General features: G+C 38.1%; 1 protein-coding gene and 2 long non-coding RNA genes across 5 annotated transcripts; 1 reads left to right on the top strand and 2 right to left on the bottom strand.

Annotated features, from left to right (window-relative positions):
• Positions 1-17,711: 17,711 nt before the first annotated feature.
• Positions 17,712-19,639, bottom strand: LOC121904464. Its single transcript, XR_006098235.1, has 3 exons — positions 19,497-19,639; positions 19,127-19,287; positions 17,712-18,310 (listed from the first exon to the last, which is right to left on the bottom strand). It is a non-coding gene; the product is annotated as an uncharacterized LOC121904464 (long non-coding RNA).
• Positions 19,640-21,501: 1,862 nt separating this feature from the next.
• On the bottom strand, positions 21,502-23,219 carry LOC121903549. The gene is made up of 3 exons (XR_006098066.1): positions 23,132-23,219; positions 22,374-22,466; positions 21,502-21,571 (listed from the first exon to the last, which is right to left on the bottom strand). It is a non-coding gene; the product is annotated as an uncharacterized LOC121903549 (long non-coding RNA).
• Positions 23,220-117,640: 94,421 nt separating this feature from the next.
• On the top strand, positions 117,641-237,292 carry LOC121904435 (EGF-like repeat and discoidin I-like domain-containing protein 3). 3 transcript variants are annotated; one of them, XM_042422188.1, is made up of 10 exons: positions 117,641-118,144; positions 144,065-144,094; positions 155,620-155,748; positions 178,302-178,415; positions 188,367-188,548; positions 199,450-199,605; positions 200,727-200,871; positions 201,078-201,262; positions 227,109-227,264; positions 236,843-237,292. In XM_042422188.1, exons 1-10 carry the CDS (start codon positions 118,081-118,083, stop codon positions 236,990-236,992), a joined length of 1,311 nt encoding a protein of 436 aa, XP_042278122.1. In that variant the 5' UTR covers positions 117,641-118,080; the 3' UTR covers positions 236,993-237,292. The 3 variants fall into 3 exon arrangements, with proteins under 3 accessions (XP_042278122.1, XP_042278123.1, XP_042278124.1); XM_042422189.1 differs by lacking the exon at positions 236,843-237,292 and adding an exon at positions 227,652-228,019; XM_042422190.1 differs by lacking the exons at positions 117,641-118,144; positions 144,065-144,094 and adding an exon at positions 152,548-152,649.
• Positions 237,293-288,358: the final 51,066 nt, after the last annotated feature.

Below are 288,358 nucleotides of genomic sequence, written 5' to 3'. Positions count from 1 at the left end.
TTAATGGAGAAGACCTGACACTTAGGGGTTAACTGTTCCACATAGTTAATAATATTCTCAAACTTGTAGAAGAGCTGCAATTTGCCACCTCAGTGTGCATATCAAATTTGTTTTTTAAACTCATAATCTCTTTTCTTAAAACCACATTAAGAAAGCTGTCAATGGAATTAAATGAAGACGTCTTAAAAGTGAACACAAGATTACTGTCCTCTTCCAGAGCATTCAGAGGCCGTATCAAAGCTGTTTACAGTAGGGCTGCGAATAACAGTTTTAGTTTCATTATCAATTAATCTATTAGCTATATTTTTGATGAATCAACCAATCACTTAGTCTATAAAATGTCAGAAAAATACCCATTACATGTTCCTAGAGCCCAAGGTGACTTCAGTTTGCTTGTTTTCTTCCACCAACAGTCCAAAGCCAGAAAATATTCAATTATGATCAATTATCAACAATTATAATAGGAAACAGAAAAGCAACAATCCTCACTTTGAAGAAGCAGAAACAAGTAATGTTTGGAATTTTTTCTTGATAAATGACCTGAATGATTAATTGATTAATTTCCAGTCTATTGACCAGCGTCAGTTGCAGTGTCAGCTAAGGCAGATTGTGACGAATGTCTGTCAGAGTATAATGAATACATCACATAAGAAAGAGAAGAAAAAAAATGAAGTGAAAAAAATCCTTCTTCCTTTCCCTCACACCCCTGTTTCTCACTTTCCTTTGCTCCTGCTAAAGATTAAAATGAAGAAACCCATCCGCAGCCTCATTTACCTGTGTAGCTATTTTAAAAAGTGTTCTCACATTGTTTGCATCACATCACCAGCATTAGATTACTTTGTTGTCACCAGGAATTAATTAAAGAGGCACATCTCTCCACAAACCCTCCACGTGTTCTTCATCTACTTCCTCCCTGTCCTGTCATCCACAACTAATTCACCTGGCAGCCAAGTGTCAGGGGCCCTAAGTTGTATATTGCTTAATGAAGCATGTAACCCGCATTTTTCCTGCCTCCACTTCCTGCCCTGGGTGACTGTGTGCTCTTCTGTGCTCTTCACTCCACACAGCATCAAGGGCAGGAGCACTGGGAGGCAGCTTAGTGCTCTCTGCCTGTCTCAACCATTCTTTTCAAGCCCTGCCAAAATGCTCCCTGGGTACTGTATGCACACGCTAGCTGGCCAAACACAGTTTATGGAGGGCACATTTACACTAACGTACTGTCTGTCAGAAGAGCTATACTTTGTCGTACAGTATTTCTAAAACAGTGATGGATCAATTCACAGCTCAGACATTCATTTTATGAACATTTTAGTGTGAATGTACTGAAAGCAGAACTTGATTGAAATTTTAGAATTGGCTCAAACGTCTCAGTGAAATGTGCTTCCAAACACATAACAAGCACGCTGGGAAAAAAAAACAATTATCTGCATCTCTTGGCAACAGCTTCAGTGCCTGTGTCATATATACTGTATAAAAAAGGGGGCTTAATCTACCAGAGTTCCATGTATAAAATCTTACAAACTTTCCTTCCTGGAATCAAAAATGTCTATATTGACTAAAAACTCACAAAACATTTTGAAATGTGTGAAGAAAAGGTATAAATAAATACCATTACTTGTGTCCCATTAGCTCTGCATTAGTGCTACCATTCTTGTATTTGCATTGGGTCTTTGTAAGATGACATGTTTACATTGAGGTGTTAAACCTGTCAACAAGAAGCAAGCAATTAATCCCGGGAGAAACCAGTGCAAACAAATGCAATTCATGCTGTTTGAGCTGTAAACAGACACACATGTACGCAGACAACAATGACATAATTTAAATGAGAGCGCACATGTTCACAGTTTAAGTTTAATGTGTATTTTTTTCAAAGATAACACACATTAAACTGATAAAAGTGTATTATATAAAACTTTTGTAAATGTATTCATATTTTTCTCTATCCCTCACACTTTAGTACGGCCCAGCACTCGCTTTTATTGACTTGTTTACTGTGCTGAAGTCCATGCCCATTTGCTAAAAGGTCAACGCGCTTTAACGTTACGTTCTGTGAGCATGAAATTTTTCTCACCATCAGAAGTAACTCCACTTATCAGGTCAAGCATGATCCCAATTCCAGATTAGATGCTGTAGCTGTCACATCCATTGTATTCACGCCTTTGTTTCCAGTAACCCGGCAAGAAACAACTGTCATGTCACATAAAGTCTGTTTCTGCACAAAATATCAGGTATGGCTAGTATGTATTTGTCTCACATTCTGAACAATAAGACATATTCAGCATTAAAAAAAAGTCTCATTCTTTTGTTGCTGTTTTTTTCTTTGCTTTTTGTGAGTGTTTCTGCATGTATAGCATTCCCATAAAGCATGTCTCATTGACTGCTTGATCCTTTTCCAGAGCTGAAAGTGAAATTCAATTACTGTTTTTATGTTTTATTTTCAACATCAGAAGTCAAAGTCAGGCCCAGTCATTTCAATTAAACTCTGGCTTATTGAACTATAACTGCATTCTATTAACTTTATCTTAATTACTTTTCAGTGTCCGCTGTAACCTTGAGCGTGGGCATTGCAGTCTCATGGGTATGAAGTGTTAGACGTATAGGTTTACAAGAAATCAGTGCTTAAATGTGTTTATATCTAGAAAAATCTATTTTCTCTTTCAGAGTAATGGAGTAATTTAACTAATGCTTTTAAATGCAGGTCCCTGTGGGGAATACTTGACAATATATGGACTTTTCTGTGTCTGGCTGTGCAGTGGAATGGTGTGGAAGTGCAAGACTGAGTACTTACATTTGAGCCGAGGTGAAATACACAAACTACTCTAAAGACAGCGGACATCAGCACTGTAGCTTCTTTTGCTGGATGGAGAGGCTGTGAACTTGTGACCTTTTGCTGTGTCAGGTGTTCTGGGTTTAGTTCTTGTGAATCATACAGGGTCATAAAAAAATGATGGGTTAGCAATTTCACTGTAACTGGCAACACAATTCATTATATTTCATGATTGTTTTTTAAGCTAAATAATAGACTTCATATACAATTATTTTGATTTTCCATCAGATCCCTCTGTTAAGCTATAAATATGCAGTAGGAAAAAGTCTTTGGTTTTGTCAGATATCCAGATTCTTTAACTTTATCTTATGCACCTTTTGTTTTGCCTTCTCTGTTCCTGTTTATTGAATTACTGAATTATTCATTTTGTAGATTTGTATTGCATATTGATTCATGCTTTTTTTAAACAAAGATGTCAGGGTTCACAACAACTATATTAAAGGATTGATCAAAATTCACTTTATAATGGCTGAAATGTTGTTTTCACCTGTATAGATGGAGGCTCTATTCTCCAATTTCCTGAATTTTGATTACCCTTTTGGAGAAGTTTGTATCATCAATTATTCATCCCTTCGCTCTTTTTCTATCTCTCCCTCTTTTGCTGTCTGTCTCTGTCTCTCTTTCCCTACCTACCATGCGTGAATATCCTTCCACCTGAGTAAGCACGCTGTCATTCATAACACACCCAGTCTGGGCAGAGATAAATAAATAAACCAGTCACATATATGCCTCATTTCATATGCCATTTCCATTTTCTTATCCATCACTTTGCTGCCTCTTTGGTGTACTATCATTCAATTAAACACCATTATCTGCTGGTGTGCTTGGGGGATTTTGCATACCTAAGCTGCCCAATTTGACTCAACCTTTAATCTAAAGCAAAAAGGCAATTAATCAACAGGAATCAGTATAACAGAAAAAAAAGAGTAAAGATGGCAGACTTTATGAAATTTGCTTTAATTAAGTGAATTACTTCAAGGGAATGTGATGCAATTTGCAATTTACAAAAAAAAAAACAGTTTGGAGATGAAGAGGAGAGGCTTTGAAACATCACTGAGGTGTTAAGCAACAGGGTTTAGCCTCTAGTGTTTTGATGGGGCTTTCATTTAAAAGGGATCAGATGACATGTTTGCTCAACTGCTTTTTATCCCACAGGGCTTATAAAGAAAATGATTGCAACTCTGCATTATAAATAATCCCCAGGTCCTTCTCATATTTAACATTCATTTTACCAATGGCAGCGATAAATAAAAGCTTATCATGGCTTGTCTTGCATTCTTTAATGGAAGTGATTATACGAAGAAACCATGTTGATTTTGTCATTCTCAAAGTGTTTGAGTTTATAATGTTTGCAAGATTGTATGTACTTTTGAGGGTGCAGGTAGACCATTACGTAACGCAGTATGTCTTCTGCATGTTGTTTGCAGACACATTTTCATCTCCTTCCAAATCATGATGCCTTTAATGCCTTCCTCTTATGCCCTCATCACCACAGTGAAATCTTCCAGCTTCACTGAAAGCACTTCATCTCAGAAAGTGTTGTGTGATTATCTTACCAGACAGACTCCTGGTAAAAATGAAGGGAGTGACAGGTGGGGATCAGACTGAGAATACGCAGCTGTGGTTCTTTCCGCTGATAGGAATCTCTTGTTACTAGTTATTTGACAATTATTTGACAATTTTCAAATTGCTCACTGGAAGGTGGCTACAATTTTGTTAAAAAAACAACATTGGACTTGAGCAACATAATTGTTGATCTGCATAATTGTAAGAACAAAATTAACACTTGGAGAGCAACTCAAGAATTCACTTAATTATCCACACATCTACAGTACAATCTAAAAAGATATGCAAGGTACAGCATATGGAAACAAGTGATCACAGACAGTCAGGTGTGATGGTTGGCTCCTATATGTACACATTATATTATTGATTAGGTGTTTGTAATTCAGTCATGTTTATCAGGATTTATGATTAAAATGCATTCCTTTAATTTATTAAATGACACATTATGCCACTCGAGGTTTAAATGACTGCTCTAAGGCAAAGCTTAAGTATAAATTTGGTTGGATACAGTTGGATAAACTAAATTTAAACATGGCCTAAACTTAAGAAATAAGCCACCTCACTTTTTATTGTCTTTTATTGAATTTATTGTCTTGAGATTTTGAGTGTTTCTATTTCTTTTTTTCTTTTTTCTTTTTTTTTTTTACAGTGTACTGTATATATCTGGGTATATAAATAAAAGTTGTAACTTTCCGTGAATGATGATCGGAGCAATTCAGACATACAATAAGTTAGCAGAATCGCAACCTCCCCTCTTAGTGCTGAATCATAAAGAACAGGTCAAAAGGCAGAAAGTCTAGTTTGGCAGCAGAATCTGTTTTTTTGTGATTGGTTGCAGAGGGGTAGTTTAAACCTTTTCATAGGTCAATTAAAAGAAGAATTGTATCATGTAAACAATTTAACCTGATTACTTTCTGGCTGTGATCTTTCTGCGCATGCCCTCCGTCTTGACCTAAATGCGTGGGGATTTACGTTTCTCCACTTCCAAAAAATGGCGGCTTCCAAGCTGAACTGGACCTTTGTAGAGAGTTTGTTTTTGATACACACTCTTTAAGAACTGAACATTATTAGACGTCTAGACAGTAGGAAAATAAGAAATAATGACCTATTCAAAAAAATGAAAAAATGAACGAAGACGGGACAGACCAAAGTGTTGAACAAATTACAAACCGCTGGAAAACTTTGAGGACCGCCTATTACAAGGCTAAATCCCAAAATAACAAAATCACTTTTACGCATGTCACACAGCTGTTTTAATTAAATGTGTCAGAGCATATTAACACCAGACCGTATTATATCACACCCCATGTCTACAGTTGATCCAAAATCTTCAATCGGAATGAAAAAAAGTGTGCATGTAACTGCAGCTAGCTGTCCAAACTTTTGGCTGGTACTGTATGTGTATATGTCTGTGGGTGTGTTGATCACCTTTGATTACATAATATTTAACTTTAGTTTAATGGTACCACATCCTTTATTAATTAGTGAAGTAAAGTTATTATGAAGGGTTATCTATATTCTATTCTATTATACCTCCTCATTTAAACTAAAACGAAGGGGATAAAATATTTAATTCACACTTATGACACACAGAAGGTCATCTACAGTGCAACGTTCATATGCTGTGAGTTGAGCTGCCTCCATCAATCACTTCTTGTTGCTTTTGAAATAACCTGATTTTCACTTTCAAAAACTGTCAGAAAGCCCTGTGTGGATTGTTGACTTCTCTTTTCTCCTTTCTTCAGTCCTGCGTATTTGAAAGCACCTGTGCCAGTTATCCATGTTTTTCTACAATATTTGTTATTGTGTAACACTCTATACTTGTATTTGGATTAGTATAGCATCATGTTTTCGATTGAGGGAATAGTTGAGGAGGCTAATGGAAGAGAAAGGAAGATTATGAGATGTTCTTGATATACAAATGTGTTTGATGTTTCCAATTTACCCATGAAAAAGGTGTTATTTACTGTAGCTCTAATATGTAAATATTTTGAAGATATTTCACTGATGCTCTACTCTGACTCACTGTAAGTGAAAGGGCAGAATAAGTTCAAATTAATTTCTAGAATCCTGATCACTTAAACTGCAGCAAAAACAACCAATATATAAAAAAAGGTCAGAGTCATTGTGCCCTGACAATTTTAGTTTAACTTTAATGAGCCCCCGGGGGAAATTGGCTCTTCACACAAGCAGAGAATAGCGTAAAGATTTGAATCAGACAAATAGTGCTTACATATTGAAATAATGCTAAAATTAGAGATCTGTATATACAAAACGCAGGAAGCAGATTTATCTCAGGTTGAGACCATGGAGTGATAATGTAAGGGAGAAATACAAAAACAGCTCGCTGGAGAGATAGAAAAAATTGTATTTGTTCAGCATTGGGAATCAGTAGAGATATGACGGGAAAGTGACATGACTTGGAAATGCGAGTTTTTTATCTAAATAATAACTTGAACAACCTGTTATCCACATAAAGGGAACAGGTGGATTAAGGCCTTTAGATGGTTCACCGGAACCAAAATTCCTCAATAACCCAAGTTTACATCCAGGGCTAATTTCTGGAGGGATGTGCAATTGTCCACAGGTTAATGAATGAATGAATGGTTTTATTTTTGTGTCTAGCCCTTAATGGTGAATAGTTTTGTAGTGTGAAAATGTAGGGTGATGAGAAGTTATGCTTACACCTTTGACCTTGATGACCTTGCATGCGTGCTAAACAACTGAGTTAAGTGTTTACACGGATGTTGCATTAATCAGAGTGTTGCTTTATCCTGGGTATCACTACATTATTAGATCATTAATAACGTTGATATAAGGGTGCATGTATTATTGAATACATGAAAGGCTACATTTTTTTTGGAAAGTGTTAGTTTTGCTAGGCTGGCTGGGAGGATGGACAGGAGATAATTTAAGATGAAAGAGTGACCTGGGCAGAGTACATGGTGAAAGAATGGTCTGATTCAACAGATATGAAACACTGTAAACCTACCAAAAGTTGTGGGCCAGGGGGTTAATTATGATGCTGAGATTGATGGATTTTCCAGGTAAAACGAACAACTAACACTAGAGATTCAAATCCATTTTTTACAGTATTCCTTTTTTTGGTTATTTTACACCTTTATGCTATAACACCAGTAGAGAGATGACAAAAACAAGGTAGAAAGAGATGCAACAGATGTCCCTGACTTGAACCACAGACATTCCAGCTCATGGTCAGCTTAACCCCTAAATTATGTGGGAGCCCCGCCTCCTTGTGTTTGTTACCATTTCTCTTGACCCTTGACTCCCCTCTTTCTCCCTTAGCGAAACATGTGAACAGTAGAGAGCAGCAATAATGCAGCATTAAACTGAATGCAAGCTGCCATTAAACAACATGAATGGCAAGAAAGTCCAGGATTACTCCCACATTAATTGACAGCAAATGATGGGCAGTACATGATAACGCAAAGCCAGTAAGGTCAAGACAATCCTTTTGGAGGATGGACAAAGAAGGAGTTGTTCCTTAAGTCACATTGGTTGAGGTCAAGTTCCTTGAGTATAGGAGTTAGATTGATGATGGCAAGAGGCTGGTCTGCTGTTAGAAACAAGTTTTAGGACTGAATGTTGAAAGAGATGAGAGTGACATTAGTCCAGTGTCATAGGACCTACATGAGGAGGCAATCAGCAACTTAGTTTGAGGGTTAAAGGGTAGCTAATCTTTTTCTTGGTAAGGAGGGTCTGGTGGTTTTTTGTGGGTTTAAAGGAGTGTGATAAAAGGTTGATATAGTCGAGACAGTCAAACCAGTCTTTTACCACTTTTTCATGCAAAAAATGATTCACAATTTATAGAGTGGTTAAAGATATTTATGTTTGTACTTTCATATATATTTTGCCCTCCTGCAAAAAAATGACAATGACAGCAAACAGGGCAAACAGGGCCTATTTCATTTACAATTGATACATGTTTTAATTCCACATGTCATAACATGATTCTGTTTATATTTTATATGTAACACAGTAATACAGTCTTCACCAGGCCAGTCACTGCTTGTATGTTTCATTATGCAAGCTTAAAGTAATCATTTTTTTACTACATTTGTGTAGTTGCTGACTGGACATCTGTACTTGGTTAAAAAGGTAAGGTAATAAAAAAGAGATCTACTCAAAAACAAAGAGCTCAGCAGACAGTGCACATTTAGTCACTATGCAGATGGGAAACCTAAAGCCACACTGGTAAACCTTTAGAGACTGTGACTATTAATTATGCCATCTATTGGGACATTGCCGCATCGCACAAAACAGTCCATTGATCTGCAATAACAACTGTATTCATCCCACTCTGCTTCTTATGTTTTTATTCTTTTCTTTTTATATGGCATTGCTTTTTGTGGCATCACCCAGTGGTCCAAGCCAAATTTGAATAAATTATTGAATACACCTCAGGAAAAAGCGCTGATTGACTGAAAAGTGCTCAGACAACACAAAAATGAAACCCAGCTTAACAACAATGTTGCTTATCCTCAGTGAAGAGGGAGAATAATTATGGAAAGAAACAGGAGCTGAAATATGTTAGACAAGGTTGACTTTTTTATATTTTGAAAACAATGGGAGTAACATTTTGTGTTTCATGCTCATATTGCTTACACAAGAACATCAGAGCCTCTGGGAGAGGCTTTTGTCAATATGGAGAAAAAAAATTGAGAATATGAAGGAGAACACTGGAGTATAGAAACCCAACACAGTACAGAACAAAGTACAAAACATAATGAGGCAATTAGTGAACCATCCCAGATGATTATCAGTCATCAGACATGCTAGAATTTCATTGTCATAAAGGAAAACAAAAGTCTGGATATGTCTATTATTTAAACTAAAATTGCCCACTCCCTATAATCCTCCTCCCCTTCCCAAAATGTATTAACTCTTTATTTTCGCCAACATTTTTTTTCTTTTTCATTTCTGAAAAAAAAAATCAGATAATAAATGATATAATGTCAGAAAACTTCTGTATTTCATTTTTGTATCTGAATGAGATGCAACTGAAAACCCTGCAGTATTAGTCATTGGAGACATTCCTGAGCCTTTATAAGTAACTCTACGGCTTTTTAATTTCAAGTCCTCAGGTGTACTTAAATCAATGTGTAACATAAACATGTTTGATAGATGTCTCTTAAAAGTTTTGAAATAACTGACCAATTTGTGCACTGAGTTGTTCATTTTGACTTAATAAACTCGTCAATGCTCTCTGGTGCAAGGGTGGATACCAACCAGGCAAAGCAGTCACATCCCAGTGGCCCCAAAAGCCCTTACTTACTCCTTATTATTTGGGTCTGTATAATTTGATTAATCGCAAATTTGCCAGAAATTTGCACCACTAAAGTACAGTACCAACTATGACAGGACCTGCATTCTCTATGTCCTGGTCCTGAAGAGAGACCCTTTTTCAAAATCTAGTTTTAAGACCTGGATCGTATTAGTTTAGTTTCTTGTATCTCAACATACTGCACTGTGAAAAGAGAAGGTGTTATCACATACACAGAGGATTTTAAATCTTTAGAGTTATCAGTTTGACTGCACAAAGTGTTTTGGGAACTGCCCCATCTAAGCTCCTCTGATCCCATTTAAATTGCTAAGTGGGTTTTCAGACTGTTGCATAGACAGATTCAAACTGCTGTGTAACTGTCCTTATCTATTTACTCACATACACACAAATATTTCAGATGACTGGAAAACAAATACATATTTATGACATTGCCAAGTTTAAACCATTTTAGTGGAAATGCATACCTCTTAGGTATGTTAAAGGGGTTCCTTTGCATTTTTTATTGAAGTATTGTTAGTTAAGGTACATTTGGAGAGTTGTGGTTAAAATGTGAGTGTTATCACCACCAATCCCTAGGTCTGTCCAGGTTCCATGAAAATATATTTCAGCACACTGGAAAGGCAAACACACTGCCAATAAGAAAGAAAAGCACAATGTAAAGAAATGACTGAGAAGTTTAAGAGTGGTGCGTGCTCGGTCTAAAAGAGAATGGATGGTTTGAAAGACTAGAGATGAGATGAAAGATCAGGAAAGGGAAGGAAAGGGAAAACTGTGCTGAGAGGTGGAAAGAGTGACGAGGAGCTGTGTGGATTTCAGGCGTTTACACTAGGCTCAGCCTTGGTTAAGAAACTAATACCTCAATCCAGCACCTGCAGCCCAGTATAACACTCTCTTTTCACATATTCATCTCTGGCATACAGAAAACCCTGAAGGAGAGAGAGAGAGAGTGAGAGAGAAAGAGAGAGAGGCATAATGCTCACCAGCCCAGTTTTATTTTAGCCCCCATGAGGCACTGCAGAATTTGTCATATGGAGAAGCTGAATTTTTGACAGCTTCCAGAAAAGCTGTGGAGTTGGATTTTACACTCCTGTATTCAAGCTTTTTAGCCCTGTGGTTGTCTGTTTTCCTGTGAGTTTTCCTGTGAGACAACATCATATGTCAGAGTGAATGAGAGCAGTGTTTTAAAAAGGACAGTGTTTAGGACTAACTGTCAGAACTCGATATTTATCTGTAAATGTGAGGGCCCATCGTGAAATTTCTCGGAAATTCTTCATCTTAAAGTTGACAGATGCTTAGTATAGAAAAAATCATCATAACAATGACATTGGATTGGATTGGATACATTTACATACAGTATGATATCTTAACTCAGTCTTGGTGTCACCACAATCCTAATCTTAATGAGTATCCCATTTTATTTAAGGTACATTACAAAAAGACTACAGTCCCATGTTGTGTAATTCTCTCTCTATTTCTCTCCAAATATCCTCTGATCCTACTGTCAAGGCAACAGTGGTCTCCTGCCAGCTTATTCGTTATGGACATTTATAGTATGAAACGGTTGTTGAGCGTACCACTGAGGTCCAAATTTACTAACATTGCACCTCAAGGGCAATTGACTCGTTTTTACAACTCAGCTGCTTCAGTTAAGAGCACAAAGTTGTCATATTTTTCATGAAGAAATGTATGTAAATTAAGCTGGGTGGGTGACTTGGAGAGTTTGGTATGAATCACTCCTCCCTGCTCCATCCACAGACCCAGCAAAGAAAAATCTTCTAGTAATAGATCCACTGCTTCCTTGTGTACTTCCAAACCTAATGTAGTCTCTGACTTTGCCATTCTTTAATTTAACACACACCAGCACACGCAGGGACACACATAATATATTCACTCAACGCTCGCCAAACACACCCCCTACCCACATACATACATCACATACTAAACACCTCATAGTGCTCTCAGAGGAGGCTCTATGGATGTGTGCTATATAAATGCAAATGATTCAGGACACTAAGTTTCTCCCCTTGATCCTCACAGAGGAATGGGAAATCAAGAGAAAAAAAATGCACTGATCAAGGTGCAAATTTAACAGTTTTTAATTCTCCTACAACACATTTAATTTTTGTGTTGGTGTATTGTTTCTCTGTGTGTCCACTGTGCCTTGTACATCAAAGAAACAGGGAAGGGAAAGAGGGAGAGGTCATTACAGCAGTCAGGCACTAACATATGACACTCTGTCTTTTCTGAAAGGTCAATCCAAGATGGAGTTGCTGCTGGAAAATTAAATATTAAGGTTGTGTGCCCATAATGTGTTCCATCCAGGTATATTTCTCTTGTTATATTACAAGTTCAGGTTACGTTTAAGTTAAAAAATTAAAGCATATTGTTGAAAACTTTTGTAGTTTTTGTAACAGCAGTTACAGTGTGAAACTAATAGCAATGTAAATGTACATGGAGTTACAGCATAGTCCCGTAATCACCCATCCTGAATCTGTGCTCCCCCAAATAATAAATGGAATAATGGTCACTTTAGTAACATGTAAAAATGTAAATTAATTCATCTACATGATACATAATGACCAGTAGAAATAGTACTTATTTGTACACATAACTACAGTATACTGTAAACATGCAGAGTTCAGATAGTCTCTGCCTAAAATACAAATAAAGATGCAAATTAATGATTGATGTGTAGCCACAAGTGATGCAGCTCTTAATTACCTATCTAAAGAAAAAGTGCCAAACAGCACTTTTATTACTTGTGAAGGCAAACAATACAATTCTGCTGCACTGCAATACCAATGTCATTGTACTGTAAAATGCCATTGTGGTATACATATCATAATCAGTATGAAAATGTTTAAACACAACCAGATATTGATCTATAAATATTTGAAGAGAGTTGTAGAAACTACTGCAGCTTCCTGCAAGCACTTCCTGACTCCTCACATGCTAATTTGACCATCTTTGTTAGGAGGTATGCTATAGTGTTCTCAGCCTTTTTGTCTTCCATCAGTGCCACAAATCATTTCACAAAGGACCTCTTTGTGGCTCTATTTTGCATGATTTCAGTGGTACAGCCAGTGCAGGAAATCATTTTCAAGTCTGAAATTACAGGTTGGAGTTTGGGTCCTTGTTGAAGGTTTGAAGGATAAAAGCTTTTAGAGGTGAATAGCACAAAGTTTTGCTAGCAGTGTTTCAGCTCCATTTCCTTTCAATTTGCCCTTGCTAATGCTCTCCTTTCATATAGGTATAAATGTATCTTGTACTGTATGCATAATGATGAAACCTACATATAATGTGACCATTTAGAAATACAGCAATCCATAATGAACAATATGAATATGTAGCAAGCATCAAAAATATGTAAAACTTTCATTTGCCATTACCAATACACAAGGTTTGAATACATATCTGCTGGTTCCACAGCTTCACACTCTGTTGTCTCTACACTTGATTATGTCTCATAAAGCTAAAAGAAAGAAATTCATGTATATGAACATGAAGTGCTCATTTATTACCTACATTGCTACAGAACATAGTTAAACTTGATGTAGAACAGCATGCTACCTCAACCAATGATGTGACTTGTCTATTTGCCAATAGTAGGAAGCCTAAGCAGAAAGTGAGGGCCCGGGGAGCAATAAACCACTCTTACCATGACCAAAGGAGAATTAAATGATCCGAGAGAGAAATAGAAGGAGGGTTGGGTATCTCCCGCTCTGTGTGCTTGACAGAGCGCCACAAATGAGACTTATTCTCATCAAGTCATTCTGTCTACTACTTAAAACAATCACACAGAGCCTATTTGACAAGCGCTCTTGCCAACATAGATATCCCACCTTCTCAGCCTTAACAGTTATTTCAGCCAGGTGAATCATGATGGATATTCCTTGTTCAACTGACCATGAATTTAACCCCACCAGCTATAATAACTCTACTGTATCAAGTTCACACTGGGGACATGTGCAATGGCATATATCTGAGTTCAATTTCAGCAGGATTGTATGTCTTGTACGTCTTGACTACAGTAATAACAGCCTGGGGCCAGAGGGGTGTGTCATTTTGAGTGAAAAAAAGTAATTACAACTTCAAGCTCTGGATGAGATACTTTATCTTATTTCTATACTTCTCACCTGAATTCTTTTTTAAAGTCATATCAAGAAATATAATTTTTCATAAGTGTACCAGACAGTGAGGTTCCCAGGAAACATGAGTTTACTGATTTAATTGTGAGTTTCCAAATTGTGACATGTAATATGGCACCAGTCAGCACCAGATGGACAGAGCATAAACTCAGGAAGACAAAAGGCAATCTCTGCAACTATTAGAGGACATTACAGTGTTTGAGTGTCAAGTGAAACACAGAAGTCAGTCAAGTTGTCATCCTACATTTTGCTAAATATAGTGTAAATGAAAGTTTAGACTGAAGGGTAGACAGCATGGTGTTTGGAAACTATACTGTGACTGTAAGGCTCAATCTAAGGAGTGTCAGATGAAGGTTATGACCTCTTGATGGATTGAGTGGCTATAAGAGCGTTCAGTGATTTCTGGCTTTGCAACAACCATGGACATTCAGTGGCTTTTCCTATTGTGGTGTGTTGCTGGAAAGGTCCAAATACGGTACTTTGTAATAAAACCCACGGGGAATACAAAAGCTTTTGAATTATGGAATAAAAGGCATCTTAAGTGGATGAAGTCATGCTGTTTCAGTCTATGATAATGTAATTCAGCTGATCATTTCTGTTTTCTAATGATACCGTGGTTTTAAATGCCTTTCATATTATTGTATTAATATTCATAGTATTTTTTTCTAACCTCATTTAAATGGATGTTGGAGAAATGCAAAAGAATTACATAACCAGTTCACAAATTAGCAAACACTAAAGCCTTGCTACAACCTGATGAACATCTGGCACTAAATAAATCTCATTTTGTTTGCAAACCTGAGATACTGATTGACTTGTCATTGAATCATCTGTTTATATTTCTACTTAGTAGCAACCATGAAGCCAACACACAACATGTCAAATTCTGTGCAGTCATAAAATAACTGGATCATTCTGCTGGTTTTATTCAGACTTGCATTAAAAAAGCAGCAAGAACTCTGTGAATATAAAGTAATGCTAATTAGGTGGGAATATCTAGCAGCTTTTGCTATGTATATGCATATCATATTGCTTATCACTAAGGATTGTGCTTTGCTTTACAATGCACCACTAAGTCTGTCTTCAGGGAATATGAGCAATTACAGAAAAATAAAGACTCCTTAGGTACTGATTCCCATAAACCGAAATTACCCAAAAGCACACCTGGGCCAATTCCCTGAATATATTTAAAGGTCCAGTGTGTAGTATTTAGTAACATCTAAAAGAACAGACTTGGTAAAATTTGAATAGATTATTTATAAGTATATCTTATTAGTGTCTAATCAGCCGAAAAAAATAATTGTTGTGTTTTCCTTACCTTAGAAATAAGCCCTTTATATCTACATGGGAGCGGGTCCCCCTCCAGCCGCCATGTTGCATCGCCATGTTTCTATAGTAGCACAGTATGAACAAACCTAACAATGGCTCCAGTGAGGGCCTTACGCGTTTTAGATTCAGTGGGCGACGACCGGAAATGCACCAGTTTTAGAACGAAGAAGAAGAACGGACCAAACATTTTGTATTGTGAGAAGTTTTTGAAACCAAAATCTGATAAATGGCGGATCATACTTATTTAGAAAATCACAGGAGCGTGAAATGTCGTCGTCAAAGAAACGAAAACACAAAGAAGCTAAACGAAATCGGGAGAAGCAACGGCATAAAACGAGGATAAACCCAGATGGAAATCCCTGATGAGAGAAATGTTTGCAGACTGATGCCGAAGTTTCCTGTTTACTGCTGGGCAGGTAAGAGTGTAATGTATATTTATTTTGCCCTGTTGGTAATTGTTCAAAACCTAGATGATGTACAGTGTTTATTAGTAGTACATTAGTTTCCCTGAAAAGAAACGCCGCCATGTAACGTTAAATATTAGCACATTTTAGCTTAAGTTTGTGCCTCTCACGGAGCTGGTGGTCTGACAAGAGACAACAGGGAGGCGACGTTGTGCTAATAACCCAACGATTTATCCATTTTCTATGGCAGTAAGACAACACATTGACTGATAACTAAGATATTTAGCGCTGGTGATGTGCTAAAGACAGTAAGTCAGAGTAATGACTTAGTATGAAAGATAAACTGAGGAGAAGTCTGCTCATCACCGAGTTAATGCATCCTGTGAATTTATATATATATTTTTCACAGTGCTCCATGATTTCATTGTTTGCTCCTAATTTGTCATTTAGGAGCACATGTACACATTGGGGGGCAAAGTTAGCTTATAGTCCAACACAAGTAACGTTTTCCCCGTTTCAATGTTGAAAAACATGTAATTGCTACCAGAGTTTTAATTTTACATTTATCAGTCAGAAGTAGAATTTTTCTGTTATTTATTTTGGTGTGTTTATCCAGGCCAGGCAAGGCTCCCAGCATCTTAGGACATAACATAATGTATTACAAGGGTTTGTGACTGTGTCATAAAGCACTTATTTTCTTGATGTTGCTGTTGTTTCTCCAGCTATGAGAGAGGTCCTGTAGCATCGATGCATGGTATTGCCCTTATCTTCATCCTAAAGTGACTGTGTAATAGGTCAGTGTGAATGTGGGAGTACGTTGGTTTTCATTACAACCAAAGACAACAAAAGTTGATTTCACTGAATAGCTATTTGTCTCTGACTGAAAGTGTGTTAATCAATTATATAATCTGATCTAGTCTGTTGTCGGGATGAAAATCTGCATGGGATAAGGTTGAACAGTTTCTGGTGAGCACATTAGATAAATAGATAGATAGATAGATGATTTATAATAGTAAGTTCATTAATTTGTGCTGTTTTATTTTTCTCAGGCACTATGGGTTGGCATTATTCACCATGTCTGTGACATTCACACCCGCCATATCAGAAGTATTGCAGACCAAGTCAGGAGAGGTCTAGGTAAGTGATACACATTTGTTTGCCTATGTAGCATATTAACTTACCCTGTAAGTCCTACTCTTGGTTAAATAGCACTATTTTCACATGTACAACTGTATAAAATGTATGAAATAGTAAATTAACACAGAAGCAGTTTTCCATGCAGCTGCTGCTCTACACACAGCTCCTGGAGCAGATGAGGAACAGCAGTGCCAGTGAATCATGGGTGTTGTTCCTGCCATGAGAGCATCTTCATCCAGAGATAAATTGAATACCTTTGGTGTGGTTTTGGTCTGACCCTTGTCAGCTATTATATGTGCAGCAATTTGACTGCTGGAAGGTGATCAGATAAGTTTAATCACACTGCTTTTAGTGTTCAAACAGACTAATGATTTGATAGATTATTCTGTCTTTATCAGAATCAACTCTGAAGAACACAGAATAAGCTGTCAAAATGTTTGTTTGAACAGTAAAAGCTGCATGTTTATGTTATTCTTTTATTGTCCAGATTGAAAAGGATGTCCAAAAATGTTTCTGTTAAATAAAATATATTTTAATTACAAATGTCATTATTCTTAGTGTTGTTTTTTATATTTTAATTTTGTGGTTCAAACTAGTGAATTACAGTTAACATAACCTGAAGTGGCAATGAAAATTAATCCATAACATGTACTGTTCCATAACATGTACTGTTCTGAGAATCAGTGGTATTCCAACTTCACTACTGTTTTATGTTGCTTTATAAATATAAATAATGACAATATAAAAAAATAATGGTGAAAGTGTTAATGACAATATACTGACTGCAGGGAAATACTGTCATTGTATAAGTATATATTAATATGTTTATCATTGCAATTATCACAGCACATCTGATGAATATCTTTTATTTGGTAAACTTGCACATTTAAGTTGAACAAATGTGAATATATAAACAAAAAGTTTGATAATTATCCAGAAAATATATAAATATAGAAAATGTATGGAACAAGTATAAAATGAATAAAAATCAGAAATGTAACAAATAAATATGAGATGATTTGATGCCTTGATGATGAACAGGCAGGTGTGTGAGTACCTGAGATACTGTGTGGACATTCCAGAGGACCTGGAGGGAAACTCAGAGGCCAGTGTGATGTCTTTGGAGGACCAGGGAACTTGTCCCTGATCCTCCACACACAGCAGCTGGGGATGACAAGTTGGTTTCCCTGGCCTAAAGAGCCATGCTGTCAATAGATGAAATGTCTATAGGCAGCATAACGGTACTCCCGAATGTCATCCCCAGGCTTCCTGGTTTGGCCAAATACCATAATGTCCTCCCAGTACCGCCTGTGAATGCATAAAAAGCATTTTCAAGACAGCACTGGGAGAAGTGCGGTATTATTATTACACAATCTGCAGGGTACTGGCCACAGCATTTCCTCTCTTGTTCCATAGGCATGTCTGTACAGTTACTACAAGTACACCATGGTACCCCTGGCACTCCAGCAAACGGTGGGACACCATGCCTGCACTGATGCATCATCAAGGCATCAGAAATGAACCCTGGCTGCCTCTGAAGCAGTTCGCTGGTGAGCTGCCTGTGCTCCTCCAAGGTCATTTCTTCAAGAAGTTTCTGAAAAAATAAAACACAGGAAAAACACAGATAAGGCTTTATAGGTTATAAGTTTCATGATATGTTGGAAATATGGTAATGGTAGTGCAGAATATGGATTGTAGGCTGTCCAGTGTTCCCAAACATGTCTACAACAATAACATGATTTTTTAAAAAGTCAAAATATTACTGATCGATACTGTTCCTATATAATATTTATATAATCATTCAGTAGTGTTGCTGATGTTTTCAGTAGCCTCTTTTATACAGAGAACTCACATTATAGCCATAAAGAGAATCCAAGGGGAGGACATTTCTCTTCATTTGATAACGTTAAAAGGAAAGTTAGACTTTTCTGTCAGCTTCCCGACTCATTTTAAAAAGACGAGAGAAAGAGAGAGAGAGAGAGCAGCTGTGGTCGAGTGAGCTAGAAGGTGAATGAAGAGAGGGAGCGCTAATAACGTTAGTGAGGAAGCCGGTGAATCAGATCAATAAACGTTATTTTCTGATTGTTTCACAGTGGTTAGTTTCTAAAGCACAAACACACCCACACACCTCTTCAACCCTGCATGTATGCTGCGCCGCCTGATTTGGTCTGAATAGGGCTAAACAGAACAGCGAGGCGGATTACACGTGCAGTATTCCCGCCTTGAAAGGGCTGTGTAAAAGGGGCTACTGACTCACATTACACTGATAACACATCAAACTATACAGACTACAGTAATGTAAAGCACAGAGCTGCTATGTAAATACCACTTTGTGTTGTATAGGCATTTTTAACATCATGCAGAATGGGTAGGAATATGATAATATAATTGTATAAATAACGTCACAAACCTCAGTCACTTCGGTCCCTTCGGAGGGTTTCCAGCCTCTTCCCCTGCTTCCACGGTGCCGGTGTTTGCTCTCCTCCCTCGCCTGGCCCTGCCTGCAGCAGAACCGCTAACTCGCCCTCTTTCTCGCCCTCTTCCTCCTCCTCTAACCTCCGGTACTTGACTCTGCAAACGGAATATGTAACATTATCCTGCCAACACTATCTCGCTATCAATAATGCCTAATGTTAGAATAAAATAACGTAAGTTTTGTTTAGCATGACGTAGCTAATGTTAGCTTGTATTACCAAAACAATAAAACACTCATAATTGCTATCTTACTTGTGAGCTATAACCTATAGTATTATAGACTAAATAATTAAATACATCTTCACCTCATTGCTTGACTTGTTAGAAATGCTCGAAGTTGTCGTGGACGATGACATGTTCAGCAAATAGCTTCTTGTCCTTGAAGGCCACCGAACCTCACCGTTAGGGGCCACTAAATACCACACATATTACACACTGGACCTTTAAAGTCAATAACTCGGAAACAAGATTTTTTTTTCTCTGACTGGACGGTTTGCCAAGTAGAAGTACCCTCAATATTTAAAACAAGGCTTAAAATTGTTTAACTCCCTGTGCTTTGCCCCTCTGCATATGTTCTGCTGGCATGTCTCTTACATCACTTTGGGTTTTTTACTTCCTCCTGTATGCCTGTGAATACACAACATAAAATGTCAAATCCTTGCTTGAATCTGTGCCTCAGGAATGCCTGCACAGTCACAATACCCTGCACTCTAAGAAATAAAATGTTACATTTACTTAATTTAGTAATGTCAACAGGTCCCACAAGACCACGTTGAATAAATGAGAAAAATAAAAGAGGATTTATTATTACTAAATACTGTCAAGCAAATCTCACCAAACTATTAATTGCATGCTACATCATTCAGTTATGTGGAATTAATTGAACACACTAATGTTGAATTTACTTAAGACATTTAGGTTTGATTTACTAAATGCAGTTATGTTAAATTTACCTAACACAGCTGAGTTGTATTAACATTGTAGGATTTTGTTGATTTTATTAAACATGACGGAACACCACATGCTCCATCAAGGTGACTGAGTGAGTGAAATAAATACAACTTAACCTGACTTTATTTAACAGTGTCAGGTCAGAAAAGGTTGAAGAATGTGCTTCACAAAAACGATATCAATATATTTGCCATAATACATTATGAAACCCAGGAAGCAAATGTAGAAAGATTTACTATTTTGTACCATTTGGCTCTTGATGTCACGCATTACTTAAAATAGATGAAAATATACATGAGAAATACATAAATAAAAATAAAAAACAATATATAAAGAATATATATATATAAAGAAATTAACAAATAATGAATACTCCAGTGCATTGCCTGAATTATTTATTCTTTAAAAAGTAAAGAATTACTAGAGCCCAGTTTGATCAAACTGCCATTTTTGTGCATTTAAACATCAGCCAATGCTCACAACTGAAAAACCAGAAGGTTTTTTTTTTTCAGTCAAGCCAGCATTCCAAAATGCACATGCACTCAGTTTACAGTGATATGAAAACAGGCAACTGCAATGAGTAACAAAGTACAGCAAATGTTTGACAGTTTTGGTTGATGGATGAAAACAATCATAAAAAAGATCAATATTTTGTGTTTAGAGATCATTTATCTAGAGCCAGCAGTCCAAAATCAACAGGTGATTTAAATGGTCAGAACTGATTAATGTTCTTTCTTCAGATATTTTTTGTCTAGCCAGCAGTCAAAAATTCAAAATACTCAGTTAGCAGTAACATAACAGAAATATCAACAAATGCTGATAACAAATGAGAGACACCATTATGTCTTTTGATATCTTTTTTGTCGAGCCAGCAGTCCAAATTGCTCTGTTTGCATTGATATGAAAACAGGCAGCAGCAAGCACTAACAAATCACAAACAATATTGCAAAGCAAATATTTGGCAGTTTTGGTTGAGGGATGACAAATATAATAAAAATCCATCAATATTCTGTCTTTAGACATCTTCTTTTGTCTAGAAGCAGTCCAAAATCTCAGGATGTTCAGTTACTGTGACATAACATCAGCAAAGAGTCCAAAGATACTGAGCTCACAATTGTTCACTGAACCTAACCCAAGGTTCACAGTCTAATCAATTGCAGGTTATTATTCATATAGTCTGTTTTTGTGAAAAGCCTGTTGCCATCCAACTCTATGAACACATTTTGAATTGTAGAGGTTGCTCAAGTTTAAGCTGTAGATCAGTCCAAGCAGGACTGCACAACCCATTTGCCACATCTGTAACCTCAACCTTCTGAATTACGCCGCCAACATCCTCAGGGGATCTGTCGGCTCTGCTCCATCGTGTCGAATGACAAATTCCGGAGACCATTTCCTCCATTTCTCTCCTCGCATCAGGATTATCAATATCCTCAAAATGGAAGAAAAACAAAGTATTAATTAAATTCTTATATATGTTTGTATGTATATATGTTTATATGGACTCGGAGAGCAGCTGTCATTTTCAATATGAATTACTCTAATTGATTTCTCAGATGTCTATAAATTGTCAGACTATAATAAAAAGTGGCCATAAGAATTTCCCAAAGCCCAATGAGACAACTGGACAAAACAAAATTTGAAGACAACAGTCCAAAACCCAAAGATCTTGAATTTACAAAGATATAAAAACAGAAAAGGAGCAAACAAGCAACATTTGGTATTTCTGCTCATAAATTACTTATAAACAATATTATCGTAACAATTGCCAATTACTTTTGTCAATTGACTAATCCAATGAATTAACTTATTGAGCACAACCCATACAATACAATGGACACAAGTACAGGTATTACTAGACCCTGCCTGAAAAGTGCAGCTGATATACCAGTAACAAACAGGAGTGCAGAAAAATTTGCAAAGAGGCAGGAGCACTTTGACAGCAGCATAGACTTACTTCCACAATCTGACATTTCAGCACACCTACAGTTATTCAAGACTCATGGTGCAGTAGAGCACACCTCCTTGCAAGTGTGAGCAGGGAAGCTACACAATGATGATCGAGCTACTTTAGAGAAAATGATATGCATGCGGTTACATAGATTGTCAACCAGAAAACACAAACAAGTTCATTTTCACTGTAAAATATCCCATTCAACACATATCTGTGTTGTCATGATTCTCATGAAAAATGTCTGGTTGGGCTATTACTCATACTCTATGATGCAACTTACCAAGTACTCCTTTATGAGGGTGTCAGGCTTTTCACTGATGTTGCAGCAAAGCCCTTTTAGGACACACTCTTGACAATTTTCACTGCTGGGATTCTGTGGAGATGAACAAACCTTCACAGTCTACACACAACTACACAGAGTATACCGTGTTCAGTGTACAGATTTTATTCAACCTAAATGTCAGGGACCAATCACAAGGGACCGTATTACGAAGTTGCTGAGTTTCAGAGTTTCTGAGTGTGGTTTCCAAAGAAATTGATTCCTGAAAAGTTGTCCATACCATTAACATATATAAAGTGGGCAAAATAGGAACATTATTAGGAACATTCCAGTACACCACCACTACGCACTACAACCTCAATAATAAACATAAAGTAAAAGTACCACCTTTCTGATAATGTCAACAAAAACTGAACATGTATAAACTTCATTGTATTGGATTGCATAAGATTGCACAGGTGTTCCTAATAAAGTGCTAGGTGAGTGTATAACAAAATAAGATAAAGCTAAAAAAAGTTAAATACAAACAACTTGGGGTAACATTTCATATTTTGCTGCCTCTTTGTCAGATTTGAATTCTTATAAGACAAACACAAGGAGGGGAACATCATTTAATAGTGTGAGAGTTAGGCTAGCAACAACAGGCTTTTCAAATCTAACATTCAAGTATACAACTGATCATATAAAAGTCAAAAATACGCATCACCTGTTGTTAATGCACCAATATATTATATTGTTGAAATAATTTACAGACTTACCAACAAAACCGATGGATGGCTGTAGATTGCAATAAAAACTTTCAACCAACTGCTGTTGCAAGCACATGGTCCAGTTGGTAATCTGCACGTAGGGGAGAACCGGGTTGAAATTAACATGGGACAAAAGTGACAGTGATTTTCTCTGAGCCCATACAAGTCTGATATGCCTAACTGTATCAGCCCATACAGCATGCAACACTTACAAGAACAGTGAAAAATCGTGTGGATACATCATACTTTCATGGAGTTTTACCTTAGAAGGTGATTCCAATCGTAAATTCACTCAAGCGGTACATTTTTTTAAAGGACAAGTTGTGTTTATTGTTTCATGTGTCATAGTAATAATCATTTGACAGATTATTTAGTACTTAAACACATCCTGAAGTTTGCCATGTCAGAGCACTGCCTGCCCCCGCAGCATCAGCCACCTCCCAGACCACCTCAACAAGGGCACCGCAGCACCGGCCTTCCCACGACCTTCATTCTCCCCTACTGCACATGTGCAGAGAAGTACAGAGATCCCATTGGGACACTCTTCATTCAGTTTAATGCCTGCAGTACGTTTTAAATAACTCGATTACATAGCTTCAAATCAGCGCAGTTATGTATTCCTGAAGCCTCACACTATTATGTTAATGCAATGACACTTTCTTGTTTTGATGGTCAAAGCTGCAAATATTTAGTAGTTTCACCATAAAACAACTAGGTAATGTAAACAACATCCAAGTTTCATTTCTTAGAGTATGCATGCTGCTGTTATATTTTGTATTTTTTTATTATGTATTATTGTTTCTATTATTTATTGTTGATGTGTGTCTGTGCCTATGTGTATTCTTCCTTACGAAGTTCACTGTTCTTCATATACCCTTTATTCTATGCCTTGTGTGACTTTACTGTAAATCATATTAGATTGATGGTGTTTCAAAACAGCTATGCTTGAGATTGATCTTCAAAATTAAATCTGAATTGATGCTCGATGAGGGGGATGAAAGGGGATTTGTTTTCTGAATATGAAATAAATTTGGCTTTAAACTGTCCCGCTCCCTGAGGAAGAAAATCTGGCGTTTGAAATGCCATCCCCAGACTGCAGTTGGTGGGATGGTAACACAGCCTTCATAGTGTGCAGTACCAACAGTCAGCTCTCTCCCTCTCACATCTACATGGTGGATTCTTGTCCTCATTTACACATCAGTATCTGTTTGATCTCCATCAGCCATGCAACTTAAAAGCGGCAGCCTTGCATTTGGGCCAGGGATGAAGAGACATGGATGTTTTAAGCACATGCAGGCATGCATCATTATCATTTCCCCTTCCTTCTAATTAGTTAATTGAAAGGACATCTGTGTAACATCTACAACACATTAGTGTTTCCCAGTGGATTTGCTCTGGTACTAGTGCTACTTCAGTTCATTGTAGCATCTTTTGAACAATTACTGCAAATTCTATTTTATCTTGGCCTTTAATTTCATGGAACATTTTCACAATTTGCAATCAATGCACAGCTTTATTAACTCAATTTTTTTCCAGCATATTATATGATGTGTCACAGTGCCTGTCTTTGTGGTGGGAAAGCACTGGGGACACATCTAAACTGTATGGCAACCAGTAAGGCAGCTGCATCCAGAGGATTCCTTTACTCTCTCAGCCTACATCAGGTCATTTAATTCTTTTCTCCCTGCTCCCCTTTTAATACCTCAATGTATTTCATATAGATTTTGTCATAAGCCCCAATCAATACCTCTATGCAAGATTTGTGTTTGCTGCTTAGGCCCAGCAATAGGCCAAGCAAGTAAAAAGAGCAAGTGCCGCAGGACAGATGTGATAAATAACTAACATTTAGTGAGCTAAAACCCTCAGAAATATTTGAACTCAGTCACCCTTAAAGAGGCCAGTTTAACAAACATTTGCATGTGAAACCTCACTTTAACATGTTTCTAATCAATCATGATTAGCCTACATATTGTGATATTGGATGCATTACCAGAAAGGCATAACATACATCATGGTTGTGTATGTATGTAATGTCAAATATCAAATATCTCATATGCTAATGACATATCAAAGCAAGCATTATGCATCCTATCACCTTCTTTTTGCTCTTCTCTCTTCTTTTGTCTGTCTCCATTCTTCTCTCACTGTCTCTTTTTCACTATACTGGTAGGAAGGTGCTACAGCTAACAGCCAAAAGGTGTGATACCTAGCAGGAAATGCATTCTGGGAAGCGCTGACACCCCAATTACCTGCTGGCAATGGCAGGGGCAGCTCCTTGTAGTGTCCTTGGGTTGTGACATTTTCCCTTTCAGCTCCCCCTCAGATTTACTGGAATGACTGGGGTTGCTGAGCAGGGCACTTTATAAATACATCTCCTCTCGATTACTGTGACCACTGGCCCTGGGCAGCTGAGTGTAGGTGGGATGGCTTCATCCCTTGAGATCCAATGCTGTAGATCAAGGCCCCAAATGGCCGTCCTAACTCGGCTATCAATCTCTGTTATTGCCTGCCACTGACGCCAGCGCAAAGGGACACACACAATGTGCTACCATCTAATCAGTGTGGTGCCGATCGCTGGATGGTAAACATGAAACAATAGCTCTTGTGTCCCTTGATGCAGGTTGTGTACAGACAGAATTGTGTCATTAGTGATCTTTGAGGAATATTGTGCATTCTGTATTTGCATTCTCTGAACCTATGTTTTAAAAACAATGGTAAATCTGTATACATCTAGTGTATGTATGAAACAAATCCGACCTCCATCCTGTAGATGAACATTATTGATGAAACAAAATAAATACATACACTATGTTAATATCAACACTGTGTTTATTAGTAATAACACGCTATGACATCTTAAACTTTGACTGCAGTTATTAAAACACGGTACTGCTTGCTCACTTATCTAAAAAGGACAAAAAAACAAACAAACAAACACATAATTAGCTTTTAAGCAGTGAGTTTCTAAACAGAAATGTCTTTGCTGCTGCTCTCCCTGACTTAGGCTTTCCATGTAAGCACATAGAAGGGCAGGGATCTCCTAGAACAGAGCCATACTACCAAATATAACTACTGTACTGCAAATGGCAATAAAAGTTTTCTTTTCCTGAAGTGGTCCTATATGTTATATATTATGAAATATGTTAGTGAAGTCAATGCAGAAGTTTAAGTGCAATGCTCCCGACGGCCACTAGATGCTGGCTCCAAAAAATCCCTGGCTCCAATTGACTCCCATTCAAAAATCATCAACTTCTCTCTAGAAATACTAAGACTGTAATTTTTTGTGTAATTGTGTCCTCAATTGCTAAATTATGGTCCTCATTTAGGAAATGATTGCTCCCTTAATAAGATTTGAAGACTTATAGTAGGCTTTGATGTCTGCTGTGTGGACGTTGATGACTGACAGTTCACTCATCTGCTGCTCTCCCCAGTTCCGGGACGTGCACTGTGTCGGACTATTGTTGCAATATTTCCATAAGTTCAATGTTACTTGCTTGTTACTTAACCAGTAGGCTAGTAGCAGGGCATGTTTCCAGAGTGTGAAAGTCAACACCCCACACTCTTTATTTGGAAGGTCTTGGCTCCAAACTGAGAAGAAGGCACAGACTATAAGCAGCAACTCTGGGCTTCAAACTGGCTCGAATGCAAACCAACTGATAGCGTCACACCTCACTACACATTACATTAAAACCAGATCCTCAGTGTGTGTATTTAAGTAGACACAGTGCTTAGAAAGAAAAAAACAAAGTTAATTTTATTCATCAGTCCCCCCTTTAGCTTTAGAAACACATCGATAGAAAATATTTTGGTTTTGGTAAAGGTACATTCACACAGGTGTGTACAGTTTTTCTGTCTGATCAGACAGAATGCAAATAGATCTCTTTTAAGGTTAAAGTTTATATAATTGGAGGAATTATAAAGATGTAAGCTGTCCAGACATAACAAGTGCAACAAAACTAACAGAGGAATTAGAAAAATGTCAGTCAAACATGGTATGTGTCAGCCCCAAGTAAATGTCCAATCAGTCAGTGAGTGAAAACACCTGTATCATGGGCTGGTGGGGATTTTAACACACAACCATTTAAACATTGTAACTCATAACATTGCAAAGAGAAGTAAAACAAGATCTTCAGTTGTAGGAGAAATTATAAAATCTGATTTTAACTATTCAACACCACTATGTCAAAGATTGAAATGTTCTTTTTGCAAATATTAAAAGTTTATAGTATCTAATGCAATGTTTGTACTTCCAACTTTTATGCTTTTTCCTTGTTTTTGAAGTTTTCCTGAAGAGTGGTCCAATCTCCAGGGACATAGAGAGGTTCTGAGCTGATAATTGCTCTTGTAAACACACGTTTTGCTTCTACTGCACCTTGCCTTATTTACAAAGTTAACTCCCAGCAATAGAATGTTAAACACTGCTTTGGCCTCCAGGCCTTTTAAATTTGTAACGAGAAAAGGTGCAATCTGTCAGCATACCCAGTGTGCATTTTAGCCACAAAGATTAAATGAATGAAGGTTGAAGATTATGAGTACAACACAACAAATACGGGGAATCCTTAACTTTGACAAGTTAATTAAATTGTAACTTAAATTGTACTGTGATATATATCCCCAAACACACATGCAAACTAATGCACTCATCCTCCTTCGATAAACATAAACACTCAAAGACATTCATACACCAACTGTATCAAAATACTGTATCAGAAATGTATCTGTCTTATAGAATTGCACAATTTTGCACCTATAATATGTTTATATACTGTGTATAGTCAGGCACATCATCATCTTAAAAATATACTATTATAGAACTCTACGTTTTAGGAAGCAGTGCCTTAATGATATTAAATTAAAAACATTCCTAAGGTGTGTATTTTGCAGTGATACAACCTTTAATGATTATCATTTTGTGTACCACCCCGCAGCCCCTCATCAAAAAGAAAATTATGTGATATATTTCACCTTTGCTTACTATTATTTCATACCAAAAATGACAGAATTTATTTATAGATCAAGATTCGATTATTTCATAGTACGAACTACATTGCAATTATATATATATATATATATATATATATATATATATATATATATATATATATATATATATATATATATATACCAATAATTACCCTATATTGCAAATACCTAGTAAAAACTATGTATTACTATTAAATAAGTTTAATAGTAAATTATGTAAATAAAAAAGGCCACAAATTGATCAGAACAAAGCTATACACGAAACATACTGTCTTGTGGTTCCATGCAAATACTGTAATCTATGTGTATGTTTATTTTTACATGTGACATTTGCAGGTTCTACAATGTACAGCAGTAAAGGACCAAATAAGGTTTCTATCCTTTGTCCCATTTTACAATTCTCCTTTTTGTCCTCCATGTCTTTACTTTAAACACTGTTTCTTTGGCTTGTACCATATTTCCAACCTAATCAGTGCATGTGATTATAGTTCATCACAATTTCATTTTCAGTGTAGTTATGCTTTACTGAGCACTTAGTGTTGTGATGAAGTCATCAGATTTGCTTTTGTGTGTTGTTTTTCAGAATCTGAGAGTCATTGGGAAAAACAGCTTTCACATTTCAAAATAATGCCAAAAGAGCTCATTAAGTTAAATGAGTCATGTTGTCTATCAAGGAACAAAAAAAAAAAGTAAAAGGTCATCTATCTGTCATTAATTTCATGTTTTCATAATGGATAGTGCTTTGTATTTTCCATCTAAGAAACCAACATGTCTTCTGACTTCTCAAAGCCAGGGTGGCAGATGGCTTCGTATTTGTTATGTTGGAGGTAACCTCTTTCCTCTATAGTTACAGTGCAGGCACTGGGGGTGCCATGTCATTAACATACAATACCTACCCAGTCCCAGCTCACTGAGCTAGTCCAATTTAAATTTATCTCAGACCTTCATGTGGTGTGACCTGCATGCAGTCCCAAATTGGCTCCACGTTTGGAGGGAGAAAGGGCACCCAGTGGTTTTCAGATGGTTCAGCATTGTAAAGCCTTATCTAGGATACAGTGTCACCTAACAATCAGTGCCCACATATTGCACTGTTTTTAGCCATGCTACCAGCATGGCAAAGTCAGTCAATCCTCATGTTGGTCTGTTGGTCCAACAGGTCAGTCCCTGAGTGACTTGCCATGAAACTTAGTGCAGGCCTTTATGGACCCCAAAGGACATATTCTACTGACTTTTGACCCCTGATTTTCACTTAATGTCATCAACAGAACACTGAAGTTAATGGCAGGATCCCATCCATTCATCTATGTATCTTGGTCAGGGTCATGGGGATAGATGTGTGAGAGGCCAGAGGGGGAACACCCTAGACAGGTCACCAGTCTATCACAGGGATAACACATATAGACAAACAAAAATGTTCACATCTACTGACATGTTAGTCACCAGTTCACCTAACCTTCATGTATAGACCATGGAGAAAAAACAAAGCTCCAAGAGAAAACCAAAACAAGCCTAAGAAGAACATGCAAACTCACACTCAAAGGCTGACAGCACCCTTCCATTGTTCGCCCCTTGACCTATTTTGTTTGTGTGTAGTGATCATTACAGGAGCATTCTTGGGGCCACTAGCTTAGCTAAAGACTTTTAATCTTGTTACAGCTTTTGACACATGGCAGCTTGCAATGTATCGGCAAACACTTATTGAATAGCCATGTTTATTGTCAAAAGGGCTTTCTGGAATTAATTCTCAATATAAATACCTCTATACCCTTTGTCGCACTGAACATGCTGGTTAATACATGCATGCATTTCTTCAGTATGCGCTTCTAGTGTAGACGTCATTACAGACATCTAATGATGAACTAGTTTGACATTTTGAGTAGTAATACTATGAACTATTCCCATTGCTTTTAAATCCTCATATCTGGGTTTTTATTTCAACTTTATACTTGAACTTTGACTGCAACGATGATTAAATGTCTCAAAGCCACCAGACCATTGTCCATGGTACTCTTGAAAAAGTTGAAAACACAATGAATATTTAAGGACGTAATAAATAAAGCAACTTTCCATTTCTTTAATGCATCTGAGCTTGACTGAATTTTTACAGTGGTAGCATGAATAAAATGAGATTAGACATAAGCTTTAGTGCATTATACTGCTTAATATGCTATCTGCATTGAACAGTGACTGAGAAAAATGGTCTTTGCCCCAGGATACAATCCTAACAATCCTAACTGTATGTCTAAGATGTCAGAGGACATAACATGCTGACAAAAGAAGTAAACACACAATTGTAGATAAAGCGCATGCACACAGAGGCACACACAGACACAAACACTGAAATAGTCACACACCTACACAATCATGTCCAATGCATAAAAATGTCAATTTGCGCAACCCTTTTGCAATTGTGTGTTACCTTGCTTACCCACAGGCTATTTTAATAGAGCAATTACTCTGTCACCTAATGTGCCCGTAATATCTTTAAGCAACAAAGTGCCAGTATCTTAAACAGGTCTTGTTACACAATAAGAGTCAGAAGTTTTTCCATTACCCTTTTCAAAGAAAAAAAAACACTATTCAGAGGTGATAGCAAAAGGAGAATTACAACAATTTGAGTGAGTCTGGTACTGATACTTCTGGTTTTCTTCTGACTTTACCTTTTGAGGTTAAAGTTGTCTATGTTTGTGAATGAAACACCGTCACACAGTGAAAACTTGTCACCCTGCCAGTCCTAGAAGAGCTTTCAGTTATGACAAAACAGGGGACAGTGGTGAAACTGAACTTATCAGTGACTGAGAGATCATAGTGTTGGGCTTCTGTGCAGGCCCACTTCATATGTGGATTTTCTAACTACTCTTTTTTTAGAGCAGGATCTCTACAGTCAATCAAAGGCACAATTTCAGTGCAGTTTTTCCATAACTAAGCAATGGCAGAGCCTGCTAGAACTTCAATAATGGACTCAGACAAAAAGAAATAGTGAGGCTATGGTGTTGAAGTCAGGAATTTTTTATCTCTTCTCTCTCCCTAGATATCATGAAAAGTAGTTCTGAAAAGAACTGACTTTATTCATAAAAGATTTTTAAAAAGTTATTCTTATGTATTTCTCACTGGTTTTATTTGCCAGTGAGAAGACAAATGTACAGTTTGAAATCCAAATGTAAATAAAAGGTTAGCCCCCTCACAAAACATATTGATAGCAGTTTATAGCTAGTTTTGACTATTTGCTTATCTAGCCCTTTCATGCATGGTGTCCACTACAGTGGACAGATATTTGGAAGCCATTTTGAACCATTTAAGTTGTAGTACCATGTCCCACCTACCAGGTGGTGAACCCCCAAAGTGTTGTCTACAATTCCATCTGAATATCATTTTTGACTCTCTCTGTGATTTTGAGATATTGAATAATACATTCAAAATGGCGGAAGGTGGAGGAAATGCACCAAGTAGCTGAGGAATATCTGTTAAATACTTTTATTCTCAGAGAAAAAAACAGGTAAAACATATATTTTTCAAATAAATAAGATGTTAGAAATACTTTTATCAAGTTTTTAATAATATTTTTCTTCTACATTTTTTTCTGTGACTGAAAATACATCTGTCCACTCCAGTGGACGTTGTGGACCAAAGGGTATACTCTGCCTATTGGGCCTAGGATATGTTTTTCAAATATCCTCTCTATTGTTGTTGTTATTTAATGTTCCTATATGTATTCATACCATTTGCTCTTAGTAATAAAATAATATATATAAAAACATTTTTTTTCCTACATTAATTTCCATGAATTACTCCATTGATGCATGGTGTCCACTACAGTGGACACATGTCTAAATACAATATATTAAAAATATATATATATATTGGCATGATTTTTCACTTGTTTAAGAGTAAAAATAAACAATAAAAAAATGATTACTCTGTGATTTAGTAGTTCATGCATGAAAGGGCTAGATATAATAAATCTCAGCTCTGAACTGAAGTAACATCAAGACTAGGCTGACATAAGTATTCGTAAAGGCATCATTTGTGCACAAAGGAAATTAAAGTAGACATATTTCCTGATCATTGTGGACCCTCACAGTCTTGGCTCATGGACAACATGATGTGTGTTATTGGTCAGTGTGTGGGATGAGGTTCCTGAGTGATTGGCCGCTTTCACAAGGGCAAAGAGAAGAATAACAGCTGCATAATGTTGTAAACTACCAGCAAGCGACCAGTATGAGAAGTTTCATATTAGGCCTGTTTTGAATTGAGGAGGGAATTTAGCCTTGTGACAGTGTGTAAAGGAAACAAATAGGCATAGCTCTGCAGAATATGAAAGACTTTGCTGTGACATTTAAAGCAGTAATGATGCTACAGTAAATGCTGCTGTTCTCTGAGGTTAGCTTCTTGGCTCTGAAGGCTCCTGCCATACAGCACTGCACCTGCAAGCAGTAAGTGAAGGGAGGGATGAGACAGAGCAACCGAGCAGCATTTGTGATTTAGCCTGTTACACCAACAACACATGGAGTCACAGATGGAGGATAATAATGACTAACCCCAAATTTCCTTGTAAATTCATACGGTACATTGTGGAACCAGGGTTCAACTGTCACAATGGGTTGTTCTTTTCACTGCTCTTAGCTGAATGGGCAAAGCATACAAGCACACTGTGTGCGATAATAAATTTTGGTTGGTTGATGGTGAAAATGCCACATAATAAAATAGCCCCTGCTGTAATTGGAAGAACTCCTTTTCAGTTAAAAGTCAAATATAGAAAAATACGTTTAACATAGAAGTGCAAGAAAGAAAAAAAAAATTATTACCCAAAAAAAAAGGATTATCAAGGCAGAAGTGTGTTTTCAGCAAAGGCTTGAAAGAGTGGACAGAAGGAGTATATCCAGTAAACTTGTGAAAGGTTGCTGCACTATTTTGGACCCGTAACAGCAAAGACCTTGAGTAGTGAACAGCCAGCTGCTGTTCAATAACTAAATACACGAGGCACTGACGGTTGCACAGTGGGTTTTAATGGTCTGATATATAAATCTCTAGACCCCAGTAGAATTCTAAAGTGTTGCTGCAGTTCACTGTGAATCCTCACTTAAATGAACATCTTCCTACTCAATCCAAACATACAGCTCTATCTCAAAAACAGAAAAAAAGTGACAAGTTGTTTTCATTTTAAATAAAATACAACCTCCTCTTTAATTTGGCACTAAATATGTAGCATCTGTTGCTTTTTAAAAAAAAAAAAATATCACTATAAACCTACATTCTCTTGTAACCCCACCTTCACTCAAGATGACAATTATTTATGTGATAAGGCATTAATCAGTTTCTACAGTATGAAACATGACAGTATAACTTCACAATTTATCCTAGCTTCCTCAGCACACGCAGCATATTTTTCTTCTTTTGGAGGAAACTTTATTATTCTTCTTTTGGAGGAAACTTTATTATCATAACTGCAAAAGTGACTTTTGCAGTTATGATAATAAACTCTCAGAGTCAACAAATAATTTACCTTTCAAGGCAGCTGAATTCATGAGATCACAACATCACAAGATCACACAAGAATCCATCCTCAAGTTATGTGCTTGTATCTGAACCACCAGTGGATTGGACTAATCAGCATCCTATGAGGATTCTCACTTGTGATCTTGCAATTCCAGCTGCCTCGCAAGGTAGGACAGTGATAGAAGGTGATAGACAGATGGTTCATCCAATCACCTGCCAAGTATTTTTTGAAAGTACCTGCCCTTTTCCAAACAGTTTCCAAGGATGAGTTATCAGATGGTTCTCTGTGACAAACCATCTGGCATGTCAGGTTAGCAGATAATAGCCTACAATAATATCCTATTTATTTTTACTTAGGTGTACATAATATAAAATGGGTAAATGTAATGATACTAAACAGTCAAAAGATTCAATGAGTCAACCTAAAAGAAGAGAAAGTAACTTAAGGTCAATTTCATAAGGAATATGTGATCCAAAACATTTCTCTCCGTCTGCTTCCTTAGTCAACATTCAGAGTATGACAGCAAAACAGATCCTTCACTGGATAACACTAGGCTTTGAAAATACAAGATAAAACATCCCACATTTCAACCCACAGAGCAATGTTATAAGAACAGACAACAACAGTCATCAAACATGAGGAAAAAAATGCTGGGGAAAAGTCGCTGCAACCTGGTCAGTCCTCCCTACCGGCTCTTCAGTGCACTGCCTCCCAGGAAAGAGCGTATGTCTCCGACAGTGAGAGCCACACTGTAAACAATTGTCATGTAGAATTTTACAGTTCTTCTACTATAATCAACTTTACAGTATGTTACTGTAATAATACCATATACTGAATTACAGTACATTGCTGTATTTTCTTGATTTTACAGTAGAGTTGCCAGTACATTACCGTTCATTACAGTTGCAAATTTCAGGTATGCATGACAGAATATGGCAGTTATCCATTCATTCATCAAACGTGATAACACTAATCAACTTTTTAATACACTTCGGGGAATGATTCATCTTGCCACTGTAAGTATTGCTGTATTTTCAATACAAAATGCACAGTTTGTCAGTGGGACTGAAAAAGAACATCAATCCCGTAAACATAATAATCTTCAAAGAGGGAGACTTAACTGAACTGAAAAAATATGTAAAAGATTTGTGGTATCTTTTTTGTTGTTTTTTTCTTTTTCTTTTTTTTATCTAAATGGTGGAAAATCTAGCCAGTCAGACTTGGGTGGTCCTTCAGAATCAGAATCTTCAAATTAGAGTGCCTCCATCAGACAAATTGCTATAATACGATACATTTCACAACACATTGGCAAGATACATCATCCCTTCACACACTGTCAAAATTTGAACAGAGGTGTCTGAGATATTGTGTGTGAGGGACAGATGGTGAGAGCCCTGCAATTTCATCGCATGGGGAAAAGAAAAAAGTGACATATATGAAGTGAATGTGCAATAGCCAATCAAAATTTCTGCAAGAGTGAAATACATTGCACAAATTCTGACAACAGTTTTAGCCTCACTCAACGTTTCAAAGGAAGCTTTTCTAAATTAACTTAAATAGGTCTCTTATAATATAAGGAGGAGGCTTTGAGTCCTTTCAGAATACAACTAATGTAGGGTCTGCCCAGATTCTGCTGACTGTTTTATACACAGTAACCTTAAAAGACAAAATTGATCATATCCTATAAGAGCACTCCTGCCCTGGGACAAGTGAGCATGTTCCCTTTTTTTACATAAATACTAGTTTTTCTGTAGTGTTCTACAGCAGGAACACCCAAATTTTTTAAGTGGAATATAGCATATTTAGTGGGCAGGAGAACAAGAACATGATTACACGTACATAATTTAAGACAAAAAATGGTGAATAACCATGGCTGTGTTGATGTGAAGTGCCTGAGTAGAGCGCTCTCAGTGACCTATATGAAATCCACTCAAAGTCTATGAGGTTCTTCAGAAGAGTGGAGACATGAGGATAAACTGTGACAGACTTCTTCTTAACAACTCTCCCTGTTCTCATAGAGACAATCTTGGCCTGCCTGGCCTTTATCCCTCTGTCTGGGTTTATTCCAATGTAGCACCTGAAAAACACAGTAGTCTGAGATTAGAGGTTGAATAGAAATAAAGTCTGCTACTATATCAAGTGGTCATGAAGTCAGAGCTTAAGATGCGCAGAATATGAAAGAGAGAGAGAGAAACATATATTGAATACAAAGCAGCAAGCCCTGTCACAAAGGTTAGTTGGATGCCCTCGCATATGACGCGACCCTCAAGGCTGATCATCCAGTGTCCAACAGTCACATGCTCTGTTTCACCTGAAACGTGAAATTAGAGTAATTTCAGAAAACATTTTGACTTGTGTAAACATCTCTACTTGGAAGAACATTCATGCTTTGCTGGAATACAGATAACTTGAAAAGCTCATCTGATATGCAATATACATTAAGTCAATTTACTGAATACATGCCGAGCAGTATTAGACGAGGAGTCAGGGGTGAGGTGAGGGTCCTCTCGACATTAGCCACTGTGGCAGACAGCTGTAGGGGGCAGCCAACAAAACTGTAGTGAGAATATTAGTTGCATGAGATTTTTAAGATGGCAACAATGCAATGCAATGTAAATGAAAAAAGAAGCGAAACAAACTAATGTCTGCAAGAAGGATGAGCCTATCTGGGGTCTCTGTGAAGCGGGCCATCAGCAGATGGACAACATGGAGTTCCACTTCAACATCCTCACCCTGGCAGAGGACAGTCTGTGAATTGCCATAATACCTACTGTTAACGCTACTAATGCTAATGTTAGATTAACTTTAACACCAAACAACTTGTAATGTTAGCCAACTGGTTGCAGAGTTTCACCAAGCTTGCTTGCTGGAAAAATTGTCAGTCGAAACATTGGTGTCACTTTAAATATTTTTTAAACTTACGAATCAAGAGTTTGTTTTAACTCGTTCTACTTAAGTTAGTCTTTTAACATAGCTACAACTAATGTTATCCATTCAGGTAAAAATGCACAGAAAAGAGAGGACAAACTCCCAAACTATAGCACAATAATGCTTCTAGCCTCAAACCAACCAACCAAACAAAAACCAATATGACTAACTCATTTGAACTATTCAGAAATCAGCCTTACCTACAAAATAACAATAAAAAAGTTAACATTACTGCTGTACTTTCCAGTCACATCATGACAAATTAAGAGGACTGCATGAGAGTGATGCAAGCTAGCTTAATTATGTTACTGATCAGTCACAGTTTGTTTAAAGGTGACGATAGTAAGCAAGCATCACCAGACAGATAAAATTTATTTCAACTGAATGTATGATTTGCTCATGAAGTGCAGGAATTAGATGGATAATTTTTGAAAAGAAAGTTCAGAGTTGGCTTCATGACTTCGTGGTCAGCGTCTCTTCTAGAAATACAATGGCGTTCTGTATTTGCAGGGCCTCTCTGCCATTGATTCTAACATTGCTCCCAGAATGCAACACTATTCACAGTGCTGTATATTGTAGTACTTTAAGGGAAACGGAAAACTGCCCATAAATATTGCCCAGAATGCATTGTTTTCTACAGTATGGTGCCATTTTAATGGGAAACAGTATGTGACTGTCAGAATTTGGCTGTTTTCTTACAGCATTTTGTTACAGCGCAGGTAGGTCCCGTCGTTTAGTAACAGTGATTATGTCTTGTTTTGTCAAACAAGAACAAGTGATTTTGAGCAAAAAGCTTGAACTTACAATGTTTTTGTAGCTTTCCACTATGTATGGTGGGTCAGGAGCTCTCTCACAACACAATCTTATGGCTTCCATAAGATTGTAAAGACGGGGGCGCCATTTTTAGATCTACAAGTTAAACCTGTGAAAAAATCATAGATGTCAACATCATACATTTTCCGGTTCCGGTTCATCGATGACAACTTAAAGTATTTACAATACAAAGCTTGTGACTTTTTTTCCTGTTTTTGATACACTGGAAATAATCTTAAAATCATGGGCGCTCTTGGGCACTGCAATGAAATATAGAATCGGCGCTATGGGGTCTGGAGGGATAAGGGATACTGTATTCGGTGATTTTAAAAGATCAAACACCAACATTAAAATCTGATCTGTTTATATGTCAACAGAAGCACTGAGGAGTGGAATTACATTCACCTAAATTGCCACCATATCTCTAGAATGTGATAAGGGTTTGTTGGTGAACCACTTTTCCAGCATACATGCTCAGTACTGCCAGCTCTCTTATCAGTGGCATCAACAGTGTGTTTGCTGTAATTGTCAGTGCTTTGAAAAAAAAAAAAACAACACTGCAAACAGCACATGTTTGATTAATCATTTCCACTGAAATCTGCTGGTTGAATGACAAAATAGCTGGCTTTTTAAATTTTTTTTTTTATTTTGAAACTCAAAGTAGCTGGCATTTCCACATCACACGGCTCATAATTGAATATCTTTCATTTACATCCAATCTGATTGGTAGAAAAAGCACAGCAGAGAGGTGACTGGAGCAGCAGCAGAGCAGAAAGGAGGAAATATCATGCTCATGAGGTGATGAATGCTGGAACCAGGACCTTTTTGTGTCAAACGCTAGCTCAGCTCAGCAGGCCAGAAACAATGGCTTACTGGTTTCATGCCATCGGAAACCTGTCATTAAAAACTCCTCTTTTTTTGTCTACTTATTTATCCACTATTTGTTTATGGCACTGATATTCATATTTATTTCTAAATCATTACATTGTGCTGTTTCAGCAAAGCTTTATTTTATATCTGAAAGAAATCCTTGTGTGGCTTGTGCTACAGAAAGTAATTTTTTAACAGAGAAAATCTATTTTTTTTTACCCCACTGGTGCTCTTTTTGTTACCCCAGGGATAAGAGATGAGAAGTCTTGTAGTGATATGTGGTTTTCTCATCATTTCTCTGACACAGAGCAAAAGAGTTGTCCAGTAAGCATTTAGAACACACAAGTAGTATCAAAAAACTTAAAAATTAGATTTTATGGATGCATTATCAGGATGTATTAAACATGTTAATATAACTGATCAACCATTACTTTTAGTAGAATTGTATAAAAGTGTATACTTTGCAGTAGTAAGGTGACAACTGGCTTGTCTTGTTTTTTTTCTCTTCGCCCTAACAAATTGGAATATATGGGAATACAATCAGTGAGTGGTCAAGCACGCATCAGAAGAAAATGTAACCTTTTCAGAAATAGGACATTTTTCATTAATCTCATATTTCACATCCACCACAAATAAAGTGCTATTGATTTTCTTCAGCTGCGCTGATGCTGCTTTATACTGACTGCTGTTCCTCTGTCTGTGCCAGCACATTTAGATTGACAGAGGCTTTATGTGGCCAGGCAGCCAACTAAGGAACAGAATAAATCTGACAATAGGATATTAGTCATTTATTGCCAAAAAAGAGGGACAGAAAATAGAGAAAATGAAAGTAGAAGATCCAGTGAAAGCTTTGTAAACCACTAAGCTTGTTAAAGTTCTGACAGCTCACCTGGCGGATGCCAGAGGCCCCAAATCCATTCAATAAGATGAACAGGAACACTCCCAGTTGTTTGTCTTTCACAAAGAATCCATTAAAAAGTTCCCTCTCCCTTGGTTTACAGTGCATTGTACTTGTACCCAATAAATCATGCCTCAGTCTTGGGCTTCTGCCTACAGTGTTCTCTCATTTGTACTGCGCCACTTTAACAATGTGTCTAGTATAGAGTTATCATATATAGCATGGGATGATGATGTAAACATCAATCAAAAAACAATTTAAAAATCAGAATTTGATTAGCTCCGTCTAGCATTTTGATGCAGGTCAATCTGAGGCTTATAGCTCTCCAGAAAAAACAAACAATATACAACAGCTGGAAAATGAAAAAGAAAGATTCAATTGGGCAGTGTTGCAAAGAAAAAATGAACCTTTATGTCAATAAATCATTAAAACATGCACATATCTTACCTGACAGGCGCACAGAGAGCAAAACACAACAAAATCAAAATTCCAATGATTTTATGCTGTCAGTCAAACCACCATTTTGAAATCAGCTCTATATGTTGCAAAACACTGACGATCCTAATTGTATAATATGCCTGATGTGTTGTTCATTGTTTCACAAGTCATTTAAAAAAGCTGCAATACAGCAGCTGTTACCAGGACTCTTAAGGTGCAGAAATTAGCCTACTGGGTTGAGATATTACTGTTAAAAGGTGGTTCCCAGAGCAGCATGGTTTTAATTGAAGTAACATGATTATAATTTCACCCCTGTATTGCAGATCCATTGAGAATACTAATTTACAACAGAGGGAGGAAGGCAGAAAGTGAATGTGACTGTTATTGAACAAAGAGCAGAGAGAGATTCTACCAGGCCAATATAATTTCTTATTCTCTCAATCGCCCTCTCGCCTAGCCACACACACACACACACACACACACACACACACACACACACAAACACACAAATAAAAAAGAAAGTAGAATCAAATGAAACTGATACAACCAAAGGCTATATATTTTTAGACATTGTAAATGTAGCAATATTCAGCCATCATAATTAAAACCCCTTAACAGTCCTTTAAATTCCTGTAAAATTACCCTAAAACGCCTATCCAAGGCATACCTAAAGTATATTGAAAGCTGTTCTTGAACTGTTTGGAGTACATGCAAGGTCTCTTTTGAAAGGGAACACTCTGATGTTTTCACCAACAGTCAGAATCACTGTAAGTGCTGCTGGCATTGAGTAATAGAAGTTTGAACACACTGAAGTAGAAGATTTTTATTTCTGCCTGAATATTTTGACCTTTAGCTGGAAAACACAATGGGACCACAACATGAAGCCAAGTTCAAACTTAATAACAATACCAAAGAAAATTAATATGTTACATGTATTTCTAAGGGTATTTCTAGGCATCTTCCAAAAAAAGGCCATTTAGAGACACCAAATGACCCCTGCTTCAGAGTAACTGAAGCATAAACACATTATAGTGCTTTGTTCCCTTCTTGAAACAAAACTGTGCATATAAAGGGAGTCAAAACAAGTGCTGTGGTGGAAAAGCAGGTTATATAAAAAGTAACACACTGCAAACTATTTAAATTTACATAATTTCCTTGTTGTGGCTTTATATAATCCACTAAAGCTGCATATGGTCATTTTCTGAATTTCATTGGCTGTACAAAGCTCCAGTCATCAACACAATCTGTTCCAACTGGCTCAGTCTGTACATGAAAGAAGAAGGGCAGGCACTTCCTTTCACCGCAGACTCTCGTTGGCTATTGTAGGTTGTGGACAGGACATGGAAGCTCCTATTGGGTCAAGTGAGGTGTCAATCGATAGGTCAGAATACAGCTGCCATTTTGATAGCAAGATGTGGCTAATGTGTACATGCTTACTTGCATTATGACAAAGAATACGTTGGAAGATTAGGACATCTGCCGGCTAATTTAAAATTATGCAACAGATGTTTATGTTTAATATATTATGTTTATATTTATTGATGTAATACTGTGTTTTGGACTAAATATTTTACTGGATTGTACTGAACCTTTGCCAAAGTAACAAGACTGTTACATCCATAGGTGAGTAGCATGAAATTTGTAATTGTTTGTTTGTTAGTTGGAGGTCTAACAGAGGCGTTGATTGTACCTGCTGTTGTGATTGTATCTTGAAATGGTTTGTCTAACAGACCATTAAGGGAAGAGCACATGAAAGAACTGATCGGTACCAGGGGAAAATCAACTCCATAATATTCCTGTACAAGCATTTTTTGTAGTCCTGACAACTCCAACAGAGTGATACATCTTCTCTCTAAGCAATCATGTCACAGTAATTTCAGGAGTTGAATTCTCAGAGTTAAAACTTTAATTCATAAATCAATAATTTAAGTTTTTTAATATGATTTTGAACCTGGACCTCCAGTTGGCTATTTGGATTAAAGATGTAGTGTGTAGGATTTAGTGCCATGTAGCAGTGAGGTTGCAGATCGCAACAAAGTGAATACCCCATGCCCCTCCCTTTCCAAGCGTGTAGGATCAAACAGATATTAATACAGGTCATATGGGCCATATGGGCAATACCAAAACAGCTTCCAACCACCATAGACCACAAAATAACAATATAATGAATAAACATATCTGTGTTATACTACAATGAAAGTATCAGGGTATCCATCATGAGTCTGATGGCGTGATTGATGATCACTCCATCATCTTGTGAAAAATAAGGTGTGCTAAATGTAGGTTATACCTGTTATTTTAAAGCACCCGATACATAATTCATAAAGATTATCTTCTGCTGCTAATGTACTGTATATAATATAGGTCTTTTCATTATGTATACTGATACTCTGCATATACTCTGGATTGGTGCTGAAGATTTCTCTCCCCGTCAAATTTTTTTGTCCTTGGTGCAAAGTTTCCTGTGCTTTAATCAACTTTCAGAAAAGACATCAGTTGAAAAGGAAAAAATGGAGCCTTACCCCAACTTCTTTCTGACATTCTAATGAGGACAGTGAATTTGGATGAGTAAGTATCCAATTTCAGAATCACCAGCAATCCACCATCTCACTGAATACAGTGGCATCAATTTGCTGCCTCACATACTTCGCACCCGCAGGGCAGAGATTAAATGCGAAATTATTGGACATCTGTCATATTAAAGAAAGTTGAAATGTCCCTTGGTCTTTTGAGACTGCGGGAAATGAAATTACAATGACATGACAAAATGAAAGCAGGTGAGGCTGTCATGGATTCTGTCAGTGCTGCAATATCAGAAGTATTAAATCAGATGTTTTACAGCTAATTCCCCTCGTTTTCTCTTTTTGTCTCTTTGTCTTACTCTTTCTGTCTAGCTTTGTCTCACTCAAATGCACAATATACTTCTTTCTCTGTCTTTTGTCTCTCTCTCTGCCTTGTTAATTCTGTCATAAATCATCCTGTGACAGTGACAGAATTGCTTTTGATTGTGATCTTGCAGCTTCCTTGTTTGATAGTGTTCGTTCCTTGATTTAGCCCTTTTCTCTGAACGTACATTAAGTCTCTCTTCTCAGGAAATGCTGAATACAGGCTTTTGAATGGACTCTGGTTAAAAGTTCTCTTTGATTGAAGAAGGTTTTAACAAATATCTACTTCCTACGCTGTGTTTCTTTTGACGGTCTTCATCACTTAGAGCTGTTTGGATCTGCTTCACTCTGATGTGGAGGTGCTGTGAGGAGAATCCGCAAGCTGATTAATTACATCTCTAACAGGCTCTACCTCAGGGGGCACTGGAATAGTCTGCTCAGGATGAGCTTGATTTAAGCTCTAGTAGCATTTTACCTGCCACGCCAAGAGGAAGGTCAACGTGAGGGAGTCCACAGAGGAGGCGAGCAGGAGAATGAGGGACTTAACACCAGATGATGGATGCAGGTGGTAATTCAACAACATTCCCTCAAGGACAAGGAGCTTGGCCTTAAAGTAAAAAAAAAAAAAAGTAAATACACATCACTTAATGAGACAGACACATCAAGTCATCAACTTTGAACTTCGCTGGCAATAAAGCTCTAAAGGAATGAGATGTATTAACTTAAAATGCTGACAGGTTAGTGTCTAGAGTGATGTTAGGAGAGCTTATGGGGTTATTGAAAGTTCAAAACCATCCTCAGAAATGTGAAGAAGCTGATTTCCGCTGATTTCTTCTTTGCCAACTAAATGTTTTAAGAGAATAGTGACAGCCACATAACATGAGTGATAATAAAGTGTTTTTATTCTGATGATTGTCAGCTTTAGTTACAGGATAATGGGTTGCACATAGCCTGGGGAACCTGCAGGGCAGCTGGCCATATGAGGATATAATTTACACTGGCTTTTGGATTTATAAAAGGGGGGGGGGGCAGCCTGGATCAGTCCAGCAGCTACAGTTATGCTGTAACTATATAGTTACACTATAAAACTACACATAAAAATGAAGGGTTAGAACAAGGAGATTACATCTCTCTGCATCTACGACACTGACATGCACGCTTGGTGTTGTGCTGTACGGTTACTGTGACTTGGATTAGACGAGAGTACAAGCTTGATTTTATGCTTCATTCACTTCAGATGGAAGCTGTCCACACTTGGTTTCTTGTAACAGAAATTGTTTAGGAGCAGAATTCTTTACACCAAGATGGAAACTTTAATGTTGTCATCATTTATGACCATATTTATGTGTTATACAGTCATCTTCATCTAAGTGAATAAAACATCAAAGTACAAACAAACAACAACAACAAAAGCAATCAATAAATGACCGTTGGATTATTATTACAGATAAACACACAATATATCATATGTTGGTTAGTTCATACATGATCCTTTCTCTTTTTCTTTTGCATTAGATGAAACGTCAATCTCTGCGAAAATGTTTTGATTATAATAATATAATAATAATAATAAGTTTATTTAGTATTGCACCTTTCACAGAAATGAAATTCACAAAGTGCCATAAAAACATACATAGTGTAAAAACATATGCCACAAGTTAGAATAAAATAAAATAAAATAGATAAATAAATAAAAATAAAAATAAAAAACACAATCAAACAAAGAACTCAAGAAGACACAAAAGCCAATTTATTATGGTCTACTTAGTTAAATTGTACTTATGTAATAATGTTGTAGCTGAACAAAATTATGTTTCGTGTGAAACTAGGTGTAAAGAATGCAAAAAGGATAGCTATGAGAGAGAAGTTCAAATGTACTTTCTCACCTCACATAATGTACCTAGCCAGTCACTGCATGGAGTGGGTATGAATGTGCGATTGTTGGTTTTGGGAAGTTTCAGAAATTGTCAGATGCAGCCTCTTCAATTACGATGTCTGAAAACACTTCTGATTAAGTAAAACTGGCAGCTTTACGTTAAGCTTGTACAATATGCTGCTGAGCACTCACAATACAAAAAAATTGTAACTATGAGAGCATTCACAGCCTCCTGTGGCACCTGTGGCGAACATTTTTCAAAGGGACACAATGTCCAGCCCTCATGATTCTTCTTTCTCCTGTCATCTCTGTATCAAAACTGGCCAGATAATACAGCCAATAGCTTCAGTCTTAAAAGGATTTTGTGGGCTTTAAAGTCCAGAGTCTGTCTGATGTGTATTTTTGTGACTTTTTAGTATTTTTTTTTGTAGAAAACAACACTAAAACAGCCATTTTTACAGGTTATAGTGTGACATCATCCACATTGCAAGGCTTCTGCATTTCTAATCTTTTTCTTTTCTGTTGCATTGAGCGAGGAGGTGAAACTGTTCTGAGAGGACCCTTTAAACTGCGATCACAAGGGCCCATTGTGTATTACACCTCGATAAGAAATGATTTATTTGGATGCATACGTAACCTACAAGTTTCAAATAGCTTGTGAGCAGATAAGATAGCAGAGTTTACACCTGCTAAAGCGAAGCGCTGCACAGATAATTCATCATTATTCTGACGAAAATAGAGTGGGGGAGAGGCAAAGTTGATGAAAAGACCCAAACTATGATTCTGTAGAATCAACATTTTTTTCCTTTTTAGAGACATAAATGCCAGCTTTTGGATTTTAACATTTTTTTTTTCTTTGCTTTGCATTATGTAAATTTGACTTATTGTACAGCAAAGTTGTTATTGAAATATAACAACAGTCAACAATATTGCTTTGTTTCTAAAAAGCACACAGAACATTTTAATTGTAGCTGACACATCTTGTAGGAGCTCAAAAATCAGACTCCTACTTCACCTGCCCCAGGGATCTGCTCCACCACCCACCCTCAGCCTTTTCCCTCACATTTCTCAGTATGCTTAACAGAAATCAGGAGAAATTAGTTCACGAAAATGATGAGTATGATTACAAAATGAAACAGCATCCCCTGCACCGGTGTCTGTCCATTTATAATAGATTTTAACCAGATTTTCAAACTACAGGCACAGGTGTTGTGCTGATGATGTTGCCCCAGAGGAGCAAACAGTTAAGGTTTTAAGTAGGCTTTAACACCATTATTTAGTTTTTTATTTGGTAAGCCGGTAACTCCTTTGAGTATTGTGTGAAAAAGAAAAAATGGTCAGAGAAGAAAGATTACATGAATAAAAAAACAAAAACTGCAGCACTCCAAAGTACATGACTTATTTATTTGCAAAACGCTGGTCTCTGAATGAAAAATTAGCCCCTGTATTACCTGCTGATTGCATCAACAGCAAGTGTTTTTCACCCCATTGAATCCTTCCAGAGGTTTTAATAGGAAATTCACAGAGAAAATTGCACGGGCGATTTGAGTGAGATTTTTCTTAAATAAATAAATGAAGTTTTCTGCTTCGCTGATGTGAAAGATAATAAGTAAATTTCTCAGCATGGCATGCCATCCATTCTTTGATTCAGGGGGATAGACACAGTGGGACAAGTTATTCTATATCGGGTGGATATGTGCCAGTGGACACCATGAATATTCTCCAGATGTGAGTTTAGCTAATAGGCCCTCGCTGGAATTCAAATGGCCACTGCAAATTGCTCTTTGATAAAATGTATCATCACAACAATGATAGAACACGACGGCACATGTGGCACCATATTTAATCATTATGCTTATTTTTTGTTTGTGTATGAAACAACATAAGCCATGAGTTGTTATTTCCACAGAACAAAGATTGTTAGTTGGGTGATTAGCACTTGTGTATACTGGGGTCATGGGAGACAAAGTATCTCTGCAGTACAATGTCATTAAGATCTTATCGAGGATTAAGCCTCTGCTTCCTGCTCTCTGTGTGTTCATTCTCTCACTCATTGCTGTCACTGCCAGTTTCCTGAAAGAGAGACAGAGAGCAAGAGAGAGAGAGGGGGGAACAGTGTTACTATTCCTTCATTGTTCAATTATAATGGTTATTAGGATTTTCATTTAGTCCCTATTGACACCTTTTTTACCACCACCCACGAAGGGACACTCTAAAATAAATAAGATTACCTGCAGTAAAGCAACTGCATACTGTCCCATCTGTCAGTTTACATAGTGCATGTTTGCAATTTAAAACCTCGCCTCGAAATCCCTCAGTGCCAAATTATATTCAAAGTCTGCTTTGAGTTTTGCTCGAAACAGTTAAAAGCCAAAACTACCACAGCGAGAAAGACAGAGAGACCAGAGACATGCATAAATGTTAGAGTGCAGTTTCTCACTCTCTTGAAGTCAGACGTTAGTCAATGACACCTTACCTTACTGTGTCTTCTCCATAGGAACTATAGCTAACGCTGAGGGGAGGGGCAGCCAGCCTGCCGCTTCACCAACAAAGCAACTGAGAGGCAAAGCTTCCCCGCTGGCTCTATGTAGCTCCAGCTGGTGTGGGGGTCCCTAGAGCAAGGCGGGCCCCCTTTCAAGCCATCTGGGGTGAGCGAGGAGGTGAGTGAGGTGGGCTTGCTGGGTGAGTCAGGGGAGTGACTGGAATTTTAGGGATGTTGTCTCTGAGTTAAAACCACCAAGAGAATCCAAGTCATGAATCCCAGACAGGTAGTAGGAGGGTGTTGAGAGATGAGGTGTGATGTCTGATATACTGCAGAGAGGACAGTGTGAAGAATATTTTCAGGATAAATTGGGTCATTTAGCTGAGAAAAACAGTGGAGGAGGTACAGTAGCTGTGTTTAGGGTACAATTATTTAGACTCATGCAATCTAGATGCCAGATAGTCAATGGAATAAACAGTTACAGATGTTAAGAGGTAATCCAAAGCAGTAGATCTCAGTCTTTTTAAACAAGTGACCCCTTAAATAAATATTTGTATAGTATTTTATTACAGACAAGTCACAAAGGACTTTGCAGGGAAAACAAAGTACCAGAGAAATGACGGAGGAACAGAAGGAAAAGAAAAATCTAGATAGTAATGAATCCCACAACCTCAGGTCAAAGAAAACAGCTAGACCTATCTTCTCAGTAGCACGGTGCACCGCCTACCCTAAAAGCAAGCACAGAGGAAATTTGACATGTTGGATAAATGAAAAACCACCCTAATATTCTTGTGACCCCTCCTCCCCCCAAACCAGGCTGAGAAGTAGTGACTGCGCTTTCACCTAACTTGTTTGGTTCAGTTTAATCAAACTCTGGTGCATTCGCCCATTTAGACTGGTTCATTTAGCTGTCAATAAAACTTTAATACAGATTTAACAACTGGAACGAGACGGCCTGAAAAGAAGGGCATCAGTGAAACCAACCACAGGATTTTAGCATGATTTCAAAACCTAAACTACTGTTAAATCCATCTGCCGATTGTAAACTGTAAAATGATTTCTCAGTCTCAATGTAGTGATGTGTAGCCTATAATTACGCATCATTTGGTAAACATGTAATGCATATTTGTGTTAGACAGTGAAAAGGAGTTAAATCAGTGTCTGTTTTAACCGTTCAACCAATAAAAAGTGAGTGAAACGTGGCAAACACACAGTAACTATCACCATAATGTTAAGTAAAAAAATGCGTATTTATTGTCCTGTTCCTATCTGGCTGTCCGTAGTTCTATATGCGAGGATATACTGTATATACTGAGACCCATTTGCGGCTTCAAATAACAATGTTCATAGTGAATCATAACTTTGTGACCAGAAGAGAAGATAAATAAGTTCAGTGAAGTGTTGAATAACTTGTTTTCAGTTTCAAGAATCAGATCATTTCCCATGTGGGTCCATGTACCATAGTTTTGATGACGCAGGATGGCACAACATAGCCAATCAATAAGTTATCTGTCAGTTCATGTGACTTCAAGCTTGCAGCTCTCAGTTAGTCTGAAATACATCAGTTTGAACACAAACCAGACCAGAACTAATAAGCAACCATGTATCATTTTTTTTCCCTTGGACCAAACAAAAAAAAATACTTTTTTGTCTCTGAGCACCCCCAGAGACAAATAAAAAGGAGAGTTCAAAGCCCCGGTTATAGAGGGTGACAAAATATGTAGGTTGGAATCAGTGTTTGTTTTCCCACCAAAAAAACCTTTCCACACCACTGTCTGTTTCTGCCTCTCTTTGTCTTTTCTTTAAAATGTTCTTTCTTTCTTTAAAAGTAGGAGTCGTTCAGTTACCAGCATAAAAACATTTAAAGTATAGGCTGTGTGACTACAAGAACACAAAGTTCCCTTTGAAGTTTTCTCTCGCTTCTCTGCTTTCATATCCACTTTAATTTGGCCTATTCATTGGGATGTGAAATTTCACACAGCAGCAGCAAATAAGTTGATGAACACAAGAACAGAAGAATAGAAGAACCGGAATAAACAGAATTACATTAAATGCAGTTGTAAGCAAGGCAGTTATTTGCAAGTAATGAAAAATTTAAGTTTGATCACATTGTATGTATGTCTTTGTGCATCCATGCAAACAAACACGATCCTCATTACCTTAACTTGCCTGACAATATTGATGCTGTAATTCTTACACAGTTTATTGTCCAAGATAATAGCTAACATTAGATGAAACTGAATAACAGTTTCATTATTGAATGGGATTTGTCACAGATTTAAGATAATACACATTCATACAAAATGATTAAAGGCATGGTAAATCTAATTATCCTTTCTGAGAAATGTGTAAAAAAAGATGTAAGAAGTTTTCTGACATATAATAATCTTTATTTTTGAAAACGTGAGTGCGTAGCAAATCTTGTTAAAATGTTAGTGTGCAGCTATTTTTCTGAGATAAGACTGAATAATTCACAACCTTTGCCAAGTGATTTTTTTTTTGTAAAGGTTATGCTTGTAGAGAACAGATTGTACACAAATGCTGCAGGGGAGCAGAATTTTAATGAATGCGAGAGGAACAAAATTGTCTGGATTTAAAGTTCCTCAGCGTGGACGGCAAAGTCATTATTTTGTTGAGTGTCACAGTGTCACTGTTTCATTTACATCCATAAATCTGCTGGGGATTTATCTATAATACCTCAATAACAAAAGGACATCACATAAAAGGACAAATATCTTAAGGCTTATGACGGAAAAATAATCCCTGTTATCTTATAGGTAGATTTTCCTAACATCAACCCTTTAAAAGATCATTTACCGTGCATACTCTGTTCTTTTACCTGATAAATCTGTTGGAAGTAACACAGCAACTGAAAATTATTGTCAAGCGTACAAACAACAAGACAAAGGAGAGCCAGAAATAGAAACATCCTATCTGTCTCCTTTGCACGCAGGCTCATATTGCCAGAGATCTCCTCATAGTCTGTCTCATCCCTCTCACTCCCTTGGGGTGACCTGGGAACAATTTGTCAAGCTATTTTTCCATGTCATAGCCTCCAAGAGCTATAATTTGCCCCGACAGTGGAGCAGTACACTGATGGGCCAGTATATCCATGTGTTGAGATTTGCTGTTGGGCCAGGTCAGACCTGAAATACTTGTTCACGCAGTACACTAGGTATTGGACCTGGAGAAATTGGCTGGTACATTCTACCCAAAGCTCCACCAACAGACAGGGCTTATTCAATGTGAGAACAGCTGTGACAGCTCACAGCTGATATGTTCAGCAACCGTACTAAATACTTCTGAGTCTGTTGTCATGGTCTAAGACTGTTGATATCCCAGGAGCCACTAAACCAGTTTTTGGATTTTTTTTTCTACAAATTCTGAAAGGGATATTAAAGGATAATTTCTGCTATTTTATTACATGACCCTTGTTTTCCTGCTCCTTGCCATCACCACAATCAATATTGTTAAATTACATCAATTTTTCCAGTTAGGAGCCTTGTCTACTGTACCTCAGGTTTGCAGTTAGTGCTGCTAAAAGTCAAAGTTAACTCCCAACAGCTGATCTGAGGTGGAAAGTAATTTTTACATATGTACACTAGTATTTGTCATACTGGTGCACTGGAGTATTTCCATTTTTTGAGACTTTTTTCACCACCACATTTTAAGATTAAAAAAAAATATCGCAGCACAACTTTTTTCTGATGTCTGTCTAATTTCTCTGATTTTGCAGTCAAAACTTAAAACGTGGTCAGACAAACCATTATGTTGAATCTACCGAACAGAACATGGACATGTTGTACAAAGAACCTCCTGGGCCACCTAAAAGATTAACATACTGCTTAGATGTTAACACATCAATAATTTAACACTGAAAGGGGTCCGTCCTTCAGAATGATAACTGTTCCTCTGGATTCTTTAGTACATTTTACAGTTATTATCCTTTATAGACAATTTAGAAATATCCACAAGAAAAATGCCTTATCAGTTTTGCATTACTCCAAACTCCTCATGTCATCTTCCTAAAGGTTATTTGAAAAAAAAATTACACATTTTAAGCCCTCTTGTGTGTCATTTCATGCTGTTATGTTTGAGTGACAGGGGAAGTGACGCATTTCATCAATATAATGTGACTTTGTTTTATTTTATAAGGTGATTTTGGCTTATTCGAGGGAGGCGGGTTGGGTGGATGGCTTGATAGTTTGCTGCACAAGCTGCAGGAGAGCACTGTTTGAGACCACCAACCTGACATTCTTCACCGTGATGTTGGGACATTTTTACCAGACATTTTGACAGTCACATCAGGCATTTTAGTGCCATTAAATAGGACATTTTTACCGTGATGTCAGGACATTTTTACTGCATTTTACTGTTTTAACCCTAACCATGATTTTTTCCTAATCCTTAGTGGTTTTTGTGCCTAAACCTAACATTTTACCCCAAACCATGATCTTCAAGATCACATTACCTCAGAAGTTAATGAGAAGGATTCACCTGCATGCAAAATTGGACTTTGGTGCACACACTGCACGTAATTTGAAAGTGTAAAGTCGTGTTATTTGTACACAAATTGAAGAGACTGGGTCGGAATAATAAAGCCTCACAGAAAAATAAGTGACAAGATTTTCAAGACAACCATGATGGCAAAATTGTGAAAACTAAAATCTAGATGGAAAACAACTCTGTAAGTGTACAATTACAATTCCTCATTCACAGACATTCTTGTCAATCTCTTTTCTTCCTCTTTATGAAACAAAATGTGCTGCTTTCTGTGGTTAATTTGGTTAGAAAATTAGGTTTTGTGGCTTTTCTGATGAGCTGTTCTGCAAAACACAGTAGAGTGGATTTTGATAGCAAAGATTCTCAGTACGAGGGAAGTGGCATTGATCAAAAGCCCTCTTTACGTTATAGTCATCAAAAATATTGCAGCCCCTTTACATGTTCTGCAAACTTAATTTAAACTTTGTGAATCTTAGGCGATAATCATAATACATGTCCTTTATTTACTATCTGAAGATGCATTCATTTCAGAACAGTTTGCTCATTCCAAACTAGAGTGACTTTTCTTTGCAGATTACTGCAGTCACCTCATCTCTCTTTTGTGTATTCTTACACTTTGTAAGCTTCATTTTCTACCTGTTGTTGAGGGTGTATGTACCCTGAGGTGTTAAACTTCACCGCAATGAATTTTTCCCTTTTTATTCTTAACAGTACAGTGCTAGTGAAGAGTGAAAAGAGCCAGTAAATCTAGTAAACAGAATTTTTATGTCAATAAATCTAAATTGTTGCATTGACAGGACTTGCTGCTTAACCGTATGTGATATCATCATCATGGGTGTAATGGTACATTTACATGATCAGTATGTTCAAAGCAGAGATCAAAAGGACAGATATCTGAATTATATCTCTTTGTATAAATACACATATATAGGTTTGATAGAAGTTTAAAATAAAAAATCTAATTTGCCAAAGGCTGATCCATGAACGGTAAACAGAACTATTGGCCCTGCGAGCTTCTTTATGGATTATGAGCTTTGCCTTATCAGTAGATTGGAGCACCTGGAGCGTCAGAATTATAATGCAGCTGGGAGCGTGTGGTGTAGAGAAAGGCGTCATAGCTCAAGGGTTGTACCTGATAGATCTGTCAGGTTTAGCATGCACATACATGCAGGCATGACACACACAGTCACACACGTGTGTACAGTCACAGACATTTGTGGACGTACAAACCGATGTGATCTTGACAAAAAGTTCATGTATTTATGATCTTATTTAATTGTAGAGAATGAGAAATGTGTTGATCTTAAATTTAGCAACTTCAAACTCATGTACAGTGCTGTTGGCTCCTCATATACTGTAGCAGGTACAGTAAGCACTTCAGCCACACATTATGCTCTACTGAACTAAAAGCTACAGGAGAGGTTCTCCACTCAGCATCACACTAGATGTCAAAGCCTACATGGCACAGGTCCATAACATTCAGTGTATTTGATGTGCACAAAGGTGAAACCCTGACTCTGCTCTTTCCCCCTGCTCCTGCTTAATATTTCAAATGGCGCAATCTCATGTTGTTGGACAGAAGGAATGCTTGCCAGCAGAGTGCAGGACCCTGAGCTAACACTAAAGCAATGACTGACACCTCAGAGCTGCCTGCTGTGGCGTATGGGAGGCCAAACAATTCAAAAGCCTAATGGCAGAGTGGCACTGGCTGTATTTCTGCTCATTGACTCCATGGGCAGTGAAGACTACAGAAGCAACAATTCAAAGTTTATGACTAAAAAAAACTTTAGCCAAAATATGAGATATTCATGTCTTTTTATGTTTGTGGTTAATGAAACATTGTTCAAACTGATATCCTTCTTCTGGCCTTCACTAAGTTTGTTCCTGACATTTATTCAGTTGTTTCTCCGCTTTGGTTCAGGATAAACAGCAAAAGATGTTGTTTTCTCTCTGACTTTTTGCCTTGTACCTCTACCTAAGCAGTCATATTCATAATGTAATGTTATTGATAATCTCTCCATGCGATAACATTGGTAATAACAACAACAGACAACAACAAATGACCGTAGAGCTCTGTGTGCTGTTTTTGTGACTGACAGTAAACCACTGTAGCATTATTGTCTCTGATGTAGTCAGACAGATAAACTGATTCAGATAAACAAGCCACGCCACGCTTTGTCAGATAAACAGTAGACACGGGTGTGCATGATGTAACTCAGTAAATAAACAATGTAACTCAGTAATATCTGAAGTGTGAGTTATATAAATGACTTGTGTGGGAATTCTACACCTTGTTGTCTGAGCTATCAGAAACTGATCTGGAATCCTTCCAGACAGATACTGACACAGGACAGTAGAGTTAGTTAATTTTTCCTTTTTTGGAATGCATGTGCACACTGAGATTTAACTAAGTTATTAGCTTTTTACGCTGCAATGTGTTATTTGCATTTCATTTCTCTCATGCTTACACCATATACCCCCTAATCCTGTCTGTCTTCTGTGTTCTGATAACAGGCTGCAGGGTCAGTAAACTCAGATTTCTTTAGTTCTGCCTTTTTCTGTCTGAAATCAGTGCAGTTCAGGTCCCTTCAGCTGCAGAAGAACTATGAAGCAGCATGTGGAGCAGCAGGACTGATTGATATGTTTGTGAATGTATTAATGTATTTGTTATCTGTGGTTATACATTTTCTTGTTAAAAGCAGAGTCATAGACAGCAGGATGAAGTAGCTGCAGCTTGATCTACAGAAACAGCAGATACCTACTCAGCCTTCTTATCATCACCTCTGACCCTCAGCAGTAGCCATCACTCAGGCCTCTAATCCTCCAGGTCTGATGGCTCCAGGATGAGGATAGCACACTGTGTGAGTACATAGTTTCAGTTCAGCATCATGCTTTTTCCAAAGATGATCTGTACTGATGAGTGCCAGTAATCTCACTGGGTTGTCATTATTTTCTTTACAGTCACCAGAGACCCAGCCTGATCAGAACCGAAAGGTTCTCTGTGATCACAGCGAATGGGTTGTCTATAACCTGATGCTAAGTTTTTTTTTTTAGTGAGGTTATGTTTAGTTTTATTATGTTTGTTTTTATGTATGTTTTTTTTTCCAATCATATTGGCTGTGTTATGATATGATTTGACCAAATGTGTTGAATTATATTCCAAATAAATGTCTTTAATCTATCTATTGTCTGCCATGATTAGATTGTGTGAATAACATTCAGTGATCTTTACACAGTGATGTTTATCAAAAATGACAAAGTTAAGAAAATGTATGCATGAAAAGAAGAGAACCTAACAATATTTAATAATGATCATTAGTTAAAAGTAATGATCATTGTCACTCTGGGCCAGGACACTGCTGAAAAAGTGTCATCTCAATGAGGCTTTCCAGGTTAAATAAAATGAATAAATAATAATAATAATAATAATAATAATAATAATAATAATAATAATGTACTTAAATGGTAAACGTCAACTGTTTTATGGTCAGAATACCTTTTATTCAAGTCAGAGCATTCCTCTACATTTTGCAGAACATAACTTTACTATGTGAGTGTTTGGAACATTTGAAATGATCTGAAAAAGTAATTTGGCCAAATTTTTCATTCATTTCTTTCTGTTGTTACTGTTATCAAAATTATATGTACACGGAACGCAGTGATAATGGTAAATTAAAATAAATCAGTGACTACAGGAGTAAAATGTACATGTTTACTATAAGATGGTGCATAGTAGCTGTATAAAACACCATCAGAACTGTGTTCTTGATGAGATTCGATCCTGAGCTCGCATAAGAAGACAGCAAGAGGTTACTTCCGGTTACTCCCTCTACACTTATCCGTGGCGACTGGATAGCGCACGCAACCCATCTGAATGGTACCACAACCCGACTCAATATCGCAGCTGTACAATTGGACAGCCTGCAGTTTCCTCTTGTTGGCACAGATTGACTGGATAGCGCAGGGCAGTTCGATAGGTGGTGTCTATCTTGGCCAAGCTTATGACAGACCAGGCTTATAGCAGCATGCCCCGGCATCCCTGAGCAGATCGATCACTGCTTTTTGCTACTCCACTGGCATGGCACTTTTACAAATACCGCTGAAGAGAGATGGATACTTCCCCTATCCTTACTATTTCCATGATGAATTGACTCCTGCCAGCATTTTTCTCAACATTCTTTATATTGGCACATTTTTTTTAAATATTCAGTGAAGCTGAATACCTGTGTGTGTGCATTGAGAAAGACGATGAACAGGGAGTTTGTCTAAACAGTGTTTTATGGTAACAATTCAGATAAATGTTTCTAAAGATTTTTTTTTCTTTCTTCTACAGCCAGGGTTTCAGTATTGTGCAAGAACGAGACTATAAGACATATAGTACACACAGTATTGAGTACAGATTGTCTGTTGCACAAACAAAACCTCAGAAGGATTTTCTGCTCCAACAAACTCAATGATTGAAATGAGCCATAAAATAATCTACTGTAGAGCAGATTGATGTTAGCAAACCACAAAGGAGTCTACACAACTTTCTTCTTCACTGAATATACATACACTGTAGTATACACAACTTATAGGGATTTGATATTTTTGGACTGGATTCAAAAAATGCTTGCTAGAACAGTGGCTCTGTGATTAGTGCAGTCTCCTCACAACAACAATGTCATGGGTTATTCAGGATCATGGCTTTGGCCTTTTCTTTGTGGAGTTTGCATCTTCTCCCTCTGTTTGTGGCAGTTTCCTCCAGATCCTGACATGTTCCCACGACCCAAAGATGTAAAGGTCAGGTAAACTAGAAACTGCAAATTGCCCCTAGCTGTGATTGTGTTTGTCTGTGTAAGCTCTGTGATACACTGGCAACTGCTGCAGGGTTTTGCCCTGCATTGCACCCAAAGCATGCTGGGTGCATGCTCTGGTTTCCTGTGACCTGAACTGAACAAGTAAGTAAAAGATGGATGGATGGATGAATACAGAAGTTTCATATGTACAAAAAAATCTTATAATCTTGGTTAAACAAAAGAACAACCTAAAGTTCAAAGTAGCCCCGAGGTAGCAAACCGACATCGTAACAAACACACAGTATACTGCTGCATATGTGTGCTGCACAGAACTGTTTTCTTACACCTGTTGTCTGCTACTCTCTTTTGTCAACATTGCTTTGTCTCCATGATTTATTATTGCCCTCTATCTGCCTCCATGGAGACAATGGACGTACCCTTCAGTCAACCTCCAGGGAATAATTCCCTCCCAGTTGTTCAGAAACTTGCAAATATAAAAAGTGAAATTGTATTGGGAAAATATAGTCAAAATTACAATGCATCTAAAAGTTAAGTTAATAAATAATTAAAACAATTGCACAAATTTCAATTTGTGCTTCACTGATTCAGATTTGTTCATTCAGCATATCTCATTTTAAGTTGAGTAACTCAATACAAGCCTGACAAGTTCATATTGCTGCTGTTTAAAGGCAATCCCTCCAGGCACTAATCTCTTTTCATAGTTGCTGTATGTGCAGGTTATTTTCACACGTTTTCATATTGATAAACATAGGTTGGCATAGATGTTTGAAACCATATTTATTCAGAGCTACATCACTACATTATTTTAGTGCTTGAATTGTGTTTGCTATGAGCATTAAAAGTTATTGCATTTTCTTATAGACTGGACATCAGAATGCCCCAGAATGGACATCAGTGCCCCTGATGAAAAACAAATTGTGACCTGTTCTTCAGTGAACTGAAGTGCACTACGCTTGACTACCTACCACAGCCACTCTGGTATAAAGAAATAGACGGGTGACAAATTCAAAGAAAAACCAACATAAAGTGTAAGGGATAAAGGTGATCAGTCAGAACAACTTTGTATTGATTTGCAGTGACCCCTCCCTCTAAGGGGACAAGTGGACCCAAACCATGCCAGCAAAATGCCCCCCAAAGCATAACAGAGCCACCAGATCCCCTCACTGTACGGGTCAAGCATTCAGACCTGTACCGTTCTCTCGGTGTACATCACACATGCACTCGCCCTCTTGTTGAAAATATGGGGATGACTCATCTGACCATATCACTTTTTTCCACATCTCTGTAGACCAGTGCCTGTGGTTTTTGCACCGCTGAACTCTCAAATGTGCATTCATCTTTATAATGAGGGGTTTATGCACTGCCGCCCTACTCTAATATCCCTCTCTATGTAATTGTCGACAGACTGTTCTTGCTGACACAGTCTGATCATGTCCTGCATTGACATTCTCAGTCACCTGAGGTAAAGTTGCTCTTCTGTTTTTCCTTATATATCGCACTAATGCACAAGCATTACGGACATCAAATGTGCACTGTCGAACACAATTTCCAACCCTATTTACTGATGTCTCTCCCATAGATCTAAATGCAGATGTCACTTTGGTCACTGTTCCTAGTGAAACACCAGCCAGCTGAGCAGTCTTTGTGACTGAAGCTCCTGCCATCCATGCCCCAACAATGAACCCTCATTCAAAGTCATATGATCTTTTCACTTCTTAAAAGATCTTTATTGAATTCCACATAATTGCCAGCTTGATACAAAATCAGAATCATTAGGGCCTGCTCAGCATTTTTATACATGCCACTGAGCATGATTGGATATTAATTGCTTAATTGTACCATGCAGTGCACCTGTGTGGAAGCATCTGCATTCGTTATGTTTCTCCATTCTTTTAGTTGGGTTTTTCCTTTAATTTGTCACCTGTCTGTTGATAAAGTTCAGATAAGACGGTGTACAATACACATGAATTGTTGACAGAATCCTAATATTTAGTTTGCCATGAAGTGACACAAGAGCACAATACTGTCTCTTAATGTTTGATATTAAAAGTGAAACATAGATAGACTCACTCTGAGAGAGAATTCTGGGCCCATCAATCATAAAAATAACGTTATAAATAACAAAAATAATTCTCTATAAAGAGCGGAAACTAAACTTGAAGACTATTAACTAGTCATTAGCTTTCTTCTCAAGTTTCAGTAGTGTTCAGGAGGTGGTACTACATCCAAATTTTCCCAAGGGGTAAGAAATGCAACATCTGGTTTGCAACATGGCAATTTATAAAACAGTGTTTCAACAGACGATATTTAACATGTGTTTTGCTGCCTTGTCATGTATTTGTACATGTACACTGTACATTGTGGACAGTGTTGTGGGGTATGTTGTGGGGTTTTGAATTACATTTCTCAGTAACTTTTGGGTAACATCGGTATTTTAAAACCATGTAACATTTCCAGTAGTGATAAATGTTGCATCTATGTAGTGGGGCAGCACAACTAATTTTATTTTATCTTGAAGAAAATGATCAATGAAATGAAAACAATGATGAAATTATGAAATTATTGCACTGCCAGTTCTCTACCAGATTCTTCACTGTCAACTCTCAGTCTTTAGATTCAGGAGAAAATCAAGCACTGGGCTGTTTTTTCTGATGGTACTAAGCAGTCACTTTTTACATTGTTGTCTGCCCAACAACTGAACTGCAGTTGCCTACTAAACATTGCATAAAAATGATGTTTGTCCTGTTGGCTCCATACTGTTTTTTAAGCAAACTTTTGAAATGTCAAAACCTTTGACAACATCCCTTTCTAATGCAATTCTTCAAAATGCGCATAAATGTGCATAAAAATACGTTGATGGAAACACAGCTACTGATGTACTGTATATCTTAAACATTCTGGTTTGTAAAAGCACAAGGCAGAACCTGTACCTTATGGGTTTTTTACAAGTTCAGGTTAGGGGAAAGCTCCAGTTAATGGGTCATTAAGTTCCCACAGTTGAAAAGAGCTACATGGTTACCATCTTAGTGTAGCGTAGTGTAGTCTCAGCTAATTAGTGGTTAGCTAATTAGCGACCCACTAATTAATTAATTAAATAATTAGCTAACATTAGCTGATTAGTACAAAATACAAAATGCAGCTGTTTGGTCATAAACTTAAGTATTTGACAAAATAAAATTATGACCTCATGGTGGTGCTGCACAAAAAAATGATTATAATTCATCCTTAGGGAGACATGAATGTGTACATTTGATGGAAAAACATCCAGTAGTTGTAGTTCAGTCTGATGGTGGTGGTACAAGTCAGGGGATCATCACAGTCATTAGGCTTCATCCTCTGGGTACCATGAACATTTGCACAAAATTTTGAGCCAGTCCCTTTAGTAGATGATATTTTGCAAGTTAAAGATTTGACCTGCTGGCGGTGCTACACTACACATAGAAGCTATTGCCACTGTCATTAAAAATTCATCCTCAAGGCACCAAAGATACAGTATCTGTACCAAATATTGTGGCAATTCATCAATTAGTTGTCAAAATACTGTATTTCACCAATAAACAAAAATGTCAACCTCATGGTGGCACTAGTCAGAAGGTTGCCAAAGTCATTGGACTTTATCCTCTGGCGACCATGCATGTCTGTACAAAATTTCATGGCAATCCACCCTGTGGTTAGGTGTACTGAGAAAGAAATTCAGCCCTGGAATTATCCGACTAGGGACTAGGCTGTAACCAGGGGGATGCTCGGTTGTGATTAGCCAGTGACACACACAGCACACAGAGAGGGCTGATAAAGCCCACCGAGATTTGTCCTGGTATGCCCGATGGCCAGTACACCACTGCCTGTAGTTGTAATATTTCAGTCTGGACACAAGTGGTGGGCTAACACACTGACTGACTGACTGACATTGCTATCTCTAAGAGTCATTCCTCTGACTAAAAACACAAAATTTTAGCTAGTGGAATGGGTTGAATATTTGAGTAGTCTGCTAGTGGAGTGGGTTTGAATATTTCACTCAGTGTAAAAATCATATAGGTACTTAAATGGACTTTCTAAAAAAAAAAATGGATAAAAGGTAAATTTCCCTATTTTCCCTATTCATGTTTAAGTGTTGTGGCTGGTTCATCATAAATTTGGTTAAGAAAGGAAATATCATAAACCGTTTTACAGTCTGCTATTTCCCTCAGCTAAACAAAGGCCATATGGTTCTTATTGGTCCCAGCAGCAATAAGCACTGTAATGTACTGTACCGTAATGACACTGACCCTTGATGCTAAGTTTTCACAGCTGAAGGCAACTCCCTGCTGTTCAAACTCATTCTGGTTTTGGTTTATCGACAGTCCTATGTGTTATATTGCAAGTTAGATCATAGCCCACACAGCGGTGAAGTCCACACCTGCAGCTTTCAAGGTCAAAGGTCAGAAAAATGTAGTGCTGTTAGATCAATATCTGATTTCCCAGGGGGGGTTGAGCTCATCCTTTCACACTTAATTTAGCTTGCCCAGACCTGTAGGGATGAGTATTCCGTTATGTTCACTCCTTTGGGATTTCAATTGAAATACATTTGTATCAAATGTTGTATGTTGAAACACAAATTGATGTTTAAGCTCATACTGTATATATATATATATATATATATATATATATATATATATATTCTAACTGAGCTGCAAAGCTGCAAATCTGAAGTGAAGTCTCTAGATTTGAGTTAAACACATCTTTGTCTGCAGCAGTGCTGTGACAACACTTCTACCACATTGTTAAAATCAATGTCTTTAATCAGTGAGTGTGAATATTTAAGAAAGAAAAACTACACTATGTTTTCTTTTTCTTTGTTTCTTAATATTCAGGCAGAGGAGGGTTAAAGAAGAAGACTTTCAGAATTCCGATCAGGCCTCGTCTGGCTAGCAGGGGCAGACTTAAACATAAAGCAGCTGCATTGTGCATTTTACAGCCAAAGCTTCCAATCTACAGTGTGTCTCAAACATTCACCAGAGGAAAGAAAAACAAAACAACTACACCCCTGGGCATCAAATCATGCATAAACAAGTGTATAATAAATAATGCACTATTCATGAATAATTAAACAAAAAAACTGAACAAAGGTGAAGACAAAGTGAATAGTATGAAAATAATAAGAAAGTAGATTAAATATATTCACTATCTCAGCTTGACCAGCAATACTATGGCTAACCTAAATTAACCTTTTAATCAGGTGCAGTTTGAAGATATCTCCATTCCAGCACACACACACACATAAACACACACAATGAAACAATTTTTATCTGCATTTATGATGAAAATGTCAAATGAAAACAAATCTCCTTAAGTCCTGGGGGTGAATTCCATTAGAAAATTATGAAATTAACCTTTAATTGAAGAGATAAATCAAATGATTTTGCTTCTAAGTGAAAAATGAAATAAATGAATCCAAATGAAATTAGGCTCAGTGATAATGAGAACACTAGCCATAGAAACTTTTGTTTTTTCCAATTATTAGTCTAACCCCATATAAAAAAGACAAATGTTGTTAACAACACAATCTAAACTCTAGATCCACTTATTGATTATTGTTTGTTGTATTGTTTCTACCGAGCATCACTGAGTTTCACAATGCAGACTTGGTGATTATAAAAAGCTGTTTTATTTCAAAGTAAATTTTCTTTCTTTATTATTATTTTTTTTATTTACTTGTAAAGTCAACCTTTGTTTTATTATTTAATTCAGATAGAGGATATTATGCATTTCAATTTTGGAGGAAATCACAGTATTGGCTCAAGGCATTTAGTTACCATATTAATATTATTAAATGTTCAAGCCTGAAGAGCTGAAACCCTATTGTTTTTGTGGTGGTTTATAATTATCATTATTTTTTTCTTCAGAAATGTTTGCGCAAATTCCTGTGAGATGGAAATGTTAGTTCCAATTATTGGAGATTGTGGGCAAGTGCTGCCCAAGCAATATGACCCCTATTGGCCAGATGGTGGCACTAAACCACAAAATTTACGTTTTGGCCTATAACTTCTGAACTGTAAGTCTCACAAACAAAATTGTTTTTTTCCTGGATTCTGTTTACCTTGAGAGGCAGGTGGATTTGCAGGGAGCACGCCATCACAAGATCGCACAGGAATCCATCCTGTCAGGCTTCAAGTTATGCACTTGCGTCCGAACCACCAGTGGTTTGGACCAATCAATATCCTATGAGGATTCTGGCATGATCTCGTGAATCCTGCTGCCTCGCAAGGTATGACGATATTAGACAGATGGTTCATCCAATCACCTTCTAAGTGTTTTTTTGTAAAGTGCCTGCCCTTTTCCAAACAGTTTCCAAGGACAACTTCTCAGATGGTTCTGTGTAACAAACCATCTGGCGCGTCAGGTTAGGATTCTGTGGGTCCAGACAAGTCTATCAATATAAGCCACACGCATTTGCACTTGGATAGATTTTCCTCCATTTTGAGTTTTTTGAAAAACACATTTTTGATATCTCCTCCTAAACCGTAGGACTGATTGCTACCAAATTTTCTGAGGACCATTATTGGACCACGCTTATCAAAGGTTGCATAAAGCTTTTTGATATCTTATTTAGTTTTCAAGACATTGACCAATGAACTTCAAAAGGGCATGATTCAGCACATAAATAGACCAAAGTCAACAACCGTTGGGCCAATCATCACAAAACTTACAGGACACATAAGTACCCAAAACATACTGAAAGGTACATTTAAATTGATCACTAGGGGACACTAAAATGCAAAAAGATGTATGTGGCATAATACAAATCAGACTATAAATCAGAAATTGTTAATCCAATCATTACAAAAGTCACAGGATATGTTTCATAACAATGTTGAACCACATGTGTAAAACTATTTTGAAATCACAAAATAGGGGGCGCCACGAGTTACAAACACATGCATGGGCTTGGTGCAAATTTGGTCATAAATGAACATCACCAAACTTGGTGGATATTTTTAATTAAGCTGCTGAAGCTTCTAATGGTTGTGTTGGCTTGAAACACCAGAATTGCTGCTTGCAGCTATATTTATATTTGTTATTTACTCTTCATTTAAACTTGCTAATTCACTGTTATTCACTGTTATTGCATGTATATTACTGATACAGGCAAGTTGCAGGAACTTTTCTTTGGCAGCAGTAAAAAGATTTTTTTACTGACATTCACCAGATTTTTAAATAGACTAGATGAGGCTTTTTTTGTCCAGCTAGTTGATGGATGGAAACTACATCTAACTCAAGACATGTAAAGGGACTGAAATGAAGGAGTAAAGGGTGTGAAAACTTCAGAACAATGCATGTTGAATGAGAGTCCCTGGTGGGGGTTGTTGAGGTTTGTTGGCCTGTGTTCAAATGCCTCTCTTCTCTATCTCTTCCCCACTGATTTGTCAGCACAGGCAGAGTCCATCTTGATTAGACACATTGGTGCAGAAAGAATTAATCTCTTCAGAAAATACTTAAAATGATAATTACTGGTTGTCACTATTCACCCCGCTCATTCAAGTGACTAGTGTAAGTGGTTGGAGGGAATCCAACCACATAACACCTACTCAGCCTGAGTAGACAGTGTAAGACACTGAAGTTTACTGTCAAGAGGAAATCGAAGCTTTCGTAAGGGCAGAATGGCGCACTGAAATTCTGGTGATAAAACCCCTCATATTCACAAGAAACAAAAATATTAAGGTCATTATGTTCAGGTCAGTGTGATATTAGTTTATGAGCATACCAGAATAAGATTGGTGTTTGTCAAAATGGCCCACTGAATTATATTGTTACAGTAAATAAAGAGGTTGTACTGTTCTTACAATGGAAATACCAGATTAAATAAAAAAGAAATGAATAGAGATAGAGGATAAAGGGAAACAAAGGACCTGGGCTGGCTTTGGTTTTGAGTTTTATCCGCTATGAGCCTGACTGCATAGAATCTATGCAAACAAGGCTGAAAAGAAGGACAGGAATTATGCTCCTCCTGCCTTGCACCATTCCCAAGACAATCCAACAATTAAATCTTACTCTGTTTAAAATATGGTCATAGATGTTTAATCAAAAGTTTAAAAAACAAATAAAATGTAATATTTAATGAAGGTTGCTTGGATGGATTAGATTAAGGTCATAGTTAGAGATGTGGTTGGAGTTACTGGGTGTTGAGACCTCCAAAGAACAGCCCTGAGTTAAGAAAAAAACAAGGGGCAGCCTTGGTGGAGAAAGATTGAAATGAACAAGTGTGAATGCCTAAAAAAAAAAAAAAAAAAAAAAAAAAACTAAAACAAAATAACAGCCACCTGAAAGGCAAATTCCTGGGCAAAGGAAATCACTAGCACTCTTCACTGTGAATGTATTGATACATTTTCACATCAGTTTCATCTTGTAACAACTTGTCTGATATGAAAAATCGATCTCCCCTCCACTGGCTTTTTCACAGTGTTTTCTAGTTTATTAAATTATTTTGCACATAAGAGATAATTTAGATTTTAAATTTATAGCAGTGATGTTTGAAAGTGAAAAGGGATGTGTATTTATCTCTCCCTGCATGTTTTACCTTTTGCTGCTGCCGCCTTTACGTGAATCTGACAGCATTCCCAAGTCAAACTTATGTTGTGTTGAAAATGATACGGAAATCGGAACTAAATCGGAACTAGTAAGATTGCCATCGTAACTTTAACTTAAAGTGACCAGGGAATTTATTCAGACATATGACAGACCTGCTACATTGCCATCAGATTAACGTAAAGAGGTGCATGTCTGAAAGAGGATTTATTGAAAAGGAACTCAAGCTGTTGTGGTGTGTGTGTATGTGTGTGTGTGTGTGTGTGTTGATGCTTGTCGACAGAGTGAAAACTTTTTCCATTACAAGTTTAAGGTGAGCAGAGATGGAACAGAAGTTGAATTACCAGAGCACTGCATTAAGGGAGACATTGCCATTATAACCACATCAGTAGAACTGTGTCATTTATCTGTCAACACACCAAAAACCCAGAGGAGAAAGACACAGTTGCTAAGGTTTATATATACCTTGGCAACTCCATAACAAAAACAACTGTGAGCAGGGATGCTCTTGTGAGCACTTGCACAGGAAAAAAAAAACAAACATATGAAAGCTCTGTCGCTCAGTGTCAAGTCATCCTCATGTCCACTGTGTCTCTATGTCTAAATGATTTGGTCAAGTAGCTGCTCAGTTTTTTTATTGCGTTGTAAAAGGATGCTCAGCAGTTGTCCTGTGAGTGATAGCTTCACTCTCCCTTTGTCTCTTAGAAGATGATGATGATGTGTGTGTGTGTGTGTGTGCGTGCGTGTGTGTGTTTCTGAGAAATTTTATGTGGGGACTGATGACCCAGCAGGACGCTTATACATTCGGATGGTGCCCCAGTGGCCTATAGTGATGAACCAGCCAATCTCTTCCTCTGCTTATCCCTGTGTCTGTGATAAACTGTAACAGTTGTTGTCGCAAGACTTTAAAATGCCACTATGAACAGTGATGGATTTGGGGGTCTGTTGGAAGCTAGATGATATTGTGTAGCACAAATGTCTTAGACAATAGATGCTGAATTGCCCCATCTACTATAGACAGGAGATTATTGCAGTATGCCTTTTAGCGTGTGGTACTGGATGTTTGTGAGGTAACAGTCAATACATTTTTATAGGTAAATTATACTTTATCCATATTAAGTTTTGGTTTTCTCACACTTTGATGCAATTAGTTTATAATATAATAATAACGTTAATAATAATATAATAATAATGTTTATAATATTTACAGTATTGTTTTAATTTATTTCAAATCATTAACTTTATAGTAGTGTTATGGAAACAATAAATTATATGCTGTGTATGTATAGGCTATCTACAGAGACTTATTGATTCCAGGCAGACACATTTATCATTGGTATTCATGCCTAAGATATTGATGAAGTTTTCCCTCCACTGCAGAGGTGATTTGCATTTAAAATCTCATTTTTATGAAGGTCAGGATAATTTATTTTTAGAGGGATAGGCACTCTTTACGTATTTGTTTAATGAAATATGAATCACTTCATACCTGAGAAATGAATAGATGCAGCAGTGACATTTCCAAGATCTGTTTTGTGGTAATTGCATAATTTAGAATTGATAAATGGCCTGGACTTTTAATGGAGTAAAAATAAGGTCAAAAATAACTTGAGCATCATTAACTATTTTCGCTGTTTAATTGTCACATATGGTTTTCTAAATGATTAATGATTAAGTGTCACTCAGTTATTTGCTTAGCAAGTCGCCACTATGGAAAAACATTGTGTCTAGCAGAATATCAACTCACTAATTCATTATAAATTATACTAGATAATGGAGCATTAAGATAAGGATAGTAAATTGTTACTATAATGATCAGGAATAATTTCAATAGCAATCTTAAGTACCTGGAGTAATATGTCACCATCTTGTTAGAAAGGCAATAGAAATCAGATTAGCATTTGGTTTGCATTAGATTAGAAGCATTTCCTCCCTGCTAAAAACAACAGATTACATATTGTAATATTACAGTATTGGACCACAATTTAAACCAATAATTATTTTTCCCTCTTTAATTTGTGCAATTAATAATATTAATCAGATTGAGGATGTACAGCTCATTAACCTGCATGTTGCCTTTTTATTTTTATTACATTGAATTAGTGCATTTGACAACTTTATCAAATGAAACCTGTTATGCTATTTAACCTCCTTCCTTTCAGGAGAAATGAAACATTACCGTCTCTGATAAAAACAAGTTATTAATTAAATTATATGTTCTCCCTCAGAATCAATAAGTTGTAGGTCAAAGATAACGTAGGCTTACTCCCGGCACATAAATAATATATAAACCACTAAAGTGTCATGATCGTGATGAACTCTCTTTTGACTGTTTTTACTTCCTCTGTTAGCTCTGCTTAATGATTTGGTTTGAAAAGCGAAAACGGTGAAGTAAAATACAGTAAATGTTATTACCTATAAAATTAAAAAACATATCTACAAATTATCACCTTGACACGCTTGCAGGTCTGATGGCATCTTTCTTTTTGATTGAAAAAAAGCACACACAAAAAACAACTTTTCTTTTATTTCTCTGCCCTGACTAATGCATTCATCAGAAAAAAAACAGAAAAGAGTTTGAACAGCGGATATTAGACATATGGAGTAGGGGAAATAAAACAATAACATTGTCACTTTTACAGGGTAGTGGGCTGGATTTCATCAAAGAAAGATGAAGTGATAAAGGGGACAAGTCTTTTTTGCAGCACTCAGAGTGAGGCAAAAACACACTGAGTGTCTTTGTGAGGCAAAGACACTCAGCGGGCACTCAGATTTACTGCCATTTACCATGGCAGCAAATCAAAGATCTGCCATGGTTAATGATCTTGTCTGACTGGACGCCTGATGAAATTAATTTGTACAGTTCTGCACTTCTGTCTGAATATAGATTTAAAAAGTTTTCTCTATTTTCTCCTCAAAATGAGATGAACAGATGATGACTTTGCAGTGTTTGTTTCTTTCACCTTTTAAATTTACTGAAATTTCTGCCAAAGTTTCTGCCAAAGATGTCTATACTGTAGCATTACTAATGTAAGAGAAAATGCATAATACATAATACAGTTTCTTCAGTACATGTAATGTATTCCACTACATTAGAGCCAGATAATTAAATTTCTGAAGACAGAATAATCTGTAGGCCAATGAAATTAAATGGGATTGTAGCGGATTATGGAGGAAATAAAGAAGGGAGTAAAATGCATTATGTGCAGATTACACTAAATCCCATAATCTGTTTGTCCTAAATGGGCTTTGTTCTTTGGAAGCCACGATCCATCTGTCCCTCTGGGACATTGTTTCACTGATGCCATCTCCAGCTGTTTGTGTTCAGGAAAATCTAACATTATGTATTTTTATTGCACCAGCCTTACTGTACAGCATTAAACTCATATAAACTGTGGTCATCCACAGGTAGCTTGGTGCACACAGAAGGGCACACAGCCATTTAGTGTGTGACTAGTTAGAACGTAACACAGTCCAGTGTTATAAATATGCATCTTACAAAGAACATGCCTTGATTTGTGTTGACTGAGTAACATACAGTTTACATTACATAGACATATACATTCCTGGTGGGCTGCAACTGTTACCAGCTCTGAATGTATGTGGATATATTTATAGGATGTGTTTTTCTATCTTCAGAAATACCATTAATTAGGAAACTTAATATTCAGATCATGATGCTTATCATGATAAGTCATTAGATAAATGGAGAACATGGGGAAATATGGTGCCCTTATGAATGATGTATTCCCGCTCACAGCCAAAAATTCATTTATGTGTTGAACTGATGATTTAGTGCCCTTGTTAATCATTACGGTTTTGAAAATGCTGCACTACAGTGGTCTGACATATTGCAAGTTGCATGTGGATTTTAAAAAAGAAAAAGTTTCAAGCTGTTGCCTAAAAGTAGAAATGTTTTATAAAGTAAGTGCAGGAATATATTCAATCAGCATATAATAAATAAATAAATGTCTACCAGCATAGAGTAAAGCTGAATCTGTCCTGCAGAGCAAACGCAGCATTATTCAGTCTGAGGGAAATCTGGACAGATATGTCGGGCAAATTTCTTAGTAGACTCTCCTTGAGGTTTGTCTTGTAATTTAAGGAAAGACAGATATATTTAGGCAAGCAGTTTAAAATAGCCCTTTTCCATTTATCATGGCTCAGATTCACCTTAAGTTGTATAAACAGTTTACATCTTCCCTGAAAGAGATAAAGGCGCCATGCTGGCACCATGGTAGTCCTGGAACTGAAAAAAACAAAACAAAACAAACAAACAAGAAAAAAAGGCAGGCAGAGAAATGAACTTAACCATATCTGACAGATTTTTAATTTTTTTTTTTATCCTCAACTTGTGCAACTTCTCCATGACTTAGTTTGTTAGTTGGTATTCTAATAGCATACTGAAAATTAGAGTTAAATTAGAATTAAAGGGCAGCAGTGCATTGCAATACACTGCTGCTAGCATCTGCTACTCTATTTCAAAATTATTATTTGCCGATGAAATTTCCTTTATGGTAATGCTCTGAATATAATTATATTTCCAAAATTGTTTTTTAATTTTTTTTTATTTTTACAGAATGACTAGGATAAAATGCTGGTTTAATACCCACCAAGGCAGGTAGTGTACATATTCCAGCTCTGAGTTGCAACTGGAGGATGGCTGGTGTTACACATACAGTACTCATGTCTGTGCTAAGTACTCTTGAGCAAGACTCTGAACCATCAAAACTGCTCCAGCATAGGCATCTGTAGCAGTGTTTGATATAAAGACAATAAGAAAAAGTCAGTGAACAAGGTGACTCACTGGATAGATCACACTAAAGCACACTGGTCAACATACTTCAAAATGAGAGCTTTAATATGCAGCAGTGAGTGTGATATCACACTGTACACTGTATGCACACAACAACTCTCTGTAGATAAACACCATTAGCAGTTGGCTGCTCTTCAGCAGGGTTGTAGGTTCAAGGAGATGCAGGGCAGTGCCAACAGGCTGATGGGTAATCTAACATGACAATATTATCGCGTAGGAGGGCACAGTTGGCACTCTCCCCTGCCATCTCTGCTCCACTCAACTCTGCTCCATTACCACATACAACACAAAGATTGTTCTCTTTGTGAATGTCCCCATCAAGGAGCCATAGATGGAGAGACGCACATTAAGGTCAGAGGTAGTGAGAAGAGAGATGTAGAAACAGACTGAGAGAGATAGTAGAGAAGGAGCGAGAGAGAGTGAGAATTAGCAGGAGGAGAATTTGTTCTGATGGATTTTCACTGTGTTTGCTCCCTCCTAAGTTAGTTTAATACAGCATGCCTTTAAGACATTTTCCATTTAGCACTCTAGGCTATGAACAACTCACTTGAGTTACTAACACATTTTTCCTATTGTAGTGAACTGGCTTCAGTTACTGCACATTTGTAAACTGGAACTGTATTAGTGCATTTTTCATAATGTAAAATGCATATATTTAAATTTTTTTAATTTTAGTTTTACATTTCTTTATTGTGCATATATGTACATATATATATTTTTTGCAGCTGTCTGTTTCTTGTTGCCTGCCTACCATGATGAGCTTGGATAACCCAAGAGGCTGATTCAAAAGACTTCTGATCACAAGAGCAGGGGCCAAAGCTATTATGCTTATTTAAATTTTGGAAGCGATGTTTGGATTTTACCCAACACCAACAGACAATTTACTGCCATTTTAGTCCAAGTCACTTTCATATGGATGCTCTTTAAGGGGCAGAATACTAAGAGGGATCTTGATTTTTTTTTAAAAGGCAGAATGATAAAAAAGTGAAACATACTTGTCTTGTGTTAAGATTAATGCAATGATATAAGGAGAGTAAAATCACTCATTTAAATAACCTTGCTTAAAATAGTGGAGAGCTTCATTAATCTTCATGTCATACCCAAGGATAAATGGGAGAAGTAATTAGAGCTAATAGGAATTTCATTTTCCCCTCTATTTTGTGGAGTTATTATTCACTATCTGTCTGTCTGAAAAAGTATTGCATAAAAATAGTTGCTACTGAAGAGGAGTATATGATAGAATGAGGCTCTTGTTGATTTTCTTTCAAGATTGTGAACTTTTTTATTTTTCCAATAAGTAATGCTGAAATAAAATATGCAACACTCAGTATGTAGCCTATCCAAAAGCTACAAATACAAACATGTAAAAGGCAAAGAATGGACATTATTAATAACCTGCTGTAATGTTACATCGATTATGTTTTTTCCTTGTTCTGTGCTAATTATAACCACTACATTTGGAGGAAAAAAACAACAAATGTTTGCACCTTCCATGAAATACAAATAGTAAGTAAATTCAGGTTATCTTGTGTGGGACTTCTGGAATTTTAAAGTCATTAATGTTATATATATTGTATACAATATATAGAAGGAGATTTGTAATTTTACATTATGTTTTACTTCAGTCACTGAGGCTGTTTTGCAAACCATCATGGAGAAGCATAATAATTCTTAAATTAGGGCAATTGCTAAATACAGAATGTGAGCAGTGACACTATTTATTTTGATCATAATAAGATATGCATGTAATTTAAATCAAATTTGTCAGTGACACTTTAGAATAACATTAATCCTTATAGTGTGAACTATAAACACGTGTAAAGAGCAGAAGAAATGATATCCAGGTTAGTTGTCTCACCCTGCTTTGCGCAAAGGAAAATGACTCCAAATATTCATTTTGTTGTTACAGTATCAGCTAACATCACAGGTAATGATAAACTGACAAACATTTTAAAATACAGATAAAATGATACTGCACGCTTAAATTAATTTCTGGAGATTTGATTCCTGCCAACTCTCACATGGAAACATATTTATTAAATGTACATTTCCTGTCAAACAATGGCCAGATACTGTGAGTCACTTGAACAACCCCTCAAGACTCAACTGCTGTATATTGAATCAAAGAACCATTTAGATGACTTTCTGCATGTTTAATACAATGAATGTTAAGAGAAGTGTTCTTGTAATCAGATTGGTGTCGCTTTAAATCCTTGATCAGCTTTGAAAATCTGATCTTGGAAAGTGAGTCATGCACTCCCCCTGTTCACCAACTATGGGGCTTTTTTCCTATCTTTATTCAAGAGCGTGGTCTTTCAATTTGAGAGCATGATTTATTGATTTCATGTCCAGCTTTTGTAATTCTTTCCCTCAAACCCTGCCCTCGCACTCAAATAGTCCCTGCTCGCACTTAGATTTGCTCTGCTTCTGCTCCAACTGTATGCTTGCACTCAGATATATTGTTGCTTGCATAGATCTCCTGCGCTCCAGCTTCAGCCCTTCTTCTTGCACTCATGGGCAAAGTACCAAAAACAAAAGTAACTGGCTAACACATTAAGACAGTAGAAAACTAAAGTAACTTCGATAAGCTACTATATTTTTAAATCACAATTGGTGAGGATTTCTGTAGTTATGTTGAAATGTCTCCTTCTCTTTAAATGATGTTTACCATAGATAATTGAAGTTACTTTTGTTTTCTACTGTCTTGATGTGTTAGCTAGTTATTTTTGCTGTTGGTGCCATTCCTAAAAAAAACAAAAAGAACATAGAGAGCCAAGTATATTATCAATGGATGTATTCTCGTGCCACAAATATGACTTAACCAATTCAATTTGAAGGAGGTAATAGCACCAATAATTAAAAACTACTTACTTGAGATCCTTGACTTTGGCGCTAGACTCCTACTCCTGAGTCATGTATGGAATTCATGTTGGAATAATTGAAAAAATTAGTCCCCAACTGGGAAAATTCACGTGAACACCCTCTCAAGTCTGAACAACAACTCGGAAAGTCAGTGAAAATTTTGGTACACAACTTGCTGAAAGTTGTTATGGATTAACGACTGATTTACAAAGACATGTAGTGAAATTGCATGTTAAGAACAAATTAACAGACAAATATAAAGATTCAGATTAGGGTGGGTGACTTTCAGCGGAAGCACATTGTGATGACATGAACATACTGTCTTATTTTACAAAATGTTTTTCAATTTAATTAATCTGAGCAAAATTATTATATCCATATATTGATATTCTTGTTTTACGTTTAACATTAATTTGACTATTTTATCTTTCCTTTTACATACATTTGCTATATATATAATACATATTAGTATTGGAAAATCATTCTTAATACATTATATTGATATCAGCCTTATTGCCCAGCCCTAATTCAGATTATGACCTACACTACATAGTCTATTGTGAACACAGCAGCAATCCACAAGACTGGACTGACAGACTGCACGTCTGTGCAGCACATCAGATGTACTAAAAATAAATACACATATACACAGAAACATGGTGGATGAAAGTAAATGTTTGGTTGATGGCAAGAAACTTTTTACTAATTCACATATTGCATGTCAATGTTTTGCTCATATGTAATTTGTAATATGATATTAAGTTGTAACCATTAGTTGCTGTCCATATAGAGTGACCTTGACTAGTTCGAAGAAGTTATTTATTAGCATTAACCCTGATAACAAGTCATGTAAAGCAATATTTTAGTGGTTTTAGGGAATGTACTGGTGCGGCAACAAGTCTGGGACAAAATACAAATACTCTTTTTTGTAGCGTTCATGTTGCATCCACATTAAGACTTAAAAGCTCATGAACACTCAGAAGTCGGAAGAACAACTTCCCAACTTAGGAAATGGGACCATCCAAGGAGCTCGTGAATGCAGCAAGGAAGTCATGGGAATTGACATTGAGATATATACTTCCAGGCAGCGTGTCCTCCAGTCCACCCACCAGACTGATGCTCATAGTGCCTCGGTCGGGTTAATATTGGAGTGAATGGATGGCTGGAGCAGTTGCTTTGGGCGTCTAATATTGCCGCAGATGGGTTTACGTCTTAGTTAGTTGAAAGCCTGGTGTGTCTCATACAGACGGTAAAGGGCACCTTGTACGTTGGTATCAGATACTGAGGGGCGTGACAAAGTGGCGGTATTTGATGACCTGTGAATGAGAACAGGTTGTTACTGCAGTGGCATCTCACTTGTAAATCTGACCAATAATACTAAATTATATGTAAAGGACTTACAACTTGCCAATAAGTATGTCAAGGAGATCCTGTTGAATATTATACATTATAAATATACAGTAGTGATCGAAATGTTGATGAAACAATGGTTATATGTAAACTACTTGAGGTTTCTAAAAAATCAAAACTTTACAGCCCAGTTTTAATCGACATCAAGCTACACATTTGTTCACATGCAAATCAACAAAACCAAGTTAAGCGTGGTGCTGTTATTGCCTGCTCCATCAAAAATGGAATTTGAGATCACCCGATCTCTTCCCTATGCAGAATTTGTTGCCTCATTTTCTCTTAAACTCCTGTCATAATTATGTTATGGCAATTAGAGGGCTTTTGTCACTTGACTGTAAATATAGGTGATTTTGGGGCACCTTCATAAATTACTGATCCAGTTGTTTTTCTTGGGAGGACAATCTCTTAAGAGTATCCCACTGTAGCCACATTTGTGTGGATATGTACAGTATTACTCATTTTAGCTCGGTTCATTCAAAAGCCAAGATTTTGGCTGAAATTAAGTTCTGAAATGAAGGTTTCTGCAAACATCACACTTTAAAGAAGTTTGCAAATTACACATTTTATTGTGGAGTTAATTATGTTTTTATGATTAAACAGAATCATTCACCTGAGAGCTTAAAGATGAAATCTTCCAACAGAGTTCTGTCTAATGAGCACAGATAATAGAAATGAAGTACACAGTCCTCCAAATAACTAGCAAAACAAGATTTTGGGTATATTGCACATATAGAGTCACCCTCTGAGAAATGTTCTTGTGCCTCCTGTCTCCATGCAGTCTCAGAAAAATGTGATCTTGTAATGCGCTGGGGAGAAGGGAGGGGATTATGAGCTATGGGCCATTTCTCACATGAATTGGTTAAAATCACATTTCATAACATACAACAACTCCCAAAGCACCATAGTTTTAACTGAGGGGCCCCTAAAACCCATCCATCACCAGAGTTGAAAAGATGATTTACACGAGTTCCATAAGACCTCCAAGAATTCTGCCAGTGATAAATTAACTGGCAAAAGATCCTTTCTTCATCCCCCAAGGATTCCATACTAAACGCCCTAATGCCATAAGGTCATGTATTTTTCACCTTCAAGGTTTTGTTTAAAAGAAATATAGCTATTCCACAGTCATCAGAAATTCCATCAAGCATTCATCCCTGTAACATTTATGCTGGATCATCAGATTAGATTATTCTACCTTTATTAAAATATACAGAAAAAAAAGACTTCTGCATAGAAGCCTCACACAAAAAAGCTTATGGCATATAGGTTGCAAGGACAACATAATACTGATATTGAATATTAAGATACAAATGCAGCTGCTGCTAATGCAAACATGCACAAAAATAACAATTCATCATGTCCTGAAGCTCTGGAAATAAGTCATCCAGTTGTGGATTTTCTTCGTTCTTTTTTCTTTTCTTTTCTTTTCTTTGGTGAAAGATCATGAGCAATTTCGGGGCCTGGTGGCCTGGAACACACGTTTTGCCTGAGAGGATTGAGTAATGGTGTAGTAGTAGTACATCAACGATAAGTAAGTCCTCTAAAAGGGTGTGTACGAGGGGGGAGGGGTGTGTGAGTCAGACAACCCTGATGTAACAAACAAACACTAGCTCAAACATAACTAATGTGTCATCAATCTCAGTTTATCAATCAATTTAATCTGCAGCTAGAATATGTTTCAGGTTTAATAGTCACTGCAGTTACAGGGTAAGCACTACACAACTTGCATCATAACGTGCTTATTGCACACTCTCATGATCTGAAATTGGATATCATGGGGACAGTAATAGGTCCATGACAGTTGTGTAATAGCCATGTGTTAAAAAAAAAAAAAAATAGTGTTTTTTGCACGGAAAAAATATTTTGGTGTCAGATTACCACTGAGGTATTCATGCTGATATCAACCCAGGTTCAGATCACAGGCTTTCTGTCCTACTGTAAAAGTACTTTTGTTACCTCAAATGTGCATAAGCTTCTTTGAGCTGTCCCTGCATCTGTAAAGCTGCACTGAGGAATCGTTCCCTGTCACCAAATCTAAGCCACTTCGCTCACCTCATTGAGGAGGGAGAGAGTCAGAGTGGAAGGAGGCACTCTGGGATGATAAACCACTGTTAAGAATTTCAACCAGAAAGAGATCAGGCCTCATTCAACAATGGAGAGATGACTATACGGAAGGGCTTTCTTTAGACTTTAACAATGCATCCAAGGTCCACTCTAGAAAATACGCCATGGTAGATTACTATTTATGAATTTTCACATTTCCTTATGCAACAGTTAATGACTTGTTTGTAGGATTCATCCCTGTTATGAATTTTGACTGTCTTCTTACATAACAGTTTCAAGTAAATATGACCACACTAGCCTGAACAAGCATGAACCATAGCTTGCCTTAATGAGTGGTGCATAAATGTGTGTGTATGTGTGTATTTGTGAGTATAAGCCACACCAGACAGCTTCACAGTTGATGGCATTCTTTTTAGCCCAGTCAGCAATATGTTGATGCATTTTTTTCTACTGTTTTTTTTCCCTATCCTGTTCCTCCACTGAGTTTGTATTCTATAGCTGACTTAGAGGTGCTTGAAATGCGTGTTTCTGCAGCACTCAACACCACCCCAGTTAGGGCACTGAGGGAATCTACATCAGGGTTCATACGAGGGCAGACAGCATTCATCACTAAAGTGCTCTGATGTGAGTTATGAGCTGCTGTAGCTGTCATTATGGGTCAACAACTCCTGACAGGATTAGAGTACAAAGTTGCTTTGACCACATGCAGGAGACATAAAACAATAGCATCAATATGGCACTTCTTTGTTGTGTGATCATGAGCCAGCAAAGCAACCAAAACTAGTGAGGAAGTCCATTATGAAACTTGAAATTGGTTCTGTCTGGCTGCTTGACCGTTTGACTTTCTTTTCCATTTTCAGAATGTCCCAGACCTCACAGACAGGGAGGCTGGGCTTTATTTTTCTAATGTGGTAATTCTGTACGCCTTCACAATCTTCTTGTTACTGTGAGCACGTTGGATGCCATTAGGAATAAAATCCATAGAAATTAACATAACCTCTGCAATAACGGTTGTTTTTGCCTTTTCCTGTTAGTCTGTCTTTCTCAAATGTCTCAAAAAATACTTCAAAGATTTCAGTGATGTTGAAAAATTAGGCCATGGCTAAATGAATTACCTTTCTTAATAAGATTTTCTTTTAAAAATATTTCATGACTGTCTGCCAATTCATGTCTTTTATTTTTCATTACTTTCTCCCCACCATGATTGAAGTCACCCAAAAAGGGAAAAAGAAAAAAAATCAATATTGTATCAAAGCTTACCTGGATCACCCAGTAAGTCTTTTTATTTAAAAATAATATTTGGTACCTCTAGAGTAGTTTTGTGTCATACTATTTACAATGAAAAAAAGAAAAACACAGGGTGTCTAGACTGAGAGCGTACACTGAGGTGATCTGATAATAAAAAAATCGACCTTCATTACAGTCTTCCCCTAGTTTTCTCAAGGCTAAAACTATTTTTTATAATCTGTTGCTTCCATCGAGATTTCAGTTTCAAGAGTGAGACCATTTTAATTGGTTGCTTTTATCCTGCACACAAAATACTGCCATTTCATTTGCAGTGCACATATTTGCATGTCACACTGTGGAAACTAGGACAAATAAAAACTTTTTTAAATCAAGAGTTGTTTCAAGTCTTATTAGTTTTTCTTGCATGGTGTGTATTTCATAGACTTCTTATTCTAAGGTAGCTGTTTTTTAGCTAGACTTTGTTGTTGTCACAGATAAATTTGTATGGCTATCACCATTTTATCCTAGTGTAAAATGCTTGAAACAACAATTTTTGTTTTGTGTTTGTTGCATTATCTTTCCTTTTTCTCTCAATTTGGGAGGGCCAGTTGCCAAGCCCTAACCAACCTTTACCAGTTTCCCAGGTGTGATCAGTGCTACCCAATCATAGGGCTCACATAGGGCCAAAGCTGAATGAATGCATATCAGTCAATAGATTTTTGTTTGTTTGTTTGTTTTTAGATTATGTGACTACTGAGAATGAAACATTTGTGTTTCATCACATTGTGCTGGGGTCTTGTTTACCACTTGATGATAATTCTTGAGTCGTTGAGTAGACCCGCATCATATGTGCATCTGTTGCCTGAAAGAGGTATCAGTGCATGGAGCAGACCAGCAGATGTACAGGAGCCTATCTAGCTAGCTACTCTTAGTTTGCTTCAAATACAAAATAATAACAAAATGAAGTAATTTGTTTAAATTTGTCACACAGCAATGCTGTGAGGAAAAGAAAAAGTTCAAATATCATAGTTGTCATAATGTGGATCCTAATTCAGCCCTAAACAATCAGTCAGCACACTTTTCACCAGCTGTGGACTTTCCATCACGTACTGCACGTAAAGTTATGTCCGGGTGACAAACTGTGAATGGTGTTGGTACTGGTAGGAGTGTGTTTGATTATTAGCAATAATTCATAATTATCATAAATAATAATGAATTATTAAATCTAAATATTATTAATATCAATTAACAATTTGGGCACCAACTGTTAAAGAACCTCACAATGGGGACACAACTGTCCAATCTGTGAGGGGCACGGTTGGTTATTAGCAATAATTAATAATTATCAGAGACAATTATTAATTATAAAACTTTATAGAAATCATTCATATGGATTAACAATTACGGGGCACCACCTGGACACCAGGACCAACAACCAAAACAAGGTAGTCTCATAAAAGAGTTCACCTAGAATGTTAATATCTGAGAGATATCAATATTCATGGTTGAATTTTAAGGTTGGTGGTTGAAAGAAGGGTTGAATTTGAGCTCTGACTCCCTCAATCAGCCACTTTTCACAATATGTTAAACACAATAATGACAAAAGAATTTCTCTTTAAAGATACAGCAGTGTTTATTAAACTTAGCAAAATAAACAAAGTTAACAAATGCTTCATTCAATGAACAACTATTCTAAAATCTAATCCTACTGAAGGAAACACAAACAACTATGTACAGGGTTGAACACATGCAGGTGAATGCATGTGTGTGTGTATGTGAGACAAGATAGAGATGTGATCTGGCGTGATGACGTTGAGGGTTTGGGACGCGGACGTGACTATGGGAGGAAGTCACGTCACACGAGGGCCAAATGGCAGAAGTAGGGTGGTCTTAGCTAGACAATAGCAAGATGGCGCCGCCTGGTGGTCGGCGTCTTGTACTCACCCAATTCTGTGTAAAACATGTGTCTGATGGCGGATAGCGAGGGACGAGTCCCACATTATCTGACAATCAGATGTGTAAAAAGATGTCTGTGCGTGTATATGTGTGTGCGCACGTGTATATGTGTGTGCACACGTGTATATGTGTGGGTTAGCCCGAGAGGGAAGAAAGAGGAGGGAAAGCGACCATGGGGGAGAGAAGCGGTTCCGTCATCCACAGAGAGCGTGTGTACAGACGGCAGTCTGTAGACGGCCATCTGTACACACGGGACAAACCAAAAAAGTCTAGCGTGGTGAACACAACTAAACAGGCAGCAAACTTAAAATACTCCACAGAGTATAGCAGGACAAATGGACTCGGCTGTCCGTCGAGTCACACAACAGAAATAGCAATAAAGCTTAAAAACTAAAAGCTAACAACAGCACTGAGGCTGAAAAGAACACACAATCTAAACACTGCTTCTGCCCAGACTTAAGCCTCTTCTGAAGCCACCAACGCCTCAGAAAGCAAGCAGGGTGTGTGTGTTAGGTCCGTCTTTCAGTCCGGCTCGGTTCCTCGGCTCGGATGCTGATGGTGGCCGTCCTCGCGCTGTCGGCGGATCTCACGGTAGCTGATTCTCGGTGGCATGGTTGAGAAAAGAGCAGAGTCGACACAGTTGAAGAAGAGCGGGGCAGAGAAGTTGTCCGTGTCTTCCTGAAGAAATCTTTTTCTTCCTTCTGCAAGCGATTAGAGTGCTGGTTGCAGCAGCGGTCTTTCTTGGATCCAGGAATGGTGTTCGGGTGAACACCAGCAAAGACTCGTCTCGTCCGGCGAGGGGAGAGTCTTCAGTCAGTGGGGAAAACACGTGCGCAGGCTGAAGCTGACTCACAGGAGGACAAAAGTTCCCCCTAGATCAGTTCGACATGGACAGGCAATGTTCAGTTTTAAAGGAGTGGTGATGTCACGGCTGTGTCATCATGACACTCCTCTGTGCAGGAGCGTCTCTGCCAATGAGAGACTGTATGTTGACACCATTTCCTGTTTAGCACCTTGGTGCGAACTTGGTGCATGTTGCGAAATGGACTCTCATTGTTCTCAACTGGGCACCCTTTATCAGTCACAAAGCCTTATCAGCCCTATCAGGCTTTGTGACTTGCATGCAGGCTTTTCTTTGTGTGACCCCATGGTTGAGGCCCAACAATTGTTGTCCTAACTGTACAGTGATATCACTCTGTCAATCAGATAAAAAACAACACTAGGGCATCAATATGATTACAGTCTCCCCACACTTTCACTGAAACAGAACAGACTAAATCATTGGACTACAGTGAAATAATTTCAGCGCTGACCGACAATCATCACAGGTGAGATATTTTCATTCTCTGTCCCCTGCTGTGTTGCCTGTTTTAGTTTACTGCTGGGCACATCGGGACAGATTTTATTTTATGCTTTTTCTGTCAACTTATAATAAGTGGTTCTTGCTGCTTCTGCAGGTGTGTGACTGTGTAGTTATTTGGCTGCTGTGCCAGGCAGTTATACTGTTGTGTTTCGTCGGCTAAGTGATTTTTCTACTGCTTGTGTTTGTGGCTGTGTATCTGTATATATGGTTAATTGATTGATATGATTAAGGCTGCTGCAGCTGTGTATGACTGATGTCTGTGTGTGTGCGCATGCATGGTTGTGAGTGAGTGAGTGCCAGGCTATGAGGTCTCAGTGTTTCCCCTAGGTTGACTGCTTTGGAGCGGCAGGGGGGGAGGGGGGGGGGTGCATATGATAAACTGAAGACAGAAACTCATCAGCCAGACATTTCTCCATTCTGTTAAAGAGCGGCTGAGATTGACACTAAAATGAGAATTGCTGGTCCACCTTAAAAGTCAGTTCACCTTAAGTGAGCCTGGTCAAGTTAAGGCTAACCCCCTTCAATAGACTAGTATTTTCTTTGTCTTGAAGAGCTGCAGCATTTATTAACTGACACACAGCCTGTGCTCTACATTTACTGCCTGATTGACAACTAACTGCTAACCTTTTCCTCTGCTCCGCTCGCGTTCACGTCACGTTTCTGCCGCTCGCTCTCTGTGCTTGTGCAACTACACACACACATTTACACACACATACACACACACACACACACACACTGCCTTATTCCTTAACAGAGCTATGCTACTCTTGTACCTGTCACGTATGTGTCCTTTGAAGAACGAAAGGAGGGAGGATAACTAAAAAAAATCCACAATAACGTAGGGTGTTATTGTGCTCGCACAGTGTGCGAGTGAAAATCATTAGTAGCCCATTGATATTAGCATTCGTCTGAAATTTCAGCAGCGGCGCTCATAATTATGCAGTGGCGGAACGCCCATTTCCCCCCTCTCTCACTGTGCTCCCATTTTGTTGTTTCTCCCAGGAAACTCCCATAATTTGCATAGCCCTCAACCTTTATTACGAATAATCATCATACACAGGGATCCATAAGTTTTGTATGTTTGTCTGATGTTACGCAAGTTGCCAGATTGTCTATGAATCAGAATCTAGACACACGATCCAAACACAACATGCAATTTCATCTGATCTGTCATCACAACCCAATTCAAGGGGCGTGCTCTGCTCTCTGCGCAGGCAGTCCTTTCTCCTGTCCTCTGTCCTCTTTCGTCTGCTGCTGATGTGATTTACTGCCTTCGGGTACCGCTGTTAGAGAGGAGGGGCTGCTTTGTCTCAGCCAGCAGCTACGTTTCCAAAAATTTGCCCAATTTTAAGATGTGTGGCAAACTCAGTTAAACAGTTAGGCTACGTACAGAAAGCTTTCGTGTTATTGGCTTAACCAGCGTACTGTGGATGGGACACTGCGGGCAAAGCAGTTGAAAATGTTGCTTTTATATGTGTTTATGTGTTGTTGTTGAACAGGTGGTTTGATAAAGTACTTATTTTTACTTGCGACGGCTTTGTTGCCCTACAGTAACAAACGTAGTTGGCGTCAACTTGAGTAAAATATTATCTTTCACTTCATCCAGGGACAATCGGGACAACAACTGGAGACTTTACCCTGACTTCAGTGCAGTCCTGTCTAAAAATGCATCACATTTAATTAGGTTAAAGCTCTGCTGTACTGCAAAGGTGTACGCTTCAGACTCTTGCACCCTGACCACCCCCAGAGTCACACTCAAAGATAGTTAACTTTCAACACACTTGAAGAAGCCAAGGCATTCTACACTGAACAGTTTAGACTGCTGCTAAAGCAGTATTATTGTTAGTGTAATGGGGTTATTTTCTTATTAATAAGATGTGCATAACATAAGGAAAAACAGGAACCTCTGTGAGTTGGTTAATTGTGAAGTTGCATAATTGGAAGATGTGCTGTCAATATGGGATCTTACAGCTTGCCTCAGTTGGGGAGACAAACTTCCATATATATATATATATATATATTCTATGATGAAGAAAAGGGTCTTGTAATGAAACTTTTTTGAAATTTTTAAAACTTTTTTCCATGACAGTCTATACATACCTGAAGAAACTTAATGCAGATATTGTGTACTTACAAGAAACACACCTTTCAGATTAAGAACATAAGACACTTAAGATGAGAGAGAATGGGTTGGTCAGGTATTTTCTTCCTCCTTTAATATCAAAGCAAGAGGAACTGCTTTATAACTAGGGATATCACTTTTATAGTTACTAAGAAGACACATGACCCCATGAGTAGATTTGTGTTTGTCCAGGGGAATATGTACTCTGAATATTGGTCACTATTGAACATCTATGCTTCCAACTTCAATGACCCTGTATTTACTCAAAATATTTCCCTCCATACTGCACGAGTGCTTGGTGTGCTTCTAATTGGAGGGGATTTCAATTTTTTCTCTAGACTCAGTTCTTGATAGATCCTCTGATAAGCCACCTTCTCTTACTAAGGCAGCTAAATTAACAATTTATTTCATGAGGGATTTCAATTTGACAGATGTTTGGAGGTGGTTACACCCAGGAGACAGGGACTATTCTTTTTACCCTCATGGCACCCTCACGCATATAGATAACTTCTTGTTACCCACCCATCTGTACCATACGGTATTGGACGCTCTATACCTTACTCGTTTATTGAACAATCACTCCCCCTTGGTTTTGTCTATTTCCATGCCTAATAAGGTAAAAGCATCCTACAGATGGAGGCTTAATCCTATGCTCCTCAAGCAAACAGACTTTTGCACTTTTATAAGACAACAGATTACTTTTTTTACACTAACAAATAGACACTCCGCCTCTAATAGCTATATTTTCTGGAATGTGCTGAAGGCTTACTTAAGGGGGAAAATTATCTCTTACACAAAGGGACTGAAAAAAAATATTGGCTGAGCTTGATTCTCTTGAGTCTGAAATTCAAGTGCTTGAACAAACATATCAGAGAACACCAAGTAAAGACTTGTATACAACTTTGGTAAACAAAACCCCCCCAAAAAAATCAAATATTATAACTTGAAATCATACCAAACAGAGAAATCCATCATAAAGTCTTGACAAAAATACTATGAACTAGGAGAAAAAGCTAGTAAAGTGCTGGCATGGCAGTTAAAAACAGAAGAAAGTAAGAGGGCAGTTAATGGAATTGCAGTAACCACTGGCAGAATCTCTAATAACCCCACTGAAATTAATGATGCTTTTAAGAAATATTATAGTGACTTGTATACTGCTCAGCCAAGTGGTGACATGTCAGCAATAGATTCTTTTCTTTCCTCAATTAATCTTCCATGTTTATCTGACAAAGACAGAAAATGCATGAGTAAACCATTTTCAATATCTGAATTAACTGAAGCTATTAAATTTTTGCCTTCAAATAAATCTCCTGGGGAGGATGCCCCCCCCTCCCCCTCAAGTTTCAGAAGTTTCTCAGGCCACTGTATCAGTGGGTAAAACAGTGACAGACCCACTAAAGTACGCCTCCTATAGGCCAAGAATGGCCTTATCTCTTCAGAGTTCTTGAGAAAATATAATCAATTTGTTGATTTAATAAAATCATTGTATGAGTCCCCAAAAGCTAGGATTTCGGTCAATGGGATTACTTTGGACTATTTCTCACATCTTTAGGGGCAACAGACAGGCCCACTTAGTCCTGCCCTCTTTAAATCTCTGGCTGAGGCTATCAGAGTAGACTCTAATATATGCGGTTTTGAAATCAGACCTTTCACACACAAAATATCACTTTTAGCTGATGATATTGTTCTTTTTTAACAAATGTTGAAAGCTCCCCCTCCCATTTAGTAGATATGCTGAACTTGTACAGTTCCTTCTCTGGTTATAAGATTAATCTTGACAAAAGCGAAATACTATTCCTGTTAGAATTTAACTATAACACTATTCAAAACCAGTTTCCCTTTAAGTGGTCACCCATTGGGCTTAAATACCTGGGTATATTGGTGGATAAGGATCTAAAGAACTTATATAGACTCAACCTTTTGAGTTTGTTGCAGAGAGTGGAGGATAACTTCAATAAGTGGATGAACTTCCCGCTTACTTTACCTGGCCGAATTAATGTTATAAAAATTGATGTTTTGCCTAAATTTTTGTTGTTTCAATCCCTGCCAATTTATGTCCCCTCTGCATTTTTTCTTCACTGGACAAGCTGACCAGATGGTTTATCTGGCGAGGTAAATCCCCAAGGGTCACTTTAGACAAACTTACCCTAGATTATGCAAAAGGAGGGTTGAAACTTCCTAATTTTAGACTTTATTATTTTACTGCACAATCTAGATTTTTGGCTTAACTGTTTGATGGGGACCCCTCAACCTCATGGTTGAATATTGACAGGCTAGAAATGAATGAGATCATTCAGTTTCATGTTTTATATAAATGTAAAGTCAATCAGAACTATTACCTATAACCCTTTCATTGTTCTCTCAGTCCAAACTTGGGTCACAATACATACAATGTTCAGGTGAGATGGTTTTCTGTCTCCCAAGACTCCCTTGTGGGGAAATAGGCTTATCCCTATCTTGTACCAGAATTGCAACTTTGAATCTTGACCTAAAAAGGGTATCACTCACTTGGAACATTGTTATATGTACAGAATTGTTATTTCATTCCAGCAATCAAAGCAAAAATATCAACTACCTGACAAACATTTTTTAAAATATTTACAGTTAAGACATTTTATAAGGGCTAACCTTCAAAGACAGTGGAAACTATCCAAGATGTCCATCCATTGAATGGTCAACCAATGGTTAGAACCATCTCTAAGGTTTATGAAGCCCTGTTACAGTACCTTTTCTGTCAATCCCTGAACCAGAAAGATCTAGACTTAGGTAGGAGAGGGATTTAGGTATGGAGATTGATCCAGAACTGCGGAGGGACTTATGGAGCAATGGTGGTACATGTACCCTAAATTCAAGATATAGGTTAATTCAGTTCAGTTTTTTACATCAGATTTATCTCACCCCTTCCAAGATGGGTTTAACCCCAATCTCTCATCCCTTTGTTTTGGATGTGGTCTAGTAGAGGGCACTTTCCTTCATTCCACTTGGCAGTGTAGTAAAGTACAAGGTTTTTGGCAGGGGATCTGTGATGCTTTATCCACAATTCATGGAGTTACTTTCCCAATGGATCCCGATATATGCCTTTTGGGCAACCTCTCAAATTCTAATCTTACACATAGTCATTCCATCAAGCTTACAGAAATGCTACTGGCCATTGCCAAACAATGTATTGCAATGAAATGGAAGTTAGATCTCCCATTGCCAGTTGGATTGTGGCTCTCAGAAGTGAACAGTTGCAAACCGCTGGAAAAGATAACCTACTCACTGAGGAATAAGATAATTTTCTCTATAAAATATGGCAATCTTTTATCAACTACATGGAGAATCTCCCATCTCACATGATTGAATGATCGCCTGCATAGTCTCTTTATTTTCACCATACTAATGTTGTAAAAGACCACTCTATTTTGGTTAAAGCTAACCCATCTTTCATTTTTTACTCTCTTTGTTGTTTTACTCTTACTCTTTAATAATTAAATTTTTATTTTAATTGTTACATTGTTAATTTATTTTATTGTCGGTTCATTCTTTTTTGACATGTCTGTAATGTATAGTGAGCATTTTTTTATTATCAGTGTGTGACTGTGTGGTTCATAGCTATACTATCTAAAAAAACAAAATAAAATACTAAAAAAGAGAGAGAAAAAGAGTTAGTGCTAGATTGTCATTATTTGTAACAGTGTGACATCTGATGCACTATAGGCCTCATGTATAATGTAGCATTGTCTCAGGAGCTTAGGCCTCAAGACAAAAACATGTTTCATACAGTAGCTGTGAGAAAGCATTGTTCCTCTGTTCTAATTAACTGTATCACAGTTATGCCAAAAATAAACTCAATGACTGATTTGTTTTAGTCATGTGAGGATGGGGAAAAAAAGATCTTCAGATAGAACACCCAAGTCTGTGGGGAGAGAGACCCTGAAAACCTGCATAAATTACAACAGTATATTGTACACAGAAATCTCTCATTTCTCTGTACAATGTGACCTAATTTTTTATACCTGGGGGACCCGGCAGCATCTTTAACTCCCCCTCAGTCTCATATTCCAACATTCATACAGAGGAGAAGCACTGCAGCAGAGCACAGTACATAAGTGGAGTGGAGTGGGTAACATGCAGGTCAACACAGGTCAAAATCTTGATCTGTGTGTTGAAGCTTAATGTCATTAGTGAGCTTTCAAGATACTGTGTTTCTTGTTTTGAAAGAAAATATAAATGATGAAATGATGACACAGTCTCAGTGATCTCAGTGATGCATACATGTAACCTGTATTAAAGAGGGAGTGACATACAGTATCTATAGTGACCAAACTTGATGCAAGGAGCTCTAGCTTGCAACACAACATTATAATAGTACATGTTAATACTACAATTAAAATACTATGACATTTCTTGTGGTTCTGTATGTTTCTTATTGTATTTTATGTTGATTTGTAAATTTATATGAAGTCTGCTAGCCAAGATTTGCCATGGATGGAACAAATGACTATATGAAATGTGAAAGGTATTGCTCATAATGACAAACCCAAATTTGCATTTGTTTTATGAAGTGTTTTAGCATATTTTAGCTGTTTTGGTTTCATAGCCTGCAACTTTAAAGTTTGGATCACTTTCACAGTTTCCATCAGCCCTGTTGATGCCCAGCAGACAGATAGTTAGAAACTAGCTGGTGAACATAGTGAAGCATTTAGAAGATAAATTGCCAGATATTTCTCTCAAGAGTTGGTGAAGTCCAGAGCTAAAAAGAGAGTTAATACTGGAAACAATTCCAAATAAATGCTATGTTGTTCCGTGAGTGCTTTATGAGTAAATAGAAAACTGTCTACCAACACGTTTGCCATAATGGCTTCATAATGCGATAGATACCATGTTGATGTCTGTACAGCTTGTTACACTGCCCCCAAATGGCCAAAAAAATTCACTGCAGGTTTGAATTTTTCGATTAACGCAGTTTTTGATTATCATCACAGCTCTTCTTTAAGGTTCTAAAAGTGTTGTAATTAGGCCAAGAGAGCACAGGCAATATGTGAGAAGATCAATGGCTTAGTATTTTACCAGAACAATTGCCACTCTGAGAGCAAGGATAGTTCCACTTAACGTGTGCCTAACACTCCTACAACTTCAAACCAAACAGAAGGAGGGCTTATGGACTGAGAGCTTGATATGCAAACATGCATGGCAGGGCAACAGCAAGCAATAAACATGCTAATTTAGGAGAGTGTAACAGTCACTTATCTAGAGCCAAAAAAAAGTCACATCAAAAATGGCTTATAGCATTCTCTACACCCTCTGCAACAAACACAGGCAGGAGTTAGAAGTTATGGCTGGCTTTAGGGCATGATGTTGAGTGCTACAGCCGCAGTTTGTTTTCTGCCTTCCACCCACAACTTATAAAATATTAAAGGGCTATTTTGATTAGAATAACATAATCATCACTTCTGGCATTTACATATAAAGTGCATGCTTTCAATGGAATAATGCCTCTGCTCAAGGACAGGATAATATTGTTTATGGAGAAAGTCTAGAGCCTTTTATTTCTCTAGGCCTTCACTACTGTGTGTGTGTGTGTTTGTGTGTGTGTGTGTGTTTAAACTGTGTGTGTTTAGACTATGTTTGTGAGACTCATTAGAATATTGACACTCACTTAAAGAATAAAGGGAAAAAATACAATATAAATGTACTGTTCTTCTCTACCACTGCATAGGAACTTTACTCCAATTCAGCTTTGGTTTCCTGGGAGAATATTAAATCAATATTATATGTAAAGTGAAATGTATTAGTTCAATGTTAACTTTGAATTGACCATAACGTCTTATGGGTATCTGCAAATACTTACTTGAATTCAACATAACAGTTTTAAAAAAATGTTTCTGTACCTTGTATTGTGAATCTCCCTTACTTAATTCACTTATGAACAAAAGCAGAACTTCTATGTTGGGTATTTAACATGAGGTTTCTGGCTTTATTTTCTTTATAATCTCATTCTATTATCTTGCTATGGTATGTGCAAGGAAAGTCAAGATAATGGAAGCACAAATGTTTCCCCCTAAGTATAGGCCTCTGGTGGGTCTGCACTATGTTAGGATGTAATGTTTTCACTCCATGATGAATTTATATCTTGTTAGGAGTGGTGTTTTCCCAGATGTCCCTTTTCACCTGGTGATTTGAAAAGCATGACAGAGATGTTACATGATCTCATCAACAAGCAGAAAATGTCAGATGAATTGTGGGCGATTCTGAAAAAGTATTAGAGATGATGGAGTGGCAAAATGATCACTCAAAATCATTTTGCGTGTTGTTGCTCCCTTTGGTGTTGCTCTTGAAGAAATAAATGCATGCCAGAAGACACAGCAAATTATGCTGTAGATTTCTTTTTTGACAACATTGTCAATCTACCCTTCTCTGTTGAAGCCACAGAGCATTTCTTCTAGACCACTACTTCTTGACTCGCTTAATGGAATTAAAGATTGCTTTCCAATTGATTGATTAACTTTCCAATTCTCTCATTTCTGACTTGGGAAATCAATGCACACTGCAAATGTCTTTGGTGTAAATTTAAGAGTTTGAGACAGCATAGAAAATTGGGTAATCTTGACAATGTGTTTTTTATTGGTTGCATTGGGTTCCTTGAAGGTTCTAATCACTTAACATCTTGCCTTCAAATTACTAAATCGTACCCTCAAATTTCTAAACCATTAAGTTAATTGCTTTGCATTACCAACAAGCCTTGTCCCATCAACAGTGGACCAATTGAACCTAGGAAGACCCCTGGCATGAATGTCATACTATTTTCCCATGCACCACCCTGACCTCTCATGCCCTTACTTTTCACCTCACTATAGCACACTACTGTACTTCCTGCACTTGCACTGGATGTAAATCAGTGTGGAATCATCCACTATGGACACAATACCAAGGATACTGGGCTGTATAGTGTACTTTTATCTTCGAGACATCCGTAATTTGAACAACTGTACACCGCAGGGTGGTGCTATGCGATATATAAAATTCAATCAAGTTTTAAGAATTTTTAATTTTGTGTTTTGTGACGAGGTGTTATCTGTTGCTGTTGAGAGGTGAAGTGGAGGAGGCCGATGGACCATTGCCAGACTTAGTTCAGTCTGGCAATATCTGCCGGTTAGCTAATGCTACTTAGCCATCAGTCTGCAGATATCAGGCTGGTATCTTGTCAAAACACAAATAGCAGGAGCAGTGAATTGTGTGCAGAAGTTTCAGCAAAAAAAGTCAGTGTTTTAGTTTTCCTTCATTTCACAGGAAAATTTGACTTTTTTTTTCTTTTCTTTTTTTGGTTATAGTTTTTTGGTCATATCACCCAGCCCTACTGGGGGAATTACTCAACAAACTTTATTCTGCACTGTGTCCCAGAAAACTACTATTTCATTATGAGGTATGGAGTTAAGATTGTATACATAATTCATGCACTCTGGATGGATGTTCATCCTTTTTCCAGAAATCCAGTAGAATTTTAGATATACTGTATTGGCCATGTATGTCAAGGCACAAGATTTTCTGTTATGTATATGGTTACATCTGCTTTAGAGGGTCTGAATTTAATTTATATAGAATATGTAGTAGCAGTGTAGCAGCCTCACTGTGCATAGCTCTCATTAAATACATTTCTTCTTTGTTGTCTTTTTAACATCAATATGTTTGTATGTAACTTAAACTATAGAATATAGAATATAAACAATATTAGAATAAGGAATCTTCTCTCTCTCACTTTTTGTTTTCATCTAAGTGAGAGTACATTTTCCTTTTGCTCATGACTCCTTTTTTCCTGATATTAGCTTTGCTTCTTACCTCTGTCACTGGAGCTCCCTGTCTCTATGCCCATCTGCCCATCTATTGTCATCTCTTATTTCCAGCCCAGAGTTGAGCCATGGGAAACCATGAGGTCAGCCCAAATTTAACTTCTGTAGCAGCTGCCAGCCACACCATCTATTTGATAAGCACTTTGATTTCCAGCTAAGATCCTTTCATCAAAAATCTCCAGGGGAGTAAATTCAATTTCCATTTTGAAGTATTTCAGTTGCTCTACAATAAACAGGTCCAGGTGCCAAAGTAGTGCTAGGGACATCTCTGCGTGTGTCACATTTATGTTGATTGTCTGTTTGGTTTATGATCATGCCATAAAATCTAATGATACTCATTTGAACCCCTGTGGTATAGGTGGGGAAGAGGGTATGAGGAAAGCATAGACTCTAAAATAAAGTTTCTTAAGAACCTCTTGAGCTAAATTGTCTGTAAGAAAACTTTTTGAATGAATGAATTCATTGTCTTTAATGATATATTATAGCATATGTTTACCTTTAAGTTTCACTACCTATACATTTAACCAATACAAAAAAATTAACAGATTTCTAGAAAAATAATGTTACTTGTAAATACAAAAAATAATAACTACTGTAAGTGGTCACGATTACATACAGTAGATTTTTGCAAAATGTGTTTGTGGTTCATGGTGGATCCAAACACACTCTTTACAGTGACCAGAGATAACTGTAACCATGTTGCTGTACACCAGATTTGTAAAACCCCACCATCAATGCATTACTGTCGTCAGTCATCAATGGAATTTTCAATGGAGCTATATATATAAAAATATACATAAAATCATATATATAATCAGCGTAACTATGGATATCAATCCAATGCTAAGGTATGTGAGAGGAAACATATTATCTTAACAGTACAGGGTGCAGTTACTGTAAGCACTGAGGGATACTTGGACCTTTTCAGAGTAGAGGCCTGCATTGCATGTGTTGAACTTTACAGTATTTTGAACTGTCACAAAGAGCCTCTTTCATTTTTGCAACTCTGATAACAACACTGGTGGTCTTGGTGTTATATTTGTTTTTTCAAAGATACAATCACTGTTGAGGTGTACTTTTAGTTGGCAAAGACATTTTTTGCTATGATTGCAGAAAAACCCATGGCACTGTATATTGTATACTGTGATGTTATCAGTTGTATGAGTGTATTGTAATATAATGTGTAATTTTGCATTATTTGTGTAAACTTTAGTTTAAGAAATATTCATGAACCTTAAATATTCTGTTGTAACTGTATTACGTTGCTGTTCTGTAGGTGTAAATCAGTTCATATGTATCATATCAGTTAAGCTTCTGGGTCAGCTATAACAGCATGTTCACATACATCATCATGTATGTCACTAATGTCACCCTATGCGAAGCAAAAAAAAAGGACAGCCAGATGAGAGTACAGTTGAATGGCCATTACTCTGTCAACATGTAACTAGTTGTAATTTTACAGCAGTGTGGGCCAGCTTTCTCTGGTTTAGTGCATCTCTGGCATTACAAATATTATAAATGTGGGAGTGACTGCAGTTCCATGACACATGACAAATAGGCTGCTGTAAAAGTGCAGCATGCAATATTAATGGCAGCTCTGAGTGGAAGGAAGCCTTCAGCGCGGGATGATGATTCATGGTCATATGATCAGTCTCATACTTAACAGGAAAGCATATGGAAGTCTAAAAACATGGCACATTGTTTTTGTTTTGTTATTATTTTTGTTTAGCTTTGTCAGTTGTAAATCAAGTATAAATTAAAGCTGCAAGCAGCGATGATCGGGCCCTCGCACCTTTGTGCACATTGGGGCATGGCACAGTTGAATGGCTTCTGTCACGGGCATGCAGATGTCTTCAGACCCAGGCTGTTTTCAGACAGTGCAAGAAGAAGATTAGCATCACTTCCTTTGTCCACTATTTTACCTGCTGCTGCATTGAAATGTCATAGGGGGCGCTATGGAGCCAGTTTGCATCAATGACTGAATATTGTCATGTAAACGTGTTCAGGCCGGGACTAATATCAAACATATAAAGTTTCAGGCAGATCCAGCCATGTACACTAAAGTTATAGCAATTTCCTCTGTCATGGCGAAACATCAAAACTCAACACCACGCCACGGCCACACGCTTCAACCATAACTAAATCCTTTGATAACTTAGGATCACATAGTAGTCTAGATGACACACACTGATATTTAAGTCATTATGATGAATTCTGTAGGAGGTCATTAAAATATAAGACATGCAAAATCGCCAAAATTGACCACTAAATTCAAAATATCTGACTTCCTGTTGGGTTTCAGCTATGGGTTTAAGAGACTTTTTTGTGCGCCCTGCCATGATACATGTGTGTACTGATTTTCATACATGTAGGTTTAACGTGGCACGGGGGCTGCTTCGTTGAAATATTGTAGGGGGCGCTCTAGAGCCATTCTGCCACACTTATGCCAGCCACCAATACGAAATTACAGACTTTAAGACCTGCCATGTGTGTGCATAGTTTTGTGAGTTTTCAAGCATGTCTTGGCCCGTAAAAACAGCTTCGTGTTTTGTGGCGAACAATGTGTTGCCATGGCAACGGCTTTTGGTGAAAGCTCAAAAGCTTCAGCAGTTATCATCATCAAGGTTTTTCACCTTGGCTGACCAAATTTGATGTGTTTCTGACTAACCTGCTAGGAGTAGTTAGCAAAAGAGTGGCGCTTCAAACTTCCTGTTGCCACTAGGTGGCGCTATGACTGTCACTAAATATTGGCCTTTACATGTGTTCAGACGGGGACTCTTAACAAGCATATGAAATTTGGAAAAGATCAGATCATGTGGAGTCAAGTTATAAAGCATGAAATGTCATGGCGAAACATCGAAATTCGCCGCGTTGTCATGGTAACACCTTTTGACAAAAAGCCACCAACTTTACAACATATAATTTCCAAGGTCTTGCGGCTATTCTGAGTAAATTTGAGGTGGATCCTATCACCGTGCTACCCACAAGGCGTCAAGGCGTGTAAAACATGTTACTTCCTGTTGCCAATAGGTGGCGCTATGACTCAGATCCAGTATTGACACATGGATCTGTTCAGGGCAGGACTCTTATCAAACCTCTAGGAGGAGTTTGTTAAAGTATGCGGCCTGGAAATGGCAAAATTGGCGTCAAAATCGCAGATTTGATCCAAAATGGCCGACTTCCTGTTGGACTTAGGGTATGTCTCCAAGAGACTTTTTGGTGCGTCTGGTCATGATACATATGCATACCGAATTTTGTTCTTCTATGACAATCCGTGTCGAGGGGCTCAATTTTCTAGGGGGGCGCTGTCGAGCCATTTTCCCCCGCTTTTTTGCGAGACCCATAAAATATTAATTTTTTCACCACTTCTGATGTATGTGCAAAGTTTAACAACTTTTAGTGCATGTTTAGGCCCTCAAAAATGCGTTTGTTTTGGAGGAATAATAATAATAAAGAAGAAAAATAATAATTCCTTCAGATCCAATAGGACCTTCACACCGCTTGGTGCTTGGGCCCTAATTAACTCAATTTACAATAGCATGGCACCTTTAGAAAAAAGGGTTTTTATTTTCTTACTTATATGGTAATACTAAAAAGTAAACCTCTTAAGCAAGCAAATAAGATTAACATAATCTTATTTTCTACTTTATTTGTGAGCATGATAATTATTTTACTTTAAAAATTTTGTGGCTCATACATGTGGTAGTGACTTTTTTTCCAAATATGTAGCTTCTCTCCTCTTGATAAATATATATCTGTATATTTCCACCCGTAATTGAAGCTAATAAGCACATTTTTTTATTCTGTTTAAAAATCACTGTATGCACAAAAATGTATCACATCATTATTCACTTAATTACATTTTGAGTCAGTCTGGCTGAGGAGCTGTAGTCTATTGTGTCGAATTCATTCTCTGTAATATAATGTACGTCGCAGTGACAAAACAATGAAATGTTGGCCTGGCACTCTAATGCTGTATTAGGTAGTGAAGTATTGGAAATCTGTTTAGACACGATAAGAGCTTTTCCCTCACACCGCTGCTTGAGCCAATGATCAATTCAATCATGTAGTGTTTGTTTCTTCTCTGCCAATGTCCCTGGCCATGGCAGAGTACCAAACCAATGGTGACTTGATTTTGTACTTATAAATTTTGTGCAAAAATACTTTAAAGACACAGCAGTACAAATGTGCATGCCAGGAGTTGTGCAGTGTATGTAGATTGAGATTTTTGTTATTTATCTGCAGTGATTTGTTGCTCAATTTTAAATGCAAATATTCCCATCTTATACAGATTTTAATTGAAAATTGTCCTATACCTGTGAAGCATGCAATCGCATTGTTACATAAAACACTGCCATCTTTCAGCATTCATGGAAGCCTGCTTTTCTCTTTCTTTTTATCATGTGGTTCCAATGACAGGAAACAATTGCTATACCGATGAGATTTTTAATCTTATTTTTCATAGTCAAGACTTTTTTGATCAAATTTCAGCCTTGAAGTTAATGTTGAATTGATTATTTCTAACATGGAATAATAAAGATGTCTGTGGATGATATTTGGTTTTCATATGCATTATGAGTGTGCCCGAATACAAATACATTATTCGGCAAAGCACAACTAGTGGGTTTTATACGAATATTTGTTTCATACAAATATTTAAAAAAATATTTGTTGGCGGTATTCCCCAGAGATAAAGCTCAGCTACTGACACAAGCCAAGTGCTCCCAAGGGACTCTCTATAACCTGTTGTTCCCCTTCTCCTTTCCACAAAGTTAGGTTGTAAAAAAAAGGCAATGATGAAAAGTGCAAAGCAATAATTGCCTTTGAAGTTCCTCCCTACATGTTACACGGTGTGCTGTCTCAGTTTTACAGGTGTATAAATAGGTAGAGGTTTGTCTGCAATGAAGCAATGAGTAAAATTAAAAGTGTCATAAGCCTCTTTCCACTTTTATTCAAATACAAATACAGATACAAATAATGCTGCTGTCTTAACAAATACAGACACAAATGCAAAAACTGGGATCTCTGCACATCCCTAATATGCATACCTTTCACTGAAATATAGACAGCAAAGTGGGACAGAAAAATTAAATAATGCCTTTGTTAGATCTGTTTTGAAGGAAGGCTTGGCTGATGTATAGGCCTTAATGCAGTATAAACTGGAAAATGTTCCTGCATTATGCACATAGCTGCAATACTGCATCCTATATTTAGCATAGAATCCTCTGCAGTCAACAAAATGGGAAACTGTGTGTGTGTGTGTGTGTGTGTGTGTGTGTGTGTGTGTGTGTGTGTGTGTGTGTGCGTGTGTGTGTGTGTTGTATGTTGTATGTAGTGCAGTGCATGTATGTACTGTATATATGAATGTGTGTGCCAACATTTGCTTTATCTTTTCCTCAGTAGATAGCAGGTGAACAGCCTCTTTGGTTCTCCAGTTTTACTCACTGACTGACAGACATTGTCATATGCTCAGGGATAGCCAAAGCAATATGCCTTTGTCATGTTAAGCCAGAGGAACAAATGAATATATCATAAATGAGCAAACATTCTCGCACCATAGATATCTTCCATTTTTCGGAGGTGTTTCTACGGTCAGACTCTGCTAATCGCTACATAGTGAGTTTTCTTTCTCGCTGTCGTTACGGTGGGTGGTGAGCAAGGAGATAAAGTTTAACTTGATTTACTGGTGGCAGTTTGGAAGTGACCCTGTGAGACGGTCATGATAAATCTGTTCAGACCTTAAAAAAAGAGGGAGACAAGTACACAGCTTCATCAGTGAAGGAGAGAAGAACTTTCAAAGGTTTAGTGGTTTATATTTCTCTGGACTCCTCTAACTATTACACAGCTCTAACACTGAGAAATAAATACAGGCCCTTTGACAGGATGGCCTCTTGGAAATGATGTGTGACTGTCTTCAACACAGTCTTCCTGCCCACACGGAGAGCTTATTTCAACTAAGCCAAACTCACTCAATTACTTTCAGTGCCAAATTATTTCAGTACTTTTGACAGCTGCATTGGTTTCACTGTCTAATTCCCTTTCTTTCTTTATTTATATCATTCACATAATTTGGACAGTGCTGCATCCTAAATATTAAAAGCATAAGTGTAGCATACATATAAACATACCAGCATTTCCCAGTTCAGTTTCCTTTGCTTACAGAATACAAGTATCAATTTTAGTTTACATTGCAAAGTATATTTACGTCTACCATGCATAAATAAGTTCATAAAACATTTACAAGCATGTTTTTTCCCTCCACTGTATCTGTCAGTTTTATGAACTCAGTTCCTTTCCCCATCTGGACTCTTTTCATCTTGACTGTATGACACTTTACAGTTAATGAAAGTCTTTACTTGGTTTCAACACTGTCTACAGCAGATACATTTACTCTCATATCCTAAGGAATGTGCCTGGGCTGCGGTAGGCTGTGAATTCCTGTAAATGTCCCGGTAGGAATAGGTATGTCCGTATCTTTTCCCACAGTCCCTGTGGTGACTATAAACTATCTCAGTGGGGAGAGAGCTGTGTGATACAGGATGGACGCTGGGTCCCGGGAGTCATATTGGATGCACTGAACGCTTTTTAGACGCTGTTTCACGTTGGGTTTGATCAGGGTCAGCAAAGGTTTGTTATTAATAAAATGAGTGTACTTGAAATTGATATTGGAGGTAAAAACAGTTGAGAAAAAATCTAACTAATCTGAGTGGTTCCATTCAAATAGCTTTTAAAGTGGTCTTGGTCTGTTTACTTCAAAATTGTATTGGTATATATATACCAGCTGAAATATACTGAAGGCTTCAAGGATATATATAATATATACAGTATATATATGTAAGTATAATACTGTCTTTGTTCTGCAATCCAATATATTTGTTTTAGAAACAGGATAGGCACACAGTTTTACTAGTCTGTTCATTTTGTCTGAAGATACAGAATTTCTTTGATGAGAGAGGGAAAGTAAAAAAAAAAAAAAGGAAATGCATGAAAATAGGAAAAATACACAGTGTGATTGGTATCATAAAATTTGTTTTATATTAAGATGCAGAGAATTTCCTAACAAGTTGAAAAAGTTATTTATATCATTGTGACATGTTTTTAACTCCACTGGCAGCCACTCAGCCTTTGATATCTCCAGGTACCATTTGCTATTAATCTAAAGGAATCTTAAATTTTCTTATTATGATCATTCATTCAGCACTACTTCAAGAAATAACCAATCTGTGTAAATGCCAAAGCCATAAAAAAGAGATCCCAAAGCCTATCATTCTACACAAATAAAAGAGCTTGCTGCTCAAAATGTAATACGTGAATGATTCAGTCATATCTGAGTATCATATATTGGGTTCATTTTACAGTCCCCTTTGAAATAACAACTGCGTGCATCAGTTGAAGAGCTAAGTCCCACAGTAACATGCTTGCATGAGCACAAACCCTCAGGAACCCCTTTCATATAAGCCTCTGTCTCTTCTGTATCCAAGACATGGAGAATCTTCCCATGTGATATCTGACAGGGGACCAAGCAGCACACAAAAGACAAAGTCATTTACATATCCCATATCTCCTGTTTACACAGCTCCCATTTATCATTAAAGACAACTTTATGGATAGGTTTTTTCAACGGGTGAGCGATATTAATCAAGCACAGATCCAACTGGAAACAGAGAAATCAGAAGCCATAGGCTAGCATCTTCTTGTCTGTGTAGTGAAGGCCCATGTCTTGGGTAAATATTGCATGCAGATAAAGTGTAAGAGTAAGCAGAAAAGGCAAAGGGAGTCAGCGCAGAATGCAGGTTTCTTGGACTCAGCACTTTGACTTAGCCTGATGTGCTGGATTATACAGTACACTGGTGTTATTGAGGGACATAGTGATACATTTGCAAGCGGCAATGTTAGTTTTCATTTTGTGGTACAGGGTATTGATAACATCAATGCTAAAAAGGAAAAAAATAACATATAGTTTGCTGGATGAGTAGTGTGCATGCCACTTTTCCTCTATAAGGACAGTTTCGAACTGTCATTGTTCCTATGCCTGACGTTCAATGCTGTATATCATGGAGAAAAAGAAGCAAAAAACTGCTATAGTGGTTTGCAGTAGTGGTGATAGGATATAAAATACTCACATAGCCCAGTCTCAACGGAAACATTAAATGGACTGTGATAAAATACCCAGCAGCAGGGGCCACTTGCTGTTGAGATCCATCCATCCTGAGGTCTTAAGGTTCAGAGTGGCAACTTTGCAAGGCTCTTTAAGCACAACTCCACATTAAATCTGCTGTGGAGGAAAAGCATTGCTCAACTGACCTATGTGGGTTTACAGGTTTAACTCTGTTATACCTAACATCAGTTGTCTATGGTCAATATTTCTGCTTTTTGAAATACCAGTAACTCTCACTGGTAAGACAGACCTAATCATAGGTTAAGGTTCATGGTAACGATAATACACTCCAAGGAAGGACTGCAACTAATAATATTTTTCGCAACATGACATCCTTAAATGTCTTGTTTTGTCTAATAAACTATCCAAAATCTAAAGATATTCAATTTACAATGACACAAAACAGCACATTTTCACATTTGATCAGCTGTAGACAGATAATATTTGGCATTTTTGTTTGAAAAATGGCGATTAATTTTCTTTTCAACTAATCGAACGAATTGAATACTGTTTCGGCTGTACTCCTGAAAAAAATCTTTATTACGAATAAACAGTTAATACATTTAATTCTAGAGCTTGTGCAAAAGCAATATGCTTACACAGAAAACCTATATAACCTCTGTGCACACAGTCATGGGCACCCATATACTATACACACATTGTGATTAACAGACAGAAAGACAAACATACACAGTAACAAACACATGCACGCACACAGTTTTTCACGGTTTGTCTCACCCTACATTCCACAGATGTAAACAGCAAACACACACTGAGTCACACACACATACAGTCACATTGTACACATCACAACAATTCTCCCAGCACCCACCACCAGTTTGTTGCGTTGTTCACATTCCCCAGAGTGAGAAGCTGTGAGCAGGGAGTGAGAAAATAAAACAACAACAGAACACAGCATTCAGAGATATGAGAATTGCACTGCACAGTAAAAAGGTGTCCAGTAACAGTGCAATTGTTGTGTCCTCAAGGTCTAAAGCATGAAAAAGATAATAACATAATTGCTTTTCATATCCATACAACAAGGTGCCATTTATCAACAAGCTATATCTTACCAAGGTCACTAAAGGATAACAGAGACCATTTGCAGGATTTACACATGAAGTCACTGCAAGGCCGTGTCACAGAATTTCTCACTTCTTAGACAGAATACTTTGGCCTTAAAAGTGTGTAATGTTCACTTCAGGTTCAAGTGCTTTAACTTTTATTTAACACAATATATTAGTTACAGTGTGTATCCTGAGCATGTGACATTGTTTCCCAGCCATGGGCTCCAGGCTGTATGGAGGTTTAGTTATTTTCCTTCTACAAGCTGTAATTACACATAACACAGGGACTGCAGGAGCACAGTCTCAGATAAGCTTATCATTTTAAGTGACTTTAATTTTGCAACCCTGATGTAAAGCAGAAAAGACATTCATGAAAAAGCAGTCAAAATGAAGTAAACAATTGATTTTGCAGTTTGCGGTTTACTGAGAAATTTGTGAAATCAAGATGCCAGTAAGTGGATTTTATTACGTTTGGACAGAACCAGGCTAGCAGGTTCCCCCTGTTTCCAGTCTTTGTGCTAACCTAAGCTAACTGGCTTTAGTCTTATGTTTAACAATTTACAACTACAATTTAATTTAGCAGACACTTTTATCCAAAGCAACATACATCTGAGCATTGATACAACACAAGCAAGTATCTAGTCAGGAGATTGTTTTTTTAGTTCATCAAGTGCGCAGGTGTTCGTGAAAGAGCTGGGTCTTAAATCTTTTCTTAAATATTGAGAGGGACTCTGCAGATTGGATGGAGTCTGATAACTACAGAAGAGAACAGTCTGGCTAGCGACTTAGGGCCCTGTTGTGGTGGTGGTACCAGGCGCCTTTCCTTTGCAGAGTGTAGTGAGCTTGGGGGGTGTAGACCTGAATGAGGGAGTTCAGGTAGGCGGGAGCTGTTTTAGTTTCTGTTCTGTAAGCACGTGTCAGGGTTTTGAATTGATGTGAGCAGCAACTGGGAGCCAGTGGAGGGATATGAACAGCAGGGGTGACGTGCTGTTTTGGGCTAGTTGAAGACCAGCCATGCTGCTGTGTTCTGGATCATCTGCAGAGGTTTTAACGTACATGAGACCTGCCAATAAGGAGTTGCAGTAGTCACTGTGTGGTATTATGAGAGCTTGTACCAGGAGTTGTGCTGCAAGCTCTGACAGGTAGGGTCTGATCTTCCTGATGTTATATAGGGCAAATTGACATGACTGAGCAATTGAGGCCATGTAAACCTTAAAAGACTTTGTGGGCATGAGTTTGGTTGATTCGAGCTGGATGCTAATCTGTTGTTGTATAAAGGGATGGGTTGGGATGCCTAGGAGCTCGGTCTTAGAGAGGTTGAGTTGAAGGTGGCGTCCTTTCATCCATACTGAGATATTGGCAAGGCATGATGAGATCCAAGCCGAGACCTTGTGGTCTTCTGGTGGAACAATAGGAACAATAGGAAGAGCTGGGTATCATCAGCATAGCAATGGTATGAGAAACCATGGGAGCGGTTGATCGCACCAAGTGAGGTGGTGTATATTGAGAAGAGAAGGGGACTGAGAACTGACCCTTGAGGAACCGCTGTGAATAAGCCATGCGGTTTGGACACTTCTCCCCTCCAAGATACTCTAAAAGATCTCCCTGAGAGGTAGGACATGAAACAGCAGAGGACAGATCCTGAGATATCAAGCTCAGTGAGTGTGGAGAGGAGGATTTGGTGGTTAACCGTGTCAAAGGCAGCAGACAGATCTAGCAGCAATAGAGCTGAGGACTGACTAGCAGCTCTAACTGAACACAACTCAGTTTAACAGATAAAACAAAGAAGATATGCAATTTCAACTTTAGAGTAGGCAGATTTTATTACCTTTGGACAGAGCCAGGCTAGCTGATTCCCCTTGTTTTCAGTCTTTGTGCTAAGCTAAACTAAATGGATTTAGCCTTATGTTGAACAGATTAAACAAATGAGATATAACATTTAATTTGTGAACTTTAGAGGTGCTGGTAGGCACATTTTATTACCTTTGGACTCTCTCCTCAAGAAAGCGAGTGTTTTTCCCAAAAAGTTAAACTAGCTTCTTTTTCTGTTTGTCAGGAACACTCTCTTCATAAAGTAAACAGAGATGGCAAATTTCTCTTGGTATGTAAGGTACTTCCAATTAAGAGCTGTTAAATTCATGCTCAAGAAAAAGCATTATATACTTAATATGTCTGGAATTCAGATGTTCTCTTCGCATTTAAGTTTCTTGGTCATCTGCAATCTGATTAGACATGCATTTAAAGAACAGGGGCAAATAGGGTTAAACTTAAAGTAGGGTTAAAGTTTTTATCATTTGAACTTTCAGGGCAGTGTGACATAAAAGTCATAAAAGTCTGCAATGATGATGTTCAATGATATCTCTCACTCCATAAAATAACAATAGCTCAAGTCGGCACAAAGTGACTCTTCTGTAATACCGTATAGGCAGCCTAACACCCACAGAGCATTTCAAATAATGCAAATAAATACCCCAAACCCCAACTCAAAGCTAAACCATATGTCATGTTACTGCAGTTTGTGTTCAACCTTCGTGATTGCAGCAGAATCAGGATTACCAATGCTTCCAAAGTGAATTATTCTGCATGTAACCATTTAGAATTTCTGAAGAGCAGGAATTGCATTTCCTTCAGAGACACATGCTGTTCCCTCTAGTGTTCATCACCACAGATGTATGCAAAAGTATGATACTGCAACAGTATCCTTGAGCAACAAAATTATTCTGCCTGTACAGATAAAACCTTATGTATGGCTTGAGCACCCTCTGCTTCCTGGATATCATGGACCATCACTGGCTTCCGAGATTACTGCACATTCTAGAGCACAATGTGGATTTCTTCTTTTTCTGTTCTTCTTTTTTGTTTTTTTCTTTTTTTTGTTTTAGATTCAGTATATGAAATGATTACTACTTGCTTACTGCTAACATAAAATAAAATGGTATTAACCAAAAATAAATGATAAATTCCTTCACTGTCCTTAAATGGAGGCAGACAATTAGTCTTTTCCACTACCCAGTTGATAGATGTGACAATTTTTACTCTCATGTTTGATATCAAAAGTTATTTTTTGTTAGTTATGAAAGTGTAACACTGAAAGCCACTATGAAAAAGTTCACATTTCTTATGCCATTGTATTGTTTATATTCTAGTTAGGTTCATTGCAACTGTCTTTGCTAATCTGGCATGTACTGCCAAAGGGAGTCTCATGCCCAGCGTTAAGCCTCTAAGGCAGCACTTCCTCTCAGGCTGTCTAGTGCCCCCAACATGCTCACAGCATGAGACTAAGTTCTGTCTGAGAGTCTTAATTTAGGCCAAGAAAGTCCCCCTGACGCATGTACTGCCATTTCCACAGAGCCCCAAAAGGCATGACTGGTACCTAGTGAGATAAAAATGCAATTAAAAAAACTTTTTGCACAGCGCATTAACGTTGACAGAACTAAAAATTGATAAGCATAAGAGGTACTAAACTAGCCTGTTTCCAGCCCCTGGATTGCCTGGCCATGATTTAAAATTGTCTTGCAATGTAGACGTCTGGGTTTTCCCCCGTCAACAGCTTGTTCTCAGGTGGAAAAATAACCGGCACCATGGGCACCTATGCGAATTAGGCCAAAGCTGGTGATTTACCAATCTGAAATGGGGGCTGGATATTCCAACGTTCTCAGTGGTGATGTGACATTATGCATGCAGACTCCCTGGAAATAAGCCACCCATACTGAAGATGAAGTGGGCAGGAAAACACCAGTTTCCAAGGTTTGAAGTGGCTCTCATGACTAAGTGCCACTTCATTCCCTTGACGAACCTCCTTGAAGCGGTATGCAGACTTTGCTGTCAGCTCCAATGGCAGATTTGGATTGAAGTAGATGAATGTATTATACAGTGAATTAGGCACATTTCTGCTCATTCAATTCAATGAAAACTGCTAGCATAACACACACCAAAAAAGTTTCTGTCACTTCCTGTGAATTTGTGTCTTTCTGTGGCTGACAAAAGTCATATCTGAATTAAAGATGTCAGTTTCGGTTGATTTGGCTTTTGACAGACCAACACCCATTAACCGGTAACTAACTGGTTAATTGTTAAGAGAAGTTGTGATGTAGCTTTCATTTGTGAGAGCTGTCCAGCAGTCGGTGGTCAGAGCTAGCTTGACTTTTAGCTCATCCTTCTTCTCCTCAAAGTGTTTTTTTAATGCGTTTTGTCACAGTAGCTCTCAATGGCATAACATACTTGGGCTCGAGGTACAAATACAAATAATAATACGAATATAAGGTGACCCTGATTATAGACAACAATCTGCGCACTGGTATTTGATATGTTGTTTTTTTTTTCCTCCAGAAAACAAATAATTTTTAAAATATTTGTACAAAATAAATGTTCGTAAAAAACCTACTATTTGTGCTTTGCTGAATAGCGTGTTTGTATTCTGGCACACCCTTAACTGGTAGTCATTACATTTTTGTTCTTCTTGTTGGATTTCCAGCCACAAAAAGAACTCTGTCCTGCATTTTGCCAGTGGAAAGTAGCATTTTTTTTTATTTATTTACTGCAAATTAAACTGCAATTTATTTATTTGTAATCTTTTTCACTGTGAATTACAACATTTATTTACTTTGTAATATATAATAGCTCAGTGGAGTGTACACTTTTGTTTCCTAACCCTACATGACGAATCCCTTCACTAGTTACCGTGAACTACACGTCTAATGACAGCCTGCAAATACCACCAGAGAAAATGTGACATTACAATAACATATAATATGCAAATACAAATTGTACAAATTAGATTCAATTGCAATTGTTAAAGGTGACGACAATGAGTTTTGATAATAACATGTATAGTGTGATTGTCATGAAATTAAACCACTACTTGGTTATAACATGAATTGTAAAGTAGTCATTAATATAAAGATTTTTAAAAATGACTTCTCAACCATTTGAGAATATTTTACAATGCTATTACAATTATTTTGTCACAGCTCTTGAAAACCACATGATACTCCAGGTGGGAATAACCTAAACTGCAGAAAGACCAATTCATTATTCATCCTTTCGTACCAATGCCATAGGGAAAACATCAGTCAAACAAAAGAGAGAGTGAACTGTAGACACTCTCTTTCAAGGCATCCATTCATTTTCACCACATATGAACTTTCTCTTTTGACTCACGTAGTTTTATAGATTACACTGAATTCCTGTGTGACCTTGTGGTCTGGTAGGTGGTTGATATGACACAGCTCTGTCTTTTTTGAAGTGCTACATGTTCATGTTCAGTCTGACCTACAACAGACGCAGGGACATCTCTCCTGGGTGATGGTTCTTGTGGAAAAAAAGAGAGAAAAACGAAAGCCCATGACAGACGTACTGACAGAAAAAGAAAGAAAGAGGTCAGTTGTCTTCAGTATTAAATGTGTACTGTATGTATGTGCACACTGTGTTTGTGGGGGAGGCTAGGAAGACAGAACAGTCAGATAAGTCAAACAAACAGAAATCAACATTTCACAAACAAGAATAATAGCCATTGGCTAGTCTTGATAAATGTCCTTGATTTTAGACAAAATGCTGAGCATTTAAAGGAGAGGAGAAGTGGCAGGTAAACAGTCACTCATCCGTTGTAATGACAGTGAGATGTTGTGCATTCAACAGGGAATTCATTTTCGCAAAAAAAAAAAAAGCTTTGGGGATTTAGACAGCAGTACACTCATCTCTGAGTCTCCTATGTACTCAAAGTATTACTGTGCAATCCAAATTGCTGTCATCAAACTGCTTTTTATCCCATTAACACTTTTGTTCTTAAATTCTGATTCCAATTATAAAGGCTCACAATGAAAATAACTTTTTACAAATAATCCTCAGTGTGACTTCCTTTGCATGCAAACAGCAGTGCATCAGAATCAAACCTTATTTAATGTATTCTACAGGAAATAAGAATTCTTTCATTTTCAAGCACATACACTATACCCCTTGGTTTTACATTACTATGTCAAGAATACATGTTTCTTTCTCTCCTTGACATAAAAGTGTTTCTTTATGCACTTAAACACACTCACACACACACTCAGCATGCTTGTCAGCACCACATCTGACAAAACAAACACCTCCGTTCAACTCCCCAAAGTCTCGTGCTCATGAGCACAGCCAACACTTCATGAGCAAACAAGAAAGGGATCCAAACATATGAATCCTGCACAGTTCTGCTGCATGCAAACTAGGGTTTGTCTCAGGTCAGTGGCTCTCATTGTACTGGTCACTGTACAGTACTTTACTTACCATACATGAGTGCATCTCAATACTCTGTGTGTTATGTTATTGTTATCCTCCTTTTGGTTTTGTTCTAGTTCAACTGAACGTGTGATTAATGAGGTTAACTTTTTTCCAGTATGCCCTCAAGAAAGAAAACCCAGCAAAGACATAAAGTGGAATAAAACAAACATGTTTTTTTGTATATTATATGTTATAAAAATTATTTGCACTGAGTATGACTGTTACTATTTTACCTAGATCATGATGAATTGTTCCTGTTTTGTACTGCAACTCTACAACATCAGCAGCCTTATCAGCTAAGGTTAAAGGAAGTTCAGCATTATATTTGTAAAGAGGAAGATGTAGAAATTAAAATTTGTTAGAGACAGGGTGAGACATGAAATCTGGGGTTCAGTTGGGCAAGATGGCTCCTGGACAGGAGAACTGAAAACAGACATGACGTTATCTATAAGTCTGTATTTTGATAAATTAAGAAAATAACCGTAATGCCCACTTAAGGTGTATAAAACCCTGTTATGTTATATAGTAAAATTCAATATTGCTCTGTAAAATTCCACACTGAACAAACTGTTGTAATCCCTCACTGGCTTCCCACCTGCAAACACTGAACAATGAATTCTTTGGCAGGCATGACCAAGCCAGATGTACCACACTACTGGGAGTTTGTACACAAATACACAGTACATTTTTTGCAGTTTGGGGAGGAGTAGAATTGATTATTTTTATCTGATTCTGGTGCTCTTGTTTTTTATGCCGAAAGAAGTAAAATTAACAATCTAATCTCATCTTTGGCCTGTTCTTGTGGTCCAAAAAGGCATCATCAAGTCCAATTAGCTTTAAGAGCTGAGAGCAATTCTAGCTCAAATTCAGCTTATCTTAGAGTGACATTGATTCCTGTGTTCAACAGGATCTAAGCTGCCAACAAGGCTCTCAGAGCTTTAAACAATGAAACTTGAGATGGATTCTAAGACACTCTTGGACACTTGCACACTCTTCACCCAAAACCTGTGATTGAATAGTTGAGTGTAGCCTATTTCATTTTTGCACAAAAAATGTGAGTAGAGTTCAAAATACTCTCAACTCAATACCTTGCTTTTTATAAAATATTGTAGAAAACATGTGAATTGAAAATAATGTATTTGACAAGCATGTAAACAAATATGTTTGGATTTAAATTATGATACAGTACTGGCAATAATCCATTAAATTTTACTTTGTTTCTTTGTCAGATTTTTGTTTTTAGGCTGCATGGATGTCCTTTATCACTGAACCATTCAAAGTTTATAATATAGAGTTTATTATCAAGGCCACGGTTTGAAAGACATTCTTTTGTCAAACTACTGGCATAAAATTCAGATCAAAGCACATTATCTGTGCTGTTGATCATTTGTTGACCTAGAACTGATTTTTAAAAAGATTCAGTGCTTGAATATGTGTCCGTGTGTGTTTTGTATGAGCATGTGTATGTGTGTAACCATGTTCACACCTTTCTAACTGATGACAATTTTCATATATAATGTGTAAATGAGTATAAATATCAACCATATGGAGAAATACTGTAAACCACATGTGTGTAATTAACTGTGGTAAAGATGCAGAACAAAATTACAGCTATGCATTTGTTTATCTGTTTATCTCATACACACCCCCTGAGATTCATTGTTTCTATGGAGACAAATGTGGGTGGAGGTAGTGGGGACTCAGGAGAGACCTTTTACCCGCTCAGGTTCTGCTATACTGATGGACCAGATTTCATTCAAAGTAGTTAATGTGTGTGGCCTAGCAAAATGATCATTCAGAGCCTGGATAAAGATAGCAATCCATAGCTCCTCTGTTAAATTAATGCAGCAGCTGCATTAATATCTTTGTAGAACGTGTCTGAGTGCAGGTTTTTATGAGTCTTAACTCAGTCATAAATGTTAAGGACTTCTTCATATGATTTTACAAGTGAATATCTTTTCACAGTGTGGTCAAGCTTTTTAAATTCATTTAAGTCATACCTTCATTAACTCAAAATGGTGCAGTTAAATTTGTCATGTTTTTGATGTTTTTTAGTCATGTTTTCTGGTATTCAACAATATGATGCAATCAACAATTTGTATGTATGTTGGTAATGTATAATTTAAACTTTAAATCAGCCATGACAGTGAGAAAATTATTATTTTCTTGTAAATCATTGTCAGAATGTACTGTATATGAGGACAGTTTATCTCCATTTTTTTCACTGCAGCACTGGGCTGATATTAACCTAACTTTACCGAAATTCATCATAAATATTAGTCCTTGCGTTGTAACTTGGCATTTTCAGAATTCTCATGAAAGGCTAAAATCTCCTTATCGATGAGGAAAAGCGGATTTTGTATCACCAGCTTCACTTCCAGCAGCAGTGTGCTAATTACCCTGCAGCGTCCTCAGTTTCCACAGCTGTTTTCCAGATCTCTGAGGGAAAAAAGAAACAAATTTTGGGAGGCTTACGCTGCTCAAAGATGGCTCTTGAATTGGAATTGAAAAATGTCAAGTGTACTGCTTTGTAAAGAGGGGGATGAGAAAATTGAAAATCCTCCTTTGCCGAGCAGAGAGTTTCTCTTTGCCAAACACAGGCACAGCCAAGACAATCCCTTGCATAACCTCTGAATTATTTACATATTCCAGTGGAGGTGCATAAACATTAGTGTTCAATGCCTGGCTGTGAAAGAATGGACAAAAACATTCCTTGACAGCTATCATATTACAGTGCTCAGCCTCAGACTATGTGATGGTGGAAGAATCCATGGAGAAAAGAGGACATTATCTGCAATCAGTGTCGATATATTGATCACAACCCAGGGACCAATGGATCTGTCATGTCAGTGGCCATCCTGGCTCAGCTTAACTTATTGATTGTTTAATAGTTTTTGCCAAGGCAGTCAATGCTGATGCTGGGATTAATATTTAACATCTACTTCCCCACTGTCTCTATGAATATACCTGCTGAGTGCATAATATCAGAGAATTGCAGTTTCAATTTCATTGCTTTCAGCTAAAAGTGTGTTTTCTTCTTTTTTTTTTTCTTTTTGACCAAGTCAGTAAATTGAAAAGTAAATACAAAAAAATCAGTTCTGCTCTGGTTGATTACCTACCATGAAAAGACAGCTTTTCATGGATGCTGGTCTCTAGGGCTCTGTTCTCTATCAATACCAGTTAAAAGATTGTCTCTGTAGCTTACTAATACAAGGGCATTGGATTGTCGAACATACCCAGATGCTTGTTTCCATTATAAATGAGGTCCTTGGTTTGGGATGCACGATAAAACAGAACATAACCTTGGATTGTTCTCTCCTTCTTCCTGACTGTTTTATTTTACAAGACACTTGTCATCACAATTTCCTTTGTGGGTTATTGGCCTAAAATTCCTCGCGTAGTCATTCAGTAATATAGTTTGCAGTCTACATTCGTCACTGAGTTGTTAAATATTTGTGAGAATAAGTTCGTCAGAAATGAACATCATTCCACAAATAACTGAACAACGCAATTAGATTAACAGTGGAACTGACATTTAGTAATCTGTGACATTTGCTGTCATTACATTTCATCAACACCTTCCTCAAGTTACTCAATAATTCAAGTTTTCACACATGCGTAAGTAAGCCCTGCAAACACTGTTGTTTACTTTCTATAAATGGAAGCTTGATGTAAAGTGTCACCTCTTGTTTCTCTCTTTCATCTCCTCCTTTTCCACCCACAGTATAACTGCGTGTTGCCTTGGCTTAAGATGTATCATCATCATCGTGCCTAGGCCTTGGAAAAACAGCTTTATGAGTGCTCACAGGCACAGAAACATTTAATCATACTTTGAGTCAAAGGTTTAAAATATAATTGGAAATCCATAAGTTCCACACAATTCAAACCCAGGTAATCTCTCTCTTTTTCAGCGGTAAAGAGCTACAGGGCAACAAGCTCATTACCACTAACCACAGTGTGTTTTCAGTGTGGTTGGCTTTGCAATCCCTTAGGAATCTTTGTAAAAAGTATGAAAAAGCCCTTTCAGTAGCTGAAAGTAAGTAAAATTTGGTGCCCACTAACCTGATTGAATAAGGTAAATGGACTGGTAAATGGAATGCACTCATATAGCACTTTTCTAGTCTTACTGACCACTCAAAGCGCTCTACAATATATGCCAACATTCACACACATTCATACTCTGAAGACTGCCATGCAAGGTGCCAACCTGATCATTAGGAGCAATAAAGCGTTTGCTATCCAAAGCCACAATGTTCAACCATTCACAAACACTCACACACTTTGGGGTTCAGTTTCTTGCCCAATGACACTTCAACATGCGGACTGGAGGAGCCGGGGATTGAACCACCAACCTTCTGATTGGATAACCCATTCTACCTCCTGAGCCACGGCCATCCCAGGTGAAGTTTGATAACTGGGTTAATGTTTGAAGGGATGTGTGCAATTCAAAGTAGGAGACTATGAATGGGAGAACTTTGTTGTCCATTTGTAGTGTTAATGTGCAAATGCAGTGTTAGTTATCGTAACATAAAAGTAAACTTATTTGCAATCGCTATTAAACATGCAGCTTTTTGTATATTTCAATACCACTGTCTAACCTTTCTGGTGCATGAGAAAATTCAAAACAAACATTACACTCAGAGACGTCATGCCCATTCAATTTGAATCATGTGCCCCCTTAAAAATTTGAGATTGGATGGCTTTAGAACTTGGTAAATTATATTTTACATGAAATTTGTAGTTAACTCTGCCTGCTACACTCAGTCCTCCCTTTCTGTTCCTTCCATCTAGAAAGCACTATGTGGTAGCAGCACGGCTGTGGAAGTTGTGTAGAATCAATGTAAATTTGTGGCTGTGTTAACCGCAGTATAAGGTATGAATGACCAATCTCATGCTCACACCATGAAACAGGATGATTTGAATTAATTTGTAAATTAGAGCTTCAAAAGACTCCTATTTAAAGTGGCGTTAGCATCAGTGGTTTTAACGATAACCTGCAAGTACTTAACATTAGTGTTAGCTTGTTGTCCTTTGCTATTATTAGAAGCTAAATTCTTGTTCTTGTCAAAACAGATTTGCAGTACTGAAATGCGTCCTACAAAACAGGATGGACATAAGAAGTTTTTTTTACAAAGAGTAAAGAGCTAAATAGTATAAGCAAAAACAGCAGCTACATGTTGGTAAGCTTTCTTTACTTAACTAATAATCAATGGTGCTGTCTGACTAACCAGCTAACGTTACCCCCAAGTTTAAAGCCATTTCACTAACATTTTCTTGTTTACTATTGCTATTAAATGCAATACTGTGTTAATAAGTGTCATTCAATAATAGGATGAGGATTTGATCATAAACATAGAAGCCAAAGCAGATAATTACTGATAACAATTTGGTTTGGTGGGAGCAGTAACGCTTTGATTTCAACCTTTGAAATTGACTAAGATAACATGAAATCACTTTTTAAATCTGATAACAATATACTCACATAGTGTGCATGTATTTGCATGCACAGAATGTGAGTTTATTGTGACAACAAAAAAGGCTTTTTTGATAGATAACCAGGTTGTTGAAATGGGGACTTTAGGCATCCTGAGCAGTATTTCATTCCTGTGGTATTCCAGAAAGACTGCCATGAAACAGAATGTTTTCTTGTCCATGTGGCTCTATTATGACACGACATATCACACAAACACACACCATCACAAGCAAATAATACACACACACACACACACACACATTTAAGCAATAAACACACAAATACTCATTCATGCGATTCCCAAATGCCTTTTGTGTGCAGCTTCATAATATGTAAGACCCTCTGGGTGTCAGTAAATACCTTCTATGGTTCCACTGAAACTGAGGTCTTAAGTAGCCTCAGTAAGTGGTTTTATAAACGGCTCACTGAAGCATGGTGTCTCCTTACCTGAAACCCCTTACCATTATCCCTCACACATTACCACTGATACAATTTATTTTCAGGCAATTGTGGTACAGACCAATGATTCCCTTGATTGATTCTACTGCATAGGCTCTCCTCCTTCAAAGAAAGCCATGTGTCTATGTCCTTACAGCAAACCTCTAGGAACTCCTACGTTAGGAAATTCCAAATCAAAGCACGGTTTCTTTGTGACTCAAGTTTTCTCCACATATTTTTATGGTCTTGGCTCAATAGATTTTAAGAGGTTTGTCTAGACTGAGGTTACTGCAGAGGGCAAACAAGGGCCAACTGCAACTACTTATTGCTGAAAAGCAAACTTCAAACAAAATTTATCATCACTGCTGACACTGAAAAAACAATGACTTCAATCACTCTTGTCAAATAGGCTATTCATCTGGAATACCTACATTTGTCTTTCTGTTTCCTGTCATGTAAACAAAAGAACATAAGACCATTTATGAACTCACTAAAAGGACGATTTATATCAAATTAACACTTCACTTGAGTATATAATGTTTATCCCTTATCATTGCTTCAAGAGCATATATTTATACCTGTCTCCTGTGTCTACAAATGAAAAGCTTCAGAGCAAAGCAGTGCCAAATACATCAGTATACTGCAGCTAATTTGATCAACCTGCCTGTAATGGAACAGTTAATTTATTGAAATGCTAATCAAATCTACCAAACAAGTTGAAATTCACTTCATCCCTACAAAACAAGGTTACTCCTTTAATCAGTAAAGACTCCTCTTGGCCTACACCATACTTTTTAGTTTTTAGTTGGCCTTTTGATGGTTCTAACTGTTAATGACATTTGCAGATGGAGTTCAATCAAGGTGTTTGAGGAAGAGGACAGCAGGACTTCCCCATAACTCACATTGTTACATTATAAATCCTGGTTGTCTTGCACAGGTGAATAGCATATTGATCGTTTCACAAGAAATATAGTCCTTCCAAGCCGTTTGCTTTTGTTGATCTGCGGCATCATGGTGTGGAGAATGTGTTGCAAGGGTCTTCATGAAGAAGATCAAACTCACTATCACCTGTTTTGTATGAAAGCATACTGTAACAATAGTTGCAGCTGTATGATTGCAGTGTGCTTATGCAAGCTTTCAACTTAAGTCCTCAGTAGAGGGTTGATTGCCAACTCTATAAATTGTACCTCTACAGCCTCAGCCAGTAAAGAAAATATTTGCGCAATCCCAGAGTGAAAACTAAGTCTTTGATTGCAGACTGCAGTTAAGTAACATGAACAAAATCAAAATGTGGCAAGATTTAACAAACTATAATCACAAGTGAATCCTGAAAATCTGAATAAACAAAGCTGTCAGTAATTAAAAGCTGTATAAAGCCCAATGAGAAATTCAGTCACCCTGTTAAGTCCTCTTGATTTGAGGAATTTCTTGAGGTAAGTTCAAAAGATCCTTGCTGAGCTTGACAAAGAATATTAAAATTGATTGTTTGAAACATTTATTTGATATCCTAAATTTAGTGATTGTTGGTATCTGCCGCTATTAGAGTGACTTTTCCTTTCATTTAAAGACCCTGACAGTTATTCTATTGAATCAAAGACTAAGAATGAGTGAAAGTATGCCGTCGATGCAGATGTATATATAGGATTACTTGTACACAACCCATTCAGTTAGATCTATCAGATTACAAAAGAAATGTCTAAAAGGTTAAATTCCTGACTAATTAAATGATGGTAATATGCTATAAGAAAATTGTTAATAGTGTGAATGCTCATGTCAGTCATTCAGTGGAACATGATATGTATCACCATTATGCATTCAGCACAGACTGACAAAAACGCTGCGGAGTGGAACGTCAGCGGAGCATAGCTGACTACTCAGCCAACCCAGCCAAATATTATGATTTCCAACTGGAGTTTAAATAAGAAACGCAGGTTTCTGGATGTGGCAGCTCAGGCCAGTGTTTCAGGCAACCACCAGATTGTTGCCTTGGACGTATTACTAGTGGAAACAGATGGGATGGGGTGCACAGTTGCAGATCATCGCTATTATGGTCACACAGTGGGGGCGAGTTATGGAAAATGTTCCTTGTGAGGCAGTGCATAATGGTTCATTCACTCCGGAAAAAAAAAAAAAAAGATGAATGTCATTGTAGAAGTACAAAAAATAGGAATACTTTCAGTATGAATGCAATATCATGAAAGCAGTTTTTATTATTTTTGAAATGAAACACCCAGTCTTATTATAGCTCTTGTGCAATTTGGCCGATGGCAAAATGGCCAAAATGCTCAATGTAGTTATACTGAACATCACGATCATAGCTCTATCAAAATGTCATTGCCAGTGCATTTGTAATGTTAGCACTCAGTGTATTTGCTGCAGAAAATGTATAATAATAAGCAGACAAAGAGGGAAAGCATGAGCTGATGCCAGTGAGATCAACGGCCTGGGACTAACAGAAGAGGGAAGAGAGAAATAGAGAAGTCTGCTGGGGGAACATAACTCCTCACTGTGTCCCAACGCTGAGAGAGGAAGGGAAAAGAAGATACAATGCAATATTCTCTTTGGAATTAATTCATTGTCTCTTCTCCAAGAGCATCTAATTTAGTGTTGCTTGCCTCCCTTACTGTCTCAATCTGCCCCTCGCTCTCTCCATCTCTCCCACTTTCTTCATCCATCTCCTTTACTATCTCCCTGTTTCCATCCGGCTCTGTGCCCCCCCGCCACCACCGCCCTTCAAACCACCACCAACTCTTTCCCTTTACTGTCTCTCGCTCTTTCTTTCTCTGCCTTAGGCCTTTGTTAGGCCGTCTTTGTGGCGAGTGCAGAGAGAGAGAGAGAGAGAGGGAGGCCTTGAACACGACTCGAGCAGTCTGATTGGGAAGGAGAGCACGAGAACCTGGAGACATGGGAGATGAGAGGAGGGAGCGGGTGGATATGAAAAACCTCTTCTCCCCCCTCTGAGAGACAGAAAGAAGAAGCGAGGAGAGGGAGGATACTGATAGAAACACAGACAGGCAAGTAGAAAAAAGAGGTTATCCCCTTATCCACTGTTTTAAAGAGGTTAACCTCATTAAAATTGTGGTTATGAAAATGCTGAGGGCGTGATAGATAATAAAGTCTCATGCCAATAGTGCATGCTCAGTCTGAATTCATAGATTCTTCACCCATTAAGTTTCAATTTGAGATTATTTCTGCATCCTGTACTGTAGGTGCTTAGCCCTCCTGTCCGTTTGGATGAAAGGATAATGTCTTTGCCCCCTTGAAGGTGTGGATTATTGCTGGAATGGAATAAGTGGGCTCTTCCTCTCTAAGTCCGTAAGTTTTGCTAGAAATAAAAACATGGCACCCATTTTTTAGTGCCTGAAATAAAAACAGCAGTAAATGAGTCAAATATGAGAAGGTCACTGTGTTTTCCAGCCCGTTGCTCATCCTAAATGGGTCCCCATGGCCTAAATGAGGATGGATGTGAGCTGAAGAGGATTCACTGGTCTGAGCTCAGCCTCTCGACAAGCCAAGGGAAGACAAGGGCAAAAGAGACGAGATGAGTTGAGTTTGAAGACGGACTGGCTTTGGCGAGGTTTAGATAGTGCGGAGGATTTACAGAATACAGTTGTAGTGACTGTTTCTGTGTGTAGGCTGGCAGCAGAGACTGGGAGGGGGTCAAGGGGCTGGTACTTAGTGTACAGATTTACCAGCAAGCTTTGGTGCCGGTGGCCAATCCTCTCTGATCATGTCTCTGCTTGATTTATTTTCTCTTTTTTTCCCTTTGACTCACATAGAAACAGAAGCCTAATGAGCAGTTTTGTTTCAGTTTTCTGACTGTGTCAAATAAAAAAAAAGCCCACTATATACAGTATATTTAATTTAAAGACTGAATTCTTAATCCAAGTGCAAGTGAAAGGTAATACCACTGAAACGATGTGTGTCTTGATATACAGGATTAGCATAAGATGTCATCAGTAGATTCATACGTTGAGTTTTCAGGCACAGTTATTGTTTTCTTCTCATTAATTATCCTCCTTAGTGAGAATAATATTGGACAGAGAAATACATTCCCCACTATGACTGATCTGCTATAAAGGCAGAGCCCGGACACCTGAAACAATGAGAGGTGCAGTGATTGTAGGAATAGAGGGCAGCATCTCATTAAGATGATAGCAGACTTTACTGTGGCTACTGGGGATGATTTATTAGTCTTGACCAAGTGCATAGAGTTATAGGTCTCTATCTACATTAAACCATAGGACACTTGATACCCTTCATGATTCATGATGAGGAGGATGGAAACACCTCAAGGTCAGACTGATAACTATGGGATGTTGGATGATGATGTCAACTTAAAAGTCTCAGTCTTACTCGGTTCTTTCGTCAGTTATGGAAAACTCTCACTACAGTGTGTAAAAAAAACCCAGTGTAAAACATATAAATCAGCAGGATGCATGGTGTCCCCTAAAACTGATGCATTCGCCCTAATGACCAATTATTGACCTACAGTAAATGTCATCCGACAAGAACATCAAATCCAAAATTGTGTTTCCTTGCAAGAGGACGATCATTAAATGTCATTTTAAACAGGTTAATAAGGACAATAAATATGCAAAATATCACTGTATAAAATAAAGCTTGATTTGACTCACAATTATAGTGCCCACTGTGGGCGCAAATTTCAAACAGCTATAGTGAAATTGTCAGATTAATTTAACCCCAAGTATCATCAAAATCCAATCAGTGGAGGCTTAAATATCACACATGATGAAACAGTGTGGAGCCACCTTTGTATAAAATAATCAATGAATGCCACAGCTCAGTGAAATACCTGCAGCAGTTTAGTAGGTTGCAGTTTCATCGAAGTCCTGTCGCTGGCATCTGAATGGATAGGTGGATGAAATTGGGTGAGAAAAGTGACTTTTCAGCTGGAAAAGCAAGGCCATGAAAGTGCCATGGGTGCTACTGTCATCCATTCTGGAGTCATACAGAGCACACTGCAGCATGGGAGCCAACCTTTCACATCCCAGAAATCAAAGTTACTTGCATGTTGTTACTTGCACCACAACTCATGCATCTCTATTTTCCAGTAACAACAGACAGACTCACGATACAAACAGAAGGCAAACTGGATGTTAAAATGGAATAATGTCCCACACTTCACAAGAAAATGTAGTTATGAATATTACTTTTAAGTAATTTATGTTAAGCAGCGCATTGTAGCCTTTTAACCTAGCAGCAAATTTTATTGACAGATAATTGTCAGAAACGCCAAATTTTGTCATCTTTGAGGATGAGAATGGCTGTTCTAGGCATGACTTGAGCACTCTACAAGACAGAGGCTTTCTAGAGAAAAGGGTACTTGAAACAGCTAAATTCATCAGCGAGCAATCCAACTTCCTGGGGCTTGAAAGGGGAACCATGCGGAGTGAAAAAGAGGTTAGGGGAAGGCTGAAGAGGCTGATTATACACAATTTTCAAGTCGTAACCCGGCAGGCTTTTGGGGGTTGCTGCGAAGGGAGGAGGGGGGAGGAGGAAGACTTGTCTCCATGGGCGAGACAGCGCCCCAGTCGGCTTTACTGTGACAGACCGTGAGGCGCACATCCTCCGATGAACCGAGCTGGAAGCTGCGTCAAGTCACACCAACCGGCCCGGAAGTAAGTGTTTTTGGACCTTTCATTTTTGATTTTGAAAACAACAGAAGTATAGCTAGGGTGCAGGCTCCATTGCTTTACAAATGTTAGTAAATGAAAAAGAAATGGCATGAAACACCATTTTACTCGATAGGCTTTGCACACATAGTATTGCACACTGAAAAAGACAATAGAAAAGGAAAATAAAATAAAATGTATCCATGAAAACACAATTAACCTTAAATTCCTCTTTTTGTGTATTAATAAGAATGAAATGTGTCATTTTTAAAATAAAAAGCAATACATTAACGCATTTTATTTTGGAGGTCATAGCGGAAGTGTTGGTTGTCTTCACCCGGGAAGGCTTGACGTCAGTTGTCCGAGAGCAGTGAGCGCACACGTCGCTCTCTCCACTACATCGCACCACTGCGGTAGGAGCGGGGAAGGCAGCAGCAGCAGCAACAGCAACAGCAACAGCAGAGGGGGGACCCGGCAGGCACAGTCCACTTGTTCCTGAACGAAAAAAAAAGAATGAAATAAATAAATAAATCCAGGTGGCGACTGTGTCTGCTGACTTTATCACAGAGGAGGACTTTACCTGAGAGGACATATACAGCTGCCCGGGCAAGCCTGCACAGCCCAGCGAGAGCGTACGGAGGGAGAACTTTTGGCTATTGCTCCTTGATTTTACCACATCTCCATAGTAATAACCTTGGAAGTCAGAGCTGTTTATTCCGAGAGAGAGAGAGTGAGTGAGAGAGAAAGGATGGGACCGCTACTCCTTTCTATCGCCCTGTGTTTGAGCGCCGCTGTCCCGCAGCATGTGAAAGGTGAGCGCAAAAGTGACTGTCTGTCATTACCGTTGTCAAAACATTCCGCACGGATGGCCTCTGTGCGTGAGAGTACCACAGACTGATCAATAGCGAGACATTTTCCCACACTGAAGATGACTAAGTACATTGGTTAATTAAAAGGAGGAAGCCCACACGAATAGCTGAGTACAAATGTAACGTGCGTTTAGACTGTGTTGTTTGCGGAATACGGACTGCACGGTTTGGCAGTAGAAAACTACCCCTTGTGATCTGGCTCTACGCACGACTCGTTAGTTGATTGGTTTAGTTGTGATTAAAAGACACTTGTTTGAGTGCAGCAAACAGATTATTCGATTTTCGTCTGTGCGTAATCTCTTTGTGGTATCAGTCCGTGCATCAGGCACGCACATTTAAGGTAGAAATGTGCACTGCTCCAGTATCTTGTGCGCCCTTGCAAGCTGATTTTTATTGGCTTGTCTTTGATGTTTCCACAGGATAAAAAGAAGCGTGCAGGCATGGCCCCTGTCGATCAGACAGAGCAGAGAGATGCCACTTTTCTTTCTTTAAGAAACTGAATTACAGAAAAAAGGGAGGGGGGAGATAAATGGATAGATTGCACGTATGTGGGCTTTAGTCAGACTCAGATGCTATCACAGAGAGGAGATATGATAGTGAGCCTCCTGTATTAGTTGCAGCACGGTACAATTATTGACTAGGATGACATCACAAGAAGGTCCATTGCGCATTGCAAGTAAACACAAAAACAAACACAAAATTGTCAGAGTCCTCATGTAGAGATAATAGAAAGCTTATTCACCTGACTCACTGGATCAGCATTCAGATCATTTCACACACCCTCTCCCTCTTTGACCCTCCAGTTGTTTCCTGGTGATAGGAATATTTAAGTGTTTGACCTCTGTATAGTGTCCATGTACAGTGCAGAACAGTACCTGTGGGATTTGTATAAAGAGACAGTGTAGTCTTTATGAAAGTGGGTCATGCCATCCTCTCTGTTTCTACTCATTTAGCAACACGCTCGCCTCAGGAGTCACACATGTCAGACAGACCGCAGTCTCTACACCAGGAGTGTGCCTTAAGCAGAGTTTATAAGGCTCCCTAAGCCTTGCCGTGTCAACTCAGAGTCAGCCGTTACAAGACATAATACTCCCTGGTAGGCCGGTATAATGAATGCAGAGGAAAGCGGGGAGCCGTGGTGCTGTGGGTTGACTTGTTTCAAGCTCAGCAAGTTAAAAATACACCCTAAACTAGTCCCTCAATTAATCATATCCCAGTTAATTTTGTGGAATTATAAGGGGATTTTTGTACATCTGTTTTGAGTACAGCTGTAATCTCACGCACAGTCAGGAACAGGTTTGAGGTGGATGGAGGGTGTAAACACTGATCTGTATGAGCATCTTTTTAATTGTAATGATCACTCTGGCTGTTATTTTAGTAACATAAGAACTTCATCAGACTCAGAGTGGAAACAACACTAAAGATCCAACAGTATTCAAGCTCCATGTCCTAAAGAAAAAGAGACTTTGCTGCTATCATTGGGAGTTATTTTCTTTTGGCATACAGCTAATGTTCTTCGTACCTTTATTTGTTGCTCAATATAGCAGATGTCTTCAGAGACAGCTGCTAACAAACACTCTATTGAGGATGTCACAGGGTGCCTCTGTCCACTGAAACAAATTGACGTGGTAGAAACATTCGCCTTCAGGTAAAACAGACTGCATTGTTCCAAGTGAGTGTGCAATACATCACTTCCTTTGGTTGGTTACTGGTGCTGACTCTCACACATTGTTTGGGATGATGCCTGTCCGGCTGGACAAAGCACATGACTACACCCGTGGGTCCCTCTGTATGGAAATGCAAGATGCTTTTGTGCTTGTTTAGAGAGTCAGTTTTAATGAATTTTATGCATCTTAATTTTACTCTCTGGCTTGCTATAATAGCTACGAAATTGGAGCCTTTTAGGCAAATGGACAGCCATCTGGAGAGGCGATGTGATTGTCTGCTTTTGGTGAATCATGATTAGTTTTAATACTGTTGGCCACTGCTCATTTCGCTCAAACTTTTAACTTGCATTATGAAGACGCTTGTTAAACACAATCCATGCTGTGATTTCTAGAATGATTGTGGTTTTAGGTTGGCTTCAGCAGTTGCTCATCATGCTCACAGACTGCAGATTTGTGGGTTTAAAACTTGAGGGGAAAGACTGACAGACGGCCACTTCTTTGCTAGCAGGAATGACATCTGGTACATTTGGATAAACAATAGACCTGGCTGGGAATGAGAGGGAAGGAAATGTCTGCTGAATGTAACTTAATAGTGCTTGGAATATCATGGATCCACCCAAGACAGATGAATTCACTTACATTTTTCCTCTCGAGTTTTATGTCAAGCCAGTGACTGTCATTTGTAGCATCATTTTACTATAGTATATGGACAGCGGGCTGGAATTGTCAAACATTATTAGATGTTGATGAGTGCAGACATATAAAAAATAATTTCTGTAAACAAATTACTGCAGTAGTACAGTATAAAAAACCTTTTATAATTTGCTTCCTTACCCTTGGAGAAAATACACGACTAAGTTAATTGCTCAGTTATCCTTGGTTTACTTTGAATTACATTATTTGAAGTCAACTGGTTGCCGCTGTGCTGCAGCTTGTGTTTGCAAACAGTTGGGTGCATATTAATGGAAGATGGGCTGCTTAAATGGATGCAGATGATAGCGATCTAAAAGCTCATTACATTTACTGGCTGCTGAAGGTTATGGTTGATGTCCAGGTGACTTATAATAACAATGACTTGCAACCTTCCTCTACAGTGCCCTTCATTCTGGTTTTAAATGGCACATTGTTCAATCAGTGGAAAGAGGTCAGACCTCTGTTAGATCAGCAACCATGATAACCAAAGGAATCAAAGGAGCTCATTGGACAACAACCCACGCGTAGGGAAATGGAATGTGATATATCAGATCATATGAATCAAAGCCTTCTCCTGTTGTTGTAGCAACAGTTACTGTCACTGTCTTTAGTTGTTTTTTTTCCTGTTTGCGGAATTTGACTGGGCTATTCATTGTCATTGGAGATGTTCCTTAAACCCATTAATATTTGAAGGAGAGTTCATTTGTCTCCTGTGCTGACAAGTTAATGGATATAGTGCTATTTGTCTTTGCTCTAGTTGGGCCTCTGTTGTCCTGTCCACAATTCAAACTTGACTTATCAGGAGGGCACTAGAGGGACAGTTATAGCAGTTGCAAGGACACATGCTGATTGAGTGCTTACTAAAGAACTTCAGTATGGCCCTGAGATCAGGATGGGCAGCGCAGTGGTAAAATAAGTTGTTTCATCAAACATGCACTCATATACATATACTCCCATATGCACACTCATTTGCTGCTGAATGTGGCCAAGACAAGAGAGATGGTGATTGACTTCAGAAGGAAGAGGACGGCTACACAACCCCTGTGTATTGTGGGAGAAGATGTTGGCGTGGTGGATTACAAGTACTTTGGTGTCCACATCGACAACAGACTTGAACTGGAAGACCAACACCAAAGCTTATAAGAAGGGGAGGAGCAGACTGTATTTCCTGAGGAAGCTGAGATGCTTCAAGATGTGCAGCAAGATGGTGGAAATCTTCTACCAGTCTCTTGTGGCCAGTTCACTGTACTTCGATATAGTCTGCTGGGGTAGCATCCATCCATCCATCCATCCATCCATCCATCCATCCATCCATCCGTCCATCCATACATCCATACATATATGCAAATATACATACATACATACATACATACATACATACATACATACATACATACATAAGCTTCCAGACAGAAACAGAATGACTGACTGTCTCACTGTTGTTTTGTCATGTCTTTGTATCAGATTCTGACTCTTTAGCCAGACCAGACTTAAGTTTCTCACTCAACTAAAGTATCACACAAACAAAAGACTAACACTAAGACTGATCAGCAATAAAAAAATGCATGTTTTCACACAAGACAAGCCTTGTTTTTCTCTAATCCTTAAATCAATGTCAGATGTTCCTATTCATAAAACTCTGGAAACATTGATTCTGAATTTTCCCAGACATGTTAAAGGTCCATTGTTTTCTAAAAGCAGCATATAACATTATGGCAGCTGGCTTAAGCAACGATCTTCTTAGCATCCTATTAACGCCAGTGTCAAAATTCAGACCATGTCTGTGCCAGGAAAAAAGCACAAAGAGCTCTCTGAAACAGTAAAAAAGATTATATGAGTTTCATTTGTAGCGTCAGTTCATGTTGAGTATACTTCACTTTTTCAGTAAAGAACATGCAGCAGCCCGTCCTTTTCATAGTTTGAGCATCCATAAGACCACATGCTGGTTTTAAGTAATCCCACTGGGTCACAATTAATGACTCAACTTTTGGAGGCACAAGCAGACTTGCAGTGCAGGCTCACAGTTTGTGTTTGTGTGTGTGTGTGTGTGTGTGTTTGGCAAAAAACATAATGAAAATATATCATGTCTTGTTTCAAATACATGTACTGTTACAGCTGTAACATATTGTTTGGGATTGCTAATGTGTTGGCTCAGGTTTAGTAGTTTCTTGACTCAGGTCTTTTAACAAAAATTATATCATGACGTAAGCAATCCAGACAAAACACATGAAAGTAAATAATGCAATTTTATGGTTGCAATTTCATTTAATTGTTTTTTAGACAAATAATATTGAACATGTACTATTCAGCAGGTGTCTCAAGATAACTGCATTAAAGAAAAGCAATACCCATTTAGATGTGTTACATAAAAATCAATAACACAAAATGAAATGTGCAGCTGTTAAACCAGACAAACTGTGGCTGTGATACATGGAAAAGTTGAAGAACTCTTTGAAATTCATCCTGGTACCAGAGAGTCAAAGTCAAAGCCAAACATGATCCTGTTTCTCAACAGGTTGGACTTATTGCTGTGTGCAGCTGATAGATGATGAATAGCACATTTCTATTTTCTCACATGAGCCTCCATCTGCTTGTGCATGCACCTGGAGAATATGGCCAAAGTTATTCTAAACTCCTCCTTACTAAAAAAAATATTGTTGTATATTATAATATACATTTAAAACAGTCTGTGCTATGGCTTCAAATAAAGACCAATGTAAATAGATTCAGAGTTTACATACAAACACAAACATGGCTTTACATTCAGGTTCAGCTTCAATAAAGCAGTACCTTCATAATAGTTATTGTATTATCCAATACAATAAGTAACCATGATGTGCATGCATGGTGCTAGAACACTTTAGTACCGACTTATCTACCATCCCAACTGTATCCTGGCATCATCAAACACGGTGCACATGTTTTAAATCACATTTAGAGCTCTCAATCTGAGAAGAAGAGTCCACAGCATTTTAGATTGGCCTTGTTTCTAATGCTGCATTCCTTATCCTCACTCTGCTTCTTTTGCTTGCACATGAAAATGGGAAAGCACACATTTCATCATTTTTGGTTCTTGTTAACTTATACTGCATAATTGCATTGCACAAGCCCAATTGTTCCTTTTGGGAATCAAAGTAAAATACTGCAATTTGATGGAGAAAAGTCTGACATTTGCATGAGAGAGCAAAGAAAAAAGATGTGTGCTATCTATCTATTTGTCTGCCTGTCAATTCTTTGAAAGGCCAAGTGTCTGCTGTGTGCGTGCCAATTTGACTGTATTTTCAATGTAATTTAACAAGCAAGGATACAACTTAGATAGGCTGAGTAGTAGCTAAATAGCTATGTTCATTGCAAACTAAAAAAGACACATTTAGTTAAAGTCGGCACCAACAACAGTTCCTGGCCATAGACGAAAAGGGAGTCAGCCTGATATTACTAGATGTGTAGTACATGTTTGTTTGTGCATGTGTGTGTTGGTGTGTGTACTGTGGAGAAGGGAGTTGGAAGGCAGGAATGCAAAACTCACGGACAAGCATCAGGATGGATTTTCATTGCATTCCTTACATAAGCCAAAAACAATTTTTGTATTGTAGTGGGTGTGGCTACAGAGCGCGCTGGACCCACTCATTTTTCAGAACAGCATCGATCATTCATTATAAGTCCACCTTTACACAGCAGATCAATAAGCAGAATAAATTATTTTGGATTAACTGCGGCAGCCTGTAAATCTGAGGAGGTGTGAGGAGTTTCAGCTTGTTTCAGCTTTATTGTGAGACCAAAGCCTCAATACACTGAGATTAAAACTGAAATGTCATTTTGTCAGAGTTAAAAGTTAACACATGGACACATAAATGACACATAGACCTTTGAATGTTTGAATGTTTTATCTTCACACAAAAAGAAATTTGTGATGTCTCTGTTCTTTATTAGGATATAAAATCTCCTTTATGTTTAGTGTGTGAGTGTGTGCTTGTAATTTATATCGTTTTTTCCACATCTCAAAGACTCTTACCTAACAATATTGCGTAACACCTTCAGTTTTTAGCATTCTCAGGTGTGTGGGCATTCAGTCTCATATTAAGTTTGTAATAGGAGATTTTTGGGTAATTTTTCAAATAAACTCTAAACCTTGCAGTTTTAATGCTTGTATTTATTGGACAAGTATACTTTAGTTGTTGCAGACTGTAGTTAAGCCTACTTTCATCAGAATAAAATTGAGGAGTTAAAGCAATGAGCTTTGCCTTGGTTAGATAAAGTCTCTCCATCAGGCTCTGGAACACTACTGCATTTTCAATAAAGCCAATCTACTTATTTGAGATCAGATGGGTGCAGGTGGCTTAAGTTCTTACTTCCAACAAGCTCTAAGGAGATGTGGGCCACTCATTCCTATTTTACAGATGAACTTAAATCCCCTCATGTAACAGTTAGCACACCAGGGTTAAACAGGACACTGTAACATTAAACTTTTCTTTAGCAAAACAAACAAAAAAAGCAAAAACAAACAACAAAATTTCGTCTGTATTGATAATTTGTTAATAATCAATAGTTAAATCTTAAACTTAAACTTGAGCCAGGTGCCATCTATCCTATTGTCTCTCCATCCATCTGTGTTTCTCTTGATCACTTTCTTTTCCCTCTATTGCTTTCTTGTATATTAGGTACAGGGCTTGTTTGAGGGTTTGTTTGTGCATTTTATCTCATTAGCTCTGTAGTTTACAGCATTTTAACATATATTTGATTACCATATGTCGGTACCTGTACTGAGGATGTTGTGTGCAGTCTGTGTGTGTGCACAGTTCTGTGAGTTTGTGTGCTCGAAACTGGGAGAGGTAACCCAGAAATGTCAGCACACAAATTCTAGGCAGCAATTCTGGCTTTTTTGCACTGTGTGGCTGTGCATCCATACTTTACTCATTTGCCAAAAAACAAAACAACATCCCTTTATTTATCATGTCAGCCCGCCTGCTCTTACACTAAATTGTGCTGAATGCCAACAAGGGGGTGTTTCGGTGAGTGATTGATTGAGAACATGAAGGAGTGTATCCATTAAAGGAAATGCTAAAAAATGTTTGTGATATGTTCTTTGATATCATCAATCTGGACATGCCAAATTTCAACTGAAAGCCTGCTCTTCTACTACAATATGAACAACCAATGGACTATTGCCAAGTACTTTTCAGAAGGGCAATTTGAGGTAATGGCATAAAGTATTCTATTGTGCAATTTTTATAAGTGGGAATATCTCCAGTCCAGATGTTTTAGATTACCCTTGGGGTATGTAGTAGCAGAGAGGGAGAGAGAGAGGGAGGGAGAGATGAGAGCCAGGATGAAAATTCCCTTTAATGTGAAGTTCAATGAACAGCAGCCACTCACCTTCAAACTTCAAAGAAAAGCCCATTAGTAAACTGAAAAAGGATCATCTTGTCCACTGTGTAATCATAGTCTATTGTCACTTATAAAAAGGGCAAATGGTTTCAACAAGTTGCACCATTTTGGTAATTGTTCGGTGCAGGTATAAAAATCCATCTTTTATAGGGGTAAAGGGGCAATCATACGCCAACTCTAGCACGAATAAAATGAAACACATGTGCAATCCATTTCCTAGAGTCTGAAGCAGTGACTACAATTCACTAATTCCAGATGATGAGAGACAAGTTATCAGTACAATCATTGGTGCAGCTTGTGTTTTTTTTCCTGCTAAAAAGCTTCTTATGACTTAAATTCAATAAGAAAAAATAAGAAAAGATGATTACACATAAAAAAAAACAATTTAACACCATTACAGTCAGTTTGGTTTGAGAATTTTCTGCTGAATTTTCTTCTGAAAGATTTCTCAGTATGGACAGCAAAGCCCACAGGGTACAGCAGACACACTGGTGATAAGATACAGCTACTCTGGGGTTTTGCTGAGGTGAACACACTGTGCACTCCTAAAAAACAGTCTTTGTTTGTTTACGTCTTTAAAGTCATCACCCCGTTCGTCCTAACATCTGCCTGAAGTGGAGGATCCATGCGTCCATCCACCAATTTCCTGTTTCCTCCAGCTTATCCCATTCAAGGTCACAGTAGTCAGGACACATCCAGGAGATGTTGTCTTTCACAGGGTCAGATAGAAATTCTCACCTTCTGACAATTAGATACTGATGAATTATAAATGATTACATAATTAAATAATTAATTAATACTGCTATGGCTTCTATTATTCTCACATTTAATATAAACAATGAGAAGAATGAGAGTAAAGCATAAAGAAAGACAATAGCAACATGTGAGAAGTCTTACCTCTTTTTCTTTGTTTCTACTCCAGGTAGTTTGACAGTATGGTCTATTATTCACCACTGTTTGAGGTGTATGAAATATTTACCGATGTGATCTTTCTAACCCACCTCAGCTATTCGAGGTAGGGGTGCTCCCCTGCAGACACAGGCAAAAATCTCATCGAAGCACACAGCACACACTATACCGGTAAATCTTGTTTCTACTGTCGAGTGGCTGTGAAGTTTCTGACAAGTTAAATTAGCAGCTGAAGAAGTTCAGAAGTTTAAATCATAGAGTGTATTTTTAACCAGGTTCGGTGCACTGAAGTGGGATATCTCACCCTGTCTCTTTCTTTCTCCCTCCTTCACACACCAGCATACTCCAGAAGATATAATTATAACACATCAAACCAGGATTTTTAGATGGCTGCTGCAGCTGGTCGACAATTAAGTTTGATGTTATGAACACATCTATTGGATAGGTTTTCCCTGCACTGTGTATTGGACACGTGTGTTTGATTGTGGAACATGTGCTGCAGTATGTAGAAGATGAAGAGTATTAATTTCCAACATGTATACTCTATGACACTAAGTCTGTCATGAAGTGTTCACATTATCCTGCTCGGTTTTGCTTCTACATTTGAACTTCTTTAAAGTGACACAAAAAAATAGCTACAGTATAATATTTTGATGTGCAGTAATCACCTGTGACTGTGCAACATCATTGATAAAGTTACTGCACACTGAGCCTTGTCTTGCTCAACACTGAGGCTCTTTGAATAAGCAACGCTTGCTACATGAAATTCACTGACCAAGGGGTAAACAGGATGAAAAAATTCAATTTGTCAGGGCCTGCCCTTTTCAATGCACACAATGCACAGCTTAGGCCAGCGGGTGTGAAGGATGAGTGGAACAAGGATCAGAAGATATTTTGTAGCTACTTCTTCTTGTACTATAGTGTAGAGGAGCAACATTGTGAGCAGCTTCCCTGTAACATTTTTTCAGTTTTATTTGCCTGTATGGCCTTAACCAGATAAGCAATAGTAACATGTGAAAAAAGATCTATGCCTCTTTCATATCTGTCCATTCAATATTAGCTACAGCGGTTAGTTTAGTGTTTTCCCCTGTTTTCCCTTGGAAACAATGGGAAACAGCTGTTCCTTTCTATCTGAAGGGAACAAAATTAACATGTTTGTTTAATCTGAGCAAAAAACGAAATGATAAAATGACAATTTGCCATTTTTACAGGGAGAGTGAAGCAAAGAAACTGCTTCACTCTCCCTGAAGCAAAGATACTGCAAGAGGTTAAAGGGATAGGTACATGCCAGTGTTTTCAGTTATTGTATTTTGGCCTGCTGATCTGGCCGGTGCAGCAACACGGTCAACAGTTGCATCAACAGCTGTGGCTGTGACACACAGCTCACAGAGACAGTGAAGGTACATTAAAACACTTCAAACCCACAATTTGAGCTAGTCCTCACTGTGACTTACATGGGGATATTATTGTCTCTGATGTCCATCCATCATGAATAAGTATTATTAAGTCCGCTCATAAATCCAAGAAAATTGGAAGAAGGAACTGTTAGTTGCCAATTTGGAATAAATTTAACGTTTAAATGGTGCCAACTTGCCAAAATGTAAATACATGTAAGCAAAAAACAAACAAACAAAAAAAGTTGTTCAAGTTGTAGCCAACATTATACTTCATGTTTACATCTGCCAAAGTATCATGGGAACTGTAGTTCCAAATTTACTGCATAGCATGATTGCCCCCTGAATAAAAATACAACAAAAAATAATAGTAGGAGTGACAAAGCCCATTAGTATTAAGTTGACATTACTAAGGCTCACAATGTCCCATCAACATGATTATTATATCCCTGGAACACTGACACTCTAATGCTTTAATGTAATGATCAAGAAATAAAAAAAATGGGAGATATTCAATTAAATCCCTTTCCTGGATTTATCAAATTGGTTCTTTGAAGCTATCTCTATGCCTCACTGTTTCTCACACAAAATACAGCAAAATGACTAAACATTTGAGTCTGCTGTACTTGTGCATTCTTTGTGAATTTTTAATCAGAGCGTTGCTCAGTCACAGAGTGCATTTGTGTGGCATAATTTCCCTTTCATCCAAAATGCCACATGGAAAACATCATGACAAGAGAGCTAATGAGGTAAACATTTAACGAACAGGGTCACAGAAATGCCTTCATGTGCTGTTGAATATGCATAAATCCTGTGAATTAGTGACACAGTTTTCAAGCGAAATGCATTTTCCCCATGCCCATTTGTCTTTCCACGCCTGTTAATCTGCAGTGGCACTTCCCATCACAGACACCTTCCTCTTCAGCGGTTACTGTGAAAATTCAGATCAAATGTGAGCTCCACTTCTTTATGCATGTTTGATGAGTCTTTTTATGCTACTTCTGGGATACAAGCATGAATGTGGGAGATCTTGTCTGGAAAAAAGGTACAAAAGATGGGAGGTGTCCAAGTTTGTAATGAGGCTAGCAAGGCTCTCCTGGCTCACGAGCAAACTAGGGCATCTGTAATGAGCGTGCAGAGAGAGACGAGGGGGTGGGGGCAGAGAAAAGGGAGAGAGGCATGTTGCGAACCTGAAATGAGCCACAAGCTGTAACATCAGCTGTCCAGTGGACGGAGGAGGAAGGAACTGTCAGTCATAGCTCCCACTCAACAGGAGATACTGAATGAATCTGATAATTACCACTCTCCTCAGTCCTAAGCAGCATGTTCTCCTAGAAAATCAGCTAGCTTTATTTTTAACAGGGCATAAAGATTCTTAGATGGATGGTGCAAGCACAGTGCTTCTCAGTGGAATAAAGCACAGATGCTATTATAAACTGGTTAAAAGAAACATTTGGTCAAAATTTGAGCAGAAACCCTTTTTAAAATCAGAGATTTGTTAATGGCATTTTTATAATGGTATGTACATACATACAGCAGGTCATGATAGTCACATGTTATAGTTACAGCTAAATGTGTACATGTAAATATAAAAAAATACAATAATAACAATCAGACCCTGATGCATAAATCAGCCCAGCTGATATATCAACTGATATTCAGCTTTTTGCAGATATACCAATATCACTGTATATGTTAGCCAATAAATGACAAGCAATTGAATTACAGAAATGCCAAAGATAAGTTTTGAGACAGTTTGTACACTAGAGAGTTGGGACAAGTTTTGACCAGCATATTTCTTGGTCATGATTATAAAAAAACAAAGAAATTTAAGGCAACTCTATGAAAAATGTTTATATATTTTATTGGTTGTGTAAAGAAAATGAATATGAGCCAATATATCATTATCTGATTTTTTTTTTACTCTCATTTTTACTCTTTTTACTCAACATCAATATCGATATTGGCCTCAAAAATCCTGTATTGTTTGGACTATACTACTACTACTATTACTACTACTACTACTACTACTACTACTACTAATAATAATAATAATAATAATAATAATAATAATAATAATAATAATAATGATACATAGACAATATATGAATTGATTTCAGCCATAATCTGATAACTGCAATCATTTGCAACTGAATGTCAATCTGCTGCCAAACTGAAATTATACTGTGAATCCAATGAAATGTTTGCTAAACTGTATGTGAGCTTAGTTAGCAAGAACCTGAAATAGAGTGGATATGAATTATATTAATTAACATGATACATTTCAGGTTCATAACTGCTTTTGATTTCCTAGTTTGGGATACACTGTATGTCTATATTTTATTTCTTCATTAGGCTGTAGAGGACACACATTTGTCAATTCAGTATTCCAGTCACACTGTTTAAGTGTGCAACACATACAGAACAATGCAGGAATTTAAGCAGTTCCACAATCATCATTAATCACTCTCTACATAGGCCTGTAGTTATAGTAAACCTAAAATAGATACTGCCCCAGCAGTTAACTTGCCTATGAGCAGTTTTATCAGTTACCTGCCAAGGCCATCACATAAAATAAATCACTTTACAATGTAAGACCAGGTAAGGGCAGTCAGAGGTTAGCTAACTTATAGCTCAAGTTGATGTTATGCTCAGAGACTTAGATAGCATGTTTTATTGAGCCTGCAGTGTCATGGGAGGATGCTTTGTAAGCAAGATGCTTAGTGTACTGAGCTGGAGCCGTAGAGTTGAAGCACCTGGGCTTTGCCCCTTTGAGGTTGGGTCTCAAAGGTTGCCAAATCCATTTTTTACATTTATTCAGCATTCATTGAAGGAGTTTGATACAGGCAGTGAATAATCAACCCTGTAATATTTATATTAGTGCATCTGATAGTGTTAGATTTATAATGGCCTATAATGGCATGGCTTAATATCCTTTTTATCACCTTTTGTGATTCAATCTAATTCTTGATGTAGGTTTTAATATCTTTAAATTTAACTATTTAAAATGTCATCATAGTTTTGGAACATTTTGATTCCATAGTGATGGTTTTTCTTCAGGAAAACGTGAGTCCTTGGTACCCAAGTTGCCGTAGAAGCCTGTCAACCCTTCAGGCCCTGGGCTGAGTGCATTATCGCTGCCCCTGGCCCATGATGAGGAGAGGTATCGATCTTATCCTGAGACGAAAGCCCTCTGTGCACCTCTGCAGGGCTTAGAGTTGGCTGAGGCAGGATGTACAGTAATGAGAGCAATAGAAGGCAGAATTGGGTACCAGCTTATTCCTAACAAGGATGGAGACCTTTACACTAAAGAAAAGAAAGAAGCTAGCTGTTTTTTTATTTGTTTTGTTTTTATTTAACCCCTCACTTCAAGCTGATCTGTTCTTTCTTTCTCTGAGCACAGTTGAGGTCTTCACACCTCACACCATGCACTGTAGCCTTAATGGTCTGGAATTTAGGACTCCTTTAGGAATATACTGTATCTTAGCACAGACTTTCTGAAAAGTAAATTTGGTTTACTCTCAGTTTGAAGTCAGAGAAGAAGTGGAGGTGGTCTTAAACGATTAAAGTGTTTCTCAAGAGAAAGTGGTTTGAGCTTATCCAGACCTAAGAGGGTAGGATACCTCTAGCTGGGAAGAAAGATCCCCAGTCCTTTGAGTGCTATGGTTGGTGGTTTTTATGGCAACAGAAGTTGTTTTTATGACAAGGCCTCCAAAGAGAGGACTTTGTGCATGCAAGTCTTTGAGGAGATGAATACATCAAGTGAAGTCTCTAAACCCGTAGTGACCAACCACACCGCATTGATTATGGGTGTTGATTCTGTGCCAAGAATGCTGTAGGTTTGGCTTGCCCAGAGCTTACATCATATTGTTTGGTGGTGGAGGAGCTAATGGGAGTTGAAACAGAAGTTTGAAAAAACAATTTGTTATTTAATTTTTAAAAAAAATATGTTTTATTTACTTGTCATCTCAGTCTGTGTTAGTCAGAATGAGACACCAGAAAATGGTAGAGAGAGAAATTTTTGTGTCCTGGCAAAAGAGCAAATTCAAGGAAACTTCAAACCGTGCCACATCTCATTTATAGAGCAGTATATTCTCCCACAGACCAGGTTATATACAACTGGACAATGTTATACAGCTAATATGATAGCATCTGTTCATTTTAGACTCTCCGGATTTCTGTTCCCTCAAAGGTCAGCACTACAGAGATGGTTTGCTATTGATAAATGGCTCAAATTCACATGCCAAAGTTCTCCAAAGTTGATCTCAACACAAAAACTCCATGCAAATTGACGTAACTGACTTCAATCTGAAATTTTGCTATGATACTGTAAATGCTGGTCTGGGCAGGCCCTTAGACTTTGTTAAAATCGGGAAATCACTGGTTGGCCCTCTTTAAATAGTTATATCAGCCCATTCAGCCTCACTTCCACTATCTGTACAAATCTGTTTAACTCAATGAGGGTGAACGATTAAAGGACTGCCCTCAGCAATTGACAGGCTTCACGAGCATATAAGGTTCCTCTAATCTTCAAATGTCCCTGCAATAAAGACCTAGATCTCTTTTCTCTGGACAGCGTCCTACCAAAAGCTTTCACAGACTTAGCGGCCAGCATGCTCTCTGTTATCAATAACCTCTTCATCTGTTTGATGTGCTGCTTTTCAAATCTCTCTCTTCTGTCTCTTTCCTCTCTGGCGCCTTTTAATTCCGGTCTACATTCCCGTGTGTTCATTTTGTTTTTCTCTTTTGTGCACATCTTTATAGAGCTGATTCTGTACAGTAGCCTGTGTACGTGTTCGGCTTACTAGGACTGCACTGTCTCTCTTTCTACTCTTCCATGGGTGTTTAGCATTTTTAGCCCTCTCTAAACATTTCTCTCTCTTCTCTCCCCACCTTCCCCCTCCTCCCACCCGAGGCCAAAGCAAGCTTATTCCCTCTAGCTATTACATCCAATTAGGAAGAGTGAGAGTTTCACCCCTCCTCCCTTTCTACACTAACAATGTGGAATACAGTGGAACGAGTCAGGGTTTTCTTTTCTATTCTTTGATGTGGACAAATTACACTTCAGATATACACTTGGCAAGGAAACAAAGATCCAGATCACACTTTCAAGTTTTGATTCTTTGTCATTTGGTGGACAACAAGATACACAATGGAAAAAGGGATCACTTGTGTAGTGTGCATCGATGTCTTCTTTCATTTAAGCAATTCTCTCTCAAGTTAAAAAAAAACTACTTTCTTAAGTTTGGATTTGAATAATGACAGTATAAATATACATGTATAAGGGCATTATAATAACACTATAATCGACATAAATGCTAAGCTGTATCTCGGAAGCACATGGTTTTCCAGCTTTCCCATAGACAATCAGCTGTTCTGGTAGTATTTAAGTCAGTTATGCTGATTTACAGTGCTGTGGTTCCCTTTGCTTTGTCTTCTCTCTGCAGAACATATGTATGAGCCAAATCTCTGCACCCTTCAGAGGCTCTTCGGTTGAATATAAAGCAGGGTTGCATATGCAGAGAGCATTTAAGATGACCTTTAAACACATCTTTCTTTTGCAGAATATATGGACTACAAAATACCTCAACATCCTGTGTTTTATCTGCAAAACAATTTCAAGAGCATTTGAGAAGTGCATAAAAGCTACCTGACCTATATCAGCACTGTTTTTTACAGACAGTATTGATGAAATGGAATTGAATATAACAATCATTTCACCCCTAGTATTGTGCATCATACTGTAGGTGTCAAGTGGTGAAGTGAGAACTAAATCCTCTAAAACAGATGGCAGCTCTGGTATGTGTTTGCGGTAAGTGTATCCATAGCCCATGACAGCAGCTTTCTGTGCCACAATTTATGCAGCCGAGGCACGTTTGACTGTTTGGTATTCTTGTAATATCATATGTGTTTACTGGTGATAAAGTGTCCCTGTTTTTTTTTTTTATCTTAAAAGAACAAGAAGTAAAGACATAAAATGAAAATCCTCACTATTGTCAGCTCAAACTGTACAGAGCTCTCTTCTCAAAGACAATAGGAGTTAACCTCGAGAGCTCAATCTTAGAAAACTGAAGTAAACAGAGTTTTGTAATCCAAAAGGGACAGAAAATTACCAGACATTTCTGGAAACAGCTTGCTGGAGCACTCGGGGAGCTTATTTGCTTTTGTTTATTGGTGATACACATTTCAGTACAATTTGACTTGCGTACTTAACCTACATGAGGGTGAGAGTAATGATGAAATCCTTTTCATTTTGGTATCAACTGTTCCTTTAAGATGGTGCTGTTATGTCTCTTAGAGAGATACAGTAGAAGATACAGTTGTAGTCAACTGTATCCTCTTACTTGATTTCTTCTTCCCTCCCTCCATCCACCATTATTCTTTTTATTGGCATTGCTGTGGTTATGATATCTGCATTTTTTTAATTTTTAAAGGCCACAAAAAGTGAAACTAGAGAAGCTAGGGTTCTGATCACTCCACATGCTCATTTCCAATGTATTGCTACATTTCTATATTGTAACAGCTTTTTACAATAATCTTTTGCACAACAGACACAATAATGGTCTTTATACTATTTATGTTCACAAGGAAACACAACACATTCACAGCAGGAAGTTGTAGCAACTTCTATGTCCCCCTAAACCATTAAGAGATGATCTGTAACTTGACAGATTCAAACCTTCACCACCCTACCCATGTGAGTTAAGTGTCAGGCTTAAGACATTTATATGACATCTATTATAAGCCATAGTTGTCGGGGTAATAAGATTATTTTTGCTGCACAGTAGGACACAGAGCAACAAACAAGATGTAGAAAAAAAACCCATTGGAAACAACATCTCCCTGCTGAAAAGAAACACTTGCTGAACTGCCATGCATGTCGGCATCTGGCCGTCGCTCATTTAACAGTGCAACAACTGTTATTCAGTTTGGAATTATTTCTGGAAGAATAGCAATAATTAATCTGTAAATGAATAGTTTTGTTATCAGCCTGTATTGCATGCAACATGCTTGAGTTGCCTGAGCAATCTAGATCTCCAATTATTAGCATCAGGAAATGCATTTTATTGACAATTGTCAGAACAATTGTCAAGCTTGTCTACTTCTGTATTCTTGAGGTAGCATCTTATAGGGTACATATGATCAATACTGACCATAGCACTATTGAGAACATATATTATTTACTGACACTTGGTTTTGCACACTGACACTTAAGAGCAGACTCTAAAAACATATCGATTGTGTGTCGAAAACACAGTGTGAATCAGGCCTCGGATATGTCTGCAGTATGTATTGACCACATTACAAAAACACTTCCTTCAAGACAGTCTGAGCCAATGAGTTTTTCTTTATGTTATGCTTGGAATAGCAATATAATGTTCTGTTTGACTGAACATCCCCTCCGCAAGCACTCGCATACAGTATACAGTCTCTGATATTATGGATTTTAAACAGTTTTATGGTCGCTTTCGTTTTGCTCAGGCGCACTTGTCAAAAGTAAATAACTCTAAGATCGCTGCTTGGTTTCAGAACAATATATACATTAAAAAGGAGACAATAGTTAGTTTAAAACATTATCACCTGGCAAAATATCACATTTGTGAAACTAGTGGAAAGCCTGTTAACAGTAGAGATAGCTGTTATATTTATATAGTTTCAGATGTTACAGTTGGCAAAAGCAATTTGCAGAAAAGAGGGGACTCATTTTTCATGTTTGCATTATTTACCACATGCTTAGGAGAAAATAAATGTCTTTGCTGTTCATAGCATTACATAAACTACAATGATTTGGGATTATTTACCATTTCCTTCAGTATAGGGTGCACTTTATTAGGCTGATTCTGCTACAGCCAGTTTTAAAATTTAATAAAGTAATATTAGAATTATGAAACACATATCATCCATTACTGTTTTATAGAGAAGTGCATATATCCCCATAATAAACTGTTTTGGCACTGCTTTCACAACTGCATTAGGAAATGCAGCTCTAAAGCAAAAATGTTATGCATTGTAAACCAGTTGCAATATCTGTCAGAAAAAATGCAATAAGATTTTTTTTTCATTACTTTTTTTCCATAATGTGCAGCCATGTTTTTTCACAATATATCTACTTTCATGTATTATTACTTACTTAAACAAAGTTGAAATGGCATGTAAAGTATCCCCAGAAGCCAGATGAGTTGCAAGGAAAAAATCCCTGATCTCAGTCTGGAGCGTGGTGTATTTTTTCCACACCACATGTCAAAGAGCCACTCGTTAATGGAGGACTTAACCCTACAGTCCTGCTGCTCTGCTGACAAAATAGGTAAAATGAGGATGGATGGGTTATTTACTTAGAAAAAGATAGTGTTTACCACTCCACTTGATACAAAGAAGTATGCTACTGTACTTCCTTGTCATTAGTTGAAAGAACATCAACAAAGCCTCCCTAATTATTGTTGGTATTGTGTGTGTGTGTGTGTGTGTGTCTATCTGTGAGTCATTTCACAGTTATCCACCCACTCTGTAGATGATTTAATGTTAATAAACACCACTGTGATGGAACAAACACTTCTAAGGGTGATGTTATGTGGGAGATAGATGTGCAATGAGCATCTGCTGGGGGTTAGAAAGTGAGCGTATTGTGTGTGTGTGTGTGTGTGTGTGTGTGTGTGTTGGGATGGGAGTGGGGGGGTAGAAGGAAAGGTGATATCTGTCGTGGTAATGTAGCACATGTACACAGATTGCCATATGTGCCATAGTGCGGCTGACTAAATCCTCATTTGCTTTTTTTAATTTCTCTCAGAAAAAGCGAAATGAGATGATATGAATTCTGACAATGTTTATTGCCAGCTGGACTGAGTTGTGAAATAAATGTAAAAAAGTGTTCAGACATGCAGTCTACTCTTCCAAATATTCGGATCATGTAATATGTGAGTGACATTAAAATATAAATATTGTAAAATGCTGATTTGGTAAACTGTCACAACTATTAATGATAGCTCTTACCTAGATTTACCATTCCAGCTTGTGTAACAATTTTTGTCATTCGCACTCTGTCGCTGTTTGACAAGTTGGTCATGATAATTTATACTGCTTGATTATGGCTGAAAACACATGGAACATTTTAAATTGCAGCTCGATTCGTGCAGTAATTAAATGCAGTCCTGTGGCAAATTAAACTGGTTTCTGCGTTCATTTTATGGATTCTGTCTTTTTCAAACTACTGTCCCCTGATTAAAAACAGCCATCTTGCTCTAATCTCCTACTCACCGCCAAATGCTGGGAAGAAACATGAAAACTGCAACAAAAAAGTTTTACTGCTTACGATTCACAACAAGAGACACTTGACAGACACAAACAGGATTTGTCAGCCCCAGCGAGTGGTGTCTGGGCTGCCAGCATTAGCAGTGACAGCCGACTGTCACTCTCAATGTTACACCACTAAACGGGAATACAATCCATTACCAGGATTGTTTTTGACTTTGTCATAGGCCGACTGACCATGAAGGTAAGAGTGATGAGCTTTATAGAGCCTTCATGTCAGATATTTTAATGCTGTCCAGAGTTGTCAGTTGTTTTATCTCAAATAATCACTTAAGTTTGGGAATATAGTCAATACCAAGAAGTTTCCTGCAACTAACACTGGCAATTCTTGGTCATAATATATGGTCAATATATATAATAAATATAAGATCCCTTCCAGCTTCCAGCTTCAAGTTTCCACATCACACTTTTGTAAGTTGCATACTGGACCATGATTGGCTCCAAACTAGTTGTGATGTCACAAATCATGCTTGTAGGTACACGCCTTAAACTCGTCTTTTTCGGTGAGCACAGAGAAACTTTCCCCACATGCAGATGAATGTGAAAACAGCCTTGTAGTGTCAAATTCTGCACATATATCACTCTGCACAGTGAAGCTCAAACATCTATCTGAAGTAATAATAAGAAAAACACATTTTGAATGGAGGGGACTTTAAATTGATGTTTTATCTGATGATTTGTATAAAAAATATAATTATCCAAACAATCTACAATTATCTATTATCTATTTGTCTAAAATGACCTACTGGTCATCAAAAAGCTTGTTCTTGTTACTAAACATTAAAATTAGTTTTCTCCTCAAACCTCCCAGTATAAAACCATCCACCAGGTCAATGTCATCACACACTGTTATGAAACAGACAGACACTGGCTCCCATGACTGTGTAATGGACTGCTATCATAATTACAATTACTGCAATCATTGTTGTCACCCCTGACCCAGACAAATGTTGATACAGCAAAACAACACTTTCATCTTGATTATGAAAGCCTTACAGGGTTGTAGGATTAAATACTAATGAAAAGGAAACAACACTGAAAAGGTACAAAAAATATTTCATGCAAACGCCCACTCAGAACTATCCAAATGTATTTACCTCATCATATTACACCTAATGGACAATAATGTCTTAAAATTATTGGTATGTTTCTATTATATATCTTCTATTATGATATCATCTAAAATCTTTGTCATCTCAACAAGTGATGTTGAGAGAAAAGTAGACATGTTGTCTGTATTGCACTTATATTATTTGCTAAGACACAGCTGTGAAACATTTAGATAGTGCTTGTTTAAATTGTTGGCCAATTAAAGAGAAGAAACCGAACACAACCACAGACCAGATTAAACACTTTGGTTTGAAAATCTTTCTCACAACTTCTTTCATGAATAAAAAAAAATGTGTTCTTTTATTTATGTTTTTGGTTTTACCACCAGTAAAACCATGTGCCACATACACACATTACATTACCACAGTACTGGCTATGAGCTGTGCCCTGCTGATCGCCCTTTAAGAACGGGTTCACAATTTTTCAAGTCTAGCTTAAAACAACAGTCAGGTGCCCATATGATCATTGAAACAGGTTTAGCTTGCTGTAATCACTCTTCCGGTTCATACTTGCTGTTAGAAGATCCCCTTCTAATGCACTTTAATTCAATTTAAGTGATTCAGTCCTCCTTTTGTGCAAAAATTTAAGTTTATCTGAAGATAATATGAGGCTTCAGCCATCCAAATGAGTCAAATTGAGAGGATGTCCCAATTTAAAGTCTTTTTATTACAAACTTCTTCCTCTTTTTCTTACTATTTCTCTCAAGAATAAAACATTGTCTGGGGAAATTGCTTTCTAGCCCTTACTGCTTTTAAAAGTAACTATAAGATGATGGCTTGATTTTGAGGCCAGTCTCAGCTATTGATGACTTGTTTGCCTCCTTGGTGCACCTAATCTTCACCGTAAGATAGTTGCTGTTGCTATAAATTGGAACTAGATGATTCCTGTGTTTTAGACACAAGAAAAAAATGATACATATATCGATATACATATATTAATGTATCATTTATGGATATTTTATGGAGAGGGTTGTGCACCATTCCAAGCCTGCTTTGACTAATTAAAGATTTGATTGTTTTTTTAAGAAATATTGAGAAATATATTTTGTAAATGAGGCCTGAGGTCACTCTCTCAAAGCAAATTATTCAACCCTATTGATCAGTATATCTGTTTTTAAAATGTGCTATAGATCCATGTTGTGTTATTGATTTTATATACTGTGTGGCTGGATGTTACTGTGTGCATGTAAATGGGGTGATTGCTGTTTAAGTGCAACGTTACCCTGTAAAAGTTATATAAACAAAAATAAAAATGCGTTGGTACTAAATGTTGTATAGTTTGTGGGCAAAACTTTTCTGTATGAATGAAAGAAGAGTTTACATGAACCCCTTTAACACAGCCCCAACCCAAACCTGTCACAACACCTACAGTATGTCTACATTTGTGAACACCTTAATACATGTGTTTTAATATATGCATGTGTATCCTCCTTCCTCACTGTGTGTGTGCACTGTGGGTGTGTTTTGTACTTGAACGTCCTGTGCACCGGCCCCTCTATCTCCACCAAACACCTTGAGGTCATATCAGCCCTGTGCTGGACAGGCTGGCTGGTTCCCATTTAGATTATGGATGGTTATTACTGCCTCCTGGCTGTCAGTCAGATTAAACCAATATGTCCCAGGATGGAGGCTTATCTTGCTACAGAGAGGACCTTCTCCTGGGAAGGAGGAGGGGCCATTTAAATAAGTCATCTCCAGAACCTTCCATGTTTTACAAATTTATTAGTGCAGTCTCAAGATGTACCCACGTGTCAAATATTTATTGTGCAAAACGGAACAATATGTTAGGTAATGTCCTTATCTGTCTGTCTCTTGATCCACTGTATCTAAGTATCCATCTTAATAACATTAGGACCATAAGAATTACTTTGGCGTACACTCCCTGCACCTGGTGTTAAATACTGTAAGAAAAGCACAAGAAAACATGCACTCGTGCCTCTAATAGTCCTCCCATAACACATTTAATGGCTTCCAGACTAATTTGTAGCTTGCTGGTTAGACAGCAGAATAGTTGTGTCGCTAAGTAATGAAGGAGATTAACTTAAATTGTTTGATGTTATGTTTATTTACAGCCCAGGGATTATGACGAAGGCCAGTGCATGCTACACAAATATGTACATGGGGGTTTGGCTTGCACCACTTTTTGATGAAATACATTGGACATGACTCAATACTTACTGTTCGTGTTTTTTATCACAGCATTGCATGAGATACAATATAAAGCAAGCACACTTGAGTGGTAAATCATGCTTGTTTTAAGATTCATTATAGATCTGTTTATAGCCCCACTGCTGAAGGAGATACAGTGGGATTTGGCTTTGATGACAACTTTTATGGGGATGGAAATTGAAAGATCTGTTAGATTTGCAGGATTTTATGAATATAAACATTTTAATGCTCAAAGAAAAAGGACACACATGTTGTAAATAATGTTGCCAGGATCTGATAAAAAAAAATGTACAATTACCGGCATAGTGCCACTTTCCTACTTTCCCAGTCTTCAAGCATTTTTTATTTAAAATTCCATGTGGCTTTGTAACCCAATATTTGAAGTATATCCACCAGAATATTTTTAGCAGTGGCTTTAACAACAGGGCGAGAGCTAATGTTTAAAGTCATTCTTTGAAGCCATTTACTGATATACTAATTAGCACCCTTTTTGCAACCTCTCTACCAGGCATGGATGTTAATAGAAAATAACTAATTAACTTAATAAAGTAATTAGATATAAAACTGGACCTTGCAACATAAAAACAGAACACCTGCGGACCCGCTGTGAAACACAACTTTTACTGCAACTAAAATTGTAACAACAAAATTGGTCATTTATCACTGTCTTCCAAAAATTCCCATACAGTATGACAACTTCAAAAACTTTACTTGCCTCCTCTGTTTGTTGCTAAGGTCTGGTTAAGATTAGGCAACTAAAACTACTTGTTAAATTTAGGGATAGATTGTTGTCATAGTTTAAAAAAAGCCAATGTTTACTGTTAGTATGAGATGGGATGTTTAACCGTTTTCTCCGGTGTCAAAGCCACATGCTTTGTTGACTCAACCCTTCATCCCAACTTCCTCCGTAAGAGGTTTTGTAATAGTTTAACAACATCAAACTACCTCTGGGAGGACAGTAAGTACACTCACAACCAGAAAAGGTCACTTATTAGGAAAGTATAGGCGATTTCAAGTTTTTTGAACAAACTGCCATATCTGTTGTTTTTATGAGTAAAGTCTTGTGAAGGCATACTAGCACCTCTGACTTGCAGACTACATGTTGCGCTCATATGTGAGATAAAGTGTGGTGACTAACTGAGGAGTTACAAGTTTCCTGTTGCAAATGGGAAATACATTTGACTATTTTTAGACGATGATAGCTAATACTGATGTTCACTTCGATGGGAAATAAGTCATGTGATGCAACATGCATGGATTGTTTCGACTCGAATATCTGCAATTGAAGACATACATTTGGTGGCCCAGTGTATTGTACAGTGTATTTTATGCGCTGTTATGATTCACCACTTCAACACTTGGATAAACAAAAGAAAACATCCCTTTTATCTCTATCTTCGCAGTTTGTGTATTTATGTGTGGGTGTGAATAGTTGTTTGTACTTGGAGGCATATGTTGTTTTTTTCTTCTTTGTCAGTGTGTATTCACTACAGTATGTACAGTATGTGTCTGTAGGCTTTTGTGTGTGTCTTGACCCCTATGGTAAGAGAGGAGAGGAAACGGCAGAGAGAAAACCGCACTAAGCGAAGCGTGGAATGTGCTTGGTTTTGGGATTACATTGGCCTATGTGCATGGGAAAATACAAAGGGGAGCGTCTGCAGCCAGACAGATGAGAGGTTGGGAAAGTGCTTGGCTTTGGCTTCTTGTGACTTCAATGCAAGCTTTCTCTCACATTTAAAGCGGTGTTAGATTCTGCGGTTCACTCTTTAATTCTGTCTGTTATTCAAGATGATGTCTAAGTGAATCATTTCCCCCCCTTCAGTTTTCAGCTGCTGAGATTTGCGGCTGCCGTCTGAGATGAAATCATTCGTTCCAGGGGTGTCCTAAGTTTGTCAAAACAGTCAGCTCAGCTTGTCTTGCTAGACATTTACCAGATACACTGAATACAGACCCCCTAGAAATAAGGTACCACATCAAATTAGATTAAGTTTTTAAAACCCACTGAGAGCACTTTGTGAAGTACTTTTATTTTCACATCTCGAAACACTACATGGGAATGCAGGCAGACAGAACACTAATGTTTGATTTGTAAAGAGGAGAAAAGTCTACTCTGTTGTTTTTCTTTTTCTGTGTTATGATTGGAAATGAGATTTGATTAGTTTTTTTAAATGGATTTGCATGCATTTGCAGCTGCATGGAATGCTGGCATCCATAACTGTCTCTCTGTCTGTCTCATGAGCTGTGTGGCCTTAACCCTCTCCATATGTTAATACCTAATTAGTATTCAAAGCTGTGGATGGAAAACATGGACATGACATTGAATCATACTTTAATTAAGCTGGCATGCTCATTGGTAGGCAGTATCATTAGCTATTGAGAAATAACAGACATGCATATTTAATCTGGTCTTTAGAGCACCATATTTGAGTGCACCAATGCCTTGTTTGTCCATCCATCCATCCATCCATCCATCCATCCATCCATCCATCTATCCATCCATCCATCAGTACATACACCCATCAGTACATACATACATAGGGTTTCACTAATATTAGACAGAGTAAGATTATTTATTTGAGATTTTTTAGATTTCATGAGGGAATTGGTTCATCCTGTAAACATTTCTGATCATCCCCCAACAGCAATAGCAATCTAATTTGTCATCTCATGCATCTGATACCCTTGGTCCTCTGCCTCTGCAACTGTGTCCAGATTTCTGGCACATTTTTTTGGAGCAATTTTACAAGTGATGATGGAGATAGAGGGTTGTGGTAATGATGGTAGACAGGCCAAATCTCAGCCACGGAGCTAGACTGGAGTTTAGGAGCCAGGGATGCAGCAAGCAAGTATGTATGCCACGGGGGCTAATCCTACACTGGTCCAGAATGATGAACACGTATTAGTCAAAGGCCACCGACCAGGACATAGCATAGTTTCTGTGTATGAATGGAGGATGGGCTCTGACACAGTGCCAGGTTACGTTTCAGGGCAGCAGTGTGTGGTAGAGTTTTGTACCCTACAGGTAGCAGGTGTGTCTGCCTTTATGTTCCCCTGGATTTCAAGCCAAATGTTACTACCCATATGGTAGTGCGCGTTGCGATTAATAATTTTGTTGAATCAGGTGTATTACATGCAGCTGCAGCACTGAATACTGTGACATAGTTGTGATAAAGCTAATATGAATTTCCTTTCTTCCCCTCCTCCCTCTTTTTCTCTTCTGTGTCTCAACAGCGGCAGATGGTGAGGAACCAACTTCAGCAGGTGGGAAATTTTTATGCTTGGTAACGTGATTTCCATTCATTTGTGCGTGTGTGTGCATGATTGTGTGTGTATGTGTGATAGAGAGAGAGAGAGAGAGCGAAATCTTGGCCAAGCCCCTTCCTTCCTTTATTACCAGTGACTCTAATTCCTGTATCGACTCACTGATCATGCCTGGTCAGCAGTACTCATGATTATTTCATTTTGTAGTATACCGTTCATAAGAAAGTCCTATTTAAACCTCCTCTAATAGTGTGACTCATGAGAAATATCTCCTCTTTGTCTGGCAGAATTTTGAGTCCAATTCAGTCCAGTGATTGCTTTGCTTCATTACTTTTCAACGTGAGTGAAATGTTCTGAATACCTGAGTATTTAGCTTCATTTTCGAAGGGCTGTTTGTGAAAATGATTCTGTGCTCTGATGTTAACTTTATAATCCATTAACTTGAGAGTATAGCAGTTTCAATATCTCAAAACCTTACTGTCATTTAACAAGAGCACAATGCATTGCATCCTTAAATGCAACCCATTAGCATCAGTCTGAATGTACAGTGTATCCACCCCCTAAGGAGTGTATTAAGTGTTTTTCTTGCTGCTTTTAGTGATGGCGAGTAATAGCTACTGTAGTTAAACCTGCAGTGCTTTTACATATAAATGCACGTCTGTTATATTCAAGCATTGCCAAACGAGTTCATACAATGCTGATTAAGCCTATCACCGCCAGATAAATCTCTCTATTTCATAGTATGCAGACTTTTTAAAACTTGTGGCTGGTATGACATTCCCACTCTGGTGCATCAGTAGTGATGCGTTTTACGTCAACCAGCAATGATAAGTTTCAGATTTGCCGGGGAAATTATGTTTGGCATCCTGACCCATCTTGATAGGTGCTTGGCCCTTGGGTATCTTTGCCACAAGTTATACTGGATATGTACGGCTAAAAGCTGTTGTAATTTTTGCTGTAGGACTGTTAATATGTCACTTTATTAAGTTTTAACAGTATTTCCTATTTGGAAATTTGCTCTGATGTGTTCAGAGCTGTGAGGAGCTGCTGGCTGGGTGAGACCAGCTGGTTGGCATACGTCATAAAGCACACATTAACAGTGTTTTTGTAATTATTCTCACTATCGGGGGAGATAAAAGTTCCGCCTGCAGGTTTAAGTAAAGATCTGTGATTATCATACAGAAACTGCCTTTTAAAATGATGTTCCTTAGAGACCATATTTGGTATTCAGAAGTACTGCTTCTCATTATTGAAAGAACTCATGTAACAAGAGTTTTATTACAAAGGCAAGACCACAGAGGACAACAGTAAACAAGAACCTGATTTATCTTCATCAGTGATGCAATTAAAATGTCACTTCACATCCTGGGGAAGTACCGCAACTGACTTTCTAGTGCATCCTCAGCATATAATTGTCTTTGTCCGTGTCTCTTTCATTAATATTAATCTCTGCTGGTTTGTTTGAGATCAATGGGTTAAAAACAAGAATGATTTATTTAGATAAGATATAATAACCTAGAAATAAAAGCAGTTTGTTGTTGCAGTGCTAACTGTCATGTAATTTCAAAGTCTTATGAAAAAATAGAAAGGCATGTATACACGTGCGTGCACACATGAACTCACAATAAATATTTGTTCAAACAGAACACCGATGCTAACTTTTTCAAATTAAAGTTTAATTTCACACAATAAGTAACGACTGAAAAAGCAAATTTTAAATGTCAACATTCAAATGTCAACTTTTTCTCCAAAATAAAGATTCAAATTTGATTATCTGGTGGCATAAATGTCACACAATAGACATACTATAGAGCTGAAATTCTCACAACAACATACAGAGTCCAGTGATCACTGCAAAGTATGTAATATCTGCTCTCATCATATATCTGAAGTAATGTGGTTGCCAACTGTTTATAAGGTATACACTGTAATAATTCAGCATAAATATAAATAGCATAAATAATATGTTTTCTATTTGCAAGAATGATAGCAATAAATCCTTTTTCCAAATTATTTCCAAAGCTTTATACATTTCAGATAACAGGGAGAATGAGAGTAAACGGCGCAAGAAATAATTATCGGATAACGACCCGAATTAGGTGTGACTTGCGACCACTGACCTGGAACTGGACTCAGAGAGAAAATAGGACAGGCTGATGTGGAAGGCCAAATTACTCTTGACAGGTTTGAAGAATTTAGCGTATCAGCTGTTTTTTTCACAGTCTTCACATATTTAATCTACATATCCACACCCTTTGTCTTGGCTCATTGTAGAGTGGGCTATTCTTCAGCACATTTGTCATGCATTTCTTTAGGTACTGTGTGTATCTCCATGTACATAAAATTATTCTCTGTCTATGATCGTATTCTAGTATAGTCTATGAAAATTGGCCCACCATCTAAATCTCAAGCAGGTTGAGGGAGGAAAATCTGCTTGAATTAGTTTGCTAAACATGACAGAATATTGGATTTCATTTTGCCGTCTGTCACAATTGACTAATAAATGAAGAAATTGGCTACATTTTATCTACTTGAGCTAAGATGAGATCCTTTCTTTACATCTAGGAAAATCTATTCACATTGTAAGAAATGGAAAATTCTTGATTACAATAAGACACAAATGACATGGGTGACTTACTGTAACTTTACATTTTTGCTCCCATAAAGAAATAGTAACGGCTGAGCTGAGAATGACACTGACGAACAATAATTCATATAGTGAGCATACACCAGGCCTAAATGCCTCACCTTTAATGTTGCATTGAATGAAGTAGTGTGAGTCTTTAATGTCGCATATTACATTATTACAACTTCGATTATTTTGATGATTTTTTTTTTAATTAAATGTGATCTTGAATGTTCTCTGATCACTCACAAAAAACATCTGCTCAGTAAAAGTAAATTTAAATCAATTTTCAGCCTCATATAAACAGGAAGTGATTTTAACGGGCGGTAGTCCTTCATTAAGCATCAAGAGCCTCTAATGCTCAAATTTCCACATTAAGAAGAAAATGTTCCCCTTCAAAATCAACTCTGTGAGGCATTTGTTGTCAGCGGCAGTGGATGTGCTCAACATCTGCATACAAGTGTCTTGCGTAGAAAATTCACTTTAAAGAGAAAAAGAGAGAGTGCTATAATAGTTTTGCTATCATCTACTTGTCATGGTCCATTTTACAGATATTTATAAGCTTGATGTGTTTCGATATATCATGATTGTCTACCAATACACCATATTTTATGCTTCATGCACATATCACATATACTAACTTGCTGTTAGACTTAATTTCTTGTTTCTGTCAACGTTCTAAGTTTACATTGAATTAAATCTCAACTGCTTAATTGTCTGCTTGAAGTAGCATGAAATTAAGAATTACTTTGTTGTGGCGTTTTTGTGTGAGTTAAATGTTTCATAGGCTAAAGAGTCTTGTACGAATGTTTGACCTAACATCAGCCTTTCAGATTCACAGTGTTCCTGGTATTGATAAAGCAAATCTTATTTTATGCTTAGAGTTGCCTCACTTGATGCAAAGTGCAGCTTGAAGAGGCTCTATGAGGGGCACTTTTAATGCAAAAGGTTAGGGATAGGGTAACCTGGGGGGAAAAAAAAAACCTCTCTGAGATGAACTTCACCACAATGCTGCAGGTGCCCCAACAAAATAAATCCTATAAAAGCACAAGCCCCGTGGTCTCAAAATACTGGCGGATGCCACTGAGACCGCAAGCAGCAGCATAATTGAGCCTTAAGGTTAAGTGGATAACTAACATGCAGTCTCTAAGCAGAACACAGAACAATAGACCTCCATTGAACAGGTTGGAGCCGGTCTGTGTCTGATTATTTGAAATCTTATTATGTTTACAAGCTAATTGCTTTTAGCGTATACAATATGGCATTGGTCACCAACATTAGAATCGGGAAAATTCCTTCTTTAGAGACCTTTCGGAGACAGGGACACCACTGTGACATTTCCATGACATTTAGTCTCTGACAAGACAACCTCCATTTCTGCCTCTCTCTGGATCCTCCAAGAATGATGCTGATATGGAGCGTGACCTCTCCATGTGGATATTTATTTGACACATTCCAAACCATTTTGTTTCTGCATGATTCTTATTAATTTCAACTCTGAAGTGCATGTGTCTGATATTGTCAAATGCTGATGGACTGAAATGGCAGAGTGGCAAGGGCACAGGAGAATAGGAGGCCAAAAGCTCACTAAAAGCTCGAACATACGGCGCCTCATGCTGAGAGCACTGATGTAATATTGGTGGTACGGTGCCAACTTTCATCAGTCGAGGTGAAGGTTGGGTGCAGTGACCATGAGCCTGTGAACCACTGAAGCCATCACATAAAAAGGGGCTGTGTTAAAATAGATTTGACACAATTAGGCCATGTCAGATTTCTCTGTGATGTGGCTGGGTGCACATTCAGAGCTTGAGGAGCTTCAATGTAAATTTCACACTCTTCGGGCACATGAAATATGTTCTTTTAGAATTTTGTAAAGGTGTAACAAGGTGGTCGACAGGCTGGCTTCTCAATTTTAACTCAGTTCTATGTAAGAGGCCGAAATTGGAAGTGAAATTCAGCTATAGCAGTTTTTCCTGCAGGGGCAGGGGATAGTGTTACTCAGTGCAACCGCCGAGGATCAAGTTGTGAGCAGATCCTTGTTTGTTGTTAGTAAAGAGTATTAAATTAAAGGCACTCTGTATATGATCATCTGGCTTCACAAGCTGACCCACTTCACTGGGATAAGCAGAAATCTTTAGACAGACATCCAGTCAGTCAGTAATGCTTTGTCTGACCTCCTCATGACCCCACCCAATGATGTAAAGGATATTGAGAGCAAGTAAACACTGGGGGTAGTAGTAGCAAGACTTAATTCTTTTTTCTTTCTATTAATTGTCAGCGAAGTAGCTGTTATATATTGTTCACATTGTTTTTACAGAGGAATGTTTTCTCTGAGACTCTAATAGAAAAACTGAGTGAACAAGAGGCTCGATACTTAATTATATCCCTCTTATGAAGTCAAGTGAGTCTTAATACCTCAAGCTTCCCAGCTTCAATGGTGCATTGTAAAATGTTGTTCTGTACACTATATCATTTATAAGGGGCTAAGTTATAAAGTGCAGTATAATAAAATTAGTATTGCTCATACATTTGGAACAAGATAATGTTTGTGACAGCTGTCGGCTATGATGTAGGAGCACATACTGTATGTGGCTTTAACCCTGAAAATGTCAGGCGTTTCGTGATTGATCTGCAAGGAAACAAAGGATGCTTTCCTGTGTTTAACCATTGGTCAGGTTTTCACAACTGATTGATTGGTCTCTCTTTGCAGCGAGAAAAGAAATCACAGTGCTTGCGCCGGACACAGCACAGCCTCACATCAATCACAGAGGGAGCGTTGGCTTGTACAGCGGAGCAGCAGCTGACATTCACACAAGAAAGCTGCCAATGTTTCCTCCAGACATACATCACGCAGACACGCATCACACAACTTAAATGCAGAGTGAAGAGAGCATTCACCGACAGACCAACGAGGTCCTCTCAGATGACATACAATGTCCTTTTTCTAGGAAAAAGTTGCTTGTTTTCTCCATGAAGTGTTGTGATCTGCAGCACTGTGTCCATTCACCCCTGCTGCTTCCATCATGCCTGTCATTCCATGCTTTACTGAAAATGGTCAGTTGTTGCAGTGAATTAGTGAATTTATGAAAGCATAATAGAACAATTTATTTCCCAAAATGGAAACCCATTAATGGGAAGTATTGTGCTGCTGTTAGTTGAAAGCCTTGTATCTCTAAATATATCTGTGTTTGTTAATGTCAACTTGAGGCAGTAAGAAACTGACTTTTCAGTTCAGCAACCACAGATATACATTCTTTTTTTTTGTTGTTGTTTGTTTTTCCAGTAGGTTTTTAAAGGGTCTTGTAAATCTCAACCCACTGAGGACATGATAGCAACCATAGCTATTAGACTAAGAATTGGTGGCCCTTTGTTAGGCACTAAACAATCAAAATTGCATCTGGGGTTTTGCGCTGGTCAAATGAAAAGAGGCACAGCTGAAAATTGCATGTTCGGTCTCATGCGATTTGCATTTAAAGGCTTATGTTCAGAAATTCAAAACATGGGAGGAGCGAATGCAAATGTATACAAATATCTTCAGAGGGTGAGAGACGACTAGTCATGCTGAAACAGTGAGAGAGACAGACAAAGAGGGAAAAAGAAACACAAATAAAAAAGAACAGCAATACAGCAACCTGCTGTGTTTCACACAATTTTACCTTTCTGAAATTTCACCCATGGTTTTTTTCTATTGGCAAGTTCGCATAATCTCCCTATGGATTGATTTTGTGATATAATATGCTGAGTGCCACATGTCCCTGTGGGATCCAATCATATGGCACATGATCACTTGCAGTATTGCTACCACCGATCAGGGTTTTTTTTCTTTTGGCTTTTTTCAACAAACTGAATTTAAAAATGTGCTGTATTTCCCTCACCTTGAAGTATCCTTAGTTCTGAATTGTCACCCAGCTCCATAAATCACAGAATCAGCAAATCACGCTTTTTGAAGTATTGCTCTTAAGCATTTTGGAGCCATTTATATCTAAAAAATAACAGATTTCGGACTTAAATGTAGCCATCACACAGAGCGCACTCTTTCAGTATCTCTCTCACTCATTCATTTTGACTCTCTCTCTCTCCCTCTCTCCCTCTGCCTGCTTCCCTGCTTTTTTTCTGCTTTATGCACTCTCCATTAGGGAGGCTGTCAGTACGCCTTGGTTCGACTATAGATTGTCACGTCAAAACAACCCTGAAACCTGTCACCCCCACTCCCTCGGAGAGCAAGGCCTCTGTGAAGCTATTATACGTTCCTCTGTTCAACTGATTAGCCACTGCTCTCATTATTACTGATACAGGTCCTGGCTTTGAAATGGCATGACTTCGATAGGATTACCTTGTTTGTAATTCATGTCCAGAGGCATACTAATTCCAATGAGAGAACAATAATAAGCTTGCTTGTGGTGTTTATTTATTTATTTTCTTTCCTGACTTTATTTTTTAAGCCTATACAGGTTCGGCTAGTCTTAAATGATCTAGCAGATGATGTAATGTACAAGTCAAGGCTGCACCCATTTACTTGACATTGTCAAATATTTTGCTCATGGCTGTTCATTTGTCAGATTGACTTAAGAGGGCATGATAGTCTCACCCTTGAGACTTCTTCTTGTTGCTTATCACTTAAAATGAAATAAGAGACCTTTCAAAGCACAGTTAACCTGTCAACTATAAGATATGACTGTAAAAAGACTGGAATAGAAATTCTATCAAGAGACTGGATATTTCAGAGACTCACGGAAAAGCAAATTAGTTTTGCTTCTTTTGGTTCTTTTGTCAACAGACTTTTAAAAGCTTAGGACTGACATTATCACATTAGAAATTACATAGACCACTAGACTTTCACTTGTTTGTTCAACATGCCCTTAGCTTTAGCCATGTTTGCATTAATATCCAACGGGGGAGACTTCCAAACTTTTTCCATCTAATCTCAATCTACAAAGTTTTGACAGCCTATGCGCAGTTGTACAACTTGATGTTTAAAAGATGAGACAGCTAGGCAGGTCCTTGAGTTATGAAACCAATAACTCTGCGTCAAGGCCTCATCATTTACATTTGGCCTCATGCTGCAGGTTAGCCCTAGAGGGAGGTTTTGGCAGTAATATGGCATCAAGCTGTGGGCACTGCCAGCGAAGTAATATATTGCTGTGAGACCAAAAAAAGAGAGAGAGCTTAGACTTGTACTTTACTTTGTAATTAATAAATCATAAACAAAAAATACAAAGGCACACTGCTTTGCGAAAATTAAAAACTAAAACTGTATAGTGTTGGAGGCTCACTAGAGACTTCTGCTGGCCTAGACGACTAACTTATTGTTTACCCTCTGGCTAAATTGAATGGGGATAAAACCATTCAATCGTTTTTTTGAGTGTCATTCAAAAAAATATATCCGCTGATTTAAAAACGTGTCTTTCACAATGTAAGTCTATGGGAAAAAGTCTTTTTGGTCCCAATAGCATCACATGACATTGTAATTACACAGTCTGGCCACTATGTCAAGTTGGCTTCAAAGCCCAGCGCTGTTCCTAAGGGCTTGGTTTCAACTCACAGTCTTCTTCAGGGTCCTGTATTTTTGGCTGGACCAGCCATGGAAAAGCTCTATAACCTTGAATGTCTGTCCGTCACTGACTCACTGACTGAGTGATGAAGTTACACCATTGGTTGGCCAGCCCAGTTTTGGAATTTCCCCATTGACTGTTGCCCTTTCAAGATGAATCAGCGCAAATTTCTATTAAGTCCTGAGGGGGCGTTTACAGAGGAGTCCCAAGCGCAGCTTACTCTCAGTGGGACTGATAGTGAGCACAGTGCCAAAGTAAGTTTTAAAAACACACATTTACCGACCAAAGCATCTCATATGGAGGCTCCGATCCTGACAGGAGCACCAATTTGCAGATACAAAGATGCGCCGGATCCATTTGACCAGTCTGCATGGCAGGTGGCAGCTAATTAGCATGGCTGGAATTGTTAGCATAGCCGTGCCATACTGTGTGTAGCCCATAGACTGTATAAAAATAAGGTGCAGCCGCAGTGTGTCTGGTTTAACTGCACCATGCTGGGCAGGTGACAGGTGTGTTTACAGTGTTTGTATGCTCTGAAAGACGTCACGGCACGGATATAAAGTCACAGAGCTGACGGACTATTAGCCTAGCATGCTACTCCTATGTAAACATATGGAGACCATATGTTTACAGACATCTGCAGATAGAAACAGATGAAAGAGCAGGGGGAGTTAACAGATAATTAGAATAGTCATAATTAAAATTAATACAAGTTTTCTTTCAAGTCCAACATCCCAAGATATGAGTGGAAAGTATTTTTCTTGCAACTGCATTTATACCCTTTTTTTTGTTTGTTTTTACTCAAACATCGCTTAGTGATATGCTACTTCAGTTCACTTTAACAACAAATATTACTGGGACCTCTACAGAAAATTGCAGATGAACATTTAATATCCAGGAATTCACATTATAGACACTACCACTTAGGCCTACTATCCCTGTAACAAATTGGCCAAAATTTTGCATATTGACCGTAACTTGTCCTGCCATTAACTAGGTTTTGACCTTATGACTTATTGATCACAAAGCAAAGTACAAGTCTAACCTCTCTCTTTGGTCTCATGATATGTCCTTGGATCTAAAGAGAACCTGTTTTTTGATACCTGAATTCGTGAAGTAGCACTCCTCAGCCAGGCATTTTCTCTCCTTATAATATATTGCTGTGTCATATTCATTTGGTAGTAATAACTTTGATTCAAAGCACTGGGTATCATCATTGGTCCCAAAGAGATAACATTAAGAGGAGAATTATAAAAAAAAAAAAAAAAAACACACACACACACACACACACACACACACACATAGAAAATGCTCCAACTGGGTTATTAATCATTACCAACACTACTTTTTCTTTTTTTTTCTTTTTTTGATTGAATTTTTTTCTTTTGTTTTCTAAATCCCCAAAGCATGAATTCACTAGCGGCTACAAAGCTTCCCAGTGTTCTCCACACCCAAACATTGAAGAGAAAACAATGGCAAAGATGAATGGGGTGCTGCATACACAGCAAGAATGCATGTGCTTAGTGCCTATGAATATGAATCCTCTTGCAAATTAGTGTTTGGCGCATAAGGGCCTTTCTGTACTGAACTGTACTGACCCCCAGACAGAGTATAGCATACAGTGAGCACCCTTTGATTTTCAGTAGGAATGCTTAACTATTGTAATCTATTTGATGTGGAACAGCAACATGTGGAAACTTTTACAAAGTGGGCCAGCATTCAAAATGACTGGAGGCTCTGAATACAAATAAAAGCAAAAAGTTTCAAACTATGCAAAAAAAAAATCTCTCTATATTATTTAAAGGGTACTATTTAAAGGCAAGTTCTGTTAGCAAAGTAAGCCTGGCTGCAGCAGTCATATTCTCTATACTTTGCCATTTTATCAAGTTTCCAATTAAATGGCTAAATGTAACGGGAACTTGGGAACTTACTACACCATTAACTCTTGTTGAGGTCACAATGTGTACTAAGAGCACTGAGAGAGGACAGTCTTTTTTTTTTTTTTTTTTTTTTAAACAATTCATCCTGAATTGTATACTCCAACTTCTCACACTTTTCTCTGCATGGTATAGTTTATTTTCCATTACACACTAGGGAGCAACCAAAAATCATAGTCTCAAAATGTGACTTATACTGTACACACAGTGGCACCTTGAGAGTTAGAATTAATGTCACTGTATTGAAGCTTACATATATTTTTAAATTTAGAAACAAACATTATTTTTGAATATTTATTGATGTAGACTGATGTAAAGTTATCAACCAAAAAGGATCAAAGATTGATGCGACAGCTGTCAATAGCATCCAGGGCCTTTTGTAAAACTGTCTTGTACCGTCCTTACTGCATACTGAACCTTCTGTTATTCAAAGAAGAAGTAGTAGCACCAATGGCAAAAGGTCAGTTATTAATTATCCAGCGAGCCTGTGCCTCATACCCAGTGGAGCAGGCGTCTATGCAATCACTCAAGCAAAAGCTCTTCAGAAAAAAAAATGTTTTGCACTGTAGAATAAAAATACAGTACACTATTTATAATTGGCCTTCTAAACAAACAAAAAAAAAACTTGTAAATTGTGCATTACAGTGTCCACTTCTCATTTCTATTTATTTCAAATTAAACACTTGTCTCTGTTGTAACAAATTACCTACTTAATTGCCTACTGTCTTTTGGATTCATTGATATCATCAATTTTTCTGTCTCATATTCAGGGTATTCCACTTAGTATTCAGCCACCAAAATCTCCTCTGCAATCTCTGCTCTTGTGTGTGTATGTGTGTATGTGTGTTGGCGTGCATACTTTCTTTGCATATATAGCTGATACTGCTCTACCTTGCAGCCAGTCCACTTAGCGCTGTAAGAATGAAGTCTTGCCTTCCTGTAGGGGACATATTCAATGATTTTTAGATGGTGCCTTGGGCAGCCCTCCAGACCAAAGAGACCCTCAGCAGTCACTGAAAGCCAGCCACTCCTCGCTCTCCTGTCATCTTCAGTTTTACCTGTCAAACAGTTTTACTTACACACTGTCTCACAAGGTCTAACTCAATGTAATTTATTCATTCAGACTTTTTTTTCAAATACACAGCCAATGTACACCTTTGTTTTGTTAAGTTTTTTTAAACCAATGGCTGTGGTAGCACTGTTTGTAACTGTTGGCATGAGAGTATTTTATTCATGTGCACACTGAAAAACAGTGTGCTACATGAAAGTGAATTTATTACCTGGAACATTGTGTACTTTTATGCAAAGTAAATGAGAAAGTAAGAGTTGTAGCCCATTACCAGTGTCTCATATTTTAATATCTCATAAGTGGTAAGAAACACTGTTTTTCTTTTTTCCTTTTCGTTGCAGGACCGTGCCATCCAAACCCTTGCCACAACAGAGGGACATGCGAGATCAGTGAGACCTACCGGGGCGACACCTTCATTGGTTACGTCTGCAAGTGTCCACCAGGCTTCAGTGGAGTTCACTGCCAACACAGTAAGTTAGACCACCCTTTTTGTTGTTCCTTGAAACCTTGAAACATTGAAATAAATTCTCCCAGAAGTGAATATTAAATTAAAGAGATCATAATATTTCTCCTTTTACACATTTCCATGAAGTCTGATTTGTACATTTGATACTGAAGGTTTTCCAACACAAAAAAAAGACCTTGAACAGTGAATAAATGTTGAACAGCTGACAGGAAGTAAATCATTTTGAAAGGACGAGTTCAGCAAAATGGTCATGGGTTTGGTGGTGAAAAGAATTGCTGAACTTGCTTTCTTTTGTTGAACATGCTCTTAATAAAGGTTAGTGTCAGAAGGTTTTTGCTGCCTATGAGATAATACTTTAGGTTAGGCCAGGAGCATTGTTCTCAGCCTCACCACAATTTATGCTCTATCTTTAAACTGACTCTCTGAACTCTGAAGCCTCTAATGTTCTAAAACTGAGCACAAGGGTAATCACTAGCACAAATGTAGGCTACAAGCACATGTGGGTTTGCCCAACGTTTTTGCTTTTGGTTATCATAGAAGCAGAAGTAGTTTACATTATCATTGGGAATCATTTTAATATGTATTTAAATGTATTTTGGATGAAACAAACTGGCAGGTATATCAAGATGAAAGGGTTTCTAGTGATTTTGAAGAGAGTATATATGTACCTCTGACTAATACAAATATTGCTATTTCCACTTGTGTTTGCATTATGCTGCGATTACACTACGCTACACATTTTGTTGTTGCTGAGAAATTCCCAGCACTGGGCCTGATTATGCCTTGTAGTGTGACATAATGAAGAACAGTCGTATGGCATCTGGGATGCCCCACGTCACCCTGAGGAAGAGTCTAGCATGTCAGAATCTTTTGTGTTTTCCTGACTAGTTTGACATCTCCAATGACATGTTCCTTGACGTTGACCAATAGGATGACAGACTGTTCTCTGATATGTGCACATATGTAAACACTGACACAGAAAGTCAAAGCTGTCCAGTGGCTGTCTGGCCGAGCTTAGCCACATTTAGTGTCTCAGATAGCGGGGAGAGCAGTGGCTCATCTCTGCCTCCTCCAAGGCTGATTCAGGCAGGAAAACCTGCCATCAGTCATCAGTGACCATTTTCTTGATTTCAGTTATATATATCACTATATAGTTTTTCAGTTAAAACTGAAATTAAGAAAATGAGCCACTGCTCTCCTGCTGTCGGTATACTTGGAGCCAGGAGCAACTGTAAAAAAAGTGGACACATACCTGACAAAAGTGGCAACTGCTGACTTTGCAAAATTATAAAATGAGAGGCCTTAGTAGTGTATTTATGATATATGATATGATTTATCTATGGATTACAGACACAAAAACAAAAATCGAAGGTATAACATGTTAAAGTGAAAACATTTATTTCCAACATGGTCCCAAGATGTTAAAAGACAAAGAAAACTTTAAGAAACACATTTGATGGTATTACAGAATACTGTTGTTGATGATTGTTGATGGAAACAACAAGGAGCAGCGGAGTGTGTTTTTTCTTTTGAAATTTCAAAAAATCAAGTTACTTTTTTTCTAAAGCAGTCACTTTTAAGTATTCTCAGCAGTAGTTACTGGCTCAGCAGTTTTGAAATCAATTTCACGGCAAACATTAGATGGTGTCAAGGCTTGCTTGTGTCAATAGTACTTGCAGTGCTGCTTACCGAAGAGTCTGTTATTTACTGTCAGGAAGAGAAATTTAGATAATGACTCAATTTATCTGAAAAAGAAAGGATGTCATATAACAGGTAGAATCATCAGCAGTTAGCCAGGAGTACAAATACTCAAGTAAAGCATCAAATGTATACATTCGTATCTTGTCTTGTGCATTTGTAAAAGATCCCAGGATTTGGAAATAGCTTGTAGCTTTGTCTTTAAGTGCTAAATCTTTCTAAATCCTGCAGTATGATATATAGGCCAAGTCCTGTGGCTGCCCTGCCTGTATATGCTTGGCTGAGCATTGCATTAGCCTGCACAACACAGTTGTCCTTCATTGTGGGTTTGCTTGTAAGTAATGGAAAATGTATTATGGTGCAAACTGTGTGGTTAGATGGATACGTATTGGTTTGAAACAGAGAGAGAGAAATAGATATGTTAAACAGTTCTGCAACACTTACAGTACACCAAGGTTAAATAAGACAGCAGTTTAGGGGTTATATGTGCTTGTTTACTTGTTTACATGTCATTGTTTTTTTCCATTTTATTCAAATAAAAAGCACAAAAGGAAATGGAGCAAGTAACTATATCAACTGTATGTCATTGTATTTGTCTCCAGCCAGAAATGTGAGCGATTGGCTAGCATTCATGTCATAATTCAGTTATTGTTTCCTATTAAGCCCTTAGGGTGGTGGAGAAACTGATTTGATATGGGCTGAATGCATTAATGTCTGCCAATTTTCCTCACAGCCATTACAGTTGAATGCAAGAGAGTGGGTGAGAGAGAGAGAGAAAAGGGAGAGGGAGAATTCTGTATCTGAAGGCATTAATAATCAAATCTATCGCCTGGATAATTACTGCAATTAAATGATAAAGACACATAAATAATCCTTCCTTTTTAGAATGACAGTTTAACTGACTTTGTCATGGTATGGTGTTGGCTTTTAACTGATGACACGCTTAATGGAAAGGATAAAAATGTGAAAAAGATATTGGTTAGATACAAGCTGACAAGAAACAAGACAAAAACAATGGTTGTTTCAGTTCTGGTGAATCACTGTTATTTGAATGAATATCTCCAATTATAATGGCTAGATAATGATATGTCAATTTTCACTGCTGATGACAATTCTTCACTAACTTCATAACATCCACTACATAACTTTTAAATACTCCATCTGTCGATACGATGCACTAATCAGTACATTCATTAGTCTTTTTTTAATAAGCTCCCAGCTGTTACATATGATACAGAAAGGACCACTGCTGCTTGGAATAGTTTCTGTTTATTGTAAAATATTAAACCAACACTTAGAAAACAAACACTTCACTCTGCATGTTTTTGAAGTTGGATTCACCTTCTTACAATGTTACAATGTTACAATTACATCTGAGAATTAATACAACACAAGCAAGGATCTAGTCAGGAGAGAACAACATGAGAAAGTGCCATAAAGCTAAGTTCAAGTCCAATAGGATGTAGGTGCCAGCAGGTAGTGTACAGAGGCAATGCATAGAGTGCATAGAAGCAGATTTTTTTTTTCAGTCCATCAGGTGCAGAGGTGTTCACGAAAGAGCTGGTTCTTTAGCTTTTTCTTAAAGTTAGGGAGGGACTCTGTGGATCGAATGAACTTTGGTAACTCGTTCCACCACCAGGGAACTACAGACAAGAAGTGTCTGTGGTGGCAGCACCAGGCGCCGTTCCGCCACCTTCTCCTCATGCAATATCTAATTCAGTGTTTTAACCCAGATGTTTGGTCTTTTGTTTACTCTGTCCTATACAGACATAACATACAGTATGTGTAGGCCAGCTCAGGCTTTTATACTGTTGCTCTTACTGTCTCCTTGCTCTGTCAGAGCCAAATCCAATTTCACACCTTGTAACGTTATCCTAAATACATGCACTACATATCCTGCATGTTAGAGCTGTTTTATGAAGCTTTGCCAGGATTGGTGTTGCATATGGACAAGTAGGATAAGTACAAGCTATTTCAGACTTCTTTGACGGGGAGCTATTGTGTATAGTACTTACTGAACATAGCTGCCTTTACCTCACAAAAGATGTTGAGATTTCAACATTCAGGGAATATGTCAGACAATCACAGTTGAAGGTGAAGGCAATGTGCAGTCACAGCAGGCGCCATTAAATTCAACAGTTTATATGTTTGATTTCACTGAGAACTTTATATGCAGTTTTATATTTATATGCAACATTATCTGCAATTCCATTTTAACTCAAGTTTATAAAATATCACAGGTAATATTAAATTCTTGTCTTTTACATTTCTGTTAAAAATGTGCTTGTGCTAAACTAAGTTTTTTACTTAGTTATACTGTTTTATACCAGTTTTAAATCAGTTTTACAAGGTCCAATTCTCAACACCATTAGAGAAATCCAGGGTTAACTTTGGTTTAATGTCACTGCTTTTATTATTAGAGCCTTTATTATTGCAAAGTCATTCTTCTTTCGAATAGTGCAGCATCACATCCCTGTGGTGAAAACAGAACAAGTGCCACATTATCAGGAAAGGAGCCAAACAATGTAATGAACTATCACAGTGTGAAGAAGACATATGGAGTATAAACTATTAGGATTTTTATTGGGGAAGTTTTCTTATTTCTCTACACAGAAATTTGCATTAATCTCTCACCACATACAGTCTTGTGTAACCAGGCTGACATGAACAGCACAGCTGAATTTGATGCAGTGATGCTAAATCCTATCTTGGAAAGTTGGCAGATCAGATGAAGATATGTCACCCTGTTCTCTCTTTGCCTATCAAAGCTTGATCAAAAGTTTGTCTGGTTGCTTATTTACTCTTTTTCAAAGATGTCGGTTTTCTCTGGTTCCTTTTAGCTCTTACTCAGTGATACTGAATGTGGAGCTCCCTGCAAATCACATTGAAATTCAAAGCTCATTGTGAAACTGTTTCCAGATAGTGTGATCCAATGTGGTAAGGCTGGTTATTCATGCACATATATAGGCACTGTAAAAAAGAATGAATGAACAAGTTAATTTGGTCAAATTGCCTATCAGATGACTGGTGTTAACTCTCTGATTCACTCTCTTTCCATGGTGTGGAAGTCCTTTGAGCAGATTCCATCTTGCTCTTTGATCAATACGTGTCTTTGCCTTTCTGAAACACACCAGCAGGGCAGAATTGATTGAGGTTAAATGTAGGATGTGTGAGGATTTTTTTTAAGAATGGCCCTGTATTTGATCATGTATTGACAGTTGCTATCATGCTGTATTAGCCCTGCTGCCTCCGCAGCCTCTTGCCACAGGATAATCAGCCAGTGTTTATGGCTTTGGCCGAATGTAAAGCCGCAAGGAGCCATTACTGTTAGTCAATTCACCTGGGGCAGATCACAGACTGCCTTTCATCAGCACAAGAGAGAGAAACTCTAGGATAAGAGAGACTCCATGATGACTCAGTTTGTGCTTACTCTTTGGTAGCACATTTAAGACTGCATTTGTGACCTGTTCACTGTATTTTGCAGCTGGTAAGGCGGTGTCCAGTTGTGACATTTCCTCTTCCTGTTTATTTCTCGTCTGACTACTCACCTTGACATGGATTTTTATGGAGAGTGTGACTTATTTTCTGTTGAGCTCAATTTACTGCTTTAGAGTGTGATAATAGTATAGCACTACAGCTCGAGGCAGCAGGAATGTGTATCAAAACGACAGTTATGTACATCTTTACATTTGACTACAATAATAGACTCTATTAGTCAGGCAGAAAGCGGTGGCACAGGTCCGACAGTTTCTCCCAGCACCCATTCCCTACCCCTTTAACGCCCACCACCTCACTTTACCAGCACTTCTCCAAGTGTTTACCTGCAACTCTTCAAGCGAAAAATGACTTGCCCTTCTCAAACTTGCCACCAGAGGTGACTTTGTAGCAGCGGATCTACACTTGTGATGGAAGAGGGAGGGAGCTCTTGTTTGTCAGCTTATCTTCCACTCCTAACATGCAGGCCAGTGAGGGAGGACAGTGGGTGAGGTAAGGAAAGAGTGGTAGGCTTGTGGTTTTCTGCTCCCTCTCACCATGATTGTGGCAGTTGTTAATCTCCTTCTGACTGTGAGGCTCCACAGTGGAAGTCACTCTGGCAAAGATCACAGTGAAGAATGAAGATTTCCTTCTTTTTTTGCAGTAGTGCTTAAATGTTAATTGCATCTCACCAGGCCTGAAAACTGGGGTAGGCAGTTTTTTGGAGAAAAAAAAAACAGCCCTCCTCCTGCAGCTCCCCCCCCTCTCCTCTCTGTCCTAAGCCCCTCCCACCAGATGAGCATGGGCATATGCACACTTCATATGCACATGTAACACAACAGTGTATAAGGCATAACAACCTTAGTAAACAGTTAACAGGACCACCTCTCGGCTGTTTGAAGTCCACCACAAAAGTAATGAGTGTCCCATCTCCCTGTCTCTTTCATTGTCTGCCTACAAAACCTCCTCAGTCACCAGTCCGTCAGAGAGCCAGACCCAGACCTGCAGCTCAGAACCGAGTCCCAGAGCGACAAGCAGCACCAGGACACAGAGATGACTCAGTATCTGACCTGAAGCCACAGCGATGCATAAAAATCCATCATTGCTTTTCACTGCTGGGAGCCGAGTTCACTTCCATTGAAAGTCTCTCACTCTGGCGTTGTTTATTAGGTTATGTGCAGTTCAGTTTCCCCCGCACTACAGGCGATAGTCTGATGAATGCATGTTGCTTTTCATTCTGCTTTCTGTTGATATCCCCATCTTTTTTTCTGCAACTGATGCAAGTCACTTCCTCTCCATCAGTATCCTACTGCTCACCTAGCCTCCAAACTTTCTGTTTGTCTCCCTAGCCTTGTGGAAGACTCTGGTCATTCAAAATGAGTAGGTACACAGGCAGAGTGCACGCAGATAAGCAGGTAGGCCATCCAATCTTTCATGCAGGCCGAATGAAATGATTGGACGGACCTATTAGAGGCCTATGACAGCCGCAGATACCGGATTTTTTTCTCTTTATTGTTAGAGCATTTGATTTATTGATTGCTGTTGGGATGTAAAGAGAATTTCAACAAATACAACAAAAAATGCTTCTAAAATACATTGTCTACCCTAGCTTTAAAAAAATAATAAATCCTTCAAGAAATGTCCCTCTTTTATTAAACAGAACAGTACATTTATATGCTTTAAACACTGATATTGTATATAGATTCCATAGCAGGAAAGCTTTAATTAAGGTTAAATTAATACATACTGTGGAATTTAAACCTTATCAACAATTTTAGCACCATCAGTCGTGGAGACAGTATACAGAATGCCGGACATGTGAACTAAATGAGTGTTTGTTTGCTCTTCTGTTCATAGTGAATGTTATTTTGTAGCAGAAAATAGGCCCATAATTCCAGCAAATGATCTTGCAAATTGCCACTGTGTCCACAAAATCAGCTTCCTATTCATCTCAGTGGAGCAGCTCCACAAAGTGCTGTTGCTGTTTTATTTATAGCTCCGGGGGAAAGTTGTTCATGTACAGAAATCGACTAACTGTCTCGATCGTATGAGTAGTATATAGCTGAATTTTGTTTTAGGGCGGATTTCCACTTTGAGTTTCAAAAATGAAGTTTTGGGGGCAGGCTTAGCTAAATGGATTAAGATTGATTTAAGTACAACTAAAAGTTAGTGGAAAAGTTTGTTAGAGAAAAACTTTTCCATGGTAAACAGGCGGAAGGAGTACTTTGTTCGAAAGTTAACCAATTTTCAAAATAAACAGAGGCATAGGTTTAGTCACAGTGCCTGAGGTCTGTTCTTGTAGGTATAAATCTGTCTCTTCTTAAGAGCCTGTGGGTTACAAGAGTTGGGAAGTATTACTGAAATTATGCTAATCTGCACACCAGTTTTATTTTTATATGCATAAATTAGCATGAATAACTTTTAGCACCAGTTAATTTTCTCAGAATAACTTATACTTATTTCAAAATGTGGGACTTAAGCCTTTCTTTGTGAGTAAGAAACTTACGCACATAACTGGTGAGTGTGTAGCTTTATTTCAAATTCACTGCCTGTTGTAGCAGCATGTCAACACAACAACATTTCATAGTTTTTATTCTGGTCATTCACTCAAGACTCCCATATGTATTTTACTTCGGTGTCTTATTTTGTGAAATTCTTCAAAAATGTTTATCTTGTGAGCGAGATGCTAGTTTCCCAAGGTCATCATTGTATCACAGAGCTAAAAATGAACCTGACTTCCTGAAGTACCCTCAGAACTATTGTGAACGCAGGCAGCCTCAAGGCTCTCCCCGCTGTTCCATTACTGTGATGTAGAGCTGTGTTGAAGACATGACCATTACCAGACAACCTCTCAACATCACATTCACAATCCCACAGCCCACCCATTGCTTTGACTCTGTGGCCAGAGAGCTGCATTTACATGAAGAGATGAGTGTAGAGAATCCTGTGGGAAGGGTCCATAGTTCACCAATCATATAAAGAAGCGACCACAATCACGTAGCCAAACCGACAGACGCCGTTGATCAACAACTCATGGAGAGGCAGCGAGTGTGTCTGCGTGCTCTCTTTCTGTCTCACAGGAGTCTCTGCAGATCAAAATGGAAAGATGGATATGCTTGTGGGCCAGCAGTCCTGTTGTTTTAGCTCACTGCACAGTTTGCTTTTCTTCCTTCAAAGCACCACACACTCACTGCAGAGCACCTCTTTACATGCCGGTTCAGACATAATCTGGTCAGGCAGTACAGTGTTCAGATGATTTCTTTTTTCCCCTTTTGTACTTGTGTGCAGAAATAGAGATTGGTGTCTAAAACAGTTTTAAAACTACTCATGGCATTTTTCAAAAACAAAGCATCAGCCTCCACATTTATTTTCATCACATTACTCTTAGCAGTTGTTTTAGGTTTCATTTCAGTTTCTATCTCTTATTTGGTTGGAAAAAGACTAAATAATGAAATGAAAACAAGGAAAAGAAAGAATGAAAAAAAAGAAATTAGTTGTTTTTGTTATCATACCCTAAGTGAATAGTTTGACTTCTTATTTAAAATATAAACCAAATGGATTATATTTTGCCAGAGATTCATTCATTCTTTTCTTTTGTTAGTTGATGGTGTTGAGAAAACTATAGGAAGTCTGGGTCATGTGATAATTAATTAAAGACAAACCGCTTGTAAAGTGGACGCAAACGCAGGAAAGGAACTTATGCTAGTTGACGTATGTACATGTACTGTATGTGTGTGACTGCAGTACTCTGTTTTTCTGTTTTTACTGAGTCTTTAGACCCACGGAGTCTAACTGCCGAAATACACCAGGCACGGGCGCGGCACGACATGTCTGCCGCAGCATGGCCGCAGCAGAGCGTGTCCATTATAATCAGCTGAACCTGCTACACTGACCACGGAAGCACCATCTTATTTGAAAATCTTACTTCTCTCAGTATAAATTGTTGAAGGTCAGCACTGCTTCTGTCTACTTGCAGTGTGTCTCAAAGGACCGCTGTATATATGGAATATGTAGGTGGGAGGAAAGATCGCCTCGATACAATAGAGCAGTGATTCTCAGGGACTTGGATGTGACCCTGTACCAGGTACATGGGGAAGAAATCGGCCTTCAACCAATTTTTCCCTTTATATTGTTTATATTTCGTCTTAAAAGGAAGCAGTGATAGTGATACTCTTGGATGTTAACCATCAGTCATTATTAGACTGAATCTGCCATGAGCATTTGTCTTATTTAAATCAGAATAAAGACAGCATAAGGACAGTTATTGGACACAAGCTATTGAAACAACAAGCCTACTTAGAACAAAGCCTGCCTATAATACAGTATAGATTATGATAAAGTAGATCTCAATATGAATAATATGTTTTTTCAGCTATACATGTTTTTTGTTTGCTTTTGTAGAGTATTAGTGTGTATGTGTGCCTCATTGTGTGTGCGACTGTGTGTGTATACATGCATCCACAAAGTGAAAGAGACCCGGTCAAAGATCAATGTTGTACTTCAAATGTCTATTTTCTCGGGTATCCTGCTCCCTCTTTCTCCATCCCAGGAGAAGCTGACCCTATCTCATCTCTGTCAGAGGGCATTTTGGATAACAGGCTGAGGAAACAAACTAGAATCAAGGTGTTTAGGGCCACTTCTTCCTGTGCCGCTGACATTGATATTTTACTTAGCCTTTTAGACTGAGCCTTTTCCTTTACAGATGAAAACATTCCTTTTTTGCTTTGGTCCAATGTGAATTTGTACACAAGGCTTATTGAATACAAAGTATGGCACCAGACATAATTTATTATACCACGGTCCATCTGTGCTTGGCCGTCGTCTAGTCACTGCTTCTCTTCTGTCAGTGCTCTGGCCTATGATAATCTAAAGTGATTTGTCACCTTTTCCATATGCCTTCAGTAAGCACTTGGTTCTGCAAATCCTGCTAAATAAAAATTGCTGTAAAAACATACTTTGAGTAAGATGACCTTTCTTCTATGGCAAGGTGGTGCTTTGCTAGCAAATTTACAGACGAGACAGTTTTTTTTTTTTTTTTTTACCCCACAATACAACGTTGCTGTTAAAACCAAATATAAGAGCACAAAATGTCTTCAGGAAGTTGAAACTGTGTAAAATGGTCAGACTGGGGGCTGGAAGTGCAGTCTTGTTAGCAAAACATATTCTTCTAGAGAAAGGCAAGCACTTTTGAAAGAATGTAGAATGTGTGGAACAGCTTCAAGAGGGTTTTGTTAAGCCTAGTTTTCTTTAATTATGTTTGTTGAGATTAAAAGAAAAGATGACAAGAAACAAGAGCTTTGGAAATGTGTACTTTGTGACGAAGAACAACAGCAAGAAAATAATGAGATGAGAATTGCCAAAAAAGGAGCCTGGATGTATTTGTTCAATTTAGTGTTTTTTCCCCTCCCTTGTTCCTAGTTCCTGAGCATGGATTCGCCTGCTCTATCTTTCTTGTGGACGAGATGTAAGGAACGAGCTGTTACCAGGGCCTAATTGTGTAAGGCCCCCTCGGTCTCTTGAGCTGCACTGTCACCTCCTGGCCTCTGCAGTACGGAAGGACCTGTTGGCAGATGGCTAAAGCATAAATAGAGATGCATTTCCAAATCCCATGTGGCGCAAAAGAGTTACACTCAGTCCTGCCCAGGGCTTTTGGCTGGCACTAGCAGCCAAAACAGAACACTGATAAATGTTTAGCTTGACTACACAGAGGTGCATTAATTCAGGATGGTCAGTGTGTGGCCAAATTAGTATCAGTGTTTTGTTTTGTTTTTTTGCCACAGATCTGAGTTCATTCTGTGACTGAAAAAAGGGATCAAGGTTGAAAATGAGAATGTGTAGTTTTCTCTAGCATACCAGGGAGTTCTTATACTATTGTTGCACCTCTGATTTAATAATAAATATGACTCAGCGTGGAAGAAATGATATAGATAATGTGAATAGGTGTTATGGGGATGATATTACTTTTTCACTAAAGCATTCATGGAATTTCCTCTTGTGTTCATTAGACATAGAAAAGGATAGTTCAGAGAGCGAGAGAGTCAGCAAGGAAATGAATTAATAAAATCAGTATTAAATTTCTCTGTTGAAACCGCTGCAGCATCTTAATTTGGCAGCACTATCAATATTAAACTCTGCGTAAGTCATTCAGAATCTGACCCTTATCAAAACCATTTTCCTTTAGCGGACATAACTTTTTCTTCAGATGTAATGTTTTAAACTTAATGTATTAAAACCCATTATTTCTACTTGTTTTCACATAATGTCTTAGAGTCTTCTCATATTTAATGCAACTATATTTTTACAGCCTTTTGTTTGATTGTGAAGACATCACAGAAAGAGTAGCTACTGATGTTGAGTTAAACTAAAACTAAAATTGCAGGCCAATGTTGTCACCTGCTTTCTCGAGAATTAGATTCAATACAGATTTAAGTGTCTGTGCTGCACTTATAAGTTTGATTGTCATGCTTAAATGTTTTTACAACCCTGTTGACATTTGTCACATAAATGCAGCTAAGGTTGTCAGTTATTGCATGTGTTTTATGCTATACCTGTTTATTCGAATAATTAAGAACATATGTCTCTTGTTATCCTTATTTCCTCCCAAATTAAGCCCTTACTTGCTCTATCCTCATCACCTCCCTCCACTTCCTATCTTCATCTTATACCTGCTGAGTGTCTCCTAAATGTTCTAGTCAGTGTACCTTGGTAATGTTAAAGAGCTTATGGATCACACTCTGTTGTTCTGAGGTAGATTAGTATTCCACTCACACACCTGCTGTGGAGGCTCCATCTGTAAGCTTAAAATGACACTTAAGGCTTTCCTCCCTGAGTCATTCTGCCTCCGAGCTGAGGGCTCTTCACATTCCACACATCCCAGCTTCGGTGGAGCCCCCTGTTCTGCATGTCTTGGAAATGATGAGTGTTTTGCTTCTGAGATACTCAAACCTCTCTGCATTGCATCCTAAGATACCTTTTTAAGGGCTGCTGGAGTGCTGCTGTGAATAACTTCTCAGTGGGCTAATCCGACTTCAAAAAGCGTGTCCTTGGAATACACTATTCTTAATCCTGCATTCACAGCTTCATGCATCATCGTATCCCCAGAAACATACAGCAAGTACCGTGGTGAAACTAACCTGCATATGGAAGGATATTTTAGAATTTCTGTAGAGGAGATCAATAAAATCAATACTCATGTTAAGCCTAGAAGCGTATGACCAAGGCTGACACCTATCACTGTGAAAACACATTTGGAGGATACACCGCTTGATGTTAAAGCTCTCTTTCAACTGGTTTTGTAACTTCATCAGACCCTGGAAAGGAGTCCTGTCTTATGTGGTGATAGTCACTTCAGTGGCATGGGTAAGGCGAGGATCGATTGACAGGATAGATTGACAGTGGAGACAGGCACTTCCTTGTTCCATCTTCTATTGCTGACTGAACTTGGGGAGACAGGGCTTGTCTTGGCCTTGTGTAGTGTGGACTAGACACATTTCACTGCACCAGGACCTGTCAAACACAACATCCAAGGCTGATCGCCCGTATACGAAGATGTAGCTTTGAGGACATGTCAGCACTTCTTGAAGTACTGTGGCATTATAGAGCTACCTACGCTTGAATTCATATAAGCAAACAATAATCAATTCAACATATACACATACAGTAGATATCATATATATACAATATGTGTGTATGAATCTGTATTGCTTCTACACTACAAGGTGAATCTTGTGAGAGCATTCAATCATGAAGAAATGACACACAGGAAGATGAGATAAGATGACGTGATGAAATGAAGGTGGAAAAACATTGCGTGTATCTGACTTTTAGTGGTAATAAAGCCTTCGCTCTGAACATACAACCTACTGAGGTGTCCTGCCTTTTCCGCTGAGACGTGAGCAGATGGCCCTTTTATCTCCGCCTCTTTGGAATGGGTGCTGGGTTACATCAAAACTGCCAAAAATGAGTGTGGAAAAAGTAATATCCACAAAAGAAATAAATAAGAGTGGGCATTGCATCATATGATAGATGAGCACACTAATCATAGAGGGAATGGAAAACAGGACGGCAAGAGATATGACGTTGTTATCAAAACTGCAACACGATCATTGGCTGAAAATATGTTTATACTGTACTGTTCCCATGGTGTTATACATTCACATGCGTATAACAGGGAATGTGCAGCAGGAACATCATGTGCGGTGCCATTTTCATGCAATTTTCAATCATATGTAATGCTCTGCTCCCTTCATTGTATCTGGGTGGTCACTGAATGATAGCATGTGCTGTTGAGTATATATAGTATGTATAAGCCTACAATACAACTAGTGTAGCATATTATGTCCTATAGGTGGACCCAATATAAATATACCATCCTCAGACATGAAATTCCCATGAATTTTTGTTCTCATAACTTCTTTAATAAAATGCTCTATTGAAGATCTTATAAGCTAATGATATACACTCTTCCTACTCAGCCTTGCGTCCAAGTAATGTTAATCATTGGCTGTGTGTTTTTCATTTTTTCCCCTGATGAATTCATTCTATGCTCCCAGGGATTGCTATCTTTTTTTAGTATCAAATCCAACATCTGCAGGACCACCATGAATCACAGGGCATTGCGGCAACAGCCAGTCCCAGGGGAAACCCTAACTGCTATAAAAAATAGGATGATTACTTCCAAGGAAGTACGAGTGTTCAGGTCAGAGGTTAATTATGTGGCAGACATAAACAACCATTTGCCTGCTTCATTGCTGTCGATCACTGAGCAAAGAGGTCAAACCGCTTTTTTTTTGCCCAGATAGAGAGGTCAAGAGGATCAGCTCACTTCCTGGATCTGCTGGCTCTGTGACAGAAAAACAGATAAGCCTCCCGAGGGGAAACTGTTCCTTTGGGTTAAACTGAGTCCAGATGTGAAGATGTAACACGATGAGACATCTCCCAATGAAGAGAAGTCTTGACTAGCCTCCAATTGTGTGGCTTACGCTGTACTGGCAGAGGAAAATGAAGGCTTTACCCATTTTTACCCAACATCTGACTGTAATTTAATGAAGGAAGTGGGTGTGATGTAGGGCCAATACTGCTGGGACATCACCTTTCATTCTGGTAATTAAGTTTGGGGGCTTTAACAAGTGTGAGAGGATTACAAGCTATTAGCAGGCATTCATTTCAATCATTTGTGTGATTTATTTTGTTGTTTGGGACCAGTAGAGGCTTTTTGATGCTACTGAATATATACATACTGTATATATAAGTCTAACTGAATGCAAAATGCTTTTATTATAATATTCTTTTGAACAGTACAATAAATCAGCTCTAGATTACATGTCTTCCTAGGAAAATAGTCACTTTATAGCATGTACGATTCAAAAGCTTGTCATTTATTAGTTCTTTATATTTTTATCTGCCTAAAGCTATATTCATCACATTCAGATAATTGGTATGATGGTGTCACTGACTGGCAGCCAAACAGAGGTCTGTCATACAGACAAAAAAGAGCTATGAGCTGTGGACCACAGCAAACATTAGCTTTCGAGCCGCAATGTAATTTCTACAAGCAATGTCTCATCTCACACCTTATGTCGTTTAACAAGCTAGCAAACAAACATCCACCGGGGACACATGCACTTGCAAATGCCATTTTGCAGGCTAGATAAGTGCTCATCAACTGTAGCAGTTTGAACTGTGTAAAACTTACAAATGTAAACATTTGCCATTTTAGATGCTAAATTATACTGTAACACCCCCTTTCTCCAGTATCATTGCTAAAAATTTTCATGTCCTTGGTTTGATAGCCCAGTTATCAGAACAAGTCTGGTGACTGTGTCTCTCCTTGCCCCTGCTGGATTAATTGTCAGTCAAACACTACTTAGGTGCTTGGAGGCTAAAGGGGCATTTTTGAGTCTTCAAAGACATTGTTTCTGTCTTGCTAATATAATATTAACAAAAAATGTCCTTCAACATGTTTTCTAACTGTGCAATTATTCGCTTTCTGACTTTGGTTGGTGTCAGTTCTCTCATCGTCAGTGACTCATCTTTGTGTAAGACACAATAGCTCTACAGTCAAATGGAAATCTGACTTTCTTGGGCTGTGTGTTTGTGTGGTTGTAGCAGGTGCAGGCGCTGTAGAGGTCAGTGCAGCCCACTGCAGGGCTGTTCCTGCTCCCAAGACACACCATAGCCAATGTAGCACTCACAGCCTGTGTTAGCTCCTGACACATAGCACTATTCATTGCTCTCATTATTGTTCAACTGAGACACTTTTCAGAGAGCAATAGAGGAGCAAAGCCAGGGAGTGAGACGTTCCAGTGAACTGATGAGACCTGAGACTCCGAAATGTATTTTGAGGGGGAGAGTCTTAGTGTAAGGAAGCTTTGTGCAAGGGATAAATATGATGATGATGATGTTATTGATGATGACAAAATAATTAGTCTATGGTATTTCATTAGGAGTCTAAGTATGTTTCATAGAAACAACAAATTAATTTATAAAATTTTACATTGATGTACAGCATGTTTTATTAATGTATGAATAAATAAATACTGTACAATATAATGCTAATCATTGTATTTGGCCTTAAAAATACTGTAGTAGTAATGATTATGTTTAATATCTGATGAGACTATATCAGATTTAAGGGAATAGTTCAACATTTTAGGAAATCAGTACCACTCTCATATTTTTCCGTTACATGTAAGGCTAAAGTCATCAGCCGGTTAGCTTAGACTGTAAAAAGCTCACTAATTAACATGTTATATCTGGTTAATTTATTTAGCATCCATTTGCTGTTTTACAAATTACTTCTTGGTTCTCAAGGAAGTTATTGGCCCTGCCAAGAAATAGTCCAGAATGTAACCCCCTGTAAAACAGCAAACTGTTGTTTATACATATATTTCCAGTCTTTGTGCTAAGCTAAGTTAACTGGCTGCTGGGTGCTTTATATTTAACAGACAGATATGACAGTAGCATTTCTCTGCCAGAAAGCCAATAAGTGCATTTCCCAAAGTGTCGAACTAGCCCTTCAGTCTAACTCTTACTTGTTAATCTATATATTGGATTGCATTTAATCCATCACTCAATGTACAGTAGGAGAACACCTTGCAAAAAATGCCATCCAACACTACACCACAAAATACAGCCTTGGGTGAATCAGCATTGTTTTGGCACGGTCTCAACAACTGAGCTGGACATTATAAGCTTCACTAAAGTGCTGCTGTTGGAGAGCCAGTGTGGTTGATTGCATTATATTGTATAGCTAGTGGTTTTATTGTCTCAATCCACTGTAGAAATCTTTACTCAAATTGGCTTGTTAAACCATTAACACCAAGATAGCACTGGCCCTGTTAAAGCTTACTGAAGGCATCAGTTACAAAATGTTGTTTTATCATGTTTAATGGTATGTTTTAATGCAGAATGGTAGACCTGGACTACTGTTAGCGAGGGGAAATCTTTGGATGAGTGCCTGTAAGTGTGGCTGTGTTGAAGAAGTCATGTACACAGAGTTTATTTACCTGACCACTGGGCTAGCTCTTCTCCTTCCCTCTCTACCTGTGTAAATTATTTTTCTCTCTCTCTCTTTCATGCTCTCACTCTTTCACTCTCTCCTCTCTTTCCTTCACTGTTTCCATCTCTCCTCCGTCCTCTCCACGCTTCTTGTCTCTCCTCTAGTTTTTTTACTGGGTGGATTAACTGCATTCCCTGAGGTAATCCCTTTTCTCCCACCTGATTTACCGGCAATACACAGCTTTTAAGTCTCACTTTCCTGGCGCTGATCTCCCAGGGGCTGATGGCCTCTCATAAAAGGGAAGCAAATCATAAGATGGGCGAACTGTGTTTTCCCCTCTCTGTTGTGTGTTGTGCTCTAGGCTATTTGAGTGGCTTGCCCATTTGGCTCACCTTTGTATTTGAACCCACTGATGGCAACAAAGCAGGATATGAACTTAAAGTGTAACAACAACATCACTTATATAAGTGGCATGATTGCAGTGGTGAAATAACAGCGGATTGTGCTGTGTGCAGAATGAGCTGAGGCTTGTTTACGTTTTTTTGTTCCAGCTACATGCTCTTTTCTATACATATTTTAGAGGGTGTACTGTTCACTTCCAATTTATTGCACTCAAGAGCTGCCAAGTTAAAATCTAAAGCAACATTTGTGTCATTTATGTTAAGATATTCACATTAATGCTGCAGCATTTATAAACAGATGGACTTACATTCAGTTAATGCATTGAATTCATTATATCTCAGTGCTTACAAGTGGCTATAAAATCACATCTCCATTTGAGTGTTCCACTAAGGCAATTAGTAAAGACCAAATATTCCCTGTACAAATTACACTGCTGTGAAATGCATGAATGATGTTTCATATGGGTGTGCTGTACCCTTAATTAATAGCTGTATTCATTTTTTTATTGTTATTGTCATACTTGCTAACAATTATTGGTTCTTGAGGATTAAAAAAACTCAAATTGTTTAATGAGGAGTGGCCATTGTTGTAAGGCAGGCACTATTTGACATTTCTTCAGGTTAATCGTTCTTAACAGGATCGCAAGCCCCCTGAAACTGGAATTAATTAAACACATAATCCCCCTTGATTTCAGTAACCTCCCATAATCAAGATGTTTCCTTCTGACAAGTACTCGTTTGTTCATCTCTGTATGGATAATGCGCTGTCAGTAGGAGGCAAGATTGTTGTATTAGTCATGCTGGTTGTTTTTGGGTTTGTAATTACATCAGATTGTCCTGTACTAGCTCATTAAAGCACAGTTACAGGCAAGGCTGGAGCATGAGAGAGTACACAGGTAAATATGCGGAAACGACTGGATAAAGTATGATTCTGAATCACATTTGAAACATTGCTGGAATCAGCTATGGAGAAGTACAATAACAACTGATTACTCTACGCTTTGATTCTGATTATAGAAAGCAGTCACAAGGTTGCAATATACCTCAAAATAGCCAAATCCACCCCATTAATGACAGACTTTTAGTACTGTGTGTGATTGTCTCTTTTGTGTGTACCAATCACCCATGATTTAGATCAAGACAAATACCTGACCTTGGGCCATTTTTCATCCAAATTTCATGGAATAAAACAGTTCAAGCTCCTACTCTCATATTAAAGTTTTGTAATAATTATTCTTTGGGTAAGATCATTAAATCTTTTTTCTAAGCTTTAGTTTAAAGTCGCAATCCATATTTAGTATACAGTGCATCTCTCCAGTCATCTCATCATGGTTTAGTCGCCACCATGCAGCACGTAAACTCAACTACATGGTCCCCATTGGATGTTAGACAATTTTGATCCAGCCATGATGTAATTTTAGGGCAATGGGGACTGTTAGTAATAAATTGCTTCAAAAATGTCTCAGGGAACACAAACTGAAAAACAGCCACATGTAGACATGCACAATCAAAAAAACAGACAGTCACAAACCACCCCTCATATGAATGTGATATCTATATTCACAGCTTGACAGGCAAAATAAGTGGGCAAATATGTTTCACTTCTCTCTGTTATAAACTACATGTACAATAATTATCTAAAGATGAGTGGAGCCTGCAGTTTGTGTCTGATCATCTTTGTGTCCAGCACAGCTGTATGTTGAAGCAGTCTGTCTTTCATGTCTAGTGTTTTTAGTGCCGGCTGTGAAAATCAGCACTTTTGTTGTGCTCTGTAAGCTACAAGATGACATGCTGGCTAGTTAAACTATTTTCTTCAATCTTCCGAACAACTTTGCCAGTGCTAAAATATACAAGTTGTGTCCCTTCACATTTGGAGCATCAGTGTTTTGCTGTTTACTTTATGCACAGTATTTATTGACGACTGTATTTCACTAAAGTGGCTGTATAGTAAGACACAGCAAACCTTGTCTTGTAATGTGCCAGCTGTGTGGTCCCAATGAAAAAAAAAGAAGATTGTATACAATATACATATATGATAAACACACACATGCGCATCCTGAGGTGTGTTCCATCAACGCAGCTAAAGAAAGCTGCGCTTACTTGAAAAAGCCTGGCTAGAATTAATGTCAACTTTCAAGCTGTTCCACTAACGCAGCTTAGCTGCGTCTAGTCAACGCTAAGTCTAGCCAGACTGGAATAAGCTTGAAGTGTGCACGTGCATGGAGTACATAAGCAGCCCAGAATAGTCGATTGTCGAAAAGACGATACTATGTCGCATAAAGAAGAGAAAACTAGAGCAGTGTTCTTCTCAGCAGCAGAGTAACCCTGCTGATGGCACTATATGAAGAATATAAAGTAGTTTTCACCAAAAAGGGCAAAACTGCTGCAATTAACAAGGTGAAGGAGATGACTTGCCACAAAACCGATGACAGATTAAATGTCTACCTGTAGGTGGGCAGTGATAGCCTAAAGGTTAGAGGAGTGAACTTATTACTAGAAGGATGATGGTTCAATCCCTGCATTCGGCTTGATGAGTCTTCATGGTGATAGTGAAGAGCAGTGCTTTTTCTCGCTCATGGTTTTATCTTTATTTGTTAATAAATGAGCATTCAAATCAGTGACTGTAGTTATATTATCAATAGGCTAGATAATATCAGATGTATGTATGTAATTTAAGAGAACTTTCCAACATTATCATACTCTTTGACACATTTTCTTTTTCACAGGATGTCCATTTACAAGCATCACTGAAAGTTAAAAATTAACTGGAAACTGAAGAAGGATATAAGTACAGTGTAAGCCACTTAAAATGATCACGTCTGTCCGGATCAAATATCACTATAAGCAGATGATTATTATAACCTTTTCTTTTTCTTTATTTGTCATGCAGAATACCATCTAACTGACATTTGTATATTTATTAGCCTACATGAATATAAAGATACGGATTTTAATGACTGTTTCAAAATACAGTACAGCTGTTTCAAACGCAGTGTGCACATTTTTGAAGCGGTGAAAGTGGTGAAATTTACTAAAGTCCCCCCATAGTCATATGTTTCAGGGAGAGAAAATGACCTTCTGTCTCTGTCATGATTTCAGTGTGCATGCAGCAGCAGCCGCTTATCATGGGAGTAAAGGACAAAAATAGATTTACGTAGTTTAAAATGTTTTTCCATATATTGTCATGTATGAAGAGACCCAAAATGAATACTGTAGGCAGACTGCTTGATTTCTACAAGTGATAGTCATATTTAAACAGCATAAATGTTATATTGGTCCCAGAGCTTTTTGATCCATATAAGCAGCTGATCACTGTAACAGTGATCACTATAAGCAGTTACCACTGTATACATTTAAACACAGCAGACGGTCATAGTTTGGACTTTATTTATTTTTCTTTTTGTCTTCACAGCTTGAACAAAATCAGTGAATGAATAAATAAATAACTTCAAAATAACGCTGGCACACTTTTATTTCCTAAATTATAAATGCTAAGCTTTTAAATAAAAGGGTTGCAAGTGCGAAAAGACACTTGATGGAACCGTCTTTTGAGAGTCTGTTTCTGTCCGTCGGACATTCTTTGACATGCAGCTGAGTTAAGCTTGACCGTAAGCCTGCCACAGAGCAGACTAGTTCTGCTGACTAAGTTACCATGGTTACTGAGCTGGGACTCATATAAGCCACAGTGATGGAACGGAACTCTCACTTAAATTAACGAGGCTTATCGAAATAAGCCAAGCTATCCCGTTAGCCAGTTTGATGGAACACCCCCCCAGGATGACAAACAAGCAACTTATCTCCTTGTGCATAACATAAACAAAAACAAAATAAATGTGTGTTTCAAGTTCAACTTGTATGATTTTTTAATTGTATTGAGGGAAGAGGTTTTACAGCCCAATTTCATCAACATCTTCTGAACTAAATATAGTTGTCTTGCAGGTAACCCATGGATTTTTGGGTGAATCACAAAACATTTCTCACCTCTCTCCCTTTCTTTTATTTCACTTTATTTATTTATTTATTTGTCTGTTTTTTTAGTATTCTGCTCTGCTTCAGATTAAAGATAGCACCACTGTACCTCAGTGACCATTATGTTGTGAAGACCATGACTGTATTTATCTGGAATATAAGACATCCACAGGAAAAAAGATATATTTATAGATATTGCAAATGTGCCCAAGTGACTAATATAGATATTATAGATAAAATCTCAGAGCAATGAAGCACCGTAACAGACTTTACTTTAATCATGTTTCACTTTCTTAAGCTTTCCAAATCTCAAGCCTAGTTACATATTCATGGAGCCAAAATGTACCTATGAGTCACTGACGACTCAGGGTATGTTTTAGAGGATTAAAATTTGTGTAGCTGCCATAGGCAAGTTTGGAAATCATTAGAAATCTGTTCAAAATTGTTCAACAGTTCAATCCCTTTCCTCCCTCCCCTTCTAAACGACCCCAATAATCTCCTTTGCTTTAACTGTACTTAAAATGGAACAGAGTGCAAATTGGTGTGATGGGTTGGGGTAGGGGTCTTTCACCTTCTGTAATTGGTTCGCTGAATAAATCAGAGAAGAGCTGTTTCAGAGAATAATTACATAAAAAAGTGACTGTACAGCAGATGATCATTCTGTGACAATTAATCATATTGGTTGTTACCCTATTTGACTCTTATGTTTGTGTTTCTATAATACTGGAATGAGGAGACTAATAATACAGCCTAATACAGATTATCATCAGTGGTGCAAAATTTTGTGTTATTGCATATTGCTAAAAAAAAAAAAAGTCTCATCTGCTTCTGAACTTGAAAAATGATTGTAGAGAGGATGCTTTTGGAGTTTCAACCATCCATTATTCACACACAAGTAAAAATGTCAGGAAATATTATTTAAATACCCTAATGTTCAACAAAAAGATCAGCGATTCAAGTAAAGAGGCCTGTCAAATTTCTGAATAATGAATGTAGAAGATTGTTGGTACTGTAGTCCCAATACTTTTTAAAGTGATTTGACTACATTATTGCTGTAAAAAAATTTTTTTAAAAAAGTTTAAAAAAAAAACAGAAAGCCTCACGCACAACCTTAGTGTGGCACTTTAAATGTGGACCAATGGAATCTTGGTGTTTAGCATCTAAAAACAGCTGTATGTCTGTATATGGATAATCACTTTCCTCACTCAGCTTTGTAGAACTTACTAAGCATATATATATAAACAAAAAAAGTACACTTTGTTCATTATTCTTAACATTTCAAAACTTTGGCCTGTGTTCTAGCATTACTGGTCTCCTGAGGAACTATTTGATTTATTAGTTTCAAGAAACAAGTGTCTTTTTGAGAGTTTCTATGGGCAGAAAGAATCAAGTAACACACACATTCAATACATGCTCCCTTCCAATGCATTCTAATGAGAATGAGGTCTTCCTAATTGCCTACATGTCTCCTTCTAATAAATGAATGCACCTTTTTTTGTTTCTTGGCTCTTCCAGATATTAATGAATGCGAAAGGGACCCATGCAAGAATGGGGGCATTTGCACAGATCTGGTTGCCAACTACTCCTGCGAATGCCCGGGGGAGTACATGGGGAGGAACTGTCAATACAGTAAGTGCTCATACTTCTTTTTTATGTTTGTCTTTTAACTCTTTTACAACTATCCATTGATTTTTTACAGCACACCTGATGCTGCAGGTAATTGCACAGCGGGTAGTATTAGCCGAGCGAACCGATCGATCACAGACAGTTTGTTGCTAATTCCCACGAAGAACATCTAACCATGCATCATTGGATAATATACTATGCTTTGATGATAATGTTTCAGAAGTTACACATTATTGTAATCATTTTATTAAATCTTGAAGACATTTTTTTGCTGTTATCAGCAGTGATTTTGATCATAATTTACGTAATTTCTTTCTCAACAAGTCCCTCAGAAAATTGTACATCACAGCCTGTTTTCTCATTGTTACTGAAGGAGTCAGATGTTAGATGGGAGGGTGAGCAGTCTAATTAATTACATTAGTTGACGATGGATATGTGTAGGAGCCACCATGTGCTCAGTTTTCACTATTGCAGGTAGAGGACTAAATCTTTCAATGAAGTAGACATCAAAACTAAATTGTCATTGAAAACTCTTAACGCTTTTAGTTAATACTGTGTCTGACACAACTTGTGTTAGTTTTTTTTTATATAAATGCACAAAAGTGTGTTGTGTTTATGCTTTTTGTGATTTTCTGTTATTGTTATAATGTTTTAATGTCAAATGTCCATGACCAACTTGGTCAAAGGTCCAAAACATGAGGTGAATGTATGTAAAAATGTTCCCTTTAAGTCAAAAGCCAGGACTTAAGCCTGCTCTGAACACTTTGTTTGCAATGTTACCTCTAATTCCTCCTCATGAAGACATCAGATTGTTCGTAGATGCTTACAAACGGCCGTCTGTTACATAGCTTTTGTTGCTAAGGTGGTTCGACAGGTTGTTTGTGTTGTCCACTTTTATATTTCGGATCGGATTTTGGCTCAAACATGTACAAATGTATTTGAGAAGTTTATATTTTGAGTACAGAAGGAGAAAAAGAAGTGAAATCCTACTACTGTGTGTAGTCTCCAGAACCGCCAGAAATCAGCCAAGATGCAGCCTGTGGAAGCCAACCAATCAGAACAGAGTGGGCTCATGGGGAGGGGGACCTTAACCTTCATCCTACCAACATATTTAATATACAAGGACAACCAACTGGGGTCCCTGGAGATCACAAGAATAAACTACTGTAAGAAACAACCATCATAGCAAAATGTTAACTTATTTCTTCTCAAAACATTAATAGTTATGTAATCAATGTCATCTGAAAAAAAAACTGATCATTATTATTATTTTAGGAAAGTTACAGTTAATTTGCATACCATGTAAAATGAAAATATATACTTTTCTTTTATACAAATTGCAGCTTTTATCCAAAGTACAATCTTTCCACAAAGCCTTCAAAATGACTAATGATAAAACAATGATATGAAGTCATTAGGAACAAATTGATTGACAAAGTCATGAAAAATCAGAATGGTAGGATTAAGCACCTGTAAGATATGAAAAAGTACACCTCTGAGTTCTGTGGGTACCCCAGTTGATAGGATTAATGTTAGAGACAGGAGGTGAAACAGCCTCTTTCAGACAGAGGCTGAAGTGAGGGGCTACAGAAAGGACCAGTATAAGATAAATAAGGAGTTTTTTTGAACTGCAAATCATGTAAACATATTCCAGTAGAGCTGTGGAATATAAACATAGACCTGTACATTGCATGATACGTCCCCTTTAAATAGTCCACCTCTGATTATACCTTAAAATACATACAGGGTATACTGAACAGGACGGATTCCAGTGAAAGTGCACACATACACCAACATTCTTCCTATGTATTTTTAAATATATGGCGCCATAATTTATTTTTCATAGGACTGGAGTCCAAAGCCACCCATAAGTGAACCTCATACTCCACACGGCATTAATTTTTTCTGAATTTAAAGACATCCTCTATCCTGAAATACATCCATTGAGATCTGTTGCAACTTTGAATAATTGATGTTCAAATCCTGTAGCTACAACCTGAATATGTGATTTGTGTTTCATTTATTTAAATTTCATTAACATCGTAAAAATAAATCCAATTTTCTCCTTGCACTATTTTAATAGAAAACATGCTCAAATGTTGCATATTTATACAAACACAATAGACCCTAAAGCATAAGAACAAAGAAAAAATATCGAAACATTTGAATGCTGAGGAGTCACAGCCACTTTGTGCTTAGTAGACCTCTTTTTTTTCCTTCTTTTTTCTTTTTGCCTAGTGGCTGTACAGAAAGAGAGAGCTTCCATCTTATCAGAAGAGGCTTTCTTTTTTGCAAAATGCCAGAGCGCTCAAAGGGGCTTCATGTGTTTATTATGCTTTTTTGTCTACTCAGTCTAGGAACATATTAGGATTAATGTACAGTATCAGTGGACTCAGAGCCCTGAGCCACCCCTGCACTTCTACTCACAAATGAATCCATCAGATTTTCTAATTTAGGTGTAGCAATTGTTCATAAACAGACAAGTCTACTGCAGTTTGGCAGTTTGAACAAGTCTAGAAAGAGAGAAAATTTGGAAGGGTTAGAGCTTTGTTGAAGTGAACCAAAAACAGGTGCTATAGTTGCTTTTGTAAACTGGAAAGATAAAAGAGGGTAGAGAGACATTTCTGAATAGTGACGAGTCAAGAGGTTCAGCCGCCTGATGGAAAAACTTGGAGGAGAATGATTTAGAAATGAAGTAGGCTTGCTGATTGAACATATGCTAAGCTCCATTATTTGTTTAATGATGCTCATTTCCATTTTCCCATATAAATTCAATATTTGTACAGCAGGTTACACAACCATTAATTCAGCTCATCATTATCAAAGTTGCAGTGCAGTCTACAAGTATTAGAATGGTTTGTATTGGCTCTGTGCTCCAACACATTAGATTTGAAATGAAACATTGACCACAAGGTTAAAGTGCTGATTTTGTGCTGAAGATTTTTTTAGCCCTATTTATACGCATCCCCTGAAGGTAAAAAGGGCCATAAGTCCTACACTGTTAGCCCATTATGGATGTAAACAACCCCAGACACCCCTAAAGCTTGTTTAATTGGAAATCTAGTGTGCTGGAGTAGAGCCAAACTTCTGCCGTAATACTTTTGGATGGCACTGTATGATTCCTGACAAGGCTGTACAATGTCAAAAAAGAAAGCTTTGTGAAATGAGAGACTGAATTACCATAGCAGAAGGAACAAGCACAGAAAAACAACAAATGAATAACTGTTATAAAAATTGTCATAATCCATTTCAAAACAACAATGAAAACATCACAATGACTATAATATATTAAGTTACGTATGAAAGGGGACATATGCTTTTTGTGATTTTTGCTTATTTTTTACTGCTATCATGTCACTCAAATATTTGAGTTTCAATTTTCAGTAAAGAATGACGAAAAAGAAGTGAAATCCTACTACTCCTGTTTGTTGACGTAGCCTTCCGAGCCATCGAAAGTCTGCGGAGAGGTAGCTTCCAGAAACTGGCCAATCAGAACAGAGTGGGCTCATCAGGAGGGGGGCCTTAAAGAGACATGAGCTAAAACGGCCTGTTTCTCACAGAGGCTGAACTGAGGGGCTGTATAAAGGACCAATATTTTGAGTTTTTGAACTGTAAATCATGCGAAGAAATTCCAGTAGAGCCCCAGAATATAAATATACACCTGGAAATGTGCATGATACGTCCCCTTTAAGTGACAAAATTGTAGTTGTTCCTGCAAGTGGTATCATTGACCTTTAAAATTCCCAAACCCACAGCTCAATCTGCCTGATACCTGACAGGATTATTATTATTATTTGGTTACTGTCACCAGGCTTCCCAGTGACAATTTATTGGAAGTGTTGATCTTGAATGCTTAAAATCAAAATCAGTTTAAATGTGTTATTTGTTGATTATTTTGCAGACTTAAGTGCAGTCAGGTCCCCAATGAATATAGAATTCACTGGAAAAAGTAGAATGCACTTTTATGCAAGGACTCATCATCTCCTCTGACGTGTTCCTTCAACCCACGTTGTGTGTGGGCTAGTCTTGTACACACGCTGGCTGCTGCACATTATGCAGCTGTACATCCTCTGGCCGTACTATACCAGAAATCATTGTGAGAATATTATGTGAAAGCAGCAGTGAGCTTTTTGCTATTTCCTGTCTGTTCAGTGATTCTACTGTTTTACTGAAATAATTACATTGGCTTCAGTATTGGTTCCCTTCATCCAATGGAAAGCGAGAAGTGAAAAAGAAGAATCATATGTGTCACTTACCAGAATCAGAGCTGTAATCGTCCAGAGAAATTCACATTTTCAGACACTAATACGGGTTAAATGGTAGTTTAAAGATCCGATATTGAGGAAAGGTGATGGTTGTTCAGTGCCCTGTTTCCCAAAAGTATCTTAAAGCTCAAGTTCATTGTAGAACATCTGCCTTGAGCAGAAGCAAAATCGATTCAGTACTCCAAGTTTACCTTAAACTTACTTCTACCCTGTAACATCAGATAAAACCCTGTGACTGTGGATCAAACAAAAATGAAAAAAACCCAAAAAACAAAGGCTCTCTCTCATGAAAATTAACCTACATTTTCATGATGCAGTTGAGTATAGTATAGTTAGCTTAGGGGTGGGCGATATGGCAAAAAAATCATAACAATTTTTTTCTGGCAGGATCATAATCCATGATCTTATCAGGATTCTGTTTCATGTATCTTGCAAGTTACTGAACAGTACTAAAGATTCAAGGTTAAAAAACTTTGTCTATCACATGATAGAAATTTGTCTTAGGTTAGGGGCTCACAAACAACATTAAAACATATACCCATGAAAGACTCACAAAATTACATTAAAACACAAACAATTCCATAAATAAATAAGGGCAGGTGTGAAAAGTTTCATTAAAAAGTAGTGACAGTCTATTTGGCCTTGTTTAAAATGGATATTGCAATGGGAAACCAAACTAACAGTACAACTAAACTTATTTCACGGCTGAAAGCAAACAGTTTATGTTGTGTGAATAACTAGCAGGATGTGCACTGTAAAAAAAGGCACCAACACAGTAAACCAGAGATAACATCATGCTAGCTTGCGGCATGACAGAAGTGAGTGCTACCAGTTAGCAGGCGAGCTAACTGCTAAACGGTGGCATTTACCTGTAGCCCAGCTGTCAGTTTAACATGATATGCAGCGGATAAGCTTCCTAGCAGGACATTAAAACTGCTGTAAATTTCACATGCTACCAAGCATCAAATCTGTGAGCTAACTCGTGAGCTGGCGACGTGACGATGCTTGGACTGGTAGCAGGCTAACCAGGGCTCCTGATGTGTACTGTGCAGATAGTTTGCTCTGCTGTCAGCACTCTGTCACAGAGCTGAACTGATACAATGTACACTGTAGCACGATACTAACAGTCTGCATAAAGACAGATCATACAGACATTTTAATCATTAACGATCTAATATCATCATATCACACACCCTTAGTTATGTTTTTATTAAAATATGTATTGCCGTCTTGCAGATTGCACATTTTTAAATGCATGACCGCAAATGGACATGCGAACACACATGTACGCTGACACACTCATACATGCAGTAATATGTACAGGTGCATTTCATTTAGTCTCATTGGTCACCTGTTGAATCTCGATCATATGGCTGATGTCTGACTAGTGTGTTTATTATTCTTTTCCTCATCCGCTGCATGCTCATTAGTATTGGTGTGCTGGCATTAATTTCAGTGGGGCTCTAATTTGTTTAGGCTGTAGGTAGGGCTTGTGGGAGATGGATTCAGCTGTCACATCATGGTAGTGGTGGTGTTACTGATGTGTGCTGTCGCAGGGCTGATGTATGCTCAGAGGCCAGCAGGCCAAGGCCCAGGGGCTGGCTGCCTCTGCTGCTCTAACGGACGACTGACAGGCAGCTCGTTAAGAGTGGCCCATCATTGCCGCAAGGTGAGAAGGACTGCGGCGTTGCAACAGTGTCTTGCCACAACATCCACATAGAATATCTAGAGAGCTGCCTAAGAGGTACAACACAGAGGCGAATATGATACTGTGTTGATTCGACATTGCACCACAGCCTTAATGTCATATAGTCCATTTCACTTTCAGGAGTTAAATCAGTGACATTCCATTTGGTGCTTGTGCCAGAATAGCATCTGTAGGTTCACTGAGTCCCTGAATCAGGAATCAAGAATGTTGTATTGCTGTTAGTTCACTTTTTATTTATTGATTTGCACTCTTTACATTCTTACATTTGGCCAGGAGAATATCAATCTCAGCTGAATTAACCCTCCTTAGATCGACATGTGAAGGCATGCCTGCATACACAATACAAATTCTTTTCATCAGAGAAATGTGATGGTCAGGTTGAAAAAAAACATATTGAATGCTTTTTTCTTATCACTTGAGAATGGCACTCCTTCAACTTACTGTTGCATAAAGAGACTTGTTCATATCACTTTATTTTAAAGTGTAATTTATTGCTGAGCCTGCAAACATACTCCTAGGATTTTAAATAAATATTGCTCATTTAATTTTACAGTTATGGCTAAAAAAATATTTTAAAACTTAATCAATTGTTCCTTGGTACAAGGCATGCATGTGTATGTCCATTTAGTGGAAATTTGAGCTTTGAGACATCTTGCTGACAGACCTAAAAAGGAAAAATAGTTAGAGGCATGAACACATACTGTATGTCCTTGGATGAGGGAGGTGGTGTCACGTGTTTTAAACAAGTCAGAGAATGAAACAAGTCGATGAACAATCAAATATTAATCCTATAATTTGAAGCTGCAAATGGAACTTGGATTACTGCACCCATATATTTATAACAAAATATTGGTTTTGGAAAGTCCCACTCTGCTAAGAGCAGCTGCCATCTTTCCAAGCCTAAGGGTTCAAACTGGTTTACCGTGTCTCAAAACTGTCCAAACTGTTTATCTTCTGTAAAACTTATTAAGAGGATAGAATGAAGTTCATCCCTCAGATATCAGAAAATCAGATGCTTCTCTGAGCTTCAGCAGTAGAATACCACATCCACCTACACCATCCTCTCATCAGTCTGGAAACGGTGAGTCACACACAAGAAAGAACTAGTGAAGCGAGAGTGATTTACCATAGTGGAATTCATAAACACATCTCTTTCAGTGAACACACACACACACATGCACACAGATAATCTTTGCTCTCTTCCAGCCTCCAGTCGATCCCCCTGGACGGTCCTCAGACATTACTCACTGTCTCCCTGGCTCCCCGTTGCCTAGAACCCCGCTGTTTTAGCAGCTGGATAAGTCGTGCTAGGGTTGTTTTCACTGTTCCATTCTTTTCTGACTCTTTGCTTTCTTCGGTGGTGAAAGTCTTCACACAGCTCTCAGCGCTGCTGTCTGCTGGTACAGTATGTGTGTGTGTGCTTTGTCTATCTGTGTGTCAGTGCTGGATTTGAAATACTTAGGTGTTTTACTTAAATGGTGTAGAAGGCATCACAGCCTTCTGGTGACCATTGCTCCAGGCCTACCCTGAAGGCTGGTTTACACAGACACTTATAGTTCAGCCGGCATGAGTAAGCAGTGCCTCTGGCTGAACTCCTGGCTTGATATGTCCTCATTCTTTTGGGACACTTCCAAGTTCCCTCAGCTTGCCCAACACTTGTGGTTTTAAGGCTTTTAAACATAGCTGTTTAATCATCTGTGACCAAACTAATAAGAAAAATCATATGGGTGTAATAAATTATGTCATCTTACTGGTATTCTTTTATAGCCTAACTGTTGTCATTTGAAATAAACAGCACAAGAATACATTTAAAGAAATCCCTCCCATATCATTTACATCATAAATTAGGTTAAACTTATTTAAAGTAAAAAATGTGCACTCCACTTCCTCTGACTGTCACATCAATTTGTTTATTGCTGTTACAAAGTAAGAAAAGGCAGTGGGGTATAAATGCCATTTTGCTACACACTTGAGATTCAACTTCATGACTTCCAACTTTGATAGAAAATTAAATTGCTCAGACTGTTTTCAGGTAGTTTTTATGTTTATATGCAGGCGGTCTTGCCATCAACCTTCAGTAAACTCCTCATAATGTTTTCCTCTAGACTCATGGGACTATTTAGCCAGCTGTTCTTCACCATATTTTGTGATGGATGTTGATCTTTTTTGGTCAGATCATAAATAACTGAAATTCTGTCAAGCCACTTTTCCGCGTTCAGTGAAAAAGATGCTATAATCTAGAAGATGGTAGCTGCAGAGCTATGCAGCATTTATATAACTGCAAATCATGCTCATTAGGAAAGATGTTTTAAAACAAAAAAAAATGCTAGGCTATAATTCCTTCCATTTATGTCAACTATACGCTTGGCTTAAAGACTAATTAAAACGTGAGCATCTGTCACAACTATTGCGGCACATCTTCAATACAGCTGTGATGCCGTTTATGTTTAGGAGACAATGTGGGCTAGTAGAAACGTAATGATGCGGGGATATTTGCCTCCAGACTGATTAACAGTATTCAAACCAACTTTCTGTCACCTCTCAGCTGTTTTGTTTTTTTTTAAGTATTTTTAAGTGAATACGTTGCACATTACAACTTTAGGTTTGAATAATATCCATTGGAGAGACTATTTCAGTTCAGTTTCACAACTCTTTAATACAATTTATTCAGGCTGAAGGATTCTGTAGACCTGCAGTCCCATCCGATTCATGTGTGATGGCAATATGCCACAGTGTTTGGATCAACAATTCAACTTCAGTTGAACTATTTAGGTTGTTTTCTTCAATTATAATGCCTTTCCACAGACTGAGTTATCTTATAATTGTAGACGCAAACTATACAATTTGCATGCATATCACATCCTAACTGAATCTGTCCTGAGCTGATGGAATCTCACAAAATCTGAGAGGTTTTGATAGAAAACCAGATGTTTTATGTATAAATGAGCAATTATAAAAATCACCTCTGGAGAGGAGGGCCAACTTTCAATTTTATGTTTTTAGACCTACGTATAGACCTATAATAAAACTGCATATTGTGGTATGTACTGCGATTAACATTCTGTATTATACATTCCCACTTTCCATCTGTTTCTGCATTGTTTTATTTCTCATGTGTTTTCTATTATTATTATTTGATTTTCCAATAAGCCTTTTTTAAACATGGAAATACAGAGACATGCTTGTTTTCCAGCACAATAAATTCTCTACAGGATAAACATTGCCAGAATCCCTTTCACCACAGGTATGTCTATTAAAATGCTTTTGATGTGCCTGGACATTGCAATTAGGATTAAGAGAGGGATGCAAGCTGCTTAAAGAAGAAAGGACAGTACTTTGGCCTGAAAAGATATTTCTGTCATGCTTCTCCACTTTAATGTTGCAGCCTATGGGATATTTAAAGATGCTACAAAGCTTGTTGACTTGAGGACGATGCTGTCTAGAAGTGGCTTCAGCTCCTTGGAAGCAAGCCTGAGGGCTCTGTTACAGATGGAAGAGATGAAGGAGCAACTTGTTAATCCATTAGGTGTGGGCAGCATGAAGGCACGCAAGAGTCCTCTCACCGACTGCTGTGACTCAAAAGGATTTTGCCGTAATGGAAACATTAGAAAATATCTTGCGATGAATCGAAGTAACATTGATAGTGATAAAAACAGGAGTCAGGGTGAACAAATCTATAATGATCTAAAACAGAAGGTCTCCATAGGAGGTTGTAACAGGATACAACAGCAGAGACTGAAGAAGTTGCAGTTTTATTGACCATGTCTGATCTAATACAGTACAAATAGAAGAAACTGAGGTTTTTATATCTGGGACTGAGATAAACATAACAACACTATGTTTCAAGATATGGAGGACAAAAGCATTGACATGTGGTATTTTTGAAAATCTATATGCATTCCGAAGACTGAGTTGCACATATTTTTGAGTGCTGGAAATACATGAAGGCTCATTTGTCTTTTTCTCCCTCTCTTCACTCAGAATGCTCTGGACCATTGGGCATGGAGGGCGGCATAATCTCCAACCAACAGATAACAGCCTCTTCCACCCACCGTGCTCTGTTCGGCTTGCAGAAGTGGTACCCGTACTTTGCACGCCTCAACAAGAAGGGTCTGGTCAATGCTTGGACCGCTGCCGAAAATGACAGATGGCCGTGGATACAGGTAAAGTGCGGTCACAGGACAGGCAACACACAAAGCCAGGCCAGGAACAATCTTAATTACAGACAGACCTTTTTCTCTTGTTTTTGTGGCTTTAAATTGTTTGGTTTGGTCTATATAACAGTATGTTCTCTACTGTAGACTATGACTGAGTTGTAGTTTATGGTTAGTATAAATTGTTGACTGTGAAAATGCAACAGTATAAACTTCAGAGTTAATTACAGGTACTGTAAAATTGATGGCTCACTCACTGGTAATAAAGAGCAATTAAAAATGTGAGCTGGGGGTAGAACAGATGCAGGTGTAGTCAAGTGTGAGGAACAATGTAAAAGGGCATAACTATTTTCAGCCAGTAGTTTTTGCTTCTCACAATGATTTGCTAACAGTTACTCAGCTGTGCCATCCCTAATTTTGACTTTAGTTACTTTAGGTTAATTGTGACATGCTTATATTGTAACTGCATTGACACTTGAGCTGTATTTTGTGTCATAATTTCAGTTTGGCGTTAGAGGTTCCCTAGCAAAATCAACTATGATGAATGTGATTATTTCATGCATTGATGCTTTCTCTTTGTTATGCCTCAAATGAAATGTGATCTACAAATCACTGTGCTGTCAAGAGAGATTTGATTTGATTGAATTTTATACAGCATTCAACAGTAACATTAGCAGTAATTTTCCTCTTATCTGTAAAAAAGAATGAATTCAGCTTCTCTTTTTGTCCTTATAAATACCCCAGAGTGTTTCGAAGGCTGTCATCTAAATGAAATGAAAAGAAACTAGATGCTTACAAGAGAAAAGTGTTGATAAATGCAACCCTCCTTTTACTCCAGCTTTGTAAAAGTTAACCTTCATGCTGTGTCATTAGTCCGTGCTTATTGTCAAAGAACCATAGGCGAATTGATAGAATAGATTGCCTGGTGGTCCTGAATTATTTCTGCACGTCACATCCCGAGCATCTGTTTGCCAGTCCCATCCTGCCCTGATCCCATTAATTTTATTCTTTTGAGACTGTTTCAATCCCGAATAGTCATCCCACATGTTGAGAGTTACATCATTGTAAACCAAAGAACGTATATGCAGTTAGGTCTCATTGCATTTGGCAATGATTAAAGTGATTCTGTTGAGTCTTCTGCATCTCACTCACCTGCAATTTATGAACCCCAGACCTACAGTACCAGTCAAAGGTTTGGACACGCTTTCTCAATCAAGGGAATGAGAAGGTGACTGGTACTATGTGTCGAAATCATTTTCTGGATTTACAGTGAGCAAATAGTCATACATTTCCAACAAATGTCAGATGATGTATAGCTATGATATATACTGTACATTTTTCCTCATATGTAATAGACAGATATGCAGATGGTGTCATACAAATTAATTATTTAACTATTTCGTTAAACATGGAATTATCAGAACATCAAATATTATAAAAAAATAATGGTTTCTCAGCTTTCTTTTTTTTTTTTTTTTACATTTCTCTTACTCTTGAGTCCCTTCTTTTATGACAGAAATGTTGACAGCAACCTTTGAAGTGGGCTGTTATCAGATAAATGATACACAGACACTGAACCGTGAACAAAATATAATAGAAAAAACATGCCACACCGTGACAGCATGATGGAGAAACAGAAACTGTACCTAACAACAAGAGAATAGTAAGACAGGGCAAAAATGAAAAAAAAATTGATTTGTAAAAAGGCGAGCGAAAGTGAGAGAGACAGAGTCAAAGCAACAGTCAACATGAGTGAGTGGGAAAAGGAGCCTGGCACATGCAGAGGGTGAGGAGAACGGGACATAAAACATTCAGGCGGTTTGTTTGACTTTAATGATGCCACGTGGGATGTTGCGCGGGATGCTTTAGGCATTGTGTGTTTCTGCGGAGGGCCTGGATAATTGGGATGTGAGTACAGAGGTGCACAGTCATGTCAGTGTTTTGGGATTATGCTAAGGAGTCTGTGGTATGTTTTTGTAGTGTAGAGTGATGCGGTGGGACTGTGTTTGCATGTCTGGCGTGTGAAGCGGGTTATACTGTACTCACAGATGACAGCCCTATCAGCAAAGAGATCAGATTTGTCTGGCTATATGTAAGGTTTTCTCTGGTGCAGTATGCATCTTTGAATGTCAGCCAGTTTTAGTGTTTTTTCCCCCTGAACCACAACAAATGAATCAAACATATAGCAACATACTTTGAATAATAGATCACAGAGTCACAGACAGGCATGCATTCACTGTATATGTGTTTGTTTGTGTTTATGCCGGTTCGTGTGTTTGTGAATTGTGCACGCGTGAGCGTGCCACTGTACACACATCTATGTTGCGCAATGATATAATTTTTTTCACAGCCTCGCCATGACGGGCTCACACATAAAATTGCATTTGAACACTCCAGGGAAATATACCGCAGGTCTGACCAATATCAGCAAAAATATAGCTCCAGCCAGCTGTGTTGGAGGAATGAAACAATCCAAATCACTTGTGAAGGCTGAGAGGATCTATACCAAGTTTAATGGGAGTTAAACAGTTAATGACATCATTTTCAGATGCAGATCTTCATCACATTGGCTTGCATGTGCTGATACATACAGTACCAGTCAAAAGTTTGGACACCGCTTGCCATTGCCTTGAATGAGAAAGTGTGTCCAAACTTTTGATTGGTACTGTATAAATAAAACCTGCCTAGAATGTAATTCAGTGTCTGTCTTGGGAGATTTTCCCTTTTCATTCCAGAATAACATGAGATAATAAAAAATTCAACTCTACAGTCTGTTATGTAGTTCAGATACAGTATGACCCTGAGAAATGCTTTTTCATCACAGTTTATTTTAGAATCCCAGCATGACTGCAATATGCAATAATTAAATAAAGCGCCACAGAACAAAATGTGTTTTCTGCATTTTTAGACTGAATGTTATCATATTTTCTACCTAAACCTATTCTTAGATGAAAAAGTGAGTCAAGGTTCTCAGGTCTAAACCTAATTGAGCACCTTTAGCAGTGAGACTTATGACCATGTCAGCTGTAAGTAATTCATCAGTCTCTTACACAAGCTGCATAGTGAAAGCAGCACGTTAGCAGAGCAGCAGCAGCTTCAGTCCTATGTCAGTGTCTACACAGGATGTGTTCTGGCACAGTATTAAGTGTAGGTCAGCCGTGTTTTGGCAGGACTCAGAGCCCAACACACAATCAATGTAGTTACATGCAACAGAAGCATGAAAATATGCTTCAGGCCGTGGTTAGACGCGTACAGCATGAGTGAAACGTGAGCTGTCATGCAGCCTGCGTGAACACCTGTATTGATTAAAATGCAGGCGGATGAAAAGCCTTAACAGTACTGTGGTGGCCATCTCTTTCCAGGCAGAACTGTTACAAATCAGTGACAGGCTGCCTATTTCTGGTCCTGCCACAACATCTATGTGGTGTTTACATCTTAAATTTTTGTTCATACCATTTCACATCCTTTAAGCTGTTGTGTCTCAACCATCTGAGGAGCATGCTGATCCCTATGGCCAAATACAATCATAACATGCTTGCATTTCACTGGCTATTACTGTGAGGTTGTGACACTGTCAGGATTATTTTTACACTTAGAACTTGGATAAATATTGGCTGGGTGGCCTCTCTTTAAAAAGAAGTGGAAGTGGAAGAAGTGAAGAGGCATGTAGACAATATGTTTTTGGAACATATTGTAGATGGACAGCAGGTAACATTGTATAAATCAGCTAAAAGGAAGAAAAACACAAAAGGCTGTTGTAATTTGAAGTTGTGCTGTCTGTCTTCATGTGTGTGTGATAGCACGACAGTTCAAAGAGAGAGGTAAGGTTATTTCAAATGTGTGTATGATAATGTGTGACAACAGTGCCACAGGGTTCTTTGTTTCAAGGACACAGGACAGTGTAACTGTTACAATACTCCTGCAAGTCCCTCAACAGTTTTGATCTCAGTGTACATCTTAGATGCAGTCACTCCTTTCAAGAACAGAAAATCTAGTCGCCTCTTGATGCCCTAGATAAATGAAAATATTTGGGAGCTGACACTAAAATGCCCCAAGGTGGAGCGTTTGTGGAAATCATCTAAACTCACAGTTCACCTGGAACATCTTAGGTCTCTTCTTTTGATGCAGAGGTTAAAAATTCTACATCTGCTTACTATGCTACTCTAATTGAAAACAATCAGTCCAACCAAAGAATATTGTTCAGCATTGTGAGCAGTGTCATTGATCCTCCCCCGGGCAAGATACTAGATGCCACCCCTGAGAAATGCAACAAATTCCTTTCCCTCTCTACCCAGAAGGTCTCAATTATTAGAAGTTGCATTTCTCCCCGATACTCCAATTACAGTTGAGAAGCCCTGTGCAATTTCCCACTGCTCTTTCAATCCAATCTCTCCATCTTTCACTGACTGATAATGGTAAAGAAAATGAAACCCTCAACTTGTCCTTTAGACATTCTTCCTATATAATTTTTAAAGGACATTTTTACTACAGTTTCCCCCTCTATTCTGCATTTTTTAAACTGCTCTCTGTTGACAGGTCCTGTTCCTGAATTTTGGTTTTAGAAAAGATTGTAACAGATCAACTGCTTGCTTTTATTAATGAAAATAATATTTGTGAGGAAATCCAATTCGGTTTTAGAAAAAACCATAGTAGTGAAACCGTTCTTCTCAAAGTCATTAATGACTTATTGCTGTCAGCTGATACTGGCCATAAATCCATTCTTGTTCTTCTGAACCAAAGCACAGCATTCAATACCATTGACCATGATTTTCTCTTGGATTGTCTTGAAAACTGGATTGGTATCAGTGGTGCTGCTCTGAAATGGTTCAGGTCCTACCTAAAAGACAGACATTTCTGAATTGGTATAGCTAATTCTAAGTCAGCTACGTTGTGTTTTCCCTGCGGGGTGCCCCAAGGCTTGGTGCTGGGTCCAATCCTTTTATCCATTTACATGGTCCCTCTAGGCTACCTCATACGCAGACATAATATCAGTTTCCATTTTTATGCACACGGTACTCAGATCTATCTAAACTGTTACCCTGAAAACAACTATCAGAACAACGCCAACCTGCTAAACTGTCTGCATGACATCCACACATGGATGTTGCAAAATTTCAGACAGAGATATTAATCATAGGTCAAGGTAGTGCAAACAACCAAATTTCGAACAGTCTTGGTTCACTGTCTCATTCAATAACTCTTTGCAGAAATCTTGGTGTCATTTTTGATCAAAACCTCACCTTAGATAAATATATTAATTCAATGATTCAATCCTGTTTTTATTATCACAGAAAAATTTCAAGGATTAGACCATTTCTTTCTGCCAAAAATCTGGAAACTGTCATTCACGCTTTTATAACCAGTCATTGGACTACTATAATTCCCTTTTTTCTGGCATCAGCAGAAAATCCCTCTCCAGCCTCCAGCTCATCCAAAACTCTGCTGCCAGGATTTTAACTCGGTGTAGGAAACATGATCACATTTCACCGATCCTGGCTTCCCTACACTGGCTACCTGTTGCTTTTAGAATAGATTTTAAGATTTTATTGATTACTTACAAAGCCCTGAGAGGCCTTGCCCCAGGCTGTCTATCAGATTCTTATTGCCCTCTGTCCCTTCCTGCTCCCTGAGATCATCAGATGTGTCACTTCTTGTTGTTCCAAAGTCCAGATTGATACATAAAGGTGATAGAGCCTTTGCAGACAGGACTCCTCGAGTGTTCCTTTGGAACAACTTGCCTGAGGAGATCAGGACTGCCAACTCTGTCTCGTCTTTTCACTGTTAAAAAACCCACTTGTTTATTATATTTTATGGCATTTTAGTTCATTTTACTCTATTTGTGTTTTTCATAATGTGCTTAGTTTTTATGGCTTTTAGTTTGTTTTTGAATTTTAAATGTGTTCTGTTTTTATTGTAAAGCACTTTGTTACTGTGTTTTGAAAAGTGCTATATAAATAGTGTTGTTATTATTATTATTATTATTATTATTATTATTATTATTATCATCATCATTATTATTATTAATATGTAATCAACACGTGGGATCTTTTCACTTTAGATGTGCTTGACCTTCGTGTGTGTGTGTGTGTGTGTGTGTGTGTGTGTGTGTGTTATTTGTCCTCAAAGCTCTCTTGAGGCTCATTTTGTTGATGCCACATTTCTTGCTCGTTGATATTAATAGTGAACATCAATAGAAATGACTACTGGCCAGTGACTAGGCTCTCATTGTAAATTAATGTGTTCACGCTTGTTTAAATAAGGATTAAAGAGCTCCAGAGAACATTTATGTAGTCATTTCTTGCTCTTCTACTGTAAAGGACTAGTGTGTAGGATTTAGTGGCATCTAGTGGTGAGGTTGCAGATTGCAACCAACTGAATACCCCTCCCCCTCCTCCTCCCCTTCCAAGCATGTGGGAGAACCTACAGTGCCTGCGAAACTTGCGAAAAACGCGAAAGGCCCACTCTAGAGCCAGGGTTGTGTTTGTCCATTCTGGGTTACTATAGAAACATGGCGATGCAACATGGCGGGCTCTGTGGAAGAGGATCTGCTCCCTCTGTAGATATAAAGGACTCATTCTAAGGTAACGAAAACACAATGATTATTATTTTCATGGGATTATACACTAATTAAAACCTACTTATGAATATTTTATTCCATTTCTGCCGAATCTGTTCTGCTAGATGCAACTAAATTCTACACACTGTGCCTTTAATTGTTAAGCAGAAGGCTTTCAGGTTCTGATGTAATTATTACTGAATCTCTTGCAGCAGCATGACAAGAACAATAAGCATTTGAGATGACACATGACATTTTTACTAATGATTCATAATTAAAATTAATTTCTGGCATGAACCTGTGTTGTGATACTGGGCTCTAAATCTAAATTAAAACAATCTAAATAACAAAATCATTGTTAAGACCAGAATTCCCTGTGCATGTTAACATATATAGCCAGTGTCTTTGCTCATAATATAACTGGGCCCCTGTTGTTTCAAAAGACCAATTGCAAGTCAAAGACATGTTTGAAGACAAGACTGGAGTGGCAGTAGGCGCTTGAAGTTGAAGTTTGCTTTCACACTTGTTTTCTTAAGGAAATGTGACTGAGGACTGTTGCTTGCTACGCACTGACCCTTGTAGAAACTCAAAAATGAACTGAAACTCAGAACAACAGTTATCTGTCAGTCCTATTTTTGTTGTTACATGCAGGCCAATCCACTTGACAAACTTACTGTTTCATGATTATGTCAACAGCAATGTATGTTTGAGTTTTTTAAAGACCCTAAGGTTGTCAGTGGTATTTTCTGTTCTCCTGGTTCACCTACTCATTCCCCTCACTTGAGTTTCTCCACCCATCTTCCCACTGCACCTCATCTCCTCGTTAGTTCTGTTAGTATTTAAGTCCTGTGTTTCAGTTCAGTCTTGTTGGATCCTTGTTCTGTATTGTTCAGTTTCGCTCTCCTCTGTTCCATCTGGTTTTGTTTTGTTCCGTTTTGCTGTGCCTGCATGCCTGGATCTTTATTAAAGAGACATTGTTCAGTTCTGGCTGTTTTGTCCTGCATTTTGGTCTATCTCTTGCTACTCCCCTGACAATAGGACCATGACTTAAAGTAAGATAACTGTAGAAACCAGGGCAGAACAAATCAGTGCTCAGTGGTGAAATACAGCTACAGGACATAGTCAGTTCCAGCATGTTGCTGATGGTAACATGCTGAACATTTTCTCGCAGTAGTGAATGTTTTTCAGGGAGAAAACAGGTTAAATCAAACCATGCAAACAATTGGTATATCCTTTGTGTTGCAAATAGAGAAAGAGAACAGAAACAACTTGATGTAGAAGTTTTTCTTTCCTTCAGAGGCTCATGCATTTCACCAAGAGCATTTCATATACAAAATACTGTGTGTTTCAGGAAAAAGGAAATGGTGAAAGGGTAAGAGTTCATTCTAAACTTTATGTTTTGCAATTTTTCTTCTTGCTCTTGCACAAAGTCTATATAACCAAACTTTGAGAATGCATACTTCTAATAAGGATAGAAACACTTTAGATGTTTTATAATCTGCATCTGGATCTAGAACCTCACCAAAACACACACAGTGATAGATACTTGTGCTGATTTTTGAAAAACATCTGAATCATGGTAATATCATGTCTTTGTACAAGGAAATTGTGGCCGTGTTTCTCAGGGGTGTCATTTTTACACGCCCCTGTGTGCATTTTATGCATTTTAGGTTAATTGTCTCTCACACTGAGCCAAATTCCTTATAATTGACACATATAAGTCTGTAGACAAAGGTCTGCACATGGAGGATGTTTCCTAACGATGCCTCACTCAAACAAATAAATGCATCACTATTATCGCTGAAGTGACAGAGGTGTGTTTCTGAGGCGTCATTAAAAATGTGAAAGATCACCCCAATTACCCCAGCAGTGGCCTTTTAGTGACAGGGCTGCTAATTAGTCAGAGAAGTGTCTGTCTCCATGGAGAAAACTGAGAAGAACGAAGAAACGCTATGAATGAGAAAGAGTGGGTCATTGCAGCTCTGAGCCTCTAAGAGGGGTCCTTATGTATAATTAACTTGATACATTGGTTTAAGTATGTAGAAAAAATATGTGTAATTGAGTCTTGTCTCTACAAATGGAAATTAGCAAGAAAATCCACACTCCAGTACAATTATTATACATTACTCCATTGGTTTTTGACAGTGCAGACAAGGCTGGTGACATAAACAGTTCTTTTCTTGTGCTGTATCCGTAAGAGCCAATACTCTAATCTGTAAAGTCCTCAGGAGACACAGTTTTTAGCTCTTTTTTTCATTAACAGAAAAGGAGAGTACAACTTAGCAGGCTCAGACTATCTGTTTGAGCTTTTGCACTTAAAAATTTTACTTGTAAATTGCCTTATTTCATAGTAATGCTAACATTTCTGCACCGGAAAATGAGCTCAAGCCCCCAGAATACCATCCTGAAAACGGTCACATTGTCGGTGAAGACAGACTTCTATTTCTTTTGGATGAGCTTTAAAACTGTTCATGTTTTTAAATAGGAAACCTTTCCAGCTTCACAAATATGCACTGAAATTCAGACTTGTTTGTTTGCAATCAATCAGTCATTGATTTTTTTGTCTAGACCACATGATCTTATAAATAAGATCGTGAGAATAAATTTTACCTTGAGCAAAGCTAGTCTATTTCATAGGAGTAATACAAATTCTCTTTTATTGTAATCTGCCTTTCTTTTTTAGGTTTGGCCATTCCAGGTTAATGAAAGACTAGAAAGGCTAGTTAGCTGTGTTTTTACATTTTGTAAGAGGGTAAGATACATTAGGGAAATTGCCTTTTTTTCCCCAAAAAGATAGTGGCTTGGTGTGAACATTGTGCCAGAAGGATTAATGAATAATTCTCATCACCATTTATTTGCTTTATCTTATTTGTCATGGAATATCACACGTGTGTTACAATATTATAATGTTGAAATTGCCTTGTTATCCTGCCCTACTTTTGTGTCAATATTAATATTCACTGTAGAAATAGGATGTGTGTGTGTGTGTGTGTGTGTGTGTGTGTGTGTGTGTGTGTGTGTGTGTGTGTGTGTGTGTGTGTGTGTGTGTGAGTACTGTACATGCGTGTATGTTTGAGTAACCCATCACAGCCACCACTTAGTCACCACAGGCTTCCTCATGTTGTCACAGTGAAGTAAACTGTCATCAGCTGTCATCAGCTGTTACCAAAAAATAACAAATAACTCGTAAGACTTTTCTCATTTTTTAAACAAGTTCACCAGAATTACAGGGTGACCAAGGCACTTTTATAGTCAACCAGCAATAATAGTTTTAAAACATAGACTGTTTCCAGACATTACTCATAGGTCTCTGAAGCTCCCTGCCAGCCTGACAGTAATTTGAAGCAGGTGGTGCAAATTTTGGCAGATGTGCCAGCCTGTGTTGAGCTAAAGCACCAACGACCACTACTTGAGGCTGTCAATCAAACAAGAATGCTGCGAAATGTATTGAAATGTATCGCTCCTTAACCTTTAACCATTTTTTTTATTACCACCAAGATGTACGATATAAGATGTGAAATTGATTATGGAAACCATTTTGACCAGTCACCAAGACCTTAGTGAGAGAAGCTGAAATTTTTTGCATCTCTTAGGAGCCATCATGTAGTGGACATTGGTGAAGTTTTGGCCATACAATATGTTGCCCACTTTTTTTTTTTTTAAGATATACAGAAAAGAAATGAAAGGAAACTTGTACAATTAAACCTGCACTTTGCATTTTTAAGGACCGGATAAATAAATGATCAACTTTTCTATTGTGAAATAAGCATTATGGATTTGTAGTAATTTAGAATGCTGGCATGTAAACACAAAAACATAAATTAAAAATCTAAACCCATCCACTGATCACAATATCTGTAACTCTGCCAAACATATTGCTGCTAATTTGTAAGATAAACATTTGTATAAAATGCGCATTGTTTGCTGAAATTGATAAATACTCTTTTAAAGTTGTCTGTCAGTGAAAAGCATGCCAAAGCGAATCTTAAAGTAGTGTGAAACACATCCGCCGTGCTTAGATAATAATGATCTTGCTTTGTGGGCGCTAAGCAGGATCTATGGAAGCATTCATCACTTTCCTCTTTCTGAGCTCTCGCTTTGCCTCGTGGCTCTCCAAGCCGCTTTACATTGGCACTATATTGACAGTCTGCGCAGGGTTGACAGACTGGATCTGGAGCGTGAGGATTGATTAAATGTTCCATTTGATCACAGACTTTCTGAATAAGATGGATGGGCCTGACAAAAAAGATACAAGGGGGTGAATTGATTCCCATGCCCATACTGCCCATTCACACGTACACATTCATAGTCTCTGAGAAGCCTGTAATTTCTTGATTTTTTTTTTTTTCCACAGATTAACCTGCAGAGGAGAATGAGGGTCACAGGCCTAATTACCCAGGGTGCAAAGCGTATTGGCAGCCCAGAGTACGTCAAGTCTTACAAAGTAGCCTACAGTGATGACGGGAAGACCTGGAGGACATACAAAGTCAAGAGCAAAGATGAGGATATGGTGAGACACACGCGTCAGCACACAAACACAAGTGTAGATGCCCCATGTCATTTTTCCATTCTTTTTCCTTTACCCTCTCAGTCTGTAATAAACAGACAAAGCTACACACATGCACACACACACACACACACACACACACATACACACACACATGTGCACACACAGCAACTAGAGGCTGTGCACTCAGTCAAGGGCAGGGTGGAGGACATGATGAGATGGCTTTTTAATTAGCTAGCACACACCGGGCCCATCTTACTGCCCCTTACCCCCCTCCACTTTTATGACTTCTAGATTGAATTTTTATACTATTTGGGGATGAAGAGCCACCAAATAGGCCACACGGTGTTCTATCATGCCTGACAGCAAACCGCGGCTGTCCTCTATTTGGCCCAGCTCCAAATGACCCCGACCTCCAAACTTCTCAAATTTATTACATAGAACAATGAGCCTAGACTTGAATATTCTGTAATCTCAATTTTGTTTTCTTGTCTGTCTTGTATTTTTCTTTTTCTTTGTCTTTTTTGGCATGTTTCAAAATTTTGAAAAAATTTGTATGTTTGAGTGTGCATTTGTATTTATGGGGGTGGAGGTTGTAACTGTATGAGCAGTATGGAGCACATAACCTGTAAGTCCTGTCAGTGTATTTGAGGTAGTTAATATAAGTTGTCTGTTATTTTTATCATTGACCTGTTGCCATCCAGTGACAGAGTCTATTTCATGTATCGCATGAAAACACATAGCTCTATCTCTCACTTGTTTTCTCCTTCTCTGTTGCCTTCTCTCTGTACCTCACACATACAGTACATCGGTCACTCAAATCAGAGAGTCTCTGTCAGACTATCTCAGGTCATTTGGATAAAACACTCCAGAAGGTATAGCAATACAATTGGACCACTAATTTAAAACACACCACTGTGCTTATAAATTACGGGCTCAAATGGTGCGGGAAATTGTCTATTTTTCCCTGTAATTCTAGCTCATTGACCTTGAATGACAGCAATTTGTTGAGTGTGGAGTAGACACCAGAGACAGCGCCGGATAGACTGCCACATTATGGTAAAACTGATCTGCTTCTCCATCCTCCACACCCCCATCTGCTGTTATTTCATCCCTTGCAACAGATTTTCAGAGGAAATGTCGATAACAACGCTCCATCAGCCAACTCCTTCACCCCTCCCATTGAAGCCCAGTATGTGCGCATTTATCCCCAAGTCTGCAGGAGGCACTGTACCTTACGCATGGAGCTGCTTGGATGTGAGCTAACAGGTGAGTGAGCTGAGCTCGTCATCCAGCTGTACACACAAATTAATCATAAAATGATGTGAAAAGCTGTTGCAGAATGCCTCCTGCACAGTTGTTTTATGTTCTGTTGGCTACTGTATGTGGTAACAACACTGAGAAATATACTTATTTTGTTGGGATTGTACAGTCAGAAAAACAAGAACAAATATGTTTGTTTTTGTTGTTGCCAGGCTGCTCTGAACCACTAGGAATGAAGTCAGGTCATGTCCAGGACTATCAGGTAACAGCTTCCAGCATCTTCAGGACACTCAACATGGACATGTTCACTTGGGAGCCAGGAAAGGCCCGTTTGGACAAGCAGGGCAAGGTCAATGCTTGGACAGCTGGACACAGTGACCAGTCACAGTGGCTACAGGTAAGAAATTATCTGAGCTAAATCTGTTATCTATTGTAACTGCTGTAATGATTAGATCAGTATATTAGCAGGGAAATGAATAACAGACTGCAGGTTTCTTGCAGATAGCTGGCTTTCATTCTGCTAAAGGATTAGCTCTTACCTTCCTGGCATAGGAATTGATGGTGTGTAAATGGTAATGCATGCCAATGGATTCAATTATATTTCATACGGAAAGACTTCATTTATGTGTACAGTGTCAGTTGTGAATGAAATTGTATCTCCAAATCCTACCTCTATTACCTTGCTCTCAGTATTATTCTTAGAAACAGTAAGTAATCTGTAGTCATTTCTTTTTTTTTTATTCTTCTTTTTTCATGCAAGTCTAATCCAACACCCACACTGCCCCTGTTGGATGAGTTTTAGCCCTGTTATCTTTGGCTTTGGCCCAGAATTTCTATCTCTTTTGAAACCAGCCAATCCATTTGTTTTCATTACAGTAACTGATGGCTGAAAATGTCTCCTGAAAGGGACAAGACACGTCTCTAAGTGAACATTTACACCTCAGTTTTTCTGCTTAACAATATATGAGATTGATGGAGGCCCAGGGAGTTTAAGATACATATCAACCAGGCTCAGTCATGCCCAATATGCCCTCATATATGGCCTCATATATTGGATTTTTTGGTGTGTTTTTTTAAGATAAAGGGCAGTAAATGCTCACTGCTTTTAGAGCGAGAAACCACATCTTACTTCAAGCTGTAAAACAGATAGCATAGAAGGAATTGTGATGTGGATCATCTTCTCAGGGAATTGAAGATCAGAGTGATTTCTTTGATTTCTTGGCCTTTCTGCCGCACTCGCTCCACGCATACCGCCTCCCAAGCAGTGACACAGTAGTCACACTGACTTGTCTGGCCATTATTAGATTGGTCTTGAGTCAGATATGTTTTTTATTACACTGAAAGCTTTTTTTTTTTTTGCCGAGGTTGAGGGTATGCATGTCTATGCGTTGTAGGAGACAGGTACTTAGGCAGGCCCCATCCAGGCCAGGGAGCTCGGCTAAGCAAAATTGATTGCTGTGGGTAAAGGAAAACTTGTGGTCTCATATTACATGCTGTGCCGGCAGAAAAGGGGAGATGCTATGCAGACGCAGTGAGAAAATCAATGGCTTCCACTGCCAAGGACCATTTCTGCGCACACAGGCATATACAATATCCAGCTTCTGAAAAGTAAACATTAAGACTTATATACTGCATCGTGCTTGCTCGCATTTGCACTGATACAGCTGTTGGAACTGACCAATCTTGTAGTGATCGCCTCATATGCATTTTTTAAACTTCCACAATCAGTGTCTTCTTTTTGCTTGTTGCCATGGCAAACAATTGATTCTCAGTGACATTACTGAATGACTTTAAACCTTACAGATTAATGGAATTAATCAGCCTTAATGACAAATTAAGTATTCCTATTAATCAAGACAGCTGCTCTGCTGGGCAGTGGAAGCAGTAGGAAACTCTTTACAGACACCGAATATCAAACTGGATTTCTTGATGCATGAGATTCACTTAAATAGAAAGCAGTGGAGTCATCGGCTGAAACAGATTTTGACTTATAGCCTGCTCTGAATACTTATTTGTTGTTGTCTTTGTTATAGTTGTTTGCTTCAATACATATATTATTATTATGTTATTTTGTAATTTCTGAAGAGTTCTGTATCTCTGATCACATTACATGCTTCTCACCAGCCATGTCTGTTTGACAAGACATTGACAATTAATTATTTTTCATCATTTGAGATTATGGATTTAATTAGCACATTGCTCCAATGAGTTATGTCCATCATAGCAATGGATAGCTCAAATATTTGATGAATCATTTGAATGTAATGATTGGATTTAACAAGCTGAGACCAGTCCATCAGATTTGAAATTTTTTGCTGGCAAAATGCTATAAAATCTTAAGCAAACACCAAGAACTGGACCTATTCAGGGACCATCCAAGCTAAAGTTATTCTGGCCTGGCAGGAGATAAAATTACACAGAGGGAGACAGAACCAGAATCTTTCAAAATGTTTTCATGAGAGGAGCTGAAGCTGTCAGGCTGAGCTGCCAAGTGTTCCAGCTGACATAGGCTGATTAGTTGATTATGCGCATTAACATGACCACATAGCAAAGTTGCCAGAGAAACAGTAGCTACTTTTCAGTGTCCCTGTTAATGTAACTCATGCACTGCAAAAGAACAATCCCAGGACTGTGGAAAGTTTTTGAGTGGATTTTGGTAAACATTCCTCAGACTAGTCTTTATTTTGTCAGATATTTTTTATATTTTGTCTTGGTCCTCGTCAAATGTCCTTGTTAGTTTTCATCATATTTAGTCCACCTCATCCTGTTTTTTTGTATGTTTGTTTGGTTGTTTTTTGTTTTTTTTTAAGTCAAGTTTTACTTGACTAAAGGTCTGGGCATTTTAGTATTATCTTAGACAAAGAAAACCATAACTATTTTAGTATAGTTTTAGTCAATGAAAACTGTTGACATTTTAGTCTTTTTAGCCATCATATTATATTGAAAATTTCAGTCAAAACCAATACTTTTTTGTCATTATGGTTATCACCAAAACATTAACCTACCTCAATTTCTTTGTGGTGACCCTTAATGTGTCTCTTCAGATTTGTGGTATTCTTACCAGCTATTTTATAGCCACATTGCTTCCCTCCTGATAAAGCAATGCATTCATTTTTTTTCTCAGCCTAATTGTAAAGAAAATGGGCTAAAAGAAAATATCAGCTTGTTTCTTTCTTCCAACCCCTGTTGTTGTTATTATTAACGTTAACATGTTTTCTGTAAAATTGTTGATGTAATCACTTTGCTCATTGTGCTGGTGTAGTCCTGATATGGAGCACACAGCGCAGCACAGGAAACATAACTGCTGCACATACCATCCAATGAACAGGACATTTCACATCTTAATTGTACTGCAGACTCCAAAAGATTCACTCAAAAGATTGACTCATAACGCAGGATTCTGAATCACAATCACATATTGTGGGTGGCACAGGACAGGTTCCAGGTGGTGTCTCCATTAACAGGAAGTGAAGAATAGAAAACTTGAAATAAGTATCTCCACTCCATTCAAACACACCTGGACTCATTCACATCTTCTGTCTCTGCTTTGGTATGCTTTAGTATACATAATAGCATCATCGGCAGGCCAGAATGTTAACATGAGATGGTACATGATTTGCATGAGGCCATTTCATTTTAATATATAACATAAAACTTGAAATTATTATATGAAACTTATGTTTGAATAAGTTTAACAGTGGTCCAGTTTGTAATGAAATTCTGACATCAATCTCAGTCCAAAAATGCGGTTTGAGAACATAAATTATTAGCTGATGCTCTGAGTTTAAGCTGCACTGTGAATATTTAGAGACTGTTCACACTTAAGAGACTGCAGAGATGTTTGGTGTAGAGAATGAATGCCTAATTGATTTTAAAAGAATGTTTACAATATTTATGCTTCTACAAAGACAAACTTTTCACTTTAATTTATTTTCTGTTGTTGAAATAAGCAATAAATAAGCAAATTATAAAAAATATTAGTAGAGCAAGTTATATAGTCAGTCTCAGTCTACTTGCAGCTTAACATGCATGTGTTCAACTTTATTCATCCACTTAACACTGACATACTTGTAACTCTTTCACATATAAAGGTATCATTTTAATACAGTGCTAGATGTCGGCTGGTTGACAGTGTATTATTTAAAATAGGTTGAAAAAGATCACAGATCAAAGATCAAATTGTATTCACTTGAATAAATGTTAAGCATGTTTTCCCACTCTTTTACACAGTAAGCTTTCAACTCCCTGTGGTAAACACAGGAAATAAGATATGGTCCTTTAGTTTGCTTTGGTTGGGTGCCATCTCTTAGCCTTGTATATAACTGTATCTAACCCTTTAGTTAGCTACAGTAGAGTTTCCAGTGCCTCGTAAACTACAGCTGTGCACACTCTAACTACAGAAGATATATATACTCCATCACTTAGCACTTTATAGTATATTCACTTAAATATTGTTTTCTCTCATATCAGGGAATTCTCCTCTTCTGTCACATAGCATTTAAACATAACAGTTTAGGTGACGTACAGTATAGGGAGCATATACTGGCATTAGCGGTAGAATGGTTCACAAGTGAAACAAAAAGAAACGTTCTTAATATTATTGGACATGTGCCACATACTGTAGCTGCATCTCATGTCTGTGTTTCACATTATTTTTAGCCCCCTCTTCTTTTGTCTCTCACAAGCTCAGTTCATGATAAACTGCAACTGCACCTGTGAGATATAATTCAGCACAATAAAAAAAAGCCTTCTTGCATTCTACATCCTTACAATGCATTTTATGTACATCTGTAGAGTAAATAAAGACAAGGTGTACATTTTTTCTATCTCTTTATTTTTTAATTCCAACATGTACTGTACAATTGTATGTCTTGTGTAAACATGGCCTTGACATCGATAGTGCCGAATGAAGCACTTCATTTTTGCAACTTGTTAAATTTATTTGTACCTTGCAAAGGTGACAAAACATGCTATGAAAGTAAATCTGTTCTGGTGGTTCATTTGTTATCCCCTGTCTCAAAGGTTTTCACACCCAATTGTCTCCTTGAAGTGATAAATACGTGTGGTGTGCGGCTGTGGCAACCTGATAATCACTTCTGCCTCTGATGATGCAGAGTGAGCTCAAACTTGTGTGTGAAAACTTTGAAAGAGCTACATTAGCCCCTGTGCTAATGGTACATTGGTGTTCATGTTAAATTCAGCATGCAGTCACACATCAGCTAATGCAGTAATGTAGTACGAGCAGTAACATGACATCCTTTTCCTGACAAGTCATTAATGTGACTGACGAGGTTATGTAAGTCATCATAGATAAGTACACCAAATTTTTACATACAACTTTACTTGTGTTATCAACATCTATAGATAGAAAGCCAGTATAGTTACAGATGACTCAAACTTCTGAGACACAAAATATAATTTTCTTGTTTTACTGAAGATTTACCCACGGTTGGACCCAAAAACAAACACTCAGCTGCAGGAACTTGAGTAAATGTAGGCTAACATATGCAAAACAGAGCACACACAATTACGCAAATTACATCTGTGAGAGTAGAGGTTTGCATAGGCAGCTGCTGAGGTAAATAGTGGCAGTTTAGCAGGTAAAGCATTGCATGCACATGGGTTTCTCTGCTGGAACACACAGGACCAAGGAGAAAGCACAGTGGGAGACTATAAACCAAGACAAGCAAGACAAAGACAAGTAGAGAGACGTAAGTGAAATTATCAGTCACAGTCACAGCTGGTATTACTCTACTGCTAGTTAAGCTGCATACATTTGCTGATTGCCAGTATCACACTTTCTTTTAACTGGTGTCAGTCGATAGTGAAAGCATGCTCAAGGAGGCAATTTCTGATCATTGAGGAAATGATCATACCCTCACTCTTGATGACTTAAGTGACAATTAGGGTGGAGCACGGGTACACAATATTGTAGTCCAGGTAAATAGGTTGTAAGAACAGTGAATGGCATTGTCACAAATGTTCAGTTTTTGATGAAACTGTGTGAGAAGTTGGCTATCCTTAGAAAACATTACAACTGTATGAGAGAATTGGGTTTCAGCCATTTGTTTCCCAACTTTTACCTCAACAAATTTGTGCATGGCCAGCAGAGATGATTAACCCCAGCAAGGAGGTAGTCGAGACACATTCACACTTGTTGGCTAAGACAAAAAAACACTTCCCCACCCCGAAAGACCTTGCAGACTCATTGAATATGGTCTGAAGAGACCAGCAGAAAATGACATCCATAAACACAAAGACAAAGTATTTGAGCTTCTCATGTAGAACGTTGTTGACGAGTGCTTTGAACACAGCAAGAGGGCCTAAATGGTATCACAAAGTATGATGACATCTGTGTGGCTGTCTTCCACTCATTCCCATTATGAATGAATACGAGATGACAAGTGTGCTCAGGACAAACTTTGCGAAGATGGTGGCTTCCTGCACGATCTCAAGAAGAGGATAGAGGTCCATGGTTGTTATAGTGTTAGAGTACGTTTATAATCAATGCAGTGCCAGCAGGCAGATACAAAGAAGTATTTTTCCACAATTATCATTTTGGGCCTTGTAGAAGAGTGCAGTCTAGGAGAGATAATGCCTTGCAGAATGATATGCGGCTATAGCTCAGGAGGAAGAGCAGGTTGTCCACTAATCAGAAGATCGGTGGTTTGAGTCCAGGTTCCTCCAGTCTACATGTCAAAATGTCCTTGAGTAAGATAATGAACAAATTGCTCCTGATTGCTGTGCCATCAGCGTGTGAATGATTAGATTCCCTCTGATGGGCAGGTTGGGACTTTGCATGGTGGCCCATGCCATCAGCATATGAATGTGTGTGAATAGATGAATGGGACCCGTTGTGTAAAAAGCGTTTTGAGTGGTTGGAAGACTACAAAGATGCTATACAAGTACAGTCCATTTACCATTTATGCTCTGTCATGGGCTAAAGTGGTCACTCAATGTTTATTTAATGCCTGTTTAAGATTGGCATAGTCAAGATGAATACTAGACAGGTTTGCAAGGTCTTTCAAGATTATGTAAAATAGAGAAGATACTACCTTAGTGGACTAGAGATGGTGGTCACAGTAGTAATGGCATCCACCAGTATAGGTTTCATGGACCAGAGAGAAGTGTGACAGTCCCTAAACATTGGCATTGGATTCCACATGGATTTCCATGAGTCAAGTAGAGAGGCTTAATTCATGGTTCAAAATCCCTAAATGAAGCACTCCTTGGATCTAAAGTCTCCCTGCACCAAGGGGGTTGGCACTGGTTGCACTAGTGGAGATCACCAACTTGCTGATAGAGTGTAGTCTTGTCATGTTCAGGCTGGGCACAGTATAGGTAGCACTTCAGCTGGAAGCAACCCAATACTTCATCTGGAATGATCAATCTTGTACTGCCCAGCTGCATTGGGTCACCTTCTTCCTCTCAAACCCTCCTTATCTTGAAAGTGAAAACCCCTTTTTGTCTCATTAATCTCATTAATTACAGATGGTAATTCATGAATGGTAAATTCTGCTTAACTGAGGAACTTGAGTGAATGCTGAGTAAGAAAGTAAAAGTAACTACCAGAGCAGAACAGAGTACGTATAACAATCCAGCATATGACCACTGATAAGTTAATCAGTGGCACTGAGAGCCAAGACATGTATGGACATCTATGAGCCCCTCTGTTGGCCAGACAGGGGCCATAGGACCCAGGAGAAGGATTTTGGAGAGAGCGAAATATTAAATGAAATTCTCAAAAAGTTATTATATTTTGCTTACACTTTATAAGATTTTAAACAATAAGTTAAATCAAAATAAGTTCAATGTTTTGTAGCCAAGTGTACAAGCTTGCAACAATGTGGTTAATTCTATTCAGAAATAGTAGTAATTTAAATAATTCTGACTGAAAATAAGCATTCTTACATGGCAGTAATGTGAGCTGTGGAGTAAAAATTGTGAATTTCTAATAGAAATAATTACTAACAGCAAACAGTGAATCATTTTCAAGAAATTTAATTCTTTTCTTAAGTGGTTTTAATTGCATTAAATATGTTTATCAACCTGGAAGCATTTTGAAATATGTTTTATTTAAAAGTGTAATTGAGAATGTGCATGAATTAATATACTATCAAACTAAAATACCCCAGCTGTTTGCTAATGGCCTCTAAAACATTAGTGCACATTGACACTCAGAGCATTGGCCCATGCAGACTAGAGGCTAGAAGGAACAATAAGTAGACATAATGCAAGATTGATTCACGCTCAGTGCCTGTGAATGTGCATTTGTTGTAATCAAACCGGGTATTATCATTACACCAATTTTGCCGAGCACAGCTTCCTAATCAAATCGCTACCTCAAATAAAGCACTGCTGACAACAAACTCTATTTCTTTTAATCAATAGAATTAGCTGGATGTTTGTTTCATCAATTCACAGTGGAGAATGGCTTTAATTTGTCCCATTGAAACTCTCATCTCTTCTTGAGTGTTTATGCAGCAAAGATGAAGCGTGTCCTTTCTAAAAACAGAAAAGCTGCCTCCGAGAGAGTGAAGGCATTGTAGCATGAAAGGATTTAAGAGGGATTTTGATCATGTGAAATAGCAATGATCATGTCTTCATTTCAAGTACAAGACTAGAACTTTGTTGAAATTACTTGCACAGGAAATAGACAGTAAGAATTTACAGGGAACTTTCAAGAGTGAGCTGTCTTCTGTGTCCTTCAATCTTGATCGCCCCCAGTGGAAAACACAGTCCTTACAATTGTTAAACTGTAGCTATTAAATCCAGGATTTCTATTACTGTCATATATTGATCTGGCTGAAACTAGATAAAGGCACTTGTCCCTTCTAATTTGACTATTCAAAGTTCTTAACACATTAAATACATCCTTCATTGTACCAGCTGCTCAGCTTTTTATCATTATTTGTCCCACTACTCTGCACACAAAAATGAATCAATAGGAACAGCACCTGCAACCAAGTTTTGGTGCTGAACTAATTAAAGAAAGAGAATGTTAGAAGGACATTGTCTCCAGGTGGTTTCTGTCGTAATCAGTGAGAATCACAAAACCATTTAGCCACAGCTGCGAGGACAAAAAAAATGTTAAGTATGAAATATATATGAACACTTGAGCATACATTCTAATCTGTCTTGCTACATCTACATGTCAGTGCATGTAAATTTCATCTTGATTCATCCTTCACAGGAATTAACATGAGAATATTAATTATTCAACACAAGTTTTGTGGAATATACACATTTCCAACTGAGCCAACAAACAACAGTTAACTTTTTTTTTTTGTTTTACCACAAAGTTGCATTCCTACATCCATTATAAGATATACAACTGTGTCCAAATTAACTGCATTGCATCTTCTTCCTTTTTTGTTTGTTTCACAATTTGTTGACAAGATCTGAGCTATGGCACTGCCCATTGATACACAGCTTGGAAGCCAGGATAACAGATGTAACCATGACTGCAAATTGCCTAGCCAGCGCTTGTTTTGGCAGATGTGCCAGCTCAGTTGCAGAAAGGCAAGATCAAATTTGCACCATGTTGCTGTGTACAGTGTGTGCATCATTAGACATGGCGACTTTTTGAATATGGAGGATCATATTAAGGGGATTGTTGTGGGTCATTATCAGACTTCTATGGAGAGCCATGTCAGATGGGACCCGTCTGATATCAGTTCTCTAACTGCTGGCTACCCAGTTAGAGACTCCTTTATATTACAAAATGTATTCCAATTTGAATAGACATAAATACAATATGTTGGTTCAGAGATGTTGCCTGGAGCTTTTGCTAATTCAATCATCTTGAAAACATTATCCAAGAATTCAAGAAGAATCTTAGAAAGAATCCACACTAATTTGAAAACATGTCTGATGCAAATTTCATTAAGGCATTATCGTCAGAGCCTCATTTTAATCCTGTCCAATATGGCTCTTTCTTTGCTCTATTTTATTCAATTTCCCTGCAGCTAGTATGCTGATTCAATTAGCTTCCAAATGAAGTTACGGAAGGGATGGTAAATCCATCTGCTTCCCTGATTCAATTGGGTGGTTTTTAGTGTTCCCTCCCTTCAACTACGTATATTCTTAAATGTACAGGTCTGCTTACAACCTCTGTAATGTTACTCTTTTGTTTTCATTATCCAATGAAGCCATCTTATCCTTCAACACTACATCCTGATCCTCATCTCCCTCTTGCTCACTCTGTCCCTCTCACTCCCTCTTAACTAGTGTAGGGTGCATTTATCTGTTTTATCTTGGGATGATTGATTCATGAGTCTGCAGCAGCACCAGCTGTAATCGTACGATCTGCAGGAATTGTCAGAAATGAAGGTGCCAGAGCTTAAATCAGTGCAGCAGAGACTGGGCCCAGTGTGTTTTGCATGTGTATCTTGGTGGTTTCAGTGTGTCTCTAAGCCATCTCTTGACAAGCATGGTATCCCCCACTCACCTCCATACATTTAAATCAGAAATCTTTATGTTATGCACCCAGGAGAGAATGGACTGCACTTAAGCAGCACTGCTACATGCTACAGACTAGTATTATGATTAATTCAGAATAGTCCACAGTTAAGCCAAGGCTCTGGGCAACTGGGCATTGATTCATTTCATAGTAAGTGTCATATTGCAGAGACCACTTATGTCCACAAATGTTATGTATTTTGTAATTTCACAGTTGCCTTTTTTATTTCTTGTACAGCACACCATGTTTATTGTGCTGTGTGTGTGTGTGTGTGTGTGTGTGAGAATTTGTTATGAATATTTTATATACCATGTGAGAGGCAGGAGAGGAGAGAGGAGCGAGGTATGATGAGCTGTAAGTGCAGCAGGCAAAGTCAAAAACAATTTTATTTTTAACTCACCTATTTTGTAGGAAAAACCTGTATCACCATTGTTAGAATGGTAACTCCATACTTTTAATCATTAAATCATTTTACACATGCTTAATATTCCACGAGAAAGCTTTTTTTTCCTATCACATAAATTACAGATTTGATTCCAGACAAGATCATGCAGGGAGACTGACTACTTCAGATTTTATCAGTGAATAAAGTGTCCATCACGTGTCTAGTCACAGTGAACATTAAACAGAGTGTGAAATCCCCCAAGTCCTCTACTAGTCTAGCATCAAGGCCATTTTTTACGCACATGGATCTGAGTCACTCACTTCACTCATACTGACACGGTATGAAACTCTCTGGGTCCACAGATGCTGCTCTCCTTGCTGTAATAGCTCTAAATGATCCAGACCACCATGGTTGATTTCCTTCCTGTTCCTTTTGCCATGGCCAATTCCCCTCATCTGTTCCTGCAACCATTTAGAGTTAACTTGACAAGCTGAACTGAGGCTCCATCTCTTTTATGGCTGTGTGCTCTGAGTGGCCTCTTAGAATTTCAGGTAGTAATGTTCATGCTTTAATGCACTGGGTTTGATGAAAGGCGGCCTTTGTTTTTTGGGGAAAATAGGAATTTAATATTAGTTTAATGGTCTAAATGTACACTTCCCATCTTAAAGCACTTAAGTTATTTGTGTTCAATTATAGATGGAGAAAAAGAGTCCTACAAAACAAAAAGCTGACCAGGCGTGCGGTTTTGCAAGCAGTTAAAAGATGGTCACTTTTATGTCCAGACTTTATTAAAATGTTAGCATTTATAACAGTGCAACCTCATCAATACTTTTAGTTTTGAGAAACTTTGAGAATCCCACAGGATAGTTAAATATTTTTTGATAAACAAGACTAAGCGGGAATATTTATTAAGGATTAGCAGCTATGTTTGGGCACTAAACAGCCAGATTAAGTTTTATCTTATTTACTAAAGGACTGCACTAATGTTTTGCACTATTTTATTTAATATTTTTCTCACATATAGCCTTTATCTTGCTTGATGAGTACACACTTTCTGTTCCAAAAGCATCTTCTATTCAACCAATATTCAAAATTCTACGGCAGAGGACACTTTCTTTTGTGCTTTGCTGCAAGGTGAGTCAAAACAGCCAGGCATCTGATCTTATTTAGTGGCACTTAAACAGATGAACTGCATCTGGAATCATGTACATCTGTAGTCTTAATAAAAACTCATGCTCAAACAAACATACATGCAACAAACATCAAACCAAACATGCTCACAATGACAATGCTAACATGCCGATGTTAAGCAGGTATAATGTTTAGCATGCTCGCCATCTTTGTTTGGTGTGTCAGCAAGATTTTACTAAACACAAACACAATAGCTGAAGCTGATGAGTATGTCTGTAATATTGCAGATATATGGTCATAACCCATTGGGAAAATTTGACCTGAAGATGGCGCCAGATAAAAAATCATTACAATTATGAACATGAATGTGTGTATCAAATTCAATGGTTATCAATCCAATACTTATTTATACATTTCACTCAAAACTACAAATGTGAACTTAATGGTGGTGCTAGGGGAAAAGTCAGGGGATCACCAGTCACTTGGATACATCTGCTGTGAACAATGAATGTCTGCACAAAGTCTTATGCCAACCCATCAAGTAGATGTTATTTCACTGGACATATAAAAATTTTGACCTGCTAATGAAGCTAGAGGAAACATCAGGGCATCTCTAAAGTCATTACTACTCATCCTCTGTGCACCACAAATGTTTGTACAAAATTTTTTGGCACTTCACCCAATAGTTGTTGAGATATATCATTCTGGACAAAAGCCGGGGGCAGATCAATTAACTATCTGACTGACATTGCCATCCCCAGCTGCTAATGTGGCTAAAAATGTTTGACTGAGCTGTGAACATCCTTTGAGTAGGATTATTCTGGTCTTTGCTTACTGTAGGGTCATCTATATATAGGTGTCATTCAGAGATGGAAAAATTGAGGATATTTCTTGACAGAATAACAAAGAATTTAAATTCAATTACATGCAACATTGCTTCATGCGAGTGTGCTGGCATGAGGAGAGAATGAATGTAGTAGGGATGGAGTGAACAAGGAGGGGAGAGGATGTTTAATGCATAGTGATGTCCATGCCATGTAAAACTGTTTGGCTTACAAATCTGTGTGCTTGCCACCATTCTGACTCTGCCTTAATGTACTGCCAAAACAAGTCATCTTGCTCCGTAATGAATACATCTATCCTCATGTCAGGACAGCTCATTCCATATTGAGATGCCTCTTTGAGTCACATTCCACATTTAGCACTTTTAAAAACCCTGTATACGGGTCACATTTCAACAAGGAGAATGTGTTGTTGCCATGCTGACCAGGCTGAGTCAGTATGATACTGCCATGAGGGGACTTTGTCTTTATGACATTACCTCTACTATCCTCAATGCTCCAAGGCAACAACCCATTTTAGATATTATCCCTCTATTAAAAGGGAATTATCAGTGGTTGTCGGCCTCATAGATATGGGTTAGAAGGGGCAACTACTACTACGTGCATATCAACCCATAGGTTTACATCATGTTTAGTAAAGTTGTAAAGTAAAGTGACGATTGAGCTGCAACGATTAGTTGAATATTTAATCAACAGAATATTAATCTGCAACCATTTTGATAATTGATTAATTTTTTGAGTAATTTTAAGAAAAAAATGCCAAAATATTCTGGTCCCAGCTTCTTAAATATTAATATTTTCTCATTCCTTTGTCTGTGGTGACATTTACAATAAGTGACTGTAATATTTAGTCAAGTTATCATCAAGCCTGAAATTAAATACATTTCCAAACAGGGTATCTCATCAGTCCATGTAATTAACTTTTAACCCGAGGCACACACAAAAATCTTAGACATCATTGACTGTCATGATCATCATTTTATTTACATAAAACCTTGGAGAACCCTCATTTTCAGTGGTGCAGAGGTTCAGACATACAATAAATGCAGACACAGCAAAAATCAAATAACAATAAAAGAAGAATACATGGCTATCTCAATTAAATCAAGGTAAAATTAACAATGCTAAAAAGTAAAAGTGTAGGAATTGACAATGAGACAAATAAATTAATAAGAACAATACGATTAAATTAAATTAATTAATTTAATTAAATTCAAAAAATTAAAAGCGATGACAGTTACAATGTCGTTCAATAAAATTAAGAATTGACTCAATAGTATCAATGTTTGAAGCATATTCCAAGTATATGGGGCATAGTAGCAGAAAGCAGATCTTGAATTTTTGGTACTTGCAGGGTGAGCCATGTCTGTGAGCCGGTACAATTGCTACCAACATTCTAAGAAAGCAGGGCTGAGAGATACGGGGGGAGCTTTTGTAAAATAGCTTTATAAATAAATAAAATCAAATGCTGATCCCTCCTCGATGACAGAGCATGCAGGCCAGTTTTTTGGTGGTGTGTGTGTCCCATAACTACCTTCAGTGATGAATCTTAATGCAAAGTGATATACTGCATCTAAAGGTTTGAGAGTGGAACTGGTCCCCACCCATAAATAACATCCCTGTAGTCCAAAGGATGAAAGCTGCTTCAACAATTCTTTTTCTGATAAATAAATGAAAGCAAGATTTACTTCTAAAAAGAAAGCCCAAATTCAATCTCAGCTTTGATAACAACAAATCAATATGGACTTTAAAATTAAGTTTTATCATCTACCCAAATGCTGAGATATTTATAGTATTGCACTCTCTCTATTACGGTATATAGTATACTCATAGTCAATATTTCTTGCATTCGAAAACAACATCCATTTTGTCTTTGCACAGTTTAGGAGCAGTTTCAAATTACGAAGGTGTTTTTGAGGGAGGTTAAATGATAGCTGTAGATTTCGAGTGGCAGCATGAATAGAATCTGCACAGGAATAAAGGACCATGTCATCTGCGTATAGATGGAAGTTACAATTGTACGATGAAGAGGTAATATTGTTTATATAAATAGTGAATAAAACTGGTCCAAGGACAGAACCTTGAGGAACTCCCTTTGTAATTTGGAGAAAAGAGGACTGAATATTATCTATCTTGACACACTGTGACCTATCAGAAAGATAATTCTGAAACCACAGGCAGCTAGCATTGTCAAAACCAAAAGAAAAAAGTCATTGTAAAAGCAGAGAGTGGTCAACTGTCTCAAAAGCTTTCGTTAAATCAATTAAAAGAGCAGCACAGTGTTTTTTGTTATCTAGAACAAAAAACACTGAAATGGAATTAGTATTGAATGTGTGGAATGATTTAAACTGTTCATTAACAAACAACTCAAGTATTTTTGCAACACAAGATTTTTGAATTTATTTAATTCAGATTTGCCAGCACCTTTACAGAAATGAATAACATAGACAGTCTTCCAAACTGTAGGAATGATGCCAGAGGTAATGCTAAGATTGAAAATATGAGTTATATATACAGAAATTAGATGTGCTGAAGATTTCAAAAGCAAATGGATCCTGTTTGTCATCACACGATGATTTTTGTCTGTCAGTATAACATAAGGCGTCAACTACCATCCTACTGGAGACAGGAAATTATATATATTGCCACACCACATCCTTTACCAGCTCTATCTGCTCTGAAAATATTAAAACCACTATAAGAAACAATTTGATTATCAATCTCTTTTTTCAACCAAGTCGCTATTAAAATCATGTCATCTGGATGAGTTTGAGATAATAGGATACTTAAAAGTAGAGTCAGTCATTCTGGAGAAAGATTGTTGATATTTGAACTAAACACCCAAACAAATAGACTCCTCCTTTCATGCTCCTTCAGAATATCCGACCCTCAAATTCATGGACACGCATTGCCAAGGCAATGACCAAAAGAGAAATATGGCGGAATTCAGAGCAATGCATCAACTGTAGAGTCTGTTCCTCTAACACATTATCATGAGTGGAAAGAAATCGTCTCATGTGAGCACAACAGTCCATCCACACTCTCCGCCTCTCTGCAGCCTCCCCACTTCTCACTCGATCTGCGTTCAGTGTCTCTATCCACAGAAGCAGCCGTCTGTCAGCAGCAGCTCCTGGGGAGCCAAGAGGACCATGTCCAACCAAACTACCTTCACCAGGGCTGTCTGACAGCAGAAATTTACTGAACCAAAATAGTTTGCATGTTGGCTACATAGGAAGAAATCAACAGTGTTTGTATTTATTGATTCGTTTATATGGTTATTAAGTTCAACACCCATATGCCTGCTCAGATTATGCCTCACTAAAAGCGACAGAAACAGACTTGGAGCGTAAAAAAATGCAGGGGGTCTCTGTGAGACTATTTCGGATTCAGTGTGGATTGATACATTTAATAAAATGGAAGTGTATCTATTCCGTGAGAAAACACTTTCTATGTGAATTGGCCACAGCCTCTCTCTCTCCAGCTCCCCTTCCCTTACCATTCAATGGCTCCTGAAGACAGGAGACTGTCATGTCCTCACACAGACAGCTGCTCTGATGACTTCCCCCTGTCCTGTGCACAAACATTAACGCCCCCTGCTGTTGATTGGCTAGAGTAGTGTTGTGTGGCTCACTCTGAGCCACTGTGTTTACATGCCAATTTACAGAACCAGTGCTGTGTATGAACACAGAATTTTTTTTCAGCACACACAGAGAACAGATAGCTAGCGGACCATGAGGAGATATTTGCTGAATTTGTCAAAAAGTTTATTGGATTAGAATCACTGACTTTACCTTTAACTGATCATATTTGTTATGACTTAGTAAACTAAGTATGTTTAGATTTAAGAAACCAAACCACTTCTAGTCTTAAAAACCTCTGAAGTGACGAGTGAAGAAGACCCAGAAGTAGTTGACTTTAGAGCAGAAAGAGCTGGCTTCAGGTGAGCTCCCCCTGACTGCACCAGGGGAGCTTCACCAACGGAGCTGGACCTGGAACCGTGCATGGCATGTGCTGTACTAGTCTGCAGCCCAGGGCAGCGAAGAGCAGGCGGAGGAGCAACACCCCTCCCCCAGTGGATGGCCTGAGAGCAGTCTGGTGTCAGGTGCGAAGGCGACCCATCGCTGGCCTGGGATGCCAATGCGCAGCTGGCATCTGCCTGGGTGCAGGGGACTGACAGACCAAAGGGGGTAAATCCTGCAAGGACGGTGAATTTATTTTTAAGCTGGATCTCCAGAGGTTGTGGTAAGACCGCTTGCCATAGTGTTTACCCCCACAAAGAAAAGAGCAGCCTTCTGCAGGCTCAATATGGGATAGAGCTAGCCAGGGAGGAGGAGGATCCAGGGATCTTCAGGCTGACCAGGGGCAGCCTCCGGAGCTCCGGTGGTGATGTAGCAGGACCATGGGATGGTGACATTGTTGTCCGCCAGTGCCAAGGCTTAAGAGTCGGGGGAGCGGGTCAGGCTGGTCCTGTCACAAACATTGCAGCCAGAGGAGCCCAGGACAACAAGTTCTTTCGCCTGAGCGCTAGCAACAGTCGAGAACTCCAGGACAAGCTTGTTCTTCAGCCGATTTCAGCGTCCAGAAGAGAGATTTTGTTCTTCAACTTAGATATGGTAAGATGGCAAGACTCACATACAGCCATCATGTTAGTAGAGAACAGTTCTTAAAAACAACTTAAACTCCACGCCGGATCACTAAAATCCTTCATCCGGTAAAAAGATATAGTTAAAAACAATCAATTTTAAAACGATCAGATTTAATTGTAAAATTGTAGTTAAAAACTGGATAAAAACTGGATTAAAAAAATCTATTTCTGATAGAGCTTCTAGCAGGTTCAGACGGACGCCGACTGGATGGTGTGAAGTCATACACCTATGTTTTGTTTGCTGTAAAACTTCATATTTGTTTGTTTTTTTATCATTATGAAGGAAGAGTCTTTATCAGTGGAAAGTGTGGGGTAATTTATGGATTTTCATCTTGCAGTTTCTTGGGTGCATATGCCTGAAGGGAGAAAGGGGTGGATGTACTTTCTTAAAATATTTAGATTTGGCCATGAGCGGGCTTTTACCTGTTTAGAAAGTTTTTTTTTCATTCTGACCTGCAGCTATTTCTAATCAGCTCCCCAGATTTTACAGTTAAATAAGTCATTAAGGCATCTTTGTCCACGAAGGAGTACAGGCTGTTTGCCACAGTAATAAACAAAGGTTACAATGTTGTAACCCTAGTTCTATAAGCAACGGGTGGAGCCCTCTAATGGACTTCATGGGTAATACTCTCCTCCAATCACATGCATGCAATCACCCACTGAAATTTGCATGTAGCCAGCCAATCAGGATACGCTTACTGATTACTTGTGTCTCACACACTATATAAGCAGCGTCTCACTGATGCTCACTATCCAATACCACTTCAGTGGATGGCAAAGGAGCGGCAGGGTCCATCGGTAGAGGGCTCCACCTGTGCTTATAGAACTATGGTTACAGTATTGTAACCTTTGTTCCATTTCACACTGGCTCCACCCTCTTCTGGACTCCATGGCTACAGTAGGTGGAGCCCAATGAATATTTGCCCTGTCACGACATGTCATCAGACTGCCTCACTGAGCCCGACCAGCTATAGGTTAGTTGCCATGGCCCCCCTACTACCTAATCTCAGCCACTTAAATGGAGCTGTTGGGGGCCCAACCAAGTCCAGTTAACATGGACCTGAGCTGGGTGAAAACATGGCCTAACCTAGCAGGGGTCACAGGTCGTACACCAAACACCCTGCTCACCTCATTCCCTGAGTCATCTTGGATCATGGGAGACTACACGCATGTAATTTCCTGGGGGGGGGGTCTGGTGTTCCACCTCTGACACTCACACCACCCTTGTCACAATTCCTGAGTCGCACCTACAAGCGCAGACCTTGAAAAGGAGCCGGTCATGTCCAAGAGATAGACACTTATGAATGGAAAAGGCGTAGACCAGGACGTTGCCATGCATATGTTCTCAACACTCACCCCACTGAACAAGGCCATAGGCAATGCCACACCACATCTGGAATGCACTCAAACCACAGTGAGGGGGTCCTTACCCACCTGCCTGTAAGCCAACTAGCTAGGCACTTCTTGGATAGGGTTTTACTGGCCACTCCCTCTCCATAGCAGGCGAACAGCTGGAATATTTTGTCAAAATATTTGGGGGGGGGGCGCAAAAGGGATCCCAACACACTCCACCACCATGGCCATAACCTTCGGGAAATCATGGCAAACTGAAGTCGGCAACAGTTTTCTGAAGGTCAGCGATGTTGCAGACACAGACAAGATGTCGTTGTCATCGTCTATTGGTGAAGCCACTTGGAGAGTCTCAGCCGAGGCGTCCGTCGGCAGCGGCAGGGGGCCGGATGAATCGGTGAAGTCATCCTCACCGTGGAGATCAATCTCAAGCTCCAATTCGCTCTCGTCACAGTGGAGTGAGACGTCACACAGCAGTAAATTGGTCCCACTGTTGCCGGCGTTGAACAGGAGGGAGTGCACGCATGGCGGTGGCTGCATCATGCCGCTAACTGTTTGGTCCCGTCTAAGGCAGTCCTGTACAAGGTGGCAATGAGGGTCACGACAGGCAGGATTGAGGTTGTAGCGGCAACTCCATCCGCGGAGAGGTAGATCAGTGAGCTGATTTTGCCATCGCTGAAGACAAGCTGCTTTTATAGTGTGTGAGACACATGTAATCGGTAGGTGTGTCCTGATTGGCCAGCTACTTACATGCAAATTCCAGTAGCTGATTGCGTGCATGTGATTGGAGGAGAGTATTACCGATAGAGTTCAGTAGAAGGTGGAGCCTCTGTCAGATGGAACCACACAAACAAAATAAATGAATGCAAGTTCCAGTGATTGCAATGAGCAGGACTTAAAGTTTGCTGCATCTTTACCGTATGGTTGTTCATTTTTGCTTTTATGAAAGTTGGGATGGGGTGTGCTTTCACAGAAAAAGTCATATATGTCACATAACAACCTTTCAGCCCTCCATTAAGGGCTCCGTTAAGCCAGCTCACCTTTGTGTGGAAAAGCACATTTTTAAATCTAGAAAGGTGTTATGACACAGTTTTTTTTGTTTTTTTTTGCACTCAGGGGAGATGTGCTGTACTCAGTCAGCCATCCCTTTGTCTTCCTTCAGCCTCAGTCCTAGTTTTTTTTGGTCATTTTAGGGTTTATTGGGGAATTGTAGCAAGTATTACTACACTTGGAAATTAATAATAAACACTAGTAAAGTTAATAGGGCACCGCCCTCCATCCATCCATCCATTTTCTTTACCACTTATCCTCTAGAGGGTGAGAGCTGGAGCCAATCTCAGCTTATATTGGGTGAGGGGCGGGGAACACCCTGGACAGGTCGCCAGTCAATCATAGGACTAACATATAGTATAGAGCAAGACAACCATTCACACTCACATTCACCTTAACCTTACTAACCTAATCCACATGTTTTTGGTCTGTGGTAGGAAGCCATAGTACCTGGAGAGAACCCATGCAGGCACGGGGAGTACATGCAAACTCAGAAGGGCTCCTGCCAGCTGGTGGGTTCAAACCCAGAACTCTCTTGCTGTGAGGTGACAGTGTTAACCACTGCACCACTGTGCCACCAGGGAACCACCTCCACTGATTAATTACCCAGTTAATTAATTCTTTGATTAATTAATCAGTTAACTAATTAATTGATTCATTAATTAGGATGAAAAAATAATTAAATCAAATCAATCAGTCTTATACCTGAAAGTTGTGAATTCTACATATAGAGGGACCTCCATCAATACAATACAGGGACCCCCATTTTCTGATATAAAGGAATACACAGGCACAACGACTTGGCTCAAGATATTTATTGAACTACCAAGGGATAGGGATGAATGGAAAACACTAAGCATATATACATATAGACAACTAGTATGAATGAATGGATGCATGAATGAATGAGTAAATTAAATTAACAAGTTATTGCTGACAGAATGAATGATTTAATGAATTAATGTTATCAAGAATGAGTCAGAAACACAATTAGGGACCAAGATTCTAACTACAGTCAATACCAATTTAATTTTTGAGTAGCTCTTGCATCAACTCTGAGACAGAAGCATGGAAGATGATTCTCCTACTGTTTCCGTGGTGATCAAGTGCTGATGGGCGAACTTCCCGGAAAGCACCAAGCAAGACAAAGCAGACTGGGTTATCCTCGGGTCGCCAGAGTGACAGCCAGAGGAGAACCGTTGCAGTAGGTTCAGTGAAACAGCTTTGGTTCACTGCTTCTCAGGAGGATGAATCTAGTCTCAGACTAGCTGAGGCTATGTAGTGGACACACTCAGCAGAGAGGTGTCCTGGTCTCTGTGCATTCAATGGCAGGCTGCAGAGTTGGATGCATGCAGATCTAAACTAATCAGAAGAATACTTGGAAAAGTATTTTAAAAATGTAACTACACAATAAAAATAGGACATTACAAAAATAATGGATTATTCAAATAGCAACCGGCGTAGCTTGGCTAGTGGTGCAGGCATCTGTGCAGTCTTTCTTCTTAATTGAGAATTCCTTTCTGGAGATTGTATCTCTCGGGAAAAATGAAAAGACAACACCTGAAACGCAACATTGGCCATCACGACTAGCAAGGCCAAGAAAAAAAAAAAAACACAGGAGACACCGCAGCAGTGGTCAGCAAGACAGGGACCAAGCCAAAAAGCAGAAGAGCCCCAGACAAAGAGTTCTAAACTTTTTTATAGTCTAGGAGATGTGTTTTGAAAGAAAAAAGGACCCTTGGCACTCTTTAGGGGAACGCCTTGGGTTACTAATTAATTTCTTTGTGTGAGAAGAAAACTGACCTTCAAATAATTGAAGGAATTCTATGTTTGATAAGTCAAGATACATATATATTTATACATTTAGTAGCATTTTCTTACCCATTCAGACATTCATTGTGCATTTAAACAGAGAGAGGAGGAGTGGGAGCAACTCAGAGGAATGTGGCTTCTCCTCAAATTTATGACTTAAAAGATAGTGAGCTAGCAGAAGAAGGGAGTATGGTTCATTCAGGTTGATGCAGTATCTGAAAAGAAAAACAAAGTAATTGGTGGAGGAAGGCACAGGTCCTGTTCATGTCTCCTTGACATCCTTATGCCTTTAGGTCAGAGGTCATTGGGTCTGTGTGTGTGATGTTCCTGCACCTACACAGACAGACTGTGAGACTAAAAGAAATCCTGTTTCTGAAAGAATTCAACTTTTCTTTTGTTCCTGGGTTCTCCTACAGGGTTAAGGGACTTTTCTGAAGATGTAAGGGTTGCTGGAGTACAAGATAGGATGCTTTGGCATGTGTAATATAATATTATGTTCAAACATCAGGCAAATCTGACATCTCATGTAAAGGTTCATGCAAACAGGACCCAGAATCAGTCTGGTCACTTCTCAAAGAGGGCCTGTGAAACAGCTCGCACTTTTCCCTATCACAAGATTGACAGTACATGAACATTCACTCACAAACATACACAACAAAAAATGACAGAACAGAACATGGCTATTTTTGAATCATGTCACTTCAGAGTCACATAGATCTGGTCCCATTACAGTTGTTGTAGTTGAATATATGTGCCGCAATGTTGTGTGAAACACAATAAGCACTGTAATATGAGAGTTTGGTTTTGAATTATAAATTGAATTTTTTGTTACTGAGGTCTCACAAATACAAATAGTTTCATGTGTAGCATTTATTAGCAAGTTATCTGTTGTAACATGGTTCTTCTCAGAAGACTTTACCAGACCTTTTGCTGTTTAAAATGTCACATTTAGCATGATAATGAGTGTGTTATGGCATTATCACATGTTGTTTACATTGTAAAGCTTTTTGCATGTTGTAGTGCATTTCAGCACATTATGAAAAATAGCCCCTCTGTATAGGCTTTTAAAGACTTCCTGTGGAGAGAAAAGCAGTGGAACAGGGTATTTTTCAAGCTCCTGCTACAGTTTTAAGCTTTAACGATAGCTGCCCTGTTGTGGTGTTGATGGGCCATAGCAATGTCCTCCTCATGTCTCTGAGTTTTGTGCACACAGTTCAAAATTCTGCACTGTAACCTAGAAGAATATACAGAAAACATGCTTCATACACATGCACACACACATTTCCCACAGGCTGTGAAGATTAAATAAGTCTTCAACACATACATATAAATTAGTGCAGCTGGAGGAGGAATGTCAGTGGGATGCTATGTATGCATGTGCTGTATTCATAAAATAGGAAACTGGGCCTCATTCGGCTCCTTATATTGCCGCTTCTCACTGCATTAATCTCTTTATCCTGTAATGGAAAAGCCACTTCAAATAGGGGCATGCGATTTAAACACCAACACTTGTCTTAATGAGCCCGGGAGATGAGTGTTTGTCTGGCAGAAGTGCACAAATGTTGCCCCTTTGCATGCTGCCATCAAATAGAAGTACAAATAAGTAATTGACCCTGTCCCCCTTATGAATATGTAGCTGTATTTTTGGGAAAACTGGAAGATTAGAGTAGATGTACATGAATCTTGTTTTTTAATCTCAGTCACAGCAAGCAAAATCCTGAAATTGATTCTCGCCACAAGCATTCAGGGATTGCTACAAAGACTTTACACACTCCTAGTCTGTCTGGGTTAACAGCTCATGGAGGAGGAAATGGGGTTGAGAGTGTGATGGAGGAAGGAACAAAAGGTGGAGGTTTGAGGAGCAGCCTTGCTTTAACAAGCTTATCTCACTCCCTAATTTAGTTTGGGCCATCAAAGTGTTGAGAGCCGGCGTCGCTAGGGGCGGTCGTATTTTTTGACCGCTACCTGTGACAGCAATTACAGGTTCCCCTTTCAAGCGTGCCTTTGTTTTGGTGGCAGACTCGACTGTTTGGGTAGAACAAGATTACCTCAACGTTCTGCAGCTGGAGCATAATCAAAGCCTCACAATGCGAGGTGTCGTGGCTCTCTAAATCAACCGAGCAGCCCCTACCATTGTTTCTCTCTGCCCCCTTTATCCAGGTGGTTGTTGTGACATTATTGTCAGTATAAAAGAGCTGTTGTTTAAAGGCATTCATATACATCAGAGGGAAATATTCCACACTGCTGCCACTGTACAGCTGCCCTCAGAAACAGAAATGAGCACCACTTTACACAAAAAAGGGAAGCAAAGGCTGCTTACATTTGAGGAACAAACTTCATGAATACTATAGTGTATTCACAACAAATGAAGCACGCATACATACTGTGCAGCATCTGCATAATTGCATACCTATAACCACAGTACTATTAAGAGTTACATTATGTCTGTCGTCATGCAGCACACAAACTTCAATGTTTTTTGCCCTACTTTCATTAGCTGAATATCTAACAAATGGATAACTGGGAGTTTATCCACTCAGATGCGTTTTAGAACGCCAAGAGTTTGCTTTGTACTCGCTAAGCATGGCTTTGTCTACATGTATGTCAGGACCCAGGTCTATGCCTGCTCGTGTACACAGCAGGGGGTGTGCATTTAAGAAGGCCCCTCTAATACCGAGGGAGCAATCCTCAATCTTAAAGTAACTGGGAGGAAAGAGGAGCTCGGGAGCAATGTTGAAACCTTATGAGAGATGAAAACTATGTGAGTTAGCTCATTCACATCACTACTGAGGAAAAAAATGGTTGTTTCAGGGTTTGTAACATATTGCAGGTAATAAAAGTGTGGCGTGATGTGCTGTGATGTGCTGTGGTGTTCGGCAATATGTTGAGACGAGGAGGTGGAATGAAACTGAGCCATACTTCATGCATTATATCAGCTTGTTTGCTTGTTTGTTTAATCTACGCAGGGCCCTATTTTGTTTTGTCAGAGCAGTATGACACAGTATATTTACACCAGACATTGCAAGAATAAGGCTAGGAGAATCATTAAGGATCCCAACCACCGAGATGACAGACTTTTCTCCCTGCTGCAGTCGGGAAGAAGGTACCAGATACCCCCCTCCCTCTCCTTTCATACTCGTATATTTATTACTATTCCTATTTTATTATATACTTTTTAATGTACAAATTGAAGGAACTGGCAGAATTATTTTTCACTGTGATTGTACTTTATATGATTACATGTGACAAATAAACTTGACTATGACCTGGCCAATCAGTGTGATGTATGTTGCCTCATTGTTGTGTATATTCAGCAGTGGAAATAAATCTTCATGCGTACGTTTCTCTCTCTCTCTCTCTCTCTTGCTCTCTCTTTGCTTCTAAATTTTGCCACTATCTTCCCGTATGACAGCAAAATGCAGAGTCACACCCTGTTTTTCATCCTTTATTGACTGCTTATTGGTGTTATGTAGATGTACAGTAGTGATAAGTGAGGCAGTTTTACACTGACATTAAGGCTTTTAGCATTTTAAGGATTGAAAATGTGCCAGACAATGCCGTATCAATCATTTACATGTTTTTATATTAGTATTAAACAGCATGCTCTTTTAAAGAAAGTGACACAGGTGTGAAATGATTGAAATTTCACATCCTTATTTTGTCATATCCTTTGATATTTAGGAGTATTAAAGGTGTAATGTACATAAAACAACAGTAAACTTTTTGTTCAGTGTGCCACAGAAAAAAAGTATTTCTACAACACCCTCTGCTTTATTCTTAAGAGATCAGTAGGAGTGACTTATTGCTTTATAATTCTCCCCCGATCTCTCATTACAACATAAGGAGTTTTTTCTTCACTGCACTTGATTGCTCATCTTAGTAGGCAAAGTCTCCATCTTAACTTCTATTTAATTTGTATGATTCACATACATTATTCATTTGACATAATTAACGCAGTGGAAAAATAATCTCTTTTAGACAAAGCTTGACCTGTATTGGACATAATTGCAGATTATGTTCTCTTCAGAGCAGAGTGTGTCAGGTAAATGTGGTGGTCCTATTTAACATATAATTGTGATCATGCATTTGGGGATTCAGCTTAACTTTGTTTTACTCTCTGTGTGCTTTTCTAAATAATGAAGCATAATTGAATGATAAAATGTCAATAAAGGTAAGGTTTGTATGTTTACTGCTTCTCACCCTTGCGCTGTAAATTGTTTGCAACAAATGACAAATGACGAACCTATTAAAAATTAACCCAAATGGAGCAGTCTGGGTCTCAGAAGCTGCTGCTGCTGCATGCGATTTCTGTTTTGCTGAGGCGAGGTTGCGGACTTAGCCTTGTTGTTCAATATTCTGTGAATAATTGAAACTGACTTCTTGTGCCTGGTGTCTTTATACAGTGAATTCTCTGATGATATCAAAAGGGGGAGAAAAAATGCTGACTAGATTGTGAATATTTAGCAACTGTGACAGTTTTTCAATAGCTAACTTTTTAGAGCAATGACATTTTTCATTAAACTCTCTTTCTCTTCCTTTCTCTCTTTTGGCCCATTCCTCTCTTAGGTCGACTTGCTTGTGCCAACCAAGATCACGGGTATCATCACTCAGGGAGCTAAAGACTTTGGCCATGTCCAATTTGTTGGCTCATACAAACTGGCGTACAGTAATGACGGAGAGCGGTGGAATGTATATCAAGATGAGAAACAGGAGAAGGACAAGGTAAGCAGCTTTCACATCCCTTAACATCTATGAACAAACACAAGTTGAACAGGTTCAAACTATATCCACCAAAACTTTCAAACTAAGAAGAATGCATATCCAGATAAAACTCACTATTGTCATATACACAAAGCAATTATATTGAAAAGTACAGTGGAATCATAAATGCATGCTTGTGGACACTGTTAGTACTTACGTTTTGAATTATATATCACACCACAAAGGAAAGGAGCATTCTGGGTAGAGAGAAGTAACATTGACAGAGAAATGCACAGGAAGAACAGAATCGTCAAGCAGACAAAAATAGAAAGCAGCAAATGTCAAAAAGACAGGTATTAAGTGTGAAAATGTTCATTTTGGACCCTGTCTGTTTCCACTTCCCTTCAGCATCCCCTTATCTGTGGCTCAAACAGAGCTTGCCTGGTCTTTCCTATTGCCTCTCTGTGGTTTGGGATCAGATAAGTCTGTGCTGTCAACCAGGCTTGGCCAGTGCTATGCTGAAAATCTTGTTTACGGCCCTTCAACGGAGTACACATGTCCATTCCAATCGCCCACGACAACAGAGACAGTGCAGGGCTGCAGCAGTCTCTCTGCTGATATCAGGAGAGCTGCAGGCGCAGGGTTACAGCTGAAGCTGAAGCCCCTTGTCTTTCAGATACTGGTGGCAAGTGAGGTGGTGTTTACTTCTCTCTCTTGCTGTGTTATTGAAAGATAAGCACTACTTCATCTGCTTATTTGGATATTGGTGATGCCTATGACTTTGGAAAATCAAGAAGCCAAGATCTAGTTAAATTTCTACATAGAAATTACACAATAAGCAAATAGTGGTGAGTTGTTGAAATCAGTCCATATTACAGTATTTTACAGTGCCACAATAGAATATTTACTGTATAATCTGTTGCAGAGTCTTAATTTACGGCTTGAATATAACTGCTAATCAAGTGTAAAAGTATTTTAAGGTCCCATAAGGAATGTTTTAAATTGGAATTATCATTTTATTCCATTAAACAAATGTAACACTTTGAATGTGTGAAAATTGCTCCTCTGGACTGAAAGATATTTAGTTGTGTATAATTTATAGTAACAAGTGGAAAGGTTTGCACAGATAATTCAAATCTAAGTACATGTAAGATATCCAGATGCAGACAGAATGTCTTTGTGCTTGAGTACAATCCTTTTTCGTGGCTGAGCAACCACTCAGAGATTAAACGAGCAGACAAAGATAAAAATTGTAAATGCAACTTACTGTATGAGATGTGAATACAAGTTTAGAAAAACATGTGATTAACAGTTACGTTGGATTGATATAGATTTTGCTAGATTAAATCTTCAATATACAGTATATTGGCACAAATTTATTTATTTATTCAAAATTCTTCCTCAAATTTGAAACTAATAAACTAATTTGAAAGCATTTGATGATATTTTTCCATTAACTTAAAAAATGTTGTATTAAATTTGACAACATATTGGATTACATGGTTAAACTGCAGTCTCTGCCTTCCTCTGTGTGCAGAAAAGCATCCGTTATGATGTCTGGCGTTCTCATAAAACAGACTCCAGTTTGTAGAGGGTTTTGTGGTAACTTCCACTGCCATTTCAAAATACGATTTTCACAAAGAAGGTCTTTTCTTTTGTTTGGCTCAATGTGATAGCTCTAAAGCTGAAATATGACAGTACCATGTTAAGCCAAATAACACCCTTCAATAGCCAGATATCAATTTGTGCTCCTTATCCTTAGCCAATACCCAGGAATATTTTCCCATATCTACAGTTCAAATTCCTTCCTTGAGTAATTTACACCCATGATGATCTTTGGATACGCGCCACTGCATGCTCAGCATGATTTTCACTCAAGCAATCTCAATACTGAGCACTGGATGACTTCCAGAGAGATAGCAAAGGGAAGGAGCAAAGAGTTCCAGTGATATCTCAGGAACCTAATATTATTATGGTTTATTTTTAAATCTCATTTTCAGAGGCAACTCAATGGAGCTCAGCACTGCTGTCCAGCTACCCATGGATTTTAAAATCTCTTTAAACTAGATGCAAGCTTTTTCTATCATCGTCTATAGCCTTCCCTGTGTTGTTATTGCTGTATAATTCAGAGCAGAACCAAGGATAGGAAGTCAATCCGAGTGTGTGTGTGCTCTGTATTAGAGGGCAGGCGTGTTTAGCAAGGCTTCTGAGAATGTCAATCAGTTTGTCCCTAGACAGAGCCAAGGGGCTGTTCAGATGTATGATTCTTCAAGGTGTTTTCCCCCTTCAGTCAGCTGAAGCAGCCATTAATGCTAGAGGACACATTTGGCTGTTGGACTCCCGAGGCTCCTTCTGCCACACCACAATGCTTCACTTGGCAGGGATATACTGTGTACGTGTGTGTGTGTGTGTGTGTGTGTGTGTGTGTGTGTGTGTGTGTGTGTGTGTGTGTGTGTGTGTGTGTATGTGTGGGTATGTCTGGGTGTTTGGTTCGGGCACAGTGGTGGAGACTTGTAAGTATTCTTCTCAGCTCTCCCCTCCAGCTCCTGTGTGGCAGAGGCTGCAGGCAGTTAGATCTAGATTGAGAGAGGAGGCTCTGTCAGAATACATATGTTGTCAAGCCAAGGCACAGTGGCACACACCTCAGTATCCCTCTACAAAATCCATAGAGTGCCTTGTTTGCCTTTTCTTTCACACACAAATCCCAAATACCTGTGTACCGCACTTGTAACTGAGACAAGTAACAACATAGTCTATTGTTTAAATATAATTAAACCAGGATACATTCAATAATCAAACGTATCGGCTCGGCTGCGTTCCCACTTACACACAATTTCCACACCCGGGTCACTACTCTGCCTAGTCCTGCACCACTGCACTTTCTTGGGTGTCAATATTTACACAGTCAGTTGATGGGGGCAATCAAGCACAAAAGTAATTGATTTATGTGTAATAGTGTTTCTCTCAGGTGACACAGGGTTAATTAGCCATTAGAGCCTTCAATTCCCTCCAGGTCAGAGGGTAACAGAACATTAGATAGTTGCGAATACAATCATCTGAAGATTAGCTACTAACAAAAGCATATCTTCTTTTTTCGACAGCTTTGGAAAATATTGTTTTCAAGGCTTACCTAGATAATATATTGAGAGCCTCTTAGAAGAAAAGGTTCATTGTGCATTTCAGTTTGAGTGAGTGTAACTGCCACTTCTTAGCCGGAAGGCCACTCTTGACCTTTCAGTGAAGATGTCGCTGTGTTTTCCTGGTATCACCACGGCGGACTCAGGCAACATGAGGGCAAGGAGCAAAGAGATCTGAGTGACCCGCTCTCTTGACCTGTGCAGCAGGTTTAAATAATGGAGTTTGGGCAGTGTTGTATCTCCAGAGGCATGCAACACCTCCTCTAGTAATGTGTACCCGTCACTCTACCAGCTTGCAAAATCAATAGTTGGGAGCAGAGTTGTCGCTGCTGGGTCAGTCTGAAGACACACAGAGAAATGTGTTCTTATGCTTCAACCGTTGGATGATATAATTATACTTGGGGGTGATTAACTGAGATGTAGCCTTCGCTACCTCCCACATTTTTGACTACAAACTAAAAACTAGAAGAAATAAAAACACAGAGGGTGTGTGTTTATAAGTAGCCAAAGAATTTATCTCAATGCTGCTGCTGCCACTCAGATTGGCTACAAGTCTGCTTGGCTGGATGTTTTTTGTTTTTCTCTCTTTTCTTCACTATCAACAGTACTGCCAGATTTTGTCAACAGAATTCAACATAGACTAACAGTTTCAGTTGCCACTGGTTGTTCATTAACACAAATACTATCAACTGCAGTGCCTTCTCCGTTATTGTCCTAATGCTACTGCTATCATGCCGGCTGGCCACAGGTTGGGCTCAGCAGGTTGGACTCTAGCTGCAGCAGCTGCCTCATTTATACACTGCTGTATCTGAATTTTATTTTCTCAGTATCGTTGTATTTGGATTTTCACACATGAAATATATTCCTCATTTTCTTTGCTCAATAAAACATTCAGTTCCAGTGCAGTGAGGCCATCATTTACAGCAGCCAAATACATAATTTTAGCACATTCAGTAACAAAAAAAAGCCTAAAATGGTGCAAATTGGATCCACAGAAAGAGTTCAGATGTTTTTAAATTATGTACATGTTGGCAACTTTGAAAATAAAAGAAAATTTGAGTTAAAAATATCATTGGAAAGTCACATTATAACAACAGAGAGTCTAACATGCTCACAATGATAATGCTAACATGGATGATAATGATAATGCTAGCATGTTTAATGTTCACCATGTACACTGTGGTGGTTTTGCATGTTAGCTTTCAAACATGTTCTAATCAGTACTAAACACAAAGTACAGCTGAGGTTGATGGGAATGTCTTGAGTTTTGCATTTATTTGAGCATAAACCAAAGTATTGGACAAATTTAATGTCTGAACAGATGATGGCTCTAGATAAAAAGTCAGGCGATCAAGTTGATCATGTTGAGGTATATCATAGCAAAACTTTGACCTGCTGATGGCACGAGAGGAAAAGTCAAATTATCACCAAAGTCAGTGGGATTAATCCTCTGGGGACCATGAATGTATATACACAGTCTCATAGCAACCTATTGAATAGTTGTCAAGACAAGCTTGTGTGGCTTACAGTACTTACTTGGCAACAACCTCTGTCTATCACAAATGCTATGGGAAATGACAGAAGATGGCAGCACATTACACACTGTTCACTGAGTTTGAAGGCAATGTCCTGCATCTGACTTACTTGACTTAATCCTCTTTACCCCGTTGAGGGGCATAGGGCATCTACCAGAGCTCACCATCTCACTCTCTTCTGGGCCCGGGCCTTTGCTTCTTGCCAGCTTACTCCGATGTTCTTCAGGTCTTGGAGTGTGGAACATCTCCAGGTGTTTCTCGGCCTACCGGCTTTCCTCTTCCCCTGTGGGTTGTAATCCAGGGCCTGTCTAGTGATGTTATTTGAGTCCTTCCTCAGCATATGCCCTATCCAGTTCCACTTTCTCCTTTTGATGGTGGTAGCTATGCTTTCCTGGTTTGTTATCCTCCAGAGCTCCTCATTTGTGGTTTTGGTGGGCCACCACAGCTTGAGGATGTAGTGCAGGCATTTGTTAACAAACACTTGGATCTTGCTTGTGAGGCCCTCGATAGTCTTCCACATTTCAGAGCCATAGAGCAGGACAGTCTTCACATTGGTAGTGAAGATCCGTAGCTTGGTGTTGTTGCAGAGTTGTTTGGATAACCAGATTGGCCTGAGTATCTTGAATGCTACCCGTGCTTTGCTGATGCGTGTCTCAATGTCCCTGTCTGCTCCTCCATCCTTGCTGATTGGATCATGTGTTTTCGGATTTACCCTCATGGTCTTGGTTTTACAGGTATTGATCTTGAGTCCAAGCTGGTCACTATTAGTCTGTAGCCTATCTGTCTTCTGTTACGTGTGTGTATGGTTTTCAGAGACTAGTGCAAGGTCGTCTGCGAAATCAAGGTCCTCAAGCTGTGTAAACAAGGTCCACTGGATTCCTGTCTGTTGATTTTCAGTTGTTCTTCTCATGATCCAGTCGATGGCGATGAGGAAAATCAGAGGAGAAAGAAGACAACCCTGCCTCACCCCTGTTGTGATGGCAAAGGTGTCTGACAGTTTCCCCTTGCAGATCATCCGGCCATTGAAATCCTGGTACATGTTCTTTATTAGGTTGATGATCTTAGAGGGTAGGCCATAGTGACCTAAGAGCTTCCAGAGCACTTCCCTATCTAAGCTGTCAAAGGCTTTTTCAAAATCTATAAAATTTATGTACAGGGGGCCCTGCCACTCCATGTCAAAATGACATATTCTTCACTATTTTCACTCCTGTGTGTATGTGCCTGAATTATTTTATACATATAAAGTTGTTTGCCAATATGTTGTTTTTGAGGATACGTTGATCACATTGCTCATCCTTTTTCTGGTTTTTCTTTCTAATATTGTTTGTCCTTTTAATGTGATTTTTCACATATCCTGTTCCAGACAGTTTATTTTAGAGACATTGCCTCTGACTCTGTGCAGGTCCCCAGACGGTCTAGGAGAGATTCTTGTCATATTTCAATCAGCTGCTTCTTTTATGGCCTTCCTGGCCTGTCTTTTATATTGTGCTATCACGTGCCCTTCTTGTCACAATTCAGTTGTTGCAACACTCCAGGAAGTGACACATTTCTCACTTCCCAATGTCAAATGCTGCATTTCTAAAATACAATAACAAGTGAAAAGACGAGGTCAACACAGAATAGTTTCAGAAACTGGTAGAATTTTATGTTCTGTGTTGACTGACTGCCTTCATTTAAGTTATATTATGTTGTCAAATAATGTAAGCAGTATGCAATTAGAAAAAAAAAAAAAAAAACTTCGAACACACATGCTGCTTTGTTATCAGCTGTTACCACTACTTCAGTGCTCTGCTACTTAAGGCCATACTGTTGTTATACCTTCTGCATAAATCGTAATTTAGAAATGGGTTGAGATGAGTCTTTTTTAACAATAAGTAGATAAGACAACACACAACACAACTAGAGAAAACTGAGACTGGCTGATACCATAAAATCTAAACTGAAGTTTTACCAATATTAAGTCTTGTTGATTCAACAATTCATAATACAGACAGTAATAATGACATTATCACCTTCAGATTCAACTGAAACTCATCAAAGTTGATTATGGTCTATTCATTACACATTCGTGTTAAAATTACGTCTTCACACTATACAGGGAAGTCATTTTCATGTACTCATCAACATTAAAACATTAATGACATGAACCGTTAGTTTCTTAAGAACTTTAATTGGGATTATAATTTTGTTGGAAGAAAATAGGATATATAGAGAAATGGGATAAAGGGCTGAAATGACAGAGGGCAGAGAACCATGTGATGTTGTGTTGTTTGCTTGTCTGCAGATGGAGACCTTGTCTGACTCCAGCCTAAGCTCCATGCTACAATATAGATGAGAAAGACAGGGGAGAGAATGGGTTTCACTGCAGGAGGAAAATGATGAAAAAGAATGTAGTATAAAAAGGTGGCCTGCACTCGTTTGTATTAGACATGTGAAATAAGGAAAGTGATGAAAGAGTGCACCTGTCACATTATTTCAGCTTCAGCCCGCTGTGAGAGTAAGTCACAAAAACACTGAAAATGACAGAGAACAACAGGACCAAACATACTGAATAAAGAATTATACGTCATATTAATGGAAACAAACACACACATACTAGGAAGAGGAGGTAGAGGTTTGATTACTTGTCACATCTTCGCATATTGATCAGGGACAATTACATCTTATATATCCAGCTGCCACTGGATAGCCAAATGGCCCATGAGAGTATTTATTGCATCTGTAAACCATATGTTTTATATTACAGCTTACATGTATACTCTGAGCAATACTAAATCCTTATTGAGACGTATTATGTGTTTTATTGAGATTCATTTTATAATAATTTAGTTTTAGAATAATGAAAGTGGCATTAGGTTCAAAATAAAATGGACTTTCCAGTCATGTTATTTTAGATTTTCAGCAACATTAAGCTGAAGTGACCTCAGTGAATTAGTATTTTAACATATTTAACGACATGATATCTATCCATCTAGGGGGTGTTAAGTTACTCTTTAAATACAAAAGCCATAATATTATTTGTGAAAACTGATTTATCTTATGTTAATAATTGTTTACATTATCCTGAAGGCCTTATACTTTGGTTCTTGGTTCCATTTCAAAGTAGGATTCAGCAGTCTGAAAAACAGGGTATTTATGGAATATTCTTGTTGTCTCTGGACAGGTTTGAAATATATTCAATTTTATTGCATGTTTCATTCAAAAATCAGTGTGCCTATAAATGTTATGTGATCTTTTGTACTGTGTGTAATCAATTGTGTTGACACACTAAACACAATTTGTCTGACCAATTCCTATTGTCAATCCCTATCATCCTGTTTATAATTACCACTAGGTTATTTATGTGAATGATTTCTTCCAGTTGGCAGTATATCCTAGAAGAGGCACTCAACCTGAAATCTCTTCTAATCATCAAACACCTCCCACTGTATGCTCAAAATATGGCAAGACTAAATTTCTCTCCCCTTCATCAAGCACTAAAACTCAAATCTTAAAAGCTCTTCTCCCTTTCTATTATAGGATATAAACCATATATATACTGTATATAACTGTGTGAATGTTTTGTCCAATCAAGCACATTCTCAACTATTTTGCTACAAGATCTTTTATGTGGTTTTGGTGCATGGCCATTGTTTCAGTACTTGTTACAATGAAACCTTGATGATCATGTCTTGATTGTCTAAATCCAAACTAGTGCCTATGATTAATTGAAAGAGAATCAGTTGGAGGTTTACTCTAGAAAAGGTCAGCCCCTGTCTCCAGCACCTGTTTGGATTTGACCCACTGATTTTCCATTCCGCACAACAGTGAATCCCATTACATCCCAATTACGCAGGCACAATCATGTCTGCTTAATTGAAATGATCATATCCTTCAATGGAGCATTCCCTGTAGATACATTTCTTCTTAATATACTTCATTCTACTGTCTATTAACCACACACAAACACAAAGCTTGTAATAATCAACAGTAGAGCTCACATCCCAGTATGACAATTCTGTTTGTTTTTATGTGGTAGTCAGTTAACCCTTGCACTGTTGTTTAAAGACTTTAAATATATTGTAGCTTCAGTTGAATTAGTACAAAAGGGGTGCAAACACAATGAAACGTGTCTCTTGACAAGAATAATGTTTAGCTTGAGGTAAAACAAACTGTGTTTTCAGTAGGACATCCCAGTGGCTACATGACGAGCCAATACAAGAGAGATTTTATAGCAACATTTCTGGCAGCCACCAAAGCCTTCACTTTATTGCCAAGGTGAAAAACCAAAAAATGTTCAACATAGTTGAAGGAAAACAAGAGCAACAAGCAGTTGCCAGTTAATAAAGCCACTCGGTAAGAAGCAACAGAAGATGTCACTAATTGTGAAGGTGGGATTTCCTGCTGTGCTGCTCTAGCAACGCACAATTTTCCCTGGGGGAAACTGTTGATGTGCTTGCATGTGTGGAATATAAAAGGAAAGTAACAAGAATAGGTTTGAGTTGAGAGAATGGTATTGGCAGTGTTTGAATTGACATCCTGATTGGCTGCACTTCATTCGGTACCTGCTCAGGCATGAGGCCTTCGATGTAACAGGCTGGAAAAGTGAGACAATGTTCTCCGTGAGGTTTTTAATAGAGAGAGCCGTGAGACTTCGGTCATGTGATTTTTCACTGAATATATTTTTCCGCAAAACGTTGACTCCAAAAGCATGTGGGGGTGTCTGGAGATCTTTTATTTGATTCCATATTTAAATCTAAAAAATCCATTTAATAGTGCTGCAGCAATAAAATTCAGTTTACAGACTTTTTTAAAATTTTTATTTGGTGCTTTGCTTCTGAAGAGAAACCACCATCAATCAGACAAAATCTTGACTAGAGGTTCTGTTTTTATTGTGCAGAATCCTAATCATAAAGAATAATAATGTTCTCTGGTTCTGTTTCCGTAGGTCTTCCAAGGGAACTTTGACAACGACACACACAGAAAGAACGTGATAGATCCACCCATCTACGCTCGGCTCATCCGGATCCTTCCCTGGTCATGGTATGGCAGGATCACTTTGCGTGCAGAAATACTTGGATGCACAGAGGAAGAGTGAAGCCCTTTCCTCCATCTTTCTGCCATCCCCCCCCGTTCCTTGGCATACTGGAGTATCTCACCCAGTATTTCAAAAATAAACTGTGCAACCTGTAAAAAGAAATTGATTTCCAATGGATTTTTCAAGAATAAGTGTTCGGTTTTGGTGGGTTGCTGTTTGTTCTTTTGTACAATGATTTAAACCTGCCCCTGTTCCACTTTTGTCTTTTCTTTTACTCTTTAAAGCGTGATACGTGTCTTTTTATTCTCCTCAAGATTTACCATCCTGTTTGGAATGAACTTCTGTAATATATATGGGAAAGGTGGGGTTGGGGGGAATGGGTGGGGGGGTTGGAAAGGGGGGTGTCACTGTGGTTTTAACTTGTTGCCATGGAAGCTATTGTACAGTGTCACTTTTTAACAAAGATGTGAATTCTGTCTGCCGTGCTTCATTGGACATGATTAACCAACTTCATTCCATAACTAAACTGTCTAAAATACCATGTAGAGATCAGACGTTATCACATTATCAAATATATTTTTACTTTGATAACTACACTTCCTCAAGCCATGCTTTTACCCTGATGGACACTGGCATTACTACATCAATCAAAACACTATTAATGCTCTTGTATTATATGTAAAAGACTAAGAAATTGCATGGTGCGTGAATTATAAATGTATATTATGACAAATCATTTAAAACCTGCTGCCCTGAGAGCAATGGCTTTGATTTAGGGACCTATTTTTATGTGCATTTTTAAATAGTTCTGAAACATTACAACACACTGCAAAAGCTTACTGAAGATGACTGATATGTGAGACAATAAACAAACGCTGCAGTTAAAAGTGATGCTGTAGCTCAGACACTGAGGCTTATATAGGCTGTCTCTAGTTGAAATGTCTTAATGCTCTCATAAGGAGTTTCCTTTTTTTTTCTTATTTTTGTGTCTATTTGATTATCAGTATACTTTTTCTAAGATATTTGGATTATTGTTTGTGCTTGTTCCTTTTTTGTATTTATTTAGATTTATCTGTCTCAGCTGTCAGATTCATTAAATCTGTGTTTAATGTCCTTGTGTTGTCTTGGAGATCTAAGGTGAATCAATTAAAAAGCTCAGGATAGATTTCATTGATAACAACCCACAAATGTATAATTTTTGGCCACCTATTTAAGATTTCTGTGTATGATTATTTAAAAGAAATGTCAAATGAGTCAGAGAAATTATTTAATTCATTGACATTCATGCATAATTTGAATATTAAAAGCAGTTTTCTATTTTCTGTAATCCCTTTGATATGACATGATAACCGCTAATTAATTTCTTTATTTTCAAAAGAGAGTAAATGTCCAAGATAAATTATATATTAATATATGTTATCTCAAATCTGCAATGATGATGATGAACCACAGTAATAGTACAGCGCTCCAAATTAAACATGGACAGTGTCTTTATTTCAGGGGGAGAGATCTTTATTATTTTACTGGATGAAAAATTATAGCAATGAAACGTTTAAAATGTAACTTGTTGGTGTTTTCTCATGACATGACAGCAGCTCTCTGCATGTTCAAGTGGTTTCAGGGTGCTCAAAGTATTTAGACACATTAATGTTACAAGGGATAAATATACTGTATACGTCAGAACACTTTGTTTATGCAATTTTCACTGTATGGGTTCTGCTGTTGGCTGCGTCCTGCAGTAAATGAATGCTTGGTTGGTTGAATAAATGGAAGTAAACAAGTAACTTAGGTATTGCAGCAGCATCAAACCTTGCAGCCGGTTCTACATGGGTTGAAAATAGGCTTGGATTACTCTTGTGGTTTTCACTCTTGACTAATTTTCCCAAAGCTCTCATGCTAAAATGAGAGCTGAAGGGAGCCGTGTCTACTTTTTTGCTCCCTGTGTGACTCAAGACTTGTTAGCTTTCAGTCACTTAACTAACCAATCATTCCATATTGTAGAAATACAATACATTTTTTCTGAGATTGCAGCACAGCCTGAAAGAGGGAAAAAAGGTAATTTAATGCTTCAACCTTTCCAAGTAATTTTAGTTCCCTGAATAGATAGAAAATACAAGAGTGCCACTGTTATTTTATTCACTTTATATTTCATGAATAAAAGTTCTTCGGAATCAAAACTTTATGGACTTAATTTTACACCCAAAATGACAGAAAGCACAGAAAAGAAAAAAAAAAAAATACCAAGAAATTTGTCACCACCCAAATGTTTTGGAGCTTACTTTATATTGCTGTATGCCAGGGCATTTTAAGCTGTCCTACCTTTAACATGGATGTTGTTGTAGTTGACAAGTAACTGTATGAAGTCTGAAAACAAAACAGCTTTGATTGTTATCTGGATAACTGGAACTGAATAGCCAAATGTATTCTGATTTGGCAAACTACAATATGATATAATTCAATATACTATAATGGCCCTGATGTGTCTAAACATAGGATGATCTTGGAAAGTTTACTTGTGTTATGTTGCCAAACTCCAAATCTGTACTTTAATGTAAGTTCCACTGAAAGACTTTGCTGTAGATTACCAATATGTGAAAATTGTTATTGGTGTGAATCAGTGACTGTCATTCCTTAGGTTCATAAACACAGGATAAGCATAAACTAATTATTCCTCACAGATGACATTTTCCATTCTGACTTCAATTGTTTATTGCCAAATACCTTCATCTTGGCCGGCATCTGCTCTGAGCGATCTTTGTAGTTAGCTGCCTGTGAGCACTGATACAAAGCTTTGAAGAAGTTTGCATGATGTGAGTTTGAACTGTACAGTAAAACAGAGATGTCCACAGGCACATTATGTTCTTGCATATCATAAGGATCTAATAGCCTTTACTTTGTACTCACCGTCGATTGTCTTGTGCATTGTAAAACTTCATCTCACGGGTTAAAAAGGGGAGCAAAGTGGGAACTCATCCTGTCTTTGTATTTCTGCGTCAGCTGTTCACATTTTACCTGCTCAGTCTGAGTGTCAATCACTATCTAGAAAAAGTACCTATTATAATGCTGGTTAGGTTCAAGCCGGCAGAGGAGAGCGAGAAACTGTGTACAGTTAAAAAAGATGATGCTTCAAACAAAAGCTCTTTCAGTTTGACAAATAAAAACATATCTGTGAAAAGGATGTGGTTGGTGTGTTTTCTTTAAATGTCTGATCACTTATTCTCTTAATCCCTTCAAATGATTAATCTTTATACAGTTCATTATATTTTGTCTATCCCTTTTGATAAGTTTGTTTTACTAGCCTCACTCATCTCATCTTGATGAGATGAGAAGTCCACCTACTGTAGCCTGAAGCTGAGGTATCAGGCATTCATAGAATGTGTTGCAGAAGGTAACATCAAATGAAGGAAATTATCAATATTCACCTTTGTTTTTATCTTGTCTTGTTTAACATCACTGTTTTTCTTTTACCTTTATTTGTCTACTTTTGTTATGAAGTTGCAATTACAATAGTTGCTATGACAAGTTCTTTGCCTGCTATACTTATGCCGTTCAAAAAATAATAGGCCTCTCTGACTTGCTGATCATCTTTATAGATTAGCTAAAGATGAGTCATTAAAGGAATAGATCAACATTTTGGGAAATATGCTTATGCGCTTTCTTGCCGAGCGTTAGATGAGAAGATTGATACCACTAAGATCTGTCTCAAAATGTAGCTGGAGCCAGCGGGTGATTAGCTTAGCTCAGCATAGAAACCAGAATCAGAATCAGCTTTATTTGCCAGGAATTTGACCTCGATTTCCAGCAGCTCTCAATGTACTCATATTCAATGTACAGAAAGAGACACATACATACATTCAGCTAAACAAGTACAAGGAGAGATAAGTGGGCATAAACAGCTATTATGTGAAGGAAAGTAGGTGGAAAAAGAAGAATAAAAATATATAAAAATTAAAAAAAATATATACATACACACACAACAATGGACAGCAACATGCATACAATGTCTAGCCTATACAGGGGTAAAACAGCTAGCCTGGCTCTATCTAAAGGTAACAAAATCTGTGAACACGTCATTTATCTCGGTTGTTTATGAAATACAGCAACCACAGTGTAAAATTGAAAATTTGTGGTTTTGCAGGGGACTATGCACTGGCTGGGACCAGTTGCCAGGCAACCAGTAGAAACTCTAAGAAGTAACTAGTCACTATAAGCAAACCTGTAGCTGGCGGTAGCTTCATATTTACTGCACAGACTTTGCCAGAATGTCAAACTATTCCTTTAAATTACAAGTGAAATTGGAAGCAATTCTGTGTGTAAAATAGTCAGAATTAAGGCAAAATAAAAAATATTGAATCACTGTCCTCTTCCTGTTCTGTTAGCCTACTCTAGCTACTGTTATCAGTTGTAACCAGGACTGTTTTAAGTGTCAGTATTGAGTGGTAATGCAACAGCAATCAAATCATAAATAAATGCATGAAAATTGAATACTGGTTATGGTAGTTTGATCCCTTGGAGTTTATATGCCATCTGAGGAAGCATCAGATGATGACAGTGACCACAAGATATATTCTTCACTATTTCCAAACAACACTACAGTATTTAACATGTTGCAACAGATAAACATTACATGTTCTGGGCTTGTCATTGCTGACTCAGCTAAACATAACCAAATTTAGTATAAGCATAATTTAAATAATATATTCTATAACTATTCTACATACAAATACAGTAGCTTTGTATTTTAATTCCAATTCAAACCCTCTTTGTAAAGTAGTCTGCTGCCTTTGTCCTGCTTGGCCTTCTACTCCATCAAGCTTGGCTCAGTGTCAACATGATTTTACCACATTAAGTTGCTTTCATCGATTTTCTTTGTCCTGCCATTGCCAGTTTCTGTGTCTCTCAGGGGAGTTTTCCCAGTTGTGGCAGGGGATCAAAGTGTGAGTCGCAGGACCGACACAGCAGTGGCACCTGAAATGTCCAGTAATGATTCTGTTATCAAAGTGTCTGCAGGGAGAGGTAATTGCCTCGTAACTCAGGTGAGTGAAACTACTTGGCAATTAAAAGTTGATTAGAAAACAATCAGTTTAGTCTGGTTGTCCTTTCCATTAAAGCTTGATCAGTAAAGATTACATTCAAAGAGAGCGTGACCACTTTATGGTGGTCTTTGAGAAGGATTGTTCCCACTTTAAATGAATGTCTCCTACGTGGTATTTTACCAGCGTCAAATCAATACAGAACACAAAGCATTTCCGCATAGATTTCCTGTCTAGCAAAGGACTTTTGAATGAACGTGATCTACTCATGTTGTCTGATGAAATAAGTTTAGGACTTTTTATGACAGCATTTCACAAGCAAGGTGCTATCATTACCATCGACTGCAATGTTGTCAATTATAAAAACAAAATTTCATGAGTACATTTAATCTACATATTTATCTGGATTCAAGAAGCTTCTGTTTTCATTTGAGAAGTGATCTGTGTAATAGAGCAGCATTACATTGTTTGCCATCTTTACTTCGACATTTGTGTTCAGACTTTTCTATTTTCCTTGACCTTTATATTCCCTGTTCAACTTCACTTCTTCTGTATTTTCTCATGCAAGGAGCCCAATTCTATTACCACAATCAAAAGGCAAGCCATATTTATTCTGGTGATCCACTGATTAAATTTACCTTTCCAAACTGAATCAATGAGTCACCAGATTAGAGCGTCGCTGCACTGTGTAAACCTGAGGTGAAATGAGGCTATGACACGTTCATTTACAAAAGGCCCTCTAAGAAATTTTTTTTTTTTTTTTACTAATTAATGTAAGTTATTTCTTTAAAACTTCACAAGTTACTAAGACACAGTATGTGCAAGCATGTGAAAATGCTTTTCAGCCTAAGTGAGATTATCAGTTTCAATAACTGTTTTTTGTGCTAATTCAGCACAGATGAATACATAATCATGATTCTGCTGACCAGGGAGATCAATGAAATAAATTATAAGCATTATTAAAAGTGTAGTGGTTCTAATTTGACTTGCACCAAACTCCATAAAATGAAACTGTGTTAAAATGGTGAACAGTGGCATCATCAAACTTAATAACATAAAATATGTACAAGGTCTTGCCAGAATCCATTTCAATTTTTTTTTTTCCCCTCTGAATCTTTTAAAGTTTCAAGTGTGATGCTGCATAACCCAAGAGCCCTCACATTTCCTCAGACTACAGATATTAAGAGTAGCATATAATGGTTCAGAAAGGTTATTTTAAAAGGCCAGAGTGAACGAATAAGTAAGAGGAATAAAATGTTAACAGAGAGAAGAATGTAATCTGGAGTCTCCCTGACTGTAAGTCTATAGTAGCCTATGTGCAAAGCTATTTGTGGAAACGTGTAGAGATTAGAGGTCTTGTTCCCATCAGGAGCGTGTCCACCCTTGTGCTGTAAAACGTTACATTATCAAGTGAGCAGAAATGACAGGGCTTGGATCACATTAAATGCTCTCCTGCTGTTCCCATGTGTAACTGACTGACAGGGCCGTAACAGGATTGGCACAGGAGACCGACAAAAAAAGAGAAGTGTAGCAGGAGCTGCCTCCTACAGTAGAGAAAAAAAGCTCAAATGTAGAAATTCTTTTGAAAAATATTCACATTTTAAATTAAACAGAGGGAAGATGAATCCTTGTTAATAGGCACACCATGAAAGCAACACATACCTTAACTGTAAATTTAGTGATGAGGCGTGACATTTTAGCACTGTTTAGTTTTATGAATATAAAAAACACATTAGATGATCTCAACAACTAGATAAGACATAGTTGCCACTATCTGTCTTTATGAATTCTGTGATTTTGTTTTGTCTTTTTGGGAAAGAGAAACAACTGATTTTTGTTCATCCTTTTGTTGTGCTCATAATTGCAAATACATAAATGTACAATAAAATGAAGTGTTAAATCATTTTAGTCTACAAGTATGAAAAATATCCTATGTTATATATCTTTTGTTTGATGTGCTGGATGGAGTTTTTCCCTTTCCTCCTTTTTGTCATACAGTATATTTACAAAGTAAATACTCACTGCACATACACTAGTACTGCATGAGGCATAACCGCAAAAGAAAGGGTTATTACAAAATCCTGTAATTGTTGTGTCAGCCGTGACAGTACATGTTGCAATACTTTAAGCATGATGGATAACATTATGCTGATTATAGATTAGTCTGGTGGTTTGTTGACATGAATATACGGTACTGGGGAGGGGGGTGGATTTTGTGCCATACGGTCTCACATACAGTACAGCTCACATGGTCAAGGTAGCTGTCTTAACAAGTTTAACTGCAGAAAAACAATTGGCAGATTCCCGCCTCACACAGAGAGCAAATGTTACACATAAAATTATTTCCAGCACTAAAGTACATGTATCACTCTGACTCCAGGGTTAGAGGAATGGGATATGCACTATTATGAAATTAAAGTGACAGGACGGTATACAGTGGAGCTAATGTATAAGGCAAGTCTCACCAACAGCTTCCTTTGCTGAATTAATTGCTCATGTCTGATGCTTGATACATTTTTGTAAATTCAACATCCATTTATGGAAAGGGAGGCAGTTTTTCAGGCAACTGGTGAGTTGTCACATCATCCTGCAACTTATTAATTATCAGTTCTGGATTTTGGTCCACATGCTCTGCAGGCCTTTTCCAGTGGGTATGTGGTCAAATGGTCCACTATAGGGAGCTTCCTGACTAATTAAATGAAGCAAGCGTCATGGTAAACCAGGCCAAGGGATTTTTCACAATTAAGTTGTCAACTCAAAACTTGTTCTTGTGAATATCTTACTGCTGATTTATAGAGCATTAGAGGGGATGTGTTAACCATTAATAAAGCAATTAGTTACCTATAAACCATTTATAAAGGGGGATTATTCAAGAGAGATACCCTCATAAATTATGACGTGAGGTATGTAACCAACTGAATCAATTTGGTTAAAAACAGTCTTCATGGTAAAGAGACCAACACTGACACTAGTGCTGAAGTCAGATGCTTTACACACGTTTCCATCCATTTTTTCCAGTTTCTGTCTCTTTTTTTAATGATTTATTATTCGCAGAAACAACCACTGCTGTGCTCTTTCGTGAAGACAGAGGACAATCTAATTTGTTTGATTTGATGTGTCTTTTCTGCCAGTCAAAATGAGCACTCTTGTTATAGATGGCAAAGTAATGATTTCTTCTCTGTGGGACAAATCTAACCACAATGTCCATTCAGTAAAGATCTTAGATGGCTTTGACGTTTTCACCCCATATGAAAAAACACAGTGATTATAAATTCGATCATGCCTCAGTGTGAGCATTTTATATCTAGAACATTACAGCCCCAACCAATGTTTGAGCTATATTTAGCATCACTCATCATAACTCTCTTGTTATCTTGCTTTGTCTAGTCTTTGGGGAGCTTTTGGCAGAACTGGGCCATTCTTGTGTGCACTGTTCACCTCTCTAATGAAAATGATGCAAATGTTATTTTGGATTCAGTTATTGTACCTGTTGAACATTCAAGTGGGACAGAAATTACCACTAAAAAAGCTTCAGAAAGCATAAAGCTAACTCTCATCATTTATTATTGAGGTCATCTTGAATGCCTTATTTCATATGTATTCTGCAGCAGAAGAACTCCAGTTTCTATGAGAACAGATAACATGAACAAAACCTAGTCCTGTCAAAGTAAACATCACAAGGACATAAGTCATTATTTCACAGTGTGACAGCATGTGTATCTGCTCCCAAGAAATGCATTCTGAAAGGGCAAGGACTGATTAGTCAAGCTGTTCAGCATTGGTTATCATTATTTAACTACAGTTTAACAAATCATACCTAATTATATTAAAACACAGTCTGAGTAAAACACATGCTTTTAACTAGATTCTTGATATTTTCACATTACTTCATGTACATAGCAAACAAGTACATTATTAGTGACTTGTCTGATTCAAGTTAAAGCTGTTCTAATGAAGATCACAATGGATGGTTAACAAGTGAATTATCAAAAGGGTCATTCAAAGTAATGAACCTATGGAGAATTCACCTGACTGTAATTCTCCTCAGAGTGTTTTAATGTCTTTCAGTTCATTGTTTTGGTTTCATGGTCCACGCATTTACTCTCTTGGTTAACTCTCACTGCTCTCAACAACATTTTTGTCAGTTGCAACAGGCAAGCTGGTGAACATAGTGGAGCTTTTAGCCACTAAGCCAAGCCAGATATTTCCCTCAAGTGTTGATGGGGACAAAACCAGAGCTAAAAAAAGAGTGGGTACTGGAACCTCTTCATCAGGTGGCCAGAAACACGACTCCAAATGAATGCTAATGTTCCTCCATGTCAGCTGGATGCATAAATAAGCAACTGTTTGCTAACAAGTTAGCCAATGCCATATCAGCTTGTTTTATTTCGTATTAGTTTTAGTAGTAGGTGTGGTGGTGGTGGTGGTGGTGGTGGTGGTAATACTGCTATAAGTATTAGCATTAGCAGCAGTAGTGCTAATATCAGGAGTTAAAATTTTGAATGAATACCCACTTACATTGATATGGACACATGATGAAATTACATCATCACAGCAGTCAAAGAAGGGTGTGTCTGTTTCTGGATTTGGATATAGTGGCAGTTGAAGTTATTATTAATAAATCTTAGCTTTGCCATGATTTAAATGTTATATTTGATTCTTCTGTATGTATTTAAATGCTGAGCCTTATGACTCTCTTGTTATGCGGCAACAGAATGTGGAAGGTTAATGAGAAAATGTATTACACAATACAGTAGAGGATCCCAGTGATTGGAAAGGAATATAATGAAAGGAAGCAGATGAGAGAATTGAATAAGAGACTGAAATTGCTTTTTAACTGTTTAAACTTGAACAGCAGCTTCCATATTCTCCTACATTTTCTCTTAATAGGACTTTCAAAGATAAGGAAAATTTAATATTGCATTGCATTGGCTTTAAAAACTGCAATGTCCTGAGCTTTTGCTACTATGGTAGTTTCATATACCTCTGAGTACGTTCACTTCACTTTACTTTGTAGAGTTTAGCACTCTATATTTAGGCAAACCTTTGTGGTGCTAATTGCATTACAATTACCACAAACTGGAAAAGAGATTTTAAAGGTCAGAAACCAATGGGACAATCAAAGGTTTGTGAGGGACATGACGGGGGAGAAAAACAGAGAAGAAGAAAAGGAAGAGGGAGAAGCAGTTTCTCTTTCATGACAGAATGAGATAGATGAGAGATGTCTGGAGATGTGGTCCTTGTCCCTCAGTGATGTGACTGTCTGATGAAGGTGACAAGAACTTTGCAGCAGAATCTATGAAAGATACATGAGCTTGGCTCCGGTGAACCTGCAGTCCATGTCAAGAGGAATGTGAGAGTCCAGGGGCTGCGAGTCATCTCTTTAACCACTTGCACAAAACCTGAGCACAAATATGGTCTAAACTACTCAGTACTGTAGGCTGAAAGCTTTGTGAACATATGGAAAACTTCAGAGTCAGGGCAAATCGTCCTTGGAGGTTCTAGCAAAGTGCACTTCTTTAGGTTTAGCATTTCACACTGCTTTGCCAACATATCTTTCACTTTTTACAGTCAAATCTCTTTATTGGTGCTTCTCTGGACAAAAGTATAGAACAACAAGATTTAGTTGTGCAAACATACACCAGAACAATTAAAAAACAAATTAATTTAATTGAAATGGTACAGTGTATGAGATTTTGCGCTGTATTATTCTTTTTCTCCATGGCCACTGGTTCTGCTTTTATAAAAATACATTTCACTAGAGGGAACATTGAGGGCATGATATTGAGAAATGATTTGATGTGATATCTGAAAAATCTAATTAATTCATTTCTCACACCTCTCCATCTTTTTGTCACTCTAAAGAGAAAAATACTGTCAAGGCCACACACGCACTGATCCATTGCTTTGCCATCAATGATTTTTGAATGGTGTTAGTGACTAGTTTTGGAATAAATTATGACAGCTCTTATCTTTTGCTGATCCTGTGGGCTTGTGAAACCTAGCCAACATGTTTAAATTACTTCTTTGACTGGTAGTATAAATATGCATGCTTCTGTAGACCCTCTGTGGACCCAATTAGAATCAAATAATACAAACAAAATCCCTAATGGTAGTAATAGTGTGGTCTGGATATTTGTATCTGTGCTTTAGCCTGAAGCATTTTCACTGCATACATACTGTAACAATTCCTTGGCCTTGTATCATTTAGATTTGGAACTGATCTCGTTTATTTTTAAACCATTTTCAGGACTTAGTAAGACAACAAAACCAACAACATTAGGTGTAGTATGCCAAACACATTATTAAGGTTAAAAGTCACAGTACATAAGTCTGAGTACATCAGTCACAGTAATGAGGTAATAATTTTAAAAAAAAGTACGGAAACCGTAAGATACCATCATTATAAGACCAATTATACAATGTACAGTTATGATGGAGCTGATTCTATACAAACTTTATTCAACTGGCCCGTTAATACAAGTGGTATATTTCTTTTGATTTTAGGGTGAATTGTATGGCATGTTTTTTGTGACAATAGGGTATGGTCAAGTTAATTTATGGGTTTATTGTGGAAAAGTGACCTGGTTGAGTCCACAGGATTCCATTTTTGTACAAATATGAATCATAGTCATTTGTTTTGTACAAATAAGTGCAAATGTCCAATGAGATAATGCTTTGTACTATTGTTTCCCCATTTGTAAAAAACTACTGTTGACTATCAGTTGTTGCCACCCAGTAAAACTTGCTTTTGTGTCCACTGACATTATTGTTTAATTCCACATATTGCTCCACTTTGCCAGTGTAGCCAGATGTAATTAAAATGTTTTAATGGGACGATTTGGGGCGTGTAATGATTAGAGCCAGTGTACTGAGCGTTAGAATAGCTGGGCAGTCGCACAAACTGCTGGAGGCGAGCACTGAAATTTGACTGAGGAAGCTCTTTCTTGTAAATGTGCCATGTTGAGCCTGTCCTCTAACGTCAGAACTGAATGCATGCCCTTTGGTAGGATATCTGAAGGGTGACGTTGTTATCTAGAGGGTAAACATACTATCTCATTCATGATCAGAACCTCAAGGACATTTTAACTAGACAGAGATTGAATCCACGGGTCACTGTGATGGATGCAGTGGCTGCTTTACTGATAACAAAGAGTTGTACACCTGCAGTGAATTTACACGACCTCATTCAGCAAGACATTTATGTGTTTTCAGTATTTGTCTTCTGTTATATTTTAAAGCAATTGGATTGGCTAGATATTAAGAGAATTTAAAATAAAAAATTATTGAATTAATTAATTTACAACATAGTGATGACAGGATATGTTTTAGTTTTCTATTAATATACATGTCGTTGAAATGTTGACCTCTAAAGACGAGAGATTCTCTGTGAGAAAACTGGCAAAATTAAGTTGAACTGTAATAATTGGCTTCACAACTTCTGGATAACTTCTGAAGTTAATTTTTGAACACAGTGCCCTTGAAGTCAAACTGATCTGTTTAATTAATATTTTCTTGCACTTGTGATGTTGTGCTGGCCTACATTTAATGATTCATTTGCAATCATGACTGCATCATATCTTTAAATGACAAAAAAAGCATTTTATATGTTTCTTTTGCTGAATTATACAGCATTTTACCTCATGTTTCTTATACACATATTATGTCCAAAAAGATAATCAAAACCTGTCATCATATGGAAAAATAAGCCAGCACTATTTGCATATTCATATGTTTTCCCAACAGCTTCATATAAAAACACATATCCTCTCTGGGAGTCATATGAGTAAACAAACATTTAAATCCTTGCAGAAATATAAAATCCTTCCCATTTGCATAAGCTGTTTTATTTACATTTTGAGATGGCAGAGATCATACCAAATTGGCATGAAAGCCCAATGAGCCATTTGGGTGCAGCGTTACACTTCAGAGAGCCTTTCAAACCAACCGCCCTCTCATCTCTGCCAATGAATGCTGCATGTCATTAAAACTTAATGCCAAAACACAGGAAGCGACTCAGTAGTTTTATCAAGAGTGAAAAATTGCGACTTGAAATCCACATCAGGAAGGAGGAAAAAGACATGAAGAGGAAATGAAAAGGAATAACCAGTGATCTCATCTCTGCAGTGATACATGTTTCATTGCATGAATTATATTCAGCACTGAAATTGAGTCCAGAGAAACTAAATGGAGCTACAATATGCAAGCAGGAAATATTATCCTCATCCTGTGAGGGAAAGTAAAACTGATTGCTGGTTAATGGTTGTAAACAGCAGGTAGGTTGTAATATTCACAGGGGTGGCAAATATGATTCTGATAACATCAGAAAAGTCTGTTTTCATTTTAGACATTGTCAGAGGCCACAAGCCTCAGAGAAAGCGATATGTTATAATCGCTGATATTTTGTGAGTTGTGGGAGGTATAATACAAGGTTAATCTTCTATACTTCTTTTCACTGTATTGTGTTTAACTTTTGCTGAATCTCTGTGTAAATATTACATGCTGTAGTACCCCATTGCGATCATAAATACATTTTAAGAAGAGTTTGGCCTTTTGGCTGTTTCAGGGTTTAAATTTATCTCTATCTGTTATTTAAACTTCACAATAAAAGATACAATTTTGGGGACAGAGAAAGCAGACCTGAATAAAGAGCAACCTGGTCTGACCTGAGCCAAAGCTAAAGAACCCTTAAAGCTTGAGAGACAGGAGAGGATAAGGAAGGGAATATAGGGCAGGATGTGACTGGGAAGAGGAAATAGCTTTGATGCCAGCAATCTCAATCTGGTCAATCAGCAATCAGAGTGCAACGAAACACTAATGAGGGGTTTCAACACAGGATTCAGCACCACTGCTGCTGATGCAGATGTGATATGACAGTTAAATCAACTACGAAATGAACATTCACACAGCCTGTGCAGTGCTCTGATGGAGTGAGCGGAGCAGCACTCTGATTTGAAGGGTTATTTGGGAAAAAGAAAATATTGCATTTCAACAGGTGTGATACCAGAATAAGAGGAAGTAGCAGTCAAGCAGCCCAGAAGATGTGATAATAATGTACATCATACAAACTGTGAGATGTGAGAGACTGAGTCTCTCACATCTCACAGTTTGTACTCAGTCTGTCTGTTAACAGCGATATTCCGGTATGTCTCATCAATCAGGGTAGACTTTTTAAATCATCAGTCATTTGTTTGTGACTGAATCCTGATAGAGGAATATGGAACATATCCCCCTCATTGAGCTGTGCCCGAAGGATTACACTTTTATTAGCTTGCCTCGAATTTCAGACCGTGGTGGAGGACTCGCTGCCACGTTCAGAAGCCGTTTTTCTTGTCGGTTGGTGAACACTGGGTCTTTCTCTTTTTTTGTATTACAAATGATTAAAATTGGATGTACTAATCTCTTTTATGGTATTTTAATTTACCGTCCACCCAGCCCAAATAGCTCCTTCTTAAATGAATTTTGTGATTTCTTTATTGACTGTTCTTATGCTATATAGATTTGTGCTTCTTGGTGATTTTAACATTCATATTGATGATGCTTCTGATAAATTTGCTTCTAGTTTTATTAATATATATATTAATAGAGTCTTTTAATCTCATTCAACATGTAACAGGCCCTACACACCTCAGAGGGCAGACTCTTGGCCTTGTTTTTACCCTTGGTTAAAATGTTGATTCTGTTTGGGGTTTTATTTAAATAAAATTTTGAAATTAACTTTCACACCTGAACCATCTTTCTGCGGCAAAGTTTTCTGCTGCCTTTTATAACAGCCCTGTTATTATGTCCAATAGTGATGTCGATTCTCAAGTACAATCTTTTAATGAGCACTGTCTTTTAGCCCTGGATAAAGTTGCTCCTACCAAGACTAGATTGGCTCCACTGATTAATTCCTTCCCTTGGATGAACGACAGTATCCAGTAATCCACCCGTCTACAAGTTCACTATCAGTATTTAAAAGAACTTTTAATGGATTTTAATAACATGGTTAAGGACAGAGCTATATATGTTTCTAACCTTATATCAAATAGTTGACATATTCCCAAAATCCTGTTTGACACCATCAGTAACATTGTCTCTCCAACATCACCTGCTGTTCCAATTTCTCCAGTCAATCAGTGCAACAACTTTCTCTCCTTCTCTGTTGATAAGATAAATGACATACGAGCAAACATCATTCCCTCTTTTTATCCCCCGAACACCTTGCCCTTCCCCGCTAACAATCCTGGAGTTTTTCTCCAATCTCACTACAATAGCTCACAAATCTGGTTAAGACTACAAAAAACCTAATCTAGTCCCCTTGACATTGTACTCACTTCTTTGTTAAAAACATTATTGATTCAATTGGTCCATGTGTGCTCTCTATAATCAATAACTCTTGACATCTGGTCATGTCCCAGCTAATTTCAAACAAGCTGCTGTTGAACCACTTCTTCTCAAAAAATACAAAAAAACCAAATCTGGACACTTCTTTGCCCCAGGACTACAGGCCTATTTCTAAGTTACCTTTCATAACTAAGGTCTTAGAAAAAGTGGTTGGTAAGCAGCTTACAGCTGTCTTAGATAAGCACAACATTTTTGACAAGTTTCAGTCTGGTTTCTGTCGGTTGCATTCAACAGAGACAGCTCTCCTCAGAGTCTCAAATAATCTGTTAATACAGGCTGATGCAGGACAATGTTCTGTATCGGTACTGTCGGATCTTAGTGCTGCTTTTGATACCGTGGACCACTGTATATTGATTGACAGGCTCAGGTAGTGGGTGGGTATCTCTGGATCAGCTTTGGATTGGTTCTCCTTGTACCTGTCAGATAGGACCTTCTCAGTTGCAGTTCAAAGTTATGCGTCATCAACTGAATCTTTGTTTTGTAGTGTTCCCCAAGGTTCTGTCCTAGGCTCGTTGTTGTTTGCATTGTATTATTATGTTTCAAAACTGTCCACTGAACTGCCTCAACTCTATAAAAGATTGTATGTCAGATAATTTTCTACTTCTAAATAGTGATAAAACAGAAATTCTCATTTCTGCCCCTGATGATATTGTCCAAAAGGTGACGGAAAGTTCTGGCTCTTTTTCTTCTTCTGTTAAATCTACCCCTCTGTAATCTGGGCATTTTTATGAGCCAGGCTTTGAGTCTTGACCAACATGTAAATTGTTTGGTTTGCTCCTCTTTCTACCAGTTGAGAAACCTTGCTAAACTCAGGTCCATTGTGTCTATAGCTGAGATGGAGATGATTATACATGTGTTCATTTCCTCCTATCTTGATTATTGCAATTCCCTTTCCACTAGTCTTAGTAAGACATCCCTGAACCGCTTTCAAGTGGTCCAAAATGCTGCTGCCAAGCTCCTGACCAAGTTCCCAAAAATCATCATTATTCATATAACACCAGTCCTGATGTCTTTACACTGGCTTCCCATCAAATTCAGAATCCAGTTCAAGATCCTTGTAATCACATTCAGAGCCTTGCATGGTCAGGCACCTGCCCACAATAAAGAGTTACTGCAGCCATATAATACCAGTAGGAATCTGAGGTCCTCAGATCAGGGTTTGTTGGTTTTCCCTCACTCCAGGCTCAAGACAAAAGGAGACTGTGCTTTTGAGGATGTAGCTCCTAAACTTTGGAACTCTCTCTCATTGGACTTAAGATCTGTGGACACTGTGGACAACTTTAAAAAGCAGCTCAAGATCCATTGGTTTAGACTTGCTTTTCTTTAATTAGTTTTGTTCAGTTATGTTTTTGCCTTGTGTTTTTAGCTGGATATCTGCATTTAATGTTTGTTGCTATGCCTCTTATTTGTTTTTTTAATTGCTTTTGTTTGTTTTTATTGTGAAGTACTTTGAGACGTTTGCTCTTGAAAGGTGCTGTATAATTAACGTATTATAATTATTATTATCAGTGATAAGTTGTGATGCAATACAAGCCTATTATGTAATCATTTTGGAATCAAGGGGGTTTTGTTAAACCAGTTATATCACAGTGTGTCATAAACATGCAGATGAGCACATCAATAACTGGGCTGCTGGCTATAATAACCCACCCTTGTGTGTAATATAAGCATGGTGGCATCTGTTTGCATGTGGGTTCCTAATGGAGACCACGTCTGTCCATGTTTGTGCATGTGATTGTGCTTGTGTGTTTAAAATAAAGTACAAGAAAAAGCACAAGAAAAAGGAAAAAAAACAACACTGACAGGACCAGCACAACATTTGTCTTCTTCCTCCACATAGAAACTAGAATAGATAGTGTTTTAATAAAGCAGTCTGTTGGGGTGGAACAAGCCAGTCTGCATTGTCTTCAAGCTTGAAAACAGTGCATGGGAGCTGCCTGAACAGTGACTCCAGTCTGAGAGCTCCTGCCACAACCCAGCCTAATGACACGGACGGTTAAAATCCACTATTGCTCTCCAAATGGCGGCATTTGTACCCAGCAGCTGTCCTCGCTTGTGTTCTCATCTGCCCAGGTCAGGCCACCTACCATGACCTCTTTTGGCTGTCTTTGGGTTCAAACATCACCAGGAATGATGCTGCCAGTGAATTGCCTTGGCTTCATCCAGTCATTTATCAGCCTGTCTGATCTACATCATAAGCCCCATGTGTAACATGGCATATTCAGCCAGTCCTGCTTAGCAGTAACCAAGATATGTATCTAATAAGTTAGGCCATCAATGAAGAACATTTTACATTCAAATAATCTGCAAACAACTTTGATGTTAAACTTTTTTAAACATCAAATACCATTTTTTTCAAAATTCTTTCTGCAAAATTTTGGCACAGTAACTGTAGTATGGTAAAAGTTATTGTGTTTATGGTGAAAAAACTATGCTTACACAACTAAAACTCTTAGGGACTTGGTTGGGGAGTGATTCTGGTTACAGTTAAACAAGCAAACATAAACTGTTGGATTGTGATGGGACACAAACTCAAGTCTCCTGCATGAAAGTTGAATGTGCTACCCCGACGTCCACAATCCAACTTTTTGCTCTGCTATAAAGGTCATGCAGCTTCACTTTGTATCACATCAGGAGGATTCAGCCATACTTGTTTGAGCATGCAGCGCAACTCCTAGTCCGAGCGCTGGTCATCTCACAACTGGACTACTGCAACTGGCTCCTGGCTGGACTACCAGCATGCACTATTAAACTTCTGCAGAGCATTCACAATGCAGTGGTATGTCTGGTGTTCAACCAACCTAAACAAGTTCATGTCTCACCTCTGTTCATCTCCACTGGTTCCAGGTGGTGGCTCTCATCAAGTTCAAAGCTTTGATGCTTGCCTTTAAAGCGACCAATGGAATGGCATCCTCCCACACTGAGTCACTCACCAGGCCGTATATCCCCTCCCTGTCCACTCGAGTCTGCAAATGAACAACGTCTGGTTATACTATCACTGCCTAGTATGAAATCACAATCCAGACTCTTTTCATTTGTGGTTCCACTATGGTGGAATGAGCTACACAACTCCATATGGTCTGCTAACTCCCTTGGTGTTGGTGTTAGTGTTGATTGTTGTCCTTCTTTCTTGTTGCTTATGGTATTTCTTATGCATTTGTCTACTTACAGTTGTTTCTCACCATATATGTATTAAAAATAATAATAATAATAATAATTCTGTCTGGCGCTCTTTCTCACTGCACTTGTACCTGGTCAGCCACTTGAGAATTTGTACCATGGGTCTTTCTGAGTCACTGTCCTCTAACACATAAAAGTGTCTGCAAAATGACAAAAGGCAAAATGTAAAATGTAATTCCATTTGGCCTGAAATGAAATCGTGACCTGCTGAGTTGTCCTATATGAACATAATTCTTAAAGATGCGGGGCTGGTATATTTCATTTGGGAGAACAATAAATTGTCTACATATATCTAGATGTGCTTACACTTCCAAGCAAGAAATTAATTTCACCAACTCAATGTGACGTACGAAATTTTCTAAATGAAATATTTAAATTCTGAAACTTGACTGCAGTGTCTTGCATGCATGTTGATTTTAGTTTTCTAGTCTTGAAATGAATCCAAGACGTTCATGTTAGTTTATTTATTCATGTAAAAATGTCTTTATTGCATGTGTGTCTATCGTCTTCTCTGCTTGTATTCATCTCTCTCTCTTTCCAGGTTGACAGAAACACATGCAGGCAGCTAAGTGACTGTTAGTGTTTTTGTAAAGTACACTATTGTTTTGTTTGTCCTCTGCATTAGCGATATTATAGGCTACATGCCAACAAAGGTGCACAGGTATCTTCATGTCACTGAAGGCAGAAAGTAGAAAATGAGAACATGTCATCATCTGGGGTTTAAATGGATAATAGCAGCATGAAACAACACAGTGGTTGCAGTGGTACTTTAGAGAATTCACTGTTCAGCTTGGATACTGTAGAATAGCTCTTTCCTCACTTTTTTTCCTCTGTGTTGCATTTTATTCAGTCACATAATGATTTTTCCAGTTTGTGGAATGGAAACCTGAGAAAATAGAAATACTGTAGAAGTGGATTTTCATTATAAATGACCATGTATAAAATTATTCAGAGAAAATAACAGTTTGAACAAATCTGCTGCGGTCACATTTATGTTGTCCAAATGACAACGTCTGATTGAATAGTATTAGCATGCTGTACCAGCCCACTTAATATGCATCTGATAGGAGATGTATGTGCATGTGCATACGTACATGACTGTCCTCACACCTGTGTTCATGTGTGAACATGAGTCTGTGATGTGAAGGGAAAAGCTTATGAAACATCAAAGCTAGTGATCATGAAACCTAATTTACTTTTTTAATGAGATATTTGCACAAGGCGACCATTGCTGCAAACCAATCCCAGTATTACACAGATGAAATGTAATTGACTAATTGTCAAAATGCCATGCAGTCTGTTGCAGCCCCATATATCCCATTATTGAGATAGCTGATGTGAGAGTGGTAGCAGCATGTGGTGCTGTCCGGGAACTCACGAGCTCTATCTTCCTCGCAGGCCTTCATTAAGAGCTGTCTGTGAGGTCTGATAAGACACCACAAATTAATGACATTTTAATTACTGAGCCATTTGGATTCTCTCCTTTTTTTCCCTTTTTTTTTTTTTTTTTACAACGAAGACAGTAAAATAACCTTTAGGATGCTTACAGTGCTCCATGCTATCTTTGCAGCCCCTCTGTCCTATAAAAGACAACAATGTTGGGTGCAATGTTAACATGTCATGTTAGTATAAATCACTGTGGAGATGAAAAACAAGTTTGAAAACAGGATACTTATTTGTCATCCAATAAATATTCTTTCCATATGTGACAATGACCTCATTGTCAGCTCTCTGTTATCCCTCATTATCTCCTTTTTTTGATATGATCTCAAACTTCAAAATTCTTTCACTTTCGCACCTCATGCGACTTCACACGATCACACTGTGTCTGGCAAAACTTTCCTGTTTCAGCTAACAAGTCTGAATTTTAAACTTACAACCTTCATTGGCTTTGTATCACAGTCGCTCATCAAAAATATAAACAGCAGCATGTTAATTGAAATATGTGCTGTTTCCACAAGTGTTCCTTCTCTTTTCCAGGAAGGATGTGAATGTGGTGATTCCTGTCTTGAGGTGTCATCTCTGTGTGAAAGGAAGATGTTCAAAATAATGTAATATTTTCATTAGGCAATACATGTGTTGCCTAATGTAGCTATACAATTTTGTAATAAAGGATTTTAAAAGTCCCTTTCAGTTCCAACCTCTATTATGTCATTTGCAATAACTGTGCCAGCACAAAATGGACTCTTTGGCCGATGTATCAGATGTAAAGTGGTTCATTGCTGTTTTTCATTCTCTCCTGTTTTTTAACACTGACACTAAGAGGGGTGAGTCTCTTTTGTTGCTTAAAAATGCCAAATTGGGTAATTTACAAGACTGTATAGAACTGTGTGAGAGAGAGAGTATAGAGACAAGATGATACTTGTTAATACTGATATTATTTTCTGTGGACTCACTGTCAATCATATAACTAATGAATTATACTGATTCACCGTAAGTAAATTCATATTTATAAAAATTATCTTGTCTTTTAGCTTTGCATGTCTTTTGTGTCAATGCATCAGTTTAATAAACAGTTATAGTACAGATATGGTTTGTTCTCTGGTTTTTATATATAAAAAATAAGTAGGCCTTCATGATCAAGTCATTTGGCTTCATTAACTTAAAATGCAGTAAACCTTTCAACTGAGTCAGTGAATCAGTACAGCCAGGGCATTTTATGATGGCAAGATATTGCTACTTGTAGGATTTTTCTATAATTCCCTTGTTATGATGTTTACATGTTAAATATTTATGAGCCTTCAGATGGGAAAACTGCATCACCTCTTTTCCATGTATCATCACAACCGCTTTACCCTGAACGCATCCAGCTCGTCTCCCCTACAGTATCATGGATGGGAAGACAATGCTCAGAAGTGTTGAGACGTGTATCTGATGATTGTCCCACATGTAGCCAGAGAGGGCAATGCTGCGAGCATAGCAGACGTTTCATTAGGACACAAAAAAGAGGATGAGGGAAAGATGCATTTGCATAAAAATAACATTAGTGAAATAGCAATCAGATGGTGCAGGGCCATGCTGAAAGTGTCATCCTCCTGAGACAAGACCAGGGCTATATCTTTAATTGAAAAGAGACAGGGGGATAAAACCTTTCATAGATAAGATGCACAAGCGCTTTCATCTTTTTTCACTCACTGTTCTCATATTGTCTTCCATTCTTGCTGTTGTTTTTCCTCTCCACTCACTTCTTCATTACTTATTTATCTCTTGTTTTTGGCATACCCTGTTCTGGGATTACTGTGTTGTGAATGGAATGACTATGAGCTGCTATGTAACTATCTGATTTGACCAAAATGCTATAGGCTAGTGTCAACATGTGAGTCATGGCAGGCAGGAAACGGTTCTCAGTGGAAGATAAATATAACAGGCTGTGTAGCCTATGGCCGTAGAAGTATACAATGTATTAATTTGCTTTATCTGGATGGTTGGGGAAGGTGCCAGATGCAAATGATAAGTTAGAAATGATCATATTTCTTTAAACCGTGCCAAGGTAAACCCAGGGGATGATTATGGGAAAACAAGGCTGAGGAATTTCAATTGCGCACCTTGGTGTTGAGGAGTGTGATAAAGAATAAGAAAGTGAACACCCCCTTTGTGTGTTTCACTGTTAGTATGTAAGAAAGTCCTTGTATGCAGCATTTATTTCCCCATGTTAATGCCAGAATACATTCAAGCTCATGTGCACTTGAGGAGTACAATGTGCACTCTGTTACAATTCTAACATGATTAAAGAACCTTTCGAGTTGCAAAATCAATGTCACTGAGTCGCCGATGCCACAGAGGTCACATATCATTCATCAGGAAAAATGAGAATGGGGCTAACGAGCTAGCAGTGGCCTGCTGCGGTATCGCGCCGGGCCACATGGTCCTGTAATGCTGTAATGAGGAGAAATGGCCGAGGCACGAAGAGAAGCCAAGTGGTGGGGTGAAGGCCACTAATTCCCCTCGTCTGGAACCAGAGATAAGAGACAGATTAAGATTAACAAAGTCCAGCCTGTTGAAAGACTAATTATGAGGCACTCTGCGCAGTTGCTAACTTCTATAGGTAAAACCTCACGAAGGCAGCCTGGAGTAGCACTTGTGTTTTGTATGTGTGTATGTGCGCATGTGTTCCTTACTCCCCCATCCCCCTCTGGTTTTCTCTTTGGTACTCTGTTCAGAGTCTTCTGAGTCTCAGCTAAGCCTCTTTCTTCATAGGTTTCACATGTCAGCTATTTCCACCCTGCCAGGCTTCACACACTAACTCAACTCCTCTCATCCTCTATTAGAGATGGTGTATGACTTTTTAGCTAAGAGCTCACTGTCATCATCAGTTCACATCTACACTTATCCAAAGAGGTTTGGGTTTAGTTTCTTGATGGTGTCTTATTGATGCAACTTTCGTCATTAGTCTTTTATATTGAAATTGTGGAATTGGGTGGCTGAGAAGTGATCTTACTAAGGAAACACTGATACCTCATAATAAAAGTAAAAGTTCTGTTTATCCTAGTTCCTGATCATCTATCTGGCTTTAAAGTTTTCAGTACTAACAGAGTTAATAGTGGGACCTATTTAAAACATCCAGGACACGTGGGAGAATGATTGACCAAATCACCCTTATTTCCATAAAATGAACGTGACACAGAGGAGTACACAGAGCCAATTTATCTGCATTGTTAATCTCCTGCAGCTAATTAGAGACATCATCAACACCTGTCCCAACTGAAGATAGTTAACACTCTCTACCTGCAGTATCAATCAGAAACACAAAGGAGGACAAATGTGAAGCTGCAAAGAGTTCTCTGTGGGACTCTGGGAGATGTAGGCAGCTGACTGTTGGATATATCATGCTGCTTGCTGACATCAGGTGTGTAATTTTTGGTCACTGAAGCGATTTTATTGTAGCTCTTGTTGCCTGGCCTAGAACAGAACAACTGATGGAGAGACCTGAGACTTTCCTTTTAAAGCTGTTCTCTGCCGTCGGGCACTAAAGTGCAGTCTCAGGCTGTCTTCTGAGCCTGAGGGAGTAGGAACGTGGTGGGGTAGGTTGTGGGCTGTTAATACATGCACAAAAGCTCACAAGTATGTGTGTGTTCTAGATACATGTGCTGTATACTGTATATATCGATGTATTCTCTTATGTTAATGTGTTTGAAACGGTATTGACTGCACACTGTACTTGTCCGTGTTGATTTAATACGGTTGCACAGGCAATAGTACAGTATGCCTCTGCTCAACTGTATGCGTAATTGTGAATATCAAAGTGTTCTTTTTATATCCGGCCTTCCCTTCCTCTCCATGCATAATGCATATCTGTCACCTGTACTCTGTCTGAGCGACTAACTCTCTCTGTATCAAAGAATTTTCTGACCTGTAGAGGACACCTCTTCGAAAATGGTTACGCAGACACGCACATACACAAATATAGACACATGGATGCATACACAGTGTGATGAATTCAGTCTAACTTATCTTTTTTTTTTTTTTTTTTTTTGGCAATTTCTATTTTTATTTCAGTTTTAGGTGATTTTCTCCCTCCTTCTAGGCTTCCTGTGCTAGCTGTAGTTCCTATTACTATTACTTTTTTTTTTTTTAGTTTTTATCTCACTGGTTGATATACAGTACATCCCAGGCTGTGTAACCCTGCTGGCATTCTCTCATGCACATCAGCTCAAACCTACAGTCCAGGCTGCACCAAAGTCTGCAGTGCATGTATGCTATTCTTTACCTCCATAATTAGATGTGCTGGGAGTTGTGGCTCTACACAAGAAGACTGATACCAATACAATTTCTGGTTTGTTTCTCAGTTATTAAATGTAAAAAGATTGCCCGCAATTTCTTTTTTGTTTTACAACTAAATTTAATTTTATCTACTGTATGTTCCTGCTAGATGATCATTTATACATAACTGCCATAAAACATTGTCACTGTTAAAAGTGTTTTATTTTACAAAGATTTTTGATATATGGATGAAATCCTCTTATGTTTAATGTGAAAAATATAATTTTAACAAAATCCCTTGTTATAAGAAGAAAAATGTGTAACAAGACAATGTAAAATCTTAAAGGGAAACTTCAATATTTTACAACCTGGACCCTATTTTCCCATCATTTTGTGTCTAAGTGACTAATGGGGACAACAGTTTTTGAAATTGGTCCAGTAGAGAGCAGTTCAACTAGCAGCTGCGAAATGGGCTGCAATGTAATCCTCTGGGGCAATAGCACCCTATCAATGTACGTCCACTAAAAGTGCTTGTTTGTGCCACTGACAGGCTCAGATTGTTATTGTAAGTGTCTGACAACATTATGGAAAGGACAGTACAGAGAAATAAAACTTTTTACTATATCTTTCACTTGATCCAGTCTGTTTTTGTCTAATCAAGTCTCAGTTAAGGAGAAGTCTCACTCTGAAATATCGCGAGAATTGAGTTGTTGCATGAAGAGTATGGAGGAAATGTGAGTGAGAGTTGTAGAGAGGAGCGCCAGAGGAGTTTGTTGTGTCGGAGTACAAAAAGCATAGTTTAGTTTTATCTAAAAAGTCATGGCTGAATATTTAGCTAAAGAGATTTCAGAGTGAGACTTCTCCTTGAGCGAGACTTGGTTTGATACAATAACAAACAGACCGGATCAAGTGAAAGGTAAAGAAAAAAGTTTTATGCCTCTGTACTGTCCTTTCCATAATGTTGTCAGACACTTATAATAACAATCTGAACCTGTCAGTGGCAAACACAAGCACTTTTAGTGGAGGTACATTGACGGGGCACTATTGCATCAAAGGATTACATTGCAGCCTATTTCACAGCTGCCGGCCAAAGTGCTCTTGCTCAATACTGGACCAATTTGAAAAATTGGTGTCCCTGTTAGTCACTTAGACACAAAATGATGGGAAAACAGGGTCCAGGTTGAAAAATCCCGAAGTTTCCTTTAACAAGAAAGAAAGTTAGTTAACAAGACAGAAAAAGTTAATGAGAAAATTTAAGGGCAGTGTTGCCGCTGTGATATAGCTGAAATTAGTGCGGGCATTTGACTGAACTGATCAACTCTCCCTTTTGAGGCTGAAACACACAATTAAATTTGGCTCCTGAGACTGTCATTAATATGCAGATGCTATAGGACTATGTCTCTGCAGCTCTGTCGAAGGAAGATTTCTTTCTTCTGCAAAGACACCATCGTTCTGTTATTTCATTATAACAGACAACCTTGTGCATTGTTATGATGATTTACATACTTCTCATTATACTTGGTTGATTTATAACAACAAAACATTCCTGTTATATTAAGACACTAACAATTAATTTGACTCTTTGCAGCCGCTCTGTGTTGTTGTAGTATATAGGGAACCCAGAGCCTCTTTTCCACTATCAACTATAACTTAACCATACACTAAATTATACATATGCTGCATGCTAAGGTTTGAGACAGCCCTACATTAATATTTATTTCCTTCAGACTTAAGCCGTGATTCCTTTGTGTGGTTGCCACAATTTATTTCTGCTAACTACAGTGCATAGCGTAGCAATACCATACATTATATTCAGAGAGAAAACAGTATTACATATTCTTTTACCTGTGATACATATAGTATTTGTGTAATTTACACTGTCAAGTTATACAGCATGAAAAGAGTAAAACATTATTAACCCTAATCCTACCAACTGGGGTACCCACAGACCCCAGAGATATATTTTTTGTTGTATCTCACAGGTGCTCTATTTATCATTCCATTTTTTCATTTTAATGACTCTGTCAATCAATTTGTTCCTAATGACTTCATATCATTGTTTTCTGTTTCTGTTTTAATTAGTGCTTTTTAAAAATACCAATATAATGGGGTCCTAGGGGACCCCATCAAAAGCACCTAATTCCACCTATGCAGTTTTAATAGATGGGACTATTTATTGAGTTCATGTTTGCCATGGGCCCTAATTTAAAGTATCACACACTATCAGTGGTAGGGGTGGAGCTGAATCTGAATCCAGTATTTGGAAATGCACAAGTAGTGGATTTTTTTGAATATTTATTTCGTACAAATATTTTAAAAATTATTTGTTTTCGGAAAGGAAAAATCATATCCAATAACAGCGTCGGTTACATCTCTATCTCAGTCTCTCTCCTCTGCTCCACTGTGTTAAAATTAAAATTGTAATAAAAACAAATACAGGAATTTTATGCCTATTTCCACTTTTATCTGAATACAAATACAAATCATATTGCTGTCTCAACTAATACAGATACAAATACTGGGCTGTCTGCACATCCCTCATCAAGGGGGGTACGGGCACTCTGTCATTTTGAAGGCTTTATGGAAAGACTGTACTTGGGATAAAAACTGCAATTTGTGTTTAACTCGAGATGAAATGAAAAAAAAATGGAAAATGTCTTTTTAACCTTTTTAGATCACATCCCCAGTCATATTGTGCAACTAACAAAATCTGCCAAAAAATACAAAAAAAACAATTTCTTTGTATTCTTATATCAAAATCCAATCATGTTTTCTGCCTGTAAAACAAAATATGACATGTGCTTATGTAGGCTTGAACCAGTCAATTTCAACCAATATCATCCACATCCACCCTTCAATCCCTTCAACGTTTAGCAGCACAGAGCTGAGATTCATTATGACGTGCCCATTTTTCAACATTCAAATAATATTCCTCCTAATGTTATGTCCCGCCTATCTATCCTGTTTCACTCGGAAATGTTTCACGATACGGAAGTTAGATACTCTCAAAATGTCATTTCATCTGTATATATTTTCATTTTATACAATATGCAAATTAACTGTAACTTTCCTAATATATTAATAATCTGTGTTGTTTATGTTTTCAGATGACACTGATTACATAACTATTGAGATGAAATAAGTTAACATTTTGCTATGATGGTTGTTTCTTACAGTAGTTTATTCTTGGGGTCCCAAGGGACCCCAGTGGGTAGTCCTTGGATGTTAAATATGTTGGTAGCATGAGAGTTAATCATGCTATTAAGTATAGATGCATTGTATTGCCTAGGACACACATTGCTTTAAATGGTTGGTTCATTGGTAGCCACAATGCTGGCTGAATTGTCTGTGAGTTCCCTTCTCAGTTTGTGCTGTGAAGCCAAACATACACATTGCATCCAAGTCAAACAGTGTTGCTCAATGGCACACATGGGTAATGGGTAAATTGCTAAACTGCCTTGGGTTTGGGGGTCTGCAGTGGGGTTTTTCCATAAAGCCATACCTTGTGCTCAAGGCCTTCAAACATAATTCAATTTTTCACAGAAGAATTTGCCAACATTCAAATTCTTCTGTAACACACTGAAAAGACTCATGTAAAGACAAAAGATGAAGGACTTCTTGTCAAAACACTAAACAATTTGGAAATCTGTGCTTGAATCATGGTCATATAATTTTATGTATCCAGCAAGTTACTCAGTGTGTGTCCGAGTCACAAGAACAAATTGTGGTTAAGTGCAATTTATAAGATTTGGTTGCTTGGTTTCGAACTGTTTTCTCATTATTTATTTGGAGATAGCAGATGCAAACCAGACTGTGGAGCAATATGGCTGTCAAAAAGGGAGTCAGAGAGTGCACATGGATGCTATTAAAACACCTGGAGGAGAAAAGGGAAGCAAAAATCAAACACCCAATCTTAACTGCAACTCCAGCTGGTCTCCCAGTCGTATTGAACAGCTCAGTCACTGCTGCTGGTATCATCGCACGCAGACACACACCCACTCACTCATCGCAGCCACTTTCCAGCTCAGTGTCTCACAGTGCATCACACTAAACCCCTCATCATCTAGTGCATTGGTGTGTGGCAGTGATTGGATAATGACTCATATGTAAATACTTGAATATTTAGGCTGAAGTTTTTTTTTCTTCTTCTTCTTATTTTCACAGTAGGTACTGCAGAAGTTAGCACACTCCCTTCTCAGAGCCAGAGTTTCCAGGACAATGTAACACAATGCGACCCATTTTTGTGTCTGTTCTTGAATAGAGGCCAGTGATCCAAGCTCTGCAGATGGTACATGTATATTCATTTCACAAATGGTACACAGTTATAAAGGATCTATTGTGTTATGGGAGATTTTCCTTTGCATCATTTTGAAACCAAATTGAATTAAACGAAAAATTGGTAGAAGTTACATAAAGTATAGCAAAATAGTGGCAAATTACAGTTATGGCAGTAAGTGAAAGACATATAACTGTATTGATTAAAGTCCCTTCATAGTTTTCTCTTATAGTTCTTGCACATTTTCCTTTGAATTGATGAAATTCTGCCCATGTATGTCTCCCTGTGACCTAGAGCAGGTCACAGTATTAATTGCCTTGGCATTCCCAGTGATCCTTCCTCCACCTTAAGGTTCTTTAAGTATGGGCATCACACACCCGACTGGACCAGTCATGGTCTGGAAAGACTGAACCCCTGAATAAAACACCCAGATGGAAGAAAGAATGGAGAGAAATTAGACATCAGGAAAGCTACAGTATGACATTAGATGACCTGTGCAGTGCAGATACTTCACAATTCTGCCCCATGCAGGATATTGGATGGGTTGCCAACTCATGTGTGAAAATATAGGAGAACTCCAGGGAGTGTAGGAGGAAATGCTTGATGATCCACGTCTTGTAGCCCTATAGTTTAGCCTGGCAGCAACACTGATAAAACAGGTATTTCTTCTTGGGGTCAAATGTCCCTGGCTCAAAATAGAAGATTGAAAATCTTATTTGGAAAGAAGGCAAACTCACTATATAGTGATTTCACAATATGTTCACCACATCTGTTTTTTCCATTGTCAGTGTCACGATTTAGAAGAAAAACAAGGTTGCATTGGCTCTTTAATCTGGGCGTGTTGCTTTGCAATTCTTTTTCCCATTAACTCTTGTTGATAGAGATTACGGCCCCTGAACTCAACATCAATGATGCTAAAAGGCAGACAGAATCCATTCAATGATTATTAACAAATGGTAATGTGCTGCATGCTTGTCTCAGAACAGCCCTGACCCTGATTTAAATATAGCTTGTCCACTACAACTGATCCTGATACTGTGACTCTGACCTGGTGTCTTGCCTTCTGGCCGTGCTGCAGGATGTTCAATAATGCAGGGCCAGGAGGCAGCAGTGGTGGTGGGGGTGAGTTAAGAGCGTTCCTCATACCACTTCACTCCTTCTTCAGCAAACAGAGCAAGAGGTGAAGGGATCAGGCAGGAAAAAGAAGATCTTAACAAACTCAAGACAAAAGGCAACATGATTGTAGGGGAAGTCTCGATGTCCAAATATGTAGTGGGTATCAAGAAACTGAAAAAATGTTGACTTAAATCACCAGAAGCGTATTTTCTCCCATGAGTGTTTACTCTGCAGTCCACTGGAGAGAGTCTGAAAGGGTGCCTCTAAAATCAAACCAACCGTGTAGATTTAATATCATGGTTAAAAAAAAAGTAATTTCCTCTCACCAGACCATCTGAGGTTTAGCTGGAGCTCACTGACCTCGCAGCTGGACTGAACAGCGGGGGGACTTGGGGGAAGAGTGCTAACACTGAGCATAGTCTGATGCTTTCCAAACTGACCAAAGACCCACTGGGCCTAATCACTACCATTATGTTGGATTTCCACAGAGGAAGATCCACTAATGGAATTTATAATCACCAGGTTCAAATGCCGCTGCAGGATACGACTGCTGCTTAGGATACATTTGAATCAGATTGGTGCAGTGGTTTGCTCAATAAAACACATCATCGTCTTGTTTGCTTTGGTCGCATTGTTTTGTCTCATTGTTCTATGAATAAAATGGCTTGTTTGGGAGAAAAGGTGACACCTCAGCTCCCCTTTAGCTCAACAAGTTGCTTTCCCCAATGGATCCATCTCATGAGAAGAACATTTCCAGACTGTGAATGTTTGAATCTTTTCGTCTGTCCAGCATTCAAAATTAAATCTCCACTGGAGGAGGATTTTTACTTTGTAAAACAGAGGACTTTTATCCAAAGCCACTATTCATGCTCCTTCGCCTATTCATCCCATCATTATTATTAAGTCTCTTTCCATTCAACTTATTTTTTCCTTTTCAAATAAACTCATTAACTGTATCTTTTGTCATGTGGTCTCTTGAGAGAGGACATAAAAGCAGGGATATAGTTCCAGACAGCCCTGTAGCACTCGCAGGACCGCAGTGAACAACACAATATTTCACTCTCAAGTGTGTCGCAGATGCTCCCCGATGAATATCCAAAATTACTGAATATAGGAATAAAAAGAAAACTCAATAGCCCACAATTCAGTAATGCTCGTCTAAAAAGACATTTGCACAGACATCTTCTACTCTATTCATGGCTGTAATAACCCAGGTAAAAGCTGTTATCCCTAAATGATTTAACTTATCAAATCTTCAGCTTTCAAAAATGGAAAGATGAAGACAAACTTAAGCAGAAGTGTTACATATCTTTTTTTTTAATGTTTGAAAGAGTCAATGTGTGGATTGTGGTAAAAGGGGAGAATTTATCACAATAAATGTTTCCCTTCATTATATTTAAATATTGGTTTATATAATGTACCTACATACAGTAGTGGAAGAAGTATTCCTGCATTCAAATTTTTACTTTTTCAGAAAAAAATATACTTATCATACATTCACAAAAGTGATACATTAACATGTAACAAGTATATACTTTATTTTAGTCAGTATCATGTATCATATTTTAGAGGCTCATCATATGTTTTGTGTATAAAATCAATCTGCAAGTAACTATTCTGGTACCTAAAGCTGTCAAATAGTGTAGTTGAGAAAAAAGTAAAATATTTCCCTCAGAAATGTTGTGGAGTAGAAGTATAAAGTAACCTAAAATGGAATATACTCAAATACCTCATAATTCATATGTAAAGTACATCAGTAAACGTGCTTTGTTACATTTCACCACCACTGCCTGCCTATGTTGCTGTAAAATGGTGTGTGCCTGTGAAATACAGAAAAACAAAAACGTGCATTCCTGAGTTGCACTGTTCAAAAGACAGAGCCTCCGTTGAACCCGACCAAAAAAGAAAATCTGAAGATCTGTCAGAGTGCATCTTCAGTGTATGCCATCATACTCTGACTCTCTTGCAGCATTGTTACAGCACACATGTATTTATATAATGAGTCACCCCAGTGTAACATTATGCAATGCACCGCATAGTGAGTGTTTCTCAGTACACTGCCCTCCCCGCCCAGACCTCTCTTGTGTTCATGTTTCTTTGATGTACTGTAAATTGCATTCCTGTGAGAACAAGCATGAACTACAGGTATCAAAGGAGCTGTTCATAATATACATATTGTATTTAGTATTATCAAAAAAATGGGAATTTTAAACAGACAATGTGATGTTTAAGTATAAAAGGTCAGGAGAGACACTGTAGAACATTTACATTATGAGCATACAGAGAACTGTGATTGAATCCACCTACCCTTCTCAACCCACCTCCTTAGACAAGCTCATTTGTGTGAAGAGGGGAAACAGTGGCGTATGCTGTGTCCAATGGTGCTATCTGCTGTTCAAAGTGTCACACTGCACTTAATTATGTACTGCACTTGAATGTTAAAATGCCTGTTGGGAGAAAGGGATCAAAACACATCCTGACTAAATGTATTAACAGCATGTGTTCACTTCAGTATTTGATAGATACTGTGCAAAGATTTATTTCTCACCAGTAAAATTTAATCTGATGTCCCTCTAATTCAAAATGCACATGTATGACATGATTTTAGTCAGAGGGAGCTGTAGAGTTATAGCTATTGCTTTTTACAAACCCCTTTACTGTTGCACAGTCTTGTATTGAATTATGTGATCTCCTACAGCCTGATATTCTCTATTTTTGCTCTTACTTATTTTTACTAACACCATCTGTTATATGTATCCATGGCACAATTTCCACACATAGATCATAACAACTGCACTATAGTTGAACTTTTAATTCCTTTTTTTAAAACTCATCCTACAAACATATTTAACATAAAAGGACTACTGAGGTCCCTGAAGACCCCAAGAATAAACTACTGTAAGAAACAACAATCATAGCAAAATATTAACTTACTTCTTCTCAAAACATTATCAGTTATGTTATTAATGTCCTCTGGAAAAGAAATCGATTCTTATTACTATTTCAGGAAAGTTACAGTTAATTTGGACATTGTGTAAAATGAAAATATATACTTTTCTTTAATACAAATTGCAGCTTTTATCCAGTACAATCTTTCCACAAAGACTTCAAAATGACCGACAGAGTGCCTATACTCCCCCTGATAGTGTGTGATATTTTAAATTAGGACTCATGCAAACATGAACTCAGTAAATAGTTTCATCTATTAAAACTGCATAGGAGGAATTGCGTGCTTTTGACTGGGGTCCTGGTATTTTTAAAAAGCACTAATTAAAACAAAAACATAAAACAATGATGTGAAGTTATGAAGTCATTTGTGTTGTAACAGCTCTCAGATGTACGTTGTTTTGGATAAAAGTGTCTGCTAAATGAAATTGTAAGATTGTAAGATGTCATCAGGAATAAATTGATTGAAAAAGTCATGAAAAATGATAGAATAAAGCACCTGTGAGATATGACAAAATATATAGCTTTCAGTCGGTACAACAGTTGGCAGGATTCATGTTAAACAAACAAACTTACATACTGCAACATCAAGTGATGGAAATGTAGCTAATAGATTATATGCAGATGTATGACAGAACACGTTTTTTTTTTCCAGAAAGATACCATAAGTTCAGACAAGGACAATCTATTTAAGCATGCACTGATGTCTACTTCATTTTAAAGAAAAAAAGACTTGTTCTGGGTCCATTAACTGTACAGACAGCTCCACCTGCTGTTTAGACTTTATTTATTATCCACAACAGCTCAGTTAAGTTGAATGTTGAACCACAAATGGGGCAGAATGGATATCTTGTCTGTGATGAATCCACAGAATCTATCTTTCTTCCAGAGCCTTTAAATGCAATATCCTTTCGGTAGGCGATAAAGGAACTGGATGCAATCATCCTCAGCATAGAACAGCAGGTTTCTCACAGCGTAGGCTGACAAACATCTTACTCAGTAAAGAGCGTCAGTCCTTGATGTATCATAACACGTACAGCCCTAAATGATCTGTTGTTTAACCCTCTCCCCCTGCTCCTTGTTCTCTACATGTTCTTTATGTCCTCTTCATCTCTTCCTCTCTGTATCTGGATGTGGGGGTGGTCCCACCCCATTACCAGCAATGAAAAGATGAACGATATCCCTATGGTGATATCCATCACGGCATTGGCCCTTTAGAGACTAATAAGAGGAGAAAAAACTGGGGCACATGGGGGCGGCAGTGATTGATGATGTACTGAGGTCAATGTGACCAGCCAATCATAGCTCAATAAGGCCTACGCTAAGCATAGACGTCTCGGGCCCATTCCTGTGTGGGTGAAAAAAAGATGTTGTTAAGGTGTAACGGTTTAATTTGTGGGGTTTTTTTCCTGTTTGGAAACTGCAGCAAGTGAAAATGGTGACACCATCAAACCTGAAGATTCTGCAGGTATTTAATGCCCATGGTGGATGGGTGGAAGAGATGAAACACATTCACCTGTGTTCACGCAGCTGTCGGTTTCCTGCTGTTATGTGGCATGTAACCCACATGATGTCTGTGATTTCCTTTTGCTGTCATTTGCCTGTTCAAACGCACCTATCACAGCTAGCAAGAAGAGGACTCAACGTTTGCTATGAGGAACAAGTGTCTGCGTCTACACTGTGACGACCTTCTCCTCAAAGTAATACTCAGCACTTCAGCAGGTGACAAGGATTTCTCTCTCTTTAAAAAAAATATCTGGTGGATAAAACTGGTTTACTCATTCTTCCTTTTCTGAAATCTTTCATTTAGTTTGGCTGAAGTTTTCTTCACTTCAAAAGTTGTCTGAGTTGTTCCTCCTTTCATCAAATCTTGGTAGTGCAAGGGGAGATGAAAGGTCCAGAGAAGTCTGCTGTCCTTGTATTGTCAGCTCCAGGTCTCCCAGTAGGAAGAATGTAGGTACACAGAGAGAGTCAATATTGACCTGAGTGTCCAGCTTTGTCACTTTCACTGAATGATACTGATTGTCTTTGACCTTTGACCTGCCTTATACTTTGTTTGTATGGTCACAAACTCGTAATAACTGTGGAATTTAACTTTCACAGGTGTTGTGCGTGCATGGCACTGTATGTGACTAGGCTGGTCTGCAGATGCCATAAATGGATTAGTAGAAGGTGATAGAAGAGGGTGCCGGAAAGGTAACTGCATTATGTTTTAGTGCATATACATTATATAATGATGATGATATTTCACAAACAAAACCTGTTGCAGAGTGCAGTCAGGTTGATGAATTGTCTGTAAATGTGCAATGCAGTTCTTCTAATTTGCTGGAACATTCTTGTGTATTTCTTCCAGAGAAATAAACATGAGAAAAAATGTGTTCAGCGCTCAGTGACAGTAAGCTCAGTGAATTTTAAAAATCCAGCAGGCATCAAGGGAGACAAGCTCAAAAGATCCCTTATGTTATGTAATATCTTTAACACATTCTCTTTTGCAAGATTTAGATGATTCATTTATGTTAATTGATGCTGTCCATTTTTTATCTTTATTTATATATATATATACAGTGCATAATTTAACACTATACATCTCTTATACTGTATAGTGTAGAGTCTGATTGTGAAAATACAGGTGTAGTGCAAATATCCAAAAACCTTCAAAATTTAATAAAATGTCTCTTTTTTGTGGTGGTCAATGAATGACCCATAATAGTACCATTGCATACCTCTTTACAACAGAGAATTCAATTGATTATTTATTATTAGAGAAGCCTTATTGTTCTGTCATTTTGGAAAGGTTTGTGCTAAAATATGAAAATTAGTTATTTCATAACAGGGATTCTTATAATGATCTGAGAATAAAGAATTTCGCCACTGTCATTATTATCATTTCTTATTGTTACCCACCACTTTATTTGCACACAGCATGCAAATTCCAAATGTTTGTGTTTGACTTTTGACATTGAGCAAATATGAATAGAATGGGCTCATTCATTGAACTTGTCTCACATTGCACCACTGGTGTTTCTCCTCTGCTCTATTACCTTGCACACTGCACTGACAGATAGAAATTAGTGTGGGACGAAACACACCCAGCCAAAACCTTAGTGGTACTTAAAAGGAGGTTTAAAGGATTCTAACACCAACTTGTTTTCAGCAGCTGCTCTGCCCAGGGCATTTCTCCATATGACGAGTTTCTGAGGGACTACAAACTGCAATTTTCTGGCTTTGATCACAGAAAAGCTACAGTTTGACTGTTCAGGAATGGTTCTTTTGTTGTTACAGTTAACCCGGTCTACAAAGCATTAAAATACTAATTTTCTGTGGATTTTTGTTCTTGCATTCTCCTCATGTCCACTCACTTTTTCTTTGCTTTCTATGACAGGAGTTCTATATATTTCAACACAGGGGATTATTGTGGCCTTTGATGAAAGCAGACAAAGTATTTTTCATTGCTCTGGGTCCTACAGTATCTTAGGAGAGAAAACAAGCTAGCGCTGTTCAATCGACCTGTCAAAAAATAGAAGCATAACCATAGATAATCCTTATGAGAATTCACCCAGAAAACAGAGGGTTGGTGTTGTCCCTATATCAGAGACTTCTGAATCTACAGTGCATTCTGTCGCCTCCCCTTGCTTTTCCTCACACCGTGTGAGGAGAAAAGAGAAGTGGAAGAGCAAAATAAAAGGGCAAACACAAAAGTCAAGTGCTTTTGAGATTCATTTTTAAACTAAGATAGCAGACATGTTCTCTGTCCGCTTTTGCCTATAGAGAGTTAATTTCACCTTGTGAAGCCGTTTTCAGAAAACTCCAGAGTTCTATAATCCATGAAACTTCTCAAAACCAGACCTATCATCAGGTGCACACATGGGAAATCAAATGCTACCATCCATTCCAGCTGCTTCCTCCCTCCGTTTGAAAAATGGAGGAGCCTCTCAACAGTGTGAAATTACTCCCCTGGGTGGGCAGAGAAAAGGCAGTCAGCCAAAGAATGTCACCTGGATTCCACTCAGTGTCCCCTCATTTGTCATGACTCTACGGCACAGCACAGGCACAACTTACAGAAATGTCATTTTTTTTGTGCTGCACTATAAACTGTTGTTGCTGATGCAGTTTTTCGTTGTCATGTTGAGAAAAAAATCTTGCAGCCTTCAGGGTTGTTTTTCCAAAGATCCTTGTCCATGCTTTCAGGTTGACTAACAACTTGGCAGTGTCTGGAAAAATCTCTTTTCACAACACTTACTTTCACAGAGAATTGGAATTGTTTTGTTGCTTTTACAGTAACCTAATAGTAATATGTTTTAGGAAAAAAGAATATCCATGTTCTAATTGATTATGTCCTTTTTGTGAGGGTCAAAAATGTTTCCTTTTATGTGCACACTTCTTCAACAAGTCGCTTTGAAAAATCTGGAAATAATACAAAATAAAAACACAAGCGGTGAATGGTAGGTATGGGGAAAGAGAGCAGGACAGCATTTGTTTTCATGGCAAATGGAGTCTGATTGGTATGAATGTGACATTTTGCCTGAGGAGTGTGGAGGTGGATCATTACATCCAGAGAAACAGGGGAGGGTCTCTTTTTGAACTCTGTGCATTTGTTTTGAAGTTTGCTTCCAATTATCATGACTAAGTCACTTCCTCAGGGTAACATTTGGTATTTAATGTGAACATGTCACACACACTTTCAAAGCTGAAGTCATTTGTTGTGGACTGCATTTTACTACTTGTTCTGTCTGTTTTTTGCAGATGTGTTTCAAATAGCATTTTTAAGAGCAATTGATCAGATCAGAACACATTTCTATACATGAAATAATATTACAATGATACACATGGTACATACATTACATATAAGTATATAAAAGGATATTCCTTAATGTTGACTATTTTAGAAAAACTGTACAGCAATGCCCAGTGACAAGGAAAGTGTACACGTGCCATTTCTGCGTGATACTGGGTGTTACTATGAAGTCAGATTCTCTCATTGCAAATAAAACTCCTCTGCATGTCCTCTCACTTGAGTTGGCGCACAGCTGAATCCACACGGTCTTTATGGGCTTTGCTTACGTCAAACACCACTCACGTGTGCTCTGTACGTGTATATGTACATGTATGTGTGTTAGGATATTTAGTCAGGCTAGTCTTATTGTTAATATAAGGTATATACTATGCGTCCACACCTTTGAAAACCGTATTTTCTTAACTTTTTGCTGTCTAGATGCTAGTGTTTTCAGATTTATTAGCAAATGGGAAAAGAGAAGGTCAAATTGTCTCAAGCAAAAGTGGGTGTGTATGTGTGTGTTTTAATCCTCACTTCTCCAACAGGATGTTTGAATTTGGTTTTAGGGTTAGGGTTAATTAAGGTTCCAATGAGAGATAAGGACAGGAATACAGGACATGTAATGCCTTACATTAGTGAGCGTCCTCATAAGTATAGTAACATGTATGTGTAAGTGTGTATATGTATGTGTGTATCACAGGCACACATATGTTAAAGCCATGCATGAATCTGTCATTGGCTTTGTGTCTCAACGTGCACGTGACTGTCTGTGCAGTCACGGAGCCTTGCTGAGGTCTTCTGTGGGTGTTTTGCAAGCTGTCACTCCAGCAATCCATCTCTTTTCCTCAGCCAGCTGCTGATTTTCCACAAGTTACGCAGGGAATTTGCTTAAGGAATTACATTGGGGTTTAAGCCAGATTCTGAAAATGCCATATTTCATTATAGCAACACAAGGACTGTACTTTTTTTTTTTTTTTTTTGCCTTGCATATATGCATTCATTAAGAGTGTGCCATCTTTTTGCTGGGAAAGAACCTATAACAGTATGGATAAGAACAGAAAATATATTGTTACATGTTAAAATGAACATCAGAATTTAGAATCAGAAATAGGTTTATTGCCAAGTAAGTATGCACATATAAGGAATTTGTCTTGGTGTTGTGGTGCATAACAGTCAAAATATACACAAAATTATGTATCGATGGAGGGAAAAGGTGCCTCAAACTACCAAATACAGAGAGGACTGGTTGTCTTAACTTCACATAGACATAATTCTCACAGACAGAGGCAGTGACAGAGCCAGCACATCACAAACAAAGACTCTATATGGTTTATGGCTATATGGTTTTCCCTCCTTTTTGACAAAGAACCCAAAGTCCATGGTAAATACAAAGGGTCAATGGTCACTTCACAGCCGTGCCATATGTTTTACACGCCTATTTTTACTGTGAAACTTCAGCTTTGGTCTCACAGGGTGATGTTTGAAGCAGGTTCTGCTCCACAGAAACACTAAAAATGTCAGTGGCTCTGTTTTATCACCAAGCAAAGGTAAAAAAAAAATGATGTTCACTTTTGTGTTTACTGTCTCTTCATGGATCCTCTGTTATTCTGGAGTATATATTAGTCTTTATTCTATTACATAATACATTTGCATGTATTTTCCAGTAGAGGAAGGAAGGAAGCTAGCTATACATAAGCACAGACTCACAGAGAATACTGTACATGACAGAGGCAGGCATTGATAAAGAATACAGCTGTGTATATATTACTGCTATCTATATCCTCTGCTGGGGTTTGCAATGTATCTTATTTGACAGTACATATTGTGGTACTGCTGACCACAACTAATGTGTGATGTATTTGTCATTATTCTTTTTCATTTGTCATTATTTCCTCATTTTATTTAAAGTCAAGATGATGAACATTGCTGGTCCCAAGGCCATGTGTTTTTTCACCTATATTTTCTATCAGCAAGTTGAGTTATGGTGCTCTCCAAAGACAGCCAGCAATTACATTACATTGATGATTATATTATGTTACACCATCTACACTGTGAGATCTACAGCAACTTACAGGATCCTGTGAGAGTTGGCAGTAATCAGTATGGTTCTTTATCAGCATGACACAGTGTTACTTGTGTTAATGCACAGTGTTGCACAGTTTAATGACATCAGCCACTGCTGCACCATACAGTCATTAACCAGAGCTAGAAGCCACTTGAACAGACAACTGGGATAAAGGCTTGGAGATAGGCATTGTGTTAATCATGTCAAGTATATACATATTAAGTTGTTAACATAATAAACACAATACAAAGTCTTGTTCAGACCCTCTCTGTGCGTGAGGTATAGCCGCTGCACTAAAATGTTTGGTGGTGTAATGATGAACGATGTATTTGGCGCAGCTGTGTGGCGCACTCAAGTTGACCTGGCTGCTAGAGATCATGTGGGCCATTTAGAGATCTACAGTATATACAGTAGTGACAGAAAATGAAAAATTCACAAGACAATTACCCAACAGGAGCACTGCAATATGTATGAGGACCCCCCCCCCCCCCCCCCCTCCCATTTGCTGCATTTTCAGGGCAAGTTTACTGCGAGCAGTGAGAGATCATGAGAATATCATGCTAGAAACATTTGGAAAGGGTTTTTTTGTTCTTTTTTTGAGTTGTGTGTCATTTGAAAGACCAGGAAAGTATAGGTTTTTGTGTTTACTTACCAGTTAATAACTTAATTAAATATATACAGGTACACAATATATATATGATTTATAAGATTATTTCATTGGCTGTTGGATATTTTAGGTCACTGTGTTCAGCAAGCCTTGGTGCAGTATTTGAAAGGTGGAAGGAGCTTTGGACTCTAAGGACCTTTTACATTTTGCAAACAGTCGACACTAACACATGAATAAAATATATGCTGTACTTGAAAGTTGAATGTAAGGCAGTTTGTACACAGTGGAGATATGGATATTACCCTGTGTAAAATTTAGTAGTGTTAGATCCTAAATATTGTGACAGCAGGCCAGCAATAGGTTCTGTTTCAGAAATATTGTATCAGTTGGTAATGGCGGTGATCTTTAAATGTGCAGGTCAAGTCCCAATATAGAATTTGAAAAAAACAAAACAAACAAAAAAAAAAATTACAATATGCCTTTAATCTGTTAAAATAAACCATGTTTCCCTATAATCTGGGACTGTAACCAACCAAACTAATGAGCTAATAACTTGAATTGATTGTTCATGTGCCATCAAGTTTTGGTCATGAGAATCTGAAGCCCAGTGTTTTGTTTTGTTATGTTTTTTAATTATTTTCACTCAGCTCATAAATTTACAATTAACAGAACATCTTGTGTGACTCTTTTATGTGAATCCAAGAATTATTTCATGCTTCTAGGAATGCTTCATATTACAGCCAAATACAAAATATTAAGCTGAAGGCCAGAGGGAAAAAAAACACCTTTTATCTTTCTTTTAAATCTGGCAACATGCTGCAGGATTAATCAATGTGATCTCCATGGGCCATAATGGAGCTGTGCCACTGAAACCAATGAAACATCCGCCATAGTCAGCATAACAATGATAATTTATAGGGTAGTCCACCGATGATATCAAACATGTTGACCAACCTGGAAGATAGCTGAGCTAATTAAGTGTTGTGCACCTATTATGCCAGTAGAGGCCAGGGCACATTAATATTTTTTTTTACCTGCACTGAGAGAGCGTACTCTGGCAGATCCAATTAAATTCATGATGACTATAATTCATTATCCTGTCATTACAGTTTTATTTGTTGTGGTGACTTATGAGATTGTGTTTCTTTTTCATGCACTTGTGCATTTATTTCACTTCTGTATTTCTTTTAGGTAATTAGTTTTAATTGATACTAATGATGGTGCAGTGGTTACACTAGAAACAGGAGTTGTGTGGAGTTAGCATGTTCTCCCTGTGCCTGCAGGGGGTTTCCTCACACAGTCCAATGACATGCAGGTTAGGTGAACTGGAAACTCTAAATTGCCTAAGGATGTAAATGTGGCAAATGGCTGTCTGTCTATACTGTACTGTATGTGTCAATCCCGTAATAGACTGTCGACCTGCCCAGAGTGTACTCCGCCTCTTGCTCAATGTGAGCTGCGGTATGCTCTAGCCTTCTGTAACCCTGCACAAGATTAACAGTTGCAGATGATGGAAGGATAAATGGAATTTATGGTTTATCATAACATATACACACCCATGGTTGTGTATCTTATGTCATGGGAGAGGCACACATGAGAAATATCTGGAGATTACACCAACACCTGGTATTCAACCACTGCACCTCACCAACCCCGCAGCATGATATCCGCTGGCTGTCATGAGAAGAGGATGACGTGTACTTGTTTCCTGTACCTGAATGAAACACTAAACACACAAACAGATTCTTTACCTTTCAGTGTCACTGCTGAAAGGAGTTGGGTTTTCTTTTTATGTTCCAAACCTTGTGCCAATTCTGTGCTGTGTCAGCACAGCACTGATGTGAGTATGGGATGCTCTGAATGAATGGAAATCTTCCATGTTCAGTCCCACCATTGAGCCAATCGAGTTATAGTTTCCAGCACATGGGTAATGCCAGCATGTGAGTTCATACAGGAATGTCAGCACAACCACAACAATTAAAGTAAGCTACAGAAACAGTAACACAAACAGTATAGATATATACAGCCTGTCATCAAATTGCATTGCACACTAGCAGTGTGTAGTTACCTTGGCAATGGTCAGAGGCCATTAGTGGGCAGAGAGAAGCAATGAGCCAGGAAGAGCTGCTGTCTTACTTGCATTGCAAGATTTGATTTGCTGGAAAAACTACAACTGCGGATTGCTAATGTTTCAGGCTCGAGAATGAATTGGTACAAAAGATTTGTTTGTATTTCCCCGCCCTGCTTTGTAAAAATTTATCAGATAAACATTCCCTCAGAACATTATCAGATCAAGCCAAATCTCAGGTGTCCTTTCTTGCAGCCTTGAGGAAGCATATGGGACCCCTCCGAAATAAGTGGTACCAAATGTTTTTTTTTTATAACAATGGGTCAGTGTTGAGCTGAATCACTCGCAGCAGTGCAGCAGAGAAGCAGTTCTTTCTAAAGCTGCAGTCTAAGCCAACAAATCTTAAAAGCTTAAAAGTCCCTACCATCATCAATTAGCTGGCATCAGTGGGCTGTCAAGACGATTCAAAACATATGCAAGAAACATGGTGATGTTTATCATTTTTGATTTGTCTTAAAGCTTAATTTTTTTTTTGCAAGATGACTGATTCCAGTCCAAATCCATTAAAGGACGGAGTATCTAAAGGCTTCAGACATGGGCTATTTGTCATTTCTTTACATTTGCAATAGTAACACATCTTATTGGTTTATACTGGTAAATTTTCAGTCGCCAGCAGTTGTAAAATGTTTTCATAGGTTACTTTTATCGATCCGTGTACCCTCCGTCCAAAGCTGTGTTCAACCTGTTTGATAACAGGATAAACAAATACACAATACATTATTTTTGCTTTTGTTTTTCATGTGAATTAAAAAAAACAGAAATCTACGTGCTTTTCCCATTTTTGTCTTCAAATCAGCAGTTGGAATAGAAATTAAACCAAAACCAGAAAACAGCTTTTGACGGAGGGTACACAGACTTTTATCCATATATTACCTGTTTAAGTTTGGCCTACTCTGCTAACAGGAGACGCACATTGTAGCCCTGATGGATTGATAGTATATGACAGGACTACTGGGTTATGTAATCTTATCGAGCCTTGCTGGAATCCATTTGTTGCTGAAAGCAAATCTGGGCCTCCCTCAAACCTAAGCAGCTCATGCTGAGAATGAAGACTGGCACAACTCTGACCTGGGTGTCTGCTGGGTCAGCTTTAACATAAAGGATACCATGATCCAGGTCCTGCTGTCACCTGCTGCGCAAACATGATCCTTTTCCCTCACTGAGGTAGATACGAAATCAATTCAGTTCAGTGTGGTCCATGTGTAGAATATCTGTTTGACTTGTAGAAGAAAAATATTAAGAATGACCCCTAAAATTTTTTGATTTTCTGTGGAAGATGGAAAAAGGATGAAGAAAGGAGGAAGGAGGATGATTATGGTCGAGAAAATATGTGGTGTTATATTGGTACTAAGTTGAGGTGCTGTTTCTTTACATTTGTGGGGTATACATACAGCCAACAATATGTTTCCAATGGAAGTAGTTCTATGACGAGGAATTCTGAATTGCTACACTGAGCACTTGTTTGAGTGATGGGGTCAATGTGGGGGGTGACAAAGAATAGCAAGAAGGATCCTGCGGACATATAACTGACTATTATAAAAGGCAGTGCAGTCAGCCTAAAGCAGGCTGCGTCAAGACTTCCAAATGGATACATCTGACCATACACTTGAGAAAACTTAGCATTCAGACATCTAGCCAAGACAGGATATTGCTCCTGATGTTTAATAATTTCATACATCCACTAGTCCATTACTGTTTGTGACATGTTTCCAATTCTGTGGTTCTGTTGTCATGCCCTCGAATTTCATACCGTTTAATGTACATTGTGTCATTCCACCCTTACAAAATACTAGCACAGGGAGGTGTTGAAATGCCTTGGTTGGAAAATATGTGGGAAATTCAAGTGCTGCCATAGGAAATAAAATGGAGGAAACAATATTTTCTAGTTAAACGGAGCCCAAACTGCACAAACAAGAAAGATTTCAATCATCAGGGTGCATGCTGTCTTACTTGATAGACTGAGATATTGATGCTAACCAAAAGGCACACTCAGAGTTTCCACATTGCGTCAGATGGCTCTGAAAGAAAGATCAACTTTGTGTAGCTAAGAGCTGACTGACTGTCACCAAAACTAACAATGACACAAGACAGATGACAAGGCCATACTCTAATATCTTACTTTTCTGTGTTTCACCCAGGCATTTTCACCTATATAACTTCATCAATTATGTATGTAAGATTCAACATGCACATGTTTTCCTATGTGTTTTTGTCACATTACTGCCTGCTGGTGGGAAAGGCAGAAGAATAGATTGGAAACAGATTGATGCTCAGTAGCCAATGAGCTTTACTGCCCAGCAGGAAGAACAGTGTGCACGTGGTCCAAACCAAGGGAACTATGTTCTGTAAAGCATATACCCCAGACAGGAAAAGAATCATATTAATTTGGCCAATGTAGAGGCAAACATGTTGTACATAAGGGATCTTTTAATGAATTCCATGAGGTAATTTAATCCTATAGTCGCCTCTATTGTCAGTTTGGTGTGCCTTGTTTTCTTCAGCTGTAGCATCTGGTTTATTATACAACACAGATGAACAATTGTTAATATGAACACTGTGAGCTCAAACCGACCTCCACCCACCTTTACACAAAAAAGTGATGTTTTTTTCGGTGGTTCTTTGAAGTGAATCATGGGGATCTGACATACTGTTTATACCAGTGCCACCAAGAAATTGTGGAGTCAATCCGTGCACATGGAATTACTGTTCCACACATGTGTTCAAGATTTTGACTGGTTCCTCAGTTTTTGTCCCATGAAAACAGTAGGTGCTGAGTCACTGCTGCACGTGAGGCAAACACGGAGATAGACACAAAGGAGTTTTCCCAGAATTCCTGTCACTAAAGTTAAATGTATACAGCATGCATTTTACATCCCATCTTGAAATGCCAAGATGGTGGTTCTTTTATGCTTTAAGAAGAGCCCTGCCACAAAATATTGCTGATGCTTTTCTTTGCATGAATAACATGTGACTATTATTTGCATTCATTTGTTGCATGTATTTGGCCAGATTTAGGAACATCTGTGCACACAGATAGACAGGAGAGTGGATTTTGCTGCAGGAGAAGTTGCACGTTTCAATGGAAATCTACTTTTTCTCCACTGTAAAACTTGTCACTATTGGAAACAATAATTAGGGTCTAAAAATGATTTTGAGTCTTCTTACTGTTTAGAACCATACAGTATCTCTTTATGGCTTCTCCCTCTCATTATCCCTTCATTGTTCTCATTGCCCTCCTCTGTAGAGAACATGTGGAAGTTATTCTCATGTTCCAGTGTGCTGACCCCAGAACAGGGAAGCAGCTAGAGGCAGCTGCACATCACTATTAAAATGGAAACATAGTTAGGTGGGGTGATTTAGAGCAAAGATACACTGGAAGATGCTGTAAAATGATTTTAAGGGCTGAACTAGACAAAATGAAAAGGCTGTTGTATTCAAGACCCATGAGTTATTTGTCCAGCTTTCAGCTCCCTTTGTAACATTGTATACTATTTGTTCCATAGGTGATATTTGTCACTCACAGCCCTATTTTATTAATAAATGACATATGGGAGGGTGTCATGCTGAGCTGGAGAGAAGAAAGGAGGTGTAAGTGGGCAAGAGTGGAGGGGAAAAAGACTCAGCATGAAGAGGGCATTACACAGCACACTTATAAAGGAGAACTGTTACTTTGCCCAGAACACACCGGTGTTGGACTGCTGTTGATGAAATGTGAACTGTCTTGGATCTGATTGCAGAACATCAAACTTCTGGATCATAGCTTCTGTGCTTTATTTTGCATTACTCTTTGGGGAAATCTCCCTTTATTGTCAGAAATAACACAGAGGTATCCATCTGGGATTTGTAAATTGGCAAAAGAATACTGTCAGTGAATACTGTCAATGCCAGTATTCGGTGCATTGTGTAAGGAAACAAAGGAACATTATGTAGTAGGTTAAGTCACTCATACATAACAATGGAGAACAGACATGTTTCTTCAGTTGTTGCAAATCTTGGGGACCTCAGTGGAAAGTAGGAACAGCTGGGCACTGTACTATAACACTGTCCCTGAACCCATTTGAGGTTTGAGGGTGGCCTTCCTGTCTATACTGGTGCTTTAGAATTATAGGGTGGTCTTCAAACTTCATCCCCCTAGCCCACCCCTGCCCTGGGAAAGCTTTAAGACACTTCTGTTGAAACTGTGTTTACACAGCAGCATGAAGAGAAAACAAGAGTAGGATATATCTTACTCTGTAAGTGCACAGATGGAAAGTTTATGGATACATGTAACCACTTTGGAAATTCAGGGCTTGATGAAAACAAAAAATATTCAGCTCTAATGCTGTTTAGTTTTGGGTGGATGGGTGGGGCGAGTTAGGGTTAAGGCATCCTTGTAAAAGTTGAATCATTATTTGGCTGAACGTTAATACTTTGAGAACTTTATAGTCAATCATGTTATGTAACGTAAGTCAAAGTCTCTCTACAAGCACAACACTGCAGGCCGTATGCCTCTTTCGATGCTAGCAAAAGCTCCAACATTCCTATAAAATCAGTAATGAAAGAAAGTTGAAAAAAATAGTCAGTATGTTATAGTGTCAGAGTGTTTCTATGCTAATAATCTGAGAGCTTTTTCTCATTATATTGTATATGTTTTTGCAATTTCTATGCCTCATATTTCCCTCTATCTTAATTGTTCCTGGAATGAAGCACAGGGTTGGTAAATGATTTTGAGTAAAGGGGGCATAGTGTGATCCAGGTTGCCTTGCAGGCTTGCACAGGAATGTAAATCAGCAGTCTGACTGAAGGTGGAGAAAGAGAGAAAGGGAGAAAAAGAGGGAAAGAAGAGCAGTAATGATCACTTCAGCAATGTTGAGGGATTAATAGAGTTTATAACACCACTCCATTTGAGGATTATTTCCTGTCAAACAGGGTTCTGTTCATCAGGATTGAGCAGGAGAAGAGAAGAGGATGGAACAAATTCATTCCTCTCCCATTTCTTCCCTCTTTTCACACTGCTTCCTGTTACACAAAGGATCCTCTGTGAGAGGAGATGGTGTGTGGCAGGGGAGGGGAGGAGGCTGGGAGTTTGGTTGGGGGAATAGAGAAAATGCATTGGATTGTGTTGCACTCTTGGCTAGACATTTAATTTGTCAATGCCAGGTTTGATGCCAACATTTACAGTGTATTTTAGCCTTACTGATGTGATTTGTGACACCATTGTTTTGATAATGATTCCAGTGCCAACTTAATATTATGTCATTGTCAAGTTACACCAACAAAGTAGTGACAAGTCATACAATTTTTCATGCAATCAAGTCACAGATCTAGTGGAGCTCTTTCTCCTCCAGACTGAACATCGCCTTAATTTACAGTAATCTAAAACAGAAATTTGTCTTTCTGAAGGTATAATGAAACTAACCTTACAAACTAAATGGAAATGTGGCCTTTCTTCTCTACTACTCTGATCACGAATGAAACATTCAAATGAGTCCAAGAGCTGAAATTACTGTCACAGCTACTGTATTTTGCCTAGATCAGCAGCCAACATATGTTAGATGCTGAGTTGGCATGACTTCTTTTGTTAAGTATGCAGTAATATTAACGACCCAAGTGTTCATGTAAAGTGTTCATGTAAAATAACCATGTGATCTGAAAGTAAATTTAATCATGTCTCCTGGCAATTTGCACTGCTACATTGTATAGTTAATTGATGTAAATATGTGCTGCAACTATATTCATGTTTCTGTAGTGTTTTTTATTTACACTACAGCATAGTAGCTACAATTTTCCCATATGGTATGGAGTAATTTGTATGTAGAGCAGATTAAGTTTTCCCCATTTATTATCTTTATTTTAATAAATGTTTGCATGTTTTTTATGAGTCAGTGCTTCCTGAGCTATATATTGAGTGATTTGTGTTTAATTTTGGCAGTTATCTAGTTTGATATAAGCTTTATATGAATGCTAAACAACTGGGGGCCTGTACTCATCAGTTTTTTCTCTGTTTGGCTCATTAAATGGATTTCATGTCTAATCGATTATAAATGAAGCAGCTGTTCTAGAGTAATTACAGTTCTTTGTTAAACACGGGCCTTGAAACAAGTCACACAGTTTAGCTTGGAGCTGTTTTTCATGTGTTTGATTGCTCCTTCAGTCTTCACTTAGCGGAAATCTTTGCGTTGTGCCTCTTGCTTCCCACATGTCCTCCTCCTCAGTCTCCCACAACATATGGTATCTATAACTTTACCATACTACTGGCTTGGGAGAGATCTACACTGTTTCACTTGAAGTCTCACTTGCCTGTCCAGCTGTGCTGTGAAGTTGTTTCTCTTAAACCGAAATTCTGCTGGTCAATGGACGGTGTTCAGTTCCTTCTATGTTAAGTATGAATGATTCCCTTTAAATCAGCATGGCTTTTACTTTTTTGTCATTTTATTAAAGCATCTTATAGTTTTGATTGTGCTGTACCTGAAGTTTAGGCACCATCTGTTTCCAATCTGTAAATAGATGCTAAAAGCCCACTTTTTTCAATTGGAAACAGACAGTTCCACACAACTTCATGCCATATAGGTTTAGTAACTTTCACAGAGAAGCATGATAATGCTGATTAGTTTCAAGTAAAATTAAACATCAGGCCAGAGAACCAACTGAAGTTGATGTCTGTCTTTTATTCACAATGCCAGGTGGCTGAGTGACCCCACCCCTGTCCTTGGCTAGAGCTCCGGTTGGGATTCTGAAGTCTAAATGGATTGTATGACTTTTTATGGCTCCTTAAATCAATCATGAATTAAACACACATGTGGCTTTAATGCTGGCTTTGTCTTGGGCTCCTGGGTTATACATTAAATTGGTAAGGGTGTAATAATTTGCCATGAACCCACCCAAACTATCTCCCTTCATCTAGCTCTTAATATCTCAATTGTCATTTGATGCTGATTTTTCCCCTCAGCTGTTTTTGACCACATTCTGGCATCCAGCCTCACTGTAGCTCAACAAGGCATGTCAAAATTTTATGTTTCGCTCTTATTTCAACTCCAACTATAGTTCTCTTTAAATACAATAAATTTGGTGATAATGACTTAACAGCAATAAAGAAATTTGAGTTAAAAAAAAAACAAAAAACAGGAGAACACATGTTCATTTACCTGCAGGACAAAATGTTCTCCTTTTTAACTGCACCATTTTAACATTTTTTTTTACAGTAGCTACTTTTCAGCAGGTCTGGCTCATAGTTTAATGTACATATTGCACAATAATGAAGAAAAAGCCTTCAGGAAGTGCAGATTAGAAGACGGTATAATCAGTTAGAGGGTGACACACCACACATCACACTTTTGTTTTGTTCTTTTGCACCTTTACCAGAAGAAAACTGAATGCAGATTGGTTTCCCATAAATGATGTCTCCATAGTCATTACCCAGGGCTACTGTAAATTCTCTAACTGTGCCAATGTGGTCTGGAAATGCATCCCAGAAAACCTAAAGAGAAATGTGTGGGCTTTGACAACATACTGTAATTACATCTAAGTTTCCATGGCTCCCTTTTGTTTACCTTTAAAGAGCTCCATCAGTGTGGAATTTATAGCTTTCCATTCAAAATATTTAAAGAGACGTATACTGTTATTGTTTTAAAGGGCCCTAGCGGGGGGGGTTGCATATAACAACCTATTTTACCACACATCATGTTACTGCTGACCCCTTTTTTGTTCTTTTTTTAAAGATAGTTTATTAGATTTTTATATTGTGCATCTAACTCTTTCCTGGTAGTCACTGAATTCTTTTACAGTATTAAAATGTACTCAAGCAGATTTTCAACTTGCTTGAAATACCAGTTAATGTCTTTAGTTAATGACCTTAGCTAATGGTTCTACACTTGTCAAGCTCTCCAGTCTTGCATGGCACATATGATGACAGTGTCAGATTTACCACTTAAAATTCCTAATATGTTTTTCATATTATATGTTTTTCATATTATGACAATATAGGCCCTTGATTTCAGACAATGGCAGACAAAAGCAGGCTACTCATTTCACGCCAGTGACCATTGATTTTGATAGCTGAAATGACTGTTGTAAGCAGATTAATTCAGCTGTAGCTAGCTAGCTAATTTAATTAACAATCTTCATGAGTTTGTTGAAAATGCCATCTAAGACTGACCTTTTAATGTTTCCAGCTGACTTGTATTAAAACAAGAACCCCATAAGGGAGACTTGAAAAGTCCACACTGAAATTAAGTAAAGTATTATTTTACATTTTTGACTGCTACAGCATTTGCTCTGTGAATCACTTCCTGTGTTTCAAAAATGAAAACCAAAAGGTAGAAATTTATATTTTATATTTTTTGGTTTTATGACGATGCCCCCTAGTTTTGCATTAGTTTGATGGACATGGATGGAGAGCATTTTGAAACTAGCAAATCAAATTTTGCACAAAGCAATAATGTCAATCATTGGCAGAGCAGATGGCGGCCTGCTGCACAACGTAGACTCTGAGCAACAACCCACATTAGTTTTCCTGCTAAAGTCTCCTTCTTATCTAACTTACAAACATGAACAAAAATGCCTTAGCTTGTTCAAACAGCCACCAAACAGACATTCACCAGAAAAAAGTGTACCTTCTAATGTCAGTTTGTAGGCTAGTTAGCTAATTAGCTGCTCAGCTGTAGCACATTAAACATGTAAACACACCTACAAATGTCACTCTGGCCCTGTTAGATGGTGTACTACTTACTCTTTAATACCACTGCTAACAACAAGCTGTCGACGTCTGCCCATGACTTGTACCTACAGCGCAAATTTGCTTACCTTGTCTCTTGTTCCCTATAGTGTAACATCCTACAACATTCAAAAGCAACAAAATTTTGATATTTAGTTTATTTTTATTTTGATATGGTTAGGAACATGCAGTTTTGTCATGATTTTTAAGATGCAAAACCCCAAAAGCATAACTTTCAGTTCCCTTATGTATACACTTTTGATGATGACTTTCTCATCTTTTCCTCTTTCTCAGGTTCCTGGAAATGATGCAGACTGTGTGCCTATATTAGAGTCTTTTTTCTGTATGACTGTAACATGGCAATCTCCATGTGTTACTCACTGTGTTATGACTACACAGATTCCATTAGCTCACCTCAAACACAGGTCAAATGAATGCAGTTACAGCTTCCAGTTATACCCCACTTATGCATTCAGACCATGGTCCATTTGTTTTGTGAGGCATGACTCAGATATACGTATGT

Source organism: Thunnus maccoyii, chromosome 9, assembly GCF_910596095.1.
Source record: "Thunnus maccoyii chromosome 9, fThuMac1.1, whole genome shotgun sequence".
In the NCBI taxonomy this organism is placed as follows: Eukaryota; Metazoa; Chordata; class Actinopteri; order Scombriformes; family Scombridae; genus Thunnus; species Thunnus maccoyii.
The sequence above is the reverse complement of the archived record's forward strand: the minus strand, read 5'-3'. Positions and strand labels throughout refer to the sequence as shown.

Coding starts and splice junctions, on each gene's coding strand:
- LOC121904435 (XM_042422188.1), top strand. CDS start 118,081: ATGGGACCGCTACTCCTTTCTATCGCCCTGTGTTTGAGCGCCGCTGTC. Junction 199,606..200,726: donor AGAGCAAAGATGAGGATATG/GTGAGACACACG, acceptor CCCTTGCAACAG/ATTTTCAGAGGAAATGTCGA. Junction 200,872..201,077: donor GCTTGGATGTGAGCTAACAG/GTGAGTGAGCTG, acceptor TGTTGTTGCCAG/GCTGCTCTGAACCACTAGGA.